Consider the following 243,600-nt stretch of genomic DNA (forward strand, 5'->3'; position numbering starts at 1 on the left):
ATGATTTTTTATGTAATATACTTGATTTTTCTTTTTTATGTAATATATAATGCTCTCTAACATATTTTATAATTTGCATGATTTTTATATTCATTATTTGCCTCTCTTCCAGAATGTAAGCTTCATAAAAGCAGAGATTTCTTTTGTACTATTTTCCCATTGCTGTCTTTCCAGTGCCTAGAAGAATACCTAGAGCATAATAGACATTCTATAAATATTTATTGTATGTTGATTGAACTTTTCTACATAGTAACATAATTTAACATTGATGATCCTATAAATTTTAAGTTTTTCTGTGTCACTACTAACTGATGGAGAAGTTTAATCAAAATTTTTGGAACTAAATTTCTTAAAGTATGTTTGATGGACAAAATACTTTTGCCAGATAAATATTTATAAAATATGGCTTACCATACCTCCATACCTCCATCTTGGAGACTTGAAGTGTGTTAATATATTATAGTCCCTGAGATAGTCTGCTGTACAGACACCTGTTTAATTCTAATCCAGCATTTCCTAAATTTACTTGATGTACCTCTTTTTTTCATGGAACAGCTATTACCATCCCTATGGAATGTTTGCTTACACTGGGGAAACAGTGTTTTAGACCAGTGGTTTAAAAACAATTATAACCAAATTGGTTTTAACCCAGAAATACAGGTTGGCTTAATATATGAAAATCAAACATTGTAATATACTATGTTGCATATTACACTACAATGTAATATAGTACATTAACTAAATAAAAGATAAAAGTCTCATAATCATCTCAATAGATGCGGACAAAGCATTTAACAAATTCCAGATTTTAAAATTCTTCCATGAAAAAAACATTCAATCAGAAGCACCTGGGTGGCTTAGTCAGATAAGAGTCTGCCTTCAGCTCAAAGTCATGATCTCAGCGTCCTGGGAATGAGTCCCACATTGGGCTCCCTGCTCAGCAGGGATTCTGCTTCTCCCTTTCCCTATCTCTGCCCCCTGCTCATGCATGCACTCTCTCTCTCTCTCTCAAATACATAAATAAAATCTTAAACACACACACACACACACACACACAAAACCAATGATAATGACATTCAACCTGATAATGACATCTACCAAAAAAAAAAAAAAAAAGCCAGCTTATGTCATCAATGGTGAAAAACTGAAAATTTTCCCCCTATGAACAGGAATCAGAAAAAAATGTTCACATCTCACTATTTCTACGGAACATTAAACCACAGATACTAACCAGGACAGTTAGACAAGAAAAAGAAATAGAAGTATTCATATTGGAAAGGAAGAAGTAAAATCATTTCCATTTGCAGGTTACATGATTTTTATGCCAAACATACACATACTATTAGAGCTAATAAAATGAGTTCAGCATTGTTGCAGGATATAAAACCAGTATATGCCCTTCAACGGACGAATGGATAAGGAAGTTGTGGTCCATATACACTATGGAGTATTATGCCTCCATGAGAAAGTATGAATACTGAACTTTTCTATCAGCGCAGTCAGGACTCGAAGAGATTATGTTGAGTGAAGTAAGTCAAGCAGAGAAAGTCAATTATCATATGGTTTTGCTTATTTGTGGAGCATAAGGAATATCAGGGAGGACATGGGGAGATGGAGAGAAGAGAGTTGGGGGAATTTAGAGGGTGAGATGAATCTTGAGAGACTGTGGACTCTGAAAATCAAATTTGAGGGTTTTGGAGGGGAGTGGGTGGGAGGTTTGGTGAACCTGGTGATGGGTACTATGGAGGGCATGTATGGAGCACTGCATGTGGTGCATAGCATTGAATTCTGGGACACTGAATAGAAATTTTAAAAAAGAAATAAAAGTTAAAAATATTTTTAAAAAATCAGTTATGTTACTGTACACTAAAAATGAGTAAACCAGAAATGAACCTAAGACCATGATTCCATTTGATAATAGAATCAAAAAGAATAAAACACTAAGGAATAAATCTAACAAAAGAACTGCAATGTAAGTGCACTGAAAACTACAGAGCATCATTAAAATTTAAGTCAATGAAAACCTAAATAAATGGAAAGATATGTTTGAATGGAAAGAATCAATGCTGTTAAGATGGAAATACTCCCCACATTAATCTATAGATTCAACATAATCCCAATCAAAATACCAGTTGACATTTTTATCTGAAATTGACAAGGTGATCCTAAAATTCGTATGGAGATTCAAGGGATCCCCAAATAGCAAAAACAATCTTGAAAAAGAACAAAGCTAGAAAACACGCTTCCCTACTTCAATACTACAAAGCTACAGTAATCAAGATGGTGTGGAACTAGCCTAAGGATAGTCATACAGATAAAGGAAAAGAATTGAGAATTTTCACAGCAAATTAATGATGGAGCTGAGATTCAAACCCAGATCAGACATGAAAATACATGTTTGTTTGTTTTTTTACTACTACCTAAGTTTTCTGGGTTGTTCTCTATATTCTCCACAGTATCTACCCCAGGACCATGTCCTTAATAAACACTCAATAGTAACCAATGAATGAATAAATATGCTCTGGTAATAACAGCTATCCTATAAGGCAGTGAGCAGAATATAAAGAAGGATAATTACATTTTTAAGTACAATCCGCCAGTAATATTTCAGCCAAAGAAAGAAATTAAAAGCTGTATTTGTTTGAGCACCTGGGTGGCTCAGTTGGCATCCAACTCTTGAGCTTTGATCAGTTCTTGATCTCAGAGTAATGAGTTCAAGCCCTGCATTGGAGCCTACTTTAAAAAAAAAAGCTGTAATTTTCTATGTTCTGAATAAAAACACAGATGGAGTTTCTACACTCTAATTCTTCACTCTTCAGAATGGATTGGTAAGAATATGATGATAAAAATTATCAGTCCGAAATAGAAGAAGACACCACCGAACTTAAGACCAAAACTAAAATTAGATTAATTAGGAGGTATTCACCTCCTGGTTCCACTTTCCCTGCCAACCTATTATTTTCAGCGAGATTAAGATATGTTAGCTACACAGGAGGGGATATTTTACATACATACTACAGGTGGCTTTTCCTGGGAAGTCCCAGGGGGCTCTGTAACCTTTAAGATCCTTGGAAATTTTTAGTCTTGGAATAGATTCACAAAACAAAACAATCCTAAGAAGTTTAAGGTCATCAGTGACTAATGTGCTCCATCTCAAACCTGCCTCCTCTGACAAAGAGAAGAAAAAGCTGTCACAGTCAAGCTTAGAGGTGGTAAGTGTTGGAGCACTAAGCCTGTTTCTAACAAATTCAGATTTGACAGTTGTCATTCTCCTGTCCTCGTGGAATAGTCCACAAGAACGTGGCGTATTCTCCGGAAGCTGAGGGAATGCACACCAGCCCATCTGCCTGCAGGCTGGGATGGACGCCCTACAGATCAGGCTGTAGGGTGTACTTGTGGCAGCTGCTTGGCAACACAGGGGAAGGATGTCAGAAGGAGATTGGGGGTGAACTCTAGGCCAAACTGCTTAACTTCTTATTAGTCTCCTTTTATAGACTTGAGAGCTAACCACAAGCAGTTGCGTGCTTCGATAAAAGTGGATCATAGAAATGGAAAAAAATGCCATATCTGGCACACACCGTAGACTCATTTCTTTGGACAGTTGAATATAAACAGTTGTCTTTTACGGGGTGGTAATGCCCAGCAGGTATTTTTAAAGCATTTATATTTTATCTTGTAACATTATATAAATTAAGCCATTTTTAGGTAAAACAAATAACATCTGAATATTGGTATTTCATTGTCACTAACCCATAAAAGTATCTGGAATAACTTGCTTCATTTTTAGAGCCTTAACTTTCCTCTTATAAAAACAACAATAATAAAAGTCATTTTTCTATTCCTGTATTAACAGGAAAGCTATTGCACAGATAACATAAAATATCACTTTGGTATGAATTTAGCCCTGAATGAGTGATGTGGGCCTGGGCTGGAAGAGTACAGGACCTTATAGGGTAACCTCTTGAGAGCTAAACTCAAAAGGTTAATTTATCTTCCTGCCCTTGTTTATCCTTTGCTCTGATTTTAGTATTTATCTCTTATAACTTGTTATATTATAAATGTATTTTGTAAGGTACCTGCTCAAAACCCTTTTGGGAAAAAATGAGGGTATAAATAATCAAATTTTAATCAAGCTGCATAATCCGCTGGTCTTTCTTGAGCACACACTGGGTAATTATGGGGATGATGAAACAAAGGAACAGTAAAAATATCCCAATGTGTTGCTTAGAACACCGATTTGTTAACCACTTAAAATGCATAAATCATGGGGTGCCTGAGTGGCTCCATCGCTTAAGCATCTGGCTCTTCATTTTAGCTCAGGTCATGATCTCAGATTCCTGGGATGGAGCCCTGTGTTGGGCTCCAAGCTCAGCAGGGAGTCTTCTTAAGATTCTCCTCCTTGGGGTGCCTGGATGGCTCAGTGGGTTAAGCTGCTGCCTTCGACTCAGGTCATGATCTCAGGGTCCTGGGATCGAGTCCCACATTGGGCTCTCCGCTGAGGGGAGAGCCTGCTTCCCTCTCTCTCTCTCTGCCTACTTGTGATCTTTCTCTGTCAAATAAATAAATAAAATCTTTAAAAAAAAAAAAAAAGATTCTCTCTCCTTCTGCCCCTCCACCCACTTACGTGCGCACACACACACACACACTCTCTCTCTCAAATAAATAAATAAATCTTTTTAAAAATGCAAAAATTATATACAGATAAATAAGGCTTACCCTATTATTTGCGGGCAATTTTGAAACATAAAAATGCTAAAACTAGAATTAAATATTTATTAACATACTACACTAGTCTGATTATTTTGTATGTATGATGTATATTCTGTTGTTAATACCATCCCCATTTTCCACATGAGAAAACAGGATCAGAGTGGCTAAGCATCTTGCCTAAAGGCATCCCAGTGAAAAGCAGCAGCCAGGATTCGAAGCCAGGCAGGCTAGCTATAGAGTCTATTATACTATAATGTAGCATTAGTTCTCGAGACAGCAGAAAACAGGTGTGTGACTAGGTCTGTAATTACCAATCCTAAAGGCTCAGCAGTAGCATCTTAGGAAGGGGACGTGGGAGGTTAAAATCGCATTCTGAGGGGCACCTGGGTGGCTCAGTGGGTTAAAGCCGCTGCCTTCGGCTCAGGTCATGATCCCACAGTCCTGGAATCGAGCCCCGAATCGGGTTCTCTGCTCAGCAGGGAGCCTGCTTCCCTTCCTCTTTCTCTCTGCCTGCCTCTCTGCCTGCTTGTGATCTCTGTCTGTCAAATAAATAAATAAAGTCTTTAAAAAAAAAAAAAAAAAAACAAATTCTGACATATGGGCCCCACTCGAAAATCATCATGTATATTCTCTAAAAACCCTGCAGGTAATTCTCTTCTTGCCCCCTGGGTTAAGAACTATTGAAACAGATGAACCATCAGCTTCACTTTACAAACTGAAGAGCAACTAAGATTCTGAACAGGCTCACTCAAATCTATGGAATATAGGAATGCTACGATGAGGGCAGTGTCATCATGATAAAACAGAATATTCATGACCCAAAGAAACCAAGCCATATCCAGGCTCTCAGCTGTTTTTCTCCTTTCAACAAAAGACAGCATTTATAGCCGTAGGAAGTAATTACCTATTTCCAAGAGAATACAGAGATAAAAGTCTGAGTGAGCAAGGGCAGATGGAGGGTACCTCCTTACAGCCTGTGTCGGTTACACTTCCCATGAACAGAAATGGGAAGAGGTACCATTGTAACAAAAGCCACCCACTCAGCTAAAGATAGAACCACATACTTCATTTTCACTACATGAACAAGAATGTCCTTTTTAACTTATATTTTATGGTTAAAACAAGGTAAAATATCTTCCACAATTTTAATTTGTGATAGACAATCACAGAGATTGAAGGTTAATTTACTGTGCTCAAAAACAATACTTTATTTGGAGGAGAGAAAACAAGAGAAAAGGAGCAAGAAAGGGATGCAATGAGAGAAGCTGGGTAAAGCATGTCCAAGAAATGAATTAAAACTAGCATGTTCTTTTCTTGAGAGATGTTGAGTCCACATAGAGACATGTGATACCGTGCCTTTTAATGTCAACCCTCCCAGCCTTTTCAGTTGTTTTAGTTCCTGGAGTTTCCCAGACGCATGAAGGATTTAGCAAATTATAAAGACCACATCTGTGAATTATTTGCTGGACTCTTCACTGTATGTTTCATTCACATCAACGCTGCTAGATACAGTTGTGTTAGGTACCAAGTTCCTAAAAAAAAAAAAAAAAAAGTTTGTCCTTTTCCCAGTAACAGCTTAATTGCTTCAGACTCTTTATACCATGATGGGGGTATAATAGAATATGTCCTCCAAACCTGCCCATGCTTACTCTAGCGCTAATATCAAACTGATTTGCTAATGGGGTGACTTAATAAAATAGTAGTTATAGTTTTCCACTTATATTTCACTACAAGCTTCTTAACTTTAGGGAATAAACTGCTGTTCATACCAGAAACTCACTCTTTTACCTAATTTTTATATTGACAGCCATGTAGTAAATAGTCCTTAGCTCTTAGGTGACTTATTTTTTTTCATTCTATCTCTTTGGGCTTTGCAATTTTATGGAGCTGTTTTACAATTAGAAACTATAAAATAATGTCTCAAGAATTGGGAGAACTCTCCCCACATAAATTTGAATTAGCAGAAGATACATTGTTCTGTATAATCCTCTAGGGACTTTCATTTGTGAGGTATTATACTAGATATTTGATGCTAAGGAATAAATCTGCCAAACAATATAGAAAATGATAACAACAAAAGAAGGAATAATAATAACCTGGAATTACAATAATTTGGACAAGGTGTAGGTGGACATTTTCCCCAATATGACACAAGTAGTTAAAAAAAAAAGTGGGCTAAACAAGTTAATACTCTGCATAAGATTACAGAGCAAATAGTATTTGAAATAAATATTTTCTGGCATTTTTTAATTTTTGAGAGAGAGTATGCATGTGTGCGCCCACGGGCAGGAGGGGGTGGTGCCAGAGAGGAGCAGAGGGAGAATCTCAAGCAGGTTCCATGCTCAGGGTGGAGTCCGATCTGGGGTTTGATCCCACAACCCTGAGATCATGGTCTGAACTGAAATCTAGAGTCGGATGCTCAACAGACTGAGCTAGCCAAGCATCTCAAATATTATCTGGCATTTTAAAAGCAGGATATGCTGCCTTCAGGGGAATTGAAGGGTATATCTGAGAAGAGTCAAGCGCAGAAGTCACCAGGGCTCATCTTTCTCCCTTAAACCACACTCTGCAGTGTCTGAGTTTGCTAGGCAGACCTGGGAGTCTCTAGGGATTGGCAGGTGTATGTGGAGTCAGCTTTGCAGAGAGCCCCATGGTCTTGATTTTGAGGCACAGTTACAGAACACTACCATTCTAACCTCATTCTCAGCTGGGTTTGTAATCCAGTGTTATCAGCTATTAATACACTGACTCTGATTTTTTTTCTTTTCTTTTTTCCAGTATTTGTGTCCACCTTCTACCACTTAGAGAAGAGAAGGAATGATTCATTGACTCCTCTAACTTTCAATGGCCACCTTAGACAAAATATTTTGCTTCCCTACATTTTTCAGATATAAAATGAGGAGACTGCTCAATACTAATGTTCTCTCCAGCTATTTCATTTACAACTTTCGTAGGTAACATGTTTTTTAAGCCAGATTCAGCTGGCTATAATCAAAAGTAGCCAAATGTGCATTGCTTTTAAAAACTATAATTATATCCATGTGTTCAACTGAAAAATTTTCCAAATTTGTAAGAATTTAAAATAGGAATTAGAAATACAAAATGACTTCTCTTTTATAAATTCCTCTCTTTACCTTAAAGATAGATAGTAGATCAAATATTTTCTTTCCATTAAAGGATTTTATTAACAATATCATCATTTTCTTATCATCTTTAGGTATAGAGTTCATCTGAAATATTCAAAAGGGAAAAAAAAGTCTATATGAAAAGATGTGTGGATCTAATCTGTATTTGTAAAATAAAAATCCCACAGCCTATCGTGTCCAAAACTGGATTGCTGTGAACTGAAGATTCAAATAAAATTGCACACACACCCCAAAATAATCCAATTAAAAATGGGCAGAAGACATAAGCTCACACTTTTCCAAAGAAGATACAGATGGCCAATAGACACATGAAAAGATGCTCAACATCACTCATTATCCAGGGAAATGGGAATCAAAACCATAATGAGACATTACCTCACACCTGTCAGAATGGCTGAAATCAACAACACAAGAAACAAATGCTAATGAGGATGTAGAGAAAAGGGAAACCTCTTGCACTGTGGGTGTGAATGCAAACTGGTACAGCCACTCTGGAAGACACTATGTATGTTCCTCAACAAGTCAAAAATAGAACTACCCTATGATCTAGTAATCAAACTACTAGGTGTTTATCCAAAGAACACAAAAATGCTAATTTAAAGGGATGCATGCCCTCCAATGTTAATAGCAGCATTATCTACAATTGCCAAATTATGGAAGCAGCCCAAGTGTTCAATGACAGATGAATGCATAAAGAAGATGTGGTGTGTGTGTGTGTGTGTATACACACATATAACAAAGTGCTTATCATGATAAGTATATGCATTTTATTTATATATAAGCTATCCTGCATATGGACTATCCTATATATATATATATTATATAATAGGATATATATGAATATTACTCAGACATTAAAAAGAATAAAATCTTACCATTTGAAATGACATGGATGGAGCTAGAGAGTATTATGCTAAGCAAAATGAGTCAGTCAGAGAAAAACAAATACCATATGACTTCATTCATATATGGAATTTAAGAAAAAAAGAAAATGAACAAAGGAAAAAAAAGAAAGAGAAAGACAAACCAAGAACCAGACTCAACTACAGAGAACACACTGATGGTTACCAGAAGGGAGGGGGAGAGGGGATGAGTGAAGTAAGTGAAAGGGATTAAGAGTATTCTTATCAAGATGAGCCCTGAGTGATCTGACCACTGAGAAATATGTAGAATTGTTGAATCTCCATAACTTACACCTGAAACTAATATAACACTGCATGTTAACTATACTGGAATTAAAATTAAAAACTTAATGAAAACAACAATAACAAAAAACTCAAAACAGCAAAGTACTCTAACAACATATTTTGGCCTAAAAAGGAAGAGGATATAGAAGAGAAAATAGTTCATTTTCTGAACATCTAGATGTGTTAAATATTGTGTCAGAGACTTTATACATCCATGTAATTGAATTTCCTTTCAACAGCTTTGTGATGTAGGCTTTTTATACTCCAATTTTTATAGAGAAGTCGATTAAGAGGAGATGCTGAATGCATGCTCAAGCATACATTGTTAGTAAGATCTAGGGTTTGAATTCCTACCGGATGACCTTGGAACCCACGTCTTTTCCAGACCACTGTCACCATGTGCTTTGTGGGCTGTGGTGGGTGATGGCGGTGGACAGTGCGTGAAGCAGCCTCCAGCACACCATGGTGATACAGTGGTTTTCCCCTTTTGATAGGATAAACTCCCTCTATACTCTCATCTTCTTCTTCTTCTTCTTTTTTTTTTTAAGATTTTATTTATTTATTTGACAGAGAAAGAGAGATCGATCTCACAAGTAGACAGAGAGGCAGAGAGAGAGGGGGAACATGCTCCCAGCTGAGCAGAGAGCCTGATGTGGGGCTTGATCCCAGAACCCTGAGATCATGACCCAAGCCAAAGGCAGAGGTCTAACCCACTGAGCCACCCAGGCGCCCTATACTCTCATCTTCTGTGCTCTTTTTTAAAGAGCATCTATTTCGTCATAAGCTTCATATCCTCAGGAAAAAAAAAGTCCCATCATTCTTAGAGGGCTGATGTTTCCTTAAATGTTAGGGATGAGGTCACTCATCAGGCCATGGCAGCTGCACTTTGTTTAATGTTTAATAGTGCTTTTGTCTTAAGATCAAATGGATTTATTACCAGAACCCTACTGAAATATAAAAGGCAAATAGAAAAGTGACAAAAAGCAGGGTTGGGTCAGAACTCCAAAAAAGATAATAATGCAGAATTAATTTGAGGTAAAAAAAAAAAAAAAGCAAAACCTGTGGACAAAATAGCAGTAATAAAGATGTACTTATAAGTGTCATGAAATTTGTTTAAAAAACAGATTTCAGTTACGCAAGGTGAAGGAGTGAAATTAGGAATAAAAAGTCTTCTTTGCTATAGAGAGAGAAAAACTAGTAACACGACATTAACAACACAGAGTCTAAATAATTTTACTCCTTCAAACATTTTACTTCTTACTGAAAAAATAGCACATGCATACTGAGTTGTATTCATTAGCCTGCATATACATAAATATACATCTCAGTGCATTTTCATAAAGTGAACACACACAGGTAACCAGCACCCAGGTTAAGAAAGAGTACATTTCCAGGACTCTGGAAGTCATCCTCATGCCCCTGCCAGTTGCTTATCCCTCCACTCAAGTGTCTATCCTGACTTCTCACACTAGATATCAGATCTGCCTGCTTTTAACCTTGATCTAAACAGAACCATGCAATGTGTTCTTCCTTGTGTCTGACTTCTTTTGCTGGACATTGTGTTTATGAGAGCTCACCCACATTGTTGTGAGTAGCAATTGTTTATTGCTGTTCCCTGCTGACCAGTATGCCGTTGAATGAATAAAACACAATTTATTTATCCATTTTATGTTTATAAATATTTGAAGCGTTCCCAGTTTTGACTATTATGATGTTTAGAAATAAGCATATTCATAAATATTATTTTCTCTTGGCCATATATCTGTTACATATATACTTAGGAGTGGGATTCCTTACTCATTGGCTGTGCATTTGTTCAGTTTTCATATTTATTGCCAAAAGGTGGTGTGAAGTTTCTGTACTAATTAACATTCCCGCTAACAGTGTATAAGAGTTCCGGTTGCTCTAAGCATTCCTTGAGTTTGTATTATCTTTTTCATTTTAGATTTTCTACAGAGTGTGGAGTGGTATCTTTTTATGCTTTTAATTGTATTTCCTGGCAACAAATGCGATTGAGAACATTTTCATGTTACTGGCAATTTGGATGTGCTTTTGGGTGAAGTACTCTTGTAAGTCTCTTGAAACCTTTTCTAATAGGCTTTCTATTTTTTTCTGATGATGTATTGAAATTTTTTAAGTGTATTCTGATTCTGAGTCCTCTGTTGGTTTATATATTGTAAATATCTTCTATTCTGTGACTTGCCTTTTTACTTCCTTAATATATTTTTAACAACAGAAGTGTTAAAATAGTATGATTTAACGATATGTCCCCTTATGGTTAATGTTTTCTGTATCCTGCTTAAGAAGAGTTGCCCTCCTCCAAGTTCATGAAGACATTCTCCTGGGTTACCTATAATTTTATTGTTTCATGTTTCATGTTTCACATTTAGATCTCAACATCACTTCAAATTGATTTCTGTGCATGGTAGGAGTTTCCTTTGTCTTTTTGAAAAAAATAACAATTATAGTCAATTATCTAGGACAAGAGATAGAAAGAAGGAAATGGCACTAAAATGAGAACATCTATTTTGTTGCAAAGCAGTCTTAAAATCCGATATATGTCTGCATTACTTGGGTTTGAAGACCGGATCTTTATTTACAAAACAGATAGGCAACTGTCATTGTAGGGTCAGCGGCTTTCCTCTGAAAGGATAAAAGAAAGAAATAGAGTGACATTTTTGGATGCTAGAGAGTACAAAACCCCCAGTCATATATTGAGGCAAGGGAGTAGGCAACTTTCTATTCAAAATAGTTCTGTAGCTTCAACAGGGGCTTTGGAGACAAAAAGAACTGGACTGACTTCTCAGGGCTGCCCTGTACCAGCTGTTACTGCTGCCCTTACTTAATTCACTGTGCATGTAAAGGGGGAGGCAATTAGATACCATACACGTCTGTTCATCATTGTGTCTCCAGTACTTACAACAGCTTACATCACGTAATAGGAACTTCATATGCCTTCCCATCTGCCTTACACTATCATTATTAGTTATTTACACTCTAATTGGAATAAACTTAGAGGCTTCACTGAGGAGAAAGCAAAAGATCATGAGGTAACTTGGAAAACAAGAGACTGTCTACTTTCACAACATTGTCAAAGCAAAATTAGAAGAGACAGCTTAATGCTGACACTCAAGAAGAAAGTAGAACATCATCATTTTGAAATGTCCTTGAAGGGCCAAAAATAAAGTAACCAACATGCCTTTGTAAGCCCAAATAGTGCTAGAAAGACCAATTTAATTTCCTGATATATGACAAAGCAATATTGATAAAGGGGAAACTTGACATTTAATCTCTTTAATCATCAGTAAGGCCTTTCATTTCATCTAACCAAACATTCCTGGGAATATACTACATTCTTGCTCCTCGGAGCATGTTCCTTGGCCCTGGACCAGCAGCAATATCACCTAGGAACTGTTAGAAACAGACTTGGACCCTTCCCCAGACCTACAGAGTCAGAACCTGCGTTTTAGCAAAATCTCCAGGGAATCCTCATGCACTTTAATTTTAAGAAGCACTGGAACAGATAGTTCAAGTACCTACTAATATGATAACCCACATTCAAAAAATAAATTTAGGAATGAAAGTTAGGATAGAATGGTTAGGGGTGGGGGAGTCCAACTGAAGAAATGGCAACCATCCCATATAAGGTTCAGTTCCTTTGCTAAGGTCATTCTGACTGCATGTCTTGGGAACTTGGCACTGCGTGCTCTCGACAAGGGTTATCTTTCCACATATCCCAGTTTTTATCTGTATTCTCCTCAGTCTCAAACAAAAATCATAAAGATTAGATCCTTTTACTTTTGATTTCTATCTTAATTCAAAGAGGACCGCAGACAAACTGAAGGAAGAGCGAAAGGAAGGAGACAAAGTATCTAAAGGAAATTGCAGCTGACATGACTGTCTTATCTCTCACTCTGCCACTAATTCAGCCAAAATCCATGCTCCTTCTCAACTTCTGCCTTACAAGACAAAACTCTCTATCTACACTTTCTGTGTCCTCCCTTTGAAGAGAAAAATCAGCATGAATGGATTGGGCTGCAGAGTTTCTAAAAAGTATTTTTTGCCAGTTGGTTTGTGGAAATAAACTCTGATGAGTTAAATAAATGGAATAGGAGGCCCCAATCATAGAGGTGGTCTGTTGACCTCAACAGTTGGGTTATTGCTAGACGGCTAAGTTCATTCTGTTAAATGGGTATCCCAAAGACTAACTGTATATAATCAACTATCTTTGCTACAAAATGATTATGAAATAATCTTAAGAGTAACAATCACTAATAGGTATTGTTTGATTAATATATACCAGGCACTGTGCTTAGTATTGTCCATATATCCTTGCATTTACATTTCTTAATAATATAATTAGATGTGTTAGGTTGCCCTTATGTCAGTATTCATTTTTTGAGTTCAAATACTAAGAGGAAATAAAAGTCACTGTAACACAAAATATTCACTAGTAAATTGACCACTTACAGCATGAATTGAGCTCAAACATCCCTGCCATTTAATGTCGGCATCCCAGTACAAGAGCCAAAGTTTTTGTCCCTCTGTTTCTTATTAATTGAGTCAAACATCCAGAAACACAGTACAAATCAACAACAAATCATACTTGTAGATTTTGGAAAAGATGTGTATTTCATAAGTTGATAAAAAATATGTTGGAGCACTATTCAAATCACAAGCAAAGACATGAACAAATGAGGATTTGGCAGAATTTAGAGCAGCTAACAACTGAAAAAGAAAATCAGCAAACTGTTGGCAGGTAATGTTTTTCAAAAAAGAGGAATTTAAATATCAAAAAATCTTGATCCCACTTTAAAAGCGAAGTCTGAAGTGAAGATTGTCTATCATACTATCGTATAACTTTACCCCTCCAAAATTATGCCAAAAATTAATACCTGCTTCATTCTGTCTTTATGCTAAAAATAGCTTATCTTTGCAATGTTTAATAATGAATTAAAATGAATTCATTACTAGATAGTTTAGCATGAATGTTTAAAGATGAACTCACAAACTTCTTATAATTTGCTATAAAATTTATGGTATTTGAAGCATATTCATTTTAAATGGGTTTTTCTTCCAGTATAAGTTCTCCACAGGTAAGGAGGCTCTCCTATTTTATTATTACCCATTTTCTATATGGGAAAACTGAGGCTTCACATTGATCTGTAACTTGACCAATAACACAGCCAGGCATCTAGTCTGCAACATCCAGTATCCATTCTACAGTGCATTGCTACTAAAATTAGGATTCTAAAATCATTTTAATAAGAATTTGACCAATGAAGTCAACAAAATGGAAGAGAAGAACGTTAAATCCTTGACTTTTAAAGTTGTTGAAAGTAATATGATGATACGATATAGAATAGGACCTACTAGTTTAGAAGCCAGTAAGAATTCATTATTTGGGGGTCAAGATGCTTCTTCGTCCTTAAATAAAATGGATCCAATTGGCAATAAAAGAAAAACAATTCTAAAAAAGATGGATGGATCACTTAGTTCAAAGCAAATTTGAAAAATTTTAAAACATCTGAAACCATAAAACCATGTTGTCCAAGCCCAATGCTACACTCTGTTCAAGTTTATACACTGTGGGTATATGATAAATTACACATTCAGATTGAAACAAATGGTCTACGGCCATACCACCCTGAACGTGCCCGATCTCGTCTGATCTCGGAAGCTAAGCAGGGTCGGGCCTGGTTAGTACTTGGATGGGAGATTCAAACAAATGCTGCATAACTGGAAACTCTTCATACACTTTCCATTTACAGATATCCCTGTAAGTCCCAGACTTTGCAGGTGTACATGCTAATTATAGCAGTGGTAAATTTCCTCACCATGTAGACTTCATGATAAATGGGATATGTTCTGAGCTTCAGCTTTTTTTAAGTCTGGTTGCTAAAACACATGGTTTTGCCTATTCCTGCTCTTTAATTTGCCTCAAATTTTTAGTTGGATAAGCATTATATTCTTGGGGGGAAGGGGAGAGAGGGCACTTTTTTATGGTCCATCTTCAGAATTCCCAGTGGCATAAATTAAGTGTAATTTTATTAGAGGTACAAATAATGAGAAAAAAATTTTACTGGTGAGAAAGATATACTTGAAGAGGAAAGTTAGATGCTTACCAATATCAATCTTAAGAATCAGTGAAAACTTTAATCCCCTTCTTAGGAAAAGTCAGTGTAACAAAGAAATTGAAAACAAAACAAAAAAATTTTTTAAAGATTTTATTTATTTATTTGACAGAGAGAGAGAGAGAGAGATCCCAAGTAGGCAGAAAGACGGCAGAGAGAGGGGTGGGAAGCGGGTTCCCTGCTGAGCAGAGAGCCCAATTTGGGGCTCAATCCCAGGATCCTGACCCCATGACCTGAGCAGAATGCAGAGGCTTAACCCACTGAGCACCCAGGTGTCCCTCAAAATAAAATACTTTATATTCGAAATGAATTAGTAGGTAAAAATTAGACATAACCACTCATCATTGATGATACATATTTAAGGTAGTGTAACTTTCAAACATTTATCAGTTACAAATTATTCCACATGATTTGCTTTCCTTCCTTTTAAAAATCACTGTATAGTAACAGACAGAAATATGGATGCTTATTAATTTTGACTTCTGCTTCAAAATAAATGTGCATAATTGGTAAGGTGAATTATATAGTGATCAATGTGTACTTGTGCCTATTTGTGAAGGTGAATGATACTATTTAAGCTAAATGTTCAGCTATGCACTCACATGAGAGTGAAGTTAAAATATTTGATCTGAGCTATTTAAGGTGAGATTATATGGAATGGGTCAATTAGGTTATACACAGCTACATAAATACACAGAAGCTTAAGGAAAAGTCAGAGAAATCTTTTTAGTGAAAATAATAATAATAATGAAAATCACAGGCACCCTACTGAGGATCCATGGTGAATAAATTGTGACTGAATAAAGAAAGCATTTAGTCAATGACTAACCTAAAGTCTCTGAGCAAAAGTGAGAAATACTTAAAGTGCATGAACACAAGATCATTGGATGAATGGGATGAATGTTCTTCTGAGCATGGAAAAAACAGAGAAACAACCCTATGAGAATATATTTGGGACATGTCAACAGAAGTCTCTCAAAATCTCGAACACTGCAGAAAATGTCCTGTATCATCTGGCCATATCTTATCAGCTTGGGAATCCATCTGAGCAAATCATTGTCACTATTTTTTTGCAAAAGCTGGAATATCCTTTCTTCAACTAGAGACTGGAGTGCTGGCCACAATCACAGTCACCTCATTCGTAAGACTCAGCCAAAGGAATGTGTCTGTAAAGGTACAAACAGCCACTATAACAAATGTCACTCCATACTACCACATGTTCAAACAAATTACCCGACTTTTAAAACACACTAACTATGCTGAATATCTATCCCTATGTTGTGTAGCAGAAAGGAATTTATAGTGTGTTTATAAAAATTTCAAACAATACTAATCTGGGTAGGTTAAATGCATTCAAAAACAAAGTAATTGCTAGTTATAAGAAAAGAATAAAGAAAAATAAGAAAAAAAAAGTCTAAAGTCACAAGGGAGACAAATAAATGTGTTATCTTTTTTCCCTAGCCTTAAACTGACATATAATGCTTAAATGTAAGATAGATAGGAGCTAGAAAGTATTTTTCCTTCAAAATCAACATGAGTCAAATCTTAACAGCATTCGGAGGTCTTATAGTGCCCCCCCCACAAAAAAGGGAGGGGAGAAGCAGGAGAATCTTGGAAGTATTTTACAAATAATAAGAAATAATTTAACATATGCTGAGTCCTATGAAATATTTTAGATAAGAAAAAAGAATAGCTCCATCCTCTGAGAAGCCTACCTCTCATTTATTTCAGAGTAATATAAAGTGAAATATTTGCTTATAGGGGGTTTTTATGAAAGATTTTGTTTATTTAAGTAGGCAGAGAGGCAGGCAGAGAAAGGTGGGGGAAGCAGGCTCCCCACTGAGCAGAGAGCCCAATGAGGGGCTTGAACCCAGGATCCTGAGATCATGACCTAAGCTGAAGGCAGAGGCTCAACCCACTGAGCAACCCAGGTGCCCCATTATAGGTTTTAAATAGAATAGAAATTTTTATAATCCTTTTATGGGAGGATGATAGCAAACCCTGTATAACTACAATGACATACCAGTTCATACCCACCAAGAGGACTATAATCAAAGAGATGAACAATGGCAAATGTTGGCAAGGATGTAGAGAAATTGAAACTCTTATACATAGCTCATGGGAACATGAAATAGTGCAGTCACTTTGAGACAGTTGAGCAGTTCCTCAAAGAACATAGAATTATATGACCCAGTAATTCCATCCCTAACATTTACCCAAGAGAATTGAAAACATATGTCCACCTCCACAAAAATTTGTACGTGAATGTTCACTGAAGCATTATTCATAATAGCCAAAAAAGTGGAAAACTTTTTGAAATATCCATCAATTGAAAATGGATAAGCAAAATATGGTATATCTATACAATGGGATATGATTCAGTCATAAAGAATAATAAAACATGCTACAAGATGGATGAAACTTAAAAATATGATGCTACATGAAAAAAGCCAGATGTAAGAAGCCACATATTACATAATTCCACTTACACTAAATGTCCAGAATAAGCAAACCACTAGAGGTGGAAAACAGATTAATTAATCTGGAGAGAGGGTGGGGATGAGGAATAACAGCTAAAGGGGGTCAGAATTTTTTTGGAGATACTGAAAATGGAACTGGAAATGTCCTGGGGTCAGACAGTAGTGGTGGTTACACAACTTTGTAAATATATTAAAAACCACTAAATTGTACACCTCAAAAGGGTGAATTTTATGATGTGGGTTATAGTTCAATATTTTAAAAATAAGTGTATAAGTGAGAAACTCATATTAGGAAAATAGTTCTGTTTTAGAAAAAAGAAATTTTATCTTATAATCTAAACTTCTGTAGTTTAAAAGTATTCATTATATGATAGTGCATATCAACTGTTCCCTGTTCTTTACAAAAGATGAAATAAAAATTAAAAAACTGAAAAAAAAACCCTGAAATTATAGGATTAATAATACATGGTCTCTACCTGCGTAGTTTCCCCTGTACATTGAAGTAGACAGATATACAGGTAAATAACTACACTATATGAAATACATAGAAAAAAAAAGAGGTATATACAAGGTATAACGACACAGAGGAGAGATGACCTAATTATGGGGAGTGTCAGGGCCTAAGGACCTTCAAAGATATTATAAGTTGATGTGTTATTTATTTATTTATTCATTTATTTATTTGAGAGAGCACGTGAGCAGAGGCGAGGACTAAAAGAAGGGGGAGAGAAAAAGGAAAAGAATCTCAAGCAGACTCCACACTGAGCATAAGCCCCATGTGGGGCTCGATGTGAGGCTCAATTTCATGATCCTGAGATCATGGCTTAAGCAGAAACCAAGAGTCTGATGCTAACTGACTGTGCCATTCAGGCACCCCAAGCTGATCTGAATCTAGATGGAAGATACACATTCAACAGATACAGAGAGTGTGGAAACGTATTCAGAGACAAAAGGTCAGAAAAACCATGTCCACCTCATAGATCTACAAGTCATTCTTTTGGGACAGAAATGTCAAGTCTTTAACATCAAGAAGAGCTGATGAAGTTCACATGTTTTAGTCTTACAAGGAATTATACCATGAGCTTTTCTCTGTAGGAAATGGAGAACCATCATAGATGTTATTTCGGAGCAGTGAAATGTTCAGATTTCAATTCAGGTAAATGATGCTGGCAGCAAAGTGGGAAAGAGATGGAGGAATACAAGAATGGAAATGGAGAGATCCTTACAGGAAAAATGCTTGTGGCATGTCAAGTGCTGAAGCACTATTAGTAGGAATGGAGCTAAGCAGACCATTACAGAGATACTTAGAAAGGCCCAGTAAGCTAAAAGAAGAGGAAGAATTGAGAATGATTCATGTCTGGCTTAGACAGGAAGGGCTTCAGCATTTGTGTTGTTTGCTTTCCTAATACAATTGCACTTAAATTGTATTTTTGAATTTGAAGTGTCTGTTCTAGGTATAGACACCTAGTGTGTAGAATTTTGGGTTTGCAACTTTGGGGAGAAAGTATTTGGAGGTAGTGAGTATATGAATGGGGAGGAGGGTATTGGGAACAGATAAAGTTGAACAAGCAGAAATGATAGAAAAAAAAAAAAAAAGAAGAAGGCAAAAACCAGAAACCGTTAGAAGCCTAGATTATGGATAAGCCAGAATACGGTCAGGCACATATTGCTCAATAAGTGTTTGTCAGATGAATGGACAAATGACTTTCACGTTTGATCCCAAGAATGAGGGGATAAACATGGAATCATGGAAAGAGGGATGCCATTTTCCAGTTTTATGTCACAGTTAGAAATAAAGTCAGTCTTGTTCTGCATTGATGGGCATAAAATTTTGAAAGTTTTCAGCTCAAAAAAGAAATTACTGAAGACATGAATAAGAATAAAACGGGGGCTGAAGACTGATCCTTGTTGGGAAGAGGAGGAAAATCCAGCAACTAAGAGAGACAAGCAAGCAGCCTGTGAGTTGGGGTAAAGGGAGATCAGACAGTTGTCTTAGAAACACAGTGAAGAACATGGAGAAGGGATCGTCACCTGTGCCAAATGCTGCTGATAAGCCAAGTTGAATGAGACTAAGAATTTTATACTGGTTATACCATAGAGGTCATTTGTGACCCTAACAAGCACTCTTTTCTGGAATGGATATGGAATAAGGCATAAGTGCAGTGGGTTCAAGAGACAGTGATGTGTAGGAGAAAAAGAAGTGGGTTTGGGTGAAAGATCCAAGTAAAGAAGGAGAAAATGAAGAAAACAGCATCAGAGATGGAGCACCACAAAAGGGAGCAGGAAATTAATGGAACTATAGTGGGACATGGAGTCAAAAGAGGGCTTTTTTAAAAAAAATAAGGTAAAAGATATTACAACATGCTTTTATGCTGATGTGGATAATTTACTGCAGAAGAAAGGATGATGCAGAAGAGAGAAAGGGTCCACAGAGCCTCATGGAAGTGAAGGAGGAACTGTATTTGACACAGAAGTGAAAGGATAGGAGCCGATTCCTGCAGGAAGAGCAGAGGATCTGGGTTCAGATGTAGGAACATTGATAGATTAGGTGGAATTTAATTTAATTTAATTTTGCAGATAAGAAAAAAGAGTAATAAATGACTTCCCAAGAACCAGGAAGCCAGCATAGCTAATTTAATTTCTGTCTAAAACTTAATGTGACATACATTAAATGTTGGTCTAAATAGCATCATTACTTTAAAATAATACTGTTATTTTTGTCAAGTAATTTGTCTCTTAGGAACTGTAAGAATAAAATGGTATAAAAGTTCGGATACAGGAGGTCGTTGGTTTTTACATACCAAATAATATGAAAGCAATTACGTTGGATTCTATGTAAAAGAAATTTTAACACAACCGGAAGATTTCTAGGGTCACTTGACTGCTTAACATTAAACAGGAAGCCATCAATAGCAATATTTACTTTAGGAATACATATCCAAATCAAACAAGCTCAGAGGGGTACATTTTCTTGCAAAATAAACAGAAAATGAATGGCCTAATAGCTGTCCTCCCAGTAACGGTATACTTGCAGAGAACACTTTTGAGGAATTACAATTTATTTTACTTAGGGGGCATTCAAAAATCCTTTATCATTGAATACATGAATACATGAATAAATCTTGAAGAAACAGTGAGGAGCTTTCTAGAGCCTATGAATAGTTGAATTATTCTTCTATTCATGACTTATATCCCCTTCTAGAACAGTGCCTGTTTGGGACCTAAAGCAACAACTACAAAACAAAGCAAAAATAGTTTCATAAACTCTAAATCCATAAGTTTTTATTGAAAAAAAAAATACCGTAAGAGATACACTTACTTACTAAAGTCAGGCTTTTATTGGATATTGGAAAGAGGCTTGAGCAGGCAAGGTGAGAAAGGGTTCCAAAGGCATTAGGAAATATTATTTTATAAATGTAACACTCAGTGAACATTTGAGATGATAATTCTGATCACTGTCTCTGTTTTGCAACTTGTTTTGCAACTAGATTTTTTTATATAGTTAGTGATTAGGTTTTCCTTACTGTAAATAAAGCAATTGGGATACTGTCTCAACTATTTGTTCATTTTCCAGTTGGAAGGTAGTTACTATATGATCAATTGGGGACACTACTTGATCATATGCAAACACATTTTGAGCAACAAAGCAGATATCCTGCTAATTATTCAATTTAAAAAAAAATAGAATTACTGTTTTTTGCATAGTACATAAATACAAAGCAAATGCAAAATACAAAGAAGAAATCTCTCTGAGACTCCAAACGTCAATCCTCCAGCTTACATAAGAGTTGGGTTTGTTTTAGCCCCTTTACTCCAAATAAATGTGCCATAAATACTAGTTGGGAAGGAAAACAAGCAAACTTAAAAAATAATCTTTCTTTACAAGAAAAGAAATGCCATTTTTTAAAGTTTATAATTTGATTATAGGCCAAAATAATCACTTAACAAATAAAACTGTTTAAGATTTTAAAGTAAATTTGGGCCTTATTTTATACTTAAGAGCATATTTATTCAAGTCACAAGCATACTTTTGAAATCTGAGTGTAACTAAAATGATAATTCATAAGTTGCTAATTATTCTTTCCTTCTAGGTCTTTAAACCAGATGGACACATTATTTTAGATTAATTGCTTGAGGTAGTCTCAATTTGAAACCCTATATTGATAGTTCTGTGATAATTTAAATTCAGAATGGTTTTTAAAAATCATGTATACTATTATCATCTACTCACGTGTCAAATGTTCTTAGTGCTTGAAACAAATTGTAATGGCTCTGATTCTAGTGATTCTCTTTAAATGTGCCTAAAAAATAATTTATGGTATTTTCTTAATTTGTTGGATTTTTAAATTCTGTAAGGATTTTTTTTTAATTCAAATCATTTTGCGTGATGTTAAAAATATGCGAGAGTTCTATAGCACTCCATACCTAAATTACATACTCATCTTCACTCTTCACTGTCCTTTGCCAGGTAGATTATTACTTGGGATTCTTGCTATCACAGGAAACATCTAATTTCACAAAACACACAATGTACAGTTTCAGGGACTAAAACTTGATGACTTCAGATGAATGGCATATTTGGGTTGGCAAGTTTTTTAACCAATGGTGTTTTTAGGGGGTGTGTATATGGCTCTGTGGACCTCTAAGTATAGACTTCTGGGTTTGCAACAGTCTCATCATATTGATCCCATGAGAAGGACTGTCTTTTTTACTTCTTTTATTGACTCAAAGCCAGAATGTACTGATAGCAGAACTGTTGATGAGAATAAAATGTTGATGGTTTATATGTTGGCATACCTTCAGCTGTAAATGACGGAAAACCCAACTGAAACTAGTTAAGCAATCAGAGATTTATGGGCGCAGTTGACTAGAAGAGAAGGAGGTGAAACCTTCCAGGGGACAATCCTGCAGCGCTAGAGGTCTCTTCCCACTCTAAACAGAAGCTTCCTCTTCAGGGAACTAGCACAGTAGCAAAACCATGCCCAAAGAATGATGGTAATGTCTAGAGGAGCATCACTCTGAGAATCTCTGTCATTGTGATGATGGGTCATTCTTTGATGTCCCTTGAGAACCTCTCCTCACATTAATTAGATCACAGGTCATCTCTGGCACCCGTGGCTTGTTCTAGGGATGGCGTTCACCTAAGATGTAACAGAATCACCCTGGAAGGAGTAGTGAGCTCAGGTTCTCCTGAGGCCCATGGGAGATGTGAGGAAGGGGAAGATGCTTGAGTAAGGTCCAGGTACTATTGGGAAGAAGAGAGAAATGAATGCTTATGGGCAGCAAAAATGTCTATTTCAAATGGTGATGGGTGATCCTATATATAAAATATAGCCCCTCCAAAAATCAAAACCAAGTAAAAACTCTGAGAGGGCACTACTCTTCCATAGGTAAAGAAGAATGTTTATTTTGTAGCTTTGGAATCATCATCAGGAGACTGTCTTTTTATTTTTTTATTTTATTTTATTTTTTGGTCAATGCTGTCTTTCAAATACATGGTGTGTTTTCATCCTTTTCGCCAAAAGGAGTTATATACCAGGTTGGTCATTCCATAGCTACTATTTTTAAAATCAGGCTGTAACTTTGGAAATGGTATCAAATGTTTTCTTTGCTTCTCCCATGTGTTACTGTGCATTTCAGACTATGTTTTTGCTAATTTTCATTCAACCAAACTTTAATGAGCCTTTCTCCCAGTTTAAAGCACTGTGCTAGGGGCTCCTTATCCATCCATCATTAGCTATTGGCATATGTATAGTTTAGGGAATTGGTGAAGGAGGTAAAGTTTATGTGGGATATACTGGGCTAGCTTCTGATAAGATTTGTTTGGTGTGATTAACTAATACAAAATAAGAGATATGTAAACGGTTGTTATATTACAGCTTATGTTTATGTCTTGCTTTTGTCACTAAACTAAATGCATTCAAGTGTCCTACTAACATTCATCCTTCACTTGCTACTTGATTTACGTAAGATCTTAATTAACACTTATGGAAGCAATAATATGGTTAGAAATCCAACTATTATTATAACCTGGAAGAAACTCCTGAACCCTACGAACGTATTTCCTTATTTATAAAATAGAAATAAAATCTATGTCACTGAATTTTGGGGAGATTTAAATAAGATAAGCTATGTAAAATCATAATGTGTGCTATAAAGTAGACCATCCATAAAGGTCAAGCAACTTCTGGAAAATGCCCATTGATAGAATCTCCCAATTAAAGAAGCTGATGTTATAAGAAGGTGAGGCATATAAATGCATTTCCTTTAATTTTATAGAATTACAAGATTATTTGTTAGATTTATTTTTAATTAAGAGCAACAATAAAGAATACAGAAACTGAGAAAAAAAAAGGAATATAGAAATTGGTGTAGTTTAGTTTCAGATTCCAAAAAATACATAAGAAGGAACCTAGAATTTTTTTTCCTCTTTATTTTTCCAATAGAACACAAAGATATATATCCAGTGTGATCTGCTCCACAAACCTAGAGAATAAAAATTGATGCATATCTCTTATTTCGTTCCAATTAATCCAATCAGTAAAAACAAAACTTTTTAGTGGAAAGCTCAGTATATCCCTTTAAACTTCACTCACTTCTCCCCAGAGTTTCTTTATCCAGTAAGTTACTAAATAAGGTGTAATTAGGGGGCAGTATGGTCAACAGCATGCTTTGAACATGAAATTCAAAACTTGCCATTCCCATGATCTATCCCAAGTTTCTTCTATTTGCTGCTGGGCCTCCCTGAAACTCTGGTATCAGGACATCCTTTAAAATTCTCTGCTTGGATTCAAGACTGTCCACCTTTTGAAGGGCAAACTGGTAGGTAGGTTAAACTACTTAAGACTGAGACTGCCATGAGCTATAGTAAGTAACATGCCTACCTCTAAAGCTTTGCTGACTTTGTATTTTTATCTTGGCTTACCCCTGAACAACCAAAAGAAAAGTGCTTGATGAAGTCTGATCAGAGTACCTAGCCCACTTAAATATTTTACACAGTCCTGACTCAGAAAATAGTCAACCATAAAACAATGAGAAGCAAAACTTTCCATTATCTAGTGTGAGTTTTTATTCATTTGTAACTTGACTGGAAAGTACCCAGAATATTAGGTTGAACTATATGAAATTGCCAGTTTTTCCAATGTTTTAACCTTAAAAATGGCAATTTATTATGGTACACCATAATATAAAGTCTGATAAGGGTGACATTACAAATTATAGTAGCAGTCACCTGAAGTCTGGTGAACCCCCCCCCAAAAAAATACTCTTCACTCCCCACCACCTACCAGCAGTCATATTTTAATGTGTTGGGTATCTTCTGTCCAGGCCCATTCTCTACCTTTCTTACCATCACTCTACTCTGTGGTCCTGGGGAGCTGGCCTGTATGAACTGGTCTGGCCATATGGCATCCACTTGGTTTAGATAAATAGAAGATCAGAGGGCAGGAAGACAATGAGACAGGAGTATTTATTCACCCTCTTTCTACTCTACCAACTGATCCATGGATATCTGCATTCCTTCCTAAAGGCCACAGCTCTTGTCAGACAACTTTCCAAATAGCTCCCTTCAGGATTCTGGTCCCGGGAGAGACAGTGGTTCTCTGCTGTTGAGTCCTGGGAGAGACAATGGCTCTCTGCTGTTGAGTCCTGGGGTTCTACACCATCCCTTATTTTTTTATTTCTTTAAACACTCTTTACACTTTTATAATAATTCTTTTACCAGGTTTGAGCTTGACCTTTGCTTTCTTCAGAAAGCCTGGATGAAACAAAAATCACTTAAGCTAGGTTTTCCAAAATTGTACTTCTCACACATGAAACCATATGTCATTTGGGGGGGGGGGCATTTCCTCTCAGCATCCCTGGAACCAGATGGAGGGTGAACAGTATTCTAGGTTGCAGACTCAGCCAGGCCCACACGGGACCGAAGGAGTCTTCAGATGATTCCCACCCCAGCCTCCATGTCTTCCACCTGAGATTCCAGATATGGCAGATTAGAGATGCTGCTGGACCTTCTCTGAAACCCGGACCCACAGAGACCATAAGACACAACAATCTATTGTTGCTCTAACCCACCACATTTTGAGACAATTTGTTACACAGCAACTCATAACTACTCCACTTGTCCTCTCTAGTGTTTGTGCTCTCAGGAGCTCCCAGTCTGTTTCTCTTTCTCACTCTCCATCACCTCTGATGTCTGTGAGAAGAGGAGGCCCCAGCAATCACTGAGCACAGTCATACAGAAATGAGTGGCTCCTGGGACTCATTTCTCCCGTTTTCTAAGTCTTTCCTGGCAAGACTTAACGGTGTGAAACAGGGGTAAAGAGCACACACACTACAGCTGAACATTATGGTTTCTAGTGCTAGTTCAGCCACTTACTAGCTGTGATTCCTTGGGCCCGTTATGTAACTTCAACACCCCCTGGTTTCTTCCTGTGTAAAATGGTGATAATAACACAGGGCTGATAGTGTTATTAGGGTGATTAAATGAGTCATTATTTGTAAAGGTCTTAGAAGAGTGTCTTAAGGAGCATGTGGGTGGCTCTTTGGTTAAGTGTCTGCCTTTGGTTTGGGCAATGATCTCACATTGCTGGAGCTGGAGCTGGGATGGAGCCCCAAGAAGGGCTCGCTGCTCAGCAGGGAGTCTGTTTCCCCTCCCCCATGCTCCTGCACGCATGCTCTCTCTCTCAAATAAATAAAACCTTAAAAAAAAAATAAAGAAGAAGAAGAAGAGTGCCTGGAATATACAAAGTGTAATATATAAATGTTTGTTAAAGAAAATAATGCAGTGTGTTAGAGAATAATGGCTTCCCTCACAAAGCAAAAGGGTAAGACTTGCTAAATCCAGAAAACCTTAAGGATGGCCTTCAAAACTTAGTCTTTTCTAAAGTATTTCATTAAGAGTAGCACGCTAATTACTTCATATAAGTTTATAAACGTACTGTTTTGCTAGGCAAATTTTTGTGTGGCTATCTGAAGCCTCTTTCCATAGTTTATAGCTTTCTCCCCTGCTCCTAAGACATGTGTAACAGGTTTGACACATGAGCTGAGATTCCAACAGGAAACAGACAATGTCCTTAAACTGGGTAATTCAGGATAGTTTAATTAAGGGGCTAGTTTTAAAAGGTGGGCAAGATTTAAGAAAGTCACAAACAAAAGCAAGTAGAGCTAGGATAGCAGGGAGCCATTATCTCTGATAGGCTAGAAAACATGAGTAGCTATATGGAGAGGGCTGCCTTGAAGACACTCTGGCAGAGGAACATGGCCAACCAGTGATGACACAGCTGGGAGGTTACCTGGTGTCTGCTTATTTACTGCTCCATAACAACGCACACCCCCAAACTTAAGAGTGTAAAACTCTAATTTTGTATTATGCTCACCATTTTGTAAGGCAGAAATCCTGGCAGGTCATAGCAGAGATACAATGCCTGGAGCCTCAGCCTCAGCAGGGGTGGCTTGAACAGCTGGAAATGTCTGCAACAGATCAGTAGGGGTCAGATGCTTGGGGTCTTAGTTCTGCTATTGGCTGGGTTTCCTGATTCTTCACACACTGAATCTGTTGGGGTTGCAATGTCCTCCAAGATGTGTCTTCACTCACATATCTGCCTGGAAAAGTTGGAACAGCTGGGCAATGGCTGGCATTGTTCTCTCTCTCCACGGAGTCTCTCCCTACAGCCCACTCCAGCAGGGCAATCTCGTCAGATTTTTTTTCAATATTTTATTTATTTATTTGAAAGAGAGAGTGAGTGAGACAGAGAGTGTGAGCAGGGAATGGGGAAGAACCAGACTCCCTTATGATGAAGGAGCCTAATGTGGGGCTCAATTCCAGGACCCTGGGATCATGACCTGAGCAGATGGCAGATGCTTAACCGACTGAACCACCCAGGTGTGCCTGGGTTGTCGTATTTCTTACACTATATATCAGATCTCCGAGAATGAATGTTCCAAGAGACCTGAGCAGATGGGAGCTGTAAGATTTCTTATAATGACCTAGCTTCAGAAGTCCCAAAATGTCACTGCCCTGCACTCATTTGTTTAAGCCAATCATTAGGCCAGTCCCAATGAAAGGGGAGAGGAGAATCCGATTTTACCTTTCAGTGGGAGAAGTAGCAAAAAATTTGCCACCATGTTTAGTCCATCATATTGGGCTGATAAAAATTCTGAGCTCATTCTCCTCCTATCTCATCATTTCTTACTGATGTTCCCTGTTAAACAAGGCAACCACTAGTCAGAGGGCAAAAGACCTTGCTGATGTAATGTTTATAGATCAGCTTCCCGGGAACACAGTAGGACCTGGGGGGACAAGGAGAAGATATTCAGTATGTCCAATGACTTTCCTAATGCTCACTGCTTACTTTAGATTTTTCGAGCACTGTGCCAGAGTTATGTAGGAGTATGTTCTTGAGAACATAGGAATGACCCTGAGGACACAGAGAATGGTGTAAGCCCTCCATTACTTTCATTTGTACCTCCCACCATGGTACCTTTTACAATTGCAGTTTTAATCAGTGTTCACACGGAGTTTTCACTTGGACTAGAATTTCATTTTCAGAATACACCCTCCATTCCTGGTACATCAATTTTTCAAAGCCTACAGGAAAAATGGTCTCACCTCTGGTTGGAATCCCCTCATTGAAAGTGAGTCTTACCCTAGGGAAACCGGCAACATACCAGTCCATATGTGCTAGTATGTTGAGGCTTGGGGTTCAGTACATTTATACCTCAAGAGTCTAGCAACATTAGACCGGTGCCTGCCCTCGTCCATCATGAAGTTTGCTTTAAAAAAAAAAAAAATTGGGAGGAGAGGGCAGGAAATGGTAGAGTCTCAGGGAAGGCCTTAAAAATTATACTTACATCCTCTTTACTTTTTTGTTTATCTTGGAAATCACATAATTAATATCGTCTTCAGCAAAGACTAGTAAAGCATTCATATCAGTACTCCATGACTGGCTGAAAAGAGAGAATTACAAAATGAATTAGTAACACCAAAGAGGGGAAACTGATTTCAGAGGATAGATTTGCAGTAAGTTTCAAATAACATGCTGGATTTGGAGGAAGGAGTTTGAGGGGGAAATGAAGCTAGAATCCTCATTGTGTAGTTATTCTCTCAATAAGAACTATTAGTAAGAGTTCAGAGTGCCTGGTGTAGGAATTAGTAAGAAGAGCTTAGTAGGCCTTGGTGGCTCAGTCGGTTAAGTGTCTGATTCTTGATTTCAGCTCGAGTCATGACCTCAGGGTCATGGGATCAAGCCCTGCATAAGGCTCCCCACTCAGTGAGGAGTCTGCTTGAGATTCTCTTTCTCCATCTCCGTCTGCCCCTCCCCCTAGCTCTCTCTTTCTGTCTCTAAAACAAATAAATGAATTAAAAAAAAAAAGAATTATTGAGCTCTATGCACTGGGCACTCTAATTATTAGTGTTGTATATTTATTATATCTCTTAATAGTCACAACAACTGTATGTGGGCTGCTCTTACTTGTGTTGTAGATAAAGAAACTGAGGCATGAAGTTGTTACATAAATTCCCTATGGTCTCGCAGCTGCAAATATATCGCAGATGATGCAAACTTCCAATCTAGAGAACAAAAATCAGTCCTATTACTTTATAATCATTTCTTATTTTACAAAAAAAAAATGTATTCCCATCAGACCATAGGAGGAATGACTTTTGGCTGTTTTAAATATACAAAGAAACAAATTCCCTCTCATCATAAAATAAAGAAACCAAAATATTGTCACTAGTGAAGAGACACAAGAAAACTAATTCAGACTCTGAAAACATTCCGAAGAGGAATTTACCAAAATGTTTTCAGCAATGGCAACACAGTTTATAAAATTATATAGCCTTCCAAGGTAGCTACTGCAAAGAGAAAATCACTGGCATTGATAAATTCTAGAGTTTTAAAACATTATTGAAACATTTTTCAGATTCCTAGGCCTAAAATAAGAGATTATGCAGGACTCTCGTGCTGGAATAGCTTATGGGAAGCTTCTAATTGATGCACTCAGTGATTTCATTGGCAGAGAAGAATGAAAACAAATGAACTTGAAGGCATCGGGATCTGTTCTATGGATGTAGTTCCTTCTTTCTATTGATTTATTGATTAAGTCTCTCGGGACTGCAATTATGTAAAGACAACATTTTCTGTGAGCATCGCTAGAAAATTTTACCACGGAACTTCTAGATTTGAATGGCTGCAAGTTATTCCCTTTCAAAATATTGTTAATTTCCCTATAAGAAAAAAATGGGAAAATGGAATCACAGCGACTGTATCTGTGAAGAATGAACTTCTATTTTAATCTAGATTTCTATACAGCCTTTATTTATTTAAAAAATGCAACTTTTTCAAGGCATGGATCAAATTTGAGTGAAAAGTTTTGCTAATTTTGAAGGCTACTTGAGTTTTGCTAAATTGATTTTCATTAAATTATAAAACATAGGTTTAAAAAAAAGAGAATCAGTTCAAAGAAGTTTACACAAAAGATGAAAATTATCACTGTTCATGAGGTTCCTTCTTTTTCTCTTGCTCAATAATTAAACCACACTTTTCCTTAGAAACTTGGGAAGAGGCAGGCTCCACCATGGTGTCTACAAAAAGACAAGAGATTTCTAAAATGAGACTGTCCACATCAACTGAAAATTTTTTACCTGTAATTTATATTTTTTAAAAAAGACAAGTGATTCTCTAGACTAGAAATTCAAGATCAATAAATCTCTGTTTCTCTAGATTTTCTTTTAAAAATACACATTTTTGTTCCTCCAACATTTAAAGAGTCTATTTTAAACGACCTACTTTTAAACTGGTTTTTAGTTAAGTGTGTCACACCTGGGATGTAGTTGACTTAAAAGTGTTTCAGTCCTTGCTATTTCTTTCTAAACTAATTATTTTATTTTTAGTCATTCTGACTAGTGCAGGATATTTTCTCCAGAGAATGGAATCTCTCTTTTAATAAGAAAGTGGATGAGAAGAGGATAGATATGTTCCGGGTCTGAGTATTTATGATATATGTTATGTTTCTATGAGCAGTTAATATTATTTATCAATGAAAACCACATAATTGCTCTGTTTAACATACTCTCCATATGCAGGTGAAAGGGCAGTGAGGAACCTGAAGAGCCCTTGAGGTCAATCTGTCTCTGATACAGGACTTCAAAGCATTATCAACAGATGGTTGTCCACCCCATTTGTAAAAGTCTCTAGGGAAAAATTCCACAGTTGTTTTTCATCACAAATCCATCTGTATTGCATCCCTCTGTCAGGAAAGTGTGTCTAGTATCTGTCCAAAATCCCTCCTGTTTTCATGGAAGTCCATTTCCTCTATGTGTGACCTTCGCTGATACAAAAAACAGCTGCTCACCATCTTCTATGTAATGTCTTTCCACATGGATCAGCCTTTGTATGTCAAACTGAATTCCAGGCTGCCACAAGAGACTTAAGTAGAAAATCCTATGTTTGATTTGGGAAAGAAAATGCTATGTACTGATCGGAATAATTGCACCGTTACACAGTTTCATTATTCATAAGCTGGCTCGGTCTTTGAAATGAAAAGTTATGATCTAATTTAAATTCACACATTTAAGATACTGGGCTGATCCCAGTCATGCAACAGCTTGAAGCGTGTACTCCACCACTGTCCTCAGAAAACTTTCACATGAGCCCAGGGCTGCTGAGAGTAAAAGGTGATTTTGTTAAGTGTGATAAGGCTACCAAGACCATGAAGAGATATAATCCTTCCTCAAAGATCAATTACTAATGTATTTACATACACTATGCAAAGATACTGCCAAAGTAATCTAAGAAAACTTTTTTTTTTCAAATTTCCCCCACAAATATCTATTGGACACATGCTACATCGCACTCACTATGCTTTATGACACAGTGTTATCCTAGAAGGATTCCTGAGATGGCCTCCATGGATCCCTCTGGTTCATACCCTGTTGTGATTCCCCTCCCCTCATGTGAAGGCAGAACCTTGACTTGCTCCCAAAAAACAGAATATGGCAAAGGTGATGGGATGTATGTCATATGTGAATGTGTGGTTACATACATAAGATTATAGTCCCATCTCACTGGGGTCTCGCTCCCTTGCTGGTTCTGAGAAAGCAGGCCGTCATGTTAGGATAATGAAGGCAGAGAAACAAAGGTGCTTCTTGAGGTAAAGGGCAGCTCCCAGCCAACAGCCTGTTAGGTCTCCAGCCAGAACTCAGCAAGAAAAGGAATCCCTCAGTTCTACAACCACAAAGAACTGGATTCTGCCAACAGACTGAGTGCACTTGGAAGCAGATCTTTCTCCCACCGACCCTTAGATGAGATTGCAGTTCTGGCTGACCCCTGATTGCCTTGTGAGACCTCCCCTGAGCAGAAACACAGTTTATTATTTTTAAAAGACTTTATTTATTTGACTGGGGGGGAGAGGGGGAGATCACATGTAGGCAGAGATGCAGGCAGAGAGAGAGAGGGAAGTGGGCTCCCTGCTGAGCAGAGAGCCAGATGCTAGGATCGACCCCAGGATCCTGAGATCATGGCTTGAGCCAAAGGCAGAGGCTTAACACACTGAGACGCCCAGGTGCCCCAGAAAACACAGTTTAGCAGAGCCTAGACTCCTTATTCACTAAAACTGGGAGATAAAAAATGTGCATTGCTTCAAGCCACTAATATTGTGGTAATATTGTTACAAAGTAGTAAATAACTAGGTTCTCAATCTCAAACTAGGTGTGTTTGTTTGGAAATACCTCAATCTGATCCTCATGTTGAGATTTAGATTCAGGAATAACATAAAAGTGATATTGTGTCCTTTTCAGAATATCCTATTAAAAGGTATGGATGCTTGGTTTGTCCCAGTATAAGTAATATTAAAGATCACTTGCTTAGAAAGGTATCCATAAGTTCTCTCCATTGTAAAGATACTATTTCCCCATGATAACTAATAAAAAACTTAGGAGGAGATACTTTAAGACTCTGTAAAAACCCATTCATCATCAAACTCTCCCTGATTAGTTTTAGCAACCATCAATGATTCTCTTACTACAGAACTCCTTTTGTATTTGTTAGCATTCTACTGTAAGGGACATTCTATTTACTTACTTATCTAGTGATTTATTTATATCAGAGTGAAATTACAGTTTCTTGTTTTAGTCAGTTCTTAAAATTTGTTACTATTACTGTATATTTTAATATTTCAATTGCTCTAGATTTATCCATTGAAAGCTCTCTGAAGATACAACCTCTGCCCTTCTGATTTATTGCCATCATCTTAAACCTTTCTAATTTTCTAGCTAAATAAGATTTTCCAGGCATATCTTGTGCTTTTTGTGTCCTAGATCTGGATTTTTTTTCTCCAAAGAGTTCTGATTTCTTTTAAAGTGAAGAATGGTATTTAGAAACCAAAATCTGGGTAATAAGTGTACTCACTGCTACCGAAATGTCATTGCTTTTAGTCCTTCTCAGTGACAGAGCTGAAGTAGATACAGATATATATTCAACAAAATACGTGTAAGACAAATATACTAAAAATACTGGGAAAAATCTTCAAAGACTGGAATAAGTGGATAAATATACTATGTTCATGGATTATAGGACTCAGGTTATTATTAGGACGTCAATTATGAAAATGTCTTAGCATCTTATAAGGCTGCAAATCTATATATTGGCTGAAATTGTGGTCACATCTGGGGGCCAAATGGGGAAATATCCACTTCTGTGCTCACACAGGTTGTTTGCAGAATTTAGTTCCTTATATTTGTAAGATTGAGGGATTCATTTTCTTACTGACTAGAACTCCTTTGTAGGCTGTCAGCTGGAGGATCCCACAGCTCTTAGAAACTGCCTGAATTTCCTCATCATGTGGGATTTCTCCACATGATAACACACACACACACACACACACACTTAGTTTTTAACCTCTAATTCCATTCAACACCACAATGTATCTTCTAGTCTTCTCCCTTCAATAGTGTGAAAATTGGATCTCATTATAAATGCAAATATATCAATTTTCTGAAGCCTTGAATATACCGTAAGGTTGCAAAGGGGACAGAATATATTGGTATTTGAATAAAAATATATATGGTATTTGAATATTTTAAAAAAAGGCAGGGAAGTTTCATGACTTTAATAATTCACATTACTTTTTGGGGAAAGGAATTTGATCATCACAGATTTATTTTTTTCTAGTTGTATGGGCAGAACCTCAATAGTAGACGTAGGTAAAAGTCAAATCATGCAGAACTTTGTAAGCTACTTTAGAGAGTTTGGGTGTTATTCTAGTACAATGGGAATTGGAGGCCTTTCTGTTAGGCCTCTATTGCACATTTGTTTGGTAAACACCATTAATAGCTTTTTTAAAGTTATTTCCTGGTAATGTTTATTATTTACTCAATCTTCAACTCATTCTAAAACAAAATTGGAGGTGCTTAGTGCAATCTATACCAGTAAGTTAAAATATTAAGCAATCTAGCAAATAGAGATTAAAAAATAAAATGGAGCTAGGTAACAAGAAGTCAGGGTGAAATCACCTTTAAGAACTTTAAAGTTACAGAGGTTTGTTACAAATTTTATCTGAGATTTCTGGAGACTAGAACAGTTTGAAATAACTCATCTCCCAATCTCTTGTGATATGCTCACTTCAAATAACAGGCCTTCACAGGAACCCCCAAACTACCATGTACACCACACAGAATTCAGACTCATTTATGGCAGAATCCTCGGATTGTTTTTCTTGCACTAACTTTTCAAAAATCTTTCTGGTTTCTGATAATTTAACCCTTTCAGTCCAAGAGAAAAATGGACAGGTAGTGCTTGTTTATTTAACAGCAGCCAACTGAAGCAAACGATTCAAGCCAAAAATTCACTCCATTTTTGTAGGAAAGGTATAGTTTTAAATTGTAATTGACCCTCTGTTAGGAGAAATACATGGATTTCCACAGGGAAAAACTGAGCACTGAGGACAGAGTCTGTAGTTCATGAGCACTGTAGTGACACATCAGGATCACAGTATCAAATTAGAGACAACTTGCACATTAAAATCTGATATAATTTATCACACGTTATTTCACATTCTACTGCTTTGCTTACTTTTTGTTGGTTCTTGTTGGTTTCTGTTTACTTGCATACATCAGTAAAGTTTCAGAAAAACTTCAATTATAGAAGGACAGTTATTTAATACAGGAAGGATAAACAATTGCATTGGGAGATTGGAAGACATTTTTTAAAGTTCTTATACTATCAATTTAATTATGTATTTCTGTGTAGTAATACTCATTCTATGAGTAATGTCTTACATTCTTGCCAAGAATATTTTGAAAGGACTTTGTTAAAAGTATGTCAGCTAAATCACTATGGGTATATCACCGCTAATGGTGTCATTCACACGTTGTGAAACATACAACTCCAGATCTAATTTTGTCCCCAAATTAGGTCATTGCAAATTATCATATTAAAACTGCAAATTGAGGGACAAGGAGAAGGAGATGAGAACAAAGCAAAAGGAAGACACCAATTCCTTTTTGTAAAACATTGGGATAGGACAAAACAGAGTAGAAAGGCTGAGAAAGGATAGTTTTTTGTGGAGTGTGTGTATTAATTCCATTTAATTATAAGTATAATTAAACTTGGGCTAACCAGCCCGCTCCGCACTGTACCCGGGTAGCACCTGTGCTCTCAAGTTAACCTAATTGTACAGAGGTGCCCGTTTTCTGACTTCATACACAAGCCATCACGATTTTCCTTTTTCTTTTCCCGGAAAGTCTTGTTCCAGTCATGAAAAGGGTATGTTTGATGTAAAGACACGTAGTTTATAATTATTACTGTCGTTATTACTAACATATTAAGTACGGGAATGTCTCTGTTGGAAGTTACCCACCGGGGCCTGCAAATCTGCGGCACACACTCTCCCCGCACCGTGCCCCGCGCTGGCTAGGCTCAGAGAAGGTCTATCCCTGCACCTTCCAGACCCAAGCCCTGGCTTGGAGGAAAGCGAGGCGCGATGGTCATTGTTCACTCAGGCCTGAGGGAAAGTTGCCAGAATACCAGCACGTCTTACTTTTGGTGAAAAGTTCCCCTAATTCCAGCTTTCAGCACTTGGGACGGGCGCACTCTTCGCGACTCTCCCTTTCTTACTGTGGGGCACTTTGCGAACACCCACAGTCACCTCTGCGCGCTACCCTGGAACCCGCTCAGCACACAGCGCACCCCAGCGGCGGCGTGGCCTCCTTCCAGCCGTGGCCACTTAGCTTCCGGAGAGCTAGCCAGTTGCCTCCGCCGCCGCCTTAGAATCTGGGGACCCGACAGACTGCAAGACCAGTCTCCGTTGGACCCCAGGGAGGACGCGCGGCTGCTGCGCCTGCCCCACCCGCCACACCTGGGAGCGGTGAGGACCAGGAGAGGCGGGGCGCGGCGAGAGGCTGGCGAAGTGCGGGAGCGGCTTCGCTGAAAGCCAGCCGGACTGGAGCAAGGAGGAGGGGGGAGGGTCTCGGGGCAGAGTCCTGCTACTCCGAGGGAGGGACCCCAGCTGGGGTGGAAAACAGCACAAACCAGCTGCAGAGACACTGGGCGCGGATCATGGAGCGGGCCAGCCCCGGCTCCGGGGGGTCGAAGCTGCAGCGGTACCAGGATTGCGTGGAAGCGTGGCTGGATGATCACTGGGACTTTACCTTCTCTTACTTTGTTAGGAAAGCCACCAGGTAAGAAGAGGACCCCTGGAAGACCCACCCGGGGCGCTGAGAGTGATCTAGGGGCGCATCTCTCTCCCTTACTGAATATTCCTCTTCCTTTACCATTAAACAACCTCTGTTTCCAGGCCCTTTGCTTTTTAAGTAGGTCTTTGGTGCTGTTAGGGTGTAAAGACCTCGACTTCATGGCCAGTACAGTCGAAAAGCCCAAGTGTGGGATTCGATCTAACTTGCTCACAAAGTTCAAATACAGAAATGTACGTGCGGACGCCCCCCACCCCCCACCCCAGCCCCAGCCCCAGCCCCATACACATACCCCGGCTACCCTGGTATTCCCTGGGAGCAAGATTATTTACATACGTCCGCGCTCACGGGCCTTCCCGCAGTCCTTCTCTAGCCTCCTGGTCCCCCTAAATATCCTTAGCCAAACCAAAACAGTTTTTGAGCCCCTTCCCTGCAGCTCCGGAAGCACCATTTCCAGCTCGGTCCTAGCGGATCCGCTCCTCCCCTGTCCCCCCTCGCTCCGGCCCTTGGCGGGGCGGGGAAGCCGGGGTAGGGGCGAGACCACGAGGAGCCCAAAGGCAGCAACATGCCGGAATCTTCCCAGAGTAAGTGCTGTCGCTTTTTGCCCCCCTCCAGTCCCTTGCTTGGCCCGGGCCCTTCCTTTCACTCTTTTCTTGCTCCCAAGGCGGCGCCGCTGAAAGGGCTCCGCAGAGGGGTTCGCCGCGCGCACACAAAGGTCGCTGGGGAGGCGCGGCTGGAGCGGACAGCGGGGGACGGACGGGTCCCGCGCGGCCCCAGCCGACCCCAGAGGCCGGCTCTTCCTGGTCGGGAGCCAAGCGCCGGGGCGGCCGCTGCGGACGGCGGGGAGGAGGGCGCCTGTCCTTTGGGAAGTGGCTGCCCGGGGGGCAGCTGGGGCGCGCGTGGGAAACGCTCGCTGTGGAGTTGGGGAGGAATTGAGGCTGAAGTCGAGGAAGGAGGAGCTGGAGCAGAGAGTGCGAGGCGGGCGGATCCCCCGAAGCCTGCGGAGTTGGTGAGAAGCCGCTGGCCCGGGCAAGATTCCTCACGCGGACTCAGGCCGACTCCTGGAAGTGCCTCTTTGGGGAGCGGTCCCGAACCCGCCGCCGCTGCCGCCTTGTCCAGGCAAGGGCCGTCGGGCAGCTGACGCTGGCTGCCTTGGCCGCCCGGAAAGCGCACTCAAGGCGGTGATGGTGGAGCGGCCGGCCAGGGCAGGGCGCTGGGCTCCCACCCGCCGGCGCTCGGTCTCCGCTGTGCCGGGCGCTCCCCGCCAGGGGGCGGCGCAGCGCGGGGTGAGCAGGCTGCAGCCAGCGGCGGCGCCGTGGCGGGGTCGGTAAGGGAGCAGGCTTCGAGTCAGCACCTCACCTGGGCACGTCGTCGCCCCCCGACGCCTCCTGGAGTCCCAGAGTCTGCGGAGGCCGCATGGTCTGCACTTCGAACTTCCCATGTTTGCTATGTTGCCCTTTGGAGACAAAACAAGGTAGTCCCTTCAGCATCGCCCCCACCCCCACTTCCCACTTTCCCTTGGGGGCGCGGAGCTGGGTGCTGGGTGGTGGCGCCCGGGGCACAGCAGCGGGGGGATGCTTCACTGAGAATGGACTGTCTGATATTTTTGTCTTCCTTTATTCTTTTACGGTGAATTGCTTGGGGATCTCTGAAGGGGCTCTTTTTAAGGCTGTTTCTCCTAACGAGTTTGTGTCGATTTCAACACTTTGGGGGGTTTTGGACTGAGGCGACAGCTTAGGACAAGTCTTATCTCTTCCGTTTAATTACTCCTCCCTCCTTTCAAAGTCCTCTAACCCCGCTTTGGTAGTCTTCCTTCAAAATCACAAATCTGGAGCAACCAGAGGATAAATCCTGAAAAGAAAATGATTTCTTTTCAAAGGACACTTTCCTGCGAGTTTGGGGTGAGGCACTAAGGCCATCTAGATCTGTAAATATTGATTGTTGTGGGCCCCCAGTTTTCAAAGGTCACCTGCTACCCGAGGCCATCTGTCCCTAGTTTCCTTTCACCCTTGCCCACTTCCACTTTTCTGTCCTTACTGAATGGGGAGGGGGCAGGAGATCCGGGCTGATATTTTTCAGTGTGTCAGGGTGTTCTTTGGAGGTGTTCTGTAGGCAGATTATTAGTAGTTGAAAGAAAAAAGTGATTTGTCTTATAAATCAGCATCAATGTCCTCTTCTTTTTGCCCCCTCTCCCTTTAGAGACGGAAACTTGGGAGAGTTTGGTGATCGTTTTTAAGTAGTCATACATAAGAACACTTCACTCAAAGCCTGCTGGTACTTTGAAAGTAACATTTTACTGGAAGTTAAATGGAAAGGGTTAAATTTAATTTTCTTTTCACCTTCCTTTTTCTGCCAAGTAGCATTCGATTAAAATCCTCATTTCTCAAAGTTACACTGTTGACTGTAAAATTTAGATCATCTGAAACTATATAAAGACTTTTTTTGGCTATGGTTTTTATATTATAGTTGATGTTGATAATATGACATGTATGGGTGTACATGTATATTTTTATATATTTGTAAGAGTTTATGTTGAGTGTAAGTTGAAAACGAAAGTGTAAAATATTTAAGAGTAGTACAGGCCCTCATTAGGAGATATAAAGTGCTGAAAGTTGTCAGTTTAAGGAATATAACCAATATAGTCAGAGGTACCTGTTTGGCCTTATATTTGGTGGCATTAACTGGAGATTTAAGTTTGAGAGATTAGACAGTAGTTGGTTATAAAAATTCCAAACTTCTAAACCCAGTGTGATTCATATGGTTGTGGTAAAAACTTATTGCAGACGTTCTAACTCTACAGCTAGGGTCTTTTTTTTTTTAACTGGAAGCTGTTACTTTGCCTTTTTCCCTTTGTTACACTTTGTAAGTGTAAAATGAGTACTGTATGTGATCCAGGACCCCATGAAACAAGACAGTTCTGTAGAAACAGTTAACATGTTTTAAAATTTTAAATAAATTTGGAGTCACTTAGATTGGCCATCTGTGCTTGTAAACAGGTATGTTAATGGAACTATTTCTACTTTATTCGATTTAATTGTTGTCTTTGGACATTCATGCATGCTTTTTTATCCTATCCCTGGACTGAATGATCTGTGCTCAGTAGTTGTCTTTGAACAGAATGAAGGTTTCTGGCATTCCTAATTCTTATTTAAATACCTGTGAATTTTCATTGACCTTGAAAGAAGTTATGCTGCTATATTACGTTGTTTCCTATAACTGTCTTCAAATAGAGTTAAGCACCTAGTTAAAAGCTGCAAGCTTGGGGCATAGATGCTTTTTTAGTAATCACAGCCTGTTTATGTGAATTTGAGTGTCACTTGAACAATTCATGACAATCTATTGGCATAAAAATTCATTTGAGACTAGTAAACTACAACATATGGAAATTCCCACCCTCAATTCTAGACAACTTTGCAGTTCTACCCCCCTGAGATTCTTTGTTAATTAAGGGCTCTAATCTTCATGCATTTGCAAATGAAGGCTTCTTGGTGCTAATGCCACTTTAACAGCTGTCGTTGCTTTTGACAGCATATTAAAATAATGTTACCTTTCATTAGTTAACTAATCATTTCTGCCATTGTGAATGTTTTAGATCATTTAGTATAGTAGGGGTAACGTGATTGACTTTTTATTGCTTTGTTTTGTACTAGGCAAGAGCTTGAGAATATTTGGCATATAATGGAAAGAGGAGTTACTAAGTGAGGACAAGTTTTTATGACCACTTGGATCAAAGTCCAGAAACAGAAGTTTTACACTTCCATGTAGCTTTCTATGATAGACTTTTTATTTGACACTGCAGAACTGTGCTGAATTAGTTGACATTCTGGGTCCTGTATTTGGGATTTTTTTTTTCTTTTCTCATCTCTTTCTTACTTTCTTCTTTTTCTTTTTTTTTTTTCATCATTTTTTCTTATCTCTAAAAACTGTAACATTTTTATTTGCAAGATATTTATACTAATCACATGATGGATATACAATAAATATTGCCATCCACTTTTTAGAAATACTGTTTCTGTAATTGTATAGGAATATAATTTTTAATTTTCAGACAAATGATTTGCTAAGCATATTTTATTAAGCTGTCACTAGTGTTGAAGATTATAAAACCCTGTGGTTATTGGTTCAGTCTGACTTTAATATTATTTATAATATTTTTATGATGGTAATTCTGATGCAGTAATGACCCTTTCTTTTTGTATGGTTTATAAGCAGGGTTCATTTGGCCAACTTTAAGCTGTTTTTTAGTGCCCTGAAAGTACTCATGTGTATCAAGTTCTTTCCTCCTAGAAGAAGTTATAGGAACCCCTAAAATGATATTTTTCATTGCCCTTCTATCGATAGTGTTCTCAAGGTTTCAAAATCAGATCCACTTTAAAGTCTGCAGTGCAAGGTCATGAGTCCTAACAATGTGGTAGAATTAATGCAATGACAATTAGTCATAGATGGATATCTCAAAATAAATCTATTTGCTTAGCTAACAAAAACTTAAGTAGGCATACAGTACAATTCAGTAACTTTTTTTCAGATCTGTAGATATCACCAATATTTTCATAAGATCATGTTTCCAACATCTCAAGGTGTACAGTTTTTAGCATTTTGAATATGTTGTGCAATAAAATTTTCTTTTAAAGTAATTCCACCTAAATATTTAGATATTTAAAATATCTGAAATTGGCTTTTAGGTTTTATAGGTAAAGTCTGTATCTTCATCCTCATCTGATTACAAAGAATGTCTAAGATACTCCCCTTCCTTTAGATTTGAAACACAAATTAACTTAGAACTTTGCTTGAACTTCCTAGTGCACTTTAATAATGCTCAGGAAAGATTTCTTCTGTAATTGAAAAGGCTACACAGAACTGTTTGGTGTTTATTAGTTTATCCCCCAAACATTTTTCAACCTAATAATTTATTAAATCTGTAACTGTTATGTTGAGTTATATTTGTTTTTTGTTCTCTGAGCTGGTTGTAGCATCACAGGCCCTTTCTATGATGAAAGCCTTTGGTAAGGACTGCAGGGCAATTGAATAAATCACTGAACTGATTGATCGTGGAGGGTTGAAAAATGAATTTAGGATAATTTCTTGAATTTCTGAATTTAGGATGCAGGCTAGCTACTGACTTTGCAGGACTTCCTATGAAATTAGTTTAGCTGGACAGATGTAGATTCAGTTTGACCAGTGTTTACAGCTGATTGATGTGGTCTTGGAGATATCTGTTGAATCAGGTGTTCAGTAAAAAGTCCCTGTGAGCTACATACCTAGGAATAAAAATTGAAGAAAGTATTTCCAACATGAGTCATTCATTTGATATTTAGCCTTGTAATCTTATTTGTTGACTTGGTATTCCCATTTAATTTGAATTTTATATATATATATATATATATATAGTGTGTGTGTGTGTGTGTGTGTGTGCACGTGCGCGTGTGTGATTTAAATGCTTTATTCATTTTCTTTAACTGGTAGGAATTTATACTTATTGCTAAGCAAATGTTTAAGGCAGGTAAAGCAAACTGAGTGTTAAGTTCTTAAGAACCATTTTGCTAGCGGGGTGCCTGGGTGGCTCAGTGTGTTAAGCCGCTGCCTTCGGCTCAGATCATGATCTCAGGGTCCTGGGATCCAGTCCCGCATCAGGCTCTCTGCTCAGCAGGGAGCCTGCTTCCCTCTCACTCTCTCTGCCTGCCTCTCTGCCTACTTGTGATCTCTGTCTGTCAAATAAATAAATAAAATCTTAAAAAAAAAAAAAAAAGAATCATTTTGCTAGGGATACTTGGGTGGCTCAGTCAGTTAAGCGTCTGCCTTTGGCTCAGGACATGATCTCCGGGTCCTGGTTTTGAGCCCTGTCTCTGGCTTCCTGCTCTGTGGGGAGTCTGCTTCTCCCTCTGCCCCTCCCCCTGCTTGTGCAGGACCACACGGGCATGCTCTCTTTCTCTCAGATAAGTAAAATCTTTAATTTTGATAAGTATTCTAAAAAACTTCTAAAAAGCTCTTAAGGATATCTATTTATTATTCCTCTGGTTTGTAATTTGTACTCAACATGCTTTTTCAAGTGTTTTCTGCCATTGCTTTAGCTTCTGTATTCTTCAAGACTTTTCCTTTGATTGTCAATTTTAAAAATCAACCTTTTGCAAATTATCTTCTCTGAATAATTTTTTTAAATCTAAACTTGGGAGAAGAAAGATCCCCCCTCTAGTATCATATCCCTAGTGATAACTACAAAAAATAGCAATCATTATTTCTACTCTTTGTTGAATACATATGCCAAAGTTGTAAGAAAAGATCCTAATCTTTTAAGCTGATGAAATAATTAAAGCACACACACACACACAGAGGGTTTTTGAATTAGAGGGATCATGTAATCCAGTGTTTCTTACACTTCAATAATGTTCCTTTGTTAAAAAAAAGACATTCTTATTCATCTCTAGTATATTAGTTAGAAAGTGTTTGGTCGTAACTACTTCAATTCTTACAAAATTGACTTATATAAGTAAGTAACTGGAGATTGTTTTGATTGTGAAATTCAGCTGATCAAATATTGTCAAGATTCTACTTGTCTTTATATCTTTTTATCTGGCCTTCCGTCAGTCCATCCACCTGTCCATTCTTTCTTCCTTCTTCCCATCCATCTATCCATCCATTCATACATCCATCCATTTTTGGGCCCTATGTTGTGTTGGCTTTATTCTGTATGCTTTCTTTATATGCTGGAAGCTATTTTCAGGGCAACGTTCTGTGGGTCTTAAAATTCTCATGTTAGATAAATACCTTGTTATTTATGTCAGTCCTTTCAGAATTACACTGGCTTTGCTTGGGTCATGTGCCTGCTCTGGACCAATCACTGTGTTCAGAAGAATAGGATTATCCACGTACTTTGATGTGGCAGGTAAACTGTAAGATGAAATGCCTTTAGGGGACAGGGAATTCCCAAAAGAAAGTGATACAGACACACCCAGAAGTTCCAGATACCTACCACACCTAGTGTTGGACTTCCTTTTATTTAATGTTAGTTAAATGTGGAACCCTTAAGAGTAGGTATAGTTTAATCATAATTATAGCATTTTCCCAATTATAATACCAAAATACATTTACAAGTTAACTGTGAATAAAAGTGGTACATCTCCAGCCAGATGCTAATTGACAGCATTTATTAAATCAACATTGCAGAGTGAAGATGGCCCTGACTGCCCAGTAAAGGGTCTGGTGAGGTCAGCTCACCTTTGCTACAGTTGCCCTGGTGATTCACTTCTCCTACTGGGTCTGCTCAGTCACCAAGCTTTTATTCCCATAGCACAGCATACCAGCTTATGGTTTGTACTTGATTTGAAAGCATATTTGCATATATTAAATTTGTCTCTTTTTTATTTTCTCTTTTATGCTAGAATCACGGAGCTGTAGTGTGATTGTAAACACAAGTATAAACCTGGTAGAATTGCAGGACAGTGCTTGATTTTAAGGTGGTCATCCCAGTCTTTTAAAGTATACGTCTTTCACCTTTTTGTTTTGTTTTGTTTTAATTATCATCAGTGTGAAAAAGCAAAATTTTCACAGAAAATTTTTCATAGAAAAATTACAGATATTCAAGACATACTTGTTTGGGACTCTCAGGCCTTCACATACCTCAGATTGAAAAATGCAATCCAGTGCAATCTTCCCTTATCTCAGCTACAAAATGAATCAGATTATGTATTTACAGCATCAGTGTCTGTTAGTTATTATGCTTCCTTTCAGCTATAAGTAGGTTTTCCTTTAAGGAATATTTTTCACACATGTGACTGTGAATGCACGGAAAATTACAGAACATGTTTTGTTCAACTCTTGGTCAAATTTGAATGTAAAACCATAAGATGCAATTCTGTATTTTATTTATATTTGGTCCCAGTTAACTTCTCAGATGTTTTCATAACTAAAGTGAACTTGGAAATACTGAATAACTTCAGGCAGAGCATTCACTTCCTTTCCATGACAGATCCAGGAGAAGTAATCGCTATAAGCTCAGCGTAGAGATTATTCAAGGGTATCACTTGGACGTGTTCCAAATCTTCCCAGGTTCATTTAATAGCCTATTATAGTATAGTCATCTTTTTTTCATCTAAGCCAGTGCTCTTCAAAAGGGATGTTATTGGGGGGTGCCAGGGTGACCAAGTTAGTTAAGTGTCTAGCTCTTGATTTTGACTCAGTTTGGGATCTCAGGGTTTTGAGATTGAGCCCCGCATCTGGCTTGATCCTGGGTGTGGAGCCTGCTTAAGATTCTCTCTGTTGGGCGCCTGGGTGGCTCATTGGGTTAAAGCCTCTACCTTAGGCTCAGGTCATGATCCTGGAGTCCTGGGATCGAGCCCCCCATGGGCTCTCTGCTCAGCAGGGAGCCTGCTTCCTCGCTCTCTCTGCCTGTTTCTCTGCCCACTTGTGATCTCTGTCTGTCAAATAAATAAATAAAATCTTTAAAAATAAAAAAAAAGATTCCCTCTCTCTCTCCTTCTGCCCCTCCCCTGCCCCCCAAAAAGAAAAGTTGAGGGATGCTATTAGCATTCAGTGGTGACCTTTTTATGTTGTTGTGAGAGGCTGTTAGATGCACTGCAGGATGTTTAACATCTCTGTGGCCCAGACATTAAACGCCAGAGCACCCCCATCATTATGCTCCACATTTGCAAGTGCCTCCAAGGGCATATTACTACATACATATTGCTTGTGTTCTAATACTAAAAACATAGTCTTTTGAACTGTTTAATATTGTTCTGAACTGTTTAATATTGATTTCTACTGGTGGTAGATGGTGGGTAAGGGCCCTAGGTGGGAAAAATCTTAGCTTCAACTGTAGAACTATCTCTTTAAAAAAGTATGACCTTAGGTGCTTTGTCTGCCTTCTCTGTAAAATGTAAGTAGCATTTATTTCATAGGCTTCTTAAGAAATTTAAAGGAGATAATGCATATTTCTTTCTCTTTTTTAGAGTGAATTTCAGTAGTTTACTGTTTTACCTTGAGAATCATTAGCACTTTGAATATAATCATATATTTTAATAGTCATTCTTTTATTCTGGTAAGTGGGAATTAGAACCAATGAACAGTGATTTCATAGATTCTAATAGACCTTATTTTTTACGTGAAAATTAATTAATGACTTGAATAGAACCATTTATGGATTGTGTGAGGTACTGGAAAGGGAATTTGAATGAGCGTCCAGACCTCCCTGTGTTGTCCACAGCCCAATTTGTCCCAAATCAATAACCCTGAGCTTTCAAGTGGGAGAGGGTAGGAATCAAGGCAGAGAAATTCATTAGTGAGTTTAAAAATCTCTTTCCTTCTTTTTTTTTTTAAATGTAATTTGAGAGAGTGAGAGAGAAAGCACACAAGCAGGGGGAGCTGCAGAGAGAGAGAGAGAGAAAGAGAAGCTGACTCCCCACTGAGCAGGGAACCCAACACTGGGTTGATCCCAGAACCCAAGATCTTGACCTCAGCCTCAGCCAAAGGCAGCTGTTTGACTGAACCACTTGGGGCACCCCCTCTCTGAGCATTCTTGATTCTCACAAGAACAGATTATCAGATTCTCAGATTAAGTAGTTTTCTTCTTTAACTACTTCCCAAATATGAGTAGTGGATCCAGGTCAAATTATGTAAGCAGTATAACTGAAACTATAAAATTAGGACCTAAAAGCAATTTTTGTGCTTTTCCTATAGATAATTTTGGCAGATTTCCATATGAGTTTTTAACCATCCCTTTCTAGACAAGAAATTAGTACACTTTTCCTAATCCTGGTTTTAAAGTGATTAATTCACACAACTGAAGAAAAAAAGCATTGGCAAGAAAGAAAAAAGGATGATGTTTTAACAGTAAACTTAAAAACATGGGAATGTATTGTATTTTCTGCATTACTCAGGGCCTGCAACTTTTTACTGTTTTATCTGAGACACCCTGTTTTATCTTTTTACTGTTTTATCTGAGACATCCTAATGTTGTTGTTCAAGGACTTGCTGCATAGCCTTCCATGAAGCCCAGGTTTCAGCCTAGTTAGAGAAATTCCTCATGAGCCCCTTAGGATAGGAACTAAAACAGACCACCTTCGGTCCCCAAATCTGTAGCAGAGTGTTAAAGTATTATTTTGTCTAGTATTAATACCATTCTCTAGTTTAGAATTATGGTTATTACAAAGTATTGCTGTGGTTTTCATTACAGGTAGTTAGGTATATATTTTCTCACATTTGTTGTCAGTCTTATTTTATCTTTGGTATTTTGAAAAAATCATCTTTAAATCTCTGATTTATTTTTGCAAAAAATTAATTTTTAAGTGTTAATGGAAAAACAAGTTATGTTCTTGCATTTATTTTTCTGAGCTAAATGTTCAGCTCTTGATTCACAGACCTGTACCCCTGGGGCTAATAATACATTATGTGTTTATTAAAAATTTTTAAAAATTATAAAAAAATAAAATAAAATGTTCAGCTCTTCATTTTTATATATTATTCAGAAAATTATGTCATATGTAAGTGTAGTTATTAGTCTAGGGAGTCTTAATGTTTTTTCAGTTCTAATTTGAGAAAATACTATCATTAAACCAACTATGTTTTTCATATGTGTTTCTGTAGAGACATTAGTGTTTCCAAACTAGGAGCTTAAGAAGCAGTGGCTAACATCTAGTTATTCCATACAAGGCCACTGAATAAATTATTTTTATTTTTACAAAAGATTGGTTTTGAAGATACACTCCATTTAATAATATTTGATTAACTTAAAAATAATAACTATCATATATTAAATATTGTATTAGACATAGAGTTTGTGTGTCCCAGACTCTGTGCTATCACTTTATATGCATTATTTCCTTTAATTTTTTTACAAAGATTTATTTATTAGAGAGAGAGAGAGTGAGTATGTGTGTGTGCATATGCGAACCAGGGGAAGGACAGAGGGAGAGAGAGAATCCTCTAACAGATTCCTGGCTGAGCATGGAGCCCAACACAGGGCTCAGTGGATCCCTGAGATCGTGACCTGAGCAGAAATCAAGAGTCAGCTGCTTGACTGACTGAGCCAACGAGTCATCCCTACTTTAGTTTTCTTAAGAACCCGAGGAAGGTTTGTCATTATCTCCATTCATTTATGGAAAGAGTTAATAATGTACCTAAGGTTTTACTGTTAGAAAGAAGCAGCTCTGGGTTGAAACCCAAGTCTGTCCCACGTAGGGCGCTTACCCATTACGCTCTACTGGAGTTTAGTGTAAGCGGTAAGGGAAGCAAAGCAAAGGCTCATAGATTTAATGTCATGTGGATTCTAACGCAGGAAAAGGTTCAGGTTTCTCCTAGGGCCATTTAATGTGCATGCGCATTACTAAATAATGTGCCTGGAGACTTTGCCCAAGTGGGTTTAGTTTCCATATATAATTTTAGAGTATAAAAAGTGGGAACTCTCAAATGACATTTTAAAATAGAATGGCTGAATATTTAGGTACTAGGCCATCACAATTATATTTTTAGTATTAGAACACAAATACCCTAAGTACAGTATATTTTCAAAGAATTTTTATCCTTTGATACATTATTTTAGGCAAAAATATCAAACACATTAAACTTATTGCTCTACAATTAGGTTTCATTTAATTGTGTTTTTAACTTAGGAGAGTTATGGTGTTTATATCACAATTTTACTTTGCTTTGTAAATTTTTCTTCTTTCTTCCTCAGTTTTCCAGATGCCAAGAAATGTTATATAAAACCTAGGCAAAGTATTTTAATCATTTTCCCCTTTCAGGACATCTGGAATATTAAATACATATTTTAAGGTATTTCTGTCTTTTTTAAGATTCATTTTGTAAGATGAGTAAGCACTTCAACGTTGGTAGAAAGTTAAGTTATTGCTACATAGAATCCTTATGGACTCAGATACCTGTGTGCGTGTGTGTGTGTGTGAATGATAAAAAAGATAAAAAAAATATGCCAATCATATTTGAAATACTTTGCAAGAGTTTATATCCCTCTGTCCTGTCAGTAAGTTGTGCATTTCTTATTTAATATTTTTAGATAGAAGGCATTTTGAGGAAGCTGTTACATGTCTAGATTAGTGGAAAATTTCTAGAACACAAACTATAAATTGTAGTTTTCTTTCCTGTGATAAGTTTTTAATAATCTTGAGTAAAAATGAGAAATTGGAAAAGAAGGAAAAGTTTTGATTGTTAACAGTGTATGTGCCTTACAGTTACCTTTCATATTTTCAGTGAGGATTACTAATCAACTTGTAATATTTTTAGAAAGAAGATGAAGTGTACTCAATAAACAAACTTAAGTCTATTTTAATATCCATAAAAAAGGTATGGCTAGGTTTGAACCATTAAATTAAATCATTAAGTTAGTTGATGTTACCATTTTAAGAATGATACACTTTTCATCAACTTAGAAAAATATAAGCACACAAGGTTCTGCCACATTTATAATTTTGAGGAAATAAACTCTGTTATAACCACTGTAAAAAATGACAATCCACCTTCTAAGCTTTCCCACTATCCCGAGTTTTTTTTTTTTATCTTTTTTATCATTCACAAATGAACGAACTTGGTCATCCCTCTGTGTATTACTAAAGATTCAAAATGTCCAACTAGAAATATCCAGCTCAGCCTTTTCCTGCAGCAGCTGCTAGAACCCAGCTTCCTGGCCTTTTGAGTGCATGAACTCATTTGGTTTTGTAGGGTGCTCCACCTACTTTGTAACGCCATTTTAAAGGGTGCAGTGCTGGTAGTGTTAATAAAGAACCTCAGTGACATCAAAATGTGTTAAACATTACTCTTCATGACACTCAAATTGCCATTGCATGAGCAGTTTGGACTGCAAGAGTCTTCCCTAAAGTAGAATATTAAGAAAATAAACTTCTGATTGAACTTACTAATATTTAAAAGGATTTGAAATGTAAAATTCAGGTCACATTTGTGACAAGTCATGGCAAGTTTTTGATAACTGCCGTTTAGCTTTATTTCCTGTCATTGAATTAGTATCAATATTTTGGGCTCTTTACTTGCTCCGTGTGGGAAAGGGTCCCATTTTGAGCCTGAGCAACATCTAAGGTATATACAAGTTTAAAACCACAGATGATACTCACATTGTGTTACCTGAGAGGAATAACTCCCAACATTGATTTTGGTAACCTCCAGGGTTTTTCTATTTATTTTAAGACATGCTGTAAAAGTTAAAAACAAACACAAAACGAAATTTAAGTTAGTCATTTAAAATGAGTACCACTCATTTATGAAGTAAGAAATTCTTTGTATCATAAAGTAAGGAAGGATATAAGTGAGTGGAATTTGGTGTGGAGAGAAGGAATGATTTGGACAGGATGTTAAACATCAGGATTTTGTCACCGAATGTAAATTTTTGGCACCGATTTTCACAGCATTTCCCTTGACCGGGGCTTTATTTCAAGTGTCTAAGGCCTGTTAGCTTTCCTTAACAGCCTTGTAAAGTGGAATCAACTGAAAGACTTAAAGAGGGCCGCCCTGCTTTTAATTGCTGCCAGCTTTGCTGAGCAGTTAGCAAGGACATGCTTATCCACGAAAGCAGAGCCCCTAAGTGCTAGTACATTGGGTCAGAATAACTTGTAGAACTCTTTCCTTCTTTTTGCTCCGATAGTTAGGCTGCAACTTGTATAGAGTTATGATAGGACTCTTGTTTTTTTGGAAGAGGGAGAACTTCGTGGGATTCTATTAAAAATGCCATTCTGTAGTATCTGCTTTGGCCAAGGACTTTGAGTCATCAGGTTGCCCGTAGCCAGCCTGTTTCCAGACCTGTTAGCCCACTCAGCCTCTGGGTTTATACACCAGGAGCACCTTTTTTCCCCCTCGTTGTTTCTCTGATTCTTAGAACTTTATGAAGAAAGGAACAGGCACCGCTTCCTACCCCTGCTTGCATCTCCATAGGAATGAGTGCTTAGGGTACAGGAAATAGCAAAATCTTAAATATATGGAGGAGATTTTGAAATACTTTTACAAGTGTTTTCTAATTTGATTCCTGTATCAAAGCCCTGCAGGTGAGTGAAGGAGTAAGGAGGTCCTTCTCCCATTTAAAAAAGAGGAAGTGGAGGGGGAAAAAAAAGTAACTGAGTTGACTGACCTAATGATCACCCACTGGCCTGTTGAGAAACGAAGCCTTTATTGGGGAGTGGGGGGTGTCTTCATGGCCTGTTAATACAGCTGCCCTTGTTTACAACTGAAAGACTGAAAATCCAGAGAAAGTTGTAAATGGTTCAGGCTCACTTCTGTGTAGTCTTATAGCTTCTGATGGCCTGTTTGGTATTCTTGATTTTATACCCTGTTGAAGACAGCACCTTGCACTTCATCAAGATGTCAGTAGAGGTGGTATTTTCCCTGTTTTTAAAGAAGATGAAGTTGAAACTCAGAGGAGGAAAATTGTTTGCTTCTGGCCATACAATTCATTTGTAGGAAATCCTTAGATTAGTTTAGAATTTAGGATTCCCAAAAACTTATCCCCTTGATGCTTTGTAATCCCAAGGATTTTTAGCAATTAGTCAGCCTCTCATTTATGAGTCAATTATAATTTTTTTTTTTATTAAATACATGGTGTGGTTTTGAGAGTAAAATGAAAGAACTTGGTTTAAAGAGAAATTTTATACCACAAATCATTAATCTATAAGCTTTCCAAAGGTTCAGTTATTATACACAAGATCACAGTGTGGTAGTCCTTTGTGCTCTTTTGATGGTAAAATTAGTGTTAGTGCTTTGATAGCCTGGAGCTCATTAGTATGCTGTATAGAACCTACCTTTCCTTTGTTGTCTATCTGCCAACAATTTCAGTTGGGGAAAGGAATATAGAATGAGTGGTGTGGTCAGAGGAAATATAGGATACCCAGTTAAATTTGAATTTCAGATACCACTTAGACTAAAAATTACTCATCGTTTATCTGAAATTCAATTTTAACTGGGTGTTCTGTATTTTTCTTTGCTGAATCTAGCAACCTTAAGAATCACTGTTCTCTTGAACACATTCATTATACATTTTTTTTTTCAGTGCATTGTTTTAGATTTATAAAACACGACCTGATTTTAGAGAAATAGACCTGGGATTTTTTTCAGGACACAATCCTTAAGAATCTTTATTTTCTGAGTACTTTGAGACATTTTTTACCTCAATGGCTTAATGTGCCATCTTTTTATGATCTGAGTGCAAAAAATTAAGTTAGAGAATGTGTTATTTTAAGTGATCTTATTCTCTCTATGCCTTGTATGCTTGAACTTGAGTTTGACTCTTCTGGATGCAGCCAGAAGTTACAGAGTGCCTCTTTTGGGATAAGCATTGATGTTCTGGGAACATTTATATTCTTACAGGCCATAAGACTTGGAAAAAGAGACCTGGATTTGACTCCTGATTATAGAGGTCTTTGGTTCAGTCATTTATTTTTAGCTTCATAATTTAGAAAACAGGGTCGTTAATGCCTGCCTTACCAGGTTTAATAAAATGGTGTCCCCCCCTTTTCTCCCAGTATCATTCATATAAGTACTTTTCAAAATCTTATAAATTAAGGAAGAGAGGTGAAAATAGAAAACCTATCCTATCCACAGGAGTGATTTGCCCAGTCAGAAGTACCATCTAGGTTTCTTGAATCCCATCGGGTGCTTTTTTTTTTACCCTTATATCTGACATGTTCACAGTCGTCTTCTCCATCTTTGTTCATTTGTATCCATTTACACTTAACTTCATATGTTGGCAAAATCCAATATGTATATAAATTAACTCCCGAACACAACATAAACTTCAGTTTTGGAGGCGTGGTCACTGAATGGTGTGCCTGGGGAATTTAGTACTCTCTGGTGTGCAGCATAGTGCCTGACACCCTCAGATCTTTACCTTAGGACAATAATTCATTCTGTAAGAAAAACGATATTTAAGCATGAATCCAATTAAAATGGGGGGAAAAAATCAGTAGAAAGGATTGATTGCAACTTTATCTTGAAAATGGACCCAAAGATTAGGAAAGTAAATTAACCTTGTCCTAGATTTAATAAAATTTATATTATAATGAATATTTCATGCTAAATTTTAGAATAAACAATTTTTAACCAAACTATTACATAATCAATTAACTTCTCCATGTTTGACTTTTATAACAGGGTGAGAGATTCTTTTTTTTTCAAGAAATAGTTTTTCAAATTAATATTTTGAAGGTTTCTTCAGATTTTTCAAGGATATTTCTTAGTCTTGAATATAATTATTTAAATAAAATTCTCTTTTCAAGTAACTTATGTCATTTTCCTTGTTGATTATTTTTGTATTTGTTAGCTGGTCTTTAATTAGGCATAGCCCTTAATTGTTAGTGGCATTTTGTAATATTATAATTGTTATATAATGTAATTGTAAAAAAATAATATATTGTAATGGTTCTCCAACATTGATCTACTTCTAGAAATTCTGTATCTTATATAAGAATTTTAATTTTGATTTGCAGATTATTTGTATTTGTATAGAGACTGAGATATTAAAAAATTATCGGAAGATTAGTAGTCTTAAGAGAAAAGGCCCACTTCATATGGCCACCTGGGTCATACACTACAAAACTTTAAGGGATGTGTGATGAGAGAGATGTAAGAAATGATTTAATTTTATTTGTGTGGTGGTTCCTAAGTGAGTGTTTTGATATTATGATAATGTATGTTTTCCTGCATAAGCATATAACTACAGAGACTCAGATAATCAATAATGTGGTCATTATAATGTGGTCATGAGAAACCCCATCCCCCATGACTGGTGGTTAATAAAAATTGTTGATTGAATGAGTGAATATACAAGAACTGCTATTCCTGTATAATTCCCTCACCAAGAAAGTAGCTAGAAACAAAAACACTTGTGAGGCAGATATAGTAATAAAAAACATAAAACAAAGAATTTTTAAGTACTGGCTCCATTTAAGACATATAGTAGGTCCTGCAGGTTATATGAGAATAAATTAACCATAGTCAGTTAGGAGACTTACATCCAAGAGGTAAAGAATATTAACAGTTAAACCACAATGTTGATTTCTTGTAACAAATATATCAGCATTCATATATTCAAAGACTGTTGTCCCTTTTGGTGTAGTTAATTTAGGAGCCTTACTTTTGATCCATTCACTTAATTCAAGAATTATTTATTGTAGACAGACTATGAGACAGGCATTTTCTAAGATAGACAAGTAGCTCTGATGAAATTTACATCTGGTTGAAGGGGACAGACAATAAAACAACAGATTAACCAATAAGAAAAATATCCAGTAAGAAGCATTTAGGTGCTGGGAGGTGAGAACATCATGTGTCAGAGGCCACTCTAGGGGGCATGACCAGGGAAGAATTGTCTGAGTGGAGAATGTAGAAGCTATGATCAGCCAGACCTAGGTGAGGGGAGAACATTCTGGACTGGGAACAGTTAGAGCTTGAGGTGCTTGAGGAGGACCAGGGAGGCCAGCCTGGCCAAGTGGAACTGTGGTAGGAGATTAAAAGATTTGGGGTATTGTTCTCTATTCACTGAGAAGCCAAGTAGGATAATTGACAATGTTAAGATATATTTTGTTCAAAGATTGCTCTGACTGCTGTGGGGAGAATGGATTGAACGGGGGCGAGTATAACATAGAGAGACCAGTGGGGGCTTGTGGCCACAGTGGGCTGGGACCAGAACTTAATGCAAGAGATAGAAATGAACAGATTGGGATATAAGGTTTGGGGAGTCACATTGACGCAACTTGACTTGGACATGAGATCTGAAGGAAAAAGAACTTTAGAGTAATTCCTTCGTGTTGATTTGAGTAACTAGGGAGGTGATGGTGCCCTTTTTAATAGGAGGAAAACTGGCAATGAGTGAGATTGGAGTAAGATGATGGGTAGGGCATTAGGAATTCTGCTTTCACCATTTTAAGTTGTCTGTTTAGATAGCTGCATGGATCTGTCATGTAGATATTTTGATTAAAAAAAAAGTAGGGGGTGCCGGGGTGACTCAGTGGGTTAAAGCCTCTGCCTTTGGCTCAGGTCATGATCCCAGGGTTCTGGGATCCAGCTCCTCATCCTGCTCTCTGCTCAGCGGGGAGCCTGCTTCCTCCTCTCTGTCTGCTTCTATGCCTACTTGTGATCTCTGTCTGTCAAATAAATAAATAAAATCTTTAAAAATATATAAAAATTAGAAAAAAAGTTGATCACCATTTTCCAATAAGAAGATAAGAAATAAATTGGACTTAATTTTATAATGGTAGCTGAAATAACTCAAATGCCTATTTTATATTGATTTAACAATTTAAGTTACATGTACATATGTTTAAATCACATAAAATATGTTAATTTAGACATAGAGCTTTTTCCCTATCTATATTTTACAAAACAATTTTAGTCAGAAACTTCCTGTACATTTTTGACAGCTTCACATGCTTTTTTGACATCAATGTCTTTGGCACTGCTACTGCAATTTTGGGGGGTTATGTAAGTGTTTTTTCTTAAAGGGATCTTTGAAAGGTTTTTACAACTGTATCCAACACTTGAAATTCTGAGGTCATTCTGATAATATCTGTTATTACTTTTTTTACCCAATCCTTTCTAGACTGGTACTATTTCAGAGTAATAGATATTTACCAAATAATACAGTGTTGTTCAAAACAAAATAATCAATAAGTATCTCAAAAATGGAAAACTTAGTAGAGATTCAGAAATAAGTCAGCCTCTTCTTTTTCCCTCTGTGTTCTTCTTTTTTCACTTAATAAATTGTGGAGATTATTCACAGCGGCACATATAACAATTTTTCAGGACTGCCCTAGTATTCCATTGTATAAATGTATCATTATGTATTTAAACAGCTGGTCCAGGTAGCTTGTTATCTTTGCTATAACAAACGGGCGCTACAATAAATAGTCTGGAACTTCTTTGGCCGCATGGATAAAATCCCTGGAATAAAGGATAAATGCATTTGAAAATTTGTTAGAAATTGCCTGTTTACCTTCAATGAGGTGGTAAAAAAAATTTTTTTTTCTGGAAAAGTCTCTTAAGGTAGAGAAGGAATTTTACTTTACATCATTCAGTATCAGAAGATTGTGTTGATCTGAACCCAGGGCCCTCAGATAAAGGAATCTTATATAATATATATACATGCATGCAAATAAAGCATAATATTGAATGAACAATGTATTTAAAAATAAATTGTCACAAGAATGCATGCATCATATATACAAGAAAGATAGACAAAAACAAACTTGAATCTCTTAAACGTGCATCTTAGTCATAGTATAGATTTGTAGGTAAACGTTAAAAATAGTCCTTTAACGTTAAAATCACAAAACATTTTGCTATAAATGTAGTTTTATCATTCTATTGTGTAAAACTAATGTTATTTTCCTTTTTTTGTATTACTATAGCCAAAACGATTGAAGAGTGTCCGTATACCAACACTCTCCAAAATATTGAATTGTCCAACTTTTTTCCTGGCCTTTTAGTGAAAATAATCAATATGTCATTGAGAGTGGGGATTGTTTTGCTTTTATTATGGGCAAATTCTTTTAAATATCATCAATGATACCTAGTTTTTGTCTTTTGAATGTGAATTTGAGTCTTGGGAAAAGTCAAATCTGCATAAGAGATATTAAGTTAGCTGTTACTCTAGGGTTTTTTTGTGTGGTGTTTTTTGTGGTTTTTGTTTGTTTTGGTTTTGGTTTTGGTTTTGGTTTTATTTGTTAGTTTTGAGAGGAGGGCTTAGTGAAAAATAAGATGTAACTTTTAGAGGAAACTAATATCTTTATTTACCTTATAAATTTTCTTAAAAGTTAGTTTCAAAAGAAGAGCCCCCAAAATGTCTAAGGTAATGTCACTGTCAATTGGTATAATTACATTTTTTTCAAGGGAAATCATTTGCACTGAACAGTCATTTTGATGTATATGATCTGATGATTGTTTAAAAAAAAAAATCGCCTACCATGAAGCCTTTAGCTCAAGTGGAGTTCTTTAACAGAGAGGTATATTTAAAACAAATGATTTAAATTTTCTTGGACAAAATTTTTAAAATTAGGTATTACTTACTTTCTGATTTTCTCCTTTATACAGGAGTAGATAATCTGGAAGAAGAGATAATTGTTACCATTATTGAACAAGCATTATTAGAATAATATTTACAGAAGTCTGTACTCTTTACATACCAGATCGAATTGTTTATATTTCCCCCTTCTAAATCTAATCTCTATATAGCAATATAAATAAAACTATATAAAATTAAGCATATTATTAGCTAGCCAAATTTAGATAAATATTTGTTTTAAATTTTCAAATGTTTAACTTCAGAACAAGTTGTATGTTTTCTACAGCAAATTTTTTATATTTATATTTTCCTAAGACTTGTCAAATTTAGTGTCTTTTATGCTAATGTAAACTGCTTTTGAGAGAAAAAGACTTGCTGCTTTATGCACTGTAAATCAGATATCTAAAAATCCATGTTTATAGGCATCAGACTTTACTAAAATGTTTATTGAAGAAATTGTTCTTTATAGTTTTTCAAAATAAAACTGTCTTAAATAAACTACCTTGTTTTTATTTTCTATGAAAAATTGAATTCCTATCTAATCAGTTTGCTATGGGAGAATTTTTAGCAGCTTTCAGGGATAACCCCTTTCTTTCTTAAACGTTTACTAAGTCTGCATTCTGTCCTGCAGAGAAATGGTCAATGCCTGGTTCGCTGAGAGAGTCCACACAATCCCCGTGTGCAAGGAAGGCATCAGAAGCCACACGGAATCTTGTTCTTGCCTCTCGCAGCCGAGTCCTCGTGCAGACAGCAGTGCGCCTGGAACACCAACCAGGAAAATCTCTGCCTCTGAATTTGATCGGCCTCTTAGACCCATTGTTGTCAAGGATTCCGAGGGTACTGTGAGCTTCCTCGCTGACTCAGAAAAGAAGGAACAGATGCCTCTAACCCCCCGAAGGTTTGATAATGACGAAGGGGACCAGTGCTCAAGACTCTTGGAATTAGTGAAAGATATTTCTAGTCATTTGGATGTCACAGCCTTATGTCACAAAATTTTCTTGCATATTCATGGACTTATCTCCGCCGATCGCTATTCCCTGTTTCTGGTCTGTGAGGACAGCTCCAATGACAAGTTTCTCATCAGCCGTCTGTTTGATGTTGCGGAAGGTTCAACACTGGAAGAAGCTTCAAATAACTGTATCCGCTTAGAATGGAACAAAGGCATTGTGGGGCACGTGGCAGCATTTGGTGAGCCCTTGAACATCAAAGATGCTTATGAGGTAAATAGGGAATCACTGAGATGGGGGAGTGGGGTGAGAAGGAGACGGTATGGGACAAGGTGGAACATTGGACACCTGCCGTGAATGATGGGGAGGGTGGGTATTTCAAAGTCAGATGGAATAAGATCACTGACATGTAGGAATTTGCATACTTACTTAAAACTGGTAAGTGTGATAAGAACTTTCTCATCTTTTATTTATTTTTGGAAAGATTTTATTTACTTATTTGAAAGAGAGAGAGCATGAGTAGGGGGAAGGAGAGGGAGAAACAAAGACTCTCAAGCTGACCCAGTGCTGAGTACTGAGTTCCACTCAGGGTTCAGTCCCACAAGCCTGAGATCATGACCTGAGCCCAAACCCCAAGTCTGATCCTTAACCAACTGAACCACCCAGATGCCCCAGAACTTTTCCATCTTTTAAATGAGTTTCTTTACTGGTGTTTCAGTCAAGGATATGGGCCATAGAGAAATCTTGTCTTGTTTTTCTCCTTCATGATAATTTAACATAGCTCACCTCACAGTTGTATTCTCTTCTTTTTTGCCTACTGACTATCCATATCCTTAATTATTGTCTGCACATGAACTTCGGAGGATTTCATTGAGGTTCTAAAATGCTAGGTCCAAAAACTCAAAAAACCAAACCAGTAATCTTTTTCCATTCATTTGTTCATTCAGATTAATAATGTTCATTTATTTGAAGTCCCATTGACACAAAAATCTGATTGTCTTTCTTTTCATCTTTTTTTCATTTTTTTGTTAAATAAATTTATGTCTTCAAAAAATAAAAATTGTTTCTCTAAAATATTTTAGTGGAAATACTGAGTATTGTACTTTTTTTTTTGAAAGATTTTATTTATTTATTTGACAGATAGAGATCACAAGTAGGTAGAGGCAGGCAGAGAGAGAGAAGGGGAAGCAGGCTCCCTGCCAAGCAGAGAGCCCAGTGTGGGGCTCAATCCCAGGACCCCGGACCCCGACCCAAGCCGAAAGCGGAGGCCTCAACCCACTGAGCCACCCAGGTGCCCCTAGGTATTCCACTTTTGTCTTTAATTATGGACTTAAAGATTACACTATATAATTCTTCTGATTTCCCATTTAAAATGATCTTTTTATTAGTAGAATTGTGTTTTTTAAACAAGGCATCTTATTAAATGACATTTTGTTTATCAGGTGTTTTCTAGAACCTTGATAGAAAATTAATCTAGCCAACTATGTGATGCCCTCTAAATGTTCCGTGGTGGGGTGCCTCAGTGGCTCAGTGGGTTAATAAGCCTCTGCCTTTGCCTCAGGTCATGATCCCAGAGTCCTGGGATCGAGTTCTGCATTGGGCTCCCTGCTTAACAGGGAGCCTGCTTCCCCCTCTCTCTCTGCCTGCCTCTCTGCCTATTTGTGATTTCTCTCTCTCTCTGTCAAATAAATAAATAAATAAATAAATAAATGTATGCGTGTTCCGTGGAAATCCCAGCTTGCAACTCCTCTATGTAATTTAAGCAGTCATTACTGTTTTATTCACACCTGTATTCCTGATGGTTAATACAACGCCTGGCACATAGTCAAGTCTTAATAAATATTGACTGAATGAAAATTATATAGGAGGTAGGATAGATAAGTAGCAGAGAGAGCAGATCATAACAGATGCCAAGGAAAATGTGGTAGGTTCAGGGAAGCAGGAGATAACATTACTTGGGGAATTGAGAAATTTTTTTTGAGGAAGCAGTACTTGATACCAACCCTGGAAAATAGATAAGATTTGAATAGATTGGTTTGTGTACATGGTGAGGTCCAGATGTAAAGAGAGGTTGAAAGAAGCAACAGGGCAGGTATACAGTATCCACATGTGTGGGCAACAGTTGGTATTGATATTGAGGAACTATGGGGTCAGAGAATGCAGATTACTGGAGCCTTGAATGCCAGGCTGAGGGGTATGTGTGTGTGGTCCAGAGCCATGAGGAATAATTGAAGATGGTTTCAAAGGGGGAATTGGTATGATTCAGACTGATTTAGCATGATGAATTGTACAGTGCTCATTAAATGAAAAATACTGGATACTGGGAGGATAAATTACTTAATGGTATGAGGAAATGAGGACCTGAACCAGGACACTGGCCTTAAGGAGCAAAAGAAGGGAATAGATTTCCAGTGAAGAAGTGGAATCTGCCAGAGTTGGCAGCCACTAGCAGATGGAAATGAGGGGGAAGGAGGAGTCGAGGATGACTGAGGGTTTAGATGTGGGAGAATAAATATGGTCACTAGGGAGTAATACTGAGATATGATAGTTTAGGTAGGTGAAATCATGAGATATTTTTCAGAATCCCCTGTATACGAGCAGTCTATTCCATTTTGATTCTTCATGGAGCTATCTCCATGACTTCTGTGAGCTCTGTAGTAACGCCACACCGTAGCAGACTACAACAGGGGTATTAAGGACACAGCTGAAGGATTGCTGCCAAATTTGCAGAATTCCCTTCCTGTCCTAGGTGACAGCTGGGTTTCCGCTTTTCAATGGCACTATAGTCCCAAGTACAGTAGGACCATAAATATGCTTCAGCTTTGCTGAGAAAGCATTCATTTGTCTGTGTGGTTCTAAGTTTCTGCAACTCTGAGAATTTCTTCACTTATGTGCATTTTGGCTGAATATGCTTACCATTTTCAAAGTTTGGACAGTGTAATTTTTGTTTCGGTTAGTAATGACTTAATTCTTATGCTACTGTCAGAAAAGGCCCCATGTCCTTGATTTGCAGTGCTTCCAGGGTGAAGCCTCTTAGCCTGTGGATTTTTCATGGTGCCTCTTCAGCCTCGGCAGCCTTCATCCATGTTTACAGGGGCCTTAGCAAAAGTCATTCGTGTCCCAGAAATTTCATTATTAAGGTGTGGAGCTGACCTGTGACATACAGTTTGCATCTGTGTTGACAGTGGAAGTGAGTTGGCTAATGGATAATTCATTATTCAGCCCCACCCATGATTCAAATAATAAGAATTGTGTCTCATGGTTTCTTGAGAAGTCAGATAGGAAAATGCATTCTGTCTTCTGAATCCTACCTCTTTAAACATACATCTGTAAAAATAACACCTTACAGCAGTATTTCTGTGTTTGACCACAGAACCCTTGAAAAGTTGCAGTGTAGCAATGGAAAACCATGAGGTGGTCGTGAAATATAATCGAGTTCAGTTTGAAGCTAAAAATACATAGCAGTCTCATAGATAAGTCATTTGTAAGAAGTGGTCAACATTTGATTCATTTTTTAAAAACTTTATGACAGAATGATATAAATTTGAGAATTGAGCTATTTTATTACTAATAAGATAGCACATTAGTATATTTAAAGTATAAAACAAGATCCACAGCTTAAACCAGTGATTCTCAGTCAGACCACAAATATCAATGAGAGGGTGTTTGCTGCCTGAATTGCACAGCATCTCCTCCTGCATCAGCCCATCATTCGTGTAACTTTCTTGATGTGGCACAGCATTTATTGATAATAAGATATTAACACATAATGATCAGAACAACTGTACAAATGTGTTTGGTGTTCTCCTTATATGTGAAAACTAGATACTATCCATTATCTAGAATGGATTGTGTATTAGGGTTCTTTAGAGAAATATATTTAGATACCACAATCTGTAGATATATATGTATATGAATACATATACATACATATTTATATGAAGAGGATTATTACAGAGGTTAGCTCACTCGATTATGGAGGTATGGAAGTTCTATAATCTGCCTGTTGCTTGCAAGCTGGATAACCAGGAAAGCTCATGGTGTAATTTAGAGTCTGAAGGTCTAAGAATTGGGCAGCCAGTGTTAAGTTTGTGGCTCTGAGTCCAAAAGCCTGAGAGCCAGGAACCTCATTGGAGTGCAGGTGAGCAAAAGAAGGTAGATGTTTTAGCTTACGCAGAGAGTGAATTTGTCCTTCCTTTGCCTTTTTGTTCTGTTCAGGCCCTCAGTGATTTGGATGATGCCAACCTGCTTGGTGAAGATGTTTGCTCAGTTTATTGATTCAAATGCTAATCTCTTCTGGAGACATCCTTACATACATACCTGAAATAATGTTTTACCACCTATTTGGGTATTCCTTTGCTTAGTCAAGTTGACACTTAAAACTGACCATCACAGATTGCCTTGAACACCTAGTTTCATGTCCTACAGAAGCCTTGAGATTCCCCAAGATTTCCTTTCAAAGGATTTATGTGGTGAAAACACTCCTCTCTGTCCCAAGTCAACTGAGATGCAAAACGTGGGCTCCTGTTCTGTTTCCATAAGAAACGGAAGACTAGGGAGAAGACTTGCAGAGTTTTAGGGAAGGGTCTCATTGCCATTCATGCAGCCTTTACCATGTAGCTACTATTCTTCCCACCCTGATGACTTCCTTCCTCCTTTTGTATTCCTTATCTAGATAAATCAGTCCCTATCATCTCTCGTTTTGCATGTCTCACTTTGTCAAAATTTTTTTACTAAAAAAAAATGAGCTCTCTCAAATGAATTTCCTATGAATAAAATGATGTCCAAAATGAATTTTAGGAGAAAGAAGTAACACTAGCAATTGTTTTAATCTTGATAAATCTATTAATCTGTCATGATCTAATTGTGCCCCAGGGAACATAGTTTGGGAACTGCTATATCTTTGTTCAGTGTTCTAATAATTTTTAGGGACCGTATTAAATGCCATTCTGTGGAAGAAAACTAGCCTATAAATCAGGAAGAGTACTGTATTGTTTTCTGTTATTTTGATTTTTATATAATTTCAAACTTAAGGAAAAGTTGTAAGACTTAAAAAAACTTACATATATACTTTATGCAGATTCTCCAGTTGTTTATGTTTTGCCCCATTTGCTTTTTTTATTTTATTTATTTATTTGAGAGAGAGACAGTGAGAGAGAGCATGGGCGAGGAGAAGGTCAGAGAGAGAAGCAGACTCCCCATGGAGCTGGGAGCCCGATGCAGGACTCGATCCCAAGAATCCAGGATCATGACCTGAGCCAAAGGCAGTCATCCAACCAACTGAGCCACCCAGGCGTCCGTGCCCCATTTGCTTTATCGTTTTCTTCTTCTATATACAATGCATGTCAGTAATACATGCATACTATTTTTCTCTTTTTTAAGATTTTATTTATTATAAAGAGACGGAGCATGAGCAGGGGAAGGGGCAGAGGCAGAATGAGAGAGAGAGAGAGAGAGAGAATCTCAAGCTGACTCCATGCTGGTTATGGAGCCCAAAGAGGGGCTCAATCTCATGACCCTGAGATCATGACCTGAGCCAAAATCAAGAGTTTGTCACTCAACCCACTGAGCCATCCAGGTGCCCTTATGCATACTGTTTTTCTGAACCACTTAGTAAGTTGGAGACATTTTTACTCAATATAATTCAGTAGATATTTTCTAACAATATTCATTTATACAATAATAGTACGTTTTTCAAAATCAGGAAGTTTTTATGATACAATGCTGTTACCTACTATTCCATAGTCAAATTTAGTCTTTACAGTTCTTTTTTTCCCTCTGATCAAGGATCTAATCCCAAATTACGTAATGTACGTGCTTTCCTTGTCTCTTTAGTGTCCTTTAAATCTGGAATAATTTCTCAGTGTTTCTTTATCATTCTTGATGTATATTTTGAGAGTACAGGCTATTTTTGTCGACTGCATTTTGATGAGATTCAAGTTAGGTGCTTTGGACAGAAATACCACAGATGTCAGTGTTGAGACCTTTTTTGATTTTCTAGAACAGTCATTTCTCCCCTTCTTCGACACCAGCTGGGTGTCCTACAATCCAATTCAATTCTGATGCTAGATGTAGCATCTAGTAGCTAGCTTCTGACACTGTACTGCTACCCATTAGCACAAACTCCACAGTCTGAAGACTCAGTCCCACTAGATTGTCCCCAGTTCCCAGTTCAGATACCAACCACAAACAGGGTCCTCTGGCTACTCACATATTTATGTCCATCTACAAATTAGGTGATTTCCCCACTTGGGTTCAATAATTTGCTTGAATGACTCACAGAACTCAAAGGAAGCTCTGTATTTTATTTTATTATTTATTTATTTGTTTGTTTGTTTGTTTATTTGTTTATTTATTTATTTATTTTTGTGAGAGAGAGAGTGAGTGAGCATGTGAACACAAGCCTGGGAGAGGCAGAAGGAGAAGCAGACTCCCTGCTGATCAGGGAGCCCGATGCAGGACACTGGGATCATGACCTGAGGCAAAGGCAGAGGCTTAACCAACTGAGTTACCCAGGAGCCTAAGGAAGCACCATATTTACAATTACAGTTTTATTATAATGGATACAATTCAGGAACACCTAAATGGAAGACATACATTAGGGCAAGGAATGGGAAGTGGGGGGACACGGTAATTCCATGCCCTTTCCAGGGGGTGCACCACCATCTCAGCACATAGATACATTTAGCAATCCAGACACTCCTCCAAATCTCATTGTTCTGCGTTGTTGTTGTAGTAGTTGTTGTTGTTCTTATTTTAATCAAAGCTTCATTATGTAGGCATTATTGATTAAATCCATTGGCCATTGGTGATTAATTTCAATCTCCAGCCTCCTCTCCCTTCTTTGGAGGTTAGGGGTAGGGCTCAAAGTTCTAACCCTCTAATAAGTTGTTTGGTTTTTCTGGTAGCCAGTCCCCATCTGGAAGCCACCTGGGGTCCACACCCCTATGACTCATCTTATTAGCATGAAGTCAGGTATGGTTGAAAGGGGCTTGCTATGACTATCAAAAGACTTCCCTGTTTCTCAGGGAATTATGAGGGTTTTAGGAGCTCTGCGCCAGGAACCTGGGACGAAGACTAAATATATAATTTATTAAATGCCCATAGTCTTTTCAGCATATGTTAATAGGAAGTATGGCATGTGAAGTTAGTTTACCCCAGTGTTGTTGATGTTAATTCTGAAAACTTGGTTAGTGGTGTCCACTAGGTTTCTCCACTATAAAATTATAGTTTTCCTATTGTAATCAATAAATATCTTATGATGAGATACTTTGATATTGTGTAAATATTCTATTCTTCATGAACTACATTTACCAGTTTTAGTGTCCCTGATTTTCTAACTCCATCATACCTTCTATGTTTTTAGTTGGCATTCTTGTGTGAAGAAAAGTTTACCTTCTTCATTCATTCATTCATTTACTCATTAGTAGCACTGTGGGCTCATGGATTTTTATTTTGTATAATGAGTTATGATCTGTTTTTATCTTTATTTATTCACATTCTCAAATTATATTGAATTGGCCAGCTTCCTGTGTCTTTTTGATATGTCGTTGTCACTCTGGGCTTTCTTGCTTCCTTGTAGGCTGAAAGTTCTAACTGGCTTAACAATATGTTCCATGCTCAATTTATACTTTCCCCTTTTAGCCCTAGAATCATACTTTTTCCCAGGAAACTCTGGTTCCTTTCATTAGAGGGAATGGTAACCAAGATAGAAGCTAAGATGTGAGCACTAGATGCATTCATTGCTTCTGGTATGTGTTTTTTGCTGCCAGTATGTCAGTAGACAGGACTAGGAATAAAATATATAAATACACATGTCTATATTTTATTTATTTTTATATCTACTTCCTATATTAATAACAGTTTCCTATGTTAATAACAATGAATTCTTACTGATACCTCCAATTTCAATCTAACACCTCAAGGTGCATTTTAGTTTTATTCCTTCTTTTTCTGTTGGGTTGTTCCTTCTCCAAAAATAAAGACCCAAGCTTCCTTAATCTTTGTGCATTTGTTTAAGCCAAGTTCCAAGCTCTTTACTCCTTTGTGCACATTCTGTTAGCTTTCCCTTCAGGCTGTACAGTTTCCATTAACATTTCTTGTAGTACAGACCTGTGGTGACAAATTCAGTTTTAGTTTATCTGAAAATGCCTTTCTTTTGCTTGTATTCTTGAAGGATATTTTCACTGGATAGACAGTTCTCACTTAATGGTAGTTTTCTTTCAACATTTTAAAAGAGTTTTCCTACATTTTTTGGTCTTCCTTTTTCTCATGAGAAGTCAGCTATCCTTTGTATTTTCACCTTACATGTTTCTTGCTATGTATCATTTCATACTATAAGGTTTTCACTAACTTTGGGGAAATTTTGGTCTATGTCTTTAAGTATTTTTCCACTCGATTCTCTTTTTTCTCTTTAGCAATCCAAATATATATATATATGTTAGACCACTTGATATTGTCCCAGAAAACACCCAAGGCTCTGCTAATTTTTACAGGTGTATTTTTCCCCTTCAGTCTTTCTGATTAAATATTTCCTGTTGATCTGTCTGCAGGTTCACTGACATTTTCTTCCATTGTTTCTAATGTGCTGTTAAACCATCAATGAACTTTTCATTTTAGACATTGTAATTTTCAGCTCTAGAGTTTCCATTTGGGTTTTTTAAAATAGCTGTTTTGTTTTGTTTTTTTACAGTTTCCCCTCTATTCATTATTACCACATTTTCCTTTAAGTCCTTAAGAACATTTATAATACTGGGTTTAAAGTCCTTGTCTCTTAATTCCAACATCTGAATCATCTTGGGGTCATTCTCTTTTGACTATTTTTTCTCCTCACTGTGGGTTACAGTTTCCTGTTTTCTTCACATGTTGTGAGTTTTGATTATATGCTGGACATTGTACATGTTTTCTTGCAAGATATTTGGATCATAATCGTCTTTTTTTTTTAATGGGGCTGACATTTGTTCTTCCAGGCAGTGCAATTACTTTTTGGCCTGTCAGGCTTGGTGTTATTGTTGGGGTGGATCCATTTTAGTTTGAACTTGGTCTTAGGGAATGCCCTCCAAATCTACGGAATGTTTCTTACTCCTAAGGATTGGCTTTTCTGTGTCTCAACTGAATGCTTGAGGTGGAATGGCTGAGCTGGAACTCCAGTGTCTCAAAACCTTTCTCTAATTGGTATCACCATTCTGCTTTCAGCCTTCAATACATGATTTTTAGCTAGTTCTCTAAGTCACTAAGTCTCTAAGTGACTATGTCTGAAGTGAATAGTCACTGAGTCTTTTACCACTCCTTTTATCTCTCCCTCTAATCCCCCAACGTAGCTTTCTTATTAGTTATTTTTCCTTGCAAATATTAGCCACTTTAGAAGCTCTGAATTCCTTTCAATTCCATTTGGAAGCCTTGCTACACTTGGGTACTGCCTGCCTTCTTGCCAGCAGGAAAATGGTCCCAGGAAGAAAGCCAGAGTGGTTGTCCTGTCTATTTCCCTTTTTCATGGTCTGTGATTTAGTTGTCTTGTATATTTGGTCTAGTCTTACAGTTTTCAGTAGGAGGGCAAATCTGGTACCAATTGCTTTATTTTAGCAACTGGACTTCCAAGGCTTATGTTTTTGTTTTTGTTTTTTTTACACTGTCATGTTCTCATAAATAGTGAAAGGAATAATCACAGTAGTAGTACTGCTCCATTTTTTCTTTGGTGGTTCCTGGACCTAAAGGGGTTAGAAGTTTTTTATATTGCCTTTGCACTGAGTGCATTGTTAGGAAAATTCTTTGAGATGCCAGAATTTACCTAAAGTGAATTTGAAACATGCATTACTCCCACTCCTTCAGTGAAATGGAATCCAGGGCTAATGTTGATTTTAAATTCCCAATATGCCCCCAAAGCTGTGAAAGCCCTATTAATTTCAATTTGTTAAACTCTATTGCTTTGATTAGATAGTTAAGTCCTCTTCTTTATAAATTGGTTTGTAATTCAAATATTCATTAACAAAATAATTTCTGAGGATGCATTTTTATTCATGTTTTGATTATTAGCTTGTAGAATAATCCACTATATAAGTTAATAATTGTTTTACTTCTTTAATTCATTAATACCAGTGTCCTGTCTGCCTTTTTAGTATGTTATTTTAGAACAATTTTTAAAAATTTATTCAGCCAACATTTTCTCTGTATTTCAATATAACTTTGAGCATGTTTGCAAGAAAAAAAGCAAAAATGCAGTAGTATTTATTAATAATATAAAATATTTATACTGATTTTCTGCCATTTTATAACTTTCCTTTCGAAATTGTCTTTAATGCCAAGTATGGCTCTCCTGGGAAAATTGGCATAATTTCTGACCCCAGTTGACGGAATCTACTGTAATCATTTACTTCATTCACAGCTTTGGCCTTGCGTGACTTTGAACTAATTAAAAAATAAATAAATGACCTTCAAAGATGAGGGTTTTCCAGTGTGGCTATTCCATATTCTCTGAAGGGAATTCCAAAAACAGAGTTTTTAGAGCAGTGTTGCTATTATTAGGTCGAGTATGTAAACTTCCCAAGGCTTTTGCTTTGAGGGGAACAACGCTCCTTTAAATGTTCATGTTCTGGTATGTTTGTTTCCATTCTAATCTTATTGCATATAGTAGTATCTGTCCATTTCGTCTAGCATGTTTTCCTTCTTACCTACAGTCTTTGTTTTAAACTACAATAAGCTAAAAATGATCACATCTGATGACTATGATACCATTTGTTAATGAATTCCTTCATTTATTTAACAAATGCTTTTGAGTTCTTGTGGTTGTATTGGGAATACGGTGAGGGACCCAAAAAAAAAAAAAAAAAAAAAAAAAAAACCCTCCTGGAATTTACAGCCTAACTTTAATCTTTCCAATCTAAAGTTCAAGGGAAAATAGCCTGTATCTTTCTTTCTTCAACACACATTAGAACCTTTACAACTCTCAGAAGTCCTTTGTGATTATTGGATATGCGTGACGTACTTTGTAAAAGGGAAAAGAAGTACAAAGATTAAGGAGTTGTTTACGGTCTGATTGAGGCCATGCAGTTTTTTTTTTTTTTTAATGCACATATATAGATGAAAATATTTAAAAATTTTTTAATGCACATATATACATGAAATTATTTAAAATTCTTACAAACACTTGGGATAGAAGAACAGAATACTGAGGGGATATATAAACAACCATTATGAGGGAAGTAAAGTTAGTGTTAGGCAGGTTGTTTTGGAGTGGTAGGTTTTACAGGAAAAATTTCAGAGCAGAGATGCTTTCCTTTGGATGGCACAGAAGAATCAGATAGTGAGATGGGAATAGGCAAATTGTATTATAGTGGTGGAGAGTTGCCACTTTTCCATGAATCTAAGGAATGCCGTCTAAATTGGTTAATATTTTGAATTTCCTTTATTTCTGAACATATTTTGAATCTGTATTTTTTTGTTTCTCACGAACACTAGCTACTAAAAAACGTAAATTTATCTTTGTCAAAGATGATTTGTTTACATGATATGATGTCTTTCCAATGATAAAATTGTCATTCAGAGCAATAAGGTAAGTCGAAGGTTAGATTTTTCTAATCTTATAAATCGGAAAAATCAAATCAATCTTTGAACAGATCAGTCATTAAATTGAATTTCTTTTTCCTTACTAGGATCCTCGGTTCAATGCAGAAGTTGACCAAATTACAGGCTATAAGACACAGAGTATTCTTTGTATGCCAATTAAGAATCACAGGGAAGAGGTAAGCCAATTTTCCGTTTCATAAAGGTCATTTGGAAACATTCTCTTTTTGAAAAAAAGTTTTATTTTGCATACTTATGAAATAATACTATAGGGACAAGTTAACTACAAAGTGCTTAAATATTCTGCTTGCTTTTTTCTTTTTTTTATTATTTAGATAGGGCTGAATCTTGATAGAGACTTTACGTTGACTTAGAAATACATTTCAGGGGCGCCTGGGTGGCTCAGTGGATTAAGCCGCTGCCTTCAGCTCAGGTCATGGTCTCAGGGTCCTGGGATCAAGTCCCGCATCTGCCTCAGCATCTCTGCTGAGCAGAGAGCCTGCTTCCCCCTCTCTCTCTCTGCCTGACTCTCTGCCTACTTGTGATCTTTCCTTCTGTAAAAAAAGAAATACATTTCAGACATTTTATTTCCTTACCTCCTCACCTTCATCACCCACCCAGGACCTTATTTTATCCTAAGATGCAAAACTGTGGTTGTGGTTGGAATCTATTTCATATTATATTGGAAGTGTCTGAATAATGCTCATTTCATAAATGGTCATTCAAATTTTAATGGTTATCAGCTGATATTTGGGGCAGTTCAAAATGAGGTTTTGAAAACATGAAAATTGTGGCTAATTCCAAGTAAGTTTCCCTGTAGAAATTATAACAAGCAAATAAAATGCTTGAGCTTATATTTCATCTAACTAGAATTTTGGATTCTGTTAGCACTGAATTCCCTCTTTATTAATATTTACTTAAAAAAATAGTTAATAAATTATACCTTTCAGTTAAATGCTCTCAACTCTGGCTGCTGGTTACAATCAACTGAGGAACTTCTAAAATGTTACCATTTAAATCTGAATCTCTAAGAGCAGGATATAGTCATTGATATATATATATTTTTAAAGATTTTTATTTATTTATTGGACAGAGAGAGAGAGATCACAAGTAGGCAGAGAGGCAGGCAGAGAGAGAGGAGGAAGCAGGCTCCTCGCTGAGCAGAGGGCCCATTGTGGGGCTCGATCCCAGCACCCTGGGATCATGACCTGAGCTGAAGGCAGAGGCTTAACCCACTGAGCCACCCAGGCGCCCCGACATTGATACATTTTTAAAGCTCTCCAAATAATTCTGAAGTGTTGCCAGGTTGAAAAAATCACTACTCTAACTGAAAACAAATAGATTGAAAGCACCCGTACTGGGGGATCTCAACCTTGGCTGCTCATTAGAATCACCTGGAAACTATTTAGAAATTTTAATGCCAGGCTTCACTTTAAATCAGAGTCTCTGGACCTGGGACTCGGGCATCAGTATTTTAAAGCTCCCAGGTGATTACAGCACGCAGCTAGGTTCCAGAACCACAGAACCACTCCTAAAGATACTAGAAGCTCTTTGATGAATCTACTTGACTTATATTCATATTCTGACATCTTTCCTTTCTCTCCTCCATCCAGTCCTTTTCCAAGTCCCATTGATTTTTTTCCCATTGAGAGTTTTTCTCACTTCAGTTCCTTTCCTTTCTTACCTACTGCCATAATTCAGATATTGTAGTAATGCTTGAACTTTAAAAATATTTTCGTAAGAGGCTTCTCTGTTTGCAGCCAGTTTCTCTCCAATCCAACCTGCTAGATGTCCTGGGAATTTTCCTAAAACACAGCTTTCTAAATCAGTGCACCTAAAACATTAATGTGCACATGAATCCCGTGGGGATTTTGTTCAGATGTAGTTTCTGAATTCCATAGCTGCAGGTGGGACCAGAGATTCTTTTCTAACAAACACTAAGTTGATGCTGACACCCCAAGTCTGCAGATCACAATTTGACTAACAGGATCCTAAGCTAGTCATTTCTCAGTAGTCTAAAATAAATTCTCAGTGCCTTGGAGTTGCTACATGGTTTTGTTTTGTTTTTTAAGATTTTATTTATTTATTTGACAGAGAGAGACACAGCGAGGGAGGGAATACAAGCTGGGGGAGTAGAAGAGGGAGAAGCAGACTCCCTGTGGAGCAGGGAGCCCAATGCAGGGCTTGATCCCAGGACCCTGGGATCCTGACCTGCTCCAAAGGCAGACGCTTACCTACTGAGCACCCAGGCATGCCGCTTCATGGTTTTTTAAGAGGAAAGTTAGAGTCAAAGTCACTAAAAATACCTGCAGTTAAAACATGATTATGAGATTGATTAATTTAATTGGTTCGTTAATTAGGTGGATGAATAATTAAAATAGAAAAGGCCATACATGGGTTAATGATGAGTTTGCCAGATATAACAAATAAAAAGCATGCCCCATGCAATATTGGGGGCATAGTTATGCTAAAAATTATTTTTTGTTCCTCTGAAATTAAATTTGACTAGCTGCCTGTATTATCTGAGAGCCCTCAGTACAAACCATAGGCTGTGATTCTGTGCACTTGAGAAGAGAGTGTTCAGATTCCAGTTAGTTAAGTATATGGTAACACTGTGGCCCACAAAACAGGCTTATAGTGGCCAAGAGGCCAGGTTGAGTCACGCTCTGATTAAACGTCTCTTTCTAACTAGAAACCGGGGCCCGGGGGAACCCGTGAGAATGTGCAACAAAATCACCAGGATGAAGTGCGTGGGATTCCCCTCCTGTAAGAGTGACCGCAGCACATATGTGTTTGTGTATGACAACCTGAGAGGATGATTTAAATTAAACAAGCAACAACAGCCCCAACTGTGTTGAAGTAAAATTTAACACGAGAAAATTCACCCATTTTCAGTGTGTTCTGACAGACGTGCACGCATCTGTCATGTAACCACCGCTGTAATCAAGATACAAAACATTTCTGTCGCCTCAGATATTTCCGTGTATCCCTAGCTGTGGAGGTCCTTGCCCTCCCTCAACCCGAACCCCTGACAATCACCAGTCTGTTTTTGTCTCTGTTCTTTCTGCCTTTTCTAGAATGTCATGTAAATGGAATCCTGCTGTAGGTAGTCTGTCTGGGTTCTTCCCCTTTGTACATTTGTGAGATTCATCCATGTGGTTGCATGTCAGTCATTTGTTCCTTCTTATTGGCAAGGGATTGATTCCCCGGTGGGAATATACCATTTTGATCATCCATTCATCAGTTGATAGATATTTGAGTTGCTTCCAGTTTTATGAAACAAGCCACTGTTCTGAAAGAAGCCACTGTCAGTTTGCATACAGGTCTTTGTGTGGACACAATGCTTCCATTTCTTTTGGGTAAATAGACAAGAGGTGAATTGCTAAGTCATATAGTTGGTGTTTAATTTTATAAGAAGCTTCAAAGACTTTCCCAAAGTGGCTGCACCATATGCATTCTTAGCAGTAATATGAGAGTTTCAGTTGCTTCAAGTCCTTGGCAACATGTGGTGTTACCGGTTTTTAAAACTTTTAGCTGTTTTAGTAGGGATGATTTGAATTTGTTGTTTTGTTTTGTGTTATTTGAGACAGAGAGCATGAGCAGGGGTGAGGGGCAGAGGGAGAGGGAAAAGTAGGCTCCCTCACTAAGCAAGGAGCCAGACTCGGGGCTTGATCCAGAACCCTGGGATCCTGACCTGAGATGAAGGCAAATGCTTAACTGACTGAACCACCCAGGAACTCCTAGGGTGATTTGTATTTGATTACATGAATATATAACCCCACTCTCAGCCAATAACTGTCAGCTCACTTCTAGATCTGATGACAGTGGGTCCAGCTGCAGGCCCCAGAATGTGATTGTCCAGCACTCTCCCTAAGATTCCTGCTGGGTTCCTGAGAATCCTTGGTAGACCTGCCTCCATGTTCCTGCATCCTCCTGCTATCTCCTCTTCACCCTCTAATGACTGAAAGGAAACCAGGGCTTTTCACTGGTCTCCCCACAAATTCATTCACACCAAGCATTTCATGGGACAAAGAAGCCTTCAGTAACTTCCCTGGAGACTTAGTCACATCACTGATGGGAGGCCTTGCTGATTCCTCATTTTCAACCTTCTCCCACCTGCTCCCTTCTCCGTCCCCAACACTGGCACCACTCAGTTCATGATTATTTCCTCTGAGTATTTTCTTCAGAGAAAAGGAATGAAGAGAAACAGAAGAATAGACCTACTCTGCTGTTGTTAAAAAGAAAAAAAAAAAAAGAAAAAAGTTGTTTGGCTAACAAAGAATAAAGGCAACTAAGAAGTTGCAATATATGACTTCCAGAATTATTTTAAAATTTATAGCTATGTAGACAAACCCAAGACAGTGTTTACTTTTGTAAGTATAGAGTACATACAGACATACTCTTTTATTCTCACAAAACTTTTTTTCTCACAAGACTTTTTAAATTGAAATGAAATAAATAAGGCTTTTTGGAAACAGTTGCTAAGACTGCTTGCTCTGGGCTTGAATCCCATCTTCACCACTTGATAAGTAGCCATGATGGAATTGGTTAATCCCATCCATTTTCAGTTTTCTCATCTGCAAACTGGGTGTTATGAAAGGACCTACCTTGTTGTGAAGGACAGATGCTTTCCTGTATGCTGAGGGTTTACCATAGTTCCTGGCATACTAAAAGTGATCAATAAATGGTTTTTTTGTTGTTGTTGTTTTACTTTTTATTTTTTTATTTTTTTAGTGTTCCAAGATTCATTGTTTATGCATCACACCCAGTGCTCCATGTAATACGTGCCCTCCTTAATACCCACCACGAGGCTCACCAATCCCCCCACCCTCTCCCCTCCAAAACCCTCAGTTTGTTTCTCAAAGTCTACAGTCTCTTGTGCTTCATCTCCCCCTCCGATTTACCCCAATTCACTTTTTCTTTCCTTCTCCTAATGTCCTCCATGTTATTCCTTATGCTCCACAAATGAGTGAAACCATATAATTGACTTTCTCTGCTTGACTTATTTTACTCAGCATAATGTCCTCCAGTTCCATCCATGCTGATACAAAATTTGGGTATTTATCCTTTCTGAATACAATATTCCATTGTATATACGGACCATACATTCTTTATCCATTCATCTGTTGAAGGGCTTGGCTCTTTCTGCAGTTTGGCAATTGTGGACTTCGCTGCTATGAACACTGGGGTACATATGACCCTTCTTTTCACTACACCTGTATCTTTGGGTAAATACCCAGTAGTGCAATTACAGGGTCATAGGGTATCTCTATTTTTAATTTCTTAAGGAATCTCCACACTGTTTTCCAAAGTGGCTGCACCACCTTGCATTCCCACCAATGGTGTAAGAGGGTTCCCCATTCTCCACATCCTCTCCAACACTTGTTGTTTCCTGACTTGTTAATTTTGGCCATTCTAACTGATGTAAGGTGGCATCTCAATGTGGTTTTGATTTGAATCTCCCTGATGGCTAATGATGATGAACATTTTTTCATGTGTCTATTAGCCATTTGTATGTCTTCATTGGAGAAGTGTCTGTTTATGTCTTCTGCCCATTTTTTGACATGATTATCTGTTTTGTGTGTGTTGAGTTTGAGGAGTTCTTTATAGATCTTATATATCAGCCCTTTGTCTGTAGTGTCACTTGTGAATATCTTCTCCCATACCGTAGGTTGACTCTGTTTTGTTGACTGTTTCCTTTGCTGTGTAGAGGCTTTTGATCTTGATAAGGATCCAAAAGTTTATTTTCACTTTTGTTTCCTTTGCCTTTGGAGACATGTCTTAAAAGAAGTTGCTATGGCCAGTGTCGAAGAAGTTACTGCCTATGTTCTCCTCCAAAATATAGAGGAGATATGATATCTATCTAGATATCTATCTAGAGATAGATTCCTGCTTCATGCTGAGGTCTTTTACCCATTTTGTGTTTATAATAAATGTTATTTTTTAAAAGGAGACGTAGAACTAAGAGAACTTTTCTGAGAGATAAGGGATGATAAAATTACATGAAGAGATCATCAGGATCATATGATAACCAACCAGCGAGGCTCAAGTGATAATGAGTGCAGTCCCCGACTTAGCTGATCTGTTACCCTCCAACTTTCAGCTTAAAGAGAAAAATGATTTGCATTGTTTTTGCTTATAAATGAGGCAGAATGAATTTGGTGCCTTCCCTTTGTGTTACTGAGTAAACTAATCCCAATTCCAGCTAACTACCAGGGAACCTAAAATGAAGTGTGATCTTATGAACAATCGATAAACAGTTTATTTCATTGGCTGTTTAAAAATGTCCTGGTACTTTTTTTTTTTTTAAAGATTTTATTTATTTATTTGACAGAGATCACAAGTAGGCAGAGAGGCTGGCAGAGAGAGAAGGGGAGGAAGCAGGCTCCCTGCCAAGCAGAGAGCCCGATGTGGGACTCGATCCCAGGACCCTGAGATCATGACCTGAGCCGAAGGCAGCGGCTTAACCCACTGAGCCACCCAGGTGCCCCTGTCCTGATACTTTTGAATGACCCTTTAAGACATAGGCACTGACTCTGGAAAGCTGCTTGGGTGAGGAAGCTGAATATTGAATGCTAAAGTCTGAAATATAACATAGTCCAGGAAATTGAGGAAGATTTTTAAGATTCAGTGAAACATAATCTCATTTGTATCTTCTTCCTGTTCAATATTCCAACTAATTAAAAATTTTCAGGAGTTCTTTTCACTGATGTTGTAATCTTAAGTGTAATGGATATAGCAATGCCTTTTTAGGAGTAAGAATCATAGATACTGTTAAAGTTCTGTGACAGAAATTTTTGAAAAGAATCATAGTGAGTAAGTTTTGACAATCTTTCTCTCTCCTGCTTCCTTCCAAGAGAATGGGGTTAGTGGGAAAAGTCCGGGGGGGAAAATACTGGAGAAGCTTGAGGAGGCTAAAATAATTTATTTTGGAAAGGCTAAAGAGCTGTTGGCTAGAGAAAAATAAATGAAGACAAGAAGAGGAAGGGTCAAGGGAAAGAAGAGATCCAGCCCAGGCAGTGTATTAGAGTGGTTTGAAGACAGTGGGGTAGGACCTTGGAAATAACTGCTGTCCCATGGAAACTATTAAGGACCTGGCATATATTACTTCATATAATCTTCCTAGAATCCATAGGAGGTAGTCATTATTTGTTCCTACTTAATAGGTGAGGAAAGAGAACATTTAGGAAACTCATCCAAAGTCACGTAACTAAGAACTGGCAAAGCTGAGATTCAAATCTAGGGAAACTCTTAGTGAAAGAAGTCAGACAGAAAAAGACAAGTACCATCTGATTTCACTTATATGTGGAATCTAGGAAAAAAAATAAGGAAACAAAAAAATCAGAAATAAATACAGAGAACAAACTGGTAGTTGCCAGAGGGGAGGAAGATAGGAACAGGTGAAACAGGTGATATGGATTAGGAAGTACAAACTTCCAGTTAAAAAATAAATAAGATACAGGGATGAAAAATATAGCATAGGGAATGTAGTCAGCAATATTGTAATAACTATGTATGGTGACAGAGGGTAACTACATTTGCTGTGGTAAGCATTTCATAACATATGTAATTGTCAAAACACTATGTTGTGCACCTGAAACTAATATTGTAGGCCAACTATGTTGTTGACTATGTTCAACAACAACAACACAAACTAGGCAATCTGGCTATAGTGTATTAATGGGGGAAGAATGGTTTCTTAAAATTCTGCTGTCTGTATCCACTTTCTTCTCCATGCAGTTAAGTTATTTGGGGGCTGAAGGAGGTGGTGGGAAATATACTGATTTTTTTTTTTTTTTTTTAAAGAGAGAGAGAGAGAAAGGAGACAGAGAGTGTGTGTGTACACAAGCAGGGGAAGCAGGAGAGAGATACATTGATGTATCTAGCATAGCTCCATATGGAGGCAGGATTTGAGGGTGAAAACAAGGAGTGTTCTTTTGCCTCTGTTCTGATGACTTTTAATGATAAGTGTTTAAACCATTCTGCAGACAGGCTCTTTTAATTTAAAAAAGTTTTTTTTAAAAAAGCTAGAGAAAGAGGGATCAGAGTCACATCCTCTATAGTATCCTAAGAGGAGTCTTTCCAGTAAACAGTAGGAAATTTTCGCCAGGGATAAAAGAGTTACAGGAGCGTGTTTCATATTAATCTGGGCCAGTGTGCTCCAGAGAAGAACCATGATATGCACATGAAGCATTATGAGAAAAGCTGCAGCAAAGTATGAGTTTCTAGGGCTACTGTCAAGTTTCTTTCATACTTAATGCTGCATTTTTGGGACCTGGACACTTGGACCAGTTTTTATTTTTGTCACTTGGCATTAGTTATTTCTATAATGAGACAATTCTTTTATGTAGTAAAGAAGTGCAGGGAAACTCAACTCTTTCTAACACAGATGACCTATTTCTGAAACACTGCCCTCCCCTGAAGTATTTGCTCATTATGACATGGTAGAGATACGTGTTCTTTTCTATTAATAGGCATTACACCAGTGAAGTAGAAGGCATTATTTCGAAGAAATGTGAGTTCTTTGAAAATTTCTTACTGATCTGTGCTGGAGGTTATATCCAATAATGTCTCTCTCTCTTTTTTTTTAAGATTTTATTTAATTTATTTGAGAGAGAGTGAATGAGAGACAGAGAGAGGGAGAGAGAAAGCAGTTGTAGGGATAGGAGCAGAGGGAGAGGGAGAAGCAGATTCCCCACTAAACAAAGAGCCCAACTTGGGGGCTCGATCCCAGGACCCTAGGATAATGACCTGAGCTGAAGGCAGAACTTACCCGACTGAGCCACCCAGGCGCCCCATCCACTAATGTCTTTCAGGCTGGGCTCTTGGTTGTGTGTCAACTCTAGTTACTAAGTAGAAATCTTATTTGGAATAATCAGATTTTTTTCTCTTCTTTTTTTATTTTAGCATCTTGATTTTTATCATACTTGATGATGTACCCATAAATCTCCAATGTGGATATAAGTTATAATAGAGGATACATGATAACTTTTTTCCAGTGTGATAAAGGAGCATTTTAGCTATCTAAATTTATATCTTCTTTAATTTAAAAAAAAAAGAAAGAAAGAAAGAAAAACACCTGAAAATCTTAGGACACTTGGATGGCTCAGTCCGTTAAGCATCTGACTCTAGATTTCAGGGTGGGTCATGGTCTCAGTGTCCTGAGATTGAGCCCTATGTCAAGGCTTCACCCTCAGCTCAGGGTCTGCTTGAGATGCTCTCTCTTCCTAGCCCTCTGCCCCTCCCCCAGCTTGCTTGTATGCACACTATGCATGCACATATGCTGTCTCTCTAAAATAAATAAATTGTTAAAAAAAAAGACAAACTGAATCTAAAAATATGTAAAAACCTAATCTTCATGAGTTTTTATAAGTACTTTGATGAATCAAAGAAATTTAATGCATATTAAAAATCATAAAATAAAGCAATGGAATCAGATGTGTAATTCTAGCTGCAAATTGCAAACATATTTTTTTCTAGAATTTAAGTTATATGACCTCTGCTTGTTTTAAAGTAATCTCATTTTTTTTTCCCCTCTGAATTCTCTTGTTTGAACAAGTAACTATTAAGTCACTGCAGTACGTAGAAATGAAGCAAAGAAGATACTCGCTGGAAATTTTTTTTCAACTTCTAGATGTAGATCTTATACACCACACATTACCTATCAATACATGGTAACAAGACAGATATTAAATGAGTTCATTATTCAACTCCCTAATTTGAAGGAAAAGACTGGATTTTGAGAGCTCAAGAAGTTACAGAGGAAAGATACACGCGTGGTCTCATTTGGCAGATTCTTGCTGTTTATCCCAGAGACTTAAGGGAGGCACATACATGCTTTAATGAGGGGGCTGAGGCAGAGTAGATGCTTGCCAGTGATCTCGTGCTCACTGTGTCGACTGGGTCTTAAATCTGACAAATAAGCTTGAAACAGATAAGCATCATGGCTTTATGCATAATCCTTCAGTTCTAAGTCAAGCTAGCTGAAAATGCAGCTACAAAAAGATGCGGAGTTGAATTGCAGACTGTCAGTTGATTTAAATCTATTTTAGTCTTAAAGAATTGGCTAGTTTCGTGGTTTAAAAAAAAAAAATTAAAAGTGTGCATTGCTCTTATTCCCCTGCGATACTCTTTCTTGTAGCTTTGTTTTTAGAAACAAAACAAAAGTAGTCCACAAAGTTTCCGTTTGTTCTGGACTTGATGTCATGATGGTGATGATCTCTTCTCTTTGCTTTTCCACATTGCCCTTTAAATAATAAGTGTATTTTACAAAGAAGATGGTAACCACTTCCCTAAGGAAAAAAACATTTGTTAACAGCAGCCAATGAAAACTCCAGTGCTAATAGGTTAAATCCCTGAGGCCACGCTGCTGACCCAGGAGAAGAAAGGGTGAATGAGGGCTTGAGGCTGATGATTACATTCACCATAGGCTGTATTTCCCCAAATCTTACCTTTAATGGACAGAAAATTTAGTCCAGACTGAAGGTTATGTTTTATTCAATATAAAGTTTATCTTCACTGGTAATTTTGGAATAACTATTCCAGCACTTGTTGGAATGCATTACATTTTTAATGTAACCATTTATAAATTTAATTTTGAGAAGTTTCATGTAGGCCCTGAATAATGAATATTAGAGGTCTGGAACAAGTTGCGGATAAGCATAAACAGTTTTTTTGTAGGATATCTAGCCCAGAACTACATAATTAGGCCCTTGGAGGGGTCTTTAATTATTAAATAATTTTCTTTTTCTTCATGTACTTTTAAAGAATTAAGGTGTTGTCAATGACATTCCTACTCTCAATAGATAGAGGTGCACACATCTGTGTTCACATTTTAAGAGCCAAGTCACTTAGGTAAAATGCTTTATGTAAACTGTTAAAGTACTCTATATTCCTTCTTATATCCTCATCTAAAAATCTCTACTTACTTCTACCAGAGAATGGAAATAAATATTCCAGGCTCAAGAAAATTTTTTTTTAATTTTTATTTATTTATTTATTATATTTAAGAAGATTTAAAAAACAAAGAGCAGGGGTGCCTGGGTGGCTCAGTCTTCTAAGCACCTGCTTCCAGCTCAGGTCCTGATCCTGGAACCCTGTGATTAAGCCATTGAGTGTCTGGCTCCCTGCTCAGCGGGGAGTCTGCTTGTCTCTCTGCCCTTTCCCCCACCCCAAACTCATATGCTTGCTCTCTCTCTTTCTCTCAGATAAATGAATAAATTTTTTTTTTTTAAAAAAGAGTAAGAGGGACGCCTGGGTAGCTCAGTGAGTGAAGCCTCTGCCTTTGGCTCAGCTCATGATCTCAGGTCCTGGGATCGAGCCCCAAGTCAGGCTCTCTGTTCAGCAGGGGGTCTGTTTCCCCCCCCCTCTCTGCCTGCATCTCTGTCTACTTGTGATCTGTCTGTCAAATAAATAAATAAAATCTTTAAAAAAAATTAAAAAGGAGCAAGAGATCATCTTATAAAAATGTTGAATCGTATTTTTCTTTTTTGCATTACTTCATAGCAATGAAATAAAGTGAAAGTAACCTAGATTTAGAATCCCAGATCTATTTGATGATTGCATATTATTTCATTATCATCAGTAGTGTACTTGTCGTCTTATTCAACATGACAAATTGCCCTAAGCTTAGTGATTTTGAACACCAACATATATTCTCTCAGGTTGTGTGGCTTAGAAATTCCTGCTGAGTGGTTCTGGCCCAGACTCCCTAAGGGGGTGACACTAGGCATCTAGGCAGGGGGTTTGACTCATGCTTGAGTACCTACTTCCCAGGGGGCTCACTCATGTGGTTGTTAGCCAGAGGCCTCAGTTCCTCACTAAGTGGGCCTCTACACAAGGCTCTCAGTTTCCTTACCATGTGGCAGAGAGTGAGCAAGGCAGAAGCACCAGTACCTTGTCTGACCAAACGTCCAAAGCTGTTCACCCTCATTTCATGGTATTCTGTTCTCTAGAAGCCAGGCATCAAGGCCAGCCCAGACTCAAGTTTGGTGGGTGGGATTAGGCTCCACCTCTTGAAGAGAGAAGTATCAAAGAATTTGAGGAGATATTTTGAAACCACCAGCAGTACTAGATGTACTTTGATGCTTTATTCTCCTTCCTTAAAACTGGCCAGAGGATAAACAAGGAATTCTGCTCATTAATTAAAATGCTTATTTCTCAGCTTTTCATGTACTAAAAAGTGACATGAATTACCAGAAGCGACATAGGCTGGTTTTAAACAAAGGTGGAGGGTTGGTATGTATACTGTGCCCAGCTGGTAGGAGTTAAAGGGAAGAAAGGAAGCAGAAAATTTTAAAAAAAGGAAGACTGAGGAGAAACAAGGAAGATGTTTGCTTCTTCCGCTGTGGCAAGTGATTGAGACATGACGAGGCTTCTGAAATGTTATGTCACAGATGCTAGTCTACATGAGATCACTGTTTGTATGTAATTTAAATGTTTTGCTCCAAATACCTACAGGAAACACTTACTGGCGTCCTTACTATCTCTCTGCACCATTGTTTTTCAAGTCTACTCATGAATCAAAAGCAGAAGGAATGTGTGTGGTCCTTTGGCACAGTGTTTGAGTATAAGCTGGAAGGAGGGAAGAGCCTGGAGATGAAGCTATGCAGGCAGGCAGAGGGGAGATCGTGAAGAGCCCTCCAGGGTCATGCAGAGGGAGTGTGGAATTTTTTTTTTAGTTCAGGAAATATTTGCTGTTATCGAAAGATCTGTATGGCCACAGCTTTAAGGATAGACAGGGAGTTTTTTGTTTAATATATGACTCAAAGCCACATAATTTGACACTTGATAGATTTTGCTAAGTAATTTCCATATTTGTCCATACATGGAGAAAGTACTGTATCCAGAAGCAGGAAAGTTGGTAAGGAAGCTTTTGCAGTAATCAAGGCTAGAAGAGGACCCAGGCTGAGGCAGAGAAGACAAGAAGTGGATTTGTTACACTTCTGTTTAGAAGGTGGAGGGATTGATATAATGGAAAAATCAACAGAAGGAAGAATTTAGAATACATTCTAGGCTTTTTAGATAGATCTGACAGAGGAGAGTTGTGATATTCTCTAAAGTAAAACATGCAACAGAAAGTATTGGTTTCTGGGGATCAAAACAATTAGCTCTCTTTTTTGGCCATGTTATTTTACTGTTGACTACTTTCTCTCTCCTCAAATCTCAGTTCTGCCCCCCCGCCAATCCCGCCACTTTCAGCTGATGGCCTTGCTTATGATTTCAGTGAAGAAAGCAGTTAGAAGCATACTTCTGCAAGAGAAGTTATTCTGTCTCCCTTCCCCGCCCCTGCCTCTGAGTCCATATACTCTAGTCTCCCTTTACTTCTAGGGTCAAACTGTCAAACTGTGAAATGGCAAAGGTCAGTCTCGCACGTGTGCACCAGATCTCTTTCTGTATCACCTGCTCAAAGCCACATCTCAGCAGGTCCCTTTCCTTCCCCCACATGGGCTCTATCACCCGGGTTCATCAGCATACAAATATGCTGTTATTTCTCCCATCTTAAAAGCCCAATACCCACTGAACCACAGGTGTCCTTTCAGAGACCACTTCATTTCTCTAATCACCATCAGAGCGAATCTTTGAAAAGAGTTGTCCCTTTTTCCATTTCCTGCCATTCTTCCCTGAATGTACTCCATCCAAGCCTTGGCCCTCCCCACTCTGTGGAAACCGCTCTTGGCAGGGTCCCCTGACTTCCACAGGGAGCCAGTGATCATTCCTTCATCCTCACCTCACCAGCAGCATGTGACATTGTTGGTGATCGCTTACTCCTCCAGGACAGTGTTTTCACCTACTCTCCAGGACCTCAGTCTCCCCAGTTTTCCTCCTGGCTCTGGCTGCCTCTCTGCCCCGTTGGCTGGTGCCCGCTAATCACAGTGGTGCTGGGCGGCTCAGCCCTGGACCCTTGTCTCTCCCTTAACTACATTCACTCCTTCAGTGATTTTGTCTGCCCCCATGGGTTTAGGTACATTTATGTACATTTAGGTACAAGTGAACTGTGTCTTCAATTTAGACTCTTCTGTTCAGCTGCTCACTTCTCTACCTCTGTATGTCTAATAGGCCTCTTGAACTTAACATATCCGACACCAGGCTCCTGATCCTCCCTCCCACCAGATCTGCTCTGTGCTCATCCCCACCACGCTCAGCACCTTCTCTTTCCCGCTCTCCACCCTAAATCTTGAAGCCATCTCTGCCTTCTTTCTTTCTCCCACAGGAGAGCTCTAGTTCATCAGTAAACACTGTTGGCTTTCCCTTCAGTCACTCTCTCACTGCACGCCCGCCACCCAAGTTCAAGCCACTGCTATGTAGCACGTGAGTCACTGCAGTAACCCTCTAGCTAGTATCCCTGCTTCAAGCTTTTGACTCCTAATAGTCTATTCGGAACACAAATTTTATAAAACTTGTTAAATCTCATTACTCCCTGTTCAGAACCCTGTCCTACCACCTCATCCCCTAAGAAAGTTCCACATGGTCTGGCTCCTGATGCCCCTCTGATCGCACCTCCTATTAGTCCACCCCCATTCTCTCCAGCACACTGGCAGTCTTGCTGTTTCTCAGTACATCAGGGAAGCTCCAGCCCCAGAGCCTTTGCACATTCTGTTCCCTTTGTCTAGAAGTGTCTCCCCCGGCCACCTACCCAGCCTTAGTTATCCACATGGTTCACTCTCTCATCTCACTTGGGCTTTTATTCAAATTATATCTCAGCAAGACTCTCTTTAGCTATCCTTATTGAATTTCAACTATTACTTCCATCCCTGCTCAGTTTTCTCCATAATGTGTGAGCACTTAATCTCCATCTGGCACACTACATATTAACTTACTGGGATATTTCTCTTTCTCCTCATGAGACTGTACCCTCCACAAAAAGCAAGGTGAGACAAGAATGCTTCACAGAGCTGGTGACGTTTAAACTGCATTTATGGTATACAGTAATCTGGTTGACCCAAGAACTTCTTTTGCAGAAGTTTTTCTTTGCCATCTTGAAGTATGGTATCCAAAAGAGATGGATAAGTTAAATGATCTCAGGTAGAAATTTAATCAAGGCTGTATGTTAAATAGCAGTAGGGCTGGGGGCTTCATGCTGACATACTTAGAGATCAGTAATAACACTTTTTGTTGATATTATCATCTCCATTTTATTTTATTTTTAAAGATTTTAATTTTTTTAGAGAGAGAGAGCCCAAGCAGGGGACGGGGGGAAGCAGAAGGAGAGGGAGAAGCAGACTTCCTGCTGAGTGGGGAGCCGGATGTGGGATTCCATCCCAGGACCCTGGGATCATGACCCTAGCCAAAGGCAGATGCTTAACGACTGAGCCACCCGGGTCTCTCATCCGCATTTTAGACGAGGAAATACAGACTTGGTCAAGTACAGAAATTACCCAACATTTTATATCTTCTAAGTGGCAGAGCTGGGATTTAGATCCACACACATCGTCTTTATTCTAAGGCTGTATTTTTCTTACCATGAAGTAATTACCGTCTTTCATCTTTATTAATGGGTGTACCTGAAATGCTACCAACCAGCTCTTTTACTATTTTAGTTTTTGAAAATGCAAATTATGGACTGGAATAATTTAATAGTAAAATACAGAGTTGCAAGCAGTGATTCCAAATACTGTTAATTTCTTTGTGTATTATTTGGCACAGCTGTGTGGAGGAGGATGTGTCTTTTTTTGCTGGTGACACCTACAGTTCAGAGTTTTGCTCGTGAGACAGGTGTCTGTATCTGAGGCTTCATATATGATTACCTTCTCAGGCTCATTTTCCATTTGAAGGAGAAAACTATGTTTTGGGTCTTATGACATAATAGACTGTATTCTGTATGTGAAGGATTTGCTGAATGTAAAAAGAGACGATAAATAGGCACATACACTCTTTTCGCCCTGACTCCCTTGAGCTAAATGATGTGGCTGTCTAGCTGATGGCCATGAGGTACTTGGCTGGACCAGTACAGGTGAGAGCACTCACCTGAACACTCAAAGTTCTGCTCTAATGGAGATGCTCTCTCAAAATCTTTGATGCCGTCTCTAGCTTGTAGATGAGATTCAGCCTACATAGTGTTTTGATGCACGAAGCTTGCCTTTGCCACTTCTGCTGTGTTATTTCTCTTTTGTTTGTAATTAGTGCACATTGTGGGCATGCCACTTTACCCTCTAATTATCAGGAAGCCTTAGGAGTGCAGCATCTTGCCAAGCTGTAGAGACGGTGACCTGTTATAAGTGTGAGCAGAGCCGGAACAGAGTTGACCCTGGTTTAACAGAGTCCAAATCCAACAACACCATCCAGGAGTAAGCCTGGGTTTTGCACACCGGCCACTGGCAGAATGCAGAACACCGCCCTGAAAATAAATCTCAGTTATTAAATAGACCCAAGGCTCTGAAGTCATTTTTGGCAATGCCATGTGTAAAGGTGGGCACAAACAGTGTTAGGTTTACTCTGATACAAATTCCAATTATATAATATATATTGGGTATGTAATGTTTTTTGCTGTTTTGGACTTAGTCCCAATTGGGCAAAGGCTGTTTGAAAGAGAGACTCAGAATTTGTAGCAAAACGACTTAGTCTTGCATGCTGCTGGCTTCCAATCAGCAATTCCTTGAGCAATTTTCTTCACCTCTCTGTGCCTTAGGTGACTCATCTGTAAAGTTTCAACACGAAATGCAAACACACAGGGTGGTTTTAAAGATCCTAGTGAGGCAAGGAATGTGACAGTGCCCACCACAGAGCTCTTCTCCTAGTAAAGGTTTAGAAAAATGTCTGTTTCCTCCCTTTATAGAGTGCTGGGAGGCCGGACACATGGAGGAATGGAAAAGTTAAATGACAGTAAATGCTGAGCGTACCCTGCCGTGGGAAAGACAGCAGGCTCTTCTCTGCTATGTAACCTTTGTGTCTCTGGCATGTTTTTAAAGGGCACGGAAGGAGACTTTGCACAATGGCCATGTGTTGTTTCGTCTCAGGACCAAATCTCCATATCCCGAGGGAAAGAAATGTCTAAGAAGAAGGCAAAAGCTTCCTAGGGTTCTAGATTTAGGACCTTCACCTCATTGCTTAAAAGCTAGTGAGGCCCAGAGTTTAGCATTTGGCAGGGAAGAGGAATTTCTTGTGTGCAAAGGGATGAGAATAAACATCAGGATCAAGAATTATGCCCAGCATCCCCTTGGCTGGAAGGAACCCAGTCTCGGGTTGGCACCTCTCCCACTGGATGTTCCCAAGGCAGGACAGCTACTGACCCCCAGAGGCTGGATTTGTCCTGGCCCTATCTGGGGAACATCCATCCTGCCTAACAGCACAGAGCAAATGGTCAGAACCTCTGCCTGCTTTACCATTGCCAGGACAGCTGGGAACTCAGTACTTGGACCATCATTTGCATATAGCATCGGAAGTTATAAATTTACTTTTAAGACTTTTGAATAGTTTTTGAAAAGTGGGTTAAACTTTATATACAGTGAAGTACACAGATCTAAATGTCCAATTTGATGAGTTTTAACAAATGCGTGTTCATCTGTGTAACTAACACCCCAATTAAGTTATCTCACAAACTTTGGGCAACACTGTTCTGATTTCTGTTACCAGAGGTTAATTCTGCGGATTTTTTTGTTGTTATTGTTGTGTTTTGTTTTGTTTTGTTTTTAAAGATTCCGCTTATTTTTGAGAATGCATTATATATCCCTGAAATATAGGACCTTTTTATGTTGCATAAGAGATTCTTGGATATAAAGATGTGCCATAAGATTTACGGTGGAAGTAAAAATGACTTTCAGCTGCCATTTTGGATTTGTTTATATTTCTTAAAAGTTATAATTTTGAAATTATTCCATTCTTTTTGGTAAAAATATGCATTAGCAAGATAGGCATATATATAGGATTTGTATACAGCCTTTGAATGTACTGGAAAGTCCCTGGTCTTCATGATTCCTTTAAAGAATCATGCCTAAGAATCTATTTTATACTAGTGCAGTTTTCACTTTCCTGCTGCGAGGAGCAGTAGAAAGATGCAGGTTAGGGATCAGACCTGCAGAGCATCTGTGTCGCACATTCTGGGGCTCCTATTTAATTTTTCTAACATCTGCTACTTCTGTGATGAAATGAGAATTGTAATATCCACCTCAAAGGGTTGTGGCAAAGGTTAAATGAATTAACAGATACAAAGCGCCTGTAATACAGCAGGCCCTTCCTTCTCCCTTTTTTAAATGGCAAACTTTTTAGCATTGTGAATTTTTTTTGGCTAGGAATAGATTTTTAACTATCTTAGAGATATTGGCCATTAATCATGTATTTCAATGCCAGTTATACTAGGCAGTAGCTGTTTACATTTTGCAACTTCCTCGAAGCTTCTTTTCAACTTGGCTGCCTCTTCCTAGCCTCCCAGGCCAGGAGAACAAACTAAAAACATCCACTTCTGTGTCCATATTTGTGTTGTCTGTAACCTTGGAAGAGCCATACACAGCTCTTGAGAGAAACAGTGGGAACAGTGGTGCTTCTACATATACGTGGATAAACTGGAGCACAACCAAATAAAGTCAGTCTCACCAAACTTCAAAACTCAACCCTCGACTTTCAGATTTCTTAGTAAATGCCAAACAACAACAAAATGGTCAAAACTGGAAAAAATACACATAGGCAACACAGAAGAAGAGAACCAGAATAGGCAATAAAAATTTGAAAAGTTGTTTATTCTCTCTAGTAATCAGGAAGATGCAAACTGGAGCAACAGTGAGATACAGTTTTATGGCTGCTAGAAGGACAAAGATGTAAAAGCCTGCTAATACCAGGTGCTGCTTAGAATGTAAGGTTGACAAAACACTTAAGCATTGCTGGTAAAGGTATAACTTCTGTAATCCCTCTGAAGATTTCCCCAAAGAAGCTCTTGCATATGTGTACAATAGAAATGTTTGTTATAGATGGTTTTATTCTAATAGCAAAAAATTGCCAACAACTCAAACATCTGTCATTTGGGGATTAGATGAACAAAATTTGGTATGTAGTACGACACTATATATAAAATGAATGAGCCAGATCTATAGATACTGATTGAAAAACAACATTGAGGGGCGCCTGGATGGCTCAGTAGGTTAAAGCCTCTGCCTTCGGCTCAGGTCGTGATCTCAGAGTCCTGGGATGGAGCCCCACATTGGGCTCTCTGCTCAGCGGGGAGTCTGCTTCTCTTCCTCTCTCTCTGCCTGCCTCTCTGCCTACTTGTGATCTCTGTCTGTCAAATAAATAAATAAAATCTTTAAAAAAAATAAGAAAAGAAAAAGAAAAACAACATTGAATACAATAATGGGTTGCAAAATTAGGCATATTATATGATTTTGTTTGAGCCACCTTTTTGAAAGATGAAAGTACTATGTCTTGTTTATAGATTCATATATCTCTCTCTTTTTAAATTTTTTATTTTTTTAATTTCTTTTCAGTGTACCGAATTCATTATTTATGTACCACACCAGTGCTCCATGCAGTACGTGCCTTTCTTAATACCCACCACCAGGCTCACCCAACCTCCCTCCCCCTGGCCCTTCAAAACACTCAGATTGTTTTTCAGAGTCTATTGTCTCTCATGGTTCGTCTCCCCCTCCAATTTCCCCCAACTCCCTTCTCCTCTCCATGTAGTGAAAAGAAGGGCCATCTGTACCCCAATGTTCATAGCAGCAATGGCCATGGTTGCCAAACTGTGGAAAGAACCAAGATGCCCTTCAGTGGACAAATGGATAAGGAAGATGTGGTCCATATACACTATGGAGTATTATGCCTCCATCAGAAAGGATGAATACCTATGTTGTATCAACATGGACGGGACTGGAAGAGATTATGCTGAGATTCATATATTTCTTAAGAATGCATTGCTAGGGAAACCTGGGTGGCTCCAGTTAAGTATCTGCCTTCAGCTCAGGTCATGATCTCAGGGTCCTGGGATCGAGCCCCACATTGGTCTCCCTGTTCAGTGGGAGCCTGCTTCTCCCTCTCCTGCCTGCTGTTTCCCCTGCTTGTGTTCACTCTCTCTCTCTCTCTCTGACAAACCTTAAAAACCTTAAAACGTTAAAAAAAATGCAATGCTAGAGGTTGACTCCGGGGAGGAAGGGCAGGAGGAAGAAGAATGGGGCTGGAAGGAGAGAGTCCAACTTAATTTTCTTAATTTAATTTTTAAAAGGGAATATCCTCAAATATTAACACTTAGCAGTTTTTATCAGTGGTTCTCAAAATGTCTTTTGTCTCTGGGCTGATAGTTTGTGGCATCACCTGAGAGCTCTGAGAAATAAAAATTCTCAAGCCCTACCCCGGATCTGCTAAATCTGAAACTGGGAGGTGAGGCCCAACAAACCGTGTTTAAAAAGCCCCACACTGCCACTGTTGCAAACGACAGAGATATGGATGTTTACTATCTTATTCTCTGTGGTTTTCTGTATTTTTAAAATTCAGTGTTAAAACGATCGATCTTAAGCTTTTCTTTCCCACTCTCCCAAAATCTTTCTAGGCTCTTAAGTTCCAGCTCCATAGCCAAAGGCTTATTAAAAGCGTAAACTTCTTACTGCTACATAAAGTTCTTAGATGTGGAAAGATCACTTAATATCAAGCAAATGGCCGAGAAAGAAAATGGGCAGATATAGTTAACTGTTATTCGAATATGAATTGTCGAGTAAGTACATCACCCTAAAAAAAATAGTTGATCCCTCTCTCCCTTCTCCCATTATCATTGACAGCAACTATCTATCAAGCATTTAGTGCATTCAGGACAAAGCAAAGTACTGATGCTACAATAAGGCAGAGATATAAATCATGTCCTTAGAAGGCAATCTAGTTGGAGAGCCAGGGTGAGAGTAGAGGAAATGAGGTTAAAAATGAGAATACCTCATTGTGAAATGTATGTCATACCCAGCTGCCATACAGAATTTCAGAAGGGTTTGAACGGAAGTTTTTTGTAGGCTCAGCCTCAAGAGAGAAAGGGGAAGGTAATATTTCAAGGAATGATGTGAACAAGGTCACTGTAGCGTTCTAATTCAGAGAGCCATTGAAGTGATCTTAGTTCAAATTGGGGATGTGGAATTGGTCATCAATTTTTATCCTGTAGATGGGTGGAACATTAAAATATTTTGAGTAAAGAGGTAATTTGTCTGTGCAAAGCAGTGTCCCAAGAAGATAAATCTGGCATAAGTGTCAAAGGTCAACTGAAGGAGGAAAAACAATTAGCATTGAGATGTCAAGGCTTTCAAAGAAAGTGAGGATTTAAATGGTGAAACACAAGATACAGTATGGGATGAGAAAAAGTGAAAAGGCAATGAATGATTCTAACAGAATGTATTAGTTTCTTATTTCCTCTGTAAAAAACTACCAAAAGTTTAGTGGCTTAAAACAACACAGAAGTATTATCTTATAATTTGGGATGCCAGAGTCTTAAATAGTTCTCACTGGGCTAAAATCAGGGTGTCAGTAGGGTTGTGTAGGGAACACAACCCTGTGTGGAGTTTTAAGGGAAGAATTTGTTCTCTTGCCTTTTCCAGCTTCTGGAGGCTGCCCACATGCGTTGGTCTGTGGCCCCTTCCTCTCTCCTTAAAACCTGGAGCAAACCATCTTCAAATCTTTGACTCTGACTCTTCTATCTCCTCCTGCTTTCCCTCATAAGGATTCTTCTGATTACAGTTGGACCCAGCTAGATAATTCCGGATAATGTCTCCATCTCCAGATCCTTAAGTTAATTGCATCTGGAGAGCTTCCTTTTGCCATTTAAGGTAACATTTTGACAGGTTCCAGGGACTAGGATGGGTACATCTTTGGGGCACTTTATTTTGCCTACCTCATGGACTATGGCCATACTTTGATAATTGCCTAGGATTTGGAAGAGAGATGAGAAAGCCCTGATTGGTCATACCAACCCTGTCACTTACAGTTTGCTCTCTTGTGAAATGGAAGGAGAAGGCCATGTACAGGTGGGATTTTCTTCCAAGCCTAAAACCTTGACTAGAATGTCAGGCCATGAGGACATGGATTTTGTTCACTACTGGGTCTTCATAGCCTAGAACAATGATACATGAGGTACTCCGTGATTATTTGTTGAATAAAATATTTTTTGTTGAATGAATGACCGAGTTATGAAAAAGTTTCAGTAGAGCACTGGGGAGACTTCTCCACTGGCTCCTGTACATATTAAATTCTCATTTTCTTGGTGAAGTAAGATGTCAGCTCAGGTTATAGGTAGAGATATTCCACGGATGGGAGAGAGGGATAGCTAAGATTTGTAGAGTCTTTTCCTTTCGTCCCTTGCTTTTAGCCTCCATGCTGAGTATCCCTTGGAACTGGGAGTGAGGAAGTGTATTGAGATTGATGTATGGCCTCAGTAAGTGTCTGGGGCAGCTGCTGATTGAAGAAGAAATTGCTTACTGTGGCAATGATCATTTGCCCCTGAATTGACCAGCTGTCACATTCCACACTGTTCACTCAGCAAAAGTCAAGTCTTGCCCTTTGCATTCCTAAAAGAACACTTGACCCTGTGAGGACATAATATCCATTTATGCTGTGGAAAGTGCCAGTAAAATAGAAAACAGAAGCTTCTTTGTGCTTAAAAAAATAGCATGGAGTACAAGCGTGTGAGGGCCCAGGTAGCCAGCAGGTAGGTATTGTGACCGGGCTTTCTGGTGCGGAAGCTAATAAGTTCAGGGACTTTGCCTCTCAGATACGAGGTCTGACATACACTTGTCATCAAAGCTGCCTTTCAAAATTGACATGTAAAAAACCTATGGTTAACAGTTACTTTGCTTGAAGACAAAGAGCTAATTTGTTTAAAGAAGCAATAGATGACAGAGGAAAAAGATCAGTGCAAGGAGGGCAGAGGGTGCTAGTTTTGCTTAGGATCCTTGAAATTCAGAGAATTAAACTCTTTTTGATCTTTTACTGAATTATGTGACCTTGGACAGACACTGTGCCTTTTCTCCTCTTTCTACCTGTTTTTATCAGTGCTATTTTAAAAATATCACCCATCTATCTGGGGATAGAGGCATATGTTACATATTAGATGTATTTTCTTGGTCTAATAACTTGGTCTAATAACTAACATGCCTATTTTTAAATCAATTTTATTTAATTAGTTGTCTGTTAAACAAATTAACCTCTAATATCTGAAATCTGTAAAATTATTAGAGAAATATTTGGTTACCAGAAAGGATAAAAAATCCATCATTGGAAATCCTCATTCCATGATATTGCCTAAAAGTAAATATCTTGCTCTAATGTTAGGAGGGAAAAAAATCCCAAATATAGTAAAGATCTGGTGTTCACCGGGTACAAAGTGTGTTTTAAAGCCTATAAACAAGACTCGTCAGTTTGCCAGACTGTATAGATTAGATGCAGAAGAATCTCCCTCCACAATTCTGCCAAAAAGTAGAAGATAAAATCTCACCAAAAACAGTTTTACAAATTGCAGATGAGCTCGTGAAAGGGAAAACCCCCAGGTGTCAGAAACAGAGCAGAACCCAAGATAAGAAATGTGAGCATGGAGTATTGGCCAGATGGGGTCACAGAGGTCTGAGATTCAGGAGGGAGATAAATGTCTGGGGATAGCATCTGCAGGCCAGGGCATGTATCCACTCTGTGGGAGTGAGAGGGTGGGGCAGGGAGCTGAAGCCTAGATGAGCAGTGGTTCCATTCATGAAACAGCCTAGCAAACTCCACCAGCAGCCAGAGAAAGCCTCAAGGAAGCTTGCCTCCTGTCTGCTGCTGTGAGAGAAAGAAGAGACGCCTGTGAACCATAAGAGCACAAGCTTATACCATACACTGGTATGGGGTTCAAAGTCACATCCCCAGGACAGTGCCAAGACAAACAGGAAGTCATTGTGCATGGACACTTCATGACTCAGGAAACATGGGACTCCCATGCAAAACAGTCCCTGCTAAAGACGAACTTACAGGCAAAATTAAGTGTGTTCAAAGAGATGAAGGACATCGGGTACTAGTATTTATAGGAGAAGGAGGAGGGTACCTGGGTGGCTCAGTCAGTTGAGCCTCCAACTCTTGATGTTGCCTCAGGTTATGATCTCAGGGTGGTGAGACTGAGCCCTGCTTTAGTCTCTGGGCTCAGCATGGAATCTGCTTAAGATTCTCTCTCTTCCTCTGCCCCTCACACCATCCTAGGTAGCTCAGTTGGTTAAGCATCTGCCTTCCGCTCAGGTCATGGTCCCAGCGTCCTGGGATCGAGTCTTGCATTGGGCTCCCTGCTGCACAGGAAGTCTGCTTCTCCTGCCCCCTCTCACTTGTTCTCTCAATCTCTCTCTGTCTTCTCTGAAATAATAAATAAAGTCTTAAAAAAAGAAAGAAAGAAAGGAAGAAAGAAAGGAAGAGAGAAAGAAATCCCAGAATGGAAAATTGTTATTGAACTGTGTGAATACTGTTGGGTTGGTTGAACATTGTGAATAATGGCTGATATTTAGTATGGTTTCAAGGATGTTGTTCTTTCAACCAGAGAGAAAACTTTGCAGCCCATAGTTAGAAAAATGCCTACCGTATAAACGGTCCTGAGTGCCAAACATGCAGATTGAAACCAAAGTTGAAATTGGCCTGCAAGTTCTAATTAAGGGAGAGCTGAAGGGATCATCCAAGTGTAACAAAGAAGCCTTGTTTGAAGTGCTCTTCTTAAATGGAGTAGCTGCAGACCCACTGGGAACAGGCCACGCTTTGGTTCTGCTCGCTGACCCACCTCTAAAACATCTCCTCCCTTCTCCCAGCTCTCCCCTCCCACCCTGGGGGGTCCACAGGTCACTGACTAGATTTAGGGTATCTGTAGCCGCAGCCTTGGACCACGGTGTACTCTTGGGCCCGCACCAGCTCTGCCCTCATTCTCAAGGGACTCTAGTGATCTAAACAGACCATCAGTACCACTTCTACTAGAACTGATTCCAGAAAATATGTAACACAGCCCATCTTCCTCTTTTCTTTTAAGACTTAGAATTAACTGTCATCCCACTGTCAATTTATGGTGACATCATGATCGACTAAAATGCCAACATAGTTTGACTGGTGACCATTTAATAAACAGCTAGCTTTCTGTGTCTTTATATTTTTGAACGAGCAGGAACTTTCTCTTTCCTTTCTTGCGTAGTACTTACCTCAAACAGCTCCAGGTACATAGAGCACATCAATACATACTTTTCTATACTGTATAATTATCTGAGAATTTTTGTTTCAGAGTCTTTTTAACTGTTTGTATACTTATCTTCCTTAAAATGAAGATTTAAAACTTAAGTCTTTTTTTATAAAACCATTTATTAAAGACAAATAAAAACCCAAATGTTATCGTTTCTGAGAAGCTGCCTCTTTGACCATATTATGTGACCTCTGCAGTCTCTTAGCAGTTTGTGGGCACCTCTACCATCAAACTGATCACCCCATGCACTTTAAGTGTTTGTTTAGGTATTACCTGTTCTTTTTTTTAATTATTATTATTATGTTCAGTTAGCCACTGTATAGTACATAATTTGTCCTTGATATAGTGTTCAGTGATTCAGTAGTTAAGTATAACACCCAGTGCTCATCACAGCTTGTGCCCTCCTCATACCGATCACCGTTACCCCCTCCCCCCACCCTCCCCTCTGAATCCCCCAGATTGTTTTTTGGGATCCATAGTCTCTCATGGTTTATCTCCTGTCCGATTTCTCCCCCTTTGGATTTCCCTCCTTTCCCCTATGGTCCTCCATGCTATTGCTTATGTTCCACAAGGGTTAAACTGTATGACAATTGTCTTTCTCTGCTTGACTTACTTCCTTAACATAATCCCTTCCAGTTCAATCCACATCAGTGCAAATGGTGGGTATTCATTGTTTCTGATGGTTAAATAATATTCCATCGTGTATATGTACCACATCTTCTTTATCCATTCATCTGTTGAAGGGTATCTCAGCTCCTTCCACAGTTTGGCTATCATGGACATTGCTGCTATGAACATTGAGGGGCATGTGCCCCTTCTTTTCAGTACATCCATATCTTTGGGGTAAATACCCAGTAGTACAATTGCTGGATAAAGATAAACTCAAAATGGATGAAAGACCTCACTATGATACAGGAATCCATAAAATCCTAGAGGAGAACACAGACAGTTACATCTTTTACATGAGCCACAGTAATTTCTTTCATGACATGTCTCCAAAGACAACTGAAACAAAAGCAAAAATGAACTTTTGGGACTTCATCAAGATACAAAAAGCTTCTGCACAGCAAAGGAAACAGTCAGTAAAGCTAAGAGGCAGCCCATGGAATGGGAGAAGATATTTGCAAATGACATTACAGGCAAAGGGCTGATATCCAAAATCTATAAAGAACTTCTCAAACTCAACACTCAAAAAACTAATAACCCAGTCAAAAAATGGGCAGAAGACATGAACAGACATTTCTCTAAAAAAGACATACAAATGGCTAACAGACACATGAAAAAATGTTCAATCACTAACCATCAGGGAAATACAAATCAGAACCACAATGAGATACCACTTTACACCAGTTAGAATGGCAAAAATTAACAAGATAGGAATCAACGAATGTTGGCAAGGATCTGGAGAGAGTGGAAGCCTTTTACATTGTTGGTGGGAATGCAAGTTCGTGCAGACATTCTGGAAAATAGTATGGAGGTTCCTCAAGATGTTAAGAATAGAGCTACCCTATGACACCAGTTCTTGACTCTGACCTCCTTCAGAGTAGTCTTCCTCCCAGTTTTTATCATTCCTCCATACATAGTAGGCACCTCAATATTTGTTGGGTGAATGAATAAACACTTGAAATAACCAAATTACACTGGTACCACTGTATATCAGACCCCAGTGATCCTCAAGTGGCTCCTGTCACTTATACTCAAGTGACTATATCTGCAATCCAGGTATTTTTTACCTTAGACAGAAGTTTTTGTATGCATTTAGTCATTGAGATTGGAGCATCTAGAAATCGGTTAGCCATTTTCAAGAGCTAAAGAGAGTATAAAAATAAGGGAGAGTTGAACTAAGGACAATTAAAAAGGTACAAGATAAATGGAGAATTCTTTTTTTTTTTTTTTTAAACATCACTTTACTCTGCATGGTGCCTGGAGTTAAGGTGTTGAGATGACCAGGAAACTACATCGGGCAATCCATTTCCCCTTCCTTTTCTGCTATTCTAACAGGGAATTTTATATCCTAGTCTTAGAGCTAAGGGACTTAGAAGGAGCTGAGGAAAAAAAAAAAAAGGAGGAGCAATATATATAAAAAAACAAGGATTTCATGGAGGGAAATTATTCTTATTCTACTGATGTTAAATCGCAAAAGCAGGGAGAGAGTAGAATTTATAAAAGAAAGAAGAAAAAAGTAAGTTTTTGAGGAAAGCAGGCTCCCCGCTGAGCAGAGAGCCCAATGCAGGGCTTGATCCCAGGACCCTGAGATCACGACCTGAGCCAAAAGCAGAGGCTTTAACCCACTAAACCACCCAGGCACCCCGAAAAAAGTAAGTTTTGAAGGCCTTTAAAACACTAAGGCAATAACCCAACTGAAGTTGGTACACAGGTAAGTAAAATACAAAAAGATGAGAAAATTCTTGCAGTGTTGCTAAACCTTTTGTGGAAACTTAAAACATATTCCCAGACAGAGTTTTAGTTCAGTCTTCTCAAGATATAGTTTATCTTTGATCCATTTGAAGTAAGACTCAGCCTGCTAATTCCTGTTTGTGGTTTTTCAAGGAAACCACCTCTCCCAAAACCAAATCTATTGAAGGCAAAATAATTTTTAAGGTCAGAGGTTTCAAAAGACGTTGGACTACCCCCATTACATTAGGAATTATTTTTTACCCTAATTGGCCACAGGGTCCTGTTTCATTTTTAGTAAAAGAACATTTTTAGCCCATTTGAAATAATAAATTTAAAGGCAATATAAAGCGTTTATCTTATATTTAATTTGAGTGTGATAGAAATTGATGGTTTCTTTTGTATCCAAAAATCTTGAAAAATACTCACTTAAAATGTGATTGCCAATAACTCTTCTCACAAAGCAGGGTGAAATTACAGAAGCAAAAATAGTGGGACCCAAGAAGTTGACAACATTCGAATTCTTAGGAGCAAAAAAGGATGTATGATAGATAACTAACTCAAATGCTGAGGGGTTTTGTTATGGTTTCATAGCTTATTGTTCTTATTGTTATTTTAAAGCACACATAGAAATTCCTTTATAAACACATTTTGGTGAATTTATACCAATAATTACAGCCAATGAAATTATCACTTTTTTCTCCTATTCCAGGTTGTTGGTGTAGCCCAGGCCATCAACAAGAAATCAGGAAATGGTGGGACATTCACTGAAAAAGATGAAAAGGTACCAAAACTTGTGTCTGACATGATATCAGTTTAAGAAGATGTTTTTGCTTTATAGTGTATAGACCTCTAGAATTAGCTGTAGCTGAAATTGTTGATTACAAAAACCATTATGTTTTAAAATGATCTGAAGTGTTCAAAAGTCTCTTTTTCCCGTGGCTAAATACGGTGCTAACTTGAGAGTACTCGTGGTACCAGTCCTTGGAAGCCCCCCAGCTCCCTCCTCACTGTGCCACCAAGCCTCCTAGAGGCCTGTGTGCGTGTTGGGGCCATCTGGAGGGTGACAGGGTATTTTAACTATCCTATTTAACTTTCATCTCTGCTATAAAGAAATTCAACCCAAGTAAAAAAACCCTCGAAGCACTGCTCCAAGTTCAGCACTCCAGGTTGGCTAAAAATTGGAGTTGCCTCCCGATGAAGCAAATTTCAGAATGTTTTATAAGCTTTGCACTCAGACAGTGGGGCGCCAAGGTGTGAATTCCGGTGGGGTGAATTTAGCTTCAGAAAGCTATTAGAATTTAGCTTCAGAAAGAGCAGCAGTCAGCATTATTTTATTATTCTTCGCATCCAGTGCTGAAGGAATACATCCCATACACCACGTCGACATGCTTTCTGTTTAAGGCTGGAAGCCCCTAAACCTGTTTCTAACTTCATTCTGTCAGTAGGTTTTATTATTTCTCTTCTTGAATACGTAATTATAAGTATATCATGGGAACCCAATGAATTCTTCTTATTCAAGTCTGTTGCTATTTAAGTCACTCCCCTGAAAATTAGTTGGAGCTTTTGGACGACATTCGAACAAGACAGAGTTATTATTGTCTCCATGGTGTAGGCTGTATATTGGCACTTGTCTGGGTCCCCATGTCTTAATTGATTCAGAACATAGCAAGTACCTTTTAAAATCAGTATTGTAGACATCTAGTCTCCTATTCTGTTAATGACACCTGAGAATATTTGGTGGGGGAAATGGTTCTAGATTGACTTTATATTTCATCAGTTCTTTATATCCATATATGTAAACCCCTCTTGAAGGATTTGTGTTCTTAGGCTGTATCATCTCTTGGCAAAATAAATCTATAATTGTGAATAACGTTTGCCATGGAGAGACTTCTTTTAATCAATAATTAATATAACTGTGAGCATATCACCTTCGAATAGTATAATGAGGATGACAGATCTATGTTAAAACATATTTAAGCTAATATTTTATACAATTTTATATGAGACTACTATTGCCAATATTCTCAGGTAAGTGTGCTAGCTTTCATTTGCCCCAGTAGTGAGTTACAAGGTATTTATATGGTCTCAACACAGATCCAACTCTTAATATCATTCAGAGACTACACTAGATTTTGGATAGAGTGAATTTCAGTTTCAAATGATATAAAGAGATCTGTGTCCTACTCCCTTCCCTCTTCTTGTTAATTTGTAAGTAATGTAGGACTTGAGGAGACTGTGTTCGTACTTATCATCTATTTGTTGTGCTAGTTAGCTAACTTGCACTTGCTTTTCATTTGTTCTTAATTTTGTGCAGAATTAACATGTACCCTTTGAATTTCTAATATTTATTTCAACTGTAAACATTTTTGGGTGCTTTTTGTGTTTCAGGCAATATAACAAGGCCAGTTAGTAGACACTTCTTTTTTTTTTTTTTTTAAAGATTTTATGCATTTATTTGATGACAGAGATCACAAGTAGGCAGAGAGGCAGGCAGAAAGAGAGAGAGGAGGAAGCAGGCTCCCTGTGCAGTAGAGAGCCTGATGAGGGACTTAATCTAAGGACCCTGAGATCATGACCTGAGCCGAAGGCAGAGGCTCAACCCACTGAGCCACCCAGGCGCCCTAGACACTTCTTAATTTAGCTATTGTCTTACCTGTTTTCTAGGACTTTGCTGCTTATTTGGCATTTTGTGGTATTGTTCTTCATAATGCTCAACTCTATGAGACTTCACTGCTGGAGAACAAGAGAAATCAGGCAAGTCTGATGACTAAAGAGAGAATATAGAAATTGTTTCTTTAGTTGTTCAATTTTGTCTAAGTAATATATGTATATGATTTAAAATCTAGTTAATATTTTAGCTGGATTAGAAATAATTATTAGATAATTATAAATTAGATAATTATAAAATAATTAGAAATAATTATTTCCATTTTCTATTTTCCATGCTCAGTTGCCTTTTCACTGTTAGACAGTATTTCATTAACTTAACAGATGTGGATTTATTTGATTTATATCACTCTTTACTTGCTGTTGTCCTTATCCTACCAATATCATTATTTCTGTTTTAAGTTACTGGATGGACTGCATTTGTCATGTTAAATAAGGCTTTTAGTTCTTGCTCTCTCAACTAGAGACATCATCTCATGATTCCATGCTTTGTAAAATGAGGATCTTAGCATGCCTCATCTCTCCTTCCTAACTGCTACTCCTTACCTCTGCTTTTCCCATATGGATTTTTTCTGTTGCCCATGACAATAACATATATATTATACTACAATCATGGTTGGCTTTTAGTAAGTTTTGTCTAGTTTAATTCTAGAGTTGTGATTTAAAATAGAGTGTTTATAAGTACCATGACTGTGTAAATGTTGTTCTTATTACATTTGTTATATGACTTTTAGTTTTTCCTGAAGTTTCTGAATTGCATTCTTTTTTTTCCCCTTGATCTGTTTGCTAGTGTAGGTTGGTTTTTCCCCCCAAACTCCCCATTATTTAGGCATCCTGCTGAGTTCTTTTTCTTGGAGATTTCCAAGTTGAGGTTCTCTATTGTTTCTTTTCCAAGCTAAGCTGTTTCTCCCCATGCTTACTGCATAGGTGTCATCACAGAATTTTCCTTCACTGCTTTCTCAGAAGGATTCCATTAGTTATCCCCTGGATCCCATAACTCTTTCTTTCTCAGTTTGTACCCTTATTTTACTGCAGCACATTCTCAAATAATTACTTGAGAAAGAGTATTGATCAGGTAAGTTTTCTGAGTCCTTGCATAGTATGAAAATGCCTGTTGTACCATCCTGCCACTTTGGCTGGGTAAAAAATTCCAAATTGAAAAATCAGTTTCTCAGACTTTAGAGTGGTGCTTTGTCATCTAACTAACATCCATGTTGTTCTGACTCTTGGCTCTATGTAGATGTTTTTCTGTTTTGTTTTCTGTTTTTGTCTGTAAGCTTTTCAGATCATTTTTCTCTTTGCTTTTATAGTTTAATTTTATAGTCTGACTCTTTTTTTCATTCATCATGCTGGTATGATTCTAAAAATAAAAAAGTCATACTCTGTACTCACGGAGCAATCTTCTATCCACTATGGACATCCCTTTCCACCTGGAGACCCAAACCCTTCCATTTTATATAATTCTTTTTCATTATTTCTTTGATAATCCCTCTCTCCCACATCCCATTTTCTCTTTCTTGAACTTGTGTTAATAAGATACTGGATCTTCCATTGCCTTTAACTGTAGTTTCTTCCTAACTGTTGTCCCTGCTCCATTCTTGCCACCCATTAATCCAGTCCCCATGTTTACAAACATAGCCGCAAGGCTGTCATTTTCTTCCTGCAGTCCCATCACCGCGCAAGCTGCCTCTAAAGACACGCAGGGCTTCTGAGGTTCTTTCTCCACTTGACTCTGTCATCCCACCTCCCCAGCTCTCCTCTTTATGTTCTAGATTCTCTCTTAAGACTTGATTAAGATTTGCAGTGTGCTACTTTCTCTCAATTCAGTTGTTTTTGACTGAAGTATTTCCCTTCCCCACTTCATCTAAATAATTCCTGCTTATCTCTCGGGCCTCAGCTAGGATAGTATCTCCTCTAGTCAATTTTCTGTGATACCCTTTCTTCCTCCTCATCACACAAATATTTTGTGAGATTAGAAGAAGTTCTGTGGAATTCAAAGGAAAGTGAGATTACCAGGAAAAACACAAAAGGAGCTCTTATAACTTTGTTTTGGACAATATTACTGTGCTATGTGAAAATGCTGATAAATGTTGATCTCAGCAGTTGGGAACAACAGCAATATCAGTGTTATATCATGTATGAGATGCTGTTCAGAATGCTTTATAAATGTTTGGATATTTAGTCCTCACAATAGTCCTGTGATTTGGCATTATTTTTTACTGTTATTCCCATTTTTAAGGAACTGGCCCTACATCACAAAGCTTGCAGGAAGGGAAGGCAGGATTAGAAACAGGTGACTCTGGTTTTCAAGTCTGTGATTGTAACCACTGTACTAACAGTCAATATGGAGAAAGCTCTGTTAGTAAATAGAGACTTACATATTTAATACTTGAATGCAAACTTGGCTGTAACTTGTTAGATTATAAATAACAACTTATAAACCATATAAATCATTGTATTGCTTCAATAATTACAAATATTTACTAAGTAATAAGCTCTAAATTTTCCTGTTTAGGTGCTGCTTGACCTTGCTAGCTTAATTTTTGAAGAACAACAATCATTAGAAGTAATTCTAAAGAAAATAGCTGCCACTATTATCTCTTTCATGCAGGTGCAGAAATGCACCATTTTCATAGTGGATGAAGATTGCTCCGTGAGTACAGAGTATGACTTTTTTATTTTTAGAAAGACAGCAATTATATTCCTTAAAGTGTCGCTTTTAATCCTCACGTTAGCCTCAGATGTCTCTGAACCCCAGGTATATACAGTTGTGTATGCAAAGCCAATCAGAGTATGAGCTGTTCTGATTGAAGGGGGTAGATGGGAGGTTGGAGGATGCCTTCAAAGCACCCTTTCACCTTCTTGTCCCTCCACTGAGTGGTTACCCTGGGAATGTCTGTGTGCTGTTTTTGTCAATGGCCATACTTCCTTGATGGAGAAATACATTGTCCTTACAGTATGCAGACCCATCGTGATCAGGGATAGTGGTGCCCTGGTTGCTCTGAGCAAGTAGAGGCCCATTCTGAATGGCTTGGAAAAAATTTTTCTTTTTATCAGAAATTGTTTAGAAACCAAAAGGCATAGCCCAAGAGAGGCAGTATTATTAAAGGTACCTATCAGTCCTAAATCTTTTACCAGCAATGGAAAACCACTAACTGTTCTACTTGGTAGATTTTAATTCATTGATGTGTAACAGAAAGAAACAGATGTGTGTGGAGAGATGGAGTGTTCTCATCAAGTGCTGGTTACTTCTAGACAGGCCAATTGAGGTTGTGGTTAGAATCAGAGCTCCTAGCCTAGAGCCACTGTTCCTGGGATATTTCTTTTTGAGGTCATCATTTATTTTCTTTTTTCTTTAGACCTTGAAAATAGGCTCTTCATTGGTGGGGTAGGAAAGAGAGTGGGGATCACCACCACTGTGTGGTCAGTTGTAATCCATATATGATACCTGAATTGATGGGGTTTTGGGAAGTAGAATAATAGAAAATATGTAATACTTAAATTAAAATTTTTAAAATTGTTTTAGATAGTAAGACTGTAGTATATGACTCAACATTATCTCAGTCATTTTGAGTGTGTGTGTGTCTAATTCTTATTCAAATGAATATACCGTGTTATAAGGTAATCATTATTCTCGTAGTTATTATTTCATATTTTCAATCAGCTATAAAGTCCTTAATATGGAGATGATTACAAGTAGCCATCCTTTTAAAGTTCAGGTCAGAATTCATTAATGTAGCAAGTCAATTCACAATTTTTGCTGTGACCTGTTCTTTAGCATTTAATATTTGAAAGTTATATGTGAGGCACTCCTTTTTTAGACAACTTAAATGCCACCTTAATTAACATTCTTCTCATGCTTTTACCGGTGAACATCTTTTGTGGCAGTAACTGACTTGGATCATTGGTGCTTTGAAGTATAGCTCACTTATATGCCAGTTAATATATTTTGCTCACTTTTTAACTTGATTTTAGGAATCTAGTGTCTTGATTATCATTTATAGTATAACTTTTTGGTGAAAATTATTTCAACAACATGAGCAAAAATCCAAATGTAAGCAAGAAAAATACAGTACTCAGTTCTTCCCTCCCCAAATTAAATATCACTGTTTTATATCTTTATTCAGTTGTAAATACAGCATGGATATGAATATGTATTCTGTTTTTTTAATGTACTTTCCAAAGTACCTCTCTATGTTGTTAAAACCTTCACAATTATTTTCATTAAATATTCATAAAATATTACTGAATTGCATGTCTTTTAAAAAGCTCTAACAACGGCAATCAATGTATGCATAAAAGCTAAAACATGAGCATTTTGAATAAATAAGAAGAAAATTTGAAGCTAACATATTCATTAACACCTGCTAGAAGAACAAAAAAAAACGCGCAAATGAGCATTTTTGCAAGTGAGTCTCGGAAACAGTACGAACATGGGCAGCAGACCTGAGGCTGCCAGGCAGTGAGTACTTGTGTCAGTTTAGTCTGAGAATAAGTGCAAAAAAGATCACAAGTATTGGTGTCTTTCATCAATTCCACTGACTTGCGTGTGTATATCTAGATAAATTTTGTTAAAACATTGTCAAACTTAACTTCTCAGTCTGTGTTGTCGCTTTGTTTTCAGGATTCTTTTTCCAGTGTGTTTCACATGGAGTGTGAGGAATTAGAAAAATCGTCAGATACTTTAACAAGGTAAAATAACTCATTCTCTGTCTTTACCACAAGTAAGCTGACCCTTGAACAGCGTGACTGGACCTGTGAGGTCCACTGAGAGATAGATTTTTTTTTTTATAAATATAGTGCACTACTAGAGATGTCTTTTCCTTAAGTGATTTTCCGAGTAACATTTTCTTTTCTCTAGCCTACTTTATTATAAGAATACAGTATATGATTCATATACCATACAAAATATATGCCAGTTGATGGTATATGTTATCAGTAAGGCTTCTGTCAACAGCAGGCTATTGATAAAGTTTTGAGGGAGACAGAAGTTATCTGCGGGTTTTTCACTGTGTGGGGTGTCGGCACTCCTAACCCCTACATTGTTTAAGCCAGTATATGTAATGCTGGCTACATGGTTATTTCATGACCTGTTTAATTTAAGACATAGAAGCTACTTGCTGCTTCAATAATTTTATTTGTGAAAATACTTAACTATTTGATGACAGAGTTCTAGGATTTTTTTCTCCTGCAGTTGACTTATAGGAAAATTGCTAAAACAGTGAATGGTGTTCAGATTAGTATAGACCTGGGTATGGTATTTTTGTGAACTGGCTCATTTAAGATCCATAAGTCTGTATTGCAGATACATGTTTCATATTGGATAGTTGGATTCCAGCATGCAATTCATATTGCATATTGGACCCTCACTGGAAATTTGATAGGCTTCTGAACAAACTTCTCTTTGAGTCTGCTATGGAATCAGCCATGGGGATTTAATTAACAAAAGAAGGAAGCCCATGAACCCCATCACACCAATAGCCATCTACCCAATGACTAGAATCAAACCAGATCTCTATTGCAGGTCATTTCTTTGTCATTTTTTTTTTTTTGTAACTTAAGAATTTGTATTAAATTTTTGTTGTTGTTAATTATTACATGGATAATAGAAAGTTTGATATAATTGAGGTTAGAGATCTTACTGCCCCAATTTTATTTGTGCTTTTCAAAGAACTTGGGAAAGGATTTAGACTAAACTACCAAATGTTCTTTCACAGATTCCCTTTTTCACCCTTAGCAAAAAACTGGCGTTGTTTGTTTAAGTGACAGAATATTCTAAGAAATACAAATCTGCCAGGATAAAGTGGCAGGAATTCTTGGGTATAGTGCTATTTATCATAATTTTTATTGTTCATTTGTTACCAATTATTTCACTTCCTAAAATCATTTGTCTGAAATTATTTTATCCCTAATTATTGATGTTATATCTAAAAGCTTTTTAACCATGGAAATAGAACATTGTCTTAAGTTTACTATCTGATATTAAAGTTTCATATTTTTTTCACTACAGTTGACCTTTTAGAGCATTATTTCATTTAGTGGATGGTGTTGCAATTAGCACAGTCTTCAGTAACCAAGCTCTTTGGTGGTAGCGCTTTAAAAATAACCTTTGACAGATCTAAACTACAGAACATTCTATGAGATAACTGGCCTGATCTTTTTCAAAAATTAGTATCATGGAACAAAATGGAGGGAAGGAATATCTTGGATATAACAGCCAAACACAGTGTATAAATCTTGGTTGGATTCTCATTAAAACAGCTACCAATGAACAGTTTTGGAGAACTATCGGAAATCTGAATAGGGATCAGGTAGTAGATAGTTGATGGGGAATTGCTGTTACTTTTCTTTGGAAATAGGAAGATACTGTGGTTAGTAGGAAACTGTTTTTATTTTTAAGAGATACATCCTGGTATTCTTAAGGATGAAATATTAGGATATCTGTACCTTACTTTAAAATGGTTCAGGTGGGACGCCTGGGTGGCTCAGCTGGTTAAGCTGCTGCCCTCAGCTCAGGTGAGGATCCCAGGGTCCTGGGATCGAGTCCTGCATCAGGCTCTTTGTTCAGCGGGGAGCCTGCTTCTCTCTCTGGCTGTGCCTGCTTGTGCTCACTCTCTCTTTCACTCTCACCAACAAACAAATAAATAAATAAAATCTTTTAAAAAGATAAAAATGGTTCAGGCAAAGATAAATAAGTACATATATCTAAATTTCATATATTTAAATAAGTATATTCACACAAACATATAGATAAAATACATTGGTAAAACATTAAAATTGTTGAATCTAGAGTAGGATATTCATTTGACTTTCAACTTTTTTTGTATATTTCAAAATGTTCATTAAAAATTTGAAGAAAATATTTGTAATAAAAAATTGGAAACAAGGGGCGCCTGGGTGGCTCAGTGAGTTAAAGCTTCTGCCTTCAGCTTAGGTCATGATCCCAGGGTCCTGGGATGGAGCCCCGCATCGGGCTCTCTGCTCAGCAGGGCGCCTGCTTCCTCCTCTCTCTCTGCCTGGTTCTCTGCCTACTTGTGATCTCTGTCTGTCAAATAAATAAATAAAATCTTTTAAAAAAATTGGAAATGAAAATCACTTCTGTAGAACATGTAAAGCAGAATTGCAAAACACAATTGTCTGAGTTTAGAACAGAAGACTAAAGTGCACAACCTGGTTTTGTTCAAGCCCTCTTAAGACTGACCCCTGGGATCAGTGTGAGGCCTGCATACCTGTCTTCCATCCCCTTCTCCTTATCTCTTTCATGTGTCCTATCTTCTCATGTCTTCCCTCAGCAAAATGGAGACACTATTGACCACAGTGACTTCAAGTTTAGTTGGCTAAGCGATTCTTTGTAAATAAAGATTCATTACTTCCAGACTATTATTTTAACAGTCTGATACAATGAAATACGTTTTATCTGATTAAAAGAATTTGAGGAGTTAACAAAGGGACAGATGTAACTTGGGGGCAGAAAGAGAATTCATTTAACTCATGGTACACCTGACTTAGGACTTTTTTGCTGACTTGGGCCTGGGGTGAATAGTCAAAAGTAGATAAACCATGTTCTCTCTAGAGATTTTTTTTTTACTACCTGGAGTTTTTTGTTCATAAAGTTAGAATTACATAGCTGACGTCTGCTTCCCTCTTGGCATTGCTGGTTATGACAAGTATCCCATTTCCATGTGTATTCTTTCCTAAGCCCCTCTGTGTGCCATTGTATTTTCTGGCATATTGGACATTTAGTTCTTTAGCTAGTATTGAGTCCTTTCTGAATATGTGATAGTAAGTCCATGTCTGGTGATTATGTGTGTATCCCTTTTAAAGGCTGGTATCTCCTGCCTAAATCAGTGATGAAGTTTCTTATTCCTAAGAACATTAATATAATTTTGATTTATGATGCTATAAAATTTTTGCTTTTTATAAGACATGTTTTATAAGACATGTTTTATAAGACACATATAAATATTTGATTCTTTCACTTTTCAGATTGCATCATGAATTGCTACATATATAAATATAAACATGTATTTTTAATGTGTTTACATATATCCATAGGTATGACAAAATTCTGGAATGCTATAGCCTATAAATAATATGAAAATAACACATGACATAAATGATATAAAATGACCATATATGGAATTTAAGAAACAAATGAACAAACAAACAGACAAACCAGAAAACAGATCCTTAAATATGGAGGATAAATTGGTGTTTGCCAGAGGGGAGGTGGTTAGGAGATGGGTGACGTAGATAAAGGGGATTAGGAATGCACTTATCTTGATGAGCACTGAGAAGCATATGGAATTGTTTAATCATTATATTGTACACCTGAAACTAAGACAACACCGTATGTTATAGTTGAATTTAAAAAGTAAGATCAAGAAAAAGTATAAAATGATGAGTTATCTATATTTACCTTTGAATATTTGTACAGCAGCATAAGTCTACATAATTACATTTTATATACTGGCATTTTGATTTTATTACCAATTCAGCCTGGTCCTCTAATTATTGGTAGCTGAACAAGGCCATTTGGTGTGATAGTGACCTCTACTGGTAAATATGCATTTTAAATAAGTGTAGTCTTACTCGATTTATTTCTGATGAATACTGTGTTCCCTCTCTGCAGACAAAACAAAAGGTATTTTTCCATTTTTTAAAATCATTCCAAGACAGTTTTAGTATAAAGATTTTTATAAAGGATACATAGGTCAGTGTGATTACCTTAAAAGAGAGTAATTTAATGGATCATTTTAACTAATCCATTAAATAATTTTACAGTATTGAAAAGTATTCAGTAATGCCTTATATCAGCTAGACATTTTATTTCTTTTAAAAAAATTTTTTAAAAGATTTTATTATTTATTTATTTGAGAGGGAAAGGGAGCACAAGCAGGGAGAACAGCAGAGAGGGAGAGGGAGAAGCAGGCTCCCTTGAGCAAGGAGCCTGATGATGCAGGGCTGGATCCCAAGACCAGGTCATGACCTGAGCTTAAGGCAGACCCTTACCAACTGAGAACCCAGACACCCTTTGAAGTTGGCCTTTATACTAATAATCAATAAAAAGTCTTTAATTGATATAAATATACTTTATTATTTTAATAAAAATGAGATATTAGGCCCAAGGTTGCCAAACCTCTGAATTAAAAATGATGTGTGGTGCCTTCAGCATTTTGACAAAGGACTGAATTGATAGTGACACTTTACCAGCAGACTCTTTATCACCTTGCTGAAATTATTGCTAGAATTCAGGACTCTTCGATGCTCATTCTTAAACACTTTGCCAATCCAAACATTCTCCCATGAGATGAAATGCTAGGCAATTCTATGATGTCAGCAGTAAGCAAATCATTCTTTTAGACCAGCCATTTCAGCTGAAAAGCATTGCTCATTTGGTATTTGTCCAACCAACCCACTAATTATCCTTTATAAATTAAAATAACACGTTGAGGACGGACTTGCAATGTTAAGCATAAAACTAAAAAATAAATATTCAGGGTGAACATTATACATAATTATCAGAATCATATCGTCAGTGAGATAAAGCACAGGAAGGTTTTGGGACTTGGGTTGCCTACAAATTTCAGAAGGGAAACTAGCTCATTTCCAGATGGCGGGACGTTTTGGAGTTTCTGTGCCTCTATTCATAAGAGCCACCCAATTAGAAGAAAAAAATGATATTTTAGTGCTGTAATTCCATGTCAGTTAACTTGATGTTAATTTATAAATGCACATCTTTATCATAAAATGACAATTACATAGAATTAATTCTTTAAATCTTCTTGGAATATGTATACTGGTAACACTGTAAAAAGTACTATTAAAAACAACTGTGCATACGGAGTAGAAAAAGAGTGTAGACTCTAAAGTCAGGCTGATTGAAATTTAAGTTCCACCATCTACTAGCCGTGGGGCATTTTGTAAATGAATTAACCTCTTAAAGCCTCAGTTTCTTCATCTGTAAAATGGGGATACTGATAGCAGGATTGTAGTAAGGACTAAATGAGATAATGCACACAAAATGCTTCAGAAAATTTTGGCACATAGTATTAAGTCAGTATGGGCTGCTATTACCGTGACTCTGATGTACTTTTCTGTCTTTGGCTTATATAACATGCAATGATTCCCATTTAGTTCTAAAGCACAAAAATTTCTCAGTGAGCCCCAGCTCCATGTCCCTGTCTCTCCAAGGATATACTCATGTACATTCCATTGAGAGCCACTGTGCAAAAAGCTTTAGATGTCAAAATTAGCCCAAGTCCTCCAAGAAAAAATGTCAAGACTGGATTAAATGTACAAGAAATTTATTTGGGGAATCCCCTGTAAGAATAAAAGGATACAGAGCTAAGAGACCTGTGGATCTCCACACAAGTCTGACCTAGAGTGAAAAAGAGGGAAAAGAAGGGGAGCAGAGGAATGGGTAAAAGAGGTGAAGGGGGGAAGTGGGAGACACAGGCTTGCAGTTATGGACTGAATAAGTCATGCAAATGAAACATGCAGCATAGGAAATATAGTTGTATTGTAACAGCACTGTATGGGGACAGATGGTAGCTACACTTGTGAGCACAGCACAACATACAGAGTAGCTGAATCCTGTGTTGTACACCTGAAACCAAAGTTAACATCGTGTGTCAACTATACTTCAATAGAGAGAGTGTGGAGGTAGGTGAAGAAGGAAGGAGTGTTTTGTAGATGCATCCTGGACAGCTGAGGAAAGTTTGGCAAGACATCTGGGGAGACTTCTGGCTGGTCTCCTGTCAGAAGAGTCCCAGGTCTCCCAGAAGTGGACCTGCCTTCATATCCCCACTGGGCTCAGTCTTCATCTGGAAGCAGCTGTAGGAGGTGTGGTCTTCATCAGGGCCCTGGGATCTAGATAGAGTTCAGTAGCTAGAGACACCCATCAGAGGTGCTTCCTATAGTTGGAGCTCTGAGAGGCACGTGTTTAAGGCCACCATAATACTCCTGTTTTGCTTTGTTTTTTCTCCATTTTATTTTATTTTTCTTTTCAGTGTTCCATGATTCATTATTTATGCACCACACCCAGTACTCCATGCAATATGTGCTCTCCCTAATACCCACCACCAAGCTCACCCAATCCCCCTCCTCCCCTCCAAAACCCTCAGTTTGTTTCTCAGAGTCCAGCCTCTCATGGTTCGTCTTCCCCTCCGATTTCCCCCATCTCACTTCTCTCCATCTCCCAACGTCCTCCGTATTACTGCTTATGCTCCACAAATAAGGAAACCATATGATACTTGACTCTCTCTGCTTGACTTATTTCACTCAACATAATCTCCAGTGCCATCTATGTTGATACAAAAGTTGGGTATTCATCCTTTCTGAAGGAGGCATAATACTCCATTGTATATATGGACCATATCTTCTTTATCCATTCGTCCGTTGAAGGACATCTTGGTTCTTTCCACAGTATGGTGACTATGGCTCTTGCTGCTATGAACATTGGGGTACAGATGGCCCTTCTTTTCGCTACATCTGTATCTTTGGGGTAAATACCCAGTAGTGCAATTTCAGGGTCATAGGGTAGCTCTATTTTTAATTTCTTAAGGAATCTCCACACTGTTTTCCAAAGTGGCTGCACCAACTTACATTCCCACAACAGTGTAAGAGGGTCCCTCTTTCTCCACATCCTCTCCAACACTTCTTGTTTCCTGACTTGTTAATTTTGGCCACTCTGACTGGGGTGAGGTGGTATCTCAGTGTGGTTTTGATTTGAATCTCCTTGATGGTTAATGATGATGAAAGTTTTTTCATGTGTCTGCTAGCTATTTGTATATCTTCTTTGGAGAAGTGTCTGTTCATGTCTTCTGCCCATTTTTTGATGCTTTTGATCTTGCTGAAGTGTCAAAAGTTCATTTTTCACTTTTGTTTCCTTTGCCTTTGGAGTCATATCTTGAAAGGTATTCAAATTGGCAATGAAGAAGCCAAACTCTCTCTCTTCGTAGATGACATGATTCTTTATATGGAAAACCCAAAAAACTCCACCCCCAAACTACTAGAACTCATACAGCAATTCAGTAATGTGGCAGGATACAAAATTATGTACAGAAATCAGTTGCTTTCTTATACACTAACAATGAAAATATAGAAAGGGAAATCAGAGAATCGATTCCATTTACTATAGCACCAAGAACCATAAGATACCTGGGAATAAGAACCAAAGAAGTAAAGGATCTATACTCGAGGAACTACAGAACACTCATGAAAGAAATTGAAGAAGACACAAAAAGATGGAAGACCATTCCATGTTCATGGATTGGAAGAATAAATAAACATTGTTAAAATGGCTATACTGCCTAGAGCAGTCTATATTTTCAATGCCACCCCGATCAAAATTCCATTGGCATTTTTCAAAGAGCTGGAACAAGCAATCCTAAAATTTGTATGGAACCAGAAGAGACGCCGAGTTGCTAAGGAAATGTTGAAAAAGAAAAACAAAACTGGGGGCATCACGTTGCCTGATTTCAAGCTTTACTACAAGGCTGTGATCACCAAGACAGCATGGTACCAGCACAAAAACAGACACATAGACCGGTGTAACAGAGTAGAGAGTGCAGATATGGACCCTCAACTCTATGGTCAAATAATCTTCGACAAAGCAGGAAAAAATATACATTGGAAAAAAGACAGTCTTTTCAATAAATGGTTGGGAAAATTGGGCAGCTATGTGTAGAAGAATGAAACTCGACCATTCTCTTACACCATACACAAAGATAAACTCAAAATGGATAAAAGACCTTAACATGAGGCAGGAATCCATCAAAATCCTAGAGGAGAACATAGGCAGTAACAACTTCAACACTGGCCACAGCAACTTCTTTCAAGTATGTCTCCATAAGAGTCCTGTTAGTTAAAGAAGGAGTTCCATATTCTTTGCATTGCTCTTTCAGAATAATCCACTGTCTGCCCAGGCTAACATCTTCAGCCTGAAACCATCACTTTATTCCTAACAATCTATTTCGTGTTTCCCAAATACCCATAGATAGAACTCTTGCATTTCAAAGATGTGTTTTATGCTGAGGGGTTTTTTTGTTTTGTTTTGTTTTTTTCCTGCTGGAACACCCTCCCTTTCATCCCTGATGTGTTTCTCCACATCCTTAAATCTTATCCCGCCTTTTACACATTTCTCTAATGCTTCCTCTTCCCTAATCCTCTCCATGTAGGTGTTAGCTGTTGATCTGCTCCACATGTGTGGTGCTTGCATTTTGCCAATTGCATTAGCAAGGATTAGGCTTGACTGCAAATCATAAAAGCTCCCAAACAGAAGTAGCTTAAACCAGAATGCAGTTTAATTACTCTCTCCTCAAAAAGCCCAGAGGTCAGCAGCCCGGGTGCTGCAGCTGAGCTCCCCAAAGCCTCAGGCCCCCAGGCACTTTGGGGCTTTCTATTCCATGTCTCTAAGGTATGGCCCTTGCCTTCCTTGTCAGGGATGTAGCTCCTCTCGTCGCAGCCATCTTTTAAAGGGGGGGGGGGGGGAGTGAAAGAAAAGGCAGAGAGTGTGCAACATCTTTCTCGTACATGAGTTTTCTAGAAGCCGCCATATGTCTTCCTACATCTATTGACTAGAATTTCCAGTATGGTGGCTGGGCAGCACAGTGTTTGTTCTGGGTGACTGTGTGTCCAGATAAAGACGAACGGAGGAGAGTTACGGAGGGACAGCTGGCATCCTCAGCACTGGACTCTACCCAAACAGGACAGGCAGCTGAACGGATTGTCTGTGCTGTGTCGTGGCCTCTGCCAGGTTGTAAGCTCCTTGTGACAGCTACTGGCCTGCATAAGCTTGTCTCCCATGTGACACCAAGGGTGCCTCTTGTGGAGCAGGTGCTCAGTCTGTGTTGAGTGCGGGGACTCAGAATTCACCAGCATTTCTTAGAGAGTAAGAAACAAAATGGTATCACATAACTTAATAAATCTTAATACTTATTTTTCACTAAAGTCACCATTAAGAAAACCGAACATTTGCAGGAAATTAAAAAAATTCAATTTCTTTTAATTTAAAGGTAATTAAAATTACTTCTCCTTCTCTATGTTAATGCCTGTGGGTCTGATTTTAGGATCTCTGGCAAGTCCCTTAACTATTTTGGGTTTCATCTGGTTCCCACTGTGAACATAATGATGGTGATAAGAATAATAAAAGTCATTAACAGTATTGTTATTTTTAAAAAGATTCAGACAAGGGTATCTTCTCTAGTGTACTTCTTTCTCCATGTAACCACCATTCCATTTTTCTTATCTTTATTAAGCTTCTTATTTTCTTTTCCCGAGACTTTAGCTATCTATGAATAGTTTTTAAAATTGTTTTAGATTCCACCCAATTAATGAGTGAAAGAGGAGTCAGGTCCTAGGTCTGATGTGTTGGACCGTCCGCATGCCTTCCTGGATCATCATTGTCATCTCAGTAAATGTCCATGCTGGCATTTTTGTACTCTTATGTGACTATTGTCATTTGCTCTTTATTCTTTTTCACTTATATACAGTACTGGACATGGGGTCAAATTTCACCCATTTTGATCAAATTACACTTAAACTAAAATGTACTACAAAGAAAGGAAAGGCTAAAGTATCTTGGTCAGGAATGAGGCCACCGCCTTCAGGAGTCTTGGTGGACTCACTAGTGCTCAAGAGAGCCATCCCAAGAGGCATTTTGGTCAGTTTGGAGGTGCAGGGGTTGGGAAGGAAGATGGAAGATAGGGAAAATATTGGAACTTCGAGAAGCATGTATTTTATTCTGAAATATCTCTCAATATTAGACTCTCCTATTTCTTCAGTTAGTGATATTATAGTTAAGATAGGCATATCTTTATCATTTGAGTAAATTTCCACAACCTGACACTCTTTGCCCAATTCATCCCCATTGCTGGGAACATACAAAGTTTCCTGATGTAAAAACATGGTCTATCTTGTTTTCCCAGCTGCAGTCCTGGCATTGTGCTTATGTACCCTCTAACATCCAATTAATCTTTAATATTCAGCATTTTAAGCAAGAAACAGGGAAATAACTGGGGGAAAATTGTAACCTCAGGAAAATTTTTTGAAGAAGATACATTTTTCATTTTAAAAAGTATCATAAATTATCTCAAAGGAGAAAAAAAGAAAAAAGCTTAATAAAATTCTTCTAGGCATGCTTGATTTTCCTCTTGGTTTGAAATGTGTAAACGACTATTGTGGATAAAGTAAATAACTGAGGAAGTCAAACAGGCACGAGATCTTAGTCATTCTATAATCTGATGAAAAAGAAAAGACATGAAAAGAAAAACTCCTACGGATTTTACATAAACGGCATAAAAATCAACATGCCCATTAACGGGAGTGGTAGCATTACTTAATGGCATTTTTTTTTTAAGATTGTATTTATACATTTGACAGACAGAGATCACAAGTAGGCAGAGAGGCAGGCAGAGAGAGAGAGAGGAGGAGGAAGCAGGCTCCCTGCAGAGCAGAGAGCCCGACGTGGGGCTCGATCCCAGGACTCTGGGATCATGACCTGAACCAAAGGCAGAGGCTTTAACCCACTGAGCTACCCAGGCGCCCCTACTTAACAGCATTTTAAAATTTGTTTTAGATGGGTGAGGAATTGTGGGCCTTTGTCTTTTCAAAGCATTTCAATTATAGTAACTACAAAGTTGTAAATCATCACATTGGAAGTGCATTTTCCAATGAAGAGACACACTTTAACCTATGATTTAAGGCTAGTGTGGATCTAATATTATCATTTATTTAAACTTTGTTTTGCCCCTGTTTTTTCACTGCACAGGAAGAACTCATATCTGTTTTTTCCACAGGGAACGTGATGCAAACAGAATCAATTACATGTATGCTCAGTATGTCAAAAATACTATGGAACCACTTAATATCCCAGATGTCAGTAAGGACAAAAGATTTCCCTGGACAGTAAGTAAACCAATTTTAAACTTGGAGCTTGAACACTGTTTTCCCATCAGATCTGTACTTCTAGGGACTCCTCAGGACTTCAGCTGAAGGCCTGGCCCGAGAATTGGCTATATGTCAGAGTGAGCAGTGCTTTCCCTGATCCGATGAAGGAAAATAAAATAGCTCATAACATCTGTTGAGGGGTGGTCAGCTCTACTCAAGTATTTTTCCCATGTACTTTTCAGCTCTGTAATATATAATAATGAGTTATCTTGAACTAATTTATGAGATAATTATTACCTATTTAATGTCAATGGCATTCCTTACATAGTGTTGCTGGAGTTCTTGAGTTTATCCTCAGAAATTAAGTTCCATATGGCTCAGACTTACAGACCTAGTAGTCAGCTACAGTGAGTAGCTCTGTGGAGAAGTGAATATGTTTTCTTTGACAGCAAAGCTACAAAAGTCCATTTCTCAGGCACTGAAAACTTTGAATTCTAGTCTTTTCTCTCATCTCTGGAAAAGCGTTGCACTTTAAGGCAGCTGCCTTGATTTTGTTATTTGAGTATCTCTAAGACCCCTTTAGAACTTCAGCAGTATGGGCAGTAGAAACAGTGGCAGTCCAAAAGAAAGACAAGAGTGTAGCATGTAGCGTCTGAGGTAGTATAGTGCTTTATGGATTCTGCCTGTCTTAAGTTATTGAGACATCTGCATGTAAATATTTGTGTTAGTATTTTGCTGTATATTATCAAAGGCTGCTTAGAAAGTTTGGAATGAAAAAAAAAAGAAATATAGGATATTTATTACTCTTAATTATGTAAAGACTAATTGCTGCATATTGCATTTACGTGAACTTCATTATAATTTATACATTTTCTGTACTCTGATGTTATCTACAGCTAATAAAAGATAAATGAATAGGTTAGGGGTTTCAGGTGTCTGATCTAGTTTATATAGCACATAGTGGGCAAAACAGTCTCTTCATAATTTGTACCTGTTTTGTTTTATTTTTGTTTTTGTTTAGAATGAAAACACAGGAAATATAAACCAGCAGTGCATTGGAAGTTTGCTTTGTACACCTATAAAAAATGGAAAGAAGAATAAAGTGATAGGTAAAGCCTTTTACTACCCTCTAATCTGCACTTACTAAAGAAAAAAAAAAAAATGTGTTCCCAGACACTTTCCTTCAAGTGTAATTTTAAGGAATAAAATGTGTAAAAAAAATTGGAATAATAAAAGAATTTTGAAGTAATTTTATGTTGATAAATGTTAGCAGACATTCTTAAATATCTTAACTATAATGTATTTTATTAATTATTATAATGCTTTTCAATTATTGTTGAGATGTTTGTTGAAGAATGTGTTGATAGTTTGTGGAGTGAGAGACATCAAGTTGATAATGTGAATTGATTTAGAGAGTCTCATTTCTTGCTTTTGATTTTTTAAAATATGGGGTTCACATTTTAGATTGTATTCATTTGTTCAGAAACATTTATTGAGCACTCCAGTGTTCTAGTGATTTGAAATAAATTGATGAACTAAGTGGAAATCCTCACCCTCAGGGAGCTTATATTTTTATATTAAGGTAATAGAAAAATGCCTACTTAGGGATTTTGGAAGAATGCATTCTCTGAAAAATATGGAATAATGTTACCTATTATTGATATATTTGTTGCTTGGCGTTGCAGGTTATATTAAGAGTAGTACAGAAATTTTGAGGTTTTATATGCCAGTCATGCATGACTGACATGTGAAAGTAGTCTGAACTGTTAACATTGTCCCGAGAACTTGGAAATAGAGGAAACAGGAGGACCTTCTAAAGATTTTATTTATTTATTTGAGAGAGAGTGAGAGAGAACATGAGAGGGGAAAAGGTCAGAGGGAGAAGCAGACTCCCCGTGGAGCTGGGTGCCCAATGCGGGCTTGATCCCAGAACTCCAGGATCATGACCTGAGCCGAAGGCAGTCGCTCAACCAACTGAGCCACCCAGGTGCCCTAAAGGCCAAACTTTTAACTAGAAACCCTAATGAAGTGAGGCTTAGAAATATAAATTTATCTGAAAAAGTCTCAGTAGTTTCCAGGTTGCAAGACTTAACTATAATTTTATTGAAGGAGGGCTATCAGTCAGAAAGGCAGGGGTAGGGGGTATTATTAATGAAGAAAGAAAAAAAAAAAAAGACAAGTATTGAAAGTACCTATTGAGGTTCTGTCCAGGGGTCAGGGAATCTTTGCCCCTCTGTCCAGGGGTCAGGGAATCTTTGCCCCTCGAGCGGAGACAGATGTAGTAAGTTGTATTGGCGTGGGCAGAGTATTCTGACCCCGTGGTGAGGCCGTCACTCAGGACAGCTGGTGTAGCAGGTTGTCGCGCTCGATTTCCAGCCCCTTTGCTGGTATACGTCCTTCCTGTGAGATTTCAGTGGCATCTGCCACTGAGCATCCTAAATCTGACTTCCATTGTTCTGATTATTTTTTCCCAAGGTAGCTTAACTCCTAGGAGGAGAATGTATTACTTATATACTCGGAAATACATTGATTGCTTTAACAATTGTTTGAGCTGGGCTTGAGGCTGTGCAATTGCAGGTGCACGTACTCCTGTTCCCCGGGACAGATCTGTTTCGTGCTCCACGTGAATATTCTGGTGTTAGAGAGCAGCCTCGTGAACTTAGTAACTGTGACTCTGCCCCAGAGAGATGGTTCAGTCGTCAACCATGGTCTTCTAGTGAACTGCGTCATCAAGTCTCTCAGAAACCAGACTGGCAATTCCTGGCTGGGCTGCTGGGCTATTTGGTCCCTTGCACTCTTCACAGCTCTGAGAGAGAACAGTAAAGGCTGACGAGTGTGCAGTGTGGGGGTTTTCTTATCAAGATTATCACCCATCAGTTTGCTAACATAAGCAATAAGAAAACTGTAGGAAACATTGTATTATAAGATTTTATTTCCTATAAGATTTTATTGCAAGGTGAAAACTACATTAGAAATCTACCTTATAAATATATATATATATATATTTTTTACCATTTCTATAATTTTTTTCTTTTTTTTTTCCAATTTTCAGAAAAACAGTATTCATTATTTTTTCACCACACCCAGTGCTCCATGCAAACCGTGCCCTCTATAATACCCACCACCTGGTACCCCAACCTCCCACCCCCCCGCCACTTATATATATTTTTAATGCTTTTTGATATAAGCATGAAGACTTACTACAAAGCTGCCTCTGACCTTTGAAAATGTGAAGTGAAATTCCAGAAAGGATGCATTATTCCCTTGTAAGTTTTTATAAGGAGGACTGAGTGGCTCCTTACCACGTCCGGTCACATCTTTGCTTTTCCTCAGCAGCATCTCTTTGGAATAATAATGGGGAATGGGGAGTCACTGCAGGAAGTTACATATCAGTCTTCCTCAGCATTTGAAGTAAATAGGAGCTGGGTCAGTGAAGTGCACACAGCCCCAGGTGGGAACAGACTCAGGGTGTCCATTTGGCTCTACTCTTCCCTTAACCATTTACAACATTGTGAGCACATGACTTAAGCTCTGTGGAGCTGAACCAAATAACCTTTCGGCTCTGCTCAGATTCATATGCTATGATCCTGTCATGTTTTCTTCAAGTGAGCAAAAAACATTAAAAAAAAAACCCTTTGAAGTAATCAGACTCGACCTGCATTTCATGTCACCCTATTTGATAACAGAGTCAAAAGTAAGCAAATGTTATTTTCAGAGAGGAAAAACTCCCTATTAAGAAAGGAAAAAATGGGGGTTTGGGTGGGTGTTCAAGTTGATTCCAAGTACAGGAAGAAACAGCTCCAGTGCTCCCTGCTCTTTCAAAAGTGTGACAAAACAGAAAATTTGAGTTCTTGCCTGTATTTTGTGCCCACAGATGCAGCATGGAAAATGTCATGGCTGTAGATAATTTTTCTAGCATAGCCCAGGCCAGATTCCTCTATTATGTAATTCTAATAGAGAATCCCCATAGAGCTACATGCAGAAAGGCAGACAGGCCCATGTGTTTTTTGTAATCTTACTTCCCCCTCCTATTTTTCCATTACTGACATTTAGATGAAATTATAGACATTAGACCAGTATGGGGCCTGTTGTATTCCCCGAGGTATTGTTTCATATCAAATGTTTTCTTAGTGCTCTGGCTAATACAGAGTGTTTCCAGAGTTTTGCTTCCAGTGCTATTAAGGAAATATTTTCCTCATTCAACATTCATTTATTTTAACCAATTATTTCCCCTATTTATTAGGCTAAATATGCCTTTTTCCCCAAATCATATTTACCAGAAATTCTTACTCCAATTTTCCATGCCAATTTCAGGACAGTTTTTGAAGAAATTAGTCCCATTCCCATCCAAAGGGGGGAAAAAAAAAAACTGCTGAAAACGTCTCCACTTTAAATAACTTACATATTCATCTCTTTGTTAATGAAAAAGTAAAACAAAAATTATAGTCCTTTGTCACAGTGAAGTATGAGAAATATGTAGAGTGGACTCTTGAACAATGTGGGGCTAGGAGCACTAACACCCCATCATGCAGTCTAAAATTCATGTATGGCTTTTTTTTTTTTTTTAAGATTTTATTTATTTATTTGACAAAGTGCAAGAGATCACTAGCAGGCAGAGAGGCAGGTGGGGGGCGGGGGCGGGGAAGCAGGCTCCCCTCCTCCCTCTCTCTGCAGAGAGCCCCATGCAGGGCTTGAACCCAGGACCCTGAGACCATGACCTGAGCTGAAGGCAGAGGCTCAACCCGCTGAGCCGCCCAGGTGCCCAAAAATCCATGTATGACTTTTAAATCCCCCAAAACCTAACTACTAGTAGCCTACTGTTGACTAGAAATCTTTCCAGTAACAGAAACAGTTTTCTGTTTTCTGTTATATGTTATATGTTATGTCATATGTTATATGTTATGTTGTTTTCTGTTCTATGTTATATATATTATATATTGTTTTCTTACAAGAAAGTAAGCTAGAGAAAAGAAAATGTTACTAAGAAAATTATAAGGAAGAGAAAATACATTTATTGTACTATACTGTGTTTATCAGAAAAAAAAACCCACATTTACAGTACCGTATTATATTTATTCCAAAAATCCACATATAAGTGAGCCCTCCCAGTCCTAATCCACGTTGTTCACGGGTCAGCTATATTTCCTACTGAATGCATGTTCTAAACTGATTACTATGCTAATTCTCTGCTCTTCTATGTGTTGCAATTTGATTCTAAGCGACAGATAAATATTCTAAAATTATACATTTAAATTTGACGCTACTTCACATATTTTTCATAATAATGTTACCATTTGGCAATATCACTAACTGCTCATTTGTTTATAAAAATATTTGTTAGGATATTCCTCATGCAAGTATAATTAAACTGTGCAGTGTCATCCATTATAAGCACATGCTTATAATGCTTAAAGTATCTGCTTTTTTCCCCCAGAGAATTGTAAATTATGCTTAGTTATAGTAAGCTCCAGGCAATAAGACTGTAGGGGCAATAATAATTGGAAGAAAATGAGAAAAAAAAATAAAACTAAGGAAACAAGATTAAAATATAAAAGTTAAAATATGTAATATAAAAATAAATATAAACCATAAGAGACTCTCAGACTCTAGGAAACAAACTGAGGGTTGCTGGAGGGGAGGGAGGTAGGGGGATGGGACAGTTGGGTGATGGACATTAAGGAGGCCATGTGATGTCACGAGCACTGCATATTATACAAGACTGATGAATCACTGACCTCTACCTCTGAAATCAGTAATACACTGTATGTTAATTAATTGAATTTAAATTAAAAATAATTTTAAAGGGACGCCTGGGTGACTCAGTGGGTGAAGCCTCTGCCTCCGGCTCAGGTCATGATCTCAGGGTCCTGGGGTCGAGTCCCACATCGGTCTCTCTGCTTGGTGGGGAGGCTGCTCCCCCTCTCTCTCTGCCCATCTCTCTGCCTACTTGTGATCTCTCTCTCTGTCAAATTAAATAAAAATCTTAAAAAATAATAATAATTTTAAGAAGAATTATACTTTCAAGAATTGATTGACAAAATAGTAAGAAGAACTTCACAGCATTGGAGAACAGAAACTTACCTTTACTGGACTAGAAACAATGAGGGAATTTCTGGAAGATATGAGATATATAACATTCATAAGAGCACATTTTACATAAGATAGGCAAAATTCGGATAGCGATGACAGTATCAGAGAAAGTCGAATTTAAGGTAAAAACATCCTCTAAAGGGATGCTTTGCATTGATTAAAGTTAAAATCCACCCAGAAAGTATAATTGTCATAAATGCTTCTAATAAACAAACACCATTGATATATAAAAGCCAAAGCTATTAAAAACAGGGAGAAGGGGACAAACTGGTAGTCATTGTGGTGGGAGCCTTTGGTATGCATCCCATGGAGGGTTAAAGTACAAGGGACAAAAGAATAAATTAATATAAAAACTGAAGTGGATTTGATTAGCAACTATAGATTTACATTTATAGTTCATAATTTACAAATACAAACTTCTGTCAGATATCCATCAGAAACTTAAAAGTATTGATGATACACACGTGCAACACAAACCAGCCATTTCTGAATTAAGAAATAATAAAACTTGAATTAACCATTCAACTGAAGTAATTGGAAATATAGCACCTCTCTTTCTCACCTTCTGTGCTGCTCCCCAATAAATGAATAAATTGAAAGCAGAGAAAAGCAATTGAAATGATAAATTTATGAAGTGGGAAGGGAGAGTGAAAAAAAGAGATAATAGGGAACACAATAATAATAAACCAGCAACACAGGTAATGAGGATAATAAGAGAACTACAAAAGTGAGAATGAGAAAGGAAATGTAATTATAGATACAGAAAAAAATTTTAAAGATGTTAGGTAATACAATATACCGAAAAGTTAATACATTTTGATGAAATGCAGAGATTCCATAAAAATTGGTTATTAACAAATACTGACTCAAATTTTAAATTTTTTATAGAAGTAAAATAAAGAAAATAATTTTTTATAGAAGTAATTGAGAAAGTTTCTAAAGTCATGAAAAACCAAACAAAACAGAAAAACTACTGCCCGAAGGAAATTCTAACCAAAACAGTCAGAAGGGAGGAGAGGAAACAATGTGAAATACAGAAAAAGAAAAGGCAAAATAAAAAAACTTCCAAAAAACTAAGATTGTGAGGTGGAAAACCCAGTGGAATCAGCTGAAAATACTTCTCTACAGAGAGTTCTAAAAGTTTCTGGTTATCAAGTTATTAAGTAGAAATAACTTTAATTTCTGCCAAGACAAGTTTGTTTGAAAATAGTAAAGAAAAAAAAAAACATTTATAATAGTAGCAAAGAAGAAATGTAGTCAGAAATATGTAGCATCTTTATGAGGAAAATTATAGTGTTCTCCTGAGTAACTTAAAAATCTTTAGTAAGTGAAGTGACATAACATTTCTCGATGATAAGAACCTATTCTGTAAGACATCAACTTTCCCCAGATTAGATTTATATCAATTTTAATACGTATCCTCATAAGAGTTTTTTTCAGAGGGAAGGGGAATTCCTGACCAACATGTATAAAACTCATCTGGCAGAATAACATACGAAAAGAATCAGAGTTGATGAATAGAGATTTGCTCTGTCAGAAATTAAAATAATGCTGTAAAAGTAACATAATTTAAAGGTATCATATGTCAGAGCGCCTGGATGGCTCAGTCCGTTGAGCGTTTGACTTTGGCTCAGGCCGTGATCCCAGGGTCCTGGCATTGAGCTCTGCAGCGGGCTGCCTGCTCAGCGGGAAGTCTGCTTCTCCCTCTCCTTTTGCTGCGACCCCTGCTTCTGCTCTCTTGCTCTCTCTCTCTGTCAAACAAATAAAATCTTAAAAACAAAAACAACAATAAAAAAGGAAAGTATCATATGTGTGCCAGAAAAGATGGAAAGGTTGATGGAATACAATAGAAAGTGTAAACACAGACCCAAGTCTGGTACATATGTATACATTAGTATTATTGTATATAATATATCATTGTTTTTAAGGTGCCATTGGCTGATTTTCTGTACTTCCAAGAAAGAAAAAAAAAATGATTTCAATTAAATTATGACAGGCAGTTGATTAGGATGCAGACTGATTTCAAAATCATTAAAATGTGAAAAAAGTACATAGTAGTTGAAAAAAATATGACCCTAATACTTAAGGTAGAATTCAAATCATTGGAGAAGGGATAACTGTTCAAGTATTTTAAGAATCTTGTAGCAATTTGGGGAAAAAACTAAGTTGAATTAAAAAATTAAATGTAATACAATGAATCTATGAAAGTACCAGGGGAAAATATAGATTCATATATAATCTTACAATGAGGAGGCTTCTCTTAAAAGCAAGATGCTATACAGCAGAAAACCTCAAATTAAGATAATTGACAAATGATAAGTGCAAAACAAAACAAAACAAAACTCTCAAGATTGGTGATGAGGGCAGGTCTTACAGAGCAAGACAGGATGCTGGCTTTGCAGTCCAGCCCATACAGTAGAGAGTACATGAGACTACAAGCAGGATCTCGGTGACCAGCCCCTGCTCTGCCAAAAAGCCAGGAGGAAAACTGGTTGGTAGCAACATTGATCCCTGAAATTATGGAAAAGGGAGCATAATTGTGTGGTTTTAGAAACCCAACGAGTCCCTTCCACGTGATTTCTGGAGATGCCTTTGGTACCTGCTGAGCTCTCAGAGCTGCCGCGATGACTGTGTGAAGCAGCGTCAGCACGAGTACTTCATGTGCTCCAATAACACGAAGTGACACAGATTTTGCTAACTGCACTAGCTCTTGGTTTTTGCCTAATGTTTTTGAGGATTTTCTTTTATGATTGTGTATATTAATTGACTTTTGCTGAGTGGTTTCGTTTTATTTTGGGTTCTGCATTAAGTACTTTGTTTTTGTAGAGAAGTGATTCTGATTTTATAGGGATGCTGGTTGATGTGGCATCTCAAGTGATTAGTTTTAAACTGCATTCTTGTACTCTTTATCTACTCTTCCAGACGTTAATGAAGTTCTAAAAACCCTATCTGTAAATGTGCCCGGGCTTTATATTTTCTCCCATAAAGGGACCCTGTTTGTTTATTATAAACCTTTTTCTTCTTATTTTTTTTTAACTTGGCTATTTTTGTTGCATAGAATTCAATTTTCTGAAGACTATAAAAAAATCAGCAGGATGCTATATAAATATGACTGTCCATTCTGCTTTCTAAGGAGAATTAAATTATACACCTAAGTAGATAATTCATCTTCACCCCTTTTCTTGCACTGAGCTTAGCTCTGTCTACACATCTGTGTCTAGACTGGTAGATTGTAACGCAAACACACCTTAGCTGTTCCGCTCTGAGCTGTGGTTGTGACAGCCAACTCCTGAAATTGGTGCATTTGACATTCACTTTGATACCTTTGAATTCCAGAGGTATAAACTAATACTTGTTAATGCACATTCAGTGACTTTTCTTAAGGCCTTGATTGGAACAGGTGTGCAGGAGGGTTACTTAGCTAGGTCAGAAGCCCAGGGGCCTAACTGACAGCTATGTTTCAATTCCTTCCTGTTGTCCTTTCCTTTCTGGATGTACAGTGATTCTTAGGAAGTGTTAAAAAGAAAAATCTTGTTTATGAAAAGGGACCATCAAGTAGGAGACAACTTTAGTCAGAATTGAAAGACAATTCTATTGTGATAAGAGGATAAGGCATGAAACAGGGGGCTCTGAAGAAAATGTGATTTGGAAGATAGTCAGATCCTCGATAAACAGTTCCACATGTATAATTTGGGAATTTGCAAAGGCTGGAGGACAGGACCCCCGTGTTATGCCATGTACATGGGACATGTGCTTCGAAGATCATGCCGATTGTCACTGAGTTTGCAGTGTCCAAATTCATTATGTTTCATTTAAAGTATTTCTTGATAATGGAGTGTTAGAGAAGTAATCCTTATGGTACTAAGGCAGATAGATAAGGATGTCTTTCCTGTTGAATGTAGAAGAACTCCCACAACAAACAAGAAAGAGTAAAAATGGGAGTATGGTTGATGTGTAGGGTTAAAAATAAATTGCACACCCATGGCGATAAATGGACTTAAAGTGCAAGCATGTGTCACTGTGGCCCCTATGAAATCCTTTTGTGCACTGGGAAAAATAAGAGATAACAGACTATAGTCTTCATGGGAAAGTAGTTTGGGTCAGAGCCTCAGTCCTGCATTCTTTCATTAAGTCAGTAAACATTTTTCAAGTTCCTGCTATATAGGCCAGGCATTTTGCTAGCCGAGGAAGTGGAACTGAAAAAATAAAATCTCTAGGCCCACGATACATGCAGCCTAGAAAGAGAGTCAGGAATAAAATCCATCATGATACACCGAGTGATCTTTTTTTTTTTTCTCTCCAAATTTTTATGTAAATTCTAATTAGTTCACATATAGTGTTAACATTGGTTTCAGGAGTAGAATTTAGTGAAATAAGCCAGTGGGAGAAAGACACATACCGAGGCATCATCTTAAGGGCAAAGGAAAGAGACGTGAGCCACCTCCAGGAGCTATGGTGAAGGAGACTGAGGTGTTAACTGTATCATAGGAGGGAGCATATGGGAGCAGTGGAGGCCGGTGAAAAAGCACAGGTTAAGGTGTGAGCAAACGGGATGCTACCAGCAGTGACTGAAAGCAGGTACAAGGGCACAGAGCAGCAGCGTGTGGGAAACGGTGGCTTTGGGGACTGGCCCAAGCTGGGTTTGAATTTTAGATCTAAGCCTACCTGCTAAGTGAACTTGAGCAAATGACTTAACCTTTCTGAGACTCAGTTTTTCCATCTGTGAAATAGGGATGGTCACAACTACCTCACAGTGAGATTATAAGGCCTAAAGATCACATGTGTCCTGAACAGAACTCCGTGATTATATATTCAGAGACAGAAGAAATAAGGATTTAACAACACTTGTTAAACCCAGAGGTAGAAGATCACTAAACCCTTCAAAGAGAGGCCACTAGGCTCAGAATCCCATAGAACTAGTTCAGCAAAGATTTATCATAATGTTGATGTAATTTTCCATTTATATTGACTCTACGTCTGACCTTCTAAGAGAAGCCAAGATTTAGGTGGTTATGATTTTCTTCAAAGAGTCATTCTGCTTTTATTTCTAAACAAATAGTCATTTTTATCTGCATTTATTTGTAGTATCCAAAGTTGTCTGCAAATAGGATTCTCCTGGATATGGAGGTGCTTATCTGAATTTTGAGACCGTCTATGTGAATTGCCTATTTTCTGCATTCTATTTTGTATGTAATTGTGTTTTTTAACTTTTGGTTTCTCAGTCAGGAAAGGCAGTCTGTGTGACCCAAAATTCTGATGTGCATGAAAATTGTTCTCTTGGCAAGTGTACAAAAATCCAATTAGTCTCCAAAGGACAAAGTGTCTTTGGGGACTCAACTGATCTAAAATTCGTGACCGAGTCTGGAAGAAAACAGTACTCTAGGATTTTTTTTGAACACGGGCAACATACATTTAGGACTATGTGAAACAAGTTCTTATATAAATTAATTCAGTTTACTTCTCTAGCTTATATTTGTGAGGATCTGTTTGCTTCTTTGGAGATTCCAAGCATTCCTAATACGAAATTATAAGACAATCTTTGGGGAGGGGGATTTTAAAGTCAATAAAAACTATACTAATAATAATATTTACTCAGATTTCTTGGATTGTTATAGGGGTTTGCCAACTTGTTAATAAGATGGAAGAGAATACTGGCAAGGTTAAGCCTTTCAACCGAAATGATGAACAGTTCCTGGAGGCTTTTGTCATCTTTTGTGGCTTGGGGATCCAGAACACACAGATGTATGAAGCGGTGGAGAGAGCCATGGCCAAGCAAATGGTCACACTGGAGGTGGGCTGGCACATGCGGGACCCTCTCCGTCTCTGTGGCCACACACTCAGCTTCTCCCCTTTCCCCCGGAACCACTTGTGCGGGCGCTGTCTCCTCAGAGAATCAGACTGAATCCTTAGTTCCTCATATAAATAGCTAAGAAACTGACACCTAAAATATTGTAGAAACTTACCAGAGGTCGTATGACCAAACCAGAACTCAGACTGGCTTTCCCTTTACTCCTTCAGCCTTAAGAATCCGGTCACACAGACATCTGCTGTCACCTGCATCCTGTCCCTTTCCTGTTGCCTGAGCTTCCCCATCTCTTTGTGAACAATTGTAGTCACACATCTTAAAAGATAAAAACAGAAACCCGAAACACTCGGAGAATCAGAAGTGAGGCATGGGAAACCCCTTCAGATGACAAATTTACGGATCCCACTTCTGAAAATCCTGATTCCTAAGTCTTCAGGAGAGGCCAGGAATCGACATTATTCCAGAGCTCCCCTGGTGATTCTGAATGTGCGGGCAGCTAGTGAGCTACTGGCTTGGGACACTGACCTCGGGGAGACTCCCTCCCACATCAGACTGGCCTGCCTGAGCCGGCCAGCCCTTTCCAGATGACTTCCATGAACTGTCTGAAAATGTCCACTTTGTATCACACAGAAATGTCTTACATCAGAGACTAGTTTAGGACAGACTTCGAAAGGGCAGTGTCTTATTCATACACTGCCATGAAATATATTTGAATATTTGCATACTCTTACTTAGTTGATTGAGATCAATGTGTATCAGTGTTTGGAATATGGTAACTTTTGCTCCAATCCTCTAAAAAAACACCTCACCTAAGTAGCTCAAAAGATATACATTGTAAAGTTTTACCAGTAACCATCATGTTATACTTTACTTTCTAAAATGAATATATAACACTAATAGTTTTGCCATAGTATATAAGAGATCTTGGATTATAAGCCATTGGAAATCTTTTTCAAATACACACACACCTATGTGTATGTTTGCATACATATGTACACACAAATATGTGTGTGTATATATGTATACACATACCTCAAGTTATATAATATATATGTGCACATGTAGTTTCATACATATATACACATATACACATTTGTGCATGTGTGTGTAAGTATATAATTTTTAATCAAGTTTTTATAGTTCCACAGTTTTATACTGAATTGAATCTAAGCCAGTTACCAGTTAGAAATTATCTCATTTTGTAAAACTTTTTATTATGGGAAATTGCAAGCATATACAGAAGTAGAATACCTTAGTGAGCGCCCATGTACTCATTAGCTGTCTTTAGTTTAACCCTGAAAAAGATTTTCTTGTTCTTATGAGGCACTGGATAAAAGCCAGGGACCCAAACTCATCAGGTTTTCTTATGGTGGTGAATTATTTTGACCTGGAAGCCATGATCATTATAATGACAATAAAACAACAACAATAATAATAGCTAACCTTTATCAGATGTTCTTACTGTGTGTTCTAAGACCCACAGGTACAGACATACCTCATTTTGTGGTGCTTTGCTTTATTGCCTGTCACAGATACTGCATTTTTCATACACTCACCGTCTGTGGCAGCCCTATGTTGAGCAGGTCTATTGGCGTCATTTTGCCAACAACATTTGCTCCCTTCATGTCTCTGTGTAGGATTTTGGTAATTCCCACAGTATTTCAAGCTTCTTCATTGTTATTATATTTGTTGTAGTGATCTGTGATAGTGATTAGGACCTGTTGAAAGTTCAGGTGATGGGTTCACTTTTTTTTTTTTTAAAACAATGAAGTATTTTTTAAATAAGGTATTACATTGATTTTTTAAGACATAATGCTACTGCACACTTAATACACTATAGTGTCAGCATAACTTTCACATGCACTGGGAAACCAAAACATTCATTTGACTCACTCTATTACGATATTGGCTTTGTTGCAGTGGTCTGGAAACCCGCAGTATCTCTGAGGTATGCCTGTATTAACAAAATTAATCCTTATGACCTTATGAATAAGGTGCTATTTTTACCTTCACTGAGACAAAAATCTTTCTTTTTTTTAAATTTAGAATGACATGTTCTTCCCGTAACCATTCATCTGTGTTGCATTGCATTTATTTGTATCAGACTAGTGTATGGCCACAGTCCGCACTTTCCCCAACACACTAGCTCTGTGGTCCCAGCAGCAACGCATTAGCCACCATGACCCATCGATGCCATGTAAGCAGAAGACAGCAGCTCCAAGTTTCCCAGGCTTTCCTAGTGCTTAATGGTTCAAATGTGAGGACAAGCCTGTTGTAGTACAGGATTACAAATGTTCTGAATCACAAGATAGGAGACACATACGCCATTTTAGATTTTGAATTGCTTCAAATTTTATACTGATTTTTTTTTTTTAATTTGACAGACAGAGATCACAAGTAGGCAGAGAAGCAGGCAGAGAGAGAAGAGGAAGCAGGCTCCCTGCTGAGCAGAGAGCCTGATGCAGGGCTCCATCCCAGGACCCTGGGATCATGACCCGAGCCGAAGGCAGAGGCTTTAACCCACTGAGCCACCCAGGCGCTCCTGAATTGCTTCAAACTTTAAAGACTCGTTCAAGGAAAACTAGTTCAGACCTCTCAGTTACTCAGGTCACCATTTAAAATCTGAAAATGTCTCGCCTTCTTATCAATCACACTAAAATCTTTGGAGCTTTTAGTAAATCTGAATTGTCTCTGTCAAAAATGAACTTTCAAAAATATTTTTTAAAAATATGGTAGACATTTTAAATATGACCACTACCTCAGATAAAATATTATCCCGTTACTTTGAAGTTATTAGTTTTGAAATCGGGAATTAATGACTCTTACGTTAAGGTATAAGAAAATGGTAAGCCTGTCTTTTTAGCTCTACTCAGGTAAGCAGAAGTGTACTCTAGAGTAGGAGTTGAAAGCAGGCCTCCCTGTCCTCTTACTCAGTGTGAGCTTGCCACCAAGTCATGAGAACACCTGTGCCTCAGTGTCCTCGGATGTTAACGGAGGGGTTTACAGGCCAGTGCTATGCTTCTTCGCTCTTGACATATGAGTGGAAAGGAATCCCTGAATCTGTATGACATTATATTCCAGCCATGCAATTTTTCTTTATGAAATTCTACGCTGGTTATGGGCCTCATCTGAGGGCCTCTTCTATACTATCTTTCCAAATATCAATGTTAAAATGTCAGTGTATGCAAAGTTTTTTTTCTTAATTCAATACAAAAGAAAAAAAATTAAAGTCACTATTATTTTTTAAAAAGCAGCACAAAAAGACAAAAAAGGACAAAATAAATTTCCTGCCAAGTCTGAGCCAGTAGCATGGCTGATAAATAATGTGCAGAATAAAAGTGACAAGACTTACTCTGAACGTAGGGAGTATAACATTTTGTCTTCTGAAACATGCAATTGAATCAAAATCTGGGATTTTTCTTTCTGTTGAAGAAAGCAGGAAACAAGATTTGACAGTCTGAGGTGTCTAGTTCAGTCTCCAGGAAGTTTTAGCAGAATCTCAAGCTTAAGACTGTCAAAGTCTACATTCAGTAGTCCTCTCTTGGATAACCTGTTTTCCTTTGTTTCTTATCCTATAGGTTCTGTCGTATCATGCTTCAGCAGCAGAGGAAGAAACAAGAGAACTCCAGTCCTTAGCGGTAATTCTCTTTCTTGGTTAAAGTGACTAAGTGCCGACGTCTAATTAATACATAAACATGGTTCTCTTAGGATAACTGCTTCTAGTAGCAATGATCCCGTTGAATTCAATGTGGTAAATACGTAGATGGACATTCATAAAAATGTTTAATTCTACTTTCTTGTAAGGCTACAAATTCACTGAGGATACAAAGCAAAAGATAACATACTGACTTTATAATACATTATATGATTCTGATTTTTTTTTCCAGTAATGTTACATCTTTCTTAGGTCAAAATATAACTTACCTTTCAGTTCCTGGGGAAACGTGGCCTGATGACCATGAGGTGGTGGCTTGGTAAGGGTAATGACAACAAAGATTTTGTAGTTTGTTGCCAATAACCTGCTCTGCCTTATTGAGAATTGAGAGTGATTTTAATGTCTGACCATGTGGCTTATGGAATGTTATTTGAAATTGGGTTCAAATAAGGTCAGTTCCTGAATTCTCATTACATTTTTTATTTAGTATGTTATGAGAAAAAAATCCTGATATGTAAGTAGAATGTTAAATGCTCTTGGTCTTGGTTGAGATTATTTGAGACACTGACACATTGACAACAAAGGCAAGTGGACTTCTGAGTTGAAATTTACTTGGGGCAACATGGAGAAGGTCTACCTGAGATGTGACGAGAGTCTGTAAAGAATGAGAAGGGTGTGAATAGATGATTAAGATTCTTTTTCATTGTCATCGTCATCATAGCTTGCCAAATGCCAACCTGCTATGGCCTTACATACATTTCCTTATATAATCTGCACAGCTGTGTTATGGAGGCCACCCTGAAGCTAGAGAAGCCAAGTGACTCGCTCAAGGTCACACTGGCAGAAAGTAGGGAAGTCAGGATGTGAGCTCATATGGTCTAGTTCCAGAGCTCATGCACAGACCACTGTACTGTCTGTTATGAGTTGTTAGAGAGACAGAAGATTAAAGATGATTGAAGTGCTTTGACCTTCATAATTCAAAAAATGATGGTGTCATTAACTGTCAAGAGTGGAAATGTTAAGAAGGGAAAGTGGTAGATTTGACCTAGAACGTGGTAAGTGTGAGGCTCTGGTAGAATCACCAGAATGGACATTTTCAATAGTCAGTGGAGTCAGGACTAGGGGTGGGGTGTGGAACCAGATTTGCAGGTCCTGCCATGGGGTTTGGAGGTGTCCCATGGGAGTGGAGCAGTTGGGAGAGGGGTATGGAAGACTGAGGGCAGAACTCTTGGGAATTGGGTTTCAATGGAAGAAGTAGGAAAGGAACCTTATTGAGAAGTGGTAAGTAAGCAGGAAGGAAGATTTAGGATAGGGCAGTGGCACAGAAGGCAAAGGGACGAGTTTCAAAGGGGAAGGAGGGCCCATCAGTGGTAAGAAGGTTGAGAAACAGGACTGAGAGACAGCTGCCGGACTCTGATCACATGATTAGTGAGGAAGCAACTTTAGGTGTAAAACTGCCCGAGGTAAGAGTGAATGGTGACAAAATGGAGGAAATGAATCATAGCCTAGTTTCAAAAGATAAGTTTTATTTAAAAGTGGGAGTGGAGAAATAGTTATGAAGGGTATTGACTGAACCATGTGAAGTTTTGTGTTTTGGTTTGCTTTGTTGTTGTGTGCAGGGCTTGCTCACAGCTAAACCAGCATGCTCTTGGACAGAGGGTGAAGGTAGGGGGTTGAGTGAGTGCAAGGCTGGGAAGAGATCTAGACCTTGGAGCAGCCTAGGCATTGAGTGAGACAAGAGGAAAGGGATCATAATAATAATAGTATTATTGAGCACTTGCCATATACCTGGCATCTTTGAAGTTCTTTGCGTGTGTTTAGTATATTTAGTCCACGCAACCCCATGGAGTCAGTACTGGTTAGCATTTGGAATTTGAGGAATTTGAAGTTGAGAGGATCTCAGGATCTCCCGGGTGGTAAGGGATGGTGCAAGTACTAAATCCAGACAGACCGCAACCAGAGCCCACACTCCATCGCACAGCACTGGAGAGGTATAATGAGCTGGAAAAGAAGGAAGGAGGAGAACTTACAGACGTTCTCAATTAAATCAGTGAGTGGGAAGTGGAGTCCTTTGGCAAGAACAGTTTAAGAAATTGAGGTGATTTGTCCTGGAAGGTTAAGCTGCTTCTTCTGGGGTTAGCCTTTTCCGAGGCTTGGTGGGCTGTATTTATTTTGTTCATGATGGTATTTGAAGGAATGAGCAGTTTTTCAATCATTTACAAAGGTTTATAGGTTTTAAATATCTTTCACATCAGGCTTAATTGGCCCGCTTGTCTAATCCTCCCAGGATGATGAAGTTTTGAACTAAAGACATACTGTGAGTTGGAAATCATCACTTAGAAAGACATCTTGAAGTGCTTGCAGTCACTACAGGAGTATTAAATTAGTTCTAAAATGAGGGCAAGGTTACAGTCTGCTATGTGTTGTTTTAGATAAATAGAAACTAGCAAATAGAGCAATGTCTAAAGATAATGCTGTGAAAATCACTTAGGTTATTAAACTTTGCTTTTCACTTTGAAAATAGCAGTCCTTCAGAAAAATTTGAAAGTTATTTTCTCAGTTATTTTCATAATTTTAACCAGACAAAAACCCTTTGCAGTAACTGAAAATTGCCATATTGCAGTATTGTTCAAAGCCATCTGTTGTTTCATTTGGAAAATAGATTTCTGGCAGCTGCATTGAGAAATTTAGGGTTATAAGCTTGTAGGTCAAGTACTTTATTTAAATTGGTTGAAATTCAGCAACTGAGTTCAATGCTGGTTTTCTACCAATCTAATAAAAATTCCTTTACAGCCCCAACTACACAGGTGTCTGCATTATCCAGCGACTACCAAAGCTGCTGCCTTTGTCATGTATCTGATGATTTACATCAATTCAAAACCTAAAATAAATCGAAAAGCTGTGTAATGTATTCTTAACTTTTATTTTTTACAAATTAGTTCTTGAATTAAATAATATACTTCAGGATGCTAAATATTTATGCCTGTGTCCAGAAAAGTTCTCTAATTACAACAGAAGTATAACAAAGTTACGGGAAAGGAAACTCAGAATCCTTATTATTTTTTTCCTTGTTTTACCTGAGGTTTTAATCTAATTTCTCTTGACTTAAAATTGGGTATAGCAGAAATAGAAATTAAGCCTTCTACCATATCCCATTTAATGATCTTTAGGCACAAATTGTATCACATAAAGATAAATGGACCCCAGCTACCTGGTTATGGTTATTAGAAAATTATTAGTTAAGATGTCAGAGAGTAATCAGTGTTTATTTCCAGTATTTGATTGACAGATTGCCTTTTCTGCTTTCCTCTCTTGTTAGAAGAGCAGTAAGTAAATATGTATTAGAGTTTAGTTTTTTAAAATTAGCTTCTCAGTTTTGTCACGGACTCGGTGCTTTTTCAGTTCAGTCGTAGAGCTTCTGTGATCAGATGTAATGTATCTAAAAGCAAACAGACCCTTTTGTATCCTGAAAGGTTTTCTGCTTCAAAATAGTGAGAGAGGAAGAAGCTGACCACTTAAGCAGGATTTCCTAGGACAGAATTTATTTCATCTTGACCTTAATCTTTCAGAACCAGAAACTTCATATGAACTCCCTTGATCAGGTGTGTGTGTTCCTGCTGTCACCTACAGCAGAGCTGGCTCCCTGACCCACATCTCTGATGTCTAGGTCAGTGTCAGATTATAGATCCACTTCCTTGTATCAAGATGATCATCACGTTCCCTCATTTTTGAGGAAAATCTGTATATGGACAGTCAAATTACAAATGGAAAATTTTGAACCGATACTAACAAAGAAGAGTTGACGTTATGATCTCGATAACCAGTGTCCCTGAACTGTAGTAACCTATGGCATCTAGTAAGGAGCCCTCTTCCTCAAACAGGTGCTAGAATTACCCTGAAACCATCTGAGTCCTTTGGACTTCCTGTTCGCCATCAGTTGATACATTCATTTTTTATAGGTGTCTATAACACTAACTGGGCTATATCTTTTCCACATTGGCAATAGATTCTGTTTGATTCTTCCCTGTTTTCCTTTGGCAAACTAATCTTATCTTTTCTGCTCTGATTTTCCTAGTGGATTACTTCCAACGGTAATCTTAGCTCCAAAGTATAGTGGCGCCGTTCTTGAACTTCTTATAGCCTAACTAGGTGTTAACCAGATCTGGGCTAATTATTCCTCACTGTAGTCAGAAATTTACCTTGAAGGTTTTACTTAAAAGCATATATACATTTTTTCAGAATCTTGACATTGTCATGTGCCATCTTTACATGGTTTTGGAAAACTGTGTGCTCATTACTTTTTACAATCTGTGCCTCTTCACCATGAGATTTAAAAGATTACATTTATATAATATTAGAAAGAAAGAAAAATCATAAAACATGTTGATGTAGTTATTAAAGAAAATATGCTAATCCTGTCCTGCTTTGCCTTATTCACTTCTTTATTCTGTGTAAAATTTGGTTCTTTGAATATTCACCTCCCTTTATATAAGTAGATTTCTTTCTTATATGCATTTGGATTCACTTTGCTCTTAGAGAAAGATAAATTCTAACAGGTTTTTGAATGGTGTGGATTTTTTTTTTCTTTAAGAACATATTTTCTGTGCATGTTAAAAGTGGGGAAGAGAAAAAAAAAAAAGTGGGGAAGAGAGACATTAGGCTCCTGTAAAGTATAATGTGATGGCTGTCAAATGGCTTTATTCAAAGACCTGGAAGCCAAACTGGTCCACTCTTCATAACATGGCGCTCCACTCAGTGGGGGGTAGGGATCAGAAACTGATAGGCAGAGCCCGAAACCCCTAACTGAGGATCCCTCCTTATAGCTACCAATAAACTCATCAGTTATCTTACATTAATTTTATCCCTGAAAATAATTTCCTTGAAGAATGGATCATTAAAGAAAATCTCTTTTTTTCCTAACATTTATATTGAATAAACATCCAGAGGAGTAATGTAACAAAATGCCTTCATTGAAACACTGAAACAAATTGGAAGAATCTGACATTTTATGAAAGACCAAGTTCAGTATTCTGTTCTTCTTCTTTTTTTTTTTTAATTTTATTTATTTATTTGACAGAGAGAGACTACAGTAAGAGAGGGAACACAAGCAGGGGGAATGAGAGAGGGAGAAGCAGGCTTTCCACTGAACTGGGGAGTCTGATGCGGGGCTCAATCCCAGGACCCCGGGATCATGACGTGAGCCAAAGGCAGACACTTAACTACTGAGCCACCCAGGTGCCCCACTGCTCTTCTTTTCAAACTTATTTTAATAAATAACTTTCTGAGTAAGGAGCCTTTTCTTAAGGTGACTATTAGGAGTTGTTTTCATAATTTTATTTTTGCTCTTGAGATTTGATACTTCAGACCTTAGGCAGGTAGAATGCCTTTGATAGCAGTGTGACCTTTTTTGTATAAAGATTATACAATTGAGCAAATTGTGTAGCCATGTAGCCACATGTCTTTATTTTCTTCTGAGGTTACCAGAGACTTTGCCACAGGCTAAATATAAACGTTTTTCATGAGGCATCCACCAAAAATAAGAAACTCAATAATTTTTAAATGATTCTTTTATTTGCCTTACCCAAGTGTATTATTTTTCTATGGACACATGATTTTTGGGCTTCAAGGAGACTATACACCTTATAAATAGTTTATTTCCTATAAAGTTTTATTTTTCTTTTAAGTGAACAAAGAGCGACCCTCTCCACTTGCGTAAAAGCCTTCATAATAAGAAATAGTTGAATTTTTAAAAGTCTGTCATTCATCTTATGTAAGGCACTGATGATGCTAGGGATAGATTCTCTTTGACTTTTTTTTTTTTAGATTATATTTATTTATTTATTTGCCAGAGAGAGAGAGAGGCAGCGAGAGAGGGGACATAAGCAGGGGAAGTGGGAGAGGGAGAAGCAGGCTTCCACTGAGCAGGGAATCCAGCACAGGGCTCCATCCCAGGACCCCGGGATCATGACCCGAGCCAAAGGCAAATGCTTAATAACTGAACCACCCAGGCGCCCCTTTCTTTGACTTTAAAAAAATGTGTGACTATATTAGCCAGGGTTCTCCAGAGAAACAGAACCAGTAGGTGAGAGATTCATTCTGAGGAACTGGCTCACACAGTTAATGGGAGCTGAGAAATCCAGCAGTTTGTTGTCTGCAAGGCTGGAGACCCAGGAAAACCAGTGGTATAATTCAGTTTGAGTCTAAAGGCCTGAGGACAGAGGAGCTGATGGTTGAAATCCAAGTCCAGTGGCCTGAGAAAATGAGATGAGTTATCCTAACTCCATAGGAAGCAAAACCAGCATATTCTTCCTCCATCTTTTGTTCTCCTCAAGCCCTAAACAGACAGATGACGCCCGCCCACACTGGGGAGGGTATTCTCCTAAGTCCACTGATTCATTGCTAATCTCATCCAGAAATACTGTCACAGACATACCCAGAAATATGTTTAATTTGGGCACCGTTTGTCCAGTCAAGTTGAGACAAAAAGTTAACCATCACAAGTGACTAAAAAAAGTAGTTAAATGTGTACTTACATTGCCTGTCATTCTGTTGTTACGGCTCAGTTGCAAACTACTAACATACTTGTGTCATCACTTTAAAAACTGTATTTCAACTATGTATGTGCCTGTCTTCTCCACCAGCCTGTTCTTGACCCATCCTCATCGTCATAGCTACCCTTTACTGGTTGCTTAACAGGAACCCGGTTTACATAGCTTGTTAGATGATTGTGTGAATGAATCAATCAGTAGATTTTGGAGAATCCAGACTTTTAGAGAGCCTATACTCTAGCCTGAAATACACAACTCAAGCTTCTTCAGTACTCAACAAGATTTTGCTTTCTTTTTTTTCTTTAAAATGATTATGAAGCTAGAAATAATTTATTTGTTGATGAAATATATAAAGCCACATGGGTCTGGAGAAAAACTAGCTTCAACTTCCAGCTCCATGATCTCAGGCAAATCTGTGACTTCTTTTGTGTCTCAGTTTCTTTATCTATAAAATGAGGATAACAAAAGAATTTACCTAGCAGAGCTGTAGGGACTGGAGTTTCTGGTACCTTATGCCCCAGTAAGTATTAGTTATTTTTAGTAGTGGTAACAGCGAGAGGAAAATCAGTTCTCAAAATCTAGTAGTAGCAGCAACAAGATCTTGATGTGTCCTGTCATGTTTCATGTCTTTTTTGTCTGAGCGATTCTAATAATGTGCACTTCAAGGAAGTATACACTTTTTTTTTAATTAGTCTAAGTGGATTAGGTAGGTGGAAAATCTGGTAGGAAAAAATACCATGTGTCGTAAGAACAAATATAAACCTTTGTTTATACGGTACAACCAGTTCTCTACTTGAGGGGAGTAATCTAGAATTGACTGGTAACTTCTTGCCAGAGTTACTAAAAAGTGGATTGGGGTCATAGCTTTCCCATCCTGCGTTTCCAGTGTTCTTGGAATGAATGAATGAATCAAACTTTAGTGAGAAGGCAAACTGAAGCCGATTTTTAAAAAATTACAGAAATGAAATATTTATTGGGCAGATGAAAGTTATTCAGCTATATTAAAAAATTTTTAAAGCAAATAAAATTAAAAACAACTATAGAATGAGAAAGCATATATCTGTTGCTTCTAACACAGCATGGTTCATTATTAATGTTAGCTTTTATATTATAACTCTTTGCCAAAGTAAATTAAATTTAATTTAATATTATGGAGAACTGGCTAGGTGCTTGATGATCACAAAAAGATTTTCATTTACACATTTGTATTTATCTCCGACTCTGTGTGGGCATTATATTACGTGTTCCACATGACAAAAATAATAAATCTCTACCTTCTTAGACCTTGAATAGTGTAGGGCTATATACAATATATACTATAATTATACAATATTATATTATTACAGCCAGAAACAAAAATCAATGACTTTAAAGTATATTACATTGTGAAATTACATAGTATAGAGATATTCTAGGATGAATGGTCTGGGGTATGTGTAGTTTTTCAGGTAAGAGATGTGGCAAGTCTGTGATTTCATCCTGCACTGTATTCAGCAACCTGCAGGATAAAAATGCATCTAGGTTTTGGCTACCAGACTGCTTCTAGAAATAGCATGTTTGGATTTGCAATAAAAATTCAGAGCTCACTGCCTTCCATAGACACACCAAAACTACAACTACATATAAAACATCTCTGAGAATGACTTGAAGACTAGTAAAACTAAGATTTTATGGAACTAAAGATATAAAGAAAAAGTCACATCAAGACAAGGAAAGCAGAGATGCAGTCTACTCAGGACCCACACCGCCCAGCATGGCAACCTTCAAACAGGAAGATACCACAATTGCAAAGGCCCTCTCTGAGGAATAAGGACCCAACCTCCACATCGGGCTCTCTAACCCAAGAAACCTGCACTAGGAAGATGAGCTCCCATAACATCTGGCTTTGAAAACCAGTGGGGCTTAAGTCCAGGAGAGCCAGAGGACAGTAGGAAACTAAGACTCTGCTCTTAATTAAAGAGCTTGTGCACAGTCTCACTTGTTCTGAGTCCCAGAGCAGCAGCAACAGTTTGAAAAGTGTTTGTGTTACATATGAATGACATTCATTGACTAATTTAATTGACTAAATTTAGGGCATGGAACTAATTTGGAGATCTGTTGGAAACTTCTCCAAGGATAGAAATACTAGTGGATGCCATTTTTTTTTCTCTCCCCTTTACCTGGCTACCCTGAGAAGCTGCCCTGCCTCGCAGGTATCATTTCTGACATTCTCCATCTACAGTGCTAGTACTGCTTGCCCTGCCCTGGCATTTCCCTGCAGCCCACCCACCCTGGCCTGCGCTACTCCCAAGTGACTCCACCACACCGCCCCTGACCAGTAACAATGGCACAGCCCCAGGTAATCTCACCCTGCAACAACCAGTGGGTGGTCCTCCATCCTGCCATATCCAGAGGGGGTGGGTGACCAGGGGAATTTGCACCTCAGGGTCCTATAAGATGCCTTCTACATAAAGCCACTTCTTCAAGACAAGGAGACACAACTGATCTACCTAACCCATAGAAGCAGACAGAGAGTTGGGCAAAATGAAGAGACAGAAGATTATGTTCCAAATGAAAGAACAAGATAAAACTGCAGAAAAGAAGTAAATGAAATGGACGTAAATAATCTACCAGACAAAGAAATGGTTACAAAGATGCTTACTGATCTTGGGAGAAGAATGGATGAATGCAATGAGAACTTCAACAAAGAGATAGAAAATACAAAAAGAGAGCTGATCAGCTGAAAGAATACAATAACTGAAATTAAAAATACACTAGAGGGAATCAAGAGCAGATTAAATGATGCAGAAGAACAAATCAACTTCTCTAAAACAGGGGAGTGGAAATCACCCAATGAGAGCAAAAAGAAAAGGAATTTTTTAAAATGAGGATAGTTGAAGGGATGACATCGAGCATACTAACACTTAGATAGGGGTCCCAGAAGGAGAAGAGAGAGAGAAAGGGACAGAAAACCTGTTTGAAGAAATAATGCCTAAGAACTTTCCTAACCTGGTGAAGGAAGGAAGCATTCAAATCCAGGAAGTACAGAAAGCTCCAAAAAGAAGAACCCGAAGATAACCACACCAAGACACATTATAATCCAAGTGTCAAAAATTAAAGAGATCATGTTAAAAGCAGCAAGAGAAAAACAACTAGTTGTATACAAGGGAGCCCCTATAAAACTATCAACTGGTGTTTCAGCAGAAACTTTATAGGCCAGAGGAGAGTTGTACGATATATTCAAACTGCTGAAAGGAAGAAACAAAGCCAAAAAGACTCTATCTGGCAAGGCTATCATTCAGAACTGAATGGAAGGTGAGGAGTTTCCCCAACAAACAAAAGCTAAAGGAGTTTACCACCATAAACTGGCCTTACAGGAAATGTTAAAGGTACTTCATTAAATGGAAAAGGAAGAACATAATTAGCAAAAAGAAAATTACTAAAGAAAAAATCTCACTGTTAAGGTGAATAGACAGTAAAGGTACTGGGTCAACCATTTATATAACTATTATGGGGGTTAAAAGACAAAAGTAGTAAAATCCTCTACATCTACAATAATTAGTCAGAGACTACACAATATATGTAAAATATGGTGTCAAAAACAAAACATACAGTGGAGTAGAAATCTAATGTTTTAGAATGTGCTCAAACTTTAGTGACCATCAACTTAATATAGACTGGTATATACCTAGGATGTTGTATATGAACTTTATGGTAACCAGAAATAAAATACCTATAATGGATACACAAAAAAATTGAGAGTAAGGAATAAAAATGTAACACGAAGGAAAGTTACCAAATCACAAAAGAGGGAAGCAAGAGAAAAAGGAACAGAGAACTGCAAAAACAACTAGAAAACTACAAAATGTCAGTAAGTACATATCTATCAATAATGTAAATAGACTAAGTGCTCCAATCAAAAGAAATAGTGTGGCTGAATGGATAAAGAAACAAGACCCATCTACACATTACCTATAAGAGACTCTCTTGAGATCTAAAGATACACACAGACTGAAAATGAAGAGATGGAAAAAGATTTCACATGCAAATAAATGGGGGGAAAAAGCAAAATGACTTTAAAAAAAAAAAAAAGATTTGTTATTTATTGGAGAGAGAGTCGGGGAAGGAGCAGAGGGAGAGGGACAAGCAGGACTCTGCCCTGAGTGCAGAGTCGATGTGGGGCTCAGTCACAACTCTGAGATCATGACCTGAGACAAAACCAAGAGTTGGATGCTTAAGCAATTGCACCACCCAGGCACCCCACAAAATATGCTTTAAAACAGAGACTGTAACGAAAGACATAATGATAAAAGGATCATTCCATCAAGAGGGTATGACACTTGTAAATATCTATGCACCCAACATACAGGCAGCTTAACACATAAAACAAATATTACCAGACATAAGGGAGAAATTGACAGTAACACAACAATAGTAGAAGATTTAAAACCCACTTACATCAAATGGATAGATCATCCATACAAAAAGTCAATAAGGAACCATTGGTTTTAAGTGACACATTAGTCAAGATGGACTTAAATATATACAGAGCATTCCATACAAAAACAGCAGAATACACATTGTTTTCAGGTACAGATGGAATATTCTCCAGGATAGGTCACATGTTAGGCCAAAAATACTTCTCAATAAATGTAAGAAGCAAATATATCAAGCATCTTTTCCCACCAGAACAGTATGGAACTAGAAATCAATTACAAGAGGAAAAGTGGAAAAAACACAAGCACATAGAAGCTAAACAAGAGGCTACTAAAAAACCAATGGGTCAATGAGGAAACCAAAGAGGAAATCAAAAAAACTCCTAGAGACAAATGAAAATGGAAATACAATATTCCAAAATATATGGGACAGAGCAAAAACAAGTCTATGAGGAAAAGTTAAAGCATATAGGCCTACCTCAAGAAACAAGATAAAGTTCAAAAAATAATCTAACTTTATGTCTAAAGGAACTAGAAAAAGAACAAACAAAGCCCAAAGTTGGTAGAATGAAGGAAATAACAAAGATCAGAGTAGAAACAAATGAAATAGACTAAAAATCCAATAGAAAACATCAAAGAAATGAAGAACTGATTCTTTGAAAAGACAAAATAGATAAACCTGTAACCATACTCATCTTGAGCGAGAGAAAAAAAAAAAAGAATAAAACTAGAGGGCTCAAATAGATATGAAAATTAGAAATAAAATTAGAAGTAAAAGAGAAGTTATAACAGATGCTACAGAAACACAAAGGAACTTGGAGGGCCTGGGTGGCTCAGATGGTTAAGTGAAAATTGGGTCAGTTCTTAGAAACAACAATTTTCCAAGACCCAACAACAAAGAAATAGAAAATCTGAACAGAACAATTCCTAGTGATGAAATTTAATCAGTAATTTTAAAAAACTCCCAATAAACAAAGTCAGGACCAGATGGCTTCACAAGTGAATTCTACCAAATATTTAAAGAAGAGTTAATATCTACCTTTCTCAAATTATTAACCCCCACAAAAAAAGAGGGCAAAGAAATGCTTCAAAAATCATTCTATGAGGCCAGCATTACCATGATACCAAAACCAGGCAAAGACACCACAAAAAAAGAAAATTATAGGCCAATATTGCTGATAAACATAGATGCAGAAATTCTTAACAAATATTAGAATCCAAATGCACCAGTACATTAAAAGGATCACCATGATCAAGTGGGATTATTCCAGAGATACAAGGATGATTCAGTATCTGCAAATCAATGTGATATACCACATTAATAAAATGAATGGTAAAAATCATGTGGTCATCTCAATAGATGTGAAAAAAAGCATTTAACAAAATTTAACATGCAGTTATGATTAAAAACTCTCAACAGAGTGAGTATAAAAGGAACATACCTCAACATAATAAAGACCATATATAACAAACACATAGCAAACATCTTATTCAATATGGAAAAGTTGAAAAGTTTTTCTCTAAAATTAGAAATAAGACAAGGATGCCCACTCATGCCATTTGTATTAAACATAGTATTCTAAGTCCAAGCCAGAGAATCCAGCAAAAAAATAAATAAATAAAAGCCATCCAAATTGGAAAGGAAAAAGTACAACTCACTATTTGCAGATGGCTTGATACTATATAGGGAAAAGTCTAAAAACTCCATCAAAAAACTAATAAATGAATTCAGTAAGTCACAGGATACAAAGTTAATATACAGAAATCTGTGGCATTTCTGTACATTAATAACAAAGTACTAGAAAGAAATTAAGAAAACAGGGCGCCTGGGTGGCTCAGTGGGTTAAGCCGCTGCCTTCGGCTCAGGTCATGATCTCAGGGTCCTGGAATCGAGTCCCGCATCGGGCTCTCTGCTCGGCAGGGAGCCTGCTTCCTCCTCTCTCTCTCTGCCTGCCTCTCTGCCTACTTGTGATTTCTCTCTGTCAAATAAATAAATAAAATATTTTAAAAAAAAAATTAAGAAAACAATCCCATTTGTAATTATATCAAAAAGAATAACTACCTAGGAATAAATTTAACCAAAGACATAAAAGACTTGTTCTCTGAAAACTGTAAAACCTTGATGAAAAAAAGTAAAGACACAAATAAATGGAAAAATCAACCTGTGCTTATGGATTCGAGGAATTAATATTGTTAAAATGTCCATATTTCCCAAAGCAATTTGTAGATTCGTTGCAATCCCTATCAAAATACCAAGAGCATTTTTCACAGAACTCGAACAACTAATTCTGAAATTTGCACAAGACCACAAAAGACTCCCAAGTAACCAAAGTAATCTTGAGAAGGAAGACCAAAGCTGGAGGAATCACACTCCCTGTTTTCAAACTATACTACAAAGCTAAGTAATCATAACACTATGGTACTGGCACAAAACAGACACACAGACCAATGCAGCTGAATAGAGGCCAGAAATAAACCCATGCTTATATGGTCAATTAATCTTCCACAAAGGAGGTAAGAATATACAGTGGTGAAAAGACAGCCTCTTCAATAAATGGTGTTGACGAAATTGGACAGATACATGGGAAAGAATGAAACTGGACCACTTTCATACACCGTATACAAAAATAAACTCAAAATGTAACAGTGGAAACCACAAAATTCTTGAAAGAAAGCATAAGCAGTAAACTCTTTGACATCAGTCCCAGTGATTTTTTTTTTTTTTTTTTTTTTTTTTTTTTGGATCTGTCTCCTCAGGCAAGGGCAACAAAAGCAAAAATAAACAAATGAGACTGTATCAAAGGAGAAAGGTTTTACGTAGCAAAGGAACCAAAACAAAAGGGCAACCTACTGAATGGAGGGAGATATTTGCAAATGACTTTTCTCTAGCTACAGAAGTCCTACCAGGCACTTCTTCCAATAGGATATGGGCACTTCTTCCTATAGGATATGCTTCATCTACATTGAAAATCTGTAGTTCAGTGTAGCCACCTTCATGGATGATCTGAGCTAGATCTTCTGAATAGTTTGTTGTAGCTTCTCTGTCAGCCCTTGCTGCTTCATCCTGTACTTTTATGTCACAGAGACAGCGTCTTTTCCTTAAACCTTATGAATCGACCTCTGCTGGCTTCAAACTTTTCTTTAGCTTCCTCTCTCAGCCCTCATAGAATTGAATAGAGTGAGGGCCTTGCTCTGGATTAGGCTTTAGCTTAATGGAATGTTGTTAATGGAATAATGGAATGTCTCCAGACCACTGCAACTTTCTCCGTATCCGCAATAAGGCTACTTTGCTTTCTTATCATGTGCGTGTTCACTGGAGTAGCACCTTTAATTTCCTCCTTTGCATTCACAACTTGGCCAATTAGAGCATGAGGCCTGGCTTTTGGCTGACCTTGGCTTTTGACATGCCTTCCTCACTAAGATCGATCATTTCTACCTTTTGATTTATAAAGTGAGAAACATGCAACTCTTCCTTCATTCAAACACTTAGAGGTCATTGCAGGATTATTGATTGGCCTAATTTCACTATTCTGTTGTCTCCGAGAATAGGGAGGCCCAAGGAGAGGGAGAGATGGTGGAACAGCGGGTCGGTGCAGCAGCAGGACACACACAGCATTTACCGGTTAGGTTTACCGTCTTATTTGGGCACGTTCATGGTGCCCCAAAACAATTACAGTAGTTACATCAAAGATCCCTTATCACGGATCACCATAACAAATGTAATTAATGATAATGAAAAGTTTAACATATTGTGAAAATTACCACAATGTGACATAGAGACACAAAGTGAGCAAATGCTAGTGGAAAATAGTACTGACAGACTTCTTGATGCAGGGTTACTGTAAATCTTCAGTTGGTTCAAACAACAACATCTGCAAAGCACAGCGAAACAAAGCATGTCTGTACCTGACTGACGAAACCAGAATCAGTCTGGAACCCTAGCTGCAAGGGAGTCACAGAAATTTATTTTTGAGCCTTCTAGACTCTTCAGAAAATGAAGGCTCACTAACAGAAGGTTGAAATAGATGCTAATGGAATCTTGGTATAATATCTACCAAAGAGACACACTGGTGAGTGTTTCCCTGGTGCAGCTGGGAAAGATGAGAGATGAACTAGCTCATGAAAACTTGGGGAGGGTGGTGCGTTCTAAGGAGGAAAAATGGTTAGAGAGGACTGGAGGTGAGAAAGAGTATTAATTAACCTAAAAAGCAAATGGCAAAACATTAGGCCTCCTCCCTTACCCTTCCCCACAAAAATACAAATGGCAATTTCAGGAAACTCAAATTTTCGTTTAGAGCATTCTTGCAGCAGGTTGAGATGCTACCCTGTCTAATCCTCTACACGCACGTGGAGGTTGTGGCCCTTATTTAGTCAGGAGTTGTGGACAATCTCTTCTCTCATGTGTGAGGAGGCCTGACAGTGACATGAATGTGGAATCAAGCATGAAAGACACAACATAACATAACAGCTAAGGTGTACCCACCCATTTCCCTTAACTGAGGAGAGGGTCCCAGACAGGAGATGGAGCCCTGTACAGGGAAGTCACTGGGAAGATTCAGATGCCACCTACAGGGTGGTCACTTCGTTCCACAGTGAGGAGACAATAAGAGATGCTGGAGTCCTCTGGCCGGAGAGATAAATAGAGTGTAAAATCAGAATATTAAACCTCGGAGACACTTTAACCCAACCATCTCTTTTTACATGAGAAAACAGAGAGGTTGAATGTCTTGTTGAGGTTGAATAAAGTCAGTGGAACCCTGGGACTAGAACCCTTAATAGCAAACATACCTTTTTTTAACGATTTTATTCATTTATTTGATAGAGCGGCAGGGAGAGGCTTAAGGGGAGAGAGAGGGGCAAGCAGACACCTCACTGAGTACAGAGCCCAACGTGGGGCTCGATCTCATGACCCTGAGATCATGATCTGAGCCAAAGTCAAGAGTTGTCCCCTTAAATGACTGAGCTACTCAGGTGTCCCGCAAATATACATTTTTACCATGTGTTTCACTTTGCTTTAAAATTGTTCTTTTATGATCATTGTCTAATGCTGAACTGTCAATGTGGTAGTTAATCTAGCTAATTGTGATCACTTTAATATTTAGCTCCTTATTAGATGGCATTCAGAACAACTGCTTCTGAGTTAAGAACAATAAGAAATTAAAATATTTTAAAAACTTGAATACTGCTTCCTTTAGCCTACTCCAGGCTTACTCCCAAAGATAAGCTTAGTTTCACCCTTAATGAATTTCACTTCCGGAGTCGGTTGTGTTTTAAGAAATTTTGCAAAAATGGTGTAAAGGGGTCGAAGTATTAGAAATAAAGGGTCATTAAAAGGTGACTTAAATGAAGAATTTCCTCTTGCTTTATGAAATGGTAAGAATTACAGGCAATAAGTTTTATTTAAAATCACCTTCATCCCAAGCAATTTCAAGACACACAGAAAGTTGAATTGCCCCGCAGTGGTCAAAGAGGCAGTTTACAAGGGCTGTAAGTGACCTCCAACATGCTCACGGCTGGCTAGCAATCAGTTCTGAGAATGCTGAACCTCTGTATCACTGAGCACAAGGTTCCCAAGGCAAACATTTGCGTGTCCCCACCAGGGTCTGCTCGGAGAGGCTGAGTCGTGGTGTGGGGTGACTGAACACACCCAATACAAGACTGTTTTCTCCCCGTAGAGAGGTTGGGAATTCGAGGGTCAAGGAGAGAGGGGCAAGCTGTCTTTATCCCATAGCATCTAGAATATTCTTTGTGGAAGGAACGAAAGACAACTTCTGTAAGAATAACGATGCCCTAAGGAAAAAAAAAAAAACAAATAAAACACATCTGTTCTCTTGTGGAGCACAGCCCGTTTGGGGAAGCAGCTGCAATCTGCTTTGAGTTACAAGGTGGGCTCATTCCCACCTCCGCACTGCCGGCTTGCCCAGCAGTTGAGGGCTCTCCTCTCTGAGGCTGCTGTAAACAATGGAGCCCTTTATCTCAACATGTTAAATCCTCCTCATTTCCCCATGTCAGCCCACGCAGTAGCCTGTGGAACTGTCTCAAGAGAATGCATATTTTCTCGTGAATGTTGGGCTTGGGAAACGAGTCTTAGTCTGGTCTATGAAGAGGGTGACATTAAAGTTTAAACGTGTCCGATATATGTAAGTACCCTGTGAAGGTCAGGAGAGCAGGAGAGTGGGCAAGCGCCCTGAGATTGGTACGGAAAAGCTGTGCATTGCTTAGTAAGATTTTATCACTTTGGCCTTTTTGCTTTGGAAACAATGGAGGAAAAGCCGAGTACTGATATCCTAGACACCCCTAGGAAAACAGGGATTTGGAGGGAGTCAAGGAAAAGACATTAAAAGGAAGGAGCCGGGTTCAGATTTCCTAATTTGTCTTCCCTCTGCCTGGCACCAACTTAAAGCCTCTTTTCATCAGGTGAATCGCAGCCCAATCTGGCTAAAGCAGTTAAAGCGCTGGCAGGGAAAATGGTCAAGAGGGTTGGGGGGAGGGGGTTCCTGCAAGTTCTGATGCCCACCGGGCCAGCAGGAAATCAAAGAGAGAAGCCTGACACCTCTGGGCTATCCAAGAGAGACAGGCACCTTGGCCTTGGCTTTGGCCTTGGCCTTGGCCTTGGCCAGTGTTGCTTCATGAGAATTGGGGCTCAGAATGGCCTGACTTCTCAGAAGCCAGAAATCCATTTTTTGTTGTTCTTGTTGAAATCTCCCAGTTTTTAAATAGTATAACAGATTGGAATGCACTCACCAGGTCTGCTAGTTTTCCAACTCAGGTTCATGAGCTTCACCCTCCTTGGTGGTTTTGGGACCTTGAAACTGGAACTTATGACTCATGATAAGTGAAGGGAATAAGATTTTCCCCTCTTGCACATTTAATAAATCTTCATGTTAGCAGTTATCAAAGCTGTATCCGTCAGTATTCTTGACAGATGGATACAGGGATGTGTAAGATACAGTCCTGCCTATAGGTCCCAGGGGACTTAGGAGACAGATAAACAGGAAATTATATGACAATGGACTTCCTGTAATTAAACAGATATTCCCAAAGTGGGGTCTGCACTGAAGGGCAATTAACTTTTCTTTGGATGCGAGCTGTGCCTTAAAGGAGTCCATCAGTTCAGTTGAAGGGAGTAGGTGCTTTGTAGGAGAAGCTGGAGGTACAAATGAACAGTGATGAAAAGAGGTATATTTGAAGAAATTGCAAGTGTTTACTACAATTAAATGATTATCAATTCAAAACCAAAGGTATTAATTAAAAAAGAGTTTCCCCTCCAGAAAATAAAAACTGACTTCTCAAGACCCATCCCAGATTTACTGAATCAGAATCACTGAGGTTTTTTTTGTTTGTTTGTTTTTGTTTTTTTTTTTTTATGGGCACCTTGTTTTGTTTTTTTTTTTTTTATGGGTTTTTTTTTTTTTTATGGGCACCCTTATGATCAGGCTTGAGTGAAGTGGGTTCTGTTCATCTTCGCAGCAGAGATTGTGTCAGATCTGAAAGTAAGATAGTCTGCCTGGATTAACCAGCAGAGCCATTCTGGGTAAGGCAGCTGGCCTCCTTGTGCTTAAGCTTCTGTACCTGAAAAATAGAGCTAGAGTTTCTGCTGAGTAAGATTGTCTGGCCAATTAATCAGACAATACTTAGAACATTATCGCTGTCTTGCTCCCTACCTGATCCCAGCTCATAGTACTAGGTTAAGGCCAGAATAATTCCTCCATAACTATCTGTTGAATGACTGAGACTGGGGAGGTATCAAGGGGCCAGATCCTTGGAGTCCTTAGTTCTGCTTACTGTTCTAGGTACAACCTCGGGGCAGCCACCCTCTCTCCTCCACATAACCTACCTGGAACCATATTTGTTACCCCCAAGTGACTCATTTTAAAACAAAACAAAACAAAAAATAAAAGTAGCTCTTTTATCCAAAGATTTCTAGGGTATACTTTAAAAAGAAAAAGTTTAAAAAAAGGTTATTTCTTAAAAACCTGTGCTATTTCCCTGTAGTAAAGTGAGAAAACTTTGTGAATCACCGCTGCTTTAAAAAATTAACAGTTCCACTTCATTTTGTTCTTGTCTTACCTAAGGCCGCTGTGGTACCATCTGCTCAGACACTTAAAATTACTGACTTCAGCTTCAGTGACTTTGAGCTGTCTGACCTAGAAACGGCACTGTGCACAATTCGGATGTTCACTGACCTCAACCTTGTGCAGAACTTCCAGATGAAACATGAGGTAAGAATACAGTCATGTCCTTTGGAGGAGAGAGAGAGACAGCGCGCGTGCATGTGCATGTGTGTGAGAGAGAGAGAGAGAGAATTAATCAATACACTGTCACCTAATGCCTACCTGAGATTTTTAAAGAAAACGATATTTACTGGGTTCTTACTATTTGTCAAGCACCTAGTTGAAGAACAGGGAGAGCAAAGGCAGGAGGAGCGAGTGGGGCTGGGGCTGCGGACGGGGGGGGGGGGTCATATATATCCCTGTGAGCTACTCAGAGGAATGTGGATTTTATCCTGAAAACAATGGTGAGTCACTGAGGGGTTGTAAACAGGGAAGTAACCTGATCCGATCCCAGAGGTTATGATAACACGGTATGGTTCAGAGAAGGACCAAAACACAGTGAACTCCTTTGGAAATGAGGGACTCCAGGCGCTTGATGTGAGGCCAAGCCTGTGGTTTGAACAGGGGTAACCCATGTTGGGAGGGGGATGAAAACTGATTTTAACCCCTGCCAATTACTTTAGTCACCTCTCAGAAAACAACAGGACTTCAATCAGTATCTTCTAATACCCATCTGGAGATACCAGGGGGATAGCTATGTGTATAGCATCGAAGAATAAGGGAGAAGAGAAAGGATTGTTTGGGGAAGAAAATGTAGTAATTTGCCTTGAAAGTTAATTTTTTTTCTGGTCCGTCAGATTTCTAGTCTTACACAGATTTTCTGTCTGGAAATGTAAATACCTTGAAGGTCTCGACTATTTTGCAATCCACAGATTCATAAAATGAAGCCTTATTAATGTATACAGTGTACCCAGCACCGTGCTAAGTCTTCATTTCAGCAGAGAATTGTCCTTGCTCTCAAAAGCCTCACAGCTGGGAATGAAAAGGAAGGCCTCATGCAGCTAGGTGAACACAGAGCCAAGGATGGAATTCTTGGGGTATTCTTTCTTAAATGTAGCCAAGGTTGGCGTGACTCTTGGGTGAAAACAAAGAATGACCATCTCTGGACTCATAATACCCACTCTTCATGTTGATGGAGGGACACCATATTATGTGATTATTTCAGGAAGCTCTCAAGAACACTTCTTAGTGGTTATTGCCCCTGTTTGAAATTCAGATAACATGAGAAGAGTAGAAAGGATATATTGTGAGTTCTAGCTCTACTGGTCATTCACTCTTATTTCTTTAAGCAATTACTCTCTCACGGTCTCCGTTTCACAATCTGTTAATTGGGATAATGGTGTGACTTCCCCGGTGGCAGTCTTGTGGGAATGACATGCACACCCACAATGTGACTGTATGCGGCGTACACACGTGTGTTCCTGTCTCTCGTGATGTTTTTGCTTCTTATTGTATCACCCCGTAGATTTCTCTACTGGAGGCTGTAGAGTTCCTTTTTAAAAGCCTTTTCTATTAATGCACTAAAGACCTCACTTAGAGCCATTTCTAAATGTGAAACTAAGTTCTGCTTCTTGCTAGTTACATGACCTTAAAAAGCAAGACAGCATTTCAAATCCCTTTCCGTTCTGAGATTTCCCATACGTTAAACTGGCAGTGATCTGTTGAAAGGGCCCAGTCAGAACAAAGCAATCTGATCCTTATACTTATTTATGAAGTTTTTAGAAGTTGATTTCTTATTTCTAAAAAACCTGCAAGTTTTCAGATCGCGTGTGAGTATTGGATATGATCCTAGTCAATCAGAATTCTTTTTTTTTTTTTAATGATTTATTTATTTGAGAGAGAGTGCGTGCAAGCGGGGAGGGAGAGAGGAGAGGAAGAAGCAGATTCCCCGCTGAGCAGGGAGCCCTGAGCCCAACACAGACGCTTAACTGACCAAGCCTCCCAGGTGCCCCGGTCACTCAGAATTCTTTAGCAGTCTTTATTCTTACCTTTTCTTGAATTTTTGTTCATTAGACAGGTATTTTTCTTCAATGTCTCATTCATTTACTCTCCCCCTTTTTTTTTTTTTTTTTTTTTTTGAGTAACTGCTATCTGATTCTGGACAACATCAACTTGAATACCACAGTCATTCTGATTGGCCTTCCTGGCCTAGTTACTCTCCTGTAGTGTTTATTTGAGATAATACTCAGTGTAATTTAAGGGTGATAAAATTAAAATGTTATTGCTGGAGAGGATGTTGGCATCATGAAGCTGCCCTGACAAAGAATCTTTCCTACTGAAAGATCTGTCAAATCTTTATGTCCCTTTTTGTCTTCCAAATTTTGAGTTACTCTCCTACAAACATGGCAGCCATTACCCCAGCTGACTTCTGAAACAGACTCTTCACTCTACTTGAACAAATCTGCATGTGCTATGCTTATTTCCACCTTCCGTCTTTCACATCATTCCTCTCTGACATGAATGGACTGCCTGATATGATGTGATGTGAATGGACAGTCTGAATGGACTCCCCCACTTGCAAGGCTTCTCCACTTCTTGCCACGGCACGCTTTTCTCTTCCTGAGAGCCTGACTCAACCCTAGTTTTGACTTCATACCACTTAGAATACTGTTGACAGTTTGTGGTCTCGATTTTATTTATTCCTTTTATATGTGCACTTTTATCATTTTCACTCCTGATTGAGATTCCTGAGGACGGAAACTGAGCTGTTTTCTGGTTCTTCTCTTTCTCCCAGAGCATCTCGAGTCTGCCCCTCAGGACATAGGAAGACTTTGTCATTGTTGGAGATTGATCAGTGGGTTGAGCATGCTTCCTAGCGTCACCCACCTTGTGCCTAATCATTCAGTAATCCTGTACAGAAGACTGTATTGTGGATTTAAACATGCCAGACATATCCACCAAGCACTGAGGAGATCTGACCATAATTTTCCTAAATGCTGTTAACATCCTGATAGACCTATAAATACACAGAACAAACTGGTTGTTACCAGAGAGGAGGAGGTTGGGGGGTGGGGATGGTCAAGATGGATGAAGAAGAGTAGGAGATACAGGCTTCTACTTATGGCATGGTCACAGGAGTAAAGCGGCACAGCATTGGGAACGCAGTGATATTGTAATAAGGTTGTATGGTGACAGATGGAAGTTACACTTGTGGTGAGCACAGCACGATGTATAGAGAAGTTGAACTGCTACATTGTGACCTGAAACTATAATGTAACATTGTGTGTCAACTGTACTCAAAAAACCCATGTTTTTAAAAGATTATCCTGATAATAGACTCCAACACTGTACTTAAATTTAGTTCCTAACTACTGTATCCATTGGATCACCCAGTCCTCTTAGGTCCATGTTATTAGAAGCATAATAGAATAGTCCATCAGGAATTAGTATTTCAAAGAGTCATTTTGGTCATTATTTAACATTATATGATATATGTGCCCATTTAATTATATCTACAGATTTATGATTAGTAAAGAGATATTCATAGATATTCATAGGTTCTTGGGTTTTCCTGCTTACTTTCCTTGATTCTTTAATTCATCACCAGCAATTTTCTATAACACTTTATAGTTTCTAAGCACATCAAAGCAAGTTCAGAGCCCTTACTTAAATTCTGCCAGTAAGAGGGAACTATCATCTTCTAGCTGGTTTTGTTCAGAAATGGTCATGATGAAAGAAACTGCAGTGGACTTGGGATTAACGGACGCCAGTCTTAGGTACACAGAAATCCTCTGCTGAGTTAGGTGACTTGGAGCTGCAAGAGCTAGGGGACATTCGAGTTGCTTGTTACCAGAACTCCCTGTGAACTGCGTTATAGAACAGGAACAAAAAGACCGAAAAAGAAAAAGAGGGCTATGAAAGCATTCATTTTCCACCAAATCCTGTATAAGCAATTTCTACCAACAAAGAAGGAACCTTGTTTTTGGCCTGCTTCTGCAGCCAGTCATTCTGTGTTGCATATTGTTAGAGCAACGTTCTTTTGCCTGGTACTTTTTCCATACCCCAGGGCAATGCTCTTTGTGTTTGAAGTGTCTCCAGTGATATACGTAGGAAGAAGCACATATTTATTTTTACAGATCCCCCAAAGTATAGTAAATCATTCAGAATTGAAGAGAGACAGACTCTGATGCTAACACAAACAAAAAATAACCATGCTTAGGGCCCAAGAGTCTCTGGGGATTTTGTTGAATACACTACTCAAAAATTGAATTAAACCCAGCTTTTGAGATTTTTCTGAAGTCTGTCTTTTTTCCCATCTTTTAAAATAAATCTTTTTCACGGGGACCCCAGGGCTTTATTTTGCATATATATTTTTAAAAATTACTTCTTGGTAACCAAGCAGTAACTCTGCCTGAATACTTAAACATAGTTTAAAAGGAACAAAAGACCTGCTGATTGTCTCAGGACTTGGGAGCTCTATTCTGTGCTTGGCCATGTGCTTTGTGTCTCAGCCCCCAACCCATCTGCACAGCCTTGCACCCAATACCTTTAAAGAACTAAAAACCAGGAAACGTGAGAAGAACTTGAGAGCCACTATTTACATGACTCTCTAAAAGTGAATCCATACATAGTTATCTATTTGGATTCTCCTGATGGCACATGAACACGATATCTTTTAAAAAGCTAGTCAGTACCCTCCCTACCTATGCAAAAAATACCTTCCTTAGGGCTCTCTTATATTTTACATCTTGTTTAGTTAGCTTGGTGGTCAACATGGTGGGCTCTGAAGTCAGACTATTCAAGTTTGAATTTTAGCCCCTCCCTTTACAAGCATCGTGACCTTGGGCGAGTTACCACTCTGAATGTCCATTTCCTCGTCTGTGAAATTATCTGAGTAGTAGTGCCTCCCCCAGAATCCTGGGGTTAGCGGTGAAGGCATTGTACAGTGCCTGGAACATAGTAAAAATATGATATTAGCAAGTATTTTTACTACTTATGCTTTGTTTCCTAAAGGTTCTTTGCAGGTGGATTTTAAGTGTTAAGAAGAATTATCGGAAGAATGTTGCCTATCATAATTGGAGACACGCCTTTAATACAGCTCAGTGCATGTTTGCTGCTCTAAAAGCAGGCAAGATTCAGGTACTTTTTAGAGCTGTTCTTATATTTAAGACTTCTTGCTTTGGTAGTAAAATCTACAGCATATTCTTTCTTTTTTTAGTGTGCAATCAGTACCGATGACTGGAATAATATTTGTTGCCACTTACAAAATAAATGACATCTTGTCAGTTGAAGAAGACTAGCATGGCAAAATACTTAGTTATTAATTTTCTTCCATATGCAGTATATATATGGCCTATTTTTAAAAATCTTTAAAATAACTTCATGTTAAATTTAATAGTCTTTGGGCAAATATTTTCTCCAGAAGAATTTTCTTCGGTATAAGAAAAAGTATCAAATTTCTCGTGTTCCCATTCAACCTGCTCCATAGTAGAATTCCTGCAGAACCACTCAAGTGGCTTCATAGCTAATTCCAGTGTTCTCTATCACATTTTCTCTGGAGCACTCAGTTAAATTTTGTTAAGTCGCATCTCACGGAAAGGGTTTTAATGTCATCTACATTGACCAGAGACTGTTTACAAGGAAGATAAACGCAGAAAGCGTTCAAGTAATTCGTTCCTTTCCAGGCCATATTTTATCCATAGCTCTGTCTTAGGTTCTAACTTCAGTGGGACTTGAATAGTTCTTCTAGGTAAGTGATTCCAGGCATCCATCAAATAACTGATTTTCATTCAGAGCTTCCATGCTTTTTTTTTTTTTAAGTAAATTCTAAAAATGTTATTCTCTGCCTCTCTTTCCATAGGGAGCACATTTTAACTGGCTAGAGCTAAAAGAAGGAGTTGTTGTCTAAGAGGCCATATGAAATACCATAGTAGTATTTCCCTGCCATAGCAAACATTTATAAAAAAAAAATAGGATCTACTTATTTGGGGCTGTGGAAAGGTCATCAGGATTATACAGCTGAAGACTGTCTGTGCTTTTTATGAAGAATAACAAAATGATGATTTTGTCTAATGTTATAAACATACTATGTAGAGTGTTGAGAGTTTCCAGCAAAGTCGAGCTGATAATGAATTTAACTTTGTTTTTTTACTGATGAAGGAGACCAGCAGGATAAATAATACAAATGACAGATTTACCAAAATAACCTCTATTTGGCTTTGGAACATATTGTGCAACCTTTTAAGGCCAGATTTTTCATTTCTAGTCCTCTTTTTTATGTATTATTTTGCTTAATATTCACATTGTCTCTGTTCCTTGAGGATCCAGCAGTTACCAGCAGAGCGAGGGCAGCAGAATCCGCAGGCAGCTGGAAGGCAGAGAGACAGCAATTAGTTAAAGTTTATTTTAATGATTCCACATAGATGTAGAGAATGAAGAGTTAATGCTATTTTACTGTAGGTGGACTGATGATCGATTGCTTGAGGCACTTCCCCTTTTTGTGCGGATAAATGATGTTTATAATAATCCCCTTCTGAAGACAAAGTACCGCTAATTCCCTGCAGAATAGGATTCTAGGTCGAGTCCTTTGTGACCCTAAGTGCGGAAAGCACCCGGAAAAACAAGCACGTGATTTGTGAACCGAGGAAGAATAATGAAACTCACCAAGTGGCCTTTCTCTTTCTTTCCACGGACATCTCCGGTGGAGCAGAGCAAGCTGACTGACCTGGAGATCCTTGCGCTGCTCATCGCGGCTCTCAGCCACGACTTGGACCACCGGGGTGTGAATAACTCTTACATCCAGCGGTAAGGCGTTTTTCCCCAGCTAAAGAAGAAAATGTTTCTATTAAATCGGAGGGCTGTCTTATTTATTTATTTATTTACTTACTTACTTACTTACTTACTTATTTGGGGGAGAAAGCGTGAGCACGTGACAGAGAGCACAAGCAGTGAGGAGGAGCAGAGGGAGAGGGAGAAGCAGGCTCCCCGCTGAGCAGGGAGCCCAGCTCCGGGACGGGGGGGCGGGGGGGGGTCGACACATCCCTGGACCCATGAGATCATGACCTGAACTGAAGGCAGACGCTTAACCGACTAAGCCACCCAGGCGCCCCTAGGGCCGTCTTTTTTAAAGTAAAACGGCAGCAAAATTTGATGGTACCAGATTTCAATTGATTGAGGCCCCATTACATACTCTGGTTTTACTTAAGTGAAATGGAAAAAAAAAAAAAAAAACCTAAATCCAATATTGTGTTGGTAACATTTCTGGCCTGAAATTCAAAAAAACATTGTGTTGAGAATCATCTTTCACAAGATAATTACCAAGAGTGTTGCTTTGGTTTATGTATACCCAGCTTAAGAGCTTCATTAGGAAACAATATATTAAGATGAGTTCAAAAATGATAGAATTTTACTCTGAAATAGAGAAGATGATATCTAAAAAGTGCTTAACTCGATCCTGAGTACTTAGTGAGCACTCAGTAGAAGGGGGCTGTTGGTCTTAGAGAAGACAAGTTGGGGCCTGCAGTCAGACAGGATGAAGACCCTCACTTTGCCACATGGTTCCCGTGTGACCTTGGGCAGTGGAGCTGATTTCTCTGTGCTTCAATTTCCCGGTCTATATGATGGCGATAATAGCTTACCTACCTCATAGGGTTGATGTGAGTTTTAAGAGCTAACATGTATTGATAGCGGGTGGAATGCACCTTGTATATTTAAGTGTTAATTCTTAGCAGCAGATGCTAGTTATGTTCCTGTCAACATCAAAAGCCTGCTTTTTGGCTGCTTTTCATAGCAGATACTAACTGGAGACAAGTATTTCAGGCTCCTCCCTCCTGGGCCATCCTTAAGTAACATTTGCAATGACAAATGAGATGATAAAGGTGACATCACTTAGATTTTTGAGCCACTTGGACGTGTTTATTTACTCATAGCAACATAGTTGAGAAGCCTACATCTTAATGGCAACATCTCTTACTACTGAGCATTTCTTTAGGTATGCAAGTGAGGCAGCAAATGGGGAGACCCCTTAAGGAAGTTCCAGATGTCTGATATCTCGAGGGAATTTCAGAGAGCTCTCGAGTCACATTCCCTTTATCTAAATAAACGGAAAACTTCATATAACAAGAATTGTAGTGTTGCGGCCACCATGTCCTCTGCTGACCTTTGATGGGAAAAGATGGCAAGCTCTTGCCCAACTCAGAGACTGGCTCTTTCCTCTTTAAGATCTGAACTTAAGGAGGAAATGTTTTGGAGAACAGGCTGGATGCCATGTCCTTTGTCCTATGTGCTCTGCCATTCGATCGTGCTCCTGAGCCTCATGTTGACATGGGAGTAATTACAAAAGGGAAAAACGACATGGAAAGATGTTATTGTGGGTCAAACACAGCCAGAAGATCCAAGACAGTGGTGTATATTGCCTCCATACCTCAAAGCTAAACGTAATATTATTAGTTTATGGTTGGCTTTAAGATGCATGTTGCCCTGCTTTAGAGTGAAAAAAACACTCAGCTATTTTTTCCTTTGTTTATTTAAAAATAATTACCCGGAAAAACATCTGGAGAAACGTCATCTTCTCTTAAAAAAAAAAAAAAAAGTCCTGGGAAAAATTCATAGACTGGAGAATCTTGCCTCCACACACCCCACAAAGCAGACTTCCACCAAGTAAGAATAACTTTAAGAAAAAAAGTTAAAGGAGTTTCAGAGATTTTTATTTCTTCCTACATCTCTGTGGTTTGAGTAGAGGAAACCAAGAATTTTCCAGGGATATTGCTTTTTTTTTTTTCTTTCCTTAGTGGTAAATGAGTTATACTTCAGGAGGATTTTCATCACCAGGGGACTCTTGGGGGAATAAGAGTACCATAAACATTCCCTGATAGAGCTAACTTGTAAAAAGGGGGACCATGTCCAGTCTCGTCAGTACCAAACACTACATGAAGAAAACCATTACAATCAGAGAAGGCACAGAACTGAAACTAATATACCAAAAAGATGGAAAACACTCATGTCGTACTGAAGTTAGAAACTGAACTTCTCCTGTCATTTGTTCTTCTTGAACAGTTTTTCAGAAAATTAATTTGAAGTAAGATATATAGGAAACCATGTTTTGATCCATTACTTGGTCCTTTGATGGCTTCCTTGATTAGGAAAACTGTCATTGTGAAGAGAGCCACAAGTGTGCCACTGAAATATTTGGAGGAAGAGTTCACCGCTGTGCTCTCTTCTCCCATTTGGGTGGGTAAAACCGAGAGTGGTTTCTGATAGATATTAAATTGTTATTTTAAAAACAGGCAGTAATGGGGACAAAATGTCACAGACATCTACTAGAGAAAGCACAGCGTGACCCTCGTCTCACGTTGAAAATCCTCTTACATTTGGCCGGCAGTCAGTATAAGAAGACTGTTGTGGATGCATTTATTTGGTTAGATTCGAGTTTGGTATTTTATAAAAGAATAAGTGAAAGTGTCCTACCTTTTAAGCAGCCTGCTAATGGGCAATTACTAGCGCCCAGCACTTTGTGAGACAGAAAGAGAGCTATGAAGTATAAAATGTGGTTCCTGTAATTAAGTAATTTTCAAAGTCTCATGAAATGTGGTGCTCAATATAAGAAAAATACCCAGTAAGTGCTGAGGTGCTTTGTAATGTGGACTTGTAAGCATTCGGCAGAGGAGATGGGTCAAGACCCATGCAGTCCCTCTCCAGTCAAAGGACCAAGTGAGACAAAGTGGATCCTGAATTGTGGGTAGGATTTGGAGAGGAGAGGAAATGAAGATAGCCCAGAAACACTTGGAGGTGGGTAGGCATTCTCAGGGAACGGCAATGGCTGGCCCAGTGCAGAGTCCAAAGGCTCCACTGACCAGGACGGAGAGTCAGAGCATGAACAAGTAGAAGGTAGTGGCCCCTTGGAGGGAGAGCTATAAAACTAAGTAGCGAGCTTGAGCTGTGGTAGAGTGAAGATACCAGGAGCCATTGCAGTGAGTCATAAGGACCTTGCTGAGGAAGGAAGGATGACGGAACGTCAGATACAAGGTGCAGTGGGTAATAATTGGGAGCATGGAGTTCAGCCCAGAGGCTGGAACAGCTGCTACGTACATGGTGCCTCTCACATCCTGGCTACAGGGAAGAAGAGATGAGGAAAAAGTGTTTTTCCATTTACTACAAAACAGATGCTAATATGCATGAAGGAAGGGGGAAATCATGACTCGTGACCCAAGAAACTGGAACAGCGATGGAGCCATTGATGAAAATGGAGGAACTGGGAAGTGTGTGCATGTGTGTGTACTTAGGGAGGAAGGGAAGAGAAGGGCAGAAGGGGGAGGAGTGTTGGCAATGAGGAGAAAATAATAAATAGTGTGGTACTTAGAAGAGGTAAAATGATTAAAGGAATGGGTTTTTTCTTTTTTGCCAAGTTTCTGTAAAACCAGAATAAAAGAGTTTCCTGGTAACCATAATCAGACCAAGTCTGCGTCCTGGGTCTGTGTCCTGGTCTCCCTGACTCTAGCAGAGGAATGGCAGTGAGCTGGAGTCCAGGCCGGCATGCGGACAGTAGTCGGTCAGCGGGCTCCGAGGGCCTCACCAGGGCAGACAGCACAGGAATCACCATTTGTAAAGTTCAGCTGGGTAGAATTTCTATTAGCTGGAAATGAGATTGCTCCCTATTAGGGTGGAGGGCTTGAGACTAGAGTCTCTCAATATTGCAAGAACTGCAAGTTCAAGGAGTCCTAATGTCACTATCTAATAATAATCATAATAATAGAAGTGAACACTTCTATTCTCTTCCATAATACTATGGCCCTTACCATGTGGCACTGGGAATTCTTTAGTCCTTTATATACATGAGTTCAGTTAGTCCTTAGACTACCCCGCAGTGGCTATGATGGTTACGGTGGTTAAAGGCTGGCTCGAGACAGACGCCTGGGTGCAAAAGCAAACCCTGACTCCATCTGACCTTGAGTGAGTCATTTAATATCCCTCTCTCTATTTCCTTCTCTGTGCAATGGAATAATGACAGTATCTGTCCTGCAGTTTGTTTTGTTTTGTTTTAACAAGGATTAAGGAGTATAAATAAATGTAAAGGACTTGGAACAGTACCCAGCACAGAGTAGATACTCTCCAGCTTTTAGCATTTTCTTTCTTTTTTTCTTTTTTGTAAGGATATTATTTATTTATTTGAGAGAAAGAGAGTGAGAGAGAGCACCAGAGCACCAGAGCACAAGCAGGGGCTGGGGCGGAGACAGAAGGAGAAGCAGACTCCCAGCTGAGCAGGGAGCCTGACATGAGACTCGATCCCGGGACCCTGAGATCATGACTGGAGCCAAAGGCAGACACTTAACCAGCTGGGTCACCCAGGTGCCCTAATCTTAGCATTTTCAAATGGGGATACTATTAAGGACATACATTTGAATTCAGGATCTTGCTTCGTCCCATGGTGGGACATGGAGCAGGCCACAGCAGAAATAGTGCATCTGGCAGCACCTAGCAGCTGTAGAACAAAGAAGGGCATACGTATCATTGACGTGAACAGAGACTATCCATGGGGTCAAGGCAGTCAAAGAACGCGGGTCAAAAGACCCAACGAGTCATGAGCTTGAACATCTGCGGCATCTAATGTGATCACATGGAATGTGAAGGTAAAATGACCCCCAGCCGCTCAAATACAACAGTGATGATTTGGAGAGAACGTGGGAAGTAAAGAACTCGGTGGGGCTGACAGGGTTTACCAAGAGCAGTGAAGAGATCCGAGCTCAGAGCCATCCACCTGGACGAGAAGCAGAAGCAGGGCGTGTAAAGAGTCTATAAAAAGGAATCCTAGGGCAGTAGGCATTGTTTTTCTCACAGAGCTTACACTTTCTATTGATTTCTGAGGCTTTCTATTTCTAGAATATCATTCTGATTTGGGCACTGACATCCTAACACCGCTCTCAGAGATGGACAGACGACTGCAGGACAAGAGGAAAATGTGGGAGGGTGTCCGGTCCGTACTGCTCTCTGCCTTCAGTGGGGGCATAACATTCGGTGGCCGTGGTGGCTCACACAGGTCCCTCTGACAGGATCTCACAGAAAGAAGCACAGCCTTGTATTTGAAAGAGTGGAAAGCAGTGGGATGTAGAATACATGGGTGTCCATGAATATTTTTATAAACAGGAAACTTGGGGCATTTGTCACCCTTTTATTGATTCATAAATCCATATTTTTAGAACGTAAGTAAAGACAAGCACACATAATTTACATTCGTCTCTCCCACACCCCGAGAAGTTTTTCTAATATGAAACAGTCCTTTCTGCATTGTCTAAAAATGTGATGTGCGCTCAGCATTTTAAACTTGTTTGCATTGCGGCCTCGTAATTGCATTTCTGGTCTGGCTTCTAACTAGGTCAGTGAGCAGCTGCTGTATGCAAAGTGCTTGTGGGGTCCTGGGCCAGCATGACGTGGTGAGGGGATGTGTTCGAATCCCAGCTCGGCCATTTATATTGACCTGGAACAAGTTAGATAATCCCTCCGATCTCTTGGTTGTCTAAAAAATAAATGCTAAAATGCCCATTTTAGAGAGGTCTAGGCCTGGGTCCCCCCGGGAGGGCACAGCCTGACATGAACGCTGGTGTGCACACAGCTTATTCGTGTATGTGGTCCCCAGGGAGCAGGAACGCAGGCTGGGGGGTGGGAAACCGGGAAGGAGAAGCCAAGGGAAGGATGAGCTACCAGCCGTCCACCCATCCAGGAAGCTGGGGCTCCGTCCTGCCAGGTGCTTTTGAGAAGTCCTAGGAAATGAGACCCAGAACTGTTTGTATATGGACAGGGACAGAGCAGGGAGGGGCAGCTGTCCACAAGCTCCTGTGCCCCATTGGTCAAAAATGACCTCTATGGACCTTAACTTCTCCATCTCCTAGGCTCAACACGTAGGGGTGCCACACGAGAGTTCCCGTGGACACCAGCTGTGAGGGCAGAGAGCTTCGGGCAGAGTCAAGAGGGACTTACGGTAGGGTGGCCACGAACCTTCTAGAAGGCAGAGCATCTTCTAATCGACCCCTGCAGGGGGTCTGTTAAATCTCACATGAAACTCAATGATGCATCAGTGGCTGGAGTCAGACATGGGCTGAGGATTTAGATGTGGAGAACGGAAATGTCCCATATTAAATAAAAATTAAATATAAACTACTTAGTACAACAGTGCCTGACATGTTCGAGGCTCTCAGTAAATGTTAATTATTATCATTAGGGAAAACAGATCTGACCAGGCTCAAGAGGTTTACAGTCTAACAAGGTAATAAGCGTATAAACAGCTAACAGGCAGAACAAAATGGACATTAAACTAATACCATATGTCCCTGGATTTCTTACATAAATGAAAATAAGCAGATATTCTAGATGTGAAAGGAATGGGGAAGGCTGCAATTGCCCTGTTGAAGCTGACTTCAGCATAGCTGGTCTGAATGGTGAGAAAAGGTTGTGGCCAACGTAGAGAACGTACAGAAGGGAGGCCATAATTCTGTTTACCCTGGGCCCTCCAGTCCTCAGCAGCGGCGCATCCAGTCCTGTGACGCGGATTATTACCTGTGTGGGCTGATGCGTTCCAAGTCTGCATCTCCAGCCCAGACCCGACTACAGACCGAGTACTTTCTAGACCTCAGGCACCTTAAAATCAACAGATCCAACCCTCAACTAGAAACCTTACCCTCCTTCATGTCCCATCCCTGATCATTCTCTCCCTTTTTCCCTCTGTCTGTAAATGATAAGGCAGACACTTAGCAGGCATCCTTTCCCCCAACAAACATCCCTCTGGGTCCCCACATTGGGATTCATGCCAACTCCTACTACCTCCTAAACAGTTTTCAGGCAATTCTGCTTCTCAGTATGCAGGATTCCGTCACCTGAGTCTGGGCTGTCTTACACCAACATTACTAGAACTGGGACTGCTAACTTCCTAGTAGTCTCCTAACTAACTTCCAGTCATCTCCAGTTTTGATTTCAGCAAATCTCTCTCTCTCTCTTTTTAATCTGCTCATTTTACTTCATCTATTGTCTTCCTGTTGTCTGATGATAAGCACAGTATCTGGTCCATCGTACAACTCACTAAATGTGGAAGGAGCAAAGAAGACAAGCAGGCAGGAGTTGACTTGGAAAGGTTAAAACAGCACAAAAAATGGAGGTCTGGGGTCAGCAGTATCAGCGGTAGATTAAACAACAGGAACAGAGGAGGTTGCCCATTCTCTTGCCTTTATTTCCCTTTTATTGTTTCTGTTTTCCCTTAAGCATCTCTGACTCTATTCAGTTTCTTCCTGTGTCCCGTTGCTTCAGTGTTGGGCTTCTCTGTCTTCAAATTAAATGATTCATAAATTATTGATTCAAATAGTAGTATAAAGAAATAACAGGCCAACTGTATTATCTATCACTTGTGTTGTACTTTACAATTCATAAACCCCTGTCCTATAAATTTTAGGAACAGAGACTGGGCAGGAACTCTAACTTCTTCTTTTAAAGAAAAAAATAGTGAAAATTATGCTTCATATTCACATGTGAAGGGGTCATGAGAAATATGAGGCAGAGGACGGTGCTTGTCATGCTTTAGAACTTGATTTGTGACTCCCTGTTACATGTAGTGAACTGAGTAGAATGTCCTTCCCACTCCCTTCACTCAGCCACATGATCTCCACAGTTTTCCCCAAGTTCAAATGAACGAGCTCATGGGATATCCTATACTCAAATAACCTGGATCCCACAAAGGGCACTTGTTCTGACTCATCTGTCTCCTTCCTGCCTTCAAAGGGGGATGTGCGCCGACTCTGCCCCTTTTCTGTGCCTTTCCTCACTCGTGCCTGATCATTCCATCTCAGTCCACTCTCTCTGGGTATGGAGGCACGTGTGAAGACGCTGACCTTCAGCCTTGTTTCAGAGGAAACACTGACCTTGATGTTTGTCTCAGATTTTAAACTAATTGCAGTTTTGAAATTGAAAAATAGAATTGGTGCAATTATTTCAGAAATTTTTTTCATGTTTAGAAGAATGAGCCCCTTGTCCTTATTCCTTCTACTGTTTTATCAATATTAAAATCAGTGAAATTGTTCATACTCTGAACTGGCACTAATTACACTGATTATTGGAGAACAACTTGACTCTGTTTTCCCCAGAGATTAATTCAACCTCTTCCTCGGCGAAAGAAGAGAGTATTGTTAGTTTGGTTAATTGTGTGCAGTACCCTCTTTTTTTCATTAACCAGCATTAAGGAGACACTAATACACTGACATGTTGGGGAAATGGGTAATTTTTAATCTGTTTTTCTCTCTTCAACAAAATCTGTTTCAGAAGTGAACACCCACTTGCTCAGCTCTACTGCCATTCAATCATGGAACATCATCATTTTGACCAGTGCCTGATGATTCTTAATAGCCCAGTAAGTACCTACTTTGTGGTGGCAGAATTTTAAAAGAGACCTTTATAAATTCAGTTTTATTTTTAAGTTTTGGATGTGTTCCCAGCACCATAAATTCTTGAGCCTGCTTTATTCCTTTTTGGGTAAGGAAGGCAAAGCCAAAACATTTAAGATCTTCCCAGCCTCGCTTCTCTAGACAACCAAGACTGTCTCGATGTTCCCTGATAAAGGATATCTGGTTACTCACCTCTGTTTGGTTTTTGCAAACTAGAAACAAACAATCTAGTATTTTATAGCTGGCAGTTAATTCTTTTTTTTTTCTTTCTTTTTCTTTTTCTTTTCCTTTTTTTTTGGTCAAATGAAGTGGTTTATATAAATGTCAGAGGTTTGCTTTCACAAAACCAGGCCTGTTCCTCTTTTTATTGAATATTCTGACTACTCACAAACTGTTATGTTAAGAAATAGAGCTGTTCAACAGTTTGGTTAAATGAATATTTATCAATGCAAAAAATCATATGATATGCTACGCTAGACAAACTTGTGTGAAGGGAAATCAAGTAATGTACACCAAAGCGTTAACAAGGGTTGTCTCTGCCTAGTTAAATTATTAATACTTTTTATGTTCTCATTTTGATTTGTTCATTATTCACACTATCTACTACATGCATGTATTACCTTTATAATAAGAAAAAAAGTTAAGCTATAACTATCACATGGAACAAACACAATACATGGTATATAATCTTAAAGCAGTTTTACCTCCATCTTTTTATGCTTGCTCGCTGGGACTAGCTCTTCTCTGAGCCCTAGAACAAAACTGAGGAGGCCCATAACTTTACTGGTCATTCTTTCTTCTTTTCTTTCCTTTCCTTGTCTTTCAAGAGAGACAGGGAGTGAATGAGTGGGGGTGGGTACAGAGGGAGAGAGAATCTCAAGCAGACTCCATGCCCAGTGCCAGCCTGATGCAGGGCTTGAGCCTGCGATCCCATGATCCCAAGGTCGTGACCTGAACCGAAGTCAAGAGTCGGATGCTCAACTGACTGAGCCACCCAGGTGCCCCATTTTCTGGTCATTCTTTTTAAGTAAAAGCCTTCTAATTACCTTAAGTCCCAAAATATAGTATACAGGTCTCAATTTAGAAACCAAAATATCACCGGGCGTGGTGCCCACGCTTGTAGGCCCAGCTACTCAGCAGTCTGAGGCTGGAGGATCACTTGAGCCCAGGAGTTCTGGGCTATCGTGCGCCGATCAGGCGTCGATATATGCCGATCAGGTGTCCACACTAAGTTCGGCATCAATATAGTGACCTCCTGGCAGCGGGGGACCACCAGGTTGCCTAAGGAGGGGTGAACCGGCCCAGGCTGGAAACAGAGCAGGTCAGTGCTCCCGTGCTGATTAGTAGTTGGGATCGCACCTGTGAATAGCCTCTGTGCTCCAGCCTGAGTGCAACATGTAGCCAGACCCTGTCTCTTAAAAAAAAGAAAAAGAAGAAGAAGAAAGAAACCAAAATGTCTAGTCCTGTGTAAGTCTGGGTTCTGGATTTGGTTTAAAGTCTTCAGGCTCTCCGCTTCCTGCTCTGGTTGGCTTCTTTCATCCCTACCTTGTGTTATTTCTAACTCCTTCCTCATTCCTAAACCCCATGTAGTTTCCTACCCCTCCAGACTTGCAGAGCAGGAATGGGGAGTGAGTAAGAAGAGGGGCAAGAACCTTCTCAATAGACTGGTACTCTTAGGAATGTCTCTCTTTGGGCCTGGTAGGTGTTTAAACCAAGTTATTTTCTTATGGGCAAGTTCATGATCCCTGCCAGGCTCCCTTATTGTGGGGTTTTTCTACCAGACCTTTCTTTAATGTGAATGGTCACCTCTGTCTGCTCTATGTATGGCTCCTTCCTCAGCTCCTGAAAGTCAGACCACTCACTTTGAGAACCTTTCTGCGAAGGTTCTTTAGCCTTCTTTGTGGCCCTCTTGAAAAGGACAGGGTGGAAATGAACCCCCGCCTCCGAAACTCGGAAAATGCATGCCGTCCTGTATAGTAGTAAGCTCTTCTTTACTGCCAAAGTCAATGTGGCTACTTAACTTGTGTCTTGCCTTTTAGATTTTCCGGACAGGAATTAGACATGAGACCACTGTGGGCCCTCCCACACCCACTAGGCTACAGGAGACATATGTAGGGACTTCACGCTCCTCTCTTCCCTGAGGTGACAAGGAACACGATCACACCACTCCCTAAACATCTCCGTGTGGGTGAGGGGTTAAGAGTTACACAACCAGATCGGCAACCTCATTATAAATTCTGCATACAGTCTCATACAGATTGCTAAAGTATGTGATTGTTTAATATGAATTAGTTCATGTGTGGTTGGTGCTTAAATGACATTAGCATAAGTGTACAGGTTGTATTCTTTCCTACACACATTCCCTTGGGTACGGTACCGGAATTATGGGAGTTGAATTTTGACCTTCAGCAAGAAAGCAAAAAAAAAAAAAAAAACCCTCCCCTTGGCTTTTGCTCATGCACCCTTTCTGTCCTATATCAAGAAGGTTGACAAGGTCACTTGCACCTGAGGCCTTGCTCTTTTGCTTTGGGCACTGGCTTTGGGCTTGGAGGAGGCTGCTCTTCCTTCAGTGCTGACCTAAGCTGCCCCACTGTCTCCAGATCCAATCCCAGCCACGTTGTCTCTGGGACCCCACACACCAGCGTGCATGCCTTTGTTGCATACGTCTTGACCGTTCACAGAGGGCCTCCAGACTGGCCAGTCTGAGCTGTCCAGGTGACCTCCACATGCACCCGTCTTCAGTCTGCTTTATGCTCTGCTTCCTAAAGTTGCACGGGTTTTGTGTGATCTGCCCCAACACGATTTGTCCCACAAGCCATATCATTTTTAGTGTGTAGGGTTTCAGAACAGAGACTTTGCAGGAATCACATATTGTGTGGTAGTAGAAGCATCTGTACTTTCCTTGGGGTTTGCTATCTATGTGCCTTATTGAAAAATATAAAACTTTTATTCCAATATCCCATTCAGTTTTAAAGAAAGAAAATATGCTAACCTTTTCCTAAAGCATATTTAACAGTATCCCTATCAGAGGTACCCATGTCATTCAATAACATAGCTTACTAAGTAGTATGTTATAAGACCATGTGTGTATTCTGTCTTTGTAAGCACCAAAACATAAGAACTTACGGTCACTGTTTTCGGAATGGAAAATAAAAACATAACAGCAAAAGATACTTCCTTTTCCACTTGAAGTTGTTTTATGTTAAGTGAAAGTAGCGAGAGTTATTTTCTAAATAGTTTTCTTTCTGGCCTAGAATCTAAAATGACTTCATAGTTAAAAACAATGTGCATGGTTACAATCACAGATTCATTAATTAGATACACACCACAGTGTTGGCATCTCAAACCAGTGTTGCCTGCTGCACTCAGCAGTTTCCCTGTCTTTAGAACATATCCTTTGCCTCCAGATATCATTCCTACACTTCTGGGTTTTTTTTTTTTTTTTTCCCATTGGACCTGAGATTTAGGAAGCACATCTCACTTAATTTACAGATACTAGAAAATAAATAAATTAATTTTAAAAAATTTACAGATACTATTTTGTGGATATGCTGAGTACCCAAGAAATGTTTTCTGTAGTTCAAGATGAGAGAACTACTATGCTTTAAATTACAGATAAAAAATTTTTAAAATGGTTATATGGCAAAAATGTTCCATTATTTACATCTGGATTAGCCAGCTTTTCAGTATTTCTTATAGATGTTTCAACCCATGTTTGCTATTTATCACCAGTAAGCGCACCTTTGGCTCATGTCCCGTACCCATCTGTATCAGCGTGTTCCTAAAGAATACACAGTGTTCTCGACCTTGATTAAGTTAAATTATATAACTTTGCACCCAAAAAGTGTTTTTGGATTTATTACAAAAGCCATAGAGAACTGATTTCTTTAATAATCAACTGTTTAAAAGTTTCACTACTCCATTCTTCACGTCCATTAACATGGCTTTCATTTTTCAAAGGTTTCTCTTGCTGTTACAGCAATTCACCTGCCCAAAGGTCAAAGATGTAGAGTTATTAGATTTCAGGCCTGTCCCAAGACCCAAGGGGTATAAGATTTGGAAAGACATACATGTGTAGGCAAATGTACCATTATGAAGCTGTCTTTTCTTCTTGGACAAGATGGTGGGGGTGGGAGCATAGAGGGCAAACGTCCTTTCATGGTATTTACTCTGAAGTAAGCAGCTGTCCTCTGTATTCATGAGTTCAGAACACTGGGCATGTGTTTAAGATGCATCACTCTAGCTTCAGATTTTGTTCTTGTCAGCCCTTTCTTCAGGTGGAGTGCTAATGATGGTTTCTTTTTATAAAGGGCAACCAGATCCTCAGTGGCCTCTCCATTGAAGAATATAAAACCACGCTGAAAATGATCAAGCAAGCTATTTTAGCTACAGACCTAGCACTGTACATTAAGTAAGTCCTAAGAAATATTCTGTAATAAATAGGTCTTGGAGGTGTTTGCACTGTTTCAAACTTTTAAAATGCATGCTGGGAAATTTTTAGATTATAAAGACAAATGTCCTGGCGAGTCAAATGTCTTCTTTTTCAAACTATGAAGCAGTTTCCTAAAGGAAGCCAGAAAAGGCTATTTCTTTGACTTATCACTTAATTCTACAAGTTCCAGAATACAGAGTTATTTGTGCTGTTGATCTACTGCTATGTCTCTGAAGTGATGTACAAAGTAAATTATCATACCCAGGTCATTCCAAGCTAGGTTGTGCAACCGAAAGATGATATAGTCTGTTTGCTTTTCCTCCTTTCCTTCACTGCCCCCCCTGCAGCTTCTGACCGTGTTACAGCTCCTTTACACTGTCATCTAAGCCTAGGTGGGCAGGAAAAGGTGCTAAGTGCCAGACGAATACATCTTGTTTCTTTTTATTTGATCCCGGCAGAAAATATTAATATAGAACTTTAGTTAGTGAAGTTACAGACTCAAAAATTAAAGTGGGCATTAGAGTAATATTTGTCATGCATGTATGCATTTACCTATAATTAAACTGCCTTTCTAAAAGCGAGAAAAGCCTTTGCTGCCTTCGGGCAGGCCAGTTTCCCACATGCAGACTGAGATCTTTGCTGCACTTGGAGGAGTGAGGGGAGAGGAGTCTGGAGGTCACACTCACGGAATTTCCTTGAAGCACAAAGATTCACACCCATGGCTTTAACCACTCTGATGAGAAGTAAAAACAAGTAGAACAGACACACAAAATCACACACCAGATACCCACTCCTGTTCATTTAAAAATAACAGCATCTAAAAGGGTCTGGGTCATTGGATTTTGGAGCACTTGAAAGTTAATTAGGATGAAAGAAAAGACAGCAAACTTCAGTTTATTTAAAATGACTGCAGAACAAAGATTATCAGATTATGAAGAATTTAAGAATTTCTGTAACCACAAAGACTTCCCAGCCTTTCCAGGCCACAGAGGTCTTGCCTCTGAACCCGTATGAAACCTATTTTCCATTTTTGATACTCTAATCACATACAGTCCGTTTTGTTATATAAGTGTTTCTTACATTTGTTTTGTGTCTCCAACTAGATTTTAAACATGGTCAGAAGGGCTCATGCCTTATAACTTCCCAACATGCTTAACAAGTGCTGGGCACAGAGGAGATATCACTCGACAGAGTGAATATCATTGTACAATTTATTTGGTCTTTGCTTCAGAAGACCTTTGCTACTTTATACTGAGTATAGAACATAGAATAATTATGAACATTATTCTACCCTATACCATAATGTGTAAGATAAATGAAATTAAACCGAAGCCATATTGATCTGATTATGCCATACCCTTAAAATTTCTTAAGTCATTCTTGGCATCAAATTTTTAACTCATATTTGTTTTATTTTTTAAAGATCATATTTAAGAATTGAAATGACCATTATTTGTGAGCCATAGTGAAATAATAATTTGAAAATAATTTAAATTTTAAAATAATCTGTTTTACCCAAAGAAAATGGTGGAAGGGAGGAGAATGAGATATTTTTATTCTTTTTTATTTTAATTTTTATTTATTTATTTTAATATATTTTATTTATTTATTTGACAGACAGATCAGGCAGAGAGGCAGGCAGAGAGAGAGGAGGAAGCAGGCTCCTCTGCTGAGCAGAGAGCCCAATGCTGGGCTCAATCCTAGGATCCTGGGATCATGACCTGAGCTAAAGGCAGAGGTTTTAACCCAGTGAGCCACCCCGGCACCCCGATATTTTTAGTTTTTTAAACGATGACTACTATATTGGATTCTAAGGTGGGGGAAAAAATTTGGAGATTTTTTTTCCAAAAAAATTTACTCTATGGGTCTTTGTCAACCAAAGAAATAAGAGCCTGGGGATTCATCATAACTACCAAATGTTTTCCTTTATTTTCAAGGAGACGAGGAGAATTTTTTGAACTTATAAGAAAAAATCAATTCAACTTAGAAGATCCTCATCAAAAAGAATTGTTTTTGTAAGTAGGTTTCCTGTTCCTAAAGCTGAAGTCTTGTTACCTAATTAATTTTATCACTATCAGATTTTATTGCAATTATTTGTTACAATGTTATGATCTTAGAGGTTGTTAGAATTCTCTAGAGTGTTGTATAAAGGGCTGAATATGAATATTTATTTGAAAAGAAATGCATTTGCCAATACAAGTGAATAAATCACTCCTTTGTCCTAGAAGGACCTTTAAAATGTGGTAGAATATCAATACAAAGCTGTAAGGTTCCCTTGCTCATATTCTCAATTGTTTGGAATGGAATAGCTGAAAATAGCGTCTCAAAGACTGTGGGAGCAAGAAGGTCGCTGTGAAGTGTTCACTTCTCTTGAGTGATGGCAGAGTAACATAGTCAGAACAAGATTTCCATTTCCCTCCCCTGTACACCTGTCCTTCCCTTCTGGCTGCAGAGACCATCCCTTCGGTTTTAACATTCCTACCTTTGCCACGGCAAGAACCGGATCCATCACAAAGAACAGGCGGTCAATCATAGAGAAAAGAATGACTCAGAACACCAAGGAGAGTGCGATCATAATTTTGAAATCAACATTTCTTTAAATGGATTGATACTACTTAGCATGCAAAAGAAGCTGCAAATTTTAAGGAAACAACGCACAAATGCCCAGCTTGTCTGTTTTGTTCTGCACAATCATGCTTGACTTCTTAGCCTCAAAATGTTTTTCATAACAGTTCCTTAGAAAAGTAGAGACCAGTAGGGGTGCCTGACTGGCTCAGTCAGTAGAGCATGCCTCTTGATCTTGGGGTTATAAATTCAAGCCCCACACTGAGTGTAGAGATTACTTAAAATTTTTTAAAAAAAAAAATTTTTTTTAAGTATAGACATGCTACTGTAGTTAGTGAACAGTTTGTCCCAATAACAAAAAAGAAATCCAAAGGCAGTTCCAAGTCTACAGCTGCTCCCACAGCCGGGTCCTACACGCTTGCGGAGAAGAGCTCCCAGTTCTAGAGCATAATGTCCCATGAGCACCCATTTTTCAGATTTTAGTGAAGCTCACTGAGGGGCATAGTCTTCTCTGGGGAAGACAGTTTATACTGATGAGCACCAAAATCCTGCACGACAGCGGGTTTATAGTGATTGCAGATATCTCTCCTGAACCCACTTCTCCAAGAGAGTTGGTAGAAGAGGTCGAGTAGCAGCAGCAAACCACTTCCTTTTTGCCTCACAAATTTAAGGGAGAACATGCTTTTAGGTTGGGTTTCCCTGCAGGGACGAGGGATACATCCCTTTACTGCAAGTGTTTCTGTATTAGAGTGATGGCCTTTCTGCTTCTTCATTCAAACGAAATTATTACAGACATGCCTCTGGCTCCAAGATGGGAAACACTGCACTAAGTACAGAGCCACTGTCATATGACAGCTATGCTATTGAGTTTCTAGAGCTGTATCGACACCAGAGCCCAGCATGACTTTCGCTTCTCTCAACCACAGAAAGACAAAAGAGCACTGTCCTCTCATTTCCCCGTCTCTGGCAGATACTGTTTAAGTCAGAGCTTTTCGTACAGAAAGAAGTCACTTCATATGCTGAGGTCAGCATTGGGATGACCCACCATCATTCTTGCTCTCCTAGAACTTCTGTCAATAGAATATCTGGTGTTACGCTTTAATGGCAAATTACTAGTAGACAATGTGTTTTCATCTTAGTGTCACTGAGAATGGGATACCAAGGTGAAAAAAAATAGTAACAGCAGGTCAGCTTTTGCCCAGAGGTTAGTAATTTCTCTCCCTGTGCCAATCTGGAACTAAAGGAGGCAGTTTTAGGGCAAATCCCAATAGTTCAGTGGACAGCCAAAACCGTGACACATGCTGTTGCTAAATCAATCAAACTTTAGAAAAATTGTTTCTGTTTCTTTAGTCTTTATAAGCAGCCATCCTACATAGGTTAGGGGGCTTTAAATTTAAAGTTTTTACCAGTAACTATTTACCAAGAGTATATATTTGCATAAAAGGAGGGGGAGAAAAACCATGAGAGACTGTGGACTCTGAGAAACAAACTGAGGATTCTGGGGGGGGGGGGTTGGGTGAGCCTGGCAGTGGGTATTATGGAGGGCATGTATTGCATGGAGCATTGAGTGTGGTACATAAACAATGAATCCTGGAACACTGAAAAAAATTAAATTTAATTAAAAAAAAAAAAAAAAGTAAATCGTAGCCTTGGGCTTCTTTTTTCCCTTAACAGAGCGATGCTGATGACAGCTTGCGATCTCTCTGCCATTACCAAACCCTGGCCTATTCAACAACGGGTATGTTGCTTGCTGATAGTAAAAGCAGGGATTAAAAAGTCAAAGGAAGAAAAGTATGTATTCTAAAATAGCTTAGGGAGTATTTGTTGTATTTTTTCTAATTTTTTAAGTGGCATTAAAAGCAGATAATTGGACATAAACAGGTTTTCTTTTTTAGAAGATTCCTTAGCATTTACTAATATTTATAAGATACAGTAAGAGAGAGTACCTGTATTAACACAGCAAAAATCTAGCTGTTGATAATCTTTAATTCCAGTACTTCTGGCTCACTTGGGAATGTTTTTAGCACATTTTTTAAATAACCTTGAAAAACAGAAGCAGCAAATTATTTTTCTTTTTATGATTTTTCTTTATGGTTAGCCTTCCAGGCTATACCTCAGCTCCAAGTAGGCGTTAATGAGTAGAACTTAAACATTTCCTGGGGCTTATAAATATAGGAAATGTTGATATAAGGTATCAGGAAGGATGTGATCAGGGCCTGTGGCCAGGAGGCTAGAAAAATATCCTTCTCTCTAAATAAGTAACTGCCATAACATTTCGCAGAGGCAGTAAAGGCCCTGGGCTCAGACAAGGGACGGCTATACATACGGTGCTACATATATCGTGCTTTGGGTTTTTAATCCTAAGTGCACTACGCGGGACTGTTGACAGTCTGCTGCTGGTCAGGGCTGGGCTCTGAGCTGCACAGTCACGGAGGCCAGTGACAGGTTCATCTCATAAAACACAAATGCTGAGAAAACAAGATTAGAAATGGACTCTGCAGGCACCATAGCTGCCGACGTGCTGGAAGCACTCAAGAAAGATGGTCTTCATGGACTGTCCTGCTCCGTAATAAATGGGACTATCTGCCCATTTCCAAATAGGGAAGAGGGTGGAAGAGGGAAGAATTTGTTTCTTCACTTATCCTCTCAGCTCAATCAGATCCCAGAAAGGTAGAGCCATGAGGTTGGGGGTCCAGACATAAAAAACAATACTTAGGGGCGCCTGGGTGGCTCAGTGAGTTAAGGCCTCTGCCTTCAGCTCAGGTCATGATCCCAGGGTCCTGGGATCGAGCCCCGCATCGGGCTCTCTGCTCAGCAGGGAGCCTGCTTCCTCCCCTCTCTCTCTCTGCTTGCCTCTCTGCCTACTTGTGATTTCTCTCTCTCTGTCAAATAAATAAAATATTAAAAAAAAAAACAATACTTAAAGCCTCTAATTAAAATAGTTTGGTATTGGTGATAGACCAGTGGAAACAATAGAGCATTGAAAATTGCATAGAGCATTTAGTGTATAATAAAGATAGCATTTCAAATAACTGGGGGAAGAGAGAGACTTTTTTTGAAATAATCTTAGGGTGACTTTCCCATATTCCATAACCAGATGCCAAAAGACAAAATTGGATGTACTTTGTTTGCATACTTACATTCCAAATGGAGCATAGAGTTCAATGTAGAGAATTAAACCATAGAAGTACTAAATAAAAACATCTGTGGATTCTTCTATAACTTAGGAGTAAGAAAACATACCTAACTATGGCTCAACATTTAGAAACAATGGGAAAGATTAATAAACTTGATTACATAAAAATTTTTTTAAAAGCAAACTTTTGCATGGTAAAAGACACTGTAAGCAAAGTAAAAGTAAATGAGAAACTGATAAAAATATTTACAACTTATGTTTTATATTTAATACCCCAATATTAAAGAACTCATAAAAATAGAGAAGAAAAACAACAACAATCCTTCAGAAAAATGGGCCAAAATTTTGAACAAAAAGTTGATGGAAAGTGAATGGCTCTTACTCATTTGCAGAGGTCTTCAGAACCTCATTCATAAGAAGAACTACAAATAAGCTTGACACAGAAAAGCTTGTATAGAATCTCGTAACAGGGGGCACCTGGGTGGCTCAGTCCTTAAGTGTCTGCCTTCAGCTCAGGTCCTGATCGCAGAGTCCTGGGATCAAGCCTGGTGTCAAACTCCCTGTTCAACAGGAAGCCTGCTTCTCTCTCTCTCACTCTCCCCTGCTTGTGTTCCCTCTCTTGCTGTATCTCTCTGTCAAAGAAATAAATAAAATATTAAAAAAAAGAATCTCATAACAGCTCCATTCCTAATATGGTAGTATTATATATGGCAGACACATTCCAAGACCCCCAGTGAATGCCTGAAACCACAGATAGGACTGAACCCTTATATATATACAATGTTTTTTCCCATGTATACATCACTATGGTAAAGTTTAATTTATGAATTAAGGACAGGAAGAGATTAACAACAATAACTAATAATAAAATAGAACAATTCTAACAGTATACTATAATAGAAGTTATGTGAATGTAGGGTCTCTCTCTCTCTTCTCTCTTATTTGATTGCACTCTCCCTCCTCCTCTTCGTGATGATAGGAGATAATAAAGTGGAGAGGTAGTGGGGTGGATGATACAGGCATTGGGATGGAGCGTTAGGCTTCTGTTGGCTTCTGACCATTTATCAGAGGGAGGATCATCTGCTTCTGGACCGCAGTTTGAAACCATGGAAAGCAAAACTGTGGATAAGGGAGATTACTCTGGTCAAGACTAGAAACAACCCAAACATCGATCAGCAGGAGGATAGCTAAACATACTGTAGTGTATTCCATATAATGCACACAAGTTGTATGAACTACTTAATATTGTAGTGTATTCCTTATTCCTTATATATTCCTTATATAGTGTAATATTTATTCCTGTAGTGTATCCACTTATACAGTGGAGTACTGCTCAGCAGTAAAAAGAAACTCACCATTGGTACATGTGATAACACGATGAGTCTCATAAACACCATACAGAGCAAAAGAAGCCAGACGCAGAAGAGTATGTTCTATGACTCCATTTCTATGAAGTTCTAGACTAGGCAAACTAATCTCTGGGGAAAGAAATAAAATAGTGATTGTGAGGGGAGAGAGGAAAGAAGGGGCAGGAAATCACTGGGAAGGGTCATAGAAGTGATAGAGTATTCTGTATCTTGGATGGGGAATTTATTACATAGTAATATGCGTTGGTCAATACAGTGAACTCACGAACTGTGCGATTCAAAGTATGTAAATTCTACTTCATTTAAAAACAAACAAACAGGGACGCTTGGGTGGCTCAGTTGTTAAGCAGCTACCTTCGGCTCAGGTCATGATCCCAGCGTCCTGGGATCGAGTCCCACGTCAGGCTCCTTGTCCGCGGGGAGCCTGCTTCTCCCTCTGACTCTGCTGCCACTCTGTCTGCCTGTGCTCGCTCGCTCTCTCTCTCTCTCTGACAAATAAATAAATAAAATCTTAAAAAACAAACAAGCAAACACTGAGATACTATATCTTACTTGTCCAGTTGGCAAAATCCAAAGACTTCATGAAACACTCAGCTGGGGAAGTTGAGGAAAAACAGGAATGCAAAATACTATAGCTCTTTGGAAGTTTATAACTACATTCATCTACCATTAATTCTAGGCACCTTATCCCAAAGATATACTGGAAAGAATATAAAAAGATATTTATACAGGGCTACTCACTGTAGTACTATTTGTAATGGCAAAGACCGGAAGTAACCCAAATATTCATCAGTAGGGTACTGACTGAGTAATTTATAGCACATTTACATGATGAGTTCTATGCAACTGTAAAAAAAATGGGGGAGTATCTGTATACTACTACGGAGCGATTACAAGAATGTATTTTTAAGTGAAAAAAGCAAGGTATAGAAAAAAGTATATTGTACTCTACCATTTATCTAAGAAGAGGGTAAAATATGAATATGTGTACATATTTGCTTCATATTTTAAAAACCCAGGATTAACTACAAAAAAGTTAATGATTCCCTATAAGGGAAGGAGGAAATAGCACTTAGGGAACAGAAATGGAAGCTAGAGTTGCTGAGTGTACTAGTTTTGTAGATTTAACTTTGGAACGGTTTAAATCATTTCTAAAATTATAAAATTGAATTTTAAGTATCCATAAGCCTTGAAAGTAAGTGAAACAAGCCTGATTTTGGTTGCAAAACCATACATGAAGGGAACTATTTCATTCCAAGTGACATTAAAACAAAGCTTTGACCATGTATCTCTAGTGGAGTGCACCCTAAAAACAAAAAGGAATTACCAAAAAAAGCTTTAAACTGTTTTCAGTAATCTTATTATTAGTGGTGATTGTGCCTAGATACTCAATCACTGCTTTAGATGATGCGGGATAAAAGCAAATAAAAACTACTGTAGTAGAAAGATAAACGTGGATAAGGTTGGGCAGAAATGGTGTAGTTCTGAATTTGAATTGAAATGTTGTATGGACTTCTGTTGTGTCCTAGCTCCATCCTCTAAAAGGGCTTAAAAATAATGACCAACTGGTGGTAATGAACAAACCTGGTGCCCATATTGAGGTTTCTAAGTACTTCAATTTGAAGGAACAAGGGCTCTGAAAAGAAACAGCTGATAGCAGTTCTAAAGCAGGACACGAACAAAATGAGCCCAGAACATCTTATTGTATCAGAAAGCAGGGAAGCCATTAAAGACTGGTAGGGTTTTTTCAAAAGAACAGAGAAGCCGACTTAGTAAGCTCCCACTGGCTGAGATGGGACAATCTGAGTATCAATAAGGATTGAAATCCATTAAATATGTTTCAACCTAAAAGTTCGAATTAGTAATAAAAATAATAAAACAAAACCTTCCCTGGTCATCCTTGATAGTTGCTTGGAAACCAAGTTGCTTTTTGTCAAGTGGCAATTAAAGTGGAAAAAATCAAGCATTTCTCCTGCTTTTCTTATATGGATCGTGCTTTAGAGTAACTAAATAATTGATGAGGGGAACTTTCTTTTTATTGTACTTCAACTAATAAAAGAAAAAGAAATGATTGCTTTGAATATCACCTTTTTTAGCCCCTAAAGTAGTGGATCTAGACGAAGATCATTCCTGGTATTTAATTTTACAAAAAGAGAGGCAGCCAGGCTTTATATGGCCCCTGATGGAGGTACACTGCAATGCCTATGAAGCAGCCAAAAAAAAAAAAAAAAAAATCTAATCAAGCGTCTAGATCTTATTAGCAGTGTGTGGAAATACAGGGCACAGAGGAACATGAAATGACGTCATGGGAATGCAATCAGCAAAATCCACATAGAGGGGCACCTGGGTGGCTCAGTGGGTTAAGCCGCTGCCTTCGGCTCGGGTCATGATCTCATGGTCCTGGGATCGAGTCCCACATCGGGCTCTCTGCTCGCAGGGAGCCTGCATCCTCCTCTCTCTCTGCCTGCCTCTCTGCCTACTTGTGATCTCTCTCTGTCAAATAAATAAATAAAAAATCTTAAAAAAATAAAAATAAAAAAAGTTACATGCTCCACTGGCTGAGCCAGCCAGGCACCCCTACGTTCATCCTTTAATTGCCTTTAAGTTGTAGACAAGGATGAAACAACCCCATTAAGCCTCTTTTGGGGCGCCTGGGTGGCTCAGTGGGTTAAGCCGCTGCCTTCGGCTCAGGTCATGATCTCAGGGTCCTGGGATCAAGTCCCACATCGGGCTCTCTGCTCAGCAGGGAGCCTGCTTCCCTCTCTCTCTCTCTCTCTCTCTGCCTGCCTCTCCATCTACTTGTGATTTCTCTCTATCAAATAAATAAATAAATAAATCTTTAAAAAAAAAAAAAAATCCACATAGAGGAGAACTGCAGGATAAACAACCCAGTTTACCTAACAACAACATCAAAAATGATAAGGACAATTTTTGAAAAGAGGAGGAACATGTAGATTAAAATAAATTTAGGGCGCCTGGGTGGCTCAGTTGGCTAAGTGACTGCCTTCATCTCAGGTCGTGATCCTGTGGTCCCAGGATGGAGTCCCACATCACTGCTTCTCCCTTTGACCCTCCCCACTCTCATATTCTCTTTCACTCACTCTCTCTCTCTCTTTGACTCTCAAATAAATAAAATCCTTAAAAAGTAAATAAATAAACTTAAAAGTCATATCTATCAATCACCATGTACACCCCTATATTGATACCGTGTTTTTCACAGCACCTGGCATAACAGGTACTTAACAAATAGCTCATTGATTATATAGACAGATGGGCACACTCTATCTTTCCCCCACTGACTGCTAAAGCTGAAATAACATGTTGCTTTTTTCTGCCCAATTACAGGTTATAAACTCTAGCCTTGGTGATTAGGCACATATTTAAAAGCAAATAAAATATAATTTCTAATACTCATTGTTTTATTATTTTTTTACTGAAGTGGTTGAGAACTAGCTTTGGTAGATTTCATTATCTTTATTCAAAGTCTCTATTTTACAGAGTTGTATGCTTTTAATTGCCAAAACTTAATCGGTTATTTATTTCAGATAGCAGAACTTGTAGCGACTGAATTTTTTGACCAAGGAGACAGAGAGAGAAAAGAGCTCAACATAGAGCCTGCTGTAAGTATGAGACCTAGTTGGTAGGAATTATTCAAATACACTTGTTTAGTTTAAACTTCTTACACTTTCTGTGGGATATTAGGAACACAGTTTCTTTTCATTTTAGTTTTTAAAACATCCTTCTTATTAAAAGATTACATATAAAAAGAATATGTTTATTACAGAAAACATAAGCAAATAAAAGAAGACAAAAAAGACTCTTTGGGCCATCATGTTGTACCTACTATTTCAACATCGTAAGCTATTTTCATTCTAATGGATATTCTTATGTGTATTATTTATGATGATCACATGAAACAGACGGAGCCACAGTTTACCTGCTTCCTTTGGTGTCATGTCTGCAACGTTCACTAGGACCAGCAGCACTTTGATAAACGTCTTTGTTGCTAATGCCAGTTTTCATTCTCTTGTTAGGACAGATTCCCAGAATTGCTGTGTTGAAGGGCACAGATTTTTAAAGGTTTTTGATACATACTGTCTTTTTTTACATAGAGCGTGGCTCTCACAGACAAGAGTAAGAGTCTTCTCAAACCATTTCTGGCTTTTGGAGTACACTTTTCCAGAAAATGAAGCATATAGTCTTTTTTTTTTTTTTTCAATTCAAATGGACATTTATCGAGTCCGTATTAAAGGGGACATGGTCCTCACCCCCTCCCTGTGTACAGTTCCATCCACTCTGCTCGCTCTTTAGCCTCAGCTGGGCACATCCTGTGTCTCACTAGTCTTTCACAGTTACTCCCTGTCTTCTGATGTAATGGTGGGCTCATTCCAAGGCTCAGAACCTTCTTAGAAAGTGGTGGGTAGGAGAGTGATGATCACAGCTAATGGGGAATTTGCTTCATTTTAAACAAGCACTTAGTGCAGACTCATTGCTTCCCATGGCCAGTGCCGGGCTTGTCTGCTGCTCCAGTCATGACCTCCTGGGAATAATCAGGATGACATCTGCATAATTATCCTTCAGAAAGCTCTCTGCATGAATTGAATCATAATCAGCTGTAGCCTCAGTGACTTCTTCCACAAAGCTGAGGGTGTTCCACTCCATATCAATAGACGATTCAAAGCTGTGTGTTCTCCAGATACACGGCAGTGGTCGACTCTAGACGAGTGATCAATGCCATGGGTAGGGTGGGAAAAGCCGCCCAGGATGAACAAGCCAGATAGGATCAGGGTCTCCCTGAGCCCAGTGCCAGCAGAGTGCAGGAGACCAAGGGGGAAAGAGACAGATAGGCTTGTGTCTGGCCTTTCTCGGCTAACAAAGCGATTGATGTTTTGGGGGCCAACTTGAATTGTGTTCTTTAACTAACTAGGTGTGTGTGTGTGTGTGTGTGTGTGTGTCTGTCTGTCTGTCTGTCTGTTTCTGTGTTTGTATTTTCAGGATCTAATGAACAGGGAGAAGAAAAACAAAATTCCAAGTATGCAAGTTGGGTTCATAGATGCCATCTGCTTGCAACTCTATGAGGTATGTATATGAAAACAGACTTGCTAAACTTAGACCGTGTTATGAATTAAAACCTCAAGTAAATTGAAGCGATTAACACTAGGCTGTTTTTTGTTTTTTGTTTTTTTTTTCTGATAAACATGCTGTTTGCATTGAAGAAAGAACACATTTTACATTTGATTTTTCTCCGAAACTTTAATTCATCTGTGTATGACTATCTGCTGAGTGCCTGCTCTGTGCTAGACTCTAGCAAACTGATATGAGAATACTAAAAAGAATTATATGTCAGTGTTACCTTTAGGAGGGATACTGTGCATACTTTGTCAGCATATTCTTTTTTAAGTTTAGGCCTAAATAAAGAAAAAAATTATCCAGCTTTTTCTCATTGTATAATGTAGCTTTAATATTATTAAAATTTCTATGAGGATGTAAAGGAGATAACTGGACAAATATTACAAGTTCCCATTTCCTTACACCTTCTGGCTTGGGATTTTTATTCTTTTAGGTAAAGATATTCTCCCTAAAACATCCCAGTTTGCTAGTTTAGATGCTTATTCCCAAAGAACAGAAAGGAGACACTATCCTTGTTTTTAAAGTTTATATAGAAAACCATCTTAAGTTTTAATTATTTGGGAAAAGCACATTTTTTTCATAGAGTTATCATAGAATGTCAAGACCCAAAGAAACCCTAGAATCTTCTAATCCAGACATTCACAATTTAGTAACTTCTTTCTCCTCCATTTCATATATGTATATGGATTTATTTCATTTGAATCTGCTGTTAAATTCTATGTAATACTGATATGTGTTTTTACTATTATTTATTACAGAGTCATTATAGAAAACTAAGAGAATTCCATTACTCAGACAACTACTGTTAATACATTAGTGTATATGCTTTATGAAATTTTTGCATTTTTTTCACTTCACAAATTTGGTTTTTGTAATTTATAATATATCATAATGTGTATTTTTTCATGTCATGTGTGTTTCTGTGATATTTTTAAAGGCTGCAAAATAGTAACATAATATACCTAACCCTGTTGTTGGGTATTTAAAGTTATTTTCAGAGTTTCTCTATTACAAAGAAACTTGCAGTGAGCATTTTGTATCTAAATATGTGTGGCACTGATAATTGGTAAATAATACCATTAATAAGTTAATCTTTATTATGATGTTTGATACAAGTCTATTTAAGTATGTTGTATAAAACTGTTTTATAGGAAAACACAAATAAGCAGTTCCTGACAGGATCACACTTCAGGAGAACCATCTGTACTACCAAAAAGCAAAATGTATTATTTCCCTGAGAAGTGGATTCCATACAGATCTGTCTCTATTGTAACTCAATAAGGTTACTTTGGAATGTATGTGTATGCTCTATCTCTCATTACATACTCCTTGTCTGCACAGATTAAGAGAACTCAGTCATAAATGATCTGCATATTTGTTTACACAGCTTGTGAAAACCCCTACGGTGGGCCTGCTGGTGAAATGAGTGTGAGATTGTGGCTCTTGGGAATAAGCCCGAGGAGGGGGCTTATTTCCTGAATGCCTTCTAGTTGTTTGCTTTCTTTTTCTTTCTTTAGGCCCTGACCCATGTATCAGAGGACTGTTTCCCTTTGCTGGATGGCTGCAGAAAAAACAGGCAAAAATGGCAGGCTCTTGCAGAACAGCAGGAGAAAATGCTGATTAATGGGGAGAGCAGCCAGGCCAAGCGGAACTGAGCGGTCTGTTCACACCAAGTTCAAGTTTACAGACCGTGTATTCTGCCATATGTCTAGTTTTGCTATACACTGTACAAGTTTAGTGTATACTTTGCCACTGCTGTATTTTTATTTTTGCACAACTTTTACGGGCACAGCATGAAATGTTTTTAAGGGACTATTACATATTTTCTGTATATTTGTTTTATGCCACTGATCTGAGATTATCAACGACACCCACTCACTCTTAGCACATGGATAAGAGCTCTGTTTGTGATATGTTGTGTACTACAAAGTGCAAGTTAAATTCTTGTGCTGAGATTTTTTGTTTTATTTTGGGGGAATTTTAGGGGTTTTGTTTTTTGCTTGGGGGTTTTAAATAATTGTTTTTGTGTTTTCTGAATTACCAATCTTTTAAAGAATGTTTGGAATCTTCATTCTCAAAAATAGTCTAGGAGAAAATTGAATGTATTCAGTGACATTTAAAACCTATCTTTTTTTTTTTTTCCTCTATCATAGGATAGAGAAAAGTGCTGGCCTAGTGGATTTAAGGGGAAAGGATAGTATTTGTCAACAAAAAAGTAAAACTCTGAAACAAATGGCAAGTACTATATAAGACAGTATGGTAAAGAAAAGGTATTGTTAATTGATTTGCTGTTTTTGTTAGTGAGCAGGAAGGGGAGAACTCTTTCATTTCAGTACATATGTCTAAACAAACACTACCCATAAAATCCCTGCAGTCTACCCTCTCTGATGGAAAGCAGGGAAAACCTTAGGAGGAGACACTGATTTCATGGACTGAAGTCCATGGTCCTTGACTTTACTGAGGGATGGTGTGATCCAGAAATGGAATGGCCATATCTGTCTGTCAGTGAAGAGAAACATTCTGTTGGAAGAGTCCTCTGAGAGTCAGTGTTTTGAATATTGAACTTCCTCTTTTAAATAACTTCCTTATCGTTTCTCTTACAAACCATAGTTTATAAGTGAACAGTTTAAGTCTTGACAGAAAACTGAGAATAAAAGTGATCATTGGAGCACTGACCTGAGGTAAGATATGACTGCAGATAAAAGGTAAAATGAATCATTATTTTTCTTTGTCAAGGGAAGCACAGAGAATAGTTTTAATTGTATAAACAGAAAAGGGCTATCCTTGATGTTCGGGTCAAAAATTAAATTGACAAAGCAGGAGAGGAGGAGAGCTTAGGCCTGAATAAAACTTAAGCTTATTGAGTCTGCAGCTGAGAAACTGCCATATTTCAGTTTATAGGACTAGTCAACTCGGAATCACAGAAGTTTGGGTGTGTGCACTAAATGCTGACCCTGAGCTTAAGGTTGTTAATACTTTTCATAGCTTTTTAGCACATTTAGAAAACGTTAACATTGTCTTAGATTTGAGCCCATTTGAATGGATTCCCATTGATCATGTGTACCCTAAATACACATTCATTCATCATTAGAGAAGCAGATACTAATCAAGCAACTGGTTCGGGAAAGGAAAATCTGTTCCAAGCATGCAGAAATGTTTGGACTCAAGGAAAGTAGGAAGAGAAGTATTTGTCTGATTTGTTAACCACCAAAAAAGGTTTCTGAGTTTCAGTCACCAATTGGGTAGAAAATCTCTTGGGGACATGGTGCAGCATCTTCAAAGGACTTTCACTAAACATTGTTTCCTATTCATATTGTTTTTTCTCTCAACTGCCTAAAACTCAATATCCTCATTGCGTTTTTAAAATTCTGAGTGTGAATCTTACATAATGTGATTTTATTCTTAACATTCATGTAAAAAAAATTGTCTTGCCATTACTTTAGAGTGGTAAATGCTGGTCTAGGAAATTACCAACTGTTTGTTACTATATGTGTAATTGTTGTAAAACTTGTATTTTGAGGATGCTATTCAGTTTTTATTTGATGTCATATAGGTGAGATCTGTAAAGTTGCCTCTTGGTGGCGCTGGTGTGTAAATTACACAGGCTGTCACTAAAATAATGTATCTATATACTGGTATACACCCATGCATGCAGACATAATTCTTTAGTATAGAAAAATTGTTTAAAGAAGAGCAGTCTTTGGTAACGTTTTTATCATACACCTTGTGATTTAGCAGCTATGCTAAAATCTGTAATCATGTACTTTAGTAGTTTTTTAGACCCATCTAATATGTCACTGAGATGTATGGAGGTTTTGTATGTGTGCCATTTTAACAAACAAGAAGTTCTACGTAGATTAGAAATTGTTTGGTTTCCTTTAGATAATAGTTTATTTTACTTTACTAGTTTAGCATTAAAAGAAGTTGGGTAGCGCCATGCCTGTTCTATAGTTGGAAGTTTTAGTTCTTACAAGAAGCATACTTCTTTAGGACCAGTTAGATGGTTCAAATAATTTTTACTTTTTAGGAAAATCATTCCGTACGTAGGTTATCTGGTACATGGGCACAAATCGAAGCTTTTGTTCTTATGTGAATTTTTTTTTCCAGTATCTTCCCAAGTTGGAAAAAATATATTTATAGTCCTTCTTCCCCTGCAATGTATCTGTATTACTAGTAAGAAGCTGTTTTTTTCCTAACATTGTTATAGTTATAGCTGAATGATGACATACAATTTCAATTTTCAGCCCCAGAAGTGCCCACTATTTTACTAAGTCGTTAAAAGATGTCTATAAAATTGCCAGGCCTTATATGTTTCGCAGGATTGGCCCTTGCCAGTCACAGTCCTTTGTGAACCTGTGTGAGCACACTTCTGTGTGCCTGAACAAGTGTTATTAGAGGAGTCATGTTTGGGCAAAGCCTCTGTCTTCATGGAGGATGTCACAGAAGGCAGCCACCACGGCAGCCCTCATGGGCCCTGGAGACCACTGTCAGAAGTGGGATACTGGGCTGCAGAACACATATCTAATCCCACATGTCACTTCCTCTGTCTCAAAGACTGAAAAAAAGATAATACATTCATTTGGTTTCTCATTCACAAGTGAATGTGAGATTTTGAGTACCTTGCCTCAAGGTACAAACTCTGGGGAGTCATGTTGTCACCAGTTATTTGTTAATCGTGAAGAATCGTTTCTATTAGATAAGAGTACTAAGATTAGAAAGTGTATGAAAATACACTGGAAATCTTGGGATCTGGTAGGAAACTGGTCACAGATCTGTTCTAGCCTAGCAGTAAAGTGCCTTTATTTTCAGCATAGAGCACAAATGTTAGACATACTCTGATCTGATTTTCAAGTTTTCTGTGTTTTTCACCAGATTTTACCCCTAATGCTTGATAGGTCATCACAAGCAGTGCTGTTGTTTTGGTTTTTATTTTGATTTGATTACAAAAGTGATTTTAAGATGAGAAGAGGAAAAGGTGAAATTGCTGTCCTGCCCTGTGAATGAGTGTAGTTGAAATCAGGTGGTATAACTGAATTGCTCAGTAGCAGACATAGAACAGTCCACCCTTTATTGAGTGCCTGTGACACAACCGGCACTGTGCTCCGCCGTAGAAATAGAGCAGTGACCTCAAGTTGCCCACAGTCTGCAAAAAGGGCTAGATGAGAGACTTACCAGCTTCTGATCCTGCCAACTGAACCTGAAAATATAGGGTACATTATATCACTTGCATTGTCAGCCATAACATATGTATTATAGACAGTTTTCCAAGGACCTTCTTTACCTGGAACTTACTAAGACTCCATCAGTGAATATCCTGTCTTCTTACAAATATGCATCATTTACCCTGTTGGTAGCTTAAAGAACACCTTATATAAGGAGTCATGTATTCTACTATATAGAGTTTTTTTTTTTCCCATATGCTAGCCAGGTAGAGATTACTCAGAGTTCTTTTAGATTGTTAAACTGTGCACAGTTTTGGACCCCTTCTACTCCCCTCCAGGGAGCAAGGAAGAAAGTACTAAAGTTCACTTCACCTTTCCATATGTTTCTCAAAAGCCTGTGTAAACGTGTCTTAATAAATGTCGTTGAAAGCAGTGTAAATAGTTGAAAATATAAATTTCTATTACAGTTTAAGGAAAGAAAACCTTATGAATCATCACTAGCCACTGTTAATATCTATTTGTATTCTTATACCTTTTTCAATATATTTGAACAAATATATAGTTTCTGGCACTATTTTTGTACTAGGATAAAGGAGTTATTATGTATATTATGTTTAGCTTTTAAGTCCTTTTAAATAACTGCGACTGTTGATTTCATGTGTTTCCTCTCCCCCACCATAAGAACCATTTCCGATGACTCTTCTATGACAAATTCACTTTAAAGGAACACCTCCCCACCTCTGATGCCCATAAAATCAAGAGATGGTCAGGGTGGGCTTCTGTTGCGCAAACTCTTCACCTGTTGGTTGTTAACTCATTTTGCTATGCTTTGTAAAAATAAAAAGAAGAATGAACAAGTAGGTATGAGTATTGTGTGATTTTTAGGGGAATTTTAGGCAGGGAGAATGGACCCAATGGTTTGAGAGACTTCAGTCAAGCTAACCTGCGGTCCTATTAACTGAAAAAGTTGTGATTTAATCAAATCCTTTCCTTAACCAAGACCCCTCTCAGTAATAGTCTTCTTTGTATTAACATCTTTTGCTACCAATCTGAGGGCAACATTTTCCATACCTTCTTCACATCAAGCTCCTAACAGCTCCATGAAGGGTGATAATAACAGTCTCCTGTTGCAGGAGGAGCTAAGGGGGAGGAGTTCCATACTTGCCAAAGGGCACGAGTTGGATTTGAGTCCAGACATGTCTGGTTTCACAGCAGGTATTTATTCCATTTAGTTCTCTTTTTGAATTTTAATTGTAAAAGGTCTCACATCCATTCTTGGTGGATCAAATGGACTATCTAGAAGCATTAGAGGTAAAATTTCCCTGACCTAGCAGATTTGGTTTTGTTTGGGTTTTTACTGTTAACATTCCTGGAGTTCATCTGATCATAGCAAATGACAGGTCTTCACAGAACTCCAGATACCACCATGCTTCCGCTGCTAATGTAGAGATGTGGAGGTATAATTCAATTTTGAGTTTTTGATTCATTATTCAGTTTTGCCACTAGACAAGCCCTCTTCATGTGGGACAGAATATCTAGGCTATGCCTAATTCACAAAACTGAAGTCAAAAATAAAATGAAAGCTCATGTAAAATAATAGTTTAGATCTCCTGGCCACTTGAGGGCGCCAGAGTTCCTGATTACGTAAAGAAGTAATCCCTTACTGGGAACAATGAATAAAACTGCATTTTAAAAAATTTTTACTATCTAAAAGAAAAGCAAAATGGAAATAATCAGTAGAGAATCAATTCTTACTTCCTCTTTGATCAGTGATCATTTCATCAAGATGTTCTCCAAACAATAACTGGTCACCTGAAGTCACCGATATCCCAACCATGGAGACATCACCCCTTTCTGTAGAAAAAGGAAGTGTTTGATATATGCAAATGTCAGGATATGATTTTCTATTTTTAAGGCACATGGCATTAAATTAACAAACTCTTTGAACTTAAAGAGAATATTCTCTGATTGTAAGCTACATTCAGCCTTGGCAAACAAACAAGAGCTATCTTTCCAGTTCACAAACCACATTTTCAAAATAAACATTCACAAAGGTTATGCATGGAATCAAAATAATTATTTGAAACTGAAAGAAATCTGACTAATTAAATGGAATGCATGATTTTTTCTCTCTGGCTTGCCTCATTTTAACTCTGTGTGTGTGTGTGTGTGCGCGCGCGCACAAAATATACAGAAACTAAGTTGATTCTCAATCATCTGACAGCAATCCCAATGGCACCTTTTAGGATTCCTCTTTCTAAATTGCCATGTAAAGGACAAGCTTCCATGGCCAATGGCAGGGGAGAAGCAATAAACAAGGACTGTTAGAATAGCTTTCAACCTTCATATCCCCAATATTAATTACTTTTAAAACCATATTTCACTTCTTATCACTGTTTCCCCTTACCCAACAGGAGTGTTTTTAGGCTTTATGTAACACTGATCTAACATATGCCTGTAAGAAACAAGCTTCACCCTTTACCAACCAGCTCTTTGAAATTCAGGACTTCTCTGGTCTCACTGATCTGCCTAGCCCAAGAAGGAAAGGCACAAAACATGGTCAGCGACTGCCTCAGCTACAAATGGTGTCTCGTTCATACTCTCTCCGTCGCATGTGTACACAAGCCAATAGGAGTAGTTTCTAAGGGTGCTCTACTCAGTTGTTAGAATAAGTTATAAATTTTCCTGGGCGATGAAAGGGAGACTGTGTCCTATCATTATTTACTTTTTCTTGAAACCCCTGCTTCTCTTTTCTATTCTAGCTCCATACCCTAGGCCTTCAAACACATTTGATTCTCCTGTGGCCCTAAGAAAACCTGCTATAATCACACAGCCCTCCTAAGTTACCAGCATCTCTGCATCTTTCTTGTACTTTAAAGGTACTCAACAAATATTGAGTGAAAGAATGGATTTCCATACTTTGTCACCTGATATAAAATTGAATTTTTTTATAAAGAAAGGGGAAAGTAATTCCAGTGAAGGGAAACAAAAATCAATGCAGAGTTTTTAGAAATTCTCAGTTGGACAAGAAGTGAAATTTGGGGCACCTGGGTGGCTCAGTGGGTTAAAGCCTCTGCCTTCCACTCAAGTCGTGATCCCAGGGTCCTGGGCTCGAGCCCCACATCGGGCTCTCTGCTTAGCAGGGAAGCTACTTTCCCCTCTCTCTGCCTGCCTCTGCCTACTTGTGATCTCTGTCTGTCAAATTAAATAAATAAAATCTTTTTTAAAAAAAGTGAAATTTAAGATGAAAAAAAAAGCTGAATAAAGCAAGTTTTAGAGAAAAAAATATTTGTTTTCTATTGTGAAAAATAAGTTAGCTATCAGACTTTCATTAATAAATTGATAATCATTAGTGGCATTACTCTGAGTGGCAGTTTTACCATATTGCTACAAACCAAGGAAAATTCATAAAGTCTAGAGGCCAGTAATCTTACAGAAAAGATAAGATTTACACTTAAAAATAAATAAGCAACAGTTTGCTTTCCCACCAATAGTGTAAGAAGGTGCCCCTTTCTCTGTATCCCTACCACTCTAGAAAACAGTATGGAGGGTCCTCAAAAAGTTAAAAATAAAAATAAATAAATAAATAAATAAATAAGTTAAAAATAGAGCTACCCTACAGTCTAGCAATTGCACTTCTAGGTATTTATCTAAAGCATTCTATTGATATCTATTGATAAAACTATTTATACAAAGGATAAATACCTAGAATCAATAGTGATTTAAAAGGGCACACACACCCAATGTATATAGTAACAATGCCCACAATAGCTAAAATATGGAAAGAGCCCAGAAGTTCATCAACAGATGAATGGATAAAGATGTGGTATATAAATACAATGGAATGTTGTTCAGCCATCAAAAAGAATGAAATCTTGCCATTTGCAAGGACATGGATGGAGCTACAGTGTATTATGCTAAATGAAAGTCAGAGAAAGACAAATACCAGATTATTTCACTCATGTGAAATGTAAGAAACAAAAGAGATGAACATAGGGGAAAGAAAGGAAAAATACAGTAAGATGAAAACAGGGAAGACAGCAAACCATAACAAATTCTTAGCTATAGGGAACCAACAGGGTTGCTGGAGGGGAACTGGGTGGGGAAATGAGGTAACTGGGTGATGGGCATTAACGAAGGCACTGGATGTAATGAGCGCTGAGTGTTGTAAGCAAGTGATGAGTCACTAAACTCTACTCCTAAAACTAATACATGTTTACAAAATTAAAGTAATTTTTTAAATAAAAATAATAAATAAATAAATAAGTATATAAAAGTAAGCAGAAGATGCTCATTCATTCACAAATAGTTGATTCTCTACTCCATATCCAACTGGGGTAAACTAAACAAGCATGGCCTCACAGACCTTCTAGCCCAGTGGAGGCCAAATACAACGATAGTTACATCTGTGCACTGAGGGAGTGGAGGGTCCTTAATTCCAAACTGAGACTTCACAACTGACTTCTTTAAGGGTGAGATATCCAGTTTAGCCACATGAAAAGGAAAAAGAACATTCTAGGCAGAAGAAACAATATGTGTGAAAATCTAAAAGTAACAGACTAGGGAAGTTGAAGGTCTTCCCACTATTTATTTAAATAATTATAAGTTTTATAATTATGAATGATGATTTAAACTATTTATGAAGTATTAATATAATACTTAAATATAAATATTATAACATAATACATAAATATAAGTGTACAAAATTTTAAAATGTGTTTTAATAAATGTATATTTGAACTCTTAAGAAAGGGAATTCCCAGAGACCAAAATAAAGCTACTTAAGAAATAAATCAGTCAGCATATGAACTGATATTATGTCAAATCTAGGAATATTTGCAGACCAAATCCTGAAGGGAGTTTAATACCCACCCAAGAAGGAAACAGTATTTGGGTACTGGCTCTCCAAGTAAGGCTGAAATATGTGAAGAGTTATGCCCTCACTGAACATGAAGAAGGTAGAAGGGGGCTTGTGGGGGACAGAAGAAATCTACTTGGAGACACAGGAAAACAAAGGAAGCATGCCTGTCTTAATCTGGGCTAGTAATAACATTGGGTCCATCCTCATTAACACTGATTTGACATTTGAATATGATCCAGGACTACCCAAATTAGATTACAATCACAAAAAGAAGTCTCAGGCCAGTAATGACAAAGGTAAAATGTCTTTGGAAGAACATAACCCCAAATAGACCCATAAAATTTCTATAGAAGTTATGCCACTAAAGACAAATTCCTAATTCAAAACTGTAAAACACAAGAGGAAGCAATTAAGAGTTCATGAAGTCAAGGATCAGATCCTTGACTTCATGCACAAGACTAGGATCAGATCCCCAAGAAATCCAGACAACAGAACTCTTTGATAGAGGCTATTCGGAGAAATCATTAATACCTCATTCTTGTATTTGAAGAAGAAATGAAGAAACACCCCTAAAACAACACTCAGCCTCTTGTTCCACCTCTAACTCAACTCAGTCAGACACCCAGTTGGAGAGTGATGGCCCCATCACTCCACAGTCCTTAAGTGGTTTAAATAGATCCAATAAAAAGCAGTGAATGCTGGAGATTTGTTTCTTTTCTTTACCTTCTAATCCTGATCCATTTTAAGTCAGAAATCCTAGGTAAGTGTCTGGATATTCGACCTGTCTCAAGATCTAAGCTTCTGAAGGGGCTGAGGCAGGGATTGTTAGCAAACCCATTTAACCAGAGCATGTTCTCCAACCTATGCATTTGCTTCAAACACTTCACTTACCTAACCATCTCCACAAAGCTCCACACCAGCCAGCAGCACAAGGTTTTCTCAGAGTGCTGTGCCTATCTCCTAGAAGGTATTTCTAGACTATCATTCTGCAAAATGGGCCTTTTCTATCAATGGCCTCTCCTGCTTCTGATCAGTGCAGTAAATCTGCTTTCCCGAGTCTATCATAGGCTGTGCTATTGGAAGGACATAATGTATGAGTCAGAACATTCTTCTTACTCACCTGCTAGTAGCTGTAGAGAAGGCAGGAGAGAAGTCACCACTGAATGAGATCCCATTTTAGGGAGTAATGCAGTAAATGTGGCCTAAAGAATTCAGGAAAAACATAGTTGTAAGATATGTTGTCCTATTTTGTATTATCAAATTCTGAAAAAGCAGACTTAATAAGACCAAAAATTATCATTCCTCTTTTTCTTCTGCTTATTCTAAGACTTGCATTGATGCTGATCACCACCAGATGTCGGTCGGCTCACTAACAGCCGGGATGCGTAAGCAGTACATGGGACGTGCTGGTGCTAGAGTAATAATACCACCAACACAAATAAAGGGCATCAGGGAACAGCAAAAGCAGCAAGGTACTATTTTCATACAAACAGGTTCTAAAGAGCCACAACACTGTGAGTATAAGAGAGTTGTTCTCTTTTTCTCTCAGTGGAGATTCTGAAATTTGGGAGGAGAGGAGGATCACATATGACAATGACAAACACAAGCAGACGATTCCTGGACACTACTGGTGGGCGTTGGTTTTCACCTGTACTACACCTGGACAATGAAATATGTCAACAACCTTTCTGTACTCAATTTTCTAAAATTTTCCTTTCAAAGACATTGTATCAGTTTCCTATCACTGGTAAGAAAAATCCTACCCACAAACGTATGGATTTAAAACAGGAGATCCACAGTCTAAAATGGGTCAGCACCGCTGCCTTCCTGCTAAAGGCCACTTCCTTGCCCTCTTGAGCTTTTGGCTGCATGTTCTGCTTACTTCATGGCCTCTTCCTCCATCTTCGAAAAAAATTTAAATTCTGTCTATATTCCTTTAAGTAAGCAAAAATTTATATGATAAAATATGATTTAAAAATTTATATGATAAAATACATAAGGTTTTCGGAAGCTATAAACAAAATGTGTTAAGTGCCCAGCCCAGAAAGTACACTAGGAGACTAGAAGACCATGATTATCATTACTATTTGCACAATGATGGTGATGATGAAAGATTTCTATCCCAAAAGTTAAAATAAAAGCTTTTATTCTCAAGAAGAGAAAACCTGACTATTGAAGCCACATCCAGGATCAGTTAAGCTTATACCGTGCTTTGCCGTTTACCAAGCTCTTTCTCACACAAGACCTTACCCATCTTGCCTGCAGTTCTGTGATACAGGCATTATTCTCATTCCTGACTTCGTGATGATGAAACTGAGTCCCAAAGAGTCAGTTGCTTCATTATTAGTAGTCTGCCCCCATCACATATGCCATACTTTGCATTACAAAATAATTCTGCTCTCTAACAGTTCCAAATGGTAGGGCTTTTGTTATATAAACTGGCAATTATCAAAGTGTGGTTCCCTGACCTCAGCACCAGCAGCACCTGTTGAAAATGCAGATGCTCAGGCTCTAGGCCTGATCTGCCAAGGGTCAGGCGGTCAGGCTAAGCAAGATGAGTTTCTTATAAGCCCTCCAGGTTATTCTTTTTTTTTTTTTTAAGATTTTATTTATTTATTTGACAGACAGAGATCATAAGTGGGCAGAGAGGCAGGCAGAGAGAGACGAAGGGAAGCAGGCTCCCTGCTGAGCAGAGAGCCCAATGCGGGGCTCAGTCCCAGGACGCTGGGATCATGACCTGAGCCAAAGGCAGAGGCTTAACCCACTGAACCACCCAGGTGCCCCGCTCCAGGTTATTCTGATGGACGCTGAAATTTGAGAATTACTGATCTAAAACATTGCTCTTTTCTTCTAACTCCTTGCAATCTTAAGACTAAAGGCCTAGCCACACAAAGCCATTGAAGTAATGATTCAGTGATTAACACTTTTATTAGAGAGACTCACAGAAGTTGGAAGAGCAACTCATTGAAAACTTTATCCTCTCTCTAATTATCTGGATTTTTCATCTCAACAGAAGTACAACATATTCCATCTACATAGGAAAGAGAGAAGTAAAAGATTGAATTTCAACAGGGAGAGAAGTAAGCTAATGATGGTTTCCAATCATCTATTGATGGACACGTGGGCTGCTTTCATAGTTTGACTAATATAAATAATGGTGCAGTAAACATCGGCATATACGCCGATACGAAGGCGTGCATATACGCCTTCAAATTTAGTATTCTTTGGGTAAATACCCAGTGGTGCAAATTCCTGGATTGTAGGATAGTTCTACAGTTAACTTTTTGAGGAACCCCCATACCATCTCCCACAGCGGCTGTACTGTTTTGCATTCACACCAACAGCGAATGAGTTCCTTTTCCTCCACATCTCACCAACACTTGTTGCTTTGAGTTTTCGATTTTAGCCATTCAGGTGTGAGGTGATGTCTCATAAGGTTCTGATTTGCATTTCCCTGAAAATGAGTGCTGTTGAGCATTTTTTCATGTGTCTGCTGGCCATCTGGATGTCTCCTTTGGAGAAATGTCTTCATGTATTCTGCTCATTTTTTAATTGAATTGTTTTTGGGTGTTGAGTTGCATAAGCTCTGTACTCTTTATTGGATATGTCATTTGCAAATACCTTCTCCTATGCAGTAGATTTTCTTCTAGTTTTGTTGGTTTTTTTGGTTTTTACCTTTGTTTGCAGATGCTTTTGATTTTGATGTAGTGTCACATGTAGTGACATACGTATACACACACACACACACACACACACACACACTATGGAATATTATTCAGCCATTAAAAAGAATGAAATCTTGCCATTTACAATAACATGGGTGGATCTAGAGAGTATAACGCTAAGCTAAATAAGCCAGTCAGAGAAAGACAAATACCATATGATTTCATTCACACCTACAATTTAAGAAATAAAACAAATGAGCAAAGATAAAAAATCAAAAAACAGACTCTCAACTATGGAGAACAAATGGGTGGTTACTAGAAAGGAGGTCGGTGGGGGGATTGGTGAAATAAGTGATGGGAATCGAAACACATTTATCTTAATGACCACTGAGTAATATATGGAAGTGTGGAATCACTATATTGCACACCTGAAACTAATATAACTCTGTGTGTTAACTACACTGGAATTAAAATTAAAAAAATAAGTTGTGGGGTAAATAAATAAATGATGGCTTCCAGAATTTCCTATTCTTCTATATTATCTACAGTTGCTTAAGAAAGACCTTGAAAGATTAGATCCACTATCAATCCTTTTCCTCCTCCTCATAGATCATATGCTTGGAGAACACTTAACTGCAGCAGGCCAGAATGATGAAATTAAGTCCTCTCATGTTGGAACAAAAACAAATTGGATGTGGCATGCCCTAGGCTGAGAGGGACAAAGGGAGAGCTGACATCTGTATGTGATAAATATTGCTTACTGGTAATTCACCAAATTGTTTCTAGATCTGGAGTAAGGGCAAAGGTTCTTGTTCTGATTTATCATCTATGTCCTGATGGGTTGACTCAACATCCAGGAGCAATTTGGGAGGGCAAAGATTCCTACAGGTTGCCACCCAGAAGTCTGACAATCACTGTTCACAATCAGAACCAAGGGATCAGGGATGCCGGGTGGTTCAGACGGTTAAGCTGCTGACTTTGGCTCAGGTCATGACCCCAGAGTCCTGGGATCGAGTCCTGCATCAGGCTCCTTGCTTGGCAGGAAGCCTGCTTCTCTCTCCACCTTTGCCTGCCACTCTGCCTGCTTATGTGCTCTCTCTCTCTCTCTGGCAAATAAATAAATAAATAGATAGATAAATAAATGATAAAATCTTTAAAAAAAAAAAAAGAACCAAGGGATCAGTCCAGCTTCAAGAGAGGCCCTGGGGAAGACAGGCAAAAAAGCATCCCTGAGCAAAAGCAGACTGTTTTGAGTCTATCACAGAGACCAAACATTTCAAGGAGATTTAGAAGAAAAGGGACCTTCCTTGTTGCTCTAGCTTGGAGCTTCTTCAAACCCTGGGGTACATTCCAGATGGGAAGAGGGCTATTCCAGCTCTCCAGGGGAAGAGCTCTACTCTGGCCAGGGAAGAGAACCTGATGACTGCCCTGCCACAGGTATAGTGAACATCCTTCTGCCCTGAGCCCTGCACCTTAGTCAGCCTGCAAGAGCCATAATGCCTGGGTCCTGGATACCACTGGCAGATGATTTCATGCCTATAGAGGACTTTTCTATAGAATTACCAGGGAATCATTCTCTGCATTATAGCAAGTCCTCCTAGCAGAGTGCAGGGAAGGAGGTGAACATTTATTGAGCAGTAACTATGTGCCAGGCCTTTTCCATACACTAACTCATTTTATCCTTACAAGTCTCATCATGTAGATAATTTTGTCCCCATTTTTCAGACAAGAAAACAAAGCAGAGGAAATTAGGTTACTTATCCAAAGCCATACAGCTTGCAGTTGGCAGAGCCAGAAGATGAACTCTGGTCTGGCTACAAAGTCCCTTTGGCAAAGTCCCTGGCAGTGCTGTCACAGCACAAGGGGCCCAATGGGCTCACCACCTGTTTCTGAGCAAAGGTCACTTCAGGCCTTTCTATGTGACCTGTTGACCCCAGATCAATGGAGATCACAGTGTGGACATCACCTGCACCATCTTTGTTGGCCCGCCAACATACATCCTCATTCTGCTGTCCTGCTGGAGAAGCAGCATGCCCTTCTCACACCACCGAGCAAGGGGATGGAGATCTGATGACAGCCCAGCTGGGAGTTTTTCTTGTGGATGATCCTTACTTAGTCCATCTATTCCTCTTTCTCCTTCTAGACCTCCTTCCTCCATGTTACTCCCTATACATGCCAATTAAACAGAAAGTCATCACCAATTTTTTGGTTATCTCTTATGTGAGGGAAAAAAAAAAAAAAGGAAGGCTGAGGTGAAGGTTTTTTTGTTTTTGTTTTTTTAAATATTTTGTTTATTTATTTGACAGAGAGAGAGAGAGATCACAAGTAGAAAGAGAGCCAGGCAGAGAGAGAGGGAGAAAGCAGGCTCCCTGCTAAGCAGAAAGCCCCATGCGGGGCTCGATCCCAGGACCCTGAGATCATGACCTGAGACGAAGGCAGAGGCTTAACCCACTGAGCCACCCAGGCGCCCCTGAGGTGAAGGTTTTATTGCAAAGGAGGACAAACGGCATTTGCTGGAATCTGCTTATTCCAGCATAATCCTTTAAATGCTCCTTTATTTGCCCTAAACAAGCTTGTTAGACAGCACAGTCATAACCATCAGTGACATTTCAGCCAGTTAATCATTCATTAGACTACCTAAGTCGGAAGAACTGTTTTCTTTGAAGTTTGTATTCCCATTTTCAAGTTGCCCAAACTGACCTCTTTCAGAAACAGACTCCTTTCTTCTTGGAAGATATAATTTATTTTTTTGGAATATAAAGTTTGTTATTCCCCACTAGGGATTTTTAACTATTTAGGACAGTGAGATATTAACGAATGTTTCCCTTTGCGTTTCCCGGCTACAATCACATCCTTCTTTTTACAATCTATTTGACAGGACAATTCCACATCAGAATCCATTCTTCCATTCCAGAGCAGGGTTCCTGGGCAGAACTAACCCAGGCTGCTACTTGCCAGGCAGAGCAAACAATTTGGAATGGAATAGGTGGAGAGCATTTGTAGACGGCCCAGGGTGTTCTGCAGAGGCCTAGACCTCGAAAGGAACACGTACTTTCATCTGTGTGAGCTGATTTTACTATGGGCATTTGGTCATCAAATCTAATTCAGGAATTTTGCCTAAGGAATGGATATGTGCACACACTGGCAGAAAGGGGCACCAGCCTCCGGGATACAGCATATACTTAGAAATAACCTTTACATAGTGCTCTGGCTTCAACATGGAGAATACAGGGGTCTGAGAAATAAAGAGTAAAAGTAAAAGTTGCCCTGTTGCCACCATTTCTCATCTCAGCTCTGGCCTCTATGAATTAGGAACTCTATTCCCAAGAGGCCAATAGAGAAGGAAAGAAGTCACCATCTGGATGGCAGGAATTAATGACAGAGTGTCAGAAGATAAGTTTGCTTTCACACTGTGGGAGCAGGAAAAAATAGGTTTGGTACCTAGATGATCCACTGAAGAGTCCTTTAGTATTTCTTTCCTAAACTTTGGAGGAAAATGGATAAGTACGGTTGCCACAGTGTGAGACAGAGTCCCAGGCTCCTCGGGGAAATCTCTTAAGGCACGGCAAATCTAGAATGCAGAACGGAAGGGAGAGATTATAAACTCAGTCATCTCCCCAAGGGGAGCTGCCTTCCTGGGGCTAACAGCTCTCCACACTAACCATCCACGTTTCCCCAGAAAGAAAGACCCATCAGCATCCTCAAGGAACTGGGTTTTTTTGTTTTTGCTTTTGTTTTAAGATTTTATTTTATTTATTTGACAGACAGAGATCACAAGTAGGCAGAGAGGTAGGGAGAGAGAGAAGAGAGGAGGAAGCAGGCTCTTCGATGAGCAGAGAACCCGATGCAGGGCTGGATCCCAGGACCCTGGGATCATGAACTGAGCCTAAGGCATAAGGCTGTAACCCACTGAGCCACCCAGGCGCCCCGAGGAACTGTTTCCAGATGAAGTGGACTTACTACGTTAAGCAAGTTGATCCACGTAAGGCAAGAAATAGACTTTACTGGGTGCTGGATATACTGACAAGATTGACCTCTCACCCCAGCCACTTCCAGCCCTACACATGCCACACCATGTATACGCACAAGGAACTCACTGCCCAGGGTGTCGGGACCATCGGCAGCTGCCAGTGTCAGCTTACAGCTGGGCCAAGAAATTGTCCCAGGCCTAAGGGAGCTGCCCAGCTTCTGGTTGCACCTTCTCTCCAGGGGCAAACTGTGTCCTGTCCCTACGCAATGAGAGTTCAGAACAAAACTCCAACCCCCTCGTCTGAGTGAGGCGCAGCTCTGAAGGGTTTTTCCAGTTCCAGACTTCCTCAGAGGACTGGTTAAGGACTTGGTTGCTATGACAAAGCAGACTAGCTTCTCCCCACTGCCCAGTCCTGCTGCCTCCACTCACTTACCGGGGTTTTCCCAAGAGCACCCCAGTAAGCTGCACTGAGTTATCTGTCTTCAAGTCTGTCTCTCAGGGAACCCAACCTAAAATAAATATGAATAGTGGCAATTCCTAAATGAAGGGATTATTGAAGGTTCTTATCTCCTTTTTGCTTATCTGCATTTTCTGATTCTCAACAATAAACATAAATTACTTCTGTAGTAAGAGCTATAGATTCATACATACACGTTGCACACATATAAAGTTTCTTAGAGTCATTAAGTTCAGGGGGAAAATAACCATTTAGGTGTGAGTGACCTACAACATACAAAATGAAGAGGAGATATTTCAAGGAAAGAATATTTTATCACATTGTTATTTAAATTTTTATTTTTCTAGTTATTAGTGAGTGTGAATAAATATTTCATGTTTAATGACCAAGAAAATAAAAAGAAGAGGAGTCAAAACCAAAACAGACAGATTTTATATATTAGTGAAAAAAAGTTTAGTAACAGACAAAAGAAAAACATCTAGAAACAAAGAATTGATTGAAACTGACTAAAAATATAAAATATGTATTTATAGTAGTAAAAATTAGAGTATTAAATATAATATATGTATTATATATATTATATTATTATACTATATATTTATATATACTATTATAATTAAAGGAATTAAATTGCTCTTTTAAAACTTTTCCCATAAGACAAAAATGATGTGTCAGGTTGACAGGTTCAAAATTGGCACTATCACATTTTTAGAGGAAAAATAATTATCAATGAAGATGTGGCTAAGGTACTCTTACATACACTGTTTTACGGATGGGACACTGATATACCACTTTGAAAAAGTTATTTGGTATCATTTTTCCCCTATTTTTAAAATCTGTCTTAAAGGTTTTTTTAAATCCAAGTTTCAAATGCTCATTTGTCCTCCAGTAACTCCTCAGAAAAGATGTTTATGAGATAAAGTTTTTGAGAAAATATTCCAGTGTAACTGGAAAACATTCTAATACTCAGTTGACAGTTTGGATAGAATTCTAAATTAGAAAAGTAAGCAACAACTTCCTTTACATTTTGAAGGCAATGCTCCTTGATCATCTAACTTTCAGTATGCAGTTGAGAAATTTAAACCCATTATGATTACGATGTGTATGGCACCTGTTCTTGTCACCTCACCCTACCCCCCAGAATCACAGAAATTTATAAAATTGTTTGTTTTTCCCCACATACATGAAACTTCACTTTGTGCCTGAGTGTGGTCCTATTCTCACCCACTGTACCAAGTACTTGGTGGACCCACTCAGTGTGGAAAATATCATCTTTCAGTTTGGGGAATTTTCTTGTGACTTACATGCTACATGGCTTCCTGCCTTCCATTCTTCACATTCTGAATTTCTGTTTCTTAAACATTATGACTCCTAGACTGTTCCTCTAATTTTCTTTTTTTTTTCTTTTTAATATATTTTCTGGGATGTTTCTTTATCATCCAACTCTTTTGTTAAGTATTTCATTTCTTCCATCTTATTTTTAATTTCTAAGAGTGGTTTCTGGTTCTCTGTTCAATTTTCATGGCATGCTATTTTTGTTCCAAAGAAACATATACTCTTAAATTTCTGAAAATATTAATGATGGTTACACTCCTACTTTTTTCTTAAGATTTTTTTTTTTTTTTAATTTGAGAGAGAGAAAGCATGAGAAGGGGAAGGGTCAGAGGAGAACCAGACTCCCCGCTGAGCAGGGAACCCAATGCAGGACTTGATCCCAGGACTCCAGGATCACAACCTGAGCCCAAGGCGCTCAGTTTGCCCCTGGAGAGAAGGTCCAACCAAATGAGCCATGCAGGCGCCCTGCACTCCTACTTTTATTTTTGAGGTTTTATTCTTCCAACATAGAACTAAAAGAATTTCATCAATTTGTTTTGCTCTTTCTTTCAGATTAGAGATTTCTTTTCACAAATATTTTTCTTTTTGGGGTGCTTCAGGTGGCTCAGAGGGTTCAGCTTCTGCCTTGGCACAGGTCATGATCTCGGGGTCCTGAGGAGCCTGCTTCCCACTCTCTGCCTATTTGCTTGTGATCTCTCACTCTTTCTCTGTCAAATAAGTAAATAAAGTCTTTAAATAAATAAATAAATAAAATTCTTTTCCTTAATTAAACGTTCCTTTTTCAAGGTTTGTGACTAAAGCCCTGGTAAGCTTGTCAACTGTGAACTTCCCTTTGGGGGATCTAGGTGGGCCATTTGTTGGGGAAAGTGCAATGACATTTTCTTCAGATCTTTCTCCGTGGGCTGGTCAGATCCCCCAGAGAAGACTCTTCTAAAATCTTATACAGGGAGTAAAGACCTGGCTTCCAGTGTTCTAAAAGTGAACAGGGTAGATCTCTCAATAGTTAATAGGCACACATTCAATTAACCTTCCTGTTTCATTACAGTATTTTTGTCCTCAGCTGTGTCTACTTTTCCTCAGTCAGTTCTGTCCTAGCTTCTCTGGAGAAGAACTCGGCTGACTATGAGGGACAATTGCTCACCGGCTTAGCATAGAGAAGGTGATTTGAGAATTTAACTGCTTCTTTACACTTTCAATCAGTTCATTATATTCAGCTAGCTCCTTTAATCCCATCTTCCAGAGGCACCAATTATGGGGTCTTCTGAAGATTCTGCAGTGTAAATTAAGTTCGTCCTCCGATTCCTTCCCTTCACCCCTTACCCTAACTTGGGTTTGGCTTTCTCAGTTCTACCAAGCAGTTTACCATTCATCCATCGTCCTTTCCTGTCCTGTCCAGATTTAAAAATTTTATTGATACTGCTTCATCTCTTTTCCCCATCTCTGTGGATTTTTGTCTTTTTAAAAGCTTTAGTGAGACCTTAAAAGGAAACAAATTTAGACATATGTATTAGAACTACTGTCTTTCCTACGAAGTGGGACTTTAAAAAAAGGAAGATGCACAGGGTCAGTAATTTCACTTTTAGGTAAACTCTTGGTCCATGTGTACCAACAATGGGCAGAAATATTCATAGCTTTATTGACATATCAACAAAAAGTAATTCATGGATGAGTCTCAGACACATAATGGTTAGTTCTTTAAAAATTACAGAAGGATATATACACTATGAAATAAATTTGTTCAGTTCTAAATAAAAAATCCTACACATGTATTGTCAATTACTGATATCTTTAATATAGCTAATTAAACCATTAAAAATGCAAAGCAATGATAAACAATAAAAAAAAAAATCAAAGCAGGGGGCGCCTGGGTGGCTCAGTGGGTTAAAGCCTCTGCCTTTGGCTCAGGTCATGAACCCAGGGTCCTGGGATCGAGCCCCGTGTCAGGCTCTCTGCTCAGTGGCGAGCTTGCTTCCTCCTCTCTCTGCCTGCCTCTCTGCCTACTTGTAGATCTCTGTCTGTCAAATAAATAAAAAATCTTTAAAAAAAAATATGAAATAAACTTGTACAGGTTTCTTGAATTCCCATTTTGTTCTTTGGAAGATGTTTGTTAAGAAATGTGAACTTCATAAATGCTTCATTTTCACTGGCCTTCTGCTCACTTGCCACGATGGGGCCATAGAGTCCCCAGTGTCACTGGGCCCTAATTCATTCTCTGAACAAACCGGCCTCCACTGCAGGAGGGCTGTTGTATGGTCCTTTACAAACCAGCAGGAACTGGTTTGCAAGAACTCTTCAGACAGTATATTTTAGGAAAACAACATGTGAAATTCAATTTATGTGTCTGTTTTGTATTATTTTTACATAGTAAGGTTTTGGCGTTTGGGGTTTTAGAATTCCTATGCCATGGGCAAAGACAATTTTTTGGATCATGATTAATTCAATTCTCAATTATGTTATTCCAAGGAGGAACAGTTCTGTAAAATCCTCTTTTCTGTGGCCAGCATATTACAGTTCCATTTAGTGAGCCAGGTGCCTTTTAGGCTGTGCTTACAGAACAGGGTCATTCAATGGACCAAGGTGACGACAGCTGACACCTGGATGTTACTGAACCATACACGGCAGCTGGACTCCAGGGGCTACCTTACTAATCCGTGCTGGATTACACAAACAGGCCAACGGTGCCTTAATTGGTTTTAGAGACTTCTTCCTAACTACTCAGAATCATTGGAGCCAATAGCTCTGTATGAAGTCAGCTATATAGACAATACCTGTTTATGGACTAAATTACCCCTTTAATATATCAGCTTAAAAAAAAAAAACTTTGAATATAAGTTTCAAAAGAATCTCAGCGCCTATGACAAGCATACCTGTATTCTTTGACACAAAATTTGACTTAATCCACTATATTAAAACAATTGAAAACACTCTTTACAAAGGAACTGGCAATTTGGTAGCTTGAAGGACCCTCATTTTCCTCTGAATAATACAGGCTCATCATTCTGCCTCTGAAGGTGAGTCTCTATTTACACTCCCAACAAACTGATCAGAAAGTACGGAATGAGCTGTTTCAGAAGAGCCCATAAGAACTGACTCTGTAGAGGTGGAGATGTAAGCAGAATAGGGAAGCTGGTAACAGGCATGTTTTAAGGGACATCTCTAACAGGAGAGTAAAATGTACTGTGACTCCCTTTAATTTTATATATCAATATGGCCTCAGGGCCTACTTGGTGAGGCAGACCAATTTCATATTCCCTTTGTAACTATAAATATTTCTATTTCACAGCCATTAGTTTAGCCATCTCTTAGAATGGATTAGTCATTAGTTTTTGAAAACTGTCCTTTAAAAAAATATATTTATTTATTTATTTAAATAATCTCTAGACCCAATGTGGGGCTTGAACTCACAACCCTAAGATCAAGAATCACATGCTCTTCTGACTGAAGCAGCCAGGTGCCCCCAAAGATCATCTTTATTTTCCTTCACATACAACCCTAGAATATTAATGGGTGGACTGATGGATTGATGGGTAGATATATGGATGACAGATGAATAACTAATTTAAATTGGAAATTTTGACCAATACAACAATCTGCAAAATACATTTCAAAGGGAGCTCTAAAACCACAGAGCTCAAATTTCAACATGTATAAAGAATCATGGCAATTGGGAGAATTTTTTTTTTTTTTGAGGAAAATTTCATTGGAAAGATAGATGCACTGTGGGTGAACAATGATCAGAATTGTTTGCAATGTACCTCAAGACAGTCATAGAATTCACTATCTCCTGCACTAACCCTGTCTTTATGTAAAATATTGATATCTTGGGGTGTCTGGGTGGCTCAGTCAGTTAAATGTCTGCCTTTGTCTCAGGTCATCACCCCAGGGTCCTGGGATCAAGCCCTGCAATGGGTTCCCTGCTCAGTGGGGAGTTTGCTTCTCCCTCTCCTCCCCACTCCTGTTTTCTCTTGTTATCTCTGTCTCTCTCAAATAAACAAAATCTTAAAAAAAATAAAATTTGATATCTTGCCCATCATATTTGTTTCCATTAATATTTATTTTTTCAAAAGTTTCATGAAAATATTATTTACCTTGCTGATTATTTTGGCATACCCTTTAATTTTGCTCTTAAGACAAGTGCCTCACTAGGTTCACCCTAGTCCAGTCCTGAGTGAGGGGTACCAGGTAATGATGTCTGCCTCTTAACCTGTGCCTGCTAAAGCACACTAATACAGCAGGATAGGGCCAGGTGACGAGGAAGGTATGGCACACTCCTCTCAGAGTGGGTCAAAAGTATGGGAATTCTAGGAAGTAGATGAAAACTAATGGTAGGAATATTACCCTGGGGCCATTTTAAAAAGTGTCCTGTCCAAGAGGATGGTCTGAGAGGATTGAAGACAACCAAGTAGCTGGCAGGCAGAAGTTGAGAGGCACTGAGGATGAGGCACTGCCACATTTGGAGAGCTAGACTGAGGGCCAGGGCAATAAAAGGAACCCCACCTCTCTCTACCTTTCACTCTGCCCCCCAGTCCTAGAGGTCAGAAGCAAGAAGGTTTGCGGAAGACTCTTCCCCAAAAGATTGCTGGCTTGCCTGTGGGCCCGGCCCTGGAATGAAGGTAGAGTGTAGATGAGAAGTCTCTCACCTTTGAATGAAGAGTAAAGTGTTCTTTAATATGTTAGGCAAAACATTCCTAAATATTGAATTAAAGCTATGGTTTTGATATGAATGTGGCTTTAGAACTCAAGGTCCTGTTGCAAAATTCCAGGGGCACAATTCCCGTTAGAATCTACTGGAGCTAAACTCGAGGAGACTCATACACGAAGACTACAGTGCAAGTGGTGACCCCTAGAGCTGTGTGACTCCAAGGCCCTGATAGGACATTTTATTACTTGAACGGGCAGAAAAACACAAGGGACTGCCTAGGTTTTTAAGCAGTCACAGGAAAAGATTCCTAGTGAAAGATGAAGACAAAAATATATCTGCATTTTAGTTCAACTCCATAAATTGTGCTCATTCAACCCATGGTTACAGAAGGATAAGCAGAGGAATGAATGGATGAATAAACAGACTGTAAAAGTTCAATTTAAGTTTAAAGAGAATGATGTTATTAAATTAATCTGTTTCTTTAACAGGGAGATGATTTAAGAAGCAAATGCCTACTGAAAAAGGAACAAACATTCATTGGGGGCAAATTTCAATGTCTGACTGACTGAGGCTGTTTAGGGACTTTATCTGTATTTCAAAGGTTGGTCTTCCATATAGATAATATCGCTGCAAAGAGAAGACTGTCCTTATGCCCTTAGGAGATAGCATACACATCTGGCACAGCTGGCGTCTGCTATCTTGTCCGCTAATCTAGTCTGACAGCCACCTAGAACATTCCCATATCTCTGTATTTCTCTTTTCTCCAGTCTCACTTTTACCATCTTATTTTCAGTTCTCATTTCTCAGCAAGGTTATAGCAATATTTAATTAGCTTTTTCTTCCAGATGAGTCCCTCAAATCCCTCCTCTACCTGGTGCCAAATGAAGCCTTCTAAAATATGAATCTTGAGCAAATGAAGATATGTGCATGGGCCATGTGCATGGGTCTTTATGTGCAAACAAACTTCTAGGAGTATACACATATACATACCTAGCGTACATATACACACATATGGGTCCACAGAAATATATATACACACACACACACAAATATATGTGTCAGTGTATTCAAACATACTTAAAACTAGATGAATTGCATGCAAACATAATATTAATTATGTACAGTTGGTGGGATAATAAGTCCTTGAGTAATTTTTTCTTTATGCCTTTTTGTACTTTCTAAGTTACCTGCATTAATTGCTCATTAATTTAAAAAAATTCTTGGGGCACCTGAGTGGCTCAGTCAGTTAAGCATCTGACTCTTGATTTTGGCTCAGGTCATGATCTCAGGGTTGTGAATTAAGCCTCACATTTATAATACAAATTATAATTATAAATTATAGTATATTATAATATTATGTTTATATTTATAATATAGATGAAATATTTATATTTTCCAACTACCTTGGGAGATAAAACCTTGAGTAACTTTCACTTTTCTTTGAGCTGAGCTGTATTTTCAAAATTTTCTATAGTGATATACACAGTTATGGCAGTCTGCCCACTAAGTGTGTTTCTCCATGGCAAGGATGTAAAGCTATGGTATAGAGAAGCCAACTGATGCTTTTCCTAACATTGGTAATATTTTCTTGATTTCTACAGGATTACTTCTGCCATGCCTGAGAAGTAGTGCTTTGGCAACATTATTGTTTCACTCTGAGATTAAAGTTTGCTTCATTCCAACAAGGAGTCAAAGTCCCTTGTAGTAATCTGCCAACCAGATAGTTGTGGAGCCTATGATCTGCAATTAACTTTCCTTGGGAAAGACTACAGATGGAGGCTCCTCAATTTGGTTGCAAAATAGGCAGGGAGTCAAAATATTACACTGGGTAAATCCATGACCCTAGCATCAGATTAGAAGGCAGTGGGGTACTATTCATTATTAAACAAACTGTTAGCTGATCAAACTCTCACACGCTGAACCCAGACTGGGAAACAAATGGCACTTCTAGCCAGGCAACAAAGGCTTTAATTAGGATACATAAGCTTACTTTGTACCTATTTTGTACCCATTTTGAATTGTCTCTGCCCCTAAATCTGAAAATCTCTTAGAAGAAACAACAGGTTAACAGATTCTACAATCAATACAGTAAATGTAAAAGGGTTCTGATGGCGATACTGGAGTTCAGGCAAAGAAGAGTTAGCCCAGACCAGCAGGAAGGGGGAAGGCAAGGCAGTCTGTTGGTTAGGGGACACTGAGCTGACTCTGAAAGTCTAAGTGACTGTTAGACTGGGACAGTACGTGATAAGGGGTGGATTTACATGCAGAGTTAAGAAGATGTACAAAAATATAGAGATGGGAGAGATCAGAGCACCTTCGATAGGGGAAGAATAAAGCGAGGTGAACAGGAGAGGTAAGGAATACAGAATCGTATGCTGATAGCAATAAGGAATCACTGAATGATAATATGCAAAGACAGGACATGGCCACATGTGCATTCTATGAAGGTAATTCTCTAGCCAAAATGGATTCTGAGAGACCAGAGGAGGGGAACACCATTTAATTATTGTAGCAATCGAAGTCAGTGATGGCAACTACTAGAAAATACAAAGAGGGGTTATATTTAAGTGACAGTAGGGAGTAAAAGTTGATTTGTTGTTAAAATAGAAAGCTGAGAATAAAGGAGAGGAAAGATGTTAGAATTATCCCTGGAATGGCAGAATCAATCACTGACACAGGAAATAGAAGAGAACAAGGCTGAGTGGAGTTTTAGGTGCTGATAATGCATGCAGGTAGAGAAACCCGGTAAGGAATAAGTACCTGGTAGGAGAGAGATCTGGGTTGTAACTCTAAATTTGGAATCACACAGATGGAAACTGAAGACACGGGAACGAAAAAGATGGCCCAGGTAGACTGTGTGGAATGAAAAAAGATCTTAAGATACAACTTTAAGGAGTCAAGCGAGGAACAGTTTGCCCATGGAAGAGTCTAGAAAGGAGCATTCCGAAAAGTAAGTTGAATGTCAAGAAAGAATCAAGTCAGGAAAAGAAAAGGAGAAATTTTAAAGTGGGGGAGAGTCAATGATCTGGAAGGCTGGAGTGACATAAAATAAAGGCCAAGATGTGTGCATACTGTTTGGCAACAAAAAATTCATCTACGACTTCAGTGAGTAGCTTCAGTGGAGTGGTGAACATGAAAGCTTATATTGCAGTAGATTGAGGCACTAAAAGAAGGGAAGAATGTAAGGACAAGCAAAGATTATTTTCTCAGAAAGCCTGGCCATATAGGGAAGGAGAAAGACTGAATAGTTTCTAGTAACATCTCCCATCCAAGTACTAACCAGGCCCGACCCTGCTTAGCTTCCGAGATCAGACGAGATCAGGCGCGTTCAGGGTGGTATGGCCGTAGACAGTTTCTAGTAACATCAAAGGAATCCAGAGAGTCTTTTCATTTCTTAAAATGGAAAAGACTGGACCATCTTGATATGAAGGAGAGACGATCCCACCTCAGCTTAATAAATCAAAGAGAAAGAGAGGGGACAAGTATGAAGATGCAGGGGGATGCAGTCTTTGCATGTGCCTCACTGTTACAATTTTAGGCCTTGCTTCCTCTTGACTGAAACTGTAGGTATTCATTCTTCTTCTATACTTTAGCATAGTGCCTGGGTCACGGTAGGAATTCTAATATTCATTGAGTAAGTAAGTGGGTAAAAGAATTTATAGGAGTAAAGAAAGTACTAACAGATAATATTGAAAAATCAGAAGGCACAAAAATTGAGGGAATTGTTATTTGATGGTTTATTTTCCCTGTGAAGTAATGTATAGGTCATCTGCTGGAGGCCAGGGAAGAAGAGTATAAGAAAATGATTAAATCCAACATCAAAAAAGTAAACAATCTGATTAAAATGGGCAGAGGAACTGCATAGACATTTTCTAAAGAAGAAGATGGTCAACAGACAAATGAAAAGATTTTCAACATCCCTAATCATCAGGAGAATGCAAATCAAAACCAAATGAATTATCACCTCACACCTGTCAGAATGGTTAGTATCAAAAAGACAAGGAATAACAAGTGTTGGTGAGGATATGGAGAAAAAGGAACACTTGTGCATTTTGGGGGAGAATGTAAATTGGTGCAGCCCTTACGGAAAATAGTATGGGGTCCCTCAAAAGTTAAAACTAGAAATGTCGTATGAGGGGCACCTGACTGGCTCGGTTGTTAGAACATGTGACTCTTGATCTTGGGGTTGTGAGTTTGAGCCTCATGTTGGGTGGAGAGATCACTTAAAAAAACAACTCTTTTAAAAAGAAGGTAATATCATACAATAGGGTAATTCCTCTACTGGGTATTTGCCCAAAGAAAACAAAAACACTAATTGAAAAGATATATGCACCCTTGTGTTTACTGCAGCATTATTTACAGTAGCCAAGATAGGGAAGCAGCCCAAGTGTTCATCGAATGATGAATGGATAATGATGCGATGTAGATAGATAGATAGATAGATAGATATAACGGGCTAGACATAGTGGAATATTACTCAACCAGAAAAAAGAATGAGAGCTTGCAATTAGACACAAATAGATAAACCTAAATCATAAGAGACAGAGAAAGACATATGATATGATTTTACTTAGATGGAGAATCTAAAAGGTAAAATAAAGCAGAAACAGACCCAGAAATAGAAAAACAAACTGGTTGTTGCCAGAGAGAGGGTTGTGAGGATGGCAAAAGAGGTGAAGGGGAGATATAGGCTTCCAGTTCAAGAATGAATCAGTCACAGGAATAAAAGGCACAACAGAGGGAATACAGCCAATGACACTGTAATATCGCTGTATGGTGACAGATGATGGTGACATTTGTGCTGGGCACAGCTCAACAGAGTTTCTGAATCACTATGTTGTACACCTGAAACTAATGTAACATTGTATGTTAACCAGACCTCAATAAAATAATTTTTAAAAAGAATAAAACTCTGCTTTTACTAGGAAAAAAAATTATTAAAGAAGCTGTCATAAAATGAGGAGGGAGTTGACTGGGACAGAGAGAAGTCTTGCCAGGCTGTACAGACAATTCAGCTGAGACTAGGAACCACGCATGTGTAATAGCACAGGGGTTGGTGCAGGAAAAATGTGCAAATTAGTTTTTTGTTTTGTTTTTGTTTTGTTTTACTGGCAATAGGATATTGATTAGAGAATGTAAAGAAACCAGGAGGGGGCTCCAATCTGGGAGAAAATAAAGGGAACTGACTGATGTTCTCTCCAAGCAAAGCTTTCTTAATATCCCAAGATATGGGAGAAAGTGAAGAAGCTGAGAGGATGGAGAGTTGTGGTCAGAGAGTCCCATGCTAAATTTTATAGAAGGAACAACTCTGGCAAATGCAAATCACAGGTTATTATCCTGGATTTAAGTGGATCAAGTATAACAGAAGTAAAGGTTACTAGAGATGAGGATGTTAAGGAACTGTGAGGCCTGCATGACAAATGATTTATCTATATGGACTTTGAGGTCATCCAGGATGATGGCAGGACACAGATGATGATGCCAGCTGCCAAGATCTTCACTGATAGATCTTCAGTGGTAGATAGTAATGTTAGATGGGGACAGATGATAGATAATGATAGATGAGGTAAATGGCAGATAACTATGATGAAGTAGGCTGGAAGGTGATAGCCACAGTGGTCTCAAAAGAAAAGACTTTCTTAGAAAAAGGTAGAGGGGCAGAAACACAATGGTTTTGATGGGACATGGAGAACTAACGCAAACCCATCTTCCACTTTCTGTGGTATGAGGAGCATAGGAGATGAGTAACCTTCCATCCAAATTGCCTGAGGGAGACTGATCACTTTGGGGATAGACCTAGACTACAAAGAAGGCAGAAGATGAAGGAGTTATAAACCCTTCATGCAAAGGGCGCCTGGGCGGCTCAGTTGGTTAAGGGTCAGCCATCAGCTCAGGTCATGATCCCAGTCGTGGGATCGAGTCCTACAACAGGCTCCCTGCTCAGTGGGGAGCCTGCTTCTCCCTCTTCCTCTGCCTGCTGCTCCCCCAGCTTGTGCTCTCTCTCTCTCTCAAATAAAAAATAGAACAAAACAAAAATCCTTCATGCAAGATCATTCAACTGACACATTCGAATCCCATAAAATGTCTGTCTTGTTATTAAGGACAATCAGCAACCCATGCTGTCCACTATATGGCAGATGTCCTGCTATGCACGGCTGTAACTCTACAGTTTTTCTGGAAGAAAACCCACCAACCATGTCAGGTGCAAAATCTAAGACATAATTTAGCAGGCCTTAAGATTTCTAAAATTTAGAAGACTATGGTTAAAACAGAATGAAGTGGTCTCTGTAGGCAAACACTAGAATTCTTTCTCATTCCCCATTCACTGCTAGGGATTGGATAATAATCTTAAAACCTCTTGTTGCTCCTTGCATTGGTCCCTCAAATCCTTCTCTTACAAGGGCCTAATAGAGACCACTAGTTTTCTCTGACATGTAAAAGTTAAAGAAGTTGGGATTGAAATTCTGAGGTGATAAGGCCTGGAAATGCCATTTTCCATAAATGATATATTTTTTAATTATTCTAGAAAAACATTCCCTCCTACTAAACAATGTGGTGAAAGGATTTCTGTGATTTCTAAAAAGTTATTTCTTTGAGATGAGATTGGAACATTGTACTGCCCTTCCTCATGATGTTTCCGTCTTCATGATGATACTACTATTCCCTTGGCTATCATGAATCAGCTGTTTTTGTCTTTTATGACTTTTATGAGACATTTAGAAGGTCATTACATTTGGAAGAAGTAGGCTTACCTGACCCACTCACTCGTGGTAGTTCAGGACAAGCTTCTCAGAGTAGTCAATGACCAAGCTGGGACCTAAAGCAACAGAAAACATGCACAATCAGGAGAGCAGAGACTGAAAGCAGCTTAGTGTTAGACCTTAAAGGACACAGTAAGAAATGGCAAGAGACTGAAAATATGAATAGGGGTCTCATAAGACATGTTAGGAATGTAATTTGTATAATCTCCTGCAGGAATGGGATATGGATCACCAGGAGCTTCTGTTGATTTCCATTTCTTCGATATCACTCCATGACTAATGGGGACTATGAGCCTAGAGAGAGAGAAAGAGAGCATCTCTGCACATATAACCCGATCCACCCACTCTCCCAAGCAACAGGACCCTAAGTCTTCCAGTTTTATCAGAGAAGAAAACAAAGAACTGGGTCAGCCCTTAGCCAGATGGTCCAATTGTATCATTAGTAGGAGAGGTATGCAGGGAACTTGTTCTATAAGTTCTATACAATCTTTTCTAGGTGGGGTCCAGGTGAGTGGTAGGAATTGAGAAGCTACAGAGCTGGGAAGCTGGAAAAGTATAGTGTTAAAAATTTGATCTACTCATTGAAAAAATGATGACATTCTGCAGACAACAAGAACTCCTGACTGACTTTAAATTAGGATATTACCACTGGTAAATAGAAGACTGAAAAGTTTAACATGCCCATTCTGATAGTAGTTAGCGTCCAAGTGTTATTTACTTAACTGATCCCTTCTCAAGTGGAAAGTATACTAGGGTGATGGTTCACAAATGATGTGGTTTTTATTATCTTTGATAAAAGGGAGAAAAACAAAGACAAAATAATCCATTTTTTTTCATAAAGTTAGTTACAGATGTAAAGGACTTCTATTATTCTAAAATTACAATCTCTCTTCCCCAATACCCCTCTCCCTCTCTCTATGTTCTATCTTTTACTCTCTTAATAAAATAATGGAGTTAGTAGAAGGAAGTTAGATTTTTAATGTGCTTACTTGATAAACATCATAATAAAAAATAATAAAATAATGGGCAACTCCACTGAAAAAGTGTGCCCAATGGATACAGTCAAAATTAAAAACTAGAGATGCTTATGTGATTTGGTTGGTTAAGCGTCTGACTCTTGATCTCAGCTCAGTTTTGATCTCAGGGTTGTGAGTTCAAGCCCCATGAGTTCATTCCCTAGCATGAAGCCTAATTAAAAATTAAAGACTCAATTCTCTTCCCCCAATTTCCTGCTCAAATGCATTAGATGTATCCTTCCTCTAACTCTGAATGAAATGTTGGGCATGCATGCTCTTTAATTAAGTTAATTAATTAAATTAAATTAATGTAATTTTAAGAAGTCTTTCTTTGGTCACATTTATTCACAATAATGGTCGCTCTTTAGCAAGTGATATATTCAGACTAGTTAATAATGAAAACTCTGCACTTCATGTAAGTTAATGTGTTTCCTCCACAGCTCAGTTCTGTTCCAGGCTAAAAGCCTACAGTGGGGGAAGGGAGAGATATGGTGACCTCCTTGTCTTTTTACCTTTTTAGCTATTCTCCATAGCCTTGTCCCACATACACATTGAGTTTTAGCTTCTGATTGCACCAGGATTGGGGAAGAGAGGGAATATAAGAGTAAAACAAAGGAATGGTTTTAATTAATGGCATAGCTGGTATCTGGTTTTTGTTTTCTCTGTACATGGCAGAATGTTTAAACCTGATTGTTTCTCTAATGGAAGTTTTCAGATTATCTAGCTACATTTCTACCTCTTAAAATTTTTCTCAGTGGCTAGTCACCATTCAAGACCAAAACAAAAACCTAGTGAACACTATGTGTCATAAACTATACCAGTTGTCAGGATATTTACCAAACTCCTGGCAACTCAAAAGCACAATGCAAAAGAACATATTAGTAAAATAAACAAATCTTCAGTCTCAGTATCATATTAACTTTAACTTTTTATTCATATTTGGTCGTAAAATCTTATTTTATAAGGTAATTCCTATTGTAAAAAAGGGATAGGTCATTAATAGTCTCATTTTCTAGATGTTATTTGATGTATGTTCTAAATCGTGTTACTACCAATGTAGTACACACTTTGAACTTATAAACAGAAAACCTATTTTAAGAGAGCACACATTCTAGTAACAGACAAAAGAGTATTTTTAAATACTCTGTTTTTAAAATAAATGTTCTTACAACCTGTAGCTTGACTACATGGGGGGGAGTGGTAATAAATAATACCTATTCTATTGTTCATCATGTTTCATAGTTTTATAAAACTATAGTTTTATAGTTGACTCCTGAACAACATGGGAGGTCAGGGGCACCACCCCCAACCATGCAGTCAAAAATCCTTGCATAACTTTTGATTCCTCAAAAACTTAAACACTAATAGTTCACTGTTGACCAGAAATCTTCCTGATAACATAATCAATTAATATATATTTTGTATGTCATATGTATTACATAGTGTATTCTTACACTAAAGCTAAAGAAAATATTTAAAAAACAAGGGAGAGTAAATGCACTTACAATATTGTACTGTATTTATAAAAAAAATCCATATATAATTGGATTCGTGCAATTCAAATCCATGTTGTTCAAGGGTCAACTGTAATTCAGTTGAATTTCAGGAGAGGTTCTAAGAAATTTATAGAAAGATAAACTACAATGGTTGGGCATTAGTGTAGTTAAGTGACCTTTTAAACTTTAAACTTCCACATCACAGTATGAAGTTGGTTCTAAGATAAGAAGTAGGATAAATTGTCTCCTAAGGACAGACCTGGATCTCTGATCGCTTAGAGGCTGACTCAACTGGAGAACATGGCTTTTGACGGTACTTGGAAGATAGACCGGAATGAGAACTATGACAAGTTCATGGAAAAAATGGGTAAGGGCTTAATTCTTCAGTGGCTTGTTATTTTGTTCTTCACAGACATTTTTCTTTCTAATTCCTTCTAAACCTCAGGGTTTAGGGAATGATTCCTGTTCTGGTGGTGAGGATCCAGAATGTGCGAGGCTCAAAGTAGGGAAAACAATACTCTCACTTCTTCTATTAGGAAAACTACAGTTTCATTAGTGGGAGAAAAGATTCTTTGAGTTCTCTGAAACAAAATAGATCCAGGTATGATTCATTTACTCTTCAACTGCTGCTTGGGCCTATGTCACTGAAAACTTACTTTTTTTGGTTTAGAGAGTAAAAAAGGGCAGTGCATAATGAAAATGTCAAAACTTTAAAACGTTGAATTCTAGGGGATGGAAAAACAAAGATCATATAGTAAAGTAATGCGGGAAAAAATCTATCATGATTCCCAGCTCTAAATAAGACTTAATTCTCATTTCCTCTGACATAAAATTTTGGGAATAATCTCATGATTCCATGTGATTTCTATGTGGGTTTTAATTTAATAAATTTAATATCTATTCCAATACTCTGGCAGCTCATACACTGCCCAAGATGTGCAAACAAATTGGAGTCATTCCCCAAAAACAAAATTTGCATCATTATATCTTACAGTTCCAGAATTCCATGTTGAAATTTATGGGATTCAGGGGTGCCTGGGTGGCTCAGTGGGTTAAACTGCTGCTTCGGCTCAGGTCATGATCTCAGCGTCCTGGGATCGAGTCCTGCATGGGGCTCTCTGCTCAGCAGGGAGCCTGCTTCCTCCTCTCTCTCTGCCTGCCTCTCTGCCTACTTGTGATCTCTCTCTGTCAAATAAATAAATAAAATCTTTAAAAAAAAAAAAGAAATTTATGGGATTTGCACATTCTTACAATAATGAATTTGACTGCAATATTTGCCAATTTTCTCATTTTTGTGATGGAAATGCCACAAAAAGCAAAGAGACTTATGGTTCTAAATTTTAAAGCTATTATGGAAAGTCAAAAAGTTTATGTTTATAAGTTCCTTACAAATATATTAATATATTTAATCCTTTGTTTGACATTTCTGGAATTTAGTTTACTTAACACTGAAGCAAAGATTTTGATAATTATGTTAAAATTACTTGTTCTAAGATTCTACAATTCTGTTTTTCATTTAATTTTTCACAAGTTTTGGAAAAATAGCTTGAAACATTACTCTTGATCTGATTGAGCTTGAATTTTTTCTGTAGGAGGCAATCTGAATGCTCTTGTGCAAAGGCAATGCTATCAGGTTTTCCTTCCTACCATCAAAATGTACATAAACAAATAAATATAACAGAATGTATTGAAATAAACACTTTCTATGGCATTTTGATTTTATTTTCTCCAAAATCTTTTGCTTTGTAGGTATTAATATGGTGAAAAGGAAGCTTGCAGCTCATGACAATTTGAAACTTACTATTACACAAGAGGGAAATAAATTCACCGTCAAAGAAGCGAGCGCTTTTCGTACCATTGAGATTGTTTTTGAGCTTGGTGTCACTTTTAATTACAGCCTAGCAGATGGAACTGAACTCAGTGTAAGACACTTTTTATAAGCAATGCATTCTTGATTTTTCTACACAATACTAAAATAATCTGTTCTCTGTCACTGAATGGTTTAATGTTAAGCCTCCTTCATTTTACTGAAGCAGCCAATAGAGTTTATACACATTATATATCACACAAATTGGCAGGATATTTAAATCTAATGTTTTTATTTTCATACATCTATAAATAATCTGGATTGATCAATAGGAATTAGAGGAACATCCTCTGGATGATTAAGTATAGACCCATTATTCATAAAGAAAACTAAAGCTCAGTATTTGCAACTTTACATACCTGGTAGCAGCAAAAGCTTTTAGATTTATCTAACTTAAACATAATAGACATTCAATAAATACACTGAAATAATAAAATAAATGAATAAATTAGTTAATGAATGAGTGACCAAATGGAAAAGTCTGATGCATGCTACATTGTAGGTCATTGGGAATATAACTTTCAATGTTTAAGATAAAAAAATTTAGGTAGTCATATTTTTCAAATGATTTTTTAAAATCTGTTTTGTCCTTAGCATTTTTCAGTTAAATTATATATTTGTAATGACAAACTGTCAAATATTTTATCAATTATGACCATTTATTTATTTATTTATTTAAAAATTTTATTTGTTAGCAATCTCTACACCCAACATGGGGCTTGAACCTACAACACAAAATCAAAAAGCTGCATGCTCCATCAGCTGAACCATCCAGGCATCCTAACGGTCATTTTAAAATTATTATAACAATTATAAAATTACAACATACACAGGGGTGTTAGGCTCTTCATGAAACTAACTTGAACCATGACTAAATTTAGGATACTTTTTTTAACATGAAAGATTTAGAAAAGGGAAGCATTGCTCATCTACCTTAAAATTTAGCATTTGGAAGCAATTGAGTAAGATAAGCAAAAGGGTTACCAGCATATACTCTAGAGCCCCCAAAGCTAAGTTCAATCCTGGCTTTATGACTTTAGGTGAATTATTGTGACTCAGTTTTCTCAACCATAAAATGGAGACAGTAATATCTACTTCAAGCTCATTGTGAAGATTGAAGAAGTAGACCTATAAAACTCAGAACAGTGCCTGATATATGTGAGATCCTAAAAAAGCTATTTGTTATTATTATTATTACTTACTATTATTATTTTACATTTATAGGGTACTTGGAACCTAGAGGGAAATAAACTTGTTGGAAAATTCAAACGGACAGACAATGGAAATGCACTGAATGCTGTCCGAGAAATTGTAGGTGGTGAACTGGTTCAGGTGAGTGGTAAAAAGATCATAGCTGTTTCCTAAAGAGAAAAATAATTATATAATAATAATTTTATATTTGTGATTGCTGAGTTATATATTCAACAAATAAACTATTACTTTTGTATAAATCTTACTTATTTTAACTAAAAGTGTAAGTGACTAAAAATCAAAAAAATGTGTTTTTAAGTGGGTATATCTTCTATCTGTATAAAATGTTGCTATCAAGATTAAGAAAAAAATATTATAATCATTTCAAAGCTATAACAATACTAATATTTTTCCTAATGGAGCCTTAAATCTTAATGGCAAATTCTTCTATGTTTGTTAACACCTTTCAGACTTACACATATGAAGGAGTAGAAGCCAAGAGGATCTTCAAAAAGGAATGAGCTTTGTTTTTGGAGCACAGCCCAGAACACAAAATGAATGGAAAATCTATATTGTACTAAAACCGTTTTTCTCTCCCTGATTAGTCCTTTTGTAAACATAACCAGTGACTCACATTTCTAAACTTACCAAGGCAAAACAAGTAAAAGCTAATTAGGATTCAATTGTTTTACATTCCCTAAGATGTACATTTATTGCTGTATTGGTGTTCTAAAAGAATTGGTGACTTTTTTTCAACACAGATAAATAAACTTTGTTTCCACAATGCTTTATAAGTAGCTTCATCCTTTCAAAAAAAAAAAGAAAGAAAGAAAGAAAGGGGTGCCTGGGTGGCTCAGTGGGTTAAAGCCTCTGCCTTTGGCTCAGGTCATCGGGTCATGATCTCAGGGTCCTGGGATGGAGCCCCACATCGGGCTCTCTGCTCAACAGGGAGCCTGCTTCCCTCTCTCTCTCTGCCTGCCTCTCTGCATACTTGTGATCTCTGTCTGTCAAATAAAACAAATAAAATCTTTAAAAAAAAATAAAAGAAAAAAGAAAAAAGCTATGTGACATATACAATGATAGACTATATAGGTTTTGGGTTTTTTTCCACATTTGGTAAACTAAAAAGACAGCTTGCATGGGGGTCTTTAAAATCTTATATGGGTTGTGATTTTTCAGCAGAAACTTTGCAGGCCAAAAGAGAGTGGCAGGATATATTTAAAGCGCTAAAAAGGAAAAACTTACAACCAAGAATACTCTACCCTACAAGAATACCCTACCCCACCTTATAAAGATACAAGGGTATCATTCAAAATTAAAGGGGAGGGAAAGAGTTTCCAAACAAGTGAAAACTAACAGAGGTCATCACCACTAAACCAGCCTTACAAGAACTGTTAAAGAATCATTAATTGGAAAAGAAAATGCCGTAACTAGAAATAAGAAAATATATAAAAGAAAAGATCTCACTAGTAAAGCAAATATGTAGTCAAGGCAGTAGAGCTGCCACTTAGAAGCCAGTATGAAGGTTAAAAACCAAAAATAGTAAAAATAACTATAACCACTTAATTAGTTTAAAAATATACAAAATAAAAGGATATAACATATGATGTGAAAAACACAAAACATGGGAAGAGGTACAAAATGTAGTGCTTTTAGATTCATTCAAACTTAAGTGATTATCAACATAAAATAAACTTATATAAATAGATGAACAGAGATAAACCTCATGGTAACCACAAACCTAAAACCTATAACAGAGACACAAAAAATAAAGAGAAAAGACCCGAACATAACATTAAAGAGAACCATCAAACTACAGGGGAGAAGATAAAGAGAGGAAGAAGTAAACAGAGAAGAACTACAAAAATAACCAGAAAACAATTAACAAAACGGCAATAAGTACATACTTATTGTAAGGGTGGGGCAGACTGAGTGGAGTCATCCAATCAGTAGGCCGTATGTATATCCACTGGGAAGGTTGAAATTCAATTGGCCACCTGTGTAGGGGCGGGGCTCAACCACCCCCATAAAGGTTGCTCTGCCAGGCTGCCAACGGGGGGGGCTCCTGCAGGAGGGCCGGGGGGCTCCTGCAGGAGGGCCGGGGGGCTCCTGCAGGAGGGCCGGGGGGCTCCTGCAGGAGGGCCGGGGGCTGCTGCAGGAGGGATGGAGTCGGCGGAGAGCGGTGAAGTCCGCGGAGAGCGGTGAAGTCCGCGGAGAGCGGTGAAGTCGGCGGAGAGCGGTGGAAGTCCGCGGAAGGCGGTGAAGTCCGCGGAGAGCGATGAAGTGGAGCGGAGAGCGGTGGAAGTCGCAGAAGAGCAGGGGAGTCAACGGTGTATAGAAGAGCTGTAACAGCTCTTGTAAGAGCTATAACCGCGTTTGGCGGTCCAGCCTCCAGCCTCCGGCGGCGGCCCCGAGCGCCGCCGCCTGCAGCCTCCGGCGGCGGCCCCGAGCACCGCCGCCTGCAGCATCCAGCCTCCGGCGGCGGCCCCGAGCGCCGCCGCCTGCAGCCTCCGGCGGCGGCCCCGAGCGCCGCCGCCTGCAGCTTCCATCCTCCGGCGGCGGCCCCGAGCGCCACCGCCTGCAGCCTCCGGCGGCGGCCCCGAGCGCCGCCGCCTGCAGCCTTCGGCGGCGGCCCCGAGCGCCGCCGCCTGCAGCTTCCATCCTCCGGCGGCGGCCCCGAGCGCCGCCGCCTGCAGCCTCCGGCGGCGGCCCGAGCACCGCCACCTGCAGCTTCCAGCCTCCGGCGGCGGCCCCGAGCGCCGCTGCCTGCAGCTTCCATCCTCCGGCGGCGGCCCCAAGCGCCGCCGCCTGCAGCCTCCGGCGGCGGCCCGAGCGCCGCCGCCTGCAGCTTCCAGCCTCCGGCGGCGGCCCCGAGCGCCGCCGCCTGCAGCTTCCAGCCTCCGGCGGCGGCCCCGAGCCATCGCCTGCAGCCTGCAGCCTCCGGCGGCCCAGCAGTCCAGTCGTCTGCGGTCCAGTTGTCAGCGGTCCCTCGACGCCTGCGGTCCTGAGACATCTGCGGTCCAGTTGTCAGCGTTCCCTCGACGCCTGCGGTCCTGAGACATCTGCGGTCCAGTTGTCAGCGGTCCCTCGACGCCTGCGGTCCTGAGACATCTGCGGTCCAGTTGTCAGCGGTCCCTCGACGCCTGCGGTCCTGAGACATCTGCGGTCCAGTTGTCAGCGGTCCCTCGACGCCTGCGGTCCTGAGACATCTGCGGTCCAGTTGTCAGCGGTCCCTCGACGCCTGCGGTGCCAGCGGCCCTGCCCCGCACTCCAGGACCCTCAGCAGTGACACAGTGAGAAACGACCTAGATGTCAGCAACCTCATTGGGAGTAGGCTCGCCGGGGTCAAAGTTGTCATCTTTTATAAAAGAAAGCCCTGACCGGTCAGTGCGATTCATGATGCTTGGCGCGAAATAAAGCTTTGCTTGACCTTCGCTTTGTATCAGTCTCGTTCCTTTGATCACGGACCCTAACACTTATCAATAATCACTTTAAATTTAAATGGACTAAAGGTTCCAATAAAAAAGACACAAGTTGGCTGAATAGATAAAAATAGAAGACCACCGGGACGCCTGGGTGGCTCAGTTGGTTAAGCAGCTGCCTTCGGCTCAGGTCATGATCCCAGCTTCCTGGGATCGAGTCCCACATCAGGCTCCTTGCTCGGCAGGGAGCCTGCTTCTCCCTCTGCCTCCGCCTGCCTCTCTGTCTGCCTGTGCTCGCTCTCTCCCCTTCTCTCTGACAAATAAATAAATAAAATTAAAAAAAAAATAGAAGACCACCAATATGATGTCTACAAGAGACTCACTTCAGATCTAAGACATACATAGGCTGAAAGTGAAGAGATGGAAACAGATATTCCATGTAAATGGAATGAAAAGAAAGAGTAGCAATAGTCATATTAAATAAAATAGAGTTCATTTTTTAAAATATTTTATTTATTTATTTTGAGAGACAGATTGAGTAAGAGAGAGAGTGACAGAAGTAGCACAGGGAGGGGCAGAAGGAGAAGGAGAAGCAGACTCCTCGCTGAGCAGGGAGCCCAATGTGGAGCTTGTCCTCAGGATTCCAGGACCATGACCAGAGCTAAAGACGGATGCTTAACTGGCTGAGCCACCCAGGTGCCCCAGAGATAAAACAGACTTTAAAACAATGACTATCACAAAAGACTAAGAAGGACATTACATAATGATAATGATAAAGAGGGCAATCTAAGAATCAATTAATTTATAGATATTAATGTATCCAGTATAGGAGTACCTAAATATATAAAGCTAATATTAACAGACATAGAGAAATTGACACACAAAAAAAAGAAAAGAAAAGATCATTGAAACTGAAAGTTGGTTCTTTGAAAAGATGAACAAAATCAATAAATCTCTAGCCAGTGTCATCCAGAAAAGACACAGGACCCAAATAAAATCAGAAATGAAAGAGAAGTCACAACTGACACCACAGAAATATAAAGGATCACAAGAGACTACAATGAACAATTATACCAACAAAATGGAAACCTAAAAGAAAAAATGAATAAATTCCTTGAAATATACAACCTTGCAAGACCAAATCATAAAGACACAGAAAACTCAAGTAGACTGATTACAAGTAATGAAATTGAATGAGTAATTTAAAAATTCCCAGCAAACAAAAGTCCAGAACCAGCTGTTGTTACAGGTAAGTTCTACCAAACATTTAAAAAGAGTTAGTACCTTTCCTTCTCAAATTATTCCAAAAAAAAAAAAAAAAAACAACTGAAGAGGAAGGAATGCTTCCAAACTCATTTTACAAATGTAGCATTACCAGAACCAGACACAAGAAAATTAAAGGCATAGATTCCTTAAAGGACACATATACAAAAATCCTCAACAAAATAACAGCAAAATAAATTTAAAAATATGTTTAAAGGATCATATACCTTTACACATGAAATACCTTTACACGTGAAATACCTTTACACATACACCTTTACACATGAAAACAATCAAGGGATTTAATCCAGGGATACAAGGATGGTTCAACTTCCTTAAATCGATCAAGATGATATACCACTGTAATAAAATAATGGATAAAAATCACATGATCATCTTAATTAATTCAGAAAAAGCATTTGACAAAATTCAGGATCCATTTATGATAAAAACTCTTCAAATGGGTATAGAAGAAATGTATCTCAACAAGATAAAGGCCACATAGGACAAACACATAACATTACATTCAACAGAGAAAAGCTGAAAGCTTTTTCTCTAAGATCAGGAATAAGACAAGGAGTCTTCCTCTTGCCACTTCTATACAACATAATATTGAAAATCCTAGCTACACCAATTAGGCCAGAAAAAGAAATAAAAGTCATCTAAATTGGAAAGGAAGAAGTAAAACTGTCACTGTTTACAGATAACAGTATATTTTCTGTATACAGATTTTATATATATATAATATGTAAATATTATATATATTATATTATATTATAATAATTATATTATATATTATATTATATATAATATGTATTTTATATATATAATCTGTATACAGAAAATCCTAGACACAGTTGGAGCTAATAAATTAATTCAGGATACAAAATTAATACACAGAAATCAGTTGCATGATACAAAATTAATATACAGAAATTGGTTGCACTTCTATACACTTACAACTTATCAGAAAGGGATATAAACAATCCATTTCCAGCTGCATCAAAAGAATACAATACCTAGGAATAAATTTAACCAAATAGGTGAAAGACCTGTACTCTGAAAACTATAAGACACTGATGAAAAAAATTGAAGCTGACAAAAACAAATGGAAAGATACACAGTGCTCATAGATTGGAAGAATTAATATTGTTTAAATGTCCATACTACACAAAGAAATTTACAGATTCAAAGCAATCCCCATAGAAATAGCAGGGCATTTTTCATAGAACTAAAACAAAAAAATCCTACAGTTTATTTGAAACTGACAAAGACCCCAAATAGCCAAAGCAATCTTGAGAAAGGAGATCACAGCTAGAGGTATTATTCTTCCTGACTTCAAACTATACTACAAAGCTATAGTAATCAAAACAGTTCGGTACTGCCAAAAACAGAGACACATAGATTAATAGAATAGACTAGAGAGTCCAGAAGTAAATCTATGATTATATGGTCAACTAATCTATGACAAAGTAGGCAAGAACATACGATGGGGAAAAGACAATCTCTTCAATAAATGCTGTTGGGAAAACTGGACAGCCACATACAAAAGAGTGAAACTGGACCACTATCTCACATCATGTATTGAAGACTTGAATGCGAGGCCTAAAACCATAAAACTCCTAGAAGAAAACATATGTTGTAAACCACCTGATGTTGGTCTTAGCAATATTTTTTGGATGAGTCTCCTTAGGCAAAAGCAACAAAAATAAAATAAATAAATGGGATTATATCAAAGTAAAAATCTTTTGCACAGAGAAGGAAACCATCAACAAAATGAAAAGACCTAATGAATGAGAGAAAATAACTCCAAATCATACATCTGATAAGGGGTTAATATTCAAAATAAACATAGTTTATACAACTTAATATAAAGTTTTTAAAAAAGCCCAAACAACCTGATTTAAAACTGGTCAGGGAAACTGAATAGAGGTTTTTCAGAGGAAGACTTACAGACAACAGGCACATGGAAAGATGCTCAAGATCAGGAAAATGCAAATCAGGGAACTGCAAATCAAAACCACAATTTTACCTCTTACCTGTCAGATTGGTTATTATTAAAAAGACAAAAAAATAAGTGTTAGCAAGGATGTAGAGAAAAGGGAACCCCCCATATACTGTAGGTGGGAATGTAAATTGGTACAGCTGCTATGGAAAGAGCATGGAGGTTCCCCTCAAAAATTAAAAATAGAACTACCGTATGATTCAGCAATTCCACTTCCTGATATTTACCCAGAGAAAACAAAAACACCAATTTTAAGGGATATATACACCTCCATGTTCACTACTATGCTTTATTTACAGTAAACCAAGACATGAAAACAACCTATCAATAGACAAATGGATAAATAAGATGTGGTACACACACACAGACACACACACACACACACACACACTGGAATATTACTCAGCCATAAAAAAGAATGAAATCTTGTAATTTGTGACATGGATGGACATAGAGGGTATTATGCTAAATGAAATAAGTCAGAGGAAAACAAATGCCATATGATTTAACTTACATATGGAATCTAAGAAATAAAACAAACAGAAACAATCATAAATACAGGAAATAAACTGTTGATTACCAGAGTGGGGAGGTGTTGAGGTTTGGGCAAAATAGGTAAAGGGAATTAACAGGGACAAACTTCCAGCTATAAAATAAATGTCATAAGAATGTAACATATAAAACCAGAATATAGTCAATAATACTGTATGAACTTTGTATGGTGACAGAATCTAGACTTACTATGGGGATCATTTCATAATGTATAAAAAATACAGAATCACTACAATATATACCTTAAACTAATAGGATACTGTATGCCAATTATACCTCAATAAAAAAAATCTTGCACTGGTTGTAAATATTTTCATTAGAAACATCTATTATGATAAAAATAATATATGCTCAGCCAGAACTCATAAATAAGAAAAGCAATTGCAAAATAAATATTTCCATAAACCTACAATCCAGAGATGACTATTCTGATTTTGATAGATATCTTCCTAGTCCCCTTCCCTGAATGTAGATACATATATTTCCCTATAAATACCACTTCAAATAAATGTAAGAAATAAATGATGTACTATGTTAAGGAATTCTATTATATTTTTCTACACTAATGATTCCCAGACCTAGCAGAGAATCAAGATCACCAGAGAATTTTTTTTTCTTTTTTTTTTTTTTTTTTTTTTTTGCTTTCTTGATCTCCACTGTTAACCTACTAGATAGAATCTCTGCAAATGGAACCAGAGATTTCAGAAAGCTCCTAAGTCAGTCTTGGGGTCTTTAAGAACAAAGGGCTATCAGATACCAAAAGTGTCACCTTCAACTACCACCTCCTTCCTTTTTTTTTTTTTTTCCCCATAAACACTGATTCTGACAATCAGCTAGGTCTTATTTTCTTCATATTCTTATATGGTGTACTATGTTATATACCTCAAGCAATTACATTTTAAGAAGGTGGGTATTACACAGTAGAGAGGGGAGTCAACTTTTTTGGCATTTAACTCTATGAATTCTTGTTCTGACTAATTTTTTTTCATACCGATGAAGGTAACAGCTAACATTTATATAGTTCTTACCAAGTATCAGGCACTGTTTTAAGTGGTACATACATATGGCAGATACAGTGTGGGAAGAAGAACATTTGAGCACATGATAAAAAGAAATAGATTAGAGAATATGTAATCTTTTGCAAATGTAAGAACTGAAATCCACTGTTTTATAACTGCATTAAAAACTTCACATGGGGGCGCTAGGGTGGCTCAGTGGGTTAAGCCTCTGCCTTCAGCTCAGGTCATGACCTCGGGGTCCTGGGATGGAGCTCCATGTCAAGCTCTCTGCTCAGCAGGGAGCCTGCTTTCCCCTCTCTCTCTGCCTGCCTCTCTGCCTACTTGTGATCTCTGTCTGTCAAATGAATAAATAAAATCTTAAAAAAAAAAAACTTCACACAGAAAATAGCAATTACTTAGATTTTCACTTTTTAAAAAAATAAATGTTCATTTTATCTCTCTAATCTTACTTGTCATGTATGTGAAATAGAAAAGGGCAAGTATTAATTTCATTTGAAAGTAGAAAAGCTAAAGCACAAAGGAGTTTATTAGCTTGTCTAATGTACAGAGTCCATAATGAACACAGAAATCAAATGTACCTTTTGACTTTCAATCCAGTACATTATGATCTTCACTATTACTCAGCCTGTTATAAACAAACAAACAAACAAAAAAAACACCCCTTAACTCCTCAGTGGCACCCAGGTAGCACTCTAAATGAGTCAAGTCAGACAGTAAAATAATGGCAAGTAAGTGGTTAGGTACTTACCAATTTCTAGCTTTAGTGCAGGCTCACATTTTTTCACGCTTTATATCCTTTCTAGTATTACATTTCCACTATTTATTAGTATTAGAGATCTGCCTATCATTTGCTAATGGAGTGCCATTGCTGTTACCCCTCTTTGAAAAACTGACCTTAATATTATGCCAACTTGACTGACCAAGAGAGGGAGCCAGACTCAAGAACAGCCAATCTCTCATAATTTGGCCAGTTTATAACCTCTGTGCAGAGGGAATGATACAACAAACTGAACCTTTAGAAGAACCTCTCTTGGGGCGCCTGGCTGGCTCAGTCAGTAGTGTGTGCAACTCTTGGGGCAGTGAGTTCAAACCCCATGTTAGGCATAGCACTTACATTAAATAAAAGAAAAAAAAACTTTCTTTAGGGAGTCTCAATTTGAGAATACAAAATTTGTAACGGGTAGGAATGAGAAAGGTTTAAAGAGGGCAGACAGTAAGTAAAAAGTCGTAAGTATGCCAAAGAACGATCAAGCAGAAAGCACAAAGGGCAATCAGAAGTGGTTAGAGTAGTAAAAGCTGAAATATTTACACATGAAATATGGGGTCGGGGATTTGCTTCAAATTGCTTCTTCCCCAGTCTAGGATTGGGGAGACTGGGGAGGGGGGGTGTACTATGTCCAACAAGATTGGTTACAAGTTCACAATTGTTACAGCTATTGGAAACTGCCTAACACAAGACCGTTCCACTGGGTGCCTAGTAGGAACATGGGAATTCATTATAATTTTCTCCCTACATTCGTATATTTGAAACTTTCCGTAACACAAAAGTTAAAATTATTATACTTAAATACATGTATAACTCCGGAAGCCAAGCCTTTCCTGTCACTTGCAGTGCTAGCACCTTGATTGGAATCACCATTATCTTTCCCCAGGATTAATAGAACTCCCCGAAAGACCCTCCCAACTTCTACCTTTCCTTCCTTACCCCCTTAGTCTCTTTTCAACATGGCAGCCAGAAGCATCCTTTAAAAATTTAAATCGGATCATACCACTCTGACAAAACCCTGCAGTGTTTCCCATTTCATTCAGAGGAAAAGCCCATCTCCTTACAGTTGCTCATGATCAGGTCCCCTATTTAGCTGGCATGCATTCCTGTTTTCATGGATTGTCCAGGGACATAATCCCAAATGGAGGGAACACCCTGGAGCAAAGGCCCTGAGGCAGTATTCAGACGTAAGGTTGAGGAACACAGAAAGTCTGGAAAGAGGGGTGCCTTGGTAGCTCAGTTGGTTAATTAAGCGCCTGCCTTTGGCTCAGATCATGATCCCAGTGTCCTAAGATCAAGACAGGCATCCTGCTCAGCGGGAATCCTGCTTCTCCCTCTTCCTCTTCCCCTGCTTGTGTTCCCTCTCTTACTATCTCTCTGTCAAATAAATAAATAAAATCTTTAAAAAAAAGAGAGAGAGAGAAAGAAAGAAAGAAAGTCTAGAAAGAGTTCCACGATCATCTAAGCTGACCAAAAATAGGAGCAAGGGTCGGGAACTACAGGCTGACTCAGCATTCCTAGAACTGAGGAATGATGTGGTAAAAAGAAAATGGGTTTTGGAATCCTACAGACCTGCTTAAACTCTTGTCTTCCTACTTATTAGAAGTCAAATTCTGAGCCTCAATTTTTTCTTAACTTGAAAAATGAGGAAAATTGTAATGAATTTCTGCGATTGTTGTTTTTTTTTTTTCAAGGATTTTATTTATTTATTTGACAGTCAGAAATCACAAGTAGGCAGAGAGGCAGGCAGAGAGAGAGGGGGAAGCAGGCTCCCCGCTGAGCAGGGAGCCTGATGTGGGGCTCGATCCCAGGACCCCGGGACCAAGACCCGAGCCGAAGGCAGAGGCTTTAACCCACTGAGCCACCCAGGTGCCCCCAATTTCTGCGATTGTTTTAAATTGAGTCATAATATATAAAATATTTAACATGGTGCTTAGAATATAGCTGGTATTCAATAAATCTAAGTAATAGGAACCTGTACCCTTCTCTTGGAGAGAAAACAGAACAAAATAATCTTTGGTAGATTGAACGGACAGGACAACTCTTCTCGCAAGATATCCGTCACCAAGCCTATATGGTAGAGTGAGCGTTGGCCTAGCTGGTGAGAACCCTTAGTTCCGCTCCAGTCTGTGATACAACTAGTTGGGGACTTTGGCTGAGCCATTTCATCTTTTCAGAATTGAGTTCAATCTTTTTTTTTTTTTTTTTTAAAGTAGGCTCTATGCCCAATGTGGGGCTTGAACTCATGACCCCAAGATCAAGAGTCATATGCTCTACTAACAGCCAGCCAGGTGTCCTAGTTTAGTCATCTTTAAAATAAAGCAATTGGACTAGATGATCTCTAATTCTCTCACAGTACTAAGACTCTATGATGTCTGGGGGTGCCTGGGTTGCTCAGTTGGTTAAGCATGTGACTCTTGATCTCAGCTCAGGTCTTGATGTCAGGGTTGTGAATTCAAGCCTTGCACTGGACTGCATGCTGCGTGTGGAGCCTACTTAAAAAAAAAGAAAAAAAAAAAAAGAAAATTTTATGATGCCTGAATAACATTCAGTGATTCTTCCTTTGACTAGCCCTTTGGTGTGTGTCACAGGACAGCACTGAAATAACAGAGGGAGGAGTGGGCAGAGAAAGAGATCTTTTAAGTTCATGAGAGCATAGCTGGCTTCCTGCACGTACACCCTGTATGGGCTCAGAAGGGCCTTTGTGTTTGATTTAACGTGCTGCTGTTACTGTCTTAAAAATCTCAATAGATTTTGAACAAGAAACCCACATTTTCATTTTACACTGGGCCCCACAAATTATGTAGCTGGCCCTGTTCCTGTCAGCTGATTATGAATAAATGTGAAAGATACTTCTTGTGAGCAAATAGAGACGGTCTGCAAGAGATCCCTGGGAACCTAAAAAGAGGTGATTGGATGGGTAAGATAGTTGTCTGGGGTAGGAAGTAAGTGGGAGGAAATTTGGGGGGAATCAGTAAGGGAGGAAGGGCACTGTGAATGGATACTTCAAACAATTTCTGAAATGTTTCTTTACCTTCTGCTGCTTGCTTTCTCTGAATATAGTATAAGACTGCCATCTACTGGTCAATGATGTGAACTCTTTCAAAGACTTCCAATGCAGGGTCCTTAACCTTCAATGTCCAAAGGGTGACCCAGGATGGTTTGAGTGAACATATTTTGCAGCTAAAAACTATAATTATTAAGTGCTTCCACAGTTCTAACTTCCAAACTAAAGTATTAAAAAGACGGACCTTTTCTATCCCCCTGAACAATCCCTTATAACTGCTTTTCTTGGTTTAACAAAAAAAAAAAAAAAAAAAAAAACAATTTTTAAAGAAGAAACTATGTGCCCAAAATCAAACATTCAATGATGAACACTATTAGTACAGATATCCAGGTCATTAAGAACTTCATCGAATGAATTCAATTCTCAGGTTCATCTTAGGTCTGAATGCCAGAATATCATCATCATCTTTAAAACTGGTCAAGTAGGAGTAGATTTGTACTTTTATATTCAGTGTATGCTAATGTGTAAGGTCATATCACCTTATGTATCTGTGATAGATAGGCATCTATCTGTGATACCACAGATATCTATGACCTTCAGTTCCAATGACCCACCTTCAGGCTATCAGGTGAAGCAGACATTACTGGAGAATTCACTGGGAAAAAAAGAGAAAGTAAGGCAGTGGCAGAAGATGAAGAAAGTTAGGGGACATGGAGAAAATTAATATTCACCAAAAAAGAATAGTGTTCCAGGGGGCATATCGTCATAGAATATCTACCCCTACTGAGAACTCTATCACAATGAAGGGTTACCACAAGCCCTCGCTTGTACAGTACCTAGATTACCAGAAAGAAAAGAGGGAATCTAGCCTAATATATAAACTTGTCAAATCACTAAGTTGTATACCTGAAACTAATGTAGCATTGTATGTCAATTATACTCAAATTAAAAAAAAAAAAAAGAGGGAATTTAAATACCTGTCCAGTAATTACTGGCTAGAACTGCTATGAAGGGAGAAAAATAACAGAAATCTGAAATCAGGAGGAGGATGAGGAAGTTCTCCCCAGATCCCAGCCCAGTTTATGAACACATCTCTTAGATTACTGGGCTATAACTGGATATTTTCAAACAATTCTGATACACTCACTACACTCCCGGAGAAAATATCTGAGAGCCAAAGACTGTTGCTTCACTCAAAAACAGAAGTCCTGGGTGGCTCAGTGTGTTAAGACTCTGCCTTTGGCTCAGGTCATGATCTCAGGATCCTGGGATCCAGCCCCACACTGGGCTCTCTGCTCAGCAGGGAGCCTGCTTCCCCCTCTCTCTGCCTGCTGTTCTGCCTACTTGTGATCTCTCTCTCTCTCTGTCAAATAAAGAAATAAAATCTTGAAAACAAAACAAACAAACAAACAAAAAAACAAGTCCAGGGCACCTAGCTGGCTCAGCAGGAAGAGTATGTAACCCTTGATCTTGAGGTCATGAGTTTGAGCCTCATGTTGGGTGCAGAGATTGCTAAAATAAAATTAAAAAGAAAAAGTTCTTTACATGAAAAACTATATGCTTTTTTTTTTAAGATTTTATCTATTTATTTGAAAGGCAGAGATCACAAGTAGGCAGAGAAGCAGACAGAGAGCAAAGAGGAAGCGGGCTCCCTGCTGAGCAGAGAGCCCGATGCAGGGCTCCATCCCAGGACCCTGGGATCATGACCTGAGCCAAAGGCAGAGGCTTTAACCCACTCAGCCACTCAGATGCTCCAGAAAGAGTATATGCTTAATGCCATTTCTTAGTTTTGCTTTAGAAAAATTTTTATACAAGATAACAAGGGTTATTAAAGGACATAAATGTGATACAGGACTTCTCGTCAACACATCCTTAGAACAGAAAAACCCGAGTGCAGATGGCGCTTACTTCACATTCCCAGTTCCCACTGGTGGTTCATTTGTGGTCCCACGGCACAATGTGCTCACCAGTATCATACCATTATTGTGTATTCAATTTGCTTGACTGTTTCCACTAGTCTAGGAGGTCTAGGGGAGCGAGGATTGAGTATTACATCTCCCCACTATGCCCCTTTAACATCATAGTAAACATTAATAATTGTAACTGAATGAATAGATGGGCATGATGAACAGCCTCGGCCTCAGCAAGCCAGCCTTCACCATCCTGTACTCTGAGAACCTATACACAGAGGCTGTACTGAGGGAATTGGCCTGAGCTATTCCTTATACCCAGATAACCTTATTCTGAACCAGACCACCACCACCCTGGCCATATCAATTAGGTCAGATGATCCAAGGGCAGTCAATCTATAATACTTGAGAGCTGCCTATAATATGAGAATTTTGTCTAAGAGCAATAATAGTACTTAATTAAGCCAGTTGGGGTCTCTCCCTTGGAAATTTGACTTCAACACACAGAAAAAGTCATCAGCTAGTAATAATGGGATAAAGTTCAAAGGCACAGAGGAAAACGTAGACAGTAGAGGCTGTGAGGCAAAGGGCAGTCATGACTGCAGTCCAGTAAAAAACTGGATAGAAGACAAGAGTATGAACATGGGTTCTTAGAGGCAGAAATAATAAAATCTTGCTTCTGGTGGATAGAAGTATAACTTTGTTCACCATTACTTCCTTGGACCCCAGGTGGCCAAGAGTACATATTTCTTTAACCAAATATGAATTAAGCACCTACCATGTAACAGATGTGACATGAGTTTTAGTGGTAAATAAGACAAATCTATTTTATTTCCATAGAGCACTACCTTCAAAGGTTAGAATTTAGAGGTAGAACATGGACACTGAGCAAATACAAACAACAGTGAAGTTGTTACAGAGAAATAGTGTAGCCTCTCATAGGCACAAATAATATCTTGAATTATATTTTCTTTTGGACTCTTTTTTCCTAAAATGCCTGATTATATGGCCTTTTGGGAATTCCAAGATGCCTAACTTCCATCCAAGATTCTTTTCATTCTTATTTTCATCTGTAACAATACATGAAAAGGCAAGTTCCCAGGGTCTACAAAATCTTCAAAATCCAAATCTGCTCTAAAATACAAAGAGGAAACTGCAAAATCTAAACAAACAAATGTTTTATGCACAGAACTCAGCACTAATTCAGATGCATTCAATGCAGCTCTTACTACCACTACAAGTTAACACATGATGGTGTTCACAATATGCTAGGTATTGTTCAAAGTGCTTTATAAAAATCAGTTCACATTGGGATGCCTGAGTGGCTCACTTGATTAAGCATCTGCCTTCAGCTCAGGTCATGGTCCCAGGGTCCTGGGATTGAGTCACAGAGTCCCGAACTGAATTCCCTGCTCAGCAGAGATGCTGCTTCTTCCTCTGCCTGCTACTCCCCTTGTTTGTGCTCTCTCTCACAAATAAATAAATACAATATTTTTAAAAGAGTATCTGCTCATGTTAATCCTCAGAACAACTCTGCAATAAGAACTAGTATTACTATCCTCTTATTACAGATGAGGAAACTGAGGTAGAGAGTGGTTATATAACTTGGCTAAGGTCAATACCCAGTAAGTGGCTGTACCAGGATATGAACCCAAGCAGTCTGGTTCTAGAGTTTATGTGTTCTAGAGTCCAGATTCAATTTAACTTAATGTGGTTATAAGTAAATTTTCTTCCAAAATATCATCTGGCAAATATTAATTGAACATTTATTATATCTGGGTGCTGATCTAGCTGTTAGAGATACAACAGTGAAAAAAAACAAAACAAAACAAATCTATGTCTTCATGGAGGGGATATGGATAATATACAAGAAGTAAAATATATGGTACATTAGATGGCATAAATAAATATATGGTACATTAGATGAGAAAATAAACCCAGGAAGCAGGATGGGGACTGCCTCGGGTGACACTGGGGATACAGTTTTATTTATTTATTTATTTAAAGATTTTATTTATTTGACAGACAGAGATCACAATTAGGCAGAGAGGCAGGCAAAGAGAGGAAGGAAAGCAGGCTCCCTGCTGAGCAGAGAGCCCCATGCAGGGCTCCATCCTAGGACCCTGAGATCATGACCAGAGTGAAGGCAGAGGCTTTAACCCACTGAGCCACCCAGGCGCCCTGGGGATACAGCTTTAAATCGGATTTTCAAGGATATAACCTGAGCAGGTGATGTTTGAGCAACAACTTGAAAGAAGTGAGGGACTGTGCCATTCTAAGTATGTCTTATAGGATATTCAGTAGAGGAAGAGCCCTGGGTTTGGATCCTCGGACCCAAGACAGTATTAAAATAGCTCTGGAGTTACATTTAGTGGCTTTCTGGGATTTATGATATAAAGGGCCTAACTAGCACATTCTGTGAGGGCTCCAATCTGCTAGCTTAAGAAGGGCAGAATAAAGCAACTGAATGAGCATTATTAAACCAGCAACAGCCTCCTCACTTATTTTGAGCTGGAATTTGTGTAGGATTACTCTGTGACTTGGCAATGTTGAAAACTTCATGAACTCATTCTTCCCATTTTCTGAAGTCAATAGAATATTTTACTCTGCCTGGGTCACCAACTGATGTAGTACAGTTGAATGGAATATCCCATATATGTCTGTTAGGTCTGATGATTTATAATGTTGTTCAAGACCCTGATTTTCTCTCTCTCTCTCTCTCTCTCTCTAAGATTTTATTTATGAATTTTAGAGAGAGAGAATTAGTGGGGGTTGGAGCAGAGGAGAGAGAATCTCAAGCAGACTCCATACTGAGCTAGGAGCCTGATATAGGGCTCAATCTCATGATCCCAAGATCATCACCTGAGCGGAAATCAAGAGTCAGGTGCTTAACTGGCCGAGTCACCCAGCTGCTCCAAGACCTGCATTTTCTTACTGATCTTCTGTCTAGATGTTTTACCCATTATTGAAAGTAGGGTATGGAAGTTTCTATTACTGTAGAACCGGCTATTTTTCCCTTTAATTCGGTCCTTATCTTCTTCATATATTTTGATTCAGCATTTTTCTTCTTTTTTTCTTTTTTTAAACATTTTGTTTATTTATTTGACAGACAGAGATCACAAGCAGGCAGAGAGGCAGGCAGAGAGAGAGGGGGAAGCAGGATCCCTGGGCAGCAGAGAGCCCGATGCGTGGCTCGATCCCACGACCCTGGGATCATGACTCAAGCAGAAGGCAGAGGCTTAACCCACTGAGCCACCCAGGTACCCCTGATTCAGCATTTTCTTGGTTGCTGTAAACCTTTGACTATTTTTCAGAGTTCTGACAAACTTGCTTCAAATCATTTCTGCTTATTTTTCAATGTTTCCTGAGGCCTGGCATAGCCTACTCCACCATGAACATGTGTCTCCCAAGGTGACTTTTTTTTTTTTTAAAGATTTTATTTATTTATTTGACAGACAGAGACCACAAGTAGGCAGAGAGGCAGGCAGATAGAAGGAAGCAGGCTCTCCGCAGAGCAGAGAGCCCGATGCGGGGCTCGATCCCAGGACCCCGAGACCATGACCTGAGCCGAAGGCAGCAGCTCAACCCACTGAGCCACCCAGGTGCCCCATCCCAAGGTGACTTTTTGACACAGCTTTCACCAGAGTAGAAAAAAGGTAAATCTGTTTTCCAACTGGGCATATTTATAGACATGAACATAAAAGCTGACCTTCTCCAGGAGGGGCTTGAAGCCTCATTCCCTGCATCCAGCTCTTCCATTTCATGCCAGCCCCTGAGGAGTCAGAGAACTCCATGAAATGTAGTTTGAAAAGCACTATTGTAAGTCATTATAACCCCCTGATAGTTATGTGCCTGGTGCTTATGATCTGGTATTAAAAATAGTTAAGTAGGGATGCCTGGGTGGCTCAGTTAAGCATCTGCCTTGGGCTCAGGTCATAATCCCAGAGTCTGGAAGATGGAGTCCCACACTGAGCTCCCTGCTCAATAGGGAGCCTGCTTCTCCCTCTGCCTTCCACTGCCCCTGCTTGTGTTTTTTGTTGTTTTTTTTTTTAAAGATTTTATTTATTTATTTGATAGACAGAGATCACAAGTAGGCAAAGAGGCAGGCAAGCAGGCTCCCTGCGGAGCAGAGAGCCTGATGTGGGGTTCGATCCCAAGACCCTGCGATCATGACCTGAGCTGAAGGCGGAGGCTTAACCCACTGAGCCACCCAGACGCCCCCTACTTGTGTTTTTGTGCTCTCTCTCTCAAATAAATAAATAAAATCTTTAAAAAGAGAGAGAGAGAGAAAGAGAGACAGTTAAATAGACTATCTCTTGTTTTTTTAACTTACTATTTTCAAAAAACTTTCTTCCCAACTTCTTTTTATTTATTTATTTTTTATTGTGTTACATTAGTCACCAGAAAATACATCATTAGTTTTTATGCAGTGTTCCCAACTTCTAATGCATTTGTACTGAGATAATTTGGAAAACAGGAAAAAGCACAAAGAGTAAAATGATCTGTGATCCCATCTTCCAGAGATAACTGCTGTTAATATGCTGACATTTTTCATATTTACAAAATAAGTCTAATCTGGTTAACATTTTACATATAACAATTATCACCTTTGCATCCATTTACTTAACACTGTTATTCTATTCACGCCTAAGTTAAGGTCATCATGTCTACTCTTGGATGCCTATTATATAACTCTATGAGGGAAGACTTTTCATGTGTTGACTAACCTGTCAGTCTTCACCCTCAATGACTGTTCCTTCCAACACCTTTCAATAAAACAAAAACAGGTTGGTCACTCAGTTGATTAGCATAATGAGATTTCAAGATTGTAGATGTCAACATCTTATCATCTATGCTTACCAATTTAAGCCTGGCCCTACTGAAGTTGTTTTTAAACTTTTAAAAAGCAGCAGAATCCCTTCTTTATTTTGAAATGAAATCTTCTACGAAACCCTAAAATTTAAATACACAAAACTGAGCTTTTATGATTGAAGTGTGCACATGTATGTAGGTAGAAGAGGGTAGGTAGTTTGTTCAACAGCCAACCCTGCTTAGCCTTCCTAACACCAAAACCATAATGCAGAACCTTACCCATCTCTGGGACAGAGTGTTTGAATATCCCATTGTTCTGTTAAATGTCCTCAGTCAGTGCCTCTAATGAATTGAATGACTATTGCCCCACCTGCTATGGCTCCTCAGATAGTGCCTGACACTCCGGAGGCATTCAAAGAGTACTTATTGAAATTAAAGCCAAGAAATTCAAAAGGGGGGAATGGGTTAGTGCATACCTATTACTAGTACTTGAAAACAAGACAAAACAAAAAACCTCAGAAAGTATCCCCACTGAGAGTGGTAGATAAGTAGTAACATATCTTAGTGGTATCATTATAATATTATGTTACACCAGAGGTTATTCAACAAGTATTTTTTGACCAGGATTGTAATAATGGTTGCAGAATACAACAAAATAAAATTGAATAAATATTTTATTGTTTCTGTGTTCAAGGTACTGTTTGAGGGACTGGGGAAGCTACAAAGATGGTAAAAGTATAGTTTCGCTTCTAAAGGATACCTAGTACTCTAATAGGGGAGAAAACTTACATAACATTGTGCTATAAAACAAACAATGTGCCAGACAATCTCAAGAAAATTCTGCTGTTTTTTGAGTTGAAGGTAGAAAATTTTGAAAAATGACCAGCCCAGGAGATAGCCTCATCCATAGGTGGCTATTACACAATGCAGAGAGTAGTAACTAATGCAGAGGAAGGTTTAAAAAAAGAAGAAGAAGAAGAAAGGTATGGAATATTTCACTGCCTTGATCTTGAGAAGATAACCCTCTCCCCAAGAAGAAAGCTTGGTATACAAAATAGAGACAAACGTGAAGTTTTCACAACTAGTATGTTAGAAATACTGAGAATGGAGAGATCAATGTGAATTCTAGAGGGAAACTTTATGAAGTTGACATCTGAATTGAAAAAGGATGGGTAGGGAAGCATTACAGGTTAATGAGAATAACAGGCACCAAAGCCCAAAGGCCAAGAAGAGAACAGTTTCTATGAAAAAGATGGAAGACAGCAATCTGGCTGGAACAAAGGGTGTCTACTGGACAGGAGGTTGGCTAAGTAGGGTGGAGGTAGATTAATGGTGGGATACATGGATGGCAGCTGATGTAGGCCAAGATGAAGATAAAAGGGAAGCTGCAACAAATAGCAATTAGCTATGATGATGATGCAATTCTCAGAGGAAAGTATAATAGAAGTGTATAGCAATGATGATGGAAGAGAAAAAAAAAATGGATAAAATTCCCAGAAAACAGAGAAATAACTTGCTACACCAATCAACAGGGTTATTGGAACGCTCATTCAATTTGGAAAGTAGACAAAAATGGAATGAAGATAAGAAAGGGGTAACTTAAGAAAAAACCATGTTTACAGATGAAAATTAGCAAAGTTTTTTTTTTTACTGTTGGAGAGGTTACTATATAAAATTAGTTTAATTCCTAGAATGATCACAAGGATGATTTATTATGTGGACATACTAATTTGACAGCTGCCTGAAGAAATCTGTATTATCACCTTAGGTTAAAGTATAGTTTATCACCTCCCTCTTAAGAACTGAATGCACTTGAACTTCAGAAGTTTAGAATGTCTTCCTAAAAATATCTAGCTTTGATCTGATTGTTAAGGCATTCTCATACCCTATCTTCACTACCCTAGCTCCAGTCAAATAAACTGTGTTGACAGTATTTTGAACGTGCTGGATCATGGTTGCAGTGTAATAACTCATTTCATGGTTTCTGGTGCATCTTTTTCACTTGGACATATCAGGCAGAAAAGTTTAAGAGGGTGGGGAAAATGCTGAGTTCCTACCTCACTAACAGTGTACCTGGATTTCAGTAAAGTACTTTCTTTGAAATTAAATTTTTAATTTAAGAATATCGCAAATTCTACCACATACTCCATATTCATTTCTGTCACGTGGGATAACCAAGAATTACTGGAATTTTAACAAGGGTGAAGCCAGAAGAGGTGACAGGCTCTTTCAAATGAATTTAGTCCAAGTGACCCTTCCCTGTTTGCATTATTTGCTCTCCCAAATGTGACAGACCTACCTGACACAAGAGGTCAGACTCTAGTACCAACATCTCTCACAGATGAGTATGTGACTCTTTGCCAAGGACAAATTTATTTTTTTTAAAGATTTTATTTATTTATTTGACAGAGAGAGATCACAAGTAGCAGAGAGGCAAGCAGAGAGAGGTGGGGGGGAAGCAGGCCCCCTGCTGAGCAGAGAGCCCGATGCGGGGCTCGATACCAGGACCCTGAGATCATGACCTGAGCCGAAGGCAGAGGCTTCAACCCACTGAGCCACCCAGATGCCCCATCCAAGGACAAATTTAAAACCATTTCAAGCTATTTCTAATAATTTCAGTAATTTTTATCAATCCTTTTCAATAAACAGAAGCAATTGATTCAACCTTGCCACTGAGAAGAATACGTCCATCATTTGCATGGGCAATAGTTTACTTGTCTCCACTAATTTTTGTAAAGCTTCCATGTCGCTTACCATCAATCTACTACCAGCCTATAATCTGGGCTACAACACACAGTTTAGCTAATTTTCAGGCAATGGTCTTCTCATTCCCAGAATCTACAAAGCAAAAGGACAATGATATTTTTCTTTAAGGTAGTATGCTGTCTTTGTCTCTACAGATTTGGAGGTAAATTAGAGCAAAGTTGAGCATCTATAGAACAGCATTAAAAATGCTGGATTTGGAATCAATTTTAAGCTTTATAATTTTTTTTTAGTAACCTTAGACTTTGTACTCCTTTTGTGTCTCATTTTCAAATTCTATAAAATAATCACAGCTTCGAAGAAGTTTTATGAAGATTTAGTGGTACACAGTCATATCTTCATTCATATCACACTAAAAGAACCACTAATACATACCTGTGTTTTCTGAATAATCCAAGATTCATAATGTGACAAGGGAGAAAATATTTAAAATTGGAGTCATGAGGGAAAACCCAGGCAGTATAGTGAAGGAGTTCAGAGCATGTCACCCCAAAATACACACCCTAAAATTGGCATACTCTAAGTCCAGGGAACAATAGGACTGACAAGGCTGCTAAATATGCAGCCCAAAATAGAACCCCTTCCCTTTTTCCACCCAATTTATAAACCTGCCTTTATCCCTGACTGATATTATTAACTATTCAGGCAAATACCCTACAATATTGAAAAAGACAAAGGTATACAAAAGGGTGACAATTAGATTATACATTGGGTCAAACAGACTTCCTGTGGTCCCCTTCTTTTGACCTTTTGGCTTGTATTTATTTCCCATCAGATGGGACATATGGATAGATGGGAGATAGTTAAGGAACTAAAAGATAATTCGTTCTCCCTTGGCATCCACAAATTTTCTAACCAAATTATCTCCCAGTGTTCTACGACTTATTAATCTCACCAAGTTTCTGGATGAAACTAACATACCTCAGGAAATCCTCCAAGGCCCACATTGCCCCTTGTGGAATCCTCAAATGGATTCCATAGATTCATCTCCAGTATCAAGCTATTCCCACTATTTGGTTATCATCTGTGTATTTAGTGGGTGGACTCAATGTTACCCAGCCAGAAGTACCAATGCCCCAACAGTGGTAAAGAATTAGTAACTGAAATTATTCCTTGTTTGGGCATTCCTTTATGGATTGGGTCAGATGAAGGAACTAATTTTACAACAGAAATTAACCATTTGCAAAACTTTGGGGTACTCGTTAAAATTTCACACTCTGTATCATGCCTAATCCTCATGGCAAACAGAACATAAAAATCCAAACATCAAAAGGACTTTAGAAATAATCTGTCAAGAAACTGGATTTAATGTCCAGGAGCACTAACCTCTGGACCTTATAACATCTGGAATAATCCAAATAGAAAACATAGCATCTGTTGAAATACTGTTTGGTCACCCTATTCCTACTGGCATCTCTAAACCTTCTATTCCTTGATTGAGTGAACATTATAGGGGGTGTAAGTGAAAAATGTGCTATTGATTTGATGTGGGCGAGGAGCGAACGGTCAAAAATAAATCTTGAGACAGTGCAAAAATACGTTTTTATTATGGCAAGGGACAGGGCCCGTGGGCAAACAAGAGCTGCAATGTGATTGTAAACAATGACTGAATATATACTTCAAGTTGGAAGAGGGAGAGATACAGGAAGTTTCCAAAAGGATTTTCATATATTAAAGAAGACTTACAGGATCCTGGAGGTCAGACTAATGTAAAGCTAAGGCTGCTTTTTGCCTCTAGCAAAGCACTAATCTTACCGCAGTTGTGGGTTCCTTGAGGAGTGTCCTACTCTGCCTGCCTCAAGAATTTGTGAATGGACTGCAAGTTGTAAAGCGATTTAATTTTATCTACAACTCTTTTGCCTTTGTTCTTCATGTCACTATGACTAGCTATATACAAGAACTAGCTAGTATAAATGGAGCATATCATCAACAGGTAAAAATGGCATGGGCTCTGCTGACTGGCAAGCTTTGCCATCCCTTTCGACCAGAAGACTAGATGTACATTGATGTTTCTAGAGGAGCACACACATTATCACCTCACTGAGAAGACCTTTATAAAGAACTACTAACGGCTCACACTGCTATCAAAATAAACGAAAAATCCTTCTGGATTCACACAAGCCCTGCCAAGTTAGACCAGGATCAGCACTCCCAGGACAATTGGAAGACCATTCCTAAGGTGAGCTTAAAGTAAGGATTTCCCAGGCAAATTCCCAGGTCCTAGAAGAAGACAAAATCATGTAGTAGACAGCTTTTCTCAAGATCACTGATCAAGAAACTTCACTTCCACCTATTTTCTCCCCCACTGGGTCTTCCTACTCCCAGAGGAAAATGAAAAAGAGAAAAAAAAATCTTCCTTTTAACAAAGCTTCCCCTATCTTTAGCCAATTACTAAAAGGCTGATTGGAGGGGCGCCTGGCTGGCTCAGTACTGTGGAGTACAAGACTCTTGATATCGAGGTTGTGTGTTCAAGCCCCATGTTGGGTGTAGATATTACTTTAAAATCTTAAAAAAAAAAAAAAAAGAAAAAGAAAAAAGAGGCTGACTGGAGACTGATTGTCTCAGTCTAACATACTTTCCCTCTGATCCTCTACTATAGGCTGTCCCTTCAAACTGGTTCTCACTTACTAACTCTTACTGTTCCCTAAGTAGGTTATGCACAGACCTGACACCCCCTTAACCACTTTTCCAAACCCCGGCCACATTAACTAATCACTCTGGTTTTTGGTAATGTCAACATCTAGATCATGCAAAAGAACCTGAAATTAATTTTTATTCCTGCCAAGAAGACCAACTGGTGGACCAACTCTGGAAAATGGACCATGACAGGTTAAGGCACCCATGGCCAAAAAAATTATCATTCTTCTCTTTTTGTGAGTCGGTTGTACATGAAAAAATCTCTGTGGAAGCTCAAGGACTGTCCTTTGCTCAGACATTAGAAAAGACTTTTTTCCCTTTGCACTGAAAATCACGATGTTACTGAACTTTTCCCACATGACATACCAAGGCAATATTACAACCAAACCTTGTGGTCTGATTCCACAGGTAGCATCCTCAAGCCTCTCATGAAGGTCAGAAATGGTCTCATTACTGACTCTTAATGCTATCAACACCTGCGAAACCACCAGATTTCATGGCAGGCTCCAAAGCCACCCTTGTGTAACCCGGGAGCAGCTGAACCACCGAAGGCCAAAAATTACACATTGGGAACCCCAAAATTTGCACTCACCTGGTCACGTAACAAAACCAAGCCTTACAGCTGCTAAAGCCTAATTGCAGGCCTCTTCTATCTGATCTTTCACAATCTGTTCTGCTCCTGACAGGGATACACGGAAGATGGAAATGGGCAGGTCACCACATGACAGGTGACAAGATCACCAAACCCCAACTTAGTAAGTCACAAGTTTCATTCTGACCTTATCCATGAACAATGATGGTCTTTTTATCTTAGGTGATGATAAGGTAATAAAGAGTTCCACCTAGATGGTCAAGAGGATGTGAACTCAGATTCCTGACACTCTCTATAACCAGGTACTCCACCTTAAATGCCAGCCAAATTACAAACTTGGGTTCCTTTGATCATAAAATAGAGCCACATAAATATACTAGACATGATGTTACAGAAAACTGGCTTGTATATCACAATTCTAAGTTTTTATGAATATTGACCTCCCTTTTCCCAGGCTTTGGAACTTACGAGTTGGAAAGGCTGTTCTAAATCTTTCCACAGAAATGGAACAAGAGTTCAGTATCACCACACAAACACTGGAAGCCATTCTATGAGAAGTTAATAATTTAGGCTCTGTTATACTCCAAAGGTACCTCGCCCTGGACACACTGACAGTCCAAAAGGAGAAGCGTATGCAATCATTACTGAAGAATGCTTCTTCTGTGTAAACTGCTTGGGACAAATTGTGTCTAACCTGACCCTTTGAAAGACAAGATAAACGCCCTCCATCAGATCAACGAGGTCCAGCCATTCTGTTGGGCTGACCTATTTCCGGGCACAGGAGACTGATTTAATGGGGGCATGAGGAAATGTGCTTGGATTTGTCATTTCCTATTTATTCTTATTCTAATCTATGCTCTTCTTTTCCTTTGCAGATAGATCCC

The 243,600-nt window shown here is 38.5% G+C and overlaps 2 protein-coding genes and 1 long non-coding RNA gene across 7 annotated transcripts; 2 read left to right on the forward strand and 1 right to left on the reverse strand.

The window, feature by feature from the left end:
• The first annotated feature begins 36,204 nt into the window (after nt 1–36,204).
• On the forward strand, nt 36,205–187,567 carry PDE5A (phosphodiesterase 5A). Of its 4 annotated transcripts, none has more exons than XM_044224106.1 (21): nt 36,205–36,333; nt 56,976–57,564; nt 68,940–69,029; nt 97,083–97,154; nt 99,038–99,127; nt 101,556–101,693; nt 103,665–103,732; nt 114,841–114,949; nt 115,953–116,040; nt 126,637–126,812; nt 130,406–130,465; nt 149,521–149,667; nt 154,513–154,638; nt 156,209–156,303; nt 164,794–164,881; nt 169,226–169,326; nt 171,285–171,362; nt 173,587–173,650; nt 179,961–180,035; nt 181,411–181,494; nt 183,063–187,567. In XM_044224106.1, the coding sequence occupies exons 1-21, from the start codon at nt 36,212–36,214 to the stop codon at nt 183,198–183,200; spliced, it is 2,598 nt and encodes an 865-aa protein (XP_044080041.1). In that variant the 5' UTR covers nt 36,205–36,211; the 3' UTR covers nt 183,201–187,567. The 4 variants fall into 4 exon arrangements, with proteins under 4 accessions (XP_044080041.1, XP_044080043.1, XP_044080042.1 ...); XM_044224108.1 differs by lacking the exon at nt 36,205–36,333 and adding an exon at nt 36,887–36,929 and having other exon boundaries at nt 183,063–183,204; XM_044224107.1 differs by lacking the exon at nt 36,205–36,333 and adding an exon at nt 37,691–37,819 and having other exon boundaries at nt 183,063–183,204.
• Nucleotides 184,158–218,744, forward strand: FABP2 (fatty acid binding protein 2). Of its 2 annotated transcripts, none has more exons than XM_044224111.1 (5): nt 184,158–184,226; nt 215,163–215,277; nt 216,660–216,832; nt 218,002–218,109; nt 218,439–218,744. In XM_044224111.1, the coding sequence occupies exons 2-5, from the start codon at nt 215,211–215,213 to the stop codon at nt 218,487–218,489; spliced, it is 399 nt and encodes a 132-aa protein (XP_044080046.1). In that variant the 5' UTR covers nt 184,158–184,226; nt 215,163–215,210; the 3' UTR covers nt 218,490–218,744. The 2 variants fall into 2 exon arrangements, with proteins under 2 accessions (XP_044080046.1, XP_044080047.1); XM_044224112.1 differs by lacking the exon at nt 184,158–184,226 and adding an exon at nt 208,513–208,587.
• LOC122889194 lies at nt 186,654–192,772 on the reverse strand. Its single transcript, XR_006380839.1, has 3 exons — nt 192,689–192,772; nt 188,463–188,561; nt 186,654–186,742 (listed from the first exon to the last, which is right to left on the reverse strand). It is a non-coding gene; the product is annotated as an uncharacterized LOC122889194 (long non-coding RNA).
• Nucleotides 218,745–243,600: the final 24,856 nt, after the last annotated feature.

Source organism: Neovison vison, chromosome 11 (assembly GCF_020171115.1).
Source record: "Neovison vison isolate M4711 chromosome 11, ASM_NN_V1, whole genome shotgun sequence".
NCBI classification, from domain to species: Eukaryota; Metazoa; Chordata; class Mammalia; order Carnivora; family Mustelidae; genus Neogale; species Neogale vison.

Bases quoted from the DNA above. Each gene is read 5' to 3' on its own strand.
- PDE5A (XM_044224106.1), top strand. From the start codon at position 36,212: ATGGAGCGGGCCAGCCCCGGCTCCGGGGGGTCGAAGCTGCAGCGGTAC. The intron at 57,565-68,939 runs GTAAATAGGGAA...TTTCCTTACTAG, and splicing joins ACATCAAAGATGCTTATGAG to GATCCTCGGTTCAATGCAGA. The intron at 69,030-97,082 runs GTAAGCCAATTT...CTCCTATTCCAG, and splicing joins TTAAGAATCACAGGGAAGAG to GTTGTTGGTGTAGCCCAGGC.
- FABP2 (XM_044224111.1), top strand. From the start codon at position 215,211: ATGGCTTTTGACGGTACTTGGAAGATAGACCGGAATGAGAACTATGAC. The intron at 215,278-216,659 runs GTAAGGGCTTAA...TTTGCTTTGTAG, and splicing joins CAAGTTCATGGAAAAAATGG to GTATTAATATGGTGAAAAGG. The intron at 216,833-218,001 runs GTAAGACACTTT...TTACATTTATAG, and splicing joins CAGATGGAACTGAACTCAGT to GGTACTTGGAACCTAGAGGG.